At 38.3% G+C, this 288358-nt stretch overlaps 1 pseudogene across 1 annotated transcript; it reads right to left on the bottom strand.

Annotated features, from left to right (window-relative positions):
- Positions 1-79322: 79322 nt before the first annotated feature.
- On the bottom strand, positions 79323-264746 carry LOC310634807 (contactin-6-like; annotated as a pseudogene). The gene is made up of 17 exons: positions 264605-264746; positions 224344-224397; positions 208799-208945; positions 207439-207542; positions 167533-167660; positions 166850-166994; positions 149160-149214; positions 146179-146301; positions 135473-135651; positions 133546-133597; positions 132046-132155; positions 123221-123455; positions 122775-122890; positions 120865-121053; positions 116062-116174; positions 114125-114296; positions 79323-79522 (listed from the first exon to the last, which is right to left on the bottom strand). The product of its transcript is annotated as a contactin-6-like (transcript).
- Between the last annotated feature and the right edge of the window lie 23612 nt (positions 264747-288358).

Here is a 288358-nt window from a genome sequence, read left to right as displayed (position 1 = left end):
ATGTAGACAATCAGTTGCAAAAAAAGAAAAAGGGTACATTCATGACCAAGGCTTTTCAAGAGCAAAAATGGTCAAAAAACAACAAAATTAAGTTATAGCCAATAACTTTAATAATATATAGTATCAACAATCAATCTGCCTGAATAATCCCTGTGGTTAACAATTCACTTAGTGAAATAAACTTTTTCTGAAACTCTAGGCAAAATTCACACTTCTCTCATAAGCCCACAGTGATTTACAATACCAAAAAAATAACAAGTTCAACTTACATAACAGCATCCAGTCAATAAAACTATACAAGTATGAACAATAATGAAACAAATTATAATATACATGTAATTTATTGATATAAAATAGTCATAAATGAATGATATGCAATTAAGATAGGATAGTTTGCTTATAAAATAAGTGTTCATCACTCTTCTAAATCAGCTAGGGAAGATTCAGTCTGCATCTCAAGTATTCTGCAGTGTATGGGCCACAACTAAGAAGGGCCCAGTGTGAAGGAATGAAGGCACAATTCTAGAGAAGTGATGAACAAGCCATTAAGAAACAGCTTTGGGGAGAAAAAAACAAAACTCAATCCTAAGAAAAAGGAAAGTGTGAGAAAGAAACTCAACTCCATCTTAATTTTCTTCAATACATGATGGAGCAGGGAGGAACTTGGACAGGCTTTTAAGATTCTGTTAAAGGTAAAGGTAAAGGTTCCCCCACACATGTGTGCTAGTCGTTTCTGACTCTAGGGGCCGGTGCTCATCTCTGTTTCAAAGCCGAAGAGCCAGTGCTTGTCCGAGGACGTCTCCGTGGTCATGTGGCTGGCATGACTAGACACCAAAGGCGCATGGAACGCTGTTACCTTCCCACCGTAGTGGTCCCTATTTTTCTACTTGCATTTTTACGTGCTTTCGAACTGCTAGGTTGGCAGAAGCTGGGATGAGTAACAGGCGCTCACTCTGTTACGCGGCACTCGGGATTCAACCTATGAAACTGCTGACCTTCTGATCGACAGGCTCAGCAGCCTAACCCACTGAGCCACCACGTCGCTTTTTAAGATTCTGTTACTCTACTGCAATAAAGATTTCTTGTGCCTCATTATTTGTATCATGCTTGCTTTCTAGGCAGTTTCCATATCCAGCCCTTAATGAATAAATAGAGGTCCCAGGTGAGTTATTCCTTGGGGTAGGTGGGACTTAAGTCATAAAGGAATTTAAATATTAAAATAAGTACTTTGAATTGAACTTGAATAATAAGAGAAAGCCAGTTCAACTGTCAATATACTAAGCAAGGGAAACCTGATAGAAGCCTCACTGCCATATTCTGAAATTGGGGTAGTTTCTTGTTTTTTTCCATGGGCATCCCTGCATAAAATTTAACATAACCATCTATTCAGGAAATAATCAGAATGGAGCATATCCAGAAGAGGAGACTTCCCTTCCAATTGGATAGTATCTCTGCCAGTGACTAAGCATAACTGTACATTATATGCCATTTTTGAAATCATATTTGATTGTTTGTCATCTTTGCTATTCATGGGTAGGAATACCACCTCAAATATATCATCAGTGGAACTGAAATTTGTGATGAATAGATTCTCCTAAGATTTAATTATGTTTTTTTTAAAAAAAATAACAAGAGTTTAACATTTGAAGCTGACTTACTAAAGATGCTCTTTCAACTCTGTGCATCATTATGTATGCTTTGTGTGAATAAATGCAACTGTCTAGACTTAAGATTAGCCAGAAAGATTAGCTCTTTCCTGGTTTGTTGAAAAATATTTTTTTCAAGCACACTTTGGTAGGAGAAATGGTACAGTTGTTATCTGACATCATAAGTATACTTTATTACCTCTTCTATGGTAATTTCTTAGACTTCATATGTGTTGTGATTCAGGGTCAGCCTGTGGGTTCGGCAGTTGGGTCAGACGATTCAGAGGAGGAGGAGGGGGGTGTTGGAGACCTTGCTGAGGATAGTATTGAGGCTCCACAGAGCCCTCAGCCAGGCCCCTCCCATCTGGTCATGACACAGACCCAGCTGTGTGAGCCTGACAGCGTGGATGAAGATGACCCACAGCTGGCCCTGTTCAAGGACGCCCGACACAGGAGGCAGTCAATCAGGAGTAAACAGAGGAAGGCAATGGGGCACCTCGGAAGGAGGCAGAGAGAAGCCACGCCCTGAACTGTTTAAAAGGGGAATGTGTGGGAGGGCTGGTTTGCTGAAGGCAACCATTTGAATAGCTCCTGTTTCATGGTTCGTGTCTTGTTTTTGCTCTGTTTGCTTTTGTGTCCATAAATTTGGCAGGCTTAGTTCCAGCCTCTTGCCATTTTGTAAAAGGGGTTGTCCCTGCCTTTTCTGCAGGGCCGGTAGTAGGCTGGTACAGAACAATATGTCATTTTGACTTAAATGTATAACAACTGGCCTCAGAGCCAGTTTATGGAATAAAGTGGACGTCAGATGTATGGCATCCATAGCATTCCTCAGTGGTATGGGGATGACATCGCTCAGCTTTCTGATCTTCAAAGGGAAAAACAAAGAAGACAACGGACAGGTTTTCTTCTGTCTTCCCACCTGTCTCTTTCATTATTCCTTAACCTTAGTATTTTCTTGCTAGTTAAGAAGATTTCCATTTCAACTGGGTAAAGAAATGAGTATATAATGATTGAGAGGAAAACAGAGATGAAATTGGCAATGATACCCATGATAACCATTTTGGTAGTCCTTGCACCATCTGTTTCCTGACCTGAACTACCTTAAAATGCTGACAGGTGGAAAGATTAAATTTCTTGGTACTCATTCAACCTTATCCATTCTAGGTTGGTTTAACAACTTGCAAGAACCATCTCATCATAATTCTTTTGCAATACATCTTAGTTGGTCTTTAATATAGCATAGGACCAGACTATCTGTGGGCCACCTTTCCCTGAGGACATCTATCCATCCCATCAGGCCACATAGGGTGGGCATGCACCTAGTCCCTTCCCTAAATAATGTCCTCTGATGGGAGCTAGGAAGTGTGCCTTTTCCATGGTAGCCCCTGTCTATAGAACACTCTTCACCCTGAAGTTTAGAAAGCTTCTACCCTTCTAGACTTCTGTAAGGCTTTAAAGATCTGGCTTTTCACACAAGCTTGGTAGAAAATTAAACACTTATTAGAAGTGATTGGTGCCAGGTTTTTTTAATATAATGTTTTAATTAGTTGAGTTTTAGAGTTTTAAATGTTTTTATACATTTTTGTTTTGAATTTTTGATTGGGAGATGTCCACAAATGGTTGAAAGAGGGGCAGCTATATAAATGCTTCAACTCGCCAAATAAAATAAATATTTTTAAAAATCAATATTCAGTATTATTCCTATTATTCTTATTTGATATTCTCAATATTGAAATGCAGAATTCTGATGCATGAAAAAAAGCAAATGTCTACAAAACAAATTCCTTTTTTTGTGTGTGTGTTACTATCACAAAATAACTTTTTCTGGCACTGGAGATACGAGAAGCTCGTCCTGGATATTAAAGAGGCATAAGTTCTGAGAGAAAACTAGCTGATCTCAAATTTCATATTATTATCTCAGTAAAAGAAGTCCACTCATCTGTGGGCCAATTTACATCTTTCTGTTCTGAGGTGTTTGCAGAAGTGGGAGGTGAGTTTCTGGAAAAAAAAATGAAAGTGGCAAGTCACCTGCAGTCAGTTTCTTTGTACTGTAGAATTAATTTTAACACATGGATTTCAGTGTGGGTGAAATCTATATGTTACCATTTTGCACTTCATATCGTTCTTTTCCACATTGATCCCTTTTCATATTTTCAATGACTCCTGCATCTGTAAAATCGGGGGGGTGGGGGAACATAATTGGTGTCTTAGGCCAGTATATCAGAGTTCAGCAAGAGATATGATGAATTAGGAGTATCAGTTCTATCCAGACAAGAGAGAGATAGTGTCTAATAGAGATAAGAAAGGAAAAAGTCTTCAGCAAAGGATATTGCTTAATAGGTATCATGGCTAGATGGGAAAACACTTCAACTTCAAAAGGAAGATTTTGAGAAAAATTAATCCTGATAGTGTTGAGATCCTTAATGATTCTTTGGAGACAGAGGGAATGGATTGTTTTAAATTAAGCTTTTTTTTTCTTTCTGAAACCAAGGTCAGCAATTACAAGCCTGAATCTCTAAACCATGCAATGAAATTTATATATATATATATATATATATATATGGATCCTTGGTTTTTTGGGTTTTTCCCCGCGTAGAACTAGAGGTGTAGGCGCAACGTTTCGACGGAATCCCATCCGTCATCATCAGGCTTTAGCTTCCTTCTTCTGGGAGAAGCATGTGGCTGTTTGTTCCTCTTTTTTAAACTGCCAGAGGGGGTGTGTTCTGTGGAGGTGTGCTCTGATTGGGTAGGGGACCAAGTGTGTTCTGATTGGGTGGGAGTGTGTTTTGAATGGTGGGTGTGTTCTGATTGGGTGGGGGGGTGTTCTGAGTGGATGGGCTGGTCTCAGCTGTCAGCTCCAGACCTGAGCTGGTGAGTTGTGCTGCTTTTGTTCGGCTTCGTGTTTGTGGTGGTGACATGTTTTTATAGTGGGTGTCAGTTTGCTTATTGTGTGGTTTGGAGGGGTTTAAAGTGGCTGATGTTGCAGCTGTAGTTAGGTTTCTGTTTTGTGGTTGTGTGTCTTTATCGTTGTGGGTTCGGATTTGCTTTTTGAATGGTTGTGTGGTGGTGATGTCATGTGATGTTATCATGAGTTTGGGTCTGGTATCATTCTTGGTGGTTGGGCCTCGTCTGTCAATCAAGGCGGGTTTCCAAATGGCTGGTAGACGAGAGGTATCATCTCGTTTATTCATGCTGTGGGGGCGTTTTTCTATCTCAATGGCTTCTCTGATTATTCTGTTGTTAAAATGTTCAATTTTGGCGATAGTTTTGGTTTTTTTTAAAATCAATTTCATGTCCCGTGGCTTCAAAGTGTTGGACCAGGGATGAAGTTTGTTCTTCCTTTCTGAGTGAGTTTTTGTGCTCTTCGATGCGTGCACTTATTCTTCTGTTGGTCTGTCCGATGTATGTGGTGGGGCAGGTGGTGCATGGGATTTCGTATACTCCTTGGTTTTCTAACCCAATTATGTCCTTGGGGTTTCTTAGGATGGTGGATATTTTTCTGTCTGTGTAGAATGCTGTTTTGATGTTGTGTTTTTGGAGGACCTTGCTGATTCTGTCTGTGGTCCCTTTTAAGTATGGGAGGAGGGCTTTGCCATTTTCTTGTTCTCTGTCTTGGGTTTTTGTGGGTGTCTCTCTTCGGATTAAGTTGGTAATCGTGTTTCTTTGGAATCCATTGGCTGTTAGTACATTAGTGAGAGTGTGTAGTTCGGTTTTTAGGTGTTGTTCGTCAGCTAGGTATTTTGTTCTGGAGATGAGTGTCTTGGCTATGGAGTTGATCTGTGCTGGGTGGTGGTGTGAGAGTGCGTTCAGATAGCGGTTTGTGTGTGTTTTTTTATGGTAGATAGTGTGTCCTAGGGAGCCGTTGGATTTCTTGTAGACTAAGACATCAAGGAAGGGAAGTTGATTGTTAGCTTCTGTTTCCATGGTGAATTGTATTTTGGGGTGTAGGCTATTGAGGTGTATGAGGAAGTCATCCAGTTTTTCTTTGCCGTGTGGCCAGATTACGAAGGTGTCATCTACGTATCTGAGCCAGAGTTTGGGTTTGTGGTTGGATTTTTCTAGAGCGAGGGTTTCAAAGTGTTCCATGTAGAGGTTTGCGATGACAGGTGAGAGGGGTGATCCCATGGGTGCTCCTTCCATTTGTTTGTATCTTTGTCCATTGTAGATGAAGTATGTGTTAGATAGGCAGTGGTTGGTCAGATCTAGGATATGTTTTGGGGGGTTGTATTTATTTAGGATAGCTGTCAAGGCTTCTTTGATTGGCACTTGGGTGAAGAGGGATACTACATCGAAGCTCACAAGTAGGTCACAGGGCTGTAAGTTTAGTTTACTTATGATCTCTATGAATTGGAATGAGTTTTGTACGTGTGAGGTGATGGAATTTGCATAAGGCTGTAGTTGTTTGGCAAGAAATTTGGCTAGATTTTGTAGAGGTGAGCCTATGGAGCTGACTATGGGTCTGAGTGGAGTTCCTTCTTTGTGTATCTTGGGCAGACCATAGAGCTTGGGACATCTGGATGATTTTTCTCTGGAAATGATTGTTTTCTGGATCTCTTCACTGATGGGGGTGGCTTTTATTTTTGATTTTGTGGTTTTTTCCAGGTAGGTGGTGGGATCTGTCTTGAGGAGTTTGTATGTGGAGTCTCGGAGTAGGTTGGATAATTTGGTATGGTAGTCAGATGAGTTCATTACCACCGTGGCGTTGCCTTTGTCTGCTGGCAGAATGATTATGCTGGTGTCATTTTTTAGGTTAAGTAGTGCTGTCTGTTCCTCTTTAGGTAAGTTGCTTTTGGGTGGTTTGCTGGTGCAGAGGATGTTGGTAACTTCGAGTCTGATTTTGTTGGCGTCATCAGGGTTAATTTTGGTCAGGCTGGATTCGACTCCGCATATAATGGTTTCCGTGGGAATGTGTTTGGGAGCGACTGCAAAATTAAATCCTTTAGACAGGACGTTGGTTTCGGCTTTGGTGAGAATCCTATCTGAGATGTTGTGCACAGTTTGTTTCATGTGTTGCTGTGGGAGAGGAGGGGTTTGTTTCTGGCGTTCCTTTAGTCTTCGGAGTTTATTGGTGTGTGTGTCTGTTTTGTAGGCAGTCTCTGTTTCAGCTCTCCAGACGGCGATTTGTTTGAATTTGTCCCAAAGTGTGGGGTGGATCTTGTTGCTGAGTTTGAGGTGAAGTGTGAGGAGGTCTCTGTTGATTCGGTCCAGGAGGAATCTTTTTGTGTGGAGTTCGTTTCTGATCTGCAGCCATCAAACGCATCCTGATAAGAACAGAACTGGCCCTAATCAGAAATGAATCAACAGAGACCTCCTCACACTTCACCTCAAACTCAGCAACAAGATCCACCCCACACTTTGGGACAAATTAACCTAAAAAATGACACCAGCATAATCATTCTGCCAGCAGACAAAGGCAACGCCACGGTGGTAATGAACTCATCTGACTACCATACCAAATTATCCAACCTACTCCGAGACTCCACATACAAACTCCTCAAGACAGATCCCACCACCTACCTGGAAAAAACCACAAAATCAAAAATAAAAGCCACCCCCATCAGTGAAGAGATCCAGAAAACAATCATTTCCAGAGAAAAATCATCCAGATGTCCCAAGCTCTATGGTCTGCCCAAGATACACAAAGAAGGAACTCCACTCAGACCCATAGTCAGCTCCATAGGCTCACCTCTACAAAATCTAGCCAAATTTCTTGCCAAACAACTACAGCCTTATGCAAATTCCATCACCTCACACGTACAAAACTCATTCCAATTCATAGAGATCATAAGTAAACTAAACTTACAGCCCTGTGACCTACTTGTGAGCTTCGATGTAGTATCCCTCTTCACCCAAGTGCCAATCAAAGAAGCCTTGACAGCTATCCTAAATAAATACAACCCCCCAAAACATATCCTAGATCTGACCAACCACTGCCTATCTAACACATACTTCATCTACAATGGACAAAGATACAAACAAATGGAAGGAGCACCCATGGGATCACCCCTCTCACCTGTCATCGCAAACCTCTACATGGAACACTTTGAAACCCTCGCTCTAGAAAAATCCAACCACAAACCCAAACTCTGGCTCAGATACGTAGATGACACCTTCGTAATCTGGCCACACGGCAAAGAAAAACTGGATGACTTCCTCATACACCTCAATAGCCTACACCCCAAAATACAATTCACCATGGAAACAGAAGCTAACAATCAACTTCCCTTCCTTGATGTCTTAGTCTACAAGAAATCCAACGGCTCCCTAGGACACACTATCTACCATAAAAAAACACACACAAACCGCTATCTGAACGCACTCTCACACCACCACCCAGCACAGATCAACTCCGTAGCCAAGACACTCATCTCCAGAACAAAATACCTAGCTGACGAACAACACCTAAAAACCGAACTACACACTCTCACTAATGTACTAACAGCCAATGGATTCCAAAGAAACACGATTACCAACTTAATCCGAAGAGAGACACCCACAAAAACCCAAGACAGAGAACAAGAAAATGGCAAAGCCCTCCTCCCATACTTAAAAGGGACCACAGACAGAATCAGCAAGGTCCTCCAAAAACACAACATCAAAACAGCATTCTACACAGACAGAAAAATATCCACCATCCTAAGAAACCCCAAGGACATAATTGGGTTAGAAAACCAAGGAGTATACGAAATCCCATGCCCCACCTGCCCCACCACATACATCAGACAGACCAACAGAAGAATAAGTGTACGCATTGAAGAGCACAAAAACTCACTCAGAAAGGGAGAACAAACTTCATCCCTGGTCCAACACTTTGAAGCCACGGGACATGAAATTGATTTTAAAAAAACCAAAACTATCGCCAAAATTGAACATTTTAACAACAGAATAATCAGAGAAGCCATTGAGATAGAAAAACGCCCCCACAGCATGAATAAACGAGATGATACCTCTCGTCTACCAGCCATTTGGAAACCCGCCTTGATTGACAGACGAGGCCCAACCACCAAGAATGATACCAGACCCAAACTCATGATAACATCACATGACATCACCACCACACAACCATTCAAAAAGCAAATCCGAACCCACAACGATAAAGACACACAACCACAAAACAGAAACCTAACTACAGCTGCAACATCAGCCACTTTAAACCCCTCCAAACCACACAATAAGCAAACTGACACCCACTATAAAAACATGTCACCACCACAAACACGAAGCCGAACAAAAGCAGCACAACTCACCAGCTCAGGTCTGGAGCTGACAGCTGAGACCAGCCCATCCACTCAGAACACCCCCCCACCCAATCAGAACACACCCACCATTCAAAACACACTCCCACCCAATCAGAACACACCTCCACAGAAGAATTTTGGGAGGCTTATTTTATATAAAATAAAAAAAGAAGAAAAAACAGCCACTACCACACACTTCTCCCAGAAGAACGAAGCTGAAGCCACCAGCCTGAGGATGACGGATGAGATTTCGTCGAAATGTCGCCCTGATACCTCAAATTCTACGTGGGAAAAACCCCGAATGACCAAAGACCTACATACAAACACCCGTGAAAACCTCAGAAAATACACACACACACACACACAAACATATATATATATATATATATTCAAATTTCTTTTTGTTGACAAAGAGTTAAATGAAATTTGAATACACAATGTATCTCAGTAGCAACTTGAGATCTGCTTAATACTCCTAGGTTGGAGCTGCAAGGCAAAAGAAATAATAATAATAATAATAATAATAATAATAATAATAATAATAATAATAATAATAATAATAATAATAATAATAATAATAATAATTTAATTTCTATACCGCCCTTCTCCCGAAGGACTCAGGGCGGTGTACAGGGCAAATACAATAAAAATACAATGTACAAAAGTTAAAAAAGAATTAAATAATACAGCCCAATTCCAATAAAAATTAATACAATTAATATTAAAATACCCAAACCCATCAGACCAGGCCGGCTTGTTCAAATAAGTATGTTTTTAGGTCATAGAACTGCAGTATAGCAAGTTCAAAAACCCAAAGTGCATCAATCAAACCAGTCTGACCAGAAAAAACTTACACACACAAACACAAACACACACACACACTCACACACACACACACACACACACAGAGAGAGACGTTCAACTATTATTTAAAATCTCTGCCTTCTTATATTTCATTGACTCATTTTTTTCCTCAGAGCCCTAACAGATGGTATCCAGCAGTTAAATATTATAAATAGAGCATAAAATCCAAAGAAAAATTGCCATAGGAGGCCCACCTTTAAAAGTTTAAACTTGGGTATACTGGATTAAAATTCAGTTGTAGAGAAAGGAAACATGCAGAATAAGAAATTCCCAAATTTTGCCCAAATTAGTATTATAATCCATGTAAAACTACGGCAACTTAATCTTTCTAATCTTGACTTCACAGAACTAAGAATGAATTATATATAATGCACCCTTCATAACTCAATAATAGTCAACAAGGGCAGGTGCATATTCCAAGGTTTTCACATTGTTTTGTGGACTTCTATGAGAAACCCATCCCTGGTATACATCTACAAATAAAATGATATTACCCTAACAAACAAGCTTCTACTTGATAAATTTTTCTACAGAAAAAGAAATCAATGGCCTTAGAGTTATGATGTCAGGCATTAATGAGAAACCAAGTCAGACTGAGGTGTTTGATAACAATAGTTAAGACAGAGTGTGGAGAAATTCATAACATCAAACACAAGAAATCATTGTTTTCATGTTTATAGCACCGGTGTACATTGTGTGTTTGTTTCTGTGTCATGAATCTTAGTGATTCATTAACTGACAATCAGAAGAGATTATGGGTGTCCTTCTCTATCTTCTGGGTATGATTAATCTCTCCTCAGTGATGAAGTATATAATCTTGCTTGCAAATTGCTTCGTTATGCTTTGGAAGAGTTACTTCTCATCTGGGTTCATTTATGATAAGACCTGTGCTGAAGAGCTGATTATGGCTATTTTGTATTTATATCTGGTCTTCCCCACAGCCATATCCTTTTAATTTTTTTCCTAGATATTTTTGTTACACCTTTCTCCTACAAATTCGTCTTTTGACATTTCAAGTCCATTTTAACGTAATTGTCCTTGCTCGTGTTCAGATTTCATCTTCCTGTATAGGTCTGCAAGTCAGCTAGCTGTCTGTATGTAGAGAGTAGATATTAGAAGAAAAAGTATCAGGGTGGCACAAATTACATGGATTTCAATTAAAATTAAAATTAAAATTAGCTAATTAAACCCTATTTTCCCCGTCTCATTCATCAAAAAAGGGTAGTTTGGTTAACAGCACCCATGAAATTGCAGAGGGGTATATAACATTCATTTACTTACTTACTTACTTACTTACTTACTTAATTAATTAATTAATTAATTAATTAATTAATTAATTAATTAATACACTGCCCATCTCACTATCTAAGGTGACTCTAGGTGGCTTTCTATTCAGTTCTGTGAACACTGTAACGTTATAGAGATTTTTCCATTCTGGAACTACGTCTTTTTTTACACATTGATTGAAACAAAGATAATAGCACTAGAAATCTTAATATCAGGCAAAAAGAGATTTGATCTTGAGCCCACAATTTAGGAATTCACTTCTTGCTGTCTTCTCACAGAATCACATGGCTAAGGGGCTAGGTTTTATTACAAGCAGGTTAGCAGCTGCTTAGGGAAATTGATCAGCTCAGATTGACAGTGAAGAACCAGTGTGATTAAGTTTCACTGAAATTTAAGAGTCTAAGACATTTGCAGTGAAGTCCTATACTGTACCAATAATCTGCTGAACTCAGTATTACTTGGTTTCCAGTAGATATGTACATAGTTTGCATTATCTCAGGAAACTGTCACATTATTACTGTCTCCACTCTCTCAAACTCTTGTAAGTCATTTGGACGATCTGCAGTCATCTTCATTTCTACCAGACTTAGAATATTGACCACAAGGATGAAAAAAGAAATCCTTATATTTGCTGTCTTTTCTTAGCCTGCCCCAAATCCTGGAATAATCTATCTGATTGTTAAAATCTGAAGGAGACGGATCTGAGGCCCATTTCTCTTGCATACAGGAAAAGATCTCTTGCACTCTTCCTTCAGTGTTTTGTTTTAATCAGCTTTAAATGATCTGTAAAGATGCATCTTTTTTTCACAGGGCTTTTAAATCGTTGAAAGATGTTAACTGTTAAATTACATTAGTACCTCCTTTTCTGTTGTGTTTGATCTGCATTTATAACTGCTCATGTTATGATTTTTACATTGGCTTACATTTTTCTTTTAAAAATTGTAAGCCAATATAAATAATTACTAGAAGAGGAGCAGCAATAAAAGAAAGTATAAACATGAAAAAAGACATTAGGCATCCTTAGACATTCTTACCACAATTTCAAAGCAGAAGAAAAATAAAATATTTATCCACTTTTGTATATTTGCTTCATGCTGGGTGTATACATCACAAATGGTCCAGAAATAAATCTTGAATATAGCTGATATTTAGGATAAAGTTAGAATTAAGAAATTAGATGATGGGACTTACCAGATGGAGTATTTAAAGATTAAGCACTTATTTGAATGTGGTGAAAGAAATAAAATTTTGGATATAAATGAATTTTAGTTTAAGAGGGTTAGGCTCCTCAAGTAACATAGTACTTTTTGTTTTCTGATATGAGAAATATAGAAATGTTAGGATGATTTATATAAGGGAAATGGTTTAGATACTTAAGTGTAATGGATTTTGAGAAAATTTCAATTAATAAGAAGGTTTTGAATAATGCTAAAAGATTAGCTTTGTTTTTATTAGACAAAATACTTAAAGATTAAATATTGGTTTAAATATATTTAAAAATAATAGAAAAAAGTTTTGGATATAAATGTATTTTATGTTTTTATGTTTTTCAAGTAGTATATTATTTCCTTTTTTGTTTTTGTTTTAAGATATGAGAAATGTAAAATTGTTGGGATGACTTGTATGAGGAAAAATATTTAAATACTTAACTGTAATTAACTCTAAAAAATCTTAACAGGTAAAAATGTTTTTGAACTTAGTGGGGAAAACAAATTTAAATGAGAACTTTAAAAACAGGATCTATGACAAGGTAATTCACATGATTAATTAGAAAAAAAGCTTCATATTGATGTGGTTGTTACTTGTAGAAATACTAGAAAAATACTAGAAAAATAAATTGTTATCTACTAAAATACTAAGAAATGTACTAATTTAAAGTTGATAAAAGAGAATATTATTGGAAGAAGAGAAAATCTAGGAAAGGTACTATGTGGAGTACAGAATTATAGAAACTAATTGTTATTGATTGTTTGTAAATATAAACCCAGACAACACGCTGTTTACCAAATATTAATGGTGATTATGTAAAAAATAATATTTTTAAATAATATATTAATAATATATTAAAAAAGAGGAAAGATGTGAGTTTGCAACCAGCCAAGCTCACAGAACCCCAAGGACTCCTCAGTTCAACCCTATACTACATATATTATCTTCTAAAGCTTTGAGTTATCATTAATACACTGAGCAGGAGATGTAGTTGAAGTTCTGTTTCAATAGCTAGAAGCTGTGGGAGGTCTGGATGGGGAGGAAAAGGCTTAGATTCAATCCTATCAAGATACAAATAGCCACTGATTGACAAGTAAATTGTTTCCATTAGAATTTATCATTAGTTCTGGACAGTTCTGTGCAGAGAAGGACTGCAATCCTCTGGGATTCATGATTCCCGCTGGACTAATCTATGGAAGCCATGGAGCAGTTGAACTGCTGCCAAAAGATACATAGAATATATGTGTGTGTGTGTGTGTGTGTGTATATATATATATATATATATATATATATATATATATATATATATATATATATGTGTGTGTGTGTGTGTGTGTGTGTGTGTGTGTGTGTGTGTGTGTGTGTAATGCTTTTTAATTATTTAGATTACCTTGCTAGGCCCCAAACATGGGACAAATCTTTATTTCCTGTTTCAGCCTAACCGAAGGCCATCGACAGGCAGTAGTCACAACAGTGACAGCTCATATCTAAAAATTTACACACACACACACACACACACACACACACACACATATATGTAGATCTTTGGTCATTCGTGCTTTTTCCCACGTAGAATTGGAGGTATCAGGGCAATGTTTTGATGAAATCTCATCCGTCATCTTCAGGCTGGTGACTTCAGCTTCGTTCTTCTGGGAGAAGTGTGTGATAGTGGATGTTTTTTCTTCTTTTTTAAACTGCCAGAGGGGGTGTATTCTGTGAGTGGAGGCTTGACTGTGTTCTGATGGGGTGGAGGTGTGCTCTGATTGGGTGGGAGCTTAGCTGTGTTCTGATTGGGTGGGAGTATGTTTTGAATGGGGGCTGTGTTCTGATAGGGTGGGGATGTGTTTTGGGTGGATGGGATGGTCTCAGCTGCCAGCCTTAGACCTAAACTGGTGAGTTTATTTATTTATTTATTTATTTATTTTATTAAATTTATATACCGCCCTATTCCCGGTTTACAGGGAAAACTAAAAGCATAACATACAAAAATTAAAATCAGTTAAAACAATTAATTAATTCAAGTCCCCAAATTTTAAAATTAAAACCCAATAAAAATTAAAACCCCTCAGCCTGGGCCAGACAGCTCAAAGAGACAAGTTTTCAGGTCCCGGCAAAATGAGTGAAGGTCGGGGGCAGTCCTAGGTTCTGTGGGAAGTTGGTTCCATAGGGCCAACGCGCCCACAGAGAACGCTCTTCCCCTGGGAATAACCCACCAGCATTCCTTAACCGGCAGTATCCTGAGAAGACCCTCCCTGTGGGAGCACACAGGATGAAGGGAGCTTGATGCCGGCAGCAGGTGTTCCCTCAAATATCCTGGACCCAGGCCATTTAGGACTTTATAGGTCATCACCAGCACCTTGAATCTCACCCGGAGGGCAACCAGAAGACAACGCAGCTCTTGGAGCAGAGGTGTTACATGGGAGTATCGAGAAACCCCCATCACAACTTGCGTGGCCGCATTCTGCACCAGCTGAAGCCTCCGAGTGGTCCTCAAGAGCAGCCCCATGTAGAGAGCATTGCAGAAGTCTAAATGGGAGGTCACGAGTGCATGAGTGACTGTGCACTCATGCACTTGGTCCAGATAGGGTCGCACCTGGCACACCAGGTGAACCTGAGCAAAAGCCCTCCTGGTCACGGCTCCTATGTGGTCTTCAAAATTGAGCCGTGAATCCAGGAGGATGCCCAAGTTGCAAGCCCTATCAACGGGGTAACACCTCACCCCCCACCATTAAAGATGGAATAGTCTGGTTGACCCGAGATGCCGGTATGCACAGCCACTCAGTCTTGGCAGGATTGAGACGAAGCCTGTTTCTCCCCATCCAGACCTGGACCGCCTCCAGGCAACGGGACATCATGGTGAGGGCATCACTGGGTTGGTTCGGGGTGGAGAACAAAAGTTGGGTATCATCAGCATACTGATGATACCCCACCCTGAAACCACGAATGATCTCACCCAGCGGCTTCATATAGATGTTGAACTGGAGGGGAGAGAGAACCGACCCCTGAGGAACTCCACAAACAAGAGGCCTCGGGGTGGATCTCTTCTCTCCCATCAACACTGACTGCGAGCGGCTCAGGAAATAGGAGGAGAACCACCGTAGAATGGTGCCTCCCAACCCCCTGAGACGCCGCAGTAGGATACCATGGTCGATGGTTTCAAAAGCCGCTGAGAGATCTAATAGGACTAGGACAGAGGAACAACCCCTGTCCCGAGCCGGCCAGAGATCATTCACTAACGCGACCAATGCCGTCTCCGTGCTGTGCCCGGGCCTGAAACCTGATTGGTATGGGTCCAGATAATGAGCTTCCTCCAGGAACAGAGGAAGCTGATGCGCCACCACACTCTCAACAACCTTCGCCAAAAAGCGAAGGTTGGAGACAGGATGCTAGTTATTTAAAATCGCTGGGTCCAGGGCATGCTTCTTGAGGAGGGGTCTCACCACCGCCTCCTTCAAGGTGGCAGGGAAGATACCCTCCTTCAAGGAAGCAGTTATTACTGCCTGGAACCAGCCTTGTGTCTCCTCCCCGACCGCATAAACCAGCCAGGAGGGGCACGGGTCCAACATCATCCTGTCCACATCATCAGGGGAAACAGGATCGAACTCAGTCCAGATAACATGCTCAAGACCGTCCGATTCCTCCACGTCAGACTCTGCCCAGTCAGAGTCCAAACCGGCCCAGATCTGAGTGATTTTTTTCCATCAAATGATGACTAAACTCCTCAGCCTGTCCCTGTAAGGGATCCTCCCTCACCTCCTGGTTAAAAAGGGAGCGAGTCACCCTAAACAGGGCGGCCAGGCGATTATCTGCGGATGCAATGAGGGCAGCGAAGTAATTAGCCTTCGCCGAGTTGTGCTGCTTTTGTTTGGCTCTGTGTTTGTGGTCATGCCATGTTTTCATAGTGGGTGTCAGTTTTCTTATTGTGTGGTTTGGAGGGGTTTAAAGTGGCTAATGTTGCAGCTGCAGTTAGGTTTCTGTTTTGTGGTTGTGTGTCGTTATTGTTGTGGGTTCAGATTTGCTTTTTGAATGGTTGTGTGGTGGTGATGTCATGTGATGTTATCATGAGTTTGGGTCTGGTATCATTCTTGGTGTTTGGGACTTGTCTGTCAATCAAGGCAGGTTTCCAAATGGCTGGTAGGCGAGAGGTATCATCTCGTTTGTTCATGCTGTGGGGCGTTTTTCTATCTCGATGGCTTCTCTGATTATTCTGTTGTTAAAATGTTCAATTTTGGCGATAGTTCTGGTTTTTTTAAAATCAATTTCGTGTCCCGTGGCTTTAAAGTGTTGGAACAGGGATGAAGTTTGTTCTCCCTTTCTGAGTGAGTTTTTGTGCTCTTCAATGCGTACACTTATTCTTCTGTTGGTCTGTCTGATATATGTGGTGGTGCAGGTGGTGCATGGGATTTCGTATACTCCTTGGTTTTTTAACCCAATTATGTCTTTGGGGTTTCTTAGGATGGTGGATATTTTTCTGTCTGTGCAGAATGCTGTTTTGATGTTGTGTTTTTGGAGGATCTTGCTGATTCTGTCTGTGGTCCCTTTTAAGTATGGGAGGAGGGCTTTGCCATTTTCTTGTTCTCTGTCTTGGATTTTTGTGGGTGTCTCTCTTCGGATTAAGTTGGTAATCATGTTTCTTTGGAATCCTTTAGCTGTTAGTACATTAGTGAGAGTGTGTAGTTCGGTTTTTAGGTGCCATTTGGAAAACCGCCTTGATTGACAGACGAGTCCCAACCAACAAGAATGATACCAGACCCAAACTCATGATAACATCACATGACATCACCACCACACAACCATTCAAAAAGCAAATCCGTGCCCACAAGTATAACGACACACAACCACAAAACAGAAACCTAACTACAGCTGCAACATTAGCCACTTTAAACCCCTCCAAACCACACAATAAGCAAACTGACACCCACTATAAAAACATGGCACCAGCACAAACACGGAGCCGAACAAAAGCAGCACAACTCACCAGTTCAGGTCTAAGGCTGGCAGCTGAGACCAGCCCATCCACCCAAAACACATCCCCACCCTATCAGAACACAGCCCCCATTCAAAACACACTGCCACCCAATCAGAACACAGCTAAGCCCCCACCCAATCAGAGCACACCTTCACCCCATCAGAACACAGCCAAGCCTCCACCCACAGAACACACCCCCTCTGGCAGTTTAAAAAAGAAAAAAAAAACATCCACTATCACACACTTCTCCCAGAAGAACGAAGCTGAAGTCACCAGCCTGAGGACGACGGATGAGATTTCATCAAAACATTGCCCTGATACCTCCAATTCTACGTGGGAAAAAACCCAAGTGACCAAAGATCTACATAGAAACACCCGCGCGCACATACACACACACACATATATATTGTAGCATTGTTCCTTACTCATTTTCCTCTAAAACCTGCTGTTATTTTGGAGAGTTTTGTAATTGGGTGTTTCATTCTCATCTTCTTCATTGTGTATGAAAGGGAGGACATGTTGGTATTTGAAAAAGAGGGCTACGTTTTCATTCATTAACTTGCGTTGTTGACTTGCTTCAAAATTGTTTAATCAATAAAAAAGAGATTATGTTGAATGAATTCCATGGAAATCAATAAACACTTTATGTCATGGAAACTGTGAGTTTTTTTTGGAAGAAAAAGTGCAAACAGGAAGCTATTTTTTTTTAAAAAAGAGCAGATTTTAAATGATGATTTATTTTACAGTAAACTTTATTCTGAAGTTTTATAATTTTAATGAAATAGGACGAATATGGTAAAGTCTATTGTTTTTTGTTTGAAGAAAGCAAACACATAAGGAAATAATGAAAGGGAAAGGAAACCCACTGCTGCACATACATTTTTAAATTTGACTAGGATGCTTGAGCATATATGTTTGTAAATTTTCCCTGCTGTTCTGTATAAAAAGAAGTGGATTGCCATGGCAACCAATGATTAGGTCTTCATAACGTATTTGTATTCAACGGATACTAAACCTATTCTATTCTCTATTTTAATTATTCTATGAGCAAGTCTATTATTCTTATATATTTTTTGACAAGATTAGAAATGTCTGAATATAATGAGCCAATTACTTCCTTAATACATTATTGTTGCCTGTGGTATATAAAGATAGCTAAACGTCTTAAGTTGGTTAAAATTATAAGTCTTAGACCAATTATCTTAGCCATGCTTTTTATAGCTTCCAATAGCCTAGGCTACTTTAGAAATTTTACTCACATGTATTTATTAATTATTTTTGCAAATACATGTTCCCTAAAAAATCTTTTACTAAATATTTAGATATAATTGTTCTAGTAAGGCTTATATATATATATATATATTCTTCTGAGTTTTATCTTTTTATGAAGAGAAAAGTTCCAAACCACATTTGGAAGATAACAAATTTATCCTTTGGGGCTTATATATTTTCTTGAGACTTGTCAGCCTGTTAGTAGAATGGAGCAACATTTCCATTTTCTCAGTACAACAGAACGAATCATAAATATTTGTGGCCCTTGAAGGATAAATTAAAATATAAATAATAATTGTAAAGAGAGGATGCCCTTATCGCAATAAGCAGACTTAGATTATCCTTTAACATTGACTTTGCTTAAATATCAGCAACATGTTGTTCGCTTGTTCAAACATATTTGTTGGCTTCTCAATATAGCTGTTGGCTATTTTCTTAAACTGTATCACAAGCTGATACTGTGAAACTTCATTTTCTCCCAACCAAGCTAGCTAAAGGTGAATCTATTATTTTCCATATGGGGATGTAAAGGAATTGCCATCAATTTCAGTCTATTATAGCAGATGTTTTTATCTTTTGGGTAATTTCAAATGCCTTATATTTGTATGAGGCAGTACATTTTACAAGACAGACAACAGATAGATATTAATGACCAGCACTGGGTTAGATCTGATTTAGTGAAACTGCTGTGTCTGTCCAGAATGAAAATACCCTTTTCTACACTTACAACTGTGCAACTATATAGCATTTGCAAAATGCTTAGGCTTCAGCAATAGACCTGGTTTAAGAAAGGAGATCATGTTATTGCTCCCTTTAATTCTTTGTCTATGGTTGTTTTTGTTTGATTTCTTAAAAATAACATAATGCTTTTTTTATTAAAGAGTTTTACAAAAACAAGATTTTACAATATATCCCCAAATCCCCCTACCCCAAACCCGCCCACTTCCCCCCCCAACTTCCCAGAGCTAAATACAGGATTATAGTTATAATAATCATATAAAAAATAACATAATGCTTCAAAGCAAAATACCTACCTTTAACATGGACAATGTGTGATGTGTGTGATGATAAAGTATATTTGGGGGGACTTCTCATCAATTATAACTTGTAGTTTATTATTATTATTTATTTATAAGATTTATATGCTGCCCATCTCATTTAGAGGTAACTCTGGGTGGCTATGGATATGGTTTGGCTATGGCCACCTAGAATGAAGCGCCTTCCCACATACTAGTTGTAAGCATAGTATCAAGCTTCTACTTTTACCCCACAGCTTATGTCAGTCTTTGCTTGCATTGTGTTGGTGTTTCTTCATAATATGGTGTATATAGTAGCTAAGTTACAGGAGAATAAACTTACTTTGACAGGACCAGAAAGGCTTATATGGTTTAGGAATATTATGGCTCATTTGAGAACAGGAATGCAGCATTTATTTCAGGTTTCACCCAGCCAATATTTAGAGCGGGGGGGAAATATAATTTTAATATTCAAGATTTTCTACTAGTTTGAAACATATAGATTCAGATTTTCCTTATTATGTTTTGTACTTCTTTAGCATGTATCTGACCAGAAACAATGGATACATTAAATGATTTCAAATTCTGTAAATAAAACAGAATTATGAATACATAGTGATTATAATGTTATACTATGTTGCTAAATCTTTTCACATCCACAGTTTTGAACACTGAAGTGATCATATAACCTTCAAAAAAAGTCCTTAATAAATGAGTTGTGCTATATCAATATGCTCATTAACTGAGTGATTATTAAGGCATAATCTGAAACATTCCTGGCCCAAAACACAAATTTCCCAAACAAAAAGAACATTTCCCATTGAATTTCAACATTCCGCTCAGCTATTGAAATTTAGAGGGAGATTGCTCTCTTGTTTGTGCATAAAATCTGACTTAATAATTATATAACACATTTCACATTTAAATGTAACTATGCAATTTTTGCTGTACAAAACACAATGTCTTTATAACCAGTGCAATGACAAATAGATAAATTAGGGTTGTGCCAGCATGATGATAAGCGTACTTGAAACCCTTGATTCCAGCCCTTGTCACATTGCAGAAAGCACGTTGTATGTAATAGCCAATGGCCCAAATTAAGCAACATTTCCCCATTTTTTTTCAAAATTTACATCTCAATAAAAGAGACCATTCCTAGATAATGCTAAGGCCTTCTTCCATCCTTCTTCAGTACTTTTAAGATTACACATTAATGCACATTTATGTGCATCTTCCACAGAATGTACCACTTGTCTGCACTTCTTATATTAAATGGAACATGATGCTGTTATTTTACTCACTCTTTCTTTAAAAAAAACCAAAAAACTATTCCTGACCCATTTTTTTCCTGCATTCATTTATGTTTCTCCTCACTTCTATATAACAAAGTAGGCAGAAATGTGGTCTTCTATCCAGCCATCTTTGTTTCTTTCCCATAAAACCCATCCTTTCCCATATAATATATTTGGAAGCCTTAGAAATTTTCCATCCAACGTTCATAAACATTCTACTAAGATATACACATTTATAAATTTCATCTAATTTTCCACTATTCATGCATTTACTCTAGTTTACAATTAACCAAGTCATACAGTCAGCCCATAAGTAAAACACTTCCATATTCTAACATTTCTCAATTTAATCATCTATCCCTGCCTTCTTACCCTCTTTTCAGTATTTTCATAACATTTGTGATTTCCTTTTCCTCAATTTTACTTGGGCAGTGGTATTCCTAACAATTGTTTCCATTCCACTCTTCAACATATTTGCTGACAGTTGTGCAGCATAAAATTTTAATAAATATATAGCGATTACTGCCACGCTCATAATTATATAAAATACATTCAGGACTTCACATCAGCATTCTATCTTCCATTAATTCTCTCAGTCTTTCACCATAAACTATCAAATCACTCATGATTTATATTCATTAATTTGCCATGAGTACACAGTTATTTATATGATATATATGGCTGTCTATCTCAAACAATTGATTCTTGGTGGCTTGTTCTTGTTGTTAGCTGCTAAGTCGTGTCTGACCCATTGCGACCCTATGGACAATGTTCCTCCAGGCCTTCCTGTCCTCTACCATCTTCTGGAGTCCATTTAAGCTCACGCCTACTGCTTCAGTGACTCCATCCAGCCACCTCATTCTCTGTCGTCCCCTTCTTCTATTGCCCTCAACCTTTCCCAGTATTAGGCTCTTCTCCAGTGAGTCCTTCCTTCTCATTAGGTGGCCAAAGTATTTGAGTTTTAGCTTCAGGATCTGGCCTTCTAAAGAGCAGTCAGGGTGATGTCTCTGCTTTTTAGTGTGCTGTCTAGATTTGCCATGGCTTTCCTCCCCAGGAGTAAGCGTCTTTTAATTTCTTAGCTACAATCCCCATCTGCAGTGATCTTGGAGCCTAGGAAAATAAAATCTGTCACTACCTCCATTTCTTCCCCATCCATTTGCCAGGAATTGAGAGGGCCAGATGCCATGATCTTGGTTTTCTTAATGTTTAGTTTCAACCCAACTTTTGCACTCTCCTTCTTCACCTGCAACAAGAGGCTCTTTAGTTCTTCTTCACTTTCTGCCATTAGTGTGGTATCTGCATATCTTAGGTTGTTGATGTTTCTCCCGGCAATCTTAATTCCAACTTTTGATTCATCTAGTCCTGCCTTTCTCACGATGTGCTCTGCATGGAAGTTAAATAGGCAGGGCGACAGTATACAGCCTTGCTGTTGTGACTCAGGGCCAGCCTGTGGGTCCGACAGCCGGGTCCGATGTATCGGAGGACTCAGATGAGGGGGAGGAGGGAGACGAACCGGCTGATGATGGTTTGGAGGCTTTGCAGAGTCCTCAGCCGGGGACCTCTTCTCAGCTGCGTGAGCCCGAGAGTGCGGAGGATGATGACCCACAGCTGGCCCTGTTCAAGGACGCCCGATGCAGGAGGCAGTCGAGCAGGAACAAACAAAAAAAGGCTATGGGACTCCTCGGGAGGAGGCACAGGGAGACCACGCCCTGAGCTCTCTATAAAAGGAGTGTTTGGGGAGGGGCTGGTTGCTGAAAGCAACTTTTCCGCTTGAGAAGACAAGCTCTAGTGTTTTTGTTAACTGCGTAATTAAATCTTGGCAGAAGCCTTTTAGCCTTGGACGCTCTCCAGTCTCTTCTTTTGAATAGGGGTTTGATAGAAGAGGGCTGGTTCAGAACACTTGCTGGACTCCTCTCCCAATTTTGAACCAATCAGTGCTTCCGTGTCCAGTTCTCACTGTTGCTTCTTGACCTGCATATAGGTTTCTCAAGAGACAAATAACATGATCTGGTACTCCCATCTCTTTAAGACCTTGCCACAGTTTGTTGTGATCCACACAATCAAAGGCTTTAGCATAGTCAATGAAGCAGAAATAGATGTTTTTTCTGGAACTCCCTAGCTTTCTCCATGATCCAGAATATGCTGGCAATTTGGTCTCTAGTTCCTCTGCCTCTTCGAAACCCTGCCTGTACTTCTGGTAGTTCTTGATCCACATATTGCTGGAGTCTAGCTTGTAGGATTTTAAGCATAACTTTACTAGCATGAGAAATAAATGCAATGGTGTGATAGTTTCAACATTCTTTGGCACTGCCTTTCTTTGGAATTGGAATGTAAACTGAACTTTTCCAATCCTGTGGCCACTGTTGAGTTTTCCAAATTTGCTGACAAATTGAGTGTAGCACTTTTACTGCATCGTCTTTTAAGATTTTGAATAGCTCAGCTGGAATACTGTCACCTCCACTAGCTTTGTTGTTGCTCAGCTTTTCTAAGGCCACTTCACTTCACATTCTAGGATGTCTGGCTCGAGGTCAGTGACCACCTTGTTGTGATTATCAGGAACATTAAGCTCATTCTTGTATAGTTCTTCTGTGTAATTTTGCCACCTCTTCTTAATCTCTTCTGCCTCTATTAGGTCTGTGCCATTTTGCTCCTTTATCATGCCCATTTTTGCATTAAATGTTCCCTTCTTCTCTCCAATTTTCTTGAAAAGATCTCTGGTCCTCCCTATTCTATTATTTTCTTCTATTTCTTTGCACTGTTCATTTAAGAAGGCATTCTTATCTCTTCTAGCTATTCTCTGGAATTCTGCATTCGATTGGGCATATCTTTCTTTTTCTCCCTTGCCTTTCACTTCCCTCCTTTCCTCGGCTATTTGCAAATCTTCCTCAGACAGCCATTTTGCTTTCTTGCATTTCTTTTTCTTTGGGATGATTTTGGTTGCTACCTGTTGTACTATGTTGCAAACCTCTGTCCATAGTTCTTCAGGCACTCTGTCTATCAGATCTAATTCCTTAAATCTATTTGTCACCTCTACTATATATTCAACAGGGATATGATTTAATTCATACCTGAGTGGCCTAGTGCTTTTCTCTACTTTCTTCAGTTTAAGCCTAAACTTTGCAATGAGAAGCTCATGGTCTGAGCCACAGTCAGCTCCTGGTCTTGTTTTTACTGACTGTATAGAGCTCCTCCATCTTTGGCTACAGAGCATATAGTCAATCTGATTTCTATGTTGACTGTCTGGTGATGTCCATGTGTAGAGCTGTCTCTTGCATTGTTGGAAAAGAGTGTTTGCTACGACCATCATATTCTCTTGACAAAATTCGATCAGCCTGTGCCCTGCTTCATTTTGTACTCCAGGGCCAAACTTGCCTGTTATTCCAGTTATCTTTTGGCTTCCTACTTTAGCATTCCAATCCCCCATGATGATAAGGACATCATTTTTTGGTGTTAATTCTATAAGGTGCTGTAGGGATTCATAGAACCGGTCAATTTCATCCTCTTCAGCACTGGTGGTTGGGGCATAGACTTGGACTACTGTGATATTGAATGGTTTGCCTTGGATTCGAACTGAGATCATTCTGTCATTTTGAGGATTGTATCCCAGTATTGCTTTTCCTACTCTTTTATTGACTATGAAGGCTACTCCATTTCTTCTGAGGGATTCTTGCCCGCAGTAGTATACCTGATGGTCATCTGAATTAAATTCACCCATTCCTGTCCATTTTAGTTCGCTGATACCTAAGATGTCGATGTTCAGTCTTGTCATCTCTTGTTTGACCACGTCCAGCTTTCCTTGATTCATGGATCTTACATTCCAGGTTCCTATGGAAAAAAAATCTTTACAGCATCGGACTTTCCTTTCACCACCAGACACATCCACAGCTGAGCGTCCTTTCGGCTTTGGCCCAGTCGCTTCATTCTTTCTGGCGCTACTAGTACTAGCCCTCTGCTCTTCCCCAGTAGCATATTGGATGACTTCCGACCTGAGGGGCTCATCTTCCAGTGTCATATCATTTTGCCTTTTGGTACTGTCCATAGGGTTTTCATGGCAAAGATACTGGAGTGGGTTGCCATTTCCTTCTCCAGTGGATCACGTTTTGTCAGAACTCTCTGCTATGACCTTTCTGTCTTGGGTGGCCCTGTATGGCATAGCTCATAGCTTCATTGAATTATGCAAGCCCCTTCGCCCCAACAAGGCAGTAATCCATGAAGGGGTCTTGGTGGCTTACAAGGGTTAAAACTCAGAAAAACCTACAAATTTAAGCAAAGATATATGCCGAAGGATAAATAATAATCTCACACACAGAAAAAGCACATGGATACCAGCAGAGATGATCTATCTATCTTACCCAAAGTAAATGTCCAGGTCTTCAATGGCTTGCAAAAGGCTAATAGGATGGGGACCACCTGACTTTCTTGGGGAGTTGCTGTTTCACAGGGCAGATGCAATTCAGAGGTCCACGAAGCTGTCATTATTTGATAGAAGTGACCTAGAGTGTGCCATGAATCTGGTGGGATGAACAGAAACAATGGGACAAAGGTGGTTCCATAAGTAACCAGGTTCTGTGCCTTATGGAACTTTTTTGGTGATGACCAGAACCTTGAATTAAATCTAGGAGCCTATTGGGAGACAATGAAACTTGAGGAGTAATCATCCTCTATGGCATGGGTGTCAAACTCGCAACTTCACATGACGTGTCGTGATGTATTGTGACTTTTTTTCCATTGCCAGCAATGGGTGGGTGCCGTTTCACAATGACACATCCAGCCCAGCTTTATGGGCTTGATGAAAAAAAGACAAAAACTGCTTGCAGGGCTGCAATGTGGATCAGCTGCAGCTTCCAATGCTTTTCAAGGTCAGTCCCATGTAGAGTACATTACAGTAATTCAAATAGGTCACTAAGTCAGAGGCCATCATGAAACAGAGTTATGATTAATTCATGAATCTAAGCCAAAAAATTTTATAAGCAGGTAGTAACCAGTCCCAGTTGTTTTATTTCTGAATCTCTAAATAACCCAATCAGTTTTTTCTGTACTTTTATCTTCCCACCTATCCATTCTCCTAGTGGAATATTTTTTTCTCGATCACATTCATACAAAATGCTGCACATTTTTTTTTTACAAAAGCTCATCACTGATTCTTCCCTTACCACCATTCACAGGATCATGTCATACAACTATCACCAACAATGAATTTATCCTTTCATACATACCCACAAGAACCTAGATAACTCCATTTCACATCTTTTGAGTTGCTTTTTAGTCCTTTAATTAATAATTAACTCTATACATTTTTCTGCATGCATGCAATAACTCCATAGTATCAGACTGCCTACAAAATGCATTTTTTATTTAAAATCCATAATGTACTTCAATTGTTACTTCATGGGGAACACTAACAGGCTGGATTCTGCAACCCACAGAGACAGAGCACTTACTGTTTTTATGGCAGCTGCAATAAAGTTTCAAATTTGCCAAATTGTGAAACTGGCATGAAAGCAGATGAAGGGAGATCAGTTCTAAACAATGCACAGCAGCCGCTCAGAATTGATGTTTTGGAAAGGGCCAGATACTGTACAGAAATATTTGTTTGTGATGTGGCGTGGTGTGGTGTGGTGTGGAATGGAATGGAGGAATGCCAGCAAGTGTTTTTTTTCATTTTAGGGAGTGATTTGATTTGATTCTGTTGGAATTAAAACCAGCTTCAATTCCAAGCCGGAAAAAGACGCTGGAAATAAAATGGAGGCTGATTAAGAAAGAAGGTCTGCAACACCATGCAGTTCTGGGACAGCTGATAAAACGGAGTTGACAGTAGGTGGGTTTAAATACATTCTTTAGGGCTTTGTGTTTGAGATGCCTGTTCCTTGTAAAATGTACTTTGACCTGTGCTTGTTGTTGTTGTAGCTGCAAAGTCGTGTCCAACCCATCGCGATCCTATGGACAATGTTCCTCCAGGCCTTCCTGTCCTCTACCATCTTCTGGAGTCCCTTTAAGCATGCGCCTACTGCTTCAGTGACTCCATCCAGCCACCTCATTCTCTGTCATTCCTTTCTTCTATTGCCCTCAATCTTTCCCAGCATTAGGCTCTTCTCCAGTGAGTCCTTCCTTCTCATTAGGTGGCCAAAGTATTTGAGTTTCAACTTCACAATCTGGCCTTCTAAAGAGCAGTCAGGGTTGATCTCCTCTAGGACTGACCAGTTTGATCACCTTGCAGTCCAAGGGACTCGCAGGAGTCTTCTCCAGCACCATAGTTCAAAGGCCTCAATTCTTTGGCGTTCAGCCTTTTTTATGGTCCAACTTTCACTGCCATACATTGCAACTGGGAAGACCATAGCCTTGACTATATGCACTTTTGTTGACAGGGTGATGTCTCTGCTTTTAAGTGTGCTGTCTAGATTTGCCATGGCTTTCCTCCCAAGGAGCAAGCTTCTTTTAATTTCTTGGACCTGGCTTAAGTTTTGGTATTGTAATTATCATTGCCTGGCCCCTATTGTGGCTGGGAGGTCATGTCCTGTTCTTAGAGCTGAGTAGGGAATGTAGATTTTAAGAGTCTTTGCTTTTCAAAATCCCATCAGCCCCAGCATTCTGTGGGAGCTGTGGCTGAAGGCGTTTTGCTTATGAATAGGGTGACCCAGTCTTTTTGAATGGATTAAAAAATCTCCATTTCTAAAGATTAGTCTCTGCAGGTTTCTGCTTGAGGCAGAAATACTGGGGCTGTTTCTGTCTTTGTTAAGATTTTTTTCTCCATCTCTTCTTTATGGAAAATATTCTATCCTACCTCTTTTAATATTCCCCCAAATATTTTATTCTTTGGGGGGGGGTTTGCTAACGTCCTATAGTTCATAACTCAATGCCATAAAAGGCAGGCCTTTTTCTGAGCTTATAAAACACTGGCCTGGTTGAAGGAATCAAGGGTAAATGTTAATTTTTTAGTAAAGAGGTTATTTTCAGTTTGGTGGGTTCAAATTCATTGGCTACGCCTGAATTGTTATGTTGCTTATAACTCTCAAAGATGATGTAGGAGATGTCCAGGCTGAGCCCAAGGGAGGAGTCAAACACATCATCAGTCCCTTCATACCCACAAGAGATCAAAGTCCAGCCCACCTTGAATTCCTGTGACTCTTATCTACCACCAATTTGCTTGAGCTGTTAGTTGTTCAGATTCTTGTAGAGAGCTTAACCTTGCGTTAAATCTTTATACCCATTTGAACTGCCTGGATATCCTGATTTTCCTGGCACTTGACAGATGAACCAATGAAAATGCATTCACTGTTTTACATATCTGCTCCTGCAGACTCCATTCATTTCTGTGTTTTAGCTATTTGGTAGAGGAGCAGGGAATTTAGCTGTTTGTATTCAATAACTAGTCTCAATACACCTTTTTCATTTTGATTCCTTATCACAAAAGCCCTGGCATGGACTCAAAAGAGACATCTGAACAATGTTTGAGTAATATTTAGAAACATCAGTGCAATTGTAAAGGAGAAAGGGAGAAAAACAGTCTGTTTCATGTCGTAGTTTTGTGGAGCTTAAGCTGTGCGCCATTGTGAACTTCTCAGAGAGTGTTTTAAAGCACTATGGAGTAGTATATAAGTCTAAGTGCTATTGCTATTATAATGGTCATCTTTTCTTACAAGCCCAGATGAACCTTTTCCTGGATTTAACATTGGAGGTGGCATATGTATTGTATTATAAGTTAGAACAAATTTCCTAACACTAAAAACAGCTTGCTGGGGGAGAGGTAATTGACTGCCTTTATTGAATATGTTGAAGGGAAAGCTAGTCAGCTATCTCTTGGGGTTTAAATATAGATTCCTGCATACAAACATGGAATTAGAATTGGCTAGTTTCAGCTCTGTTTCAATCCTTCCTGTAGAAAAGGATTCTTCACTTCCATGATTGTCAGTTCATCATCCTATTGGCTGGATTCTCAGTCAATATCAGCTTGTACAACAACTCTGCTGGGTCAATAAATCCAAATAGGTGTATACACTGTCCTCTTCAAATCCAGATGGCAAGCAAAACACTTGGATAATCAGGCTGCTTAAAGCCACAACATTGGGAGTAGAGGAATAGAAGTGTCACGTATGGGAACTTATAGACATGCTAGGATAATAAGCCTTTTGCCCTTTACATGAGTTTTAAGCCTCCAGCTTGATTTTTATGCTTGAACATTGGTAATAGCACACTTACATATGAGGAGATTTATATGCAGAAAAAATATATTTTAGCTGATGATGCCCAAGAATGGGCAAAGTGATGGTGATCCCCACTTCCGGCCCATTTTCCCCACCCTGTGGAAGGGGTGGTCACTCCATTTTCATCCATATTTGACTTGGCAGATCTGCAGATGTTTTCCCCCTGCATTTAATATCTATAGGAAGCTACTGGATGGGATCACTTAATGGTTTAGGGTATTATATTATTTTTATGTTGATATACAATTGGAACAACATGCCTCCAAAAGTTGTGAGTGCTCTAGCACTGGAAGTTTTTAGGGAGAGACTGGCCAGAGATTTGTCTGAAATGGTATAGGGTTTCTCCCTGATCAGGGGTTTGGACTAGATGACCTCCAAGGTCCCTTCCAACTTTTTTTATTATTGTTATTGTTATTGTTGTCATTATTGTTTGTTTGTTGTTGTTGTTGTTGTTGTTATTTTACCATGCCAGGCCTTGGAGAAGAGGCTGCCAATACCCTCTTCCAGTGCCAGGAAGCTATCACAGTCTGGATGGGAAAGAATAGACTGAAGTTGAATTTAGGGACGTTGGAGTTGCTGTTGACACATTAGGTCCTCAGACACTGATGGAGTTACTCCTTGGAGGCCAAACATCATCCATCACATGGTTTGCAACTATGGAGTCTTTCTTTATTCACAGCTCTCATTCGATTAGCAGGTAAAAACACCCAACTCCAGTTAGTGTGCTAATTGTGGCCTTATCATCAAAGGCATAAACTACTCCAATGAGCTTTATTTGGGGCTACCCTTAAAGATTACTCAGAAATTGCAGTTGGTTCAAAATGCAAAAGAAAATTTATAGAAATGGAGAGCACTTCAGATTCAAAACTGAAAAGGTGCTTGGGACGATTGGTGGGCACATGCCCTGCATCCTTTAAAAAAAAACCTGTCTTTTGCTGATATACATAACCACATAATCACATAAAATATCTGCTGGTGTGAGCTAAGGAGATTTTATTCTTATTTCAAAGCCCTTTTCCAGGTTCTGATGCAAAACGGTATATATCCTTAGTCATTTACCATTTGGGAGACTTTCATCTCATCCTTTTTTGAGCAAGATAATAAAATATGAAAATATTGTTACTGTTAGAATCATGATGTGAAGTTGCTAAATGGAAAATAAAAAGAGAAAGAACAGAATTGCTTATTCCCACTAGAGATAAGATTGGAGTCAGTCAAAAGAACTACAACTGAAACAGCAAGTCACAACAACAAACAATGTATGCTTCCAAGCACATGATGACAGAATGTGATTTTTTTTTTTTTGAGACCTAGTTAAGGCGATACCCTGTTGAGACTGACTACAGATTTTCTGGCTTTCATTCTTTCTCATAATCCTAATACTTTTTAAAATAAAGTGTGCATTGGAAATACTGATAAAAAAGAAGCAGAAAATTAAATTTAACGACTTGCCTTCAATGACATAGAAACTAGGATTCTCATTCATTGTGTAAACAGCAAATTTTCTTTTCTAGGGATTTAACTTGATCATGAACAGGTAATAATTTAAAGCAAAGTTTTTCAGATGATGTCATCACATGCTTCCATATGAAACTTTCTTTTTGTAGACTTGTGTTGATTTTTTTTAAAAAAAGGTTAACATTCATGTCTTGAGATATTTGCTTGTACATGCAATATGCTTCTGCAATCTTTTTGATTTTCTTATGAATGTTGAAAACTGTAATACAGAGGATTCTAGAATTTTATAGAGTAATTTATTTTAAAACAAAGAGAAGTAATTCAACTTATGTTCAATGAACCTTTGAGTTCAGTTTGATTCTTTATGACTTCATGGCTAAGTGCATAGAATATATTTCCAACATGATGTAAAGGTAGGGGTGGGGAGAGAGAGAGAGAGAGTGTGTGAGAGAGAGAACACAAACATACCTGATATTTTCAGTGGCTCTCATTTATCTCCCAGACAAATTAATTTAACTTCTAAGATCATACAAAGTTGCATAAGTTAAGATAGCATAAAAACTTTCTACTACTAATTAGCAATGAAGGTGTGACACACAGGGCTATGATGCTGCTTGCTGTGGAAAGGTTGATGTATTTTTTTCTTAGGGGAAAATATGGGAAAGTCTATGGAGATTCTCAGTCATCCAGGTCAAGGTGTTTGAAAAAAAAATCTAATAATATTCTTGTTAATCTGATTCTGCATCTCCTTAAAATGTAGAAAGATTGTTTATTAAAGTAAAAGCCATGTGCCTGCTGTTAAGACATTTAACTGAGCCTTGAACTGAGGCCTCTTGCAGTATTGTTTTTGCATACCTGTGGCTACATATTTCTACATATTTATAAAATAAGGAACCAGAAAATATGGGAATTGAGGAACCTTAGTTTGTAATGGTATTTACTCCTTTGCAACGACACACGTTAGAATGGTAATGTGGAAAGTTGTGGTGAGAACGAGAAAAAGTATGGAAAGCTGGGGTCAGAACAAGAACAAGGAACTGACTCGGTTACTGTAACCTACTCAGTTATTGTTATGACCGCAGAGGTCATAAACTTGCCATAAGTTTGTGGTTTTAGAGTATAAAAAATTGGAACTGGAAAGGGGTCAGGGCCATTTGGCCAATAGCTGTCACTCTTGACTGCTTGTGCATTTGGTCTTCATTGAAATGGGTTATGGTATGTAAGTACTTAAATTTCGAGAAGCCCTGGGATCCTAAAGCAAGATGTTTGTGGTGTGTTGTCTCTTGTTTCTCTTTAACAAGTTTCCCCCCCGACAGTTTTTTCCAAATATGCTTTTCAAAAGGCAACCTGACTTTCTCTATTTTTTTCCTTGAAAATATTTTGCTTTTCTTCACTTTTGAACTGAACTGAAGAAGCTTCTTGAATGAGAAGCGAAAGGTCTTCAAGGAAAAAAACAACAAAGAAAGTCCAGGTGTCTTTTGAAAAGCACTTTGGGACATTGGGTTGTAAACTGTGATTAAAAAAGAAACAAGCCATGTTATATTAGCTGGAGTGTTCAACCAGGCTAATCCTCACTTCCTTGCCAGTGGCCTTTAGATGAAGATTGGAAGAGCGCCCTCACACTAGTTAGTAATACTAGTTAGTGGCTTGTGTCAGGCCTTAATAATATATGTTTTGAAAATATTCTGTATCTTCCTTCCCTTTCATTTTCAATGTAAGCCTATCCATTTCCGCACAGTCCAATTTTTTTTCCTAATTATGTCTTCTTCCACTGGTGTTTCTTTATTTTTCTAATATTGTCATAGTTCTTGTGATTATACCTAGAAAAATAGTTCTAGCTCAAGATCTACATGTTTTTTTTAACATTTTCTCTAACCACATGTGCATTTTTGACCTTTTTTTTCTTTATTGGGCATGCCCACCAGAGGTGATAGTACATGCCTGGCTTTTGCCTACATTTCCAACAATTACTAGACATGTTTTTAAACATTTTTTTCTAATCTTGCAGGTGGTAAATGCCATCTAGAAAACATTTTATATAAATTTTCTTTATAAATATTTGCCATTGTTATTTTATAGTTTCTTTCCCACAAGTTTTGCCTTTTTTCTAATTCTACATTATGTCCAAAGTTTTTTGCCCAAGTTATCATTGTTTCTTTGACTTGTTCATCTTCCATCTTCAAGTTTAACAAAAAATTAGAGTTTCTTAATCAGTTTTTCATCTGATAACAATAATATCTGGTCAAACACTGTTTGATTTTTATAAAAATCATGTGTTTTTTGCATCTTTTTGGTATCTCATTTGCATTTGTAAGTGTGGCCACCATGAAATCTCAATGCCCTGTTCTTCCAATTTGTTTTTAGTGCGTAATTTCCCTTCAGTTTTCAAAATGTCTCTTTATGTCACAAGTTTCTCATAGTTGATTAAATTTGGGTGTACAACTGTTTCCATTGTTGAGATCCATCTTGGTATTTTCATATCAATTTTCATTTTTATCTTTTCCCATGTCAAAAGCAAGATATTTCTTATATAATGATTTTGAAAGTATTTGTGAATTTTATTCTTCCCATACCATAGAAAAGTGTGCCATCCAAATTGTAAGTCGTGTCCTTCTAGGTATAATAATCTTTTGTGTCTAAGGGTTATCCATTCTTTTAATCATGTTAATGCAGCTGCTTATTGAACCCAGTCTGGTAGCCAAATCCTCCATTTTCTTTCACTTCTTGTAGCAATTCAATCTTATTTTCAAACATGGGATAATTTTTACAAATGGCTAGAAAAATGGAGTAGAGAGTAGGAATTGAAGTTGTATTGTTATTAATGTCCAATATGTGGACCCAGACATGTTGTTTAGTAAGCACTAAAGATTTGTAACTATAAAAACTTAATAAAATATCTATAAAAATAATAATACATGCTTCCTTGCACACATATGTGCCTAGAGGGATTCTGCCAAAAATGTCCTTGTTGCTGAACTAAGTTCATGAAATTATAATGAGGGACACATTGGTCCATTAATTATAATGTTGTATAGTGTAGCAGTTTAAGATTATGATGGGAAGTCTCATTCCATATTCAGCTATGGATGCTCACTGAGTGATTTTGAACCAATGGCTCCTATATCAACCTATCTTATTGAGGTATGATGTGGAAAACTGGAGGAAGAGAATCTCACTGCATCTTATCTTATTTATTTATTTATTTTATTTATTTAATTTAATTTCTATACCGCCCTTCTCCCGAAGGACTCAGGGCGGTGTACAGGGCAATAAAAATACAATAAAAATAAAATATACAAAAGTTAAAAATAAGATTAAATAGAGCTAGCCCATTACAATAAATAATTAAAAATACTAAATAAAATACCCCAAACCTATTAGACCAGGCCGGCTTGTTCAAATAGGCAAGTTTTCAGATCACGGCGGAAAGAGCGAAGGTCAGGAGCCATCTGGAGCTCAACCGGTAATTGATTCCAAAGGGCTGGCGCACTCAGAGAGAATGCTCTCCCCCTGGGGGCTGCCAGCCGGCACTCTCTGACTGGCGGCACCCTGAGGAGGCCCTCTCTGTGGGAGCGCACAGGACGAAGGGAACTTGATGCCGGCAGCAGGTGCTCCCGTAAGTAATCCGGACCCATGCCATTTAGGGCTTTATAGGTAATCACCAGCACCTTGAATCTCACCCGGAGGGCAACTGGAAGCCAATGCAGCTCACGGAGTAGAGGTGTTACAGGGGAGTATCGGGAGACCTCCATCACAACTTGCACGGCCACATTCTGCACCAGTTGAAGCCTCCGAGTGGTCCTCAAGGGCAGCCCCATGTACAGAGCATTGCAGTAGTCTATACGAGAGGTCACGAGCGCATGGATGACTGTACACACGGCATCCCGGTCCAGGTAGGGTCGCAACTGGTGCACCAGGCGAACCTGGGCAAAAGCCCCCCTGGTCACAGCTCCTATATGATATTCCAAATGTAGCTGTGAATCCAGGAGGACACCCAAGTTGCGAGCCCTATCTACGGGGGGTAATAACTCACCCCCCATGGCTAAAGATGGAATAATCTGAAATTCCCGAGATGCCGGCACGCACAACCACTCAGTCTTGTCGGGATTGAGCCGAAGCCTGTTCCTCCCCATCCAGACCCGAACTGCCTCCAGGCAACGGGACATCACATCGAGGGCATCACTGGGGTGGTTTGGGGTAGAGATGAAGAGCTGGGTATCATCAGCATACTGATGATACCCAACCCCAAAACCATGAATGATCTCACCCAGTGGCTTCATATAGATGTTGAACAGGAGAGACGAGAGGACCAACCCCTGAGGAACTCCACAATTGAGAGGCCTCAAGGCCGACCTCTGCCCTCCTGCCAGCACTGACTGCGAACGTCCCAAGAGGTAGGAGGAGAACCACTGGAGAACAGTGCCCCCCACTCCCAACCCCCTGAGATGCCGCAGTAAGATGCCATGGTTGATGGTATCGAAAGCCGCTGAGAGGTCTACTAGGACTAGGACAGAGGAACAACCCCTGTCCTGAGCCCGCCATAGATCATTCACCAGCGTGACCAATGCCGTCTCCGTGCTGTACCCGGGCTTAAAGCCCAATTGGTTTGGGTCCAGATAATCCACTTCCTCCAGGAACAGAGGAAGCTGATGCGCCACCATGTTCTCAACAACCTTCGCAAGAAAGCTAAGGTTGGAGACCGGATGATAATTATTCAAAATAGCCGGGTCCAGGGCAGGCTTCTTGAGGAGGGGCCCCAACACCACCTCCTACAAGGTGGCGGGAAAGCTACCCTCACTCAAAGAAGCAGTTATCACTGCCTGGAGCCAGCCTCGTGTCCCCTCCCGAGCCGCATAAACCAGCCAGGAGGGGCATGGGTCCAATAAACACGTGGTGAAGCTCAGCCTCCCCATAATCCTGTCCACATCTTCCAGAGTCACAGGATCAAACTCTTCCCAAATAACATCACCAAGACTGCTTGTGTCACCTCCATCAGACTCTGCCCAGTCGGAGTCCAGACCGGTCCGAATCCGAGCGATTTTGTCCACCAGATGTTGGCTAAACTCCTCGGCACGACTCTGCAAGGGCTCCTCCCTCACCTCCTGGTTGAGGAGGGAGCGGGTCACCCTGAACAGGGCGGCTGGGCGATTATCTGCGGATGTGATGAGGGTAGCAAAGTAGTTAGACCTTGCCGCCCTCATCGCCGTGAGATTATACCTCATAGAGGACCTCAGTCGCAATCGGTCGGATTCAGACCGGTTGGATCTCCAACAGCTCTCTAGGCCCCGTCTCCACTGCTTCATCTCCAGGAGCTCCATGGAAAATCATGGAGCCCACTGGGATCTGCGCCGGGTCAGGGGCCGCATGGGTACAATTCGGTCGAGTGCCTCCGTGGCTGCCTTTTCCCAGGCTTCCACCAAGGCATCGGCCGTGCTGTGAGCGAAGGCAGCAGGCGGGGACCCGAGCACCACCTGAAACTGCTCAGGGTCCATTAGGCATCTGGGGCAGAACCATCTTATTGGTTCCATAACCCCGCGACGGGGAGTGGCGAAGTGGAAGACCAGTCGCAGGAGATGATGATTGGTCCGTGACAGGGGCATAATAATTGGAGAACCCCCACCCAGATCATCTAACCATCGTCCAGATAGAAAAACCAAATCGAGCGTGTGACCCCCGAATGAGTCGGGCCCTGAATTACTTGCATCAGGTCCATGGCCATCATGGAAGCCATGAACTCCTGAGCCAACTCTGATTATCCCCCCAGGGACAGCAGATTGAAGTCCCCCCAAATCATAAGTTTGGGGAACTCAATCACCAACCCCGAGAGGATATCAAGAAGTTCAGGCAGGGCTGCTGCTACACGACTAGGCAAAAGGTACACCAGCAGCAAGCCCAACTGAGCCCTAGGGCCACATCTCAGGAGGAGTGACTCACACCCAGATATCTGGACAACGGTGGCCTCCCACTGACATAAGGTCTCCCTCACAACCACCGCCACACCCCCACCCCTACCCTGAGCCCGAGGCCAGTGAAGCACCCGAAAACCTGGTGGGCCAAGGTCAGTCAGAGGGACACCACCCTCTGGGCCCAACCAGATCTCCGTAATGCAAGCCAAGTCCGCACGCTTCTCCTCAACCAAATCGTGGATGAGAGGAGCCTTATTAACTATGGACCTGGCATTAAAATACACAAGCCTGAGCTCAGGTGGCTGTCACCCTCGTTCCTGGAACCACGGGTCGAAACCAGAGAGTTGGAGCACATCACCGCTTGAAGACAGCGGGACCGCGCTCCCAGATGTCGATAGGGCCCTCTGTTCAATCGCCTGCTGCCATTCCCAAACGTCGTGGGGATAGATAATCCTACACCCTGCTCCGGGGCCCCAGAGGCACCCAACCCAGGCCCCATCCCACCGTGATCTGTCCCGAGCCTGGACTGAATAGCGGTTGGTGGATACCCCCCAAATTCCAACCAAAACCGCAATCCTTCCCCCCTCCCTAACCTTTTAAAATATTTAGATAGAAAACAAACTAGGGGCTTCTTATTAAATTTATATCAATGGCTCCTATCCCTGCCCGACCATCTCTCAGGGTCCCAACAATTGGGCCCGTCATCAAGAGGAGAGGTAAAAACAGAGGCGGGTCACACCCGGGAAGGGGGGGCACCCCTGAGAGCGAATAAAGCCGTGCTAGTATAATATAAGCAAGCCATAATTGTCCGAGAGGTCCAGCAAAGGCTCTTGGGGGAAAATGTTTTATACATTTATTATTTTATTGGAAAGATGCATAATTGCAATATTTTTGTTTTAAAATTAATAAATACCTGTTATGTTATGTAAAGGTTATGCAGTAAAAGATAACATTATATACTTATACATTATAAATAAATAGGTGAGAATTAAGACCTTTGATTTCTAAATTTTTAAAAAATCAAAATATTGCCTTTTAATAATTCAAACATAGAAGTCCTTGTTGCACAATGCATAGTATTTTATAAGATAAAACTATCTACTCTCAAATAAGTATGCATAATATTGCAGTCTTGCAATTTAATAAATATTGTTCAAAACAGTTGGAATGTAGGCAGTATTTTGTAACTGAGTACAGCAAATTTCTTCAGTTCATCTCTTTTTGAACAGAACATTTTCCTTTTAAATAAAACTGTTTGGATGAATGCAAGTGTTAACAGGCTTCACTAATCATGCTATAAACAATTTCTAACTTTCCAAATTTTATATTTTCGGACTCAGTCCAAAATGGAGATTTTTCAAGACTGCATTGTTCCATCATGTTGTAGAGGCTTTTTCAAGAAATAAATCACCATTTAAGAAGATGTAGCAGTCACATATTATAGGGAAAGAAAAAAAGGAGTTCTTGGATGAAATCATATTATAATCCAACAAAGAACATTAGCTATTATGTGATTTAGAAATCCCCTTCTCAATCATCATCATCATTATCATCCTTCTTGTAAAATCACAGACAAGTTTGCTTCGAAGAAATTTATTTCAGTGGATATAACCTAAGCATGAATAAGCCTATATCCAATATAAATTCTGTTCTGTAGTTCAAATTTAATTATCTTTATTTGAAATTAAATCCCAAACAGCATTAGTCCATTGGTTTCTAATTGGTTTCCAGGCTTGGGAGAAAAATACATATGTTAATTTTAACCTTTGAAGCTATTTCCTAGATCTGTTTGTCTGAACTAGAGAGGAGAAGCATTGCCTGTGTCCCTCTCAAGTTATCAAATACTTCTGGAGGAGTTATACTTAGTCTCCCCTCTCTCGGATTCAGGAGGGGAGGCCATTTGAGTAACTAGAGCAGGGGTAGGCAACCTTGGCTCTTTTATTACTCATGGACTTCAACTCCCAGAATTCCTGAGCCAGCTAGTAATAAAAAATGCAAGGTTGCCTACCCCTGTACTAGGGGCATGATATGTGCACTAACACCACTAAATTTACTTATGATTGGTGTTATGTTTTTGAAGGGGAGAAGCTAATCTCCAATGGTCCTAGGAAAAGAACAGGAACGTGTGGATTTAGTTACCAGCATGTGATCACTCTGTAAAGAACAGTTAACTGTCCTCCTCCCCCCCCCCCCCCAGATAGTATGCTTGGGAAGTAAATCTGTACTTGATAAAATTGTTTCTTATAAGCCCAATTGTTGTCAGCAATAGCATGAGTTTGAGAAATCTATAGACTTCTGACATTATAAATCAACAGTTCAAAGCAGACTGTACTGGATAGGTGTTCCCAATGAGTCTTGTGTGCCTGAACCCTCACTTTTGATCCCCAGAATAGCTGGGGGCCTTGTTTGTAGACTACAGACATTAATATTCAGGATGGTGGAGAGGATGACAATACATACATGTAGCATCATCATACAAATGACATGACCTATCCACTTGCATAAGATGTCATAAAGTGTATAAGAACACAATTTAGGTGATGATATCACAGTGCCCATGCAATTATTTTGATGTCATAGCATGTTATGGATGCCACATACCACTGGCATCTCAGTGTTCATTAAAGGCTAGATTATGTTCTTTTGTTGCTAGTAAGTTATTGTCATTGTTCTCAAATTCATCCTGCTTACCACCTTGGCTATTCCATCATATTTCACCGCCCCCCTCCAATTTTAGGGTTTATGATATACTTCAGATTATTACAGTATTTAATTCTGAGTTTCCTTATAAATTTCCTTCCTCCTCCTACACAAGCAATTATTTTGTTAAAACTTTATTAGACAAGGTCAAAAATTCCTTTGACAAGAGAGTGTATGTGTAGTACCAATGCATTCATATTTCTGATTGAAAAGCAAAAGGGAAAGGATCCACAGTGAAAAACCAGTAAATATCATATCCCAACATCTTATTGCATGTACAATTTTGGTCATATTGTGTTTTTAATAATTCTACTTAATTATATTTATCACTGAGAGCAGTTGATTGCTCTTTTTGCCTTGATAGTCCCAAACAGAGCAAAAGCATTTTTATAACTGTGGTACAATTACACAATTAATTACATGATACAATTAGCAATTGTGTTGCTATGGAGATGGATTCAATGATTGTTGCTGTGATTGCTGCTGTGGGTTAGATAGCATCACCACCAGATGGATTCGTAGCTGGCTGACAGGCTGTACTCAGCGTGTGGTCCTCAATGGAACTGCATCTACATGGAAGGAAGTGTGTAGCGGGGTGCCCCAGGGTTCTGTTCTGGGCCCAGTGCTCTTCAACATCTTCATCAACGATTTGGATGAGGGGATAGATGGGGAACTCATCAAATTTGCAGACGACACCAAGCTGGCAGGAATAGCCAACACTCCAGAAGATAGGCTTAAGATAGAGGAGGATCTGGACAGAGTCGAACACTGGGCGCTATCTAACAAAATGAAATTCAATTGTGAAAAAAGTAAGGTTCTACATTTAGGCAGGAAAAATGCCTAAAGAAAAGAGAAGGGTGAGGGGTGACATGATAGCAGTGTTCCAATATCTCAGGGGCTACCACAAAGAAGAGGGAGTCAAGCTATTTTCCAAAGCACCTGAAAGCAGGACAAGAAGCAACGGATGGAAACTAATCAAGGAGAGAAGCAAACTAGAACTAAGGAGAAACTTCCTGACAGTTAGAACAATTAACCAGTGGAACAACCTGCCTCCAGAGGTGGTAAATGCTCCAACACTGGAGGTTTTTAAGAAGAGACTGGACAGCCATTTGCCTGAAATGGTATAAGGTTTCCTGCCTGAGCAGGGGGTTGGACTAGATGACCTCCAAGGTCCCTTCCAACTTTATTATTATTATTATTATTATTATTATTATTATTATTATTATTATTATTATTATTATTATTATTATTATTATTATTATATGTCTGCTGATAACTTACGTTTGTCAATATCTAGAAATTTTCTTGCATGGAAAAAAATTGTTTCTGCAAGTGTTAATTTGGCATAGTCAATGTCTAGATTGAATCACTATGATGCCTGCTAGCTTGTATCTTTAATCAACTTGCCATAGAAAAGCGGGGAAATGGAATTCCAGTAAGCTGTTCACAGACCATGACAGCTAGCACCATGCTTAATGGAGAAGTGAGCTGTCTCCAAATTTAAAAAGAAATATTCTGAATGGACAACGTGAACACCTGGAGGTGGGCATGAGAATCTTTTGTTTAACTAAGCAAGCTTTCGTGTGGGAAAAATCAGAGCTGGTTTTGCTTCTTCAGTTTCAAGATGTTGCACCTTATGGGACTCAATTGCCCTGAGGAATTCTTTTGTTGGGTCCATTATCAAATTGTTGACAGTAATGGTTAAAGACACTGTGCTAAATTCAGCATTGGGACAGTGTGAGTCCTACCTTAGGCAAAAATCCAGCTGGGGGTCCTTGGGCCAGTCTTTCTCTCTCAGCCTCTAGTAAGGAGGCAATGGCAATCCACTTGAGAGAAACCTTGCCAAGAAAACTGCAGGGACTTGTTCAGTAGTTGCCTGACCCTAAGGCAAAGAAAATAAACAAGCAATAGCCATTGTATTATTTATGTTCATATCCTATTATTCCCCCACTATATCTATCCATCCCAGTTAGTCTAAAATCACATTAAATGAACGAATTCCAGGGAAATGGAATGTTTATATACCCAAATCAACACTTTATTCCCATCCCTCTCATTTTAGTTGATATATAAGGTATATTCTGATTTCCAGAAGGCATTAACTGAATGAAGCTGATTCTGATTCTCTCTTCAACCCAACTTTTGGGCATACACGTCAAGTCACAAAGCTCATTGTACAATCAAGTCCTAGTCAGAAAGGCTGAATTCTGGATTGCACAATACTCTTCCTGTTTCTATACTTATATTCATACTTTACTATAACTATGTATGTTGTATTGTTATTTTTAAAAAAGAAATAGATTTGTCAATAATCATACTTAAAAGTACAATCATTCATTGTAGTTGCTCAGTTTATAAGACCAATGAACTGTGTCAGAGATATATGTGGTTTTTAGAATTAGGTCTCTGCAGTCTTAAATCATGTGAAAAAGCATCTCTCTCTCTCTCTCTCTCTCTCTCTCACACACACACACACACACACACACAGACACACACACACACACACACACACACACACATACATACAGAGGGGGGAGAGAGGAGAGAGAGAGAGAGAATTGTGCTTTCCAACAAGGAAACCTTGACATACTGAACTGAAACTCTAGATGTGATAGAAAATAGATGCCTTCAAATGTATATATCGGCTACTACAAAGATAGGTGAATGAATCTAGCAAAATGTCAAACTATAAGTTTTTGGAGGAAATGATTGGAGCGTTACAACTGATAATGCAAAAACCTGTTGGAAATGTTATCTATCCCACTCACATTGCTCAAGATAACAGAACAGTGTGAAAGAGGCACTATCTGATTAATCATTTGCTAAAAAGTCTGTCATGAAGACTTTTGGTTAACCCTTTGCATGCCAGAAGATATTCACTTTGTCTACCTTTTACATCAGTTTTTCACATGTCCCCCTTTCTGTATTTCTGATAAATAGTCTGCCCTGGACTGGGCTATAGAATGGAATGATAAGTAGAATATTTGGCAATGGAAACAAATATCTCTTACTGAAATGTATATCAGATCAAATGTAGACCCTGGATTTTGAATTTTAGTTTAGGTTTCTTTAAAAACAAAATCTGCTTTAAAAATAAAAGGAGCCTACTTCCCTGTTAATATATGTCATGGGACTTCTGGGAGAGGAATGGGAAGTTTGAGTCTGAGCATTGGAAGATGAACAAAAGCCATAATACTTTCAATAATAGTGAAGCCAGGATTTGCTAACCCTCACTTTCTAATAACCTTTAGAAATTACCCATTTAACTATCTTAAATCTATCAGAGAGCTTCAAAATAGTCAGTTTGCAGAGCCGCCTGTTTACCTACCACCCTCTCTCTGTTCTTCTGCTCACCTGGCAAGATGGCTTCATACTGTTTTCCCGACAAGCTGACACACATTCTTGTTGGGCTGGCTCTCCTGCATCCAACATGATGTAAAGGTAGGAGAGAGGGAGAGAGAGAGAGAGAGAGAGAGAGAGAGAGAGAGAGAGAGAGAGAGAGAGAGAGAGAGAGAGAGAGAGAGAGAGAGAGAGAGCTTGTCAGCTTGTTGGAGAACAATGTGAGGCCACTCTTTTTGACACACACACACACACAAACAGAGAGGGGGGAAAGCACAAGTACCTCTCTCTGTCTCTCTCTCTCTGCAAATGGCGGAGCACGACTGGGAGCTGCAGGAGAAGGCTCTGCTGCTCCAGAGCCGAGGTTGCTGACCCGTGGGTTAAGGGATAGGTTATGGGAAAAAATACTTGTAGGTCACATTTAGAGAGGATAAAGCATTACTAAGTTTGTACTTTGTGATGATGATAGGAAACCACTTATTTAAATATTTTATTTATTTTTTCCCTCTTTGTTCCTTTTTTTACTTTTTCTCTTGCACATTCTATTCTTTATTTTTCTGAGTTTAGCTTGTAGTGTCTTTTTATTTTTAAAAATTACAATAAAATATTTTTAAACAGTTAATATATGCTATGAAAATCTCTATATGCATATTCTTATTTTTTATTTATTTATTATGAAATTTATTTGCTATCCATCTCGTCAAACATCTGGATGGGTTACAGCATAACAGCATATTTTTACACATTATTATTTCATGAAAAGAAATATAAATTCCATTAAGGAACAGAAAAGACCATATTCATTTTATGTTATGTTCCTACTATATAAATATAAAATTATTGACATAGAAATTATGAATCTTCATTATAAGTGTGAAAGCAATATTTGGAAGCACTGGGCCTACTAGTCCCAAAATTCAGTTGGGCACCAAGAGAGGAAGGTGGCTTAATAGTCTTGTAATAGAATGCAAACTATTTTTTCTTTTAATTTCCTCAGTTTTGTCTTTTGTAATAAATGTCTTTTAGGATTAATATTCAGACAAACTTCATTTGATTGCCTGGTACTAGTTATTATGCTACAATTAACAGTTGTAAAGAGAATGCTTGATTTAGAATCTAGAAATAAGCTAAACTAATAGAATGTACACAGTACTGATCTCAACCTAAATGCCATAATGATACAAGCATTTGTTCCCACTAATGTTGTACATCTAGGAGTATGTTGGAAGGTGATAAACATTGCAAGGATATCATGTGCACTTTACAATAGTGTGCTATATCAGGTTTTCTTACCTACCAAGTAATTCTGGTGATATATACCGATAAAGGCTTTCAATGACTGAACGTAAAATTTAATCATAACATGATTGTGATTTGTGTTCTGGTGGCTAATACAATAACTAATAGGAAGCATATGGATGCCAGAAAAGGTATCAGAAATCCCACAAATGGTGATTTACGCTTCCTGCCTGCCACCTATAAACCAATTAGTTCTTCATGTTTCACAGCAGGCAGCTTCCTCCAAAAAGGAGGGAAAGTAAATGCCACCCTTTATTTGACAGCACATTTTCATCTCAAGTTAAAAAGATGAAAACTGTTGTTAACACTTCACAACAGGGAGATTATTTTGCTAGCTGCTTTCTTTTGGTGTTGGTTTTTGGACATATTTGAACACCAGATACATCGATATGTTTCTGAATAGTTATTTAAAGAGAAAATCAAATCGGCAGGTGGAACATCTAGTACTGATGGAGGAAGACAAAAAAGTGAAGCTGATTGATCACAGGTACCAGTTTCATAGTCATAAGCTGCAGTATTTCTCTGCCCCTTATTACATTGGTGAGAGGCAGTTTGGTGTATGGTTAAGGCACCAAGCTAGAAACCGGGAGGCCATGAGTTCTAATTTTGATTTAAACAACAATGCCAGCTGGATGATAGTGGGCCAATCCCTTTCTCTCAGCCCCAGGAAGGAGCCAATGGCAAACCATTATCAAGCACTAACAAACCAAGCAAGACATACAGCTTTACTTGTAAACAGTTTCTTTTATTGTTCTTCACCTAAAGACAAAATCTTGCCAGACTAAAACAAGCCACTTGCATCATTAAAAATATACTCTGATGACTTCTAGGGAGGGGTTAACCTGACCCTCTAATCCTCCCAAACAAACTATCCAAATTTCACTGTCTCTTAATCCTCTGGAATGTACTCCCTCCTTCCTGCAAATCTGGACTATATTCCATCACGTCACTTCCAAAATATTGCCAAGGAAAACAACTGGGACTTGTCAATGCAGGAGTTAACATGCTATATCATTATATTGGTGACTTGTCATCCAACAGCAATTATGTTTAGAGCAGGACATTCCCTAGTACAGAAGGATGTGTAGCAAGATCTCCTTTTAGGCCACTTTGATCACCTTGCATTGCATTTTACTAATGCAGCTCTTAATATTCACCAAAGTCTTGAGTCTTCATGGGCAGAGTCTGAATGATGGTGGGCAGCATCTTGTATGGAATTTCCTATGATGTATGAAGTCCAGCAAGGTGATTAAGGGACTAGCTTGAGCTTTACCAACTACAGGGTTGTATCTATTCCCCATCCGGGTAGTGATAGGAGCATCCCGATACTCCCATATTACACCCCTCCTGCGTGAGCTGCATTGGTTACCGGTTGTCCTCTGGGTGAGATTTAAGGTGCTGGTACTTACCTTTAAAGCCCTACATGGCTTAGGCCTGGGATATTTGCAGGACTGTCTGCTGCCGGGAACGATCTCCCATCGCCCAGTACGCTCACACAGAGAAGGCCTCCTCAGGGTGCCATCGGCTAGACAGTGTCGGCTGGTGACCCCCAGGGGGAGGGCCTTCTCTGTGGGAGTGCCAGCCCTATGGAACCAACTTCCCCTTGAGCTCCGATTGGCCCCGGATCTCTGGTCCTTTCGCCGTGGCCTTAAAACACTTCTTTTCCATCAGGCTGACCTGGACTGACGACAGGGATTTTAAAATGTTTTTTTTTAATTTTTAACTTCAATTGTAATTTATTCTATTGGGGCTGTTAATTTAATTCTTTTTAACTTTTGTATCATTGTATTTTATTGTTGTTAGCCGCCCTGAGTCCTTCGGGAGATAGGGTGGCATATAAGTCCCAATAATAAATAAATAAATCCAGTTTCTTCAAGTGATTGTGTAGATGATTGTATCCAAGAGACTAAAGCAGCCAGAGAGGGAATTATAATTGGCTTCAATTTGTTCTGTTTCTTTTTAGAAGTTGAAACTTTGTTCAGTAACCTCTCTGTGTACATCAGTGAGTGTGTGTATAGTGTGCTCATATAACTAAACAGAAAACAGTTTTCATCATAATTATCATAGAAAATGAGCATAGTACATAACTTTTTTTTCCAGATTTTGCAAAGGTAGTATTGATCTTTCAGAGGGATCTGTGCTAATGAGCCTAAAATGACAGTTTTATCAAAAGGAAGAAATGGATAGTTCTTCTTTCCTCACTGCCCACTTTTTGCAAACATGAAAAATGTTTCATTTAAAAAGTGAAAGGTACATTTGTGAGAAAAATTGTCTTAATGATGCCATCTTGAAACTAAATGCAGTTGTGCACTTCAGACACAACTTCAGGCTTAAGACGTGGGATTTGTGAGAAGAATTCAACACAATTATTCAAAGAAACAATTCAGGTTCATTCTAGTTCCTTTCCTTGTGGGGGGAATGGGCAGGAGTTGCTAGTTCCTAAGAGAGCTCCTTAGAGTGTTTACTCATTCCATAGGCCTATCTGGGAAAAATGGGATCTGTATGTTCAAGCAAGTCTAATCAAGAAAGGATGCCAAGGGGTAGACAAGGAAAAGAGAAACATCAAAAGCCAAATGTGTAGGCAACTAGTATGATAATGATCTTATTCTCAGACTGTAAATTAGATCAGGAGGAGGAGGAGGAGGAGGAGGAGGAGGAGGAGGAGGAGGAGGAGGAGCTTAATTCATTTTGTGCTAAATTGTGGGATTTAGAAGGGTTTAAAGGGCAGTATAGGAGCTTTTGCAGAACCCTAAGCTTACTGATCAGTGTTCACTTTTGGAATGCAGCCTTTCACATAATATGTGAAACCACACATAGCTTCTGAGCCAATTAATTATTAGCAACAATCACATATGAAGTTCTTTATTCTTGTTGTATACCTTTAAAGAGACGAATCACACCATTCATGCATCTATAGGACATGTATTAGCCTCAGTCAGAATTCAAGATGGTAATTGTGTGGGGGTGAGGGTTGGTGACAAAGAATAAAACACTGTGAAACAAGACTCTTATTAACAATACATGGATTTTCTTCAGTCTGTAAATGTGGATTTTTCTTCTGTGCATTCCAGAAATCTTGCTGTAAGAGATGAGCCATGTGAGGAAAGAGACGAACTGTATGTGTTTCATAGTTAGAGGAATGATGTTTCATATATATTGAACTCTGCCATTATCTCTCCACATTTATTTGTGCTTCATAGGGCCATTATTTTAAAGAAAACAGAAATGACTCGGAAGACCTAAAAATAAATTTAAAAGGTATAAACTAGCAGGTCCTGAAGCCTACAGCAGCAGCATGCAACATGTCATTCAGCTTGACAGTTGCATTTTAATGACCTCATTGCTCCAGGGTTTTAGAGGGAGAACTATTTTTCTGTTTTGCTTTCATGAAGTTCTAATTTTAAATGGAAGTAACATTTATCATGCAATGCGGTTTAAACTCAAATCAGCTGAGAATCCCTTTCCTGGGTTGGTTGTTTTTGGTTCTGCAGCACTGAAAGTATTATACTGACTTGTCATTTTGGACCATGAGAAAATTATTCGGAAAATGGAGAGACAATAAAGCTAGAGGGACATAGTACAATATCAGAGGTGAACCTTGCGGGTTTTATTAAAGCCTGATTCCCAATTGACTAAATAACTCAAATATCATGAAGAGATAACTTTTAAAGATAGGATTATAATTCTCTGGAACAAAAGAAGAACACAGCTAATTAGGAAATGTAATTTTCCCAGTGAAGAAGAACTTGATTTTATAGATCTTGTGTTGGATTGAAATGGTAGAATTATTAGCAACAATCACATATAAATATAAAAGATAATACTTGAAAATGCTTCACTGATTATTTTAGTGGATTATTTCCAATGTCCACTGTGAGGGACTATCTCATTTATAAAATTCTAACTCCCTCAATGAAGAAATGAATGTGAGAGTCACTATGTCTGTGAATACAGAAGTCTCAGCCTGATAATAATTCAAGTGACTGGCATGTAAACTAACAGTTACAGGCTGCTTACAATCAGTAGAGAGTTACATCCCTTCTAGTGCCCTGTGAGGTTGTGAGAAAGAGGAGATTCTACTCTAATGTACAGTAAATTAAATTTCCCCATGGTTATAATATAAAATGGAGACAATAATCCTCATTAGTTTGCCTTTACTATTATATACCTTATCAGTTAAGTGTATCAAGCGATGTGTACTGCGAACTGCTAAAGACCATCTGGACATGATGAATTTGAGAAAGTACATAAGGTTCACAAATTAATTCAGAATGAACAGACTTGAAAAATGTGTGTGTGTGTGTGTGTGTGTGTGTGTGTGTGTGTGTGATGACTTATGCGTCATGGTTCCGATAGATGAGACCAAAGAAATAAGAACTCCGAGGCTAGAAGTTTTCTCAAAGAACATGTTTATTGGCTACATAGCATTGGCACGGTCAAAAGTGAAATCAGGTCTGAAATTCCCTCCCAAGAGACACATTATTACAAAGTTAAACTTCCCACCCCAGTGCTATGCAATCGATTATGTTCCCCAATAGAACAGTTTGACGGGCTTTCTAACCAAAAGGCTCACACCACCCCATCTAACTGACAGAAATGACCTTGGTTCCCATGGGACAGTAAAATGTTTAGACTAGTAGAAATCCTCCACACTCCCTCCCATTCTTGTGGCAACCTAGATTGAGCCTTCTGTCTTTCCAAGATCAGTAAAATGAGTACTCAGATTGTTGGGGGCAACTCTGTAAACTGTAAAACTTTATAATAGATTATTGCTAAGTGCCCCATATTGAGCTACATTTGCATTTATTCTAAATGGTGCAAGTGGTACACAATGCAACAGTCACATTGTTTAGAAAGAATCTGGCCATGTACCCTACAGCCTTTTGTCCTGAATGTTATAGGATCTCCTGCATGTGGAGGGTGTTGGACTAGAAAACCTCAAAGATCCCTTCCAACCCTATTATTCTGTATTCTCTGTTATACCATTGTTGAAGCAACTGGGCTGGTTGCTACTTAATTATCAATCAAGTCAGATTCAAGGTTTTGGTTATGACATAAAATGGAGGCAATATAACTCATTAGTTTGCCTTTACTATTATATACCTTGTCAGTTACAGTGCATCAAGGGATGTGTACTGAGACTGCTAAAGACCAGCTGGACATGCTGTCCATTAGCTGACTATTTTCATCTTGTTCTGCCTTGCTTAACCAAAATATGTACTAATGAATCCCAAAAAAAAGTCAATGCAACCTTAGGCTGCATTAACAGTGGAATCGAATCAAGATCATGTGAAGTGTTAGTTCTGCTTTTTAATGCCTTGATAAGAGCACACTCGGAATATTGCATCCAGTTTCATTCGCCACAATATAAAAAAAAAGATGTTGAGACTTTGGAAAGAGTACAGAGAAGAGCAACTAAAATGATTAGGGGGCTGGAAGCTAAAACATATGAAGAACAGTTGCAGGAATTGGGTATGTCTAGTCTGATGAAAAGAAGGAGTAGGACTGACATGATAGCAGTGTTCCAATGTTTGTGGGCTGCCACAAAGAAAAGGACCTATTTTCCAAACCAGCTGTCAGATCTGCCTCCATTCAAAACCTAAGAAAGAAACCCCTGACTCCATGGATTTAGAGAAGAGGTACTTTTACTAAGAATGAACTGATAGAAATAAGAGTAAGGCAAGATCTGAATAAAAACTCTGCGAAAGTTACACATTGAATGTTGCCCTACAGCTCTCCCCCGAAGGTCCAGCCCAGGTAGGTTAATCAATGTCTAATATGACCTTATAAGAAACCCTCTTCAGCAGTGGTGTGTGCCTCCAGATGCCCAGGACAGTTGGCCTTGGTAAAAATCTATACATCTCCACGTCATTGATGGGGAGCAATCCTCCCTTCCATTTTTCATGGGAACACTTCACACCAGCTTGTTTCCCCACCCCAAATATCAAACAGGCCCCCCCCGCCAATTACTAGGGCAGCCGAGGGCAAGCAAGTGGCAAACTACAAGATGGAAATCCGACTGACAGCACCAGAAGGCAGGACAAGTAGCAGTGGGTGGAAACTAATCAAGGAGAGAAGCAACCTAGAACTAAGGAGAAATTTCTTGACAGTGAGAACAATTAACCAGTGGAACAAGTTGCCTTCAGAAACTGTGGGTGCTTCATCACTGGAGGTTTTAAAGAAGAGATTGGACAGCCAGAATGTCCAGAATGGTATAAGGTCTCCTGCTTGTCCATGGGGTTGAACCTCCAAGATCCCTTCCAATTCTGTTACTTTGTTATTCAGTTGATCCTATGATCCTATGACTAAGAAAGTTCCTTGATGTGATGCTACCAGTTATAAGTTGCCTATCTTATATATCACTTCTACCCACCAGCCTTAGTGGCTAATGAAAGGCTCAGGATATTGAACACAATAACATTAACTGCACTCTTGTTTGCATTTCACCCCAAAATGAGTAAGTAGCCCAGCACATTAAATATTATCACCACAAATAAAAGGCTGCTCTGTTATGGGTTCATTTCTGGGAGTTATTCTCTAATTGTTTGGGAATTGGGTGGCTCAAAAATGGCATAAACAAGTAGTCCTGCTCAGATTTTCAGCCTTCCATTGTTGAACATAAATGGGGAATTGGGTTATTGTTTAAAATAAAACAAACTTAATGGAATTAGAAGATGGAACTGACCTTCTGTATCAAAGGCCCACCTTCGATTTAATTCCATTTGTAGTTCCCATCAAATGGGAGATGACCATTTGATGTTAAAAACCTTTTCTTCCTAAATGAGTTAGTGAGGAAGCACAATCCTATTTTTATATGTGACAGATGTATGGTAAGAACAAGATAACAGTTTAATTTTGATAAAGGAATAAGACATATTGTTTTAATTTCAGCTTTAAAAATTGGCATTGCTGTTTATTCTTTTGTTGAATGTATTAAAGAATTTTAAAAACTGTTCCTTAAATAATTTATTACATTGCCTAACATGCATGATGAATCATTCTTTTGGCATGATTTAACTTTTTTCCAATGAGAGCTTATAAAAAGTACCTGAAAAATTCAGATGTACTCATTTACCTCGTCAGTTGTCAAAATATTCACTTATAAATATGAATGTGTTATTATGAAAGCTGCAAATGAAATGCAGCTTTGTTTTAGTAAACATTTTTAATATTCATTTGTTAAACCAAGTTTGTGACTTCTAAAAAATGAGTGAGAAATATAATAGAAACCATCTTACATTTACATGAGAGAGTGCTTATTGAAATGTAATACATTTTCCTACTTCAAACTTCAGTGCATCAATAATTTCCAGAAAATGTTTGAATTAATATATTTTCTATATATTAACCAGTTGAAACCCTCAGATTAACAAATGAAATATGGAAAAGAGGTAGAAGAGAAGGAATCTATTTATAATTTGAAATTTAAAATGTGATGCACTTTTAAATAGGATACTTAGTTCTGCATGAAAAACTTTTAGGTTATTAACATTGAACATTTTTTAAATTAGAATTAATACTGAAATAATATTATAATAATTCTCTTCATTTCTATCATGAATGGTCTGTTATCTAAACATTACAGTGTTAGTAATCCTTAGCTAATACTGTACTAATGCCTCTTCATCAAAAATATAATGTATTATATATAGTTTACAATAATATTCTTTTAAAAAGAATAAAGTAAGAAATTATTTTAATTAATAATAGAGTATCCCAATCTCTGCTTAGCTCAGTTGCTTGCTGTTGTCTGTTTCTTACTGCCTATAAGATGGAAGGCAGTTATTAGACCTTTGGCACACTGTATATTGATCCTTATAATTGTGTCTAATTATTTGGATTGTTGGCTTTTTGGATTTATTTACTGTCAGCCACTCAGTGTTGCAATAACCAAAAGGGTGGTATATAAATTGCAGGAAAGAAAGAGGAAAGGAGAGAGGAAGAGAGAGAGTTAAAAAATAGCTAGTATCAGTTTGATTTCAGGATTAATTTTTTTTTTAAAAAAACACAATACTTCATTCTCCAAAGTGATTTGAGAACCAAGTGAAAATTTTAGACTATATCACAGCTCTAATTTGATTCCAAGGGCTGCACTGCTTTTACCTTACATTCTGGCTCTACATTCTTAATTAAGACTTTGCAATCTATACTTGTAATTCACTATATACCAGGTAAAGGGCTTGATTATTGGATGATCAAAAAATATAACAAATAAAGCACTTACTTTTGTGCATTATGCAGATTTTTATTTATAGATCAAAATATCATACATTGGAGTTCTGAGACAGTAATACATGACAATAATTAAATATATAATTACAAATTGCTGTTGTTTCTAAAGGCCTCCTTTTGTTTGTTGATGGCTTCATTCATATGGAAGTTTTCATTTATTTGCATTAAGTGTCTCCTTAATACGTCCTCATTTTCTGTATGTCAGTGAAAGCTGATTGGAATATTGACTTTAAAGACAGGTCACAAAGTCAGAGAGAAGAAAGGCAACAACCTTTGCTGGAATGGAATGACTCTAAATGTCACAGAACAAAAGACTTGGATGCTGAAGTGACATGCAAAAATGTTTATATGGCAATGTTTACAGGACTTGCTGTAAGTCATGTCAGACTTAGAGGATAACATACTAGCTACACAAAGATCTGAATACATAACAAGGTCCTTTACTAATGCATTATTCTGTTAATTACAATGTGAAAGAACAAGGCTTAAAACTACAGTATCTCTTTTAGAAGACTAAGAAGAGATTGCCAGTGTAGAATCAAGCAGTCTGCAACTGCACATAGGCATCAACACATACCTATATTGTGAAAGGGTTGATGGATAAATGTAGGTTGAAGATGGTTGTGTATGGAGATTCTCAGTCATCCAAGTCATGGTTATCCCCAAAATGCTTTTTCATGAGGCAACTGGACTTTCTTTTCTTTCTTTCTTTTTTTTTTTTTGGAAGAAGCTTCTTCAGCTCTGACTGGATGGTGGGGAATGGAAGGATTTATACTCCTTGCAGATAGCTGTTCATTTGCATTCTTTTAGCAAGTTGTTAAAACTACCTGGAGGCTTATCTGTGTTTCCAGGGTTACCTGAGTAGTGCAAATAGGTGTGGAGCCTTCTTGGAACTGTTGAAAGGACTGTGTTGTAGATTGGAGATAGATGATGTCAGATCCCTCCCCCTCTGTTGAGAGAGGTCTGTTCAGTTTTGACATTTTGAAGGTGGTTGCAGACGGGCGAGCATCATACCTCCGAAATCTCAATTATACATTGTGTGGAGATATGTGTCAAGTATCCTGATTGGTTGATCTAACTTCCTGTTGGGAGGCTTTTTCTGTGCTTCGTTTTTAGAATTCACAGTCTTCCGGTTTCCAGCCTGATGCCTTAACCACTACACAAAACTGGCTCTTTGAAAGTGATACACCTTTGAAAGCACTGTCAAGGTTGAATCACTAAGATGCCTGCTAACTTCTATCACTACTCAACTTGCCATAGAAATAGGGAGGAGGGGTAGAAAGTGTAGGGAGGAAACAGAATTCCAAAAAGCCATCCATGCACTGTGAGAGTCTACAAGAATGCCAAGGTCACCAATGCAGGTGTTTGATGGAGAATTGGACCATTCTCATAACAAAACAAATTTATATGATTGGGCAATGTGAACACCCGGTGGGTGGGAGTTAAGGGAAGCTATTGTTAACTATGCAGATTTTTGCATGGGAAAACCAGAGCTGGTTTTGCTTCTTCAATTCCGAGATGTGTATTCAATAAAGTTTATCTTTTATGGCACTTCAAAACCTTGAAGATTCCTTGATTTTGAGTTCGTTAGACCGATGGTTGACAAACATTATATTTCAAACAACCCTACACTATTTATAATTTTTAAAGATTTTTTTCAAGATAAAAATTGAATATCATAAATATCATATATGGAAAAACATACTTAAAATGGTCATCATGATAACATAGGGAAAAGACTTATAATAGTGTTCTACTTTGACATTTATATTTCCCCAAGTCTTACTGACAAAAACTGGTAATGGAGTGGATCAGGATTGATCCAAAAAATCACCTAGAATGCATGTGTCCAATGTTATTTATGACTTAAACCTAATTAATTTCACTTGATCTTAACATAAGTTGATTCAGTAGATTCACTAAGACTTGATCTATGGGCAGAACACCATTTCTTGAGTTCAGACTAAAAGAACAAAATGAGACTGATTTTGCAGGGCAGTAGAATGAGGTGGCTGGATGGAGTCACTGAAGCAGTAGGTGTGAGCTTAAATGGACTCCAGAAGATGATAGAGGACAGGAAGGCCTGGAGGAATGTTCTCCATGGGGTCGTGATGGGTCGGACATGACTTTGCAACTAACAATAACAAGCTAGTCTCAGTATATAATTGCTCTATAGTTAGCAATTAAATCAGTTAATACTAAAGTATTGCCTGTAAGACTTAGGGTCCTTCTTGTCAGAACTATACAAAAACACCATACAACTCCAAGTTCATAGAATAGTTCATATCTAAATTCAAGATAGTTTCAAACACGCAAAAGCCAAAAAGCATGGAACTGATTATTGTTCTTTTTTAAAGCAAACCGTATGGAATAATGCCCTTCCTTTTTTTCTGCACTGTGATTACACAGCATAAGCCCTCATCAAAGTACCTTCAGTATACATGAATGTGCAAATGACTTGAATGTGCCAAAGGACTCAGAACACTTGTAACATTTTTACTTTTGTTTTTTTAAAAAAGTCTTATAAGCAGAACAGCTTTCATAAGAAACAAACACTGTTGATGCATCCTCTGAAGCCGGAAAATTGCTTTCTTAATTATTTCCATCTGATCAGGTTTACTCAACTCCACCTCCCCCCCCCAAAAAAAAAAAAGACAGAGGAAAATCAATAAGAAGTTTTAATCTTATGGAAAAGGGCCTTTCACAAAGTCTGGCATTAATGGAAGAGAATGGAAACCAACATTTTCAGCAGTGGAGAGCTCCTTTCTCCTTGAGGTTCAGCTTATTTTATGTCCTTGTTGGATTTCCATTTTCTAGGCATGACTGATGATGATAAGCATCTACATTATGTTCATTTACATTTGCTGTCTTTCTTCTCCGTTTACCCTTTTCCTTCCTTCTCTGTGCAATTTAATTTAAAAAAAATAAGATAAATCTTTTGTTTATTTAGGCCTGGTAAAGGGTCTGCTTATACAGCAATCTGAAAATGGAGTTCAGTACTGAAGTCTAAAAGAGGTCTTTCTGAGGTTCTGGGAGGGAGAGCAAAATCACACTTGGAAATCGTGAAATTGTTCATGATTAATGTGCATATAATTTGCAGAATTGAATCTGTCTAGAAGTACTAACCAATCAAACTGATGTTTGTTTTTGCATTAGTTTTCCATGCAGCTTCATATAATCACTTGTCTCCATAGAGGATTCATAAAGTTTTATTTTGTCATTTCCTAAGAGGTTCTAGTACTGATTTGTCTTCCTTAAATCCCTTTTCAATACATCTTTGGAATTAAGACAAATGTTACAACAAAAGGATTAAGCCAACAATTTATTTGAATCTTGCTTTTTGTTTTGGCCTTTTGCTGTTACCCTCAGCATTTGAAGATTCCCAAATTGCACTTGCTAAGGTTTTCATTTTCTTTTAAATCTTCCATTGTCTTTTAAATCTCTTCATCTCATCTATATTAAACATTTGATCTTCCAAGATGTAATAATCATGAAGTATATTCATGCTGGAGCTTAAGGTGTACAAAGAACTATGTTTTTGTTGTAGCCAGTGATGGATAATTTAAGTTTTGATTCCCAATTATATGGCTTTGAAACATCTATTTATCACTTGCACTGTACTTCCAAAGGATAAACTTTCTTTTTATCTCATTTATCTTCATAACAAACATACTGAATATATAGTTATTAATCTTGTTTATTTTGAAATGAACCCCCAAGGCTTTGAGGCAGTAGCATCCTAGTTAGATCACACAGTGGTTCAATGAGTTGAAGGAATTTTAAAATTCATCAGCTCCACAATCTTCTCATGCAATATAGGGAATCCAGATCTTCTGCTTCTCTAATAGATAGGTAGATAGCTTTCCATTCCCTGCTTAAAAATTCTAATGAAGGAAAGTCCTCTGTTTTCTGAGGCACGTTTTTTTTTTACTATTGAGGTAAAATTTCCTTTCTCACCATTTTTTACTTATTAATCTATGCCTTACTATTTGGAACAAAGCAATTTTTATTATCATTGCAATAATCTTGTCTACAAACTAAATAAGCTCATCTTTTGTTATATAACTTCTAATTAAGAATGTTGATTATAAATATAAATTCAAATTCAAATTAAAGGAAAAGAGAGAGGAGTAAAAAAGTGCAAGGAAGAAAAAAAAAGAAAGGTAAGGATATTTTAAAGAAACAGAAAAGTAACATATAAAGAAATGATTTCATCACAAGTCCAAACAAATTTATTAACTCTTCATTCTTTCTAAATTTACAAATATTTATATCTTTATCCCATATCCTAATTTTTACCTATAAACAAAACCATAAAACATCATCTTTTCAGTTCCACTATCAGCAAAATGTCCAAAAAGGGTAGATGGAAGTGACCACATATCCCAGTTTAAACTTGATGAAATAAACCAACTTTATACTTCTTTGTTTTACTTCTAATAGTATTTAATTCTATGAAATATTATAGGATTTGATTTTTCTTCATTTCTTCTGGATCTATTTTTTTTAAACAAACTTCCTCAAAAGTCTAACAAGCCTTTTTTTGTAAATGCAGTAGGAAAAAAAATATCTAGGTCACTATTTTGTTTGTCATTTGTATTTCACTTTAAAATTCTTTAAAAATCTACTTCAGTATTTTTATTGTCATAACCATCTTGCAGGTCTACATATCTTTCCTCAATCTAAAATCTTTAGTTCTGCCTAGTTTGCAGTTTTTGAAATCATGAAATGATTTATCTATATTGCATCTTGTAAAGTTGTTTGCACTTTTTAATTAATTCCAAACTCTTGTTGCAAAAAATTCAATGTTCTAATATTATCTGAAACCTTAGTCCATTTATAACTTTCTAAGATCAAAATAATACTTACCTTTTGCTGTTTATTTCAGATTCATTAAATTCTTAAACTTATGATTAAAATTCCTTCATATGAACTATGGAAGCTGCTGTTATATATATGACATTTTCTTTAATGTCTCACCATCAATATACTTGGTTGCTATTCTGTACAATCCACAATGGACTGCCGACTTTTCTTCAGGTCTAGTAAAATTTATAGAAACTTCTCTGTAGAAACCTTTGTCCTTTGGAATACCCTTCCCTTGATGCTCTCTGAGCTTGGTTGTTTTCTTGCAGATGTTTCACTACCCAAACAGGTACATCATCAGTGCTAGTAAGGAGTAGGGCCTGGTCTCAGTTTATATTCTAATGTCTTTCCCTGTCAGTTTTTGATGCAGGTGGTCTTGAAGGTTCTTTGGTTGGGCTGTTTACTGTTAACTGGTTTGGCAGTTCCTTGATAGGAGCATTGTTTACTTCCTGATTGTTGATCTGATGTTAATCTTCGAGTTAATCTGTGCTCCTGTCAGGACCCACCCCAAACCATGTCTTAGGAAGACAAAAACTCTTGGAGTCAATTCTAGTCCAAAAGGAATCTTTACTAGGACATGCTTGGTTGTGGGAATACAAGACAGGACTTAGTATTGTTTTACAAATCAAAATTTTATAAAGGGTACCCAGTTCAACCTCCCTTCCCTCAACCCCATTTGGTCATCCCCCATCCTTCTACTTCGTGTCAACCCTTTCATGGGGAAAAAAAGGAACTTCGAATCTTTATGGTTATTGCCTTCTTCCTCTCCCCCTCCCTTTTGATCCCCCTAGTTCAGAAGGTTTCCTTGGTCTTTGAAATAACCTAAGGCAGGCTGAATCCACATATGCTCCTCCTTCCTTGGGAGATGGCAGAATCCGTATGGGGGGGATAATGTTTTAAACATACATTTATCAATGTGATATAAATGGATTCTGACATCTCATCTGGGTGTTGATTGCTGATGGGGAAGTGTTTTGGTCTCCCCCTCCCTCTTTTTGGTTGTCTCTTTTGCACAATAGGCAGTTACTTTTTATGTCTATATGTCTGTTGATGACTAATTTATCAGAGTGACAGGCTTCTAAAAATTCTGTAGCATTTTTGGGCTTGTTTGGTCTAGGATGATCAGAATTTTCCAGTTGAAACCATGATTAAATCTGCCCATATGATATGAAATTAAAGAGTTTGCATCATGTCTGATGACTGCTAGTTGGTGTTCATGAATGCATTCTGCTAGTCTTCTGCCTGTTCGTCCTACATAATAGCTGATCCATTCATTACACTGTATGTTGTAGATGACTCCTGTTTTTTTCTTCTCAGACTGCTGGGTCTTTTGGTTTGCTTAGGATGTTTTGAAGGGCTTTAGTTAGCTTGTGTGCTATGCTGATTCTGTGTGATTGTAATAGTCTGTTGTTGATTTCTGGCATGTTTTTGGTGTATGGCAGTGTTATTCTTTTCATAGCTTGCATTGGTTGTGCATTGGTTGTGAGTGGAGAGGTACATTTTGATGAAGTTGTGTCATTATTCATTTTGTTGATTATGTGCACCAGCAGCAAAATGTCCATTTGAATCTAGGATGATATATGGACCAAATAAATGTTGATAAGGTGTTGCCTGTGTTCTGGTCATTTATTCCATCATAATGTAGGTACATGCCTCCAATATTCTTGAGGTAATACGTTCTAGTTAATTAAACATTTATCAACATTCCTGATTTTAAATTAAAAAAAATTCCCATGTGCTTTTCTTGACCTGAATATAAAAGAGAATGTTGATGGGCTAGTTTCTTCTCTGAACTAAAATATTGGACACATTTTCTGTAGGTACTTTGCTGTGTACTGAATATAACTTTAACAGAGTAGCATGGAGTGAAGGTTAGCTGAAGATTTGCAAATTATTTCCTCTTATTTCTAGCCTTGTAGCAAATATCTGAAGCCTGGTTGTACTAAATTAATCAGAAAAGCACAGTTTAAGCTATCACAGACATTCAGGGCCAGGATGTTTTCATGTTTTTTTTCCTAACAGATGTACAGTATAACATAATATTCATTCATATGCATAATCTGATATTTACATTTATCGATGTCTATTTCTATGCTCTATCTCTATCTCTATCTCTATCTCTATCTATCTCTATCTCTGTGTCTCTGTCTCTACCTCTATCTATCTATCTATCTATCTATCTATCTATCTATCTATCTATCTATCTATCTATCTATCTATCTTCTATCTATCATCTCTATTTTCCATTTTACAGATTCTAGTTGATTTCAATCCATAAAACGTAAGTTAAAAAATAATCCAGGAATCTCTATGTAACCCCTCAATTCTGCCTCATTCCTATATTAGAACTCAAGCCAGAGAGATATTTGTACAATTTTGAACAATCTGGACTTGAACTTTAGTTTGTCATGCTCTTGTGATGTTGTCTTCCTTGGCTGAACTTAATTGCTTCTGCTTGGCTGTGTCACAACTCAATTGGCAAAATGTCCATGTGATTAGGTATTGGAATTCTGCAGGGTTTCACATTGGGCAGCTTGACTCTCCCTGCCTGAATTTGGAACTCTTCAGTAAATTTCATGGGCCACCTGATTAGCAAGCTGATCTTAACTCTTTTACTAAGTTTCACAATTCCGTCACATCATAACCATTACTGCCATTGTATCAATAGCAGCAGCCGCCTGCATTGATTATCCTGCTTATATAAATAGCATATAGTGAATTCTTGCCTTACCCAGCCTCTGGACTGAAGGAACCATTGTTCTCCCTAATCCACCCCTCCCTCCTCAAGCACTGGTAAGTGCAGCTATCTTCATTACTTGACTACAAAAATCCCTGATTTCAATGCTGTCATGCCATCATCAGCCCATATTTCAAGGGGAATGTATATGGGAAAGGACTGTTGACAGCCAGGTAGTTTTCTTTGTTTGACACCAAATCAAATTATTAGCAAAATGAACATATAAATGCCTAGCCTTTTTTCTGGAGTGGAAGCAAAGGGCTGAAGAGATCAATTGGTTAACAATTCCTATGCTGTCCTACCATGCTTTCCCGAAAGTAAGACCTATCCCCCAAATAAGCCCTGGCTTGATTTTTGGGGGTGGGCTTAATATAAGTCCTACCCCCCAAATAAGCCCTAGTTTGGGGGCAAGGCACAAACTTAAAAATCAAGCTAGGGTGGGGGTAGGAATGTGGATCTGCCCTATGTGCCCTCCACCCACCTATCTTGCAGCCAGACCTCTCCTCACCAGCCCACTTCTTCTGAGGTGTCTTCTGCAGCCAGGCCTGCATTTCTCAGTCACAAGCCTTCCTGAAAGGCCTGTGGTTTATGGAATTCTGAACTGACAGAAGTGAAGATGTTCATCCAGCCAATTTCACATTGCTTTGGAGGGACTGAGAAAAGGCACATGTAATACTTACATAAATGAAAAACAAATATGAAGAAAAGAAAGAAAAAGTGACAAAAAATAAAATAAATAAATAAATTATTTGCAACCTCCTTTTCAAGAGGGAAATCCTTTATCCCTCCTCCCCGTTGGTATTACAAAAGTCCCTTCAGACCCTTATTTCAATCATCACATTAATAAATCATCCACTTTTTTCTCCATTTTCAGCTTTTCCATAAAAAGGTTCCAAACTTTTATAAGAGTACTTATTGTTTTGTCCCTGACTAAATGATTCAAATTTGCCATTTCTGTCAATTCTGACATCTTTACAATCCATTACTCTACTGTGGGAATATAAATATTCCTCAGAAACAATCAGAATATGCAATTATTCCAGACTGGAACAATTGGAAGAGAAACTCATGTAAACCACCAAATTTTTTGAAATGTCCCAGATTCTTGATCAAAGGTAAACTGGGTATGAATAGGAACTACCCTTTTAACAACAGACTGAAAAATTAGAGAATATATGGTGTAGTATTATTTAAAGGATATCGTCTTCATCACTATGTCCAACTTATGGTCTTCTAAGTGACATATGCTTTTCTAGGGTTAATTCATCCACTTTTCTCAAAGCACCTTTCAGAAGATAGCATACCCAATTACCTCCAGGAGCTTAGCATTATGGGAATATATGTTAATTTTTCAACATTTGAACACATTCTTTGATGAACATAGTTATTCTTTTCTATGAAACATTTAAAGTTTACTTTTGTGTAAGAAAATAACAGGCATTTATTATTGTTTACTTGAAATACTGATAGAGCATAACCTTGAGCAGCTAAAAATAATGCACAAATAACAAAACACAAGAAAATGAAAATAATTTCATATGACTAAAACATAATGTTCCTTTCTTAAATGTGTATATTCTGGGCTCAACTACTATCCAGGCCCAATGCCTTGGGAAAGTGAGATCTATGGGCATCCTATCAGGCCTCAGGCCAAGAACGACATAGAACAATCGAGCCAAAGTTCAATTCTTTATTTGCTTTATTTGCTCATATCATATAGATAGAATCTTGCCAGACTAAACTATATTATTTTAATGGATATAGTCCAGGAGATTCTAGGCAGTGGTTATCCTAAATCTCTTCCTCTTTGTCTGATCTAGATCTGGGCTAGGCTGTTTCTTGTCTCACCTTCCTCATTGTAATGTATTCCCTCCTTCCTGGGAAATAGCCACTTCACTGTAGTCCATCAACCTATCTTCTTACAGATTTGAATATTTTTCTTAGACAGTCTAACAGAAATCAATTTATTGTATCATGTTTGCAATGTTATTTAAAGTAGGAAAGCTTTTTTGATTTCATGGTCTGCATAAACTAAGAAGATAGAGGTAGGATAAGTATGGTAATCTGCTCTCCTTGAAGGCATGGTAAAATAATAAATGGAATGCATGACATCATAGCCAAGACATGTGTTGTATCAAACAGGCACTATTACTATTGAAAATTTCTTTTAATCTCTTCAAGTTCTATTAGTCTTCCTCAAAGTTATTGTGGCTGTTTGAATCAACAGGTTTTCCAAATATCTGGGTCAGATTTCCCTGGTGACATTCTGTGGTACTCTATAAAAGTGGAGGTTTGCCCTGAAATTACCTTATTATTTGCAATGTATTTTCTCATTTTCTTTAGAAATCAACTCCCTGAAAACATCACAAATTTCTCTTTCTTTTTGCTTGGGATGGTTTAGTATTCTCTCCTCTCTGTAGAGATAGCTTCTTAATATGAATTTGGTATTGCCCTCAGAAACCCTTGGTTTTGCAGAGCAATTCTATAAGAGAGGAAGAAAGACGTACTCAATATCAGCTCAAATTAGCAAAATACAAGGATAAAGGGATTGGATTTTTTTTCTTTTTTCCCCTGCATCTTTAATTATTACAATAATATGAAAATAAATTATGCTTGTTTTCAGGTTAGCATACTTGTTCTCTCAAGGAATAAGGACATTTTGAATTCTGTAGATTCCTACATTAAGATGGGAGAAATTATAGTTGTGATTGTTGAGAAAATTTCTGTGATCAAAATGAATGTTTTTCCTAGAATATTTTTTTTGCTTCAAGCAATACAATTTTTCTAACTGATGAACCATTTTAAAAGTGACAAAAAGCTATATCTATTTTTTTTGCAGGAAGGGAAAATTGTGGTTTAAGATGGAAGTTACAAGATGGTGTTACAAGATGGAAAAGAAAGGGGAGTTTTGGCTTTGGATGGAAATTTTATTTTGCAGCTCGTTCTTTGTTTGGATGAGGCAGTGTTGCTGAGAAATAGACAACTTTTGGAGTTATAAGAACATGACCTGAGATTTGGATGGGATGGATATTTATGGTACAATATAGGTAAGCTTAATGTAGATTTTAAAAATGACTATGATAGACTTTCCATTGTAAGAACATGGAATGCAGATAGTACCTGAAAACACTTAAACCCCAAAGGAAATAGAAAAAGGGGAAAAAATCAGAGATGCAAGAAAATGAAAAATTGAGAATGTAAACCAGAAACAGCTCTTTTGTTATGGAGTATGGAAATGGAGAAGAAAGTGGGAAGAAACCAGCTGTCAACCCCTGACTGAAAAAGGCAAACCAAGCAAAACATCAAAGCCATCACAAACTTCTAATGATTACTTTTATTGAGCAGAATCAAACCGGTAGGGTCAAAGAGAAGCTAGCTCTAATGAAATGGTAGGAAGCAGTTCATTAAAAGAATGAAACTTTCCCCACCCCTCTCTGACAGGACTGGTCACATTGCCCAATACATCTTCTAGTATTTATTATAAAAACAAACTTTAGTTTCGCCAAAATAATTCTTCAGCAGCTTCTGGTCTCACACTGATATAGGACACCTGTAGATTCAAAGCTGTCTTCCCTTCCTCCCCTCACCCTCTGTTGGCAAGTTAGAAGCATGCTGTGGTCCTAAACACAGTAGGGTTCATAGCTTGACACCAGCTAAGGGGAATCCAAGCCAATTTCTCTATGAATTCAAACTGAAAGGAAACAACCCCAATAGCATAGGAACAAAAGATCAACTCCTAATAGACAAAATGATCTTGGAAAACTGCAAGTAAAGGAAGACCAACATGAATGTGACATGGATTGACTACAAAAAGGCATTTGACTCTCTGCCACATGACTGGATAATCAAGTGTCTAGAAATAACAGGAGTCAGTAGAAACATCAGAAAATTTGTGCAAAGATCGATGGCACAATGGAAGACACTATTGAAGGTCAATGGTGAAAGACTGGGAGAGGCTAATATCAAGAAAGGAATATTTCAAGGAGATTCATTATCACCACTACTATTTGTTATTGCACTGTTTCCTCTGTCAACAATACTGAATAACTCAGGACATGGCTATCAAACATCAGAAACATCTGCCAGTCTATCCCACCTCCTTTACATGAATGATCTGAAGCTGTATGGAAAAACATCATCTGAAATAGAATCGCTGTGAACACTGTCTGAATATATATAGCCAAGATACTGCAATAGAGTTTGGCTTGGACAAATGTGCCACACTTACTCTCAAACAAGGAAAAATAGTGAAAACTGAAGGAATCAAGATGCCCTACAAAAATAACATTAAGTCTGGATGAGGAAGATTACTACAAATACTTGGGTATCCTTCAAGCTGACAATGAAGTCAAGAAAAAGATGTGAATACATCAAGAGAGTGAAGAAGATCTTAAAGTCCAAACTCAATGGAGGAAATACCATAAAGGCAATCAACACCTGGGAAATTCCAGTCATTAGATACACAGCTGGAATAGTGGACTGGGCTCAAGCAGAACTAAAAGCAATGAATAGGAAGACCAGAAAAACAATGACAATGAACCATGCCCTTCATCCATGCAGTGACATTGACAGACTCTATCTACCAAGGCAAATAGGTGGACATGGAATGCTGCAAGTACATCAGATGGTTGAAGAAGAAAAAATGTCTTTGGAAGAATATCTGAAGATGAAGAAGATGATGAAGATGCACTGAAATTAGTATGGCTTTGGAAGAATATCTGAAGATGAAGAAGATGATGAAGATGCACTGAAATTAGTATATCAAGAAGGCTTACTGACTACTGGAGAGACCAAACTGGCCTACAAGAAAGACCAAATGAAGAACAGAATAGAGGCATGGGAAGACAAAGCACTATATGACCAGTACATTAAAAAAATAGCTGGGAAAGCAGATAATAACAAGACTTAGCAATGGCTAAGATCAGGAAAGTTGAAGAAAGAGACCGAGGGACTAATTCTGCCTGCACAAGACCAAGCCTTAAGGACAAATGCATAAAAAGTCAAAATTGAGAAGACAGCAACAGACAGTAAGTGCCGCCTATGCAAAGAAGCTGAAGAAACAGTGGGTCACCTGGTAAGCTGCTGCAAGAAAATCACACAGATTTTCTTCTACAAGCAGCAGCATGACAAATTAGCAACAATGGTGCATTGGAAGATCTGCAAGAAATATCATTTGCCTGTAAGCAAGAACTGGTGGGATCATAAAATTGTTCTGTTCCAGCCTACGACCAGCCCTGTTTGAATGTCAGGAACAACCCCTTTTTATAATCAACAGGCTGGAAAAAACCCAACCAAATTTATTTACAAAGAGTTCAAACAACAGTTAAACAAAAAGTTCAAACAAGACTTAAACCAAAAGGTTAAACAAGAGTTAAACAAGAATAACAGACCAGGACTCTAGCAGAAGATCTTCAAATGGTTGCCTTCAGCAACCAGCACCTCCCACACATTCCCCTTTTATCAGCAGTCCCAAGGTGTGGCTTCTCATTGCCTTCTCCCGAGTTGCCTCATTGCTTTCCTCTGTTCTGTTCTGCTAGATTGCCTGCTGCTCCTAGCGTCCCTGAACAGAGCCAGCTGTGGATCGTCTTCTTCCAATCCCTCATGCTCACACAGCTGAGTATGAGGAGGAACAAGATGGGAGAGGCCAGGCTGAGAGTTCTGCAGTGCATCAGAAACTTCCTCTGACCCTCCTCCTCCTCCTCTTCAGAATCATACGACTCAGCTGCCAGAACCACAGGCTGACACTGAATCACAACAAAAATAGAGAAAATCATAGAAAATGATAAAGTTAAACTGCTCTGAGACTTCAGAATTCAAACAGACAAGCACCTGCAACATAATACCCTGGACTTAACAATTGTTGATAAAAAAGACAAAATGTGGACGTGGCAGTGCCTCAAGACAGCAGAATAGATGAGAAAGAACTGGAGAAGATAACAAAATACAAAGACCTAAAAATAGAAATAGAAATACTGTGGCAAAGGCAAGCAAGGGTAGTACTAATAGTAATAGGTGCCTTAGGTGCAACCCAAAAACAACAGGAGCACCACTTGAACACCATAGGCATTGACAAATTCGCCATTAGTCAATTGCAAAAGGCAGCCTTACTAGGAACTGCTTCCATCCTGTGACAATATCTATAATACTATCACACATCCACATCTGCCTATTCCAGGTCCTTGGTAAGGACTCGATAGGTAGATCCAGTCTGAACATCTGGCTGACTGTGCAATGACTAATAATAATAATAATAATAATAATAATAATAATAATAATAATAATACAAAAAGGCATTTGACTCTCTGCCACATGACTGGATAATCAAATGCCTAGAAATAACAGGAGTCAGTAGCTGACTGTGTGAATAATAATAATAATAATAATAATAATAATAATAATAATAATAATAATAATAATAATAATAATAATAATACCATGTTTGAACTCTTCCTGTCTTTGTCCAGCTTAAGGAAAAACACACATGCACAAATAAATTGTCTTTAAAAAGTTTCCCAGATAAGTTATTTTTTTCCCCAGCCTAGCAGGCAAAGGAGGCTGATGTCTCCCTGCTGAAAGCCTTAACTGATTGCATTGTTGCTTGAGCACAGCAGCTGTCCTTACACATTTAGACTCCTAGTGACAACAAAATTAAGGCAGCTTTCCCTCCTGTTAGGCAATGAAATTATTTTCTGAACTTCTGAGAGAATGAAGGACTCTTTAGAGTTTGGGGGAAGCATAGGTGTATAGAGATGACTGCAGAAAATTAACCCCGGAGCAGTGCAAGGGAAAGGTCAGCTCTCTTGTTAGTTTTTAATTTGTTTACAGATTTAGAAAAAGGCTGGAATGCTAAGAACATGTTAGTGTATTCCATGCAGTCCTTGATTATGTTGTAATTATCTGATATGAACACATATACAAATATATTCTGGGTCAAATGGGAATGATGTAGTTCTATTTCTGTGATCCAAAATTATTGCTTATTTATTTATTGAGTCAAATATTGCAGACTATACAGAATTACAGGACAGCAAAGCCACAAATTCAGGACTCCCCTCTGAAGCCCCTCTTTTCATGATGATTTCATATGCTCACTCCATAAAATCCACATTATTATTGATGGCAGTTATAATCTATCCCATAAAACCAACAAGCCCATAAATCCCAAATTTGATTTTTTTTCCATTTTATGCAAAAAGCCCATAAGGGCTTCTCCAGTCACCAATAAATGTAGATATTGTCTTATCTCTTGAAGACCTAGTTCTGTGCTTGAGCCCATGGTCCCATGTGTGTGAATGAGTTGATCTCCTGGCTATGTTGACAGCTTTTTTGTGATTCTTGAATAGCTGTATTATTTGGATATTGTATACATATTTACTTGCACTAATGTTATGAGCTTCCCAAAGTCACATACTTGAGATGGGCAGCCATATAAATCAAATAAATAAATAAATAAATAAATAAATAAATAAATAAATAAATAAATAAATAAATAAATAAATAAATAAATGCAGGCTGTTCTGTGGAATATCATCCCCCAGAATATAGATTCATCTTTATCTGGTTTTGCCTTTGAAACTGAGATCAAGGTAGTGGGGCTAAACCCATTACTTGGCTGCATTGATTTGGGATGAATGTCATAGGTTGCTGCTCAGCTACGGTTTTATGTTATTTATATTTTTGATTATTGTTTTTATTTAGTTTTTAATTGTTAGTGGTCCAGATATAGACTATATAAATTTAATCAATCAATTCATAAATAAACAAATAGTGTTGGGGCACCTGCAGAGCAGGATCTTAAGCATGTAAGTACATCAATAATTTGTTTCTTTTTCATGCACATATTCTATTTTTGGGGTTTTCCATGCATATTCTGTCTCTGCCTCTTTCTCTCTTTCTCTCTCTCTCCCTGTATATATATATATTAGATATAGACTAGATGCATGGAAACACAAACACACACACACACACACACAGATTTATACTTGTTTTCAGTATTTTAAAATGATATATTCAGTTACTCATAATTAACTATTATTACCCTGGAAAATTATAATTTTCATAAAATATATAAATCACTTCTCTATTAATTTGTTTGCAATGTATGACTGTGAAAGTTGAACCATAAGAAAGGCTGAGCACCAAAGAATTGAGGCCTTTGAACTATGGTGCTGGAAAAGACTCCTGCGAGTCCCTTGGACTACAAGGCGATCAAACCAGTCAGTCCTCCAAGGAGATCAACCCTGACTGCTCTTTAGAAGGCCAGATCCTGAAGTTGAAACTCAAATATTTTGGCCACCTAATGAGAAGGAAGGACTCACTGGAGAAGAGCCTAATGCTGGGAAAGGTTGAGGGCAAGAGAAGAAGGGGACAACATTATAATTCCCTTCTTTTATTTCTTCCATCTCTAAATCCATTTCCTTTGTTTCATCTTCTGATTCTTGGATTATTTGTTCATACTTTGTAGTCATTATCTGGGAACTTTCTCGTTGTACATTTAATTTGGAAATTTGCTTGTTTATATTGTCTAAATTATTTTAGTCTCATTATGATTTCTTTTTATGTTCTCTTTGCATTCAACAATTGTTTGGTGAATTAGTTGTAGCATAGAATATATTTCTTTCTGAAAGGTGTTTGTTTTTTCTTGAGGCATCATTCCTGGAGATCTTCTAATATCACCAGTCTCAGTAAGAGTAGATCAAAGTTTCCTCTAGTTTTCTGGTCTTTATATATATCTTTTATAATCTAATAAATTCCAAAGTATAGGTTCAGTCCTGAAAGCAATATTTTATAGTGATCCTTTGTTTCAAGTATCCAAAAATTGTCGATCAGGCAAGGTTGTAATCCACAATGTTTGAAGTATTCAAAATATTCAACCTCTCTGAAAACAGCTCAAAAAGTCTCTCCTAGCTGGGCATAGTCCAAGGTCAAGTTTTTCTTTCTCTCCCACTAGCTTTTGAAGTTAAAAGTCCAAGCTCAGTAGGTATTTATAATCCAAGAAGTTTAGGGTGATAAGTATGCCAAAATATTTTCCTTTAATGCCAGCTGTTCTCCCGAGCTAGGAATCACCAAGCAGCCAGGAAGCAAATAATAGTGCTCTACACCAATCCACCACTAGATGTCATTCAAAGTCCATTTCCACTCTTAAAACAAAGGATTGATTTCCTATATTTCACCTCAATGTTTTTTCCAAAGAGAAAATCTTAACAGTTATCTGTTTTCAAATTTATCAAAACTGTAGCTTTATGTTACCCCAACTTCACAATTGTATGTTTCTGTTTCCCATAAAATTAAAACACCACTTCTGTTTACATTTGGAGATTTTTAGCTTCTTGGGTCTTTCCCAGGAAAATCAGTTGTAAAATAGTAAAGAAAGGATCAATATTCCACCCAGTTCCAAACATGTTATTTTTGATATGTTAAATGGTGCTTTTTTCTTCTTTGGTTGTCAGTAGCTAATGGTCAGCCACAGGAATGTAGCCGGTCATTCCCCTACCAGTTTGGAAGGCTTTTCTTGGATTGAATGGAAAGACTGTCATCTCCCTGTGATCAACAAGGCACCCCTCCTCTTCATCACCTCTTCGGGGTGATTTTAGGTCCTTTTTAGGATCCCCAGCAGGGCGAAATCAGGCACAGAAGGCAGAGCCCTGCCTTCCTGCGTTCTGTTCCACTGCGATGCAAACCAGAAGTCACTTTTAGGCTGTCTTTAAAAAGGAAGGAAGGAAGGAAGGAAGGAAGGAAGGAAGGAAGGAAGGAAGGAAGGAAGGAAGGAAGGAAATAGATATGTCCCATTAATAAGGTCATCTGAAGTTAAAGGAGGTTTTTTTTTCTTTTTCACTAAAAAAAAAGTAAACTATAACATTAAATTTCCATCAAAATACCTCTTTCATACAAAGCAAGGAAATATGCTCTTCTTAATGCTAAGGAACAGTCTTAATGAAACAAATAGTGTTATATGCATAATATTTCCATGATTTTACTATAATATAGAATGCAGCAACACAATTCAGAAAAACTTTACTTGCAACTCTATAGAAATATATTCTCCAAGGTACTATAACTTTCCTTTATTGTGCAATATTTCCTGTCAAATTTCTCATTTGGTACTTGTATTGAAAGAAAAAGTTAAAGACCAAACTTCTAAGTAAATAAAGTGAGTTAAAAGAAAATGTCTCTAAGCAAATTAAAAATTGCTAGCATTATTTAAGTGATTTAATATTTCTGCAACTTTCATGAATGTTCATCTTTAGGAAATGACACATAGAAGATATATTTGTGCTTCTCCTGTCTAATTCTCTCAATGAGATGCTGTAAATTAACTGATGTTCTTCAAAATGTAATAGAGACATTTATTTTCTAAAATAATTTGTTTTATTCTTCTGTATATGAAAATGTGATTTAATAGCACTAATGCAGCAGATACAAAATTGTTTATAATATAATAGTCAGCTGTTATTAGTCACGCTAAAAGAGTATTATACTAAAAGATTGTTATTTTTCTTTTAAGATGTATGGCTGAAATCTATTTTCCTGGAAGAAAAACTTTCCAACATTTCAATAGCTGATTGGCAAAATTTGTATCATTTGTTTATCAAGACACTATATGAATTTTTAATGGAACCATCTATTGTTCTAGAACATTTCTCAGTTTCATCTTGTGATAAAAGAATAAATCATGTGATAATTTATTCATCTAGTGACAATCCTAATTTGCTAATCATCACCAGAATAAACTGGAATTTGTAATATCTGGGGTATGTTTAAAAGAAATATTGCAAATAATAGAACCTAAACTTTTCTTACTATTCTTTACCCCATGCCCCTTTCCTAATCACTTTAGTTCAGGCACATAAATGTTTTACTGGCTGTAAAAAATTCAAGAACTTTTGCTTAGAACGCAACATTAAAGTCTCCTTTCCCACCACAAGATATTTTTATATGACACTGTACTTTATTTATTTATTTTGTATCCCACTTTTATTAATTTTACAAATAATTTGAGTTGGTGAACATATCCAACACACTTTCCCCCTCCTATTTTTCCCACAACAAAACCCTTTAGCTGATTTGGCTAAGAGAGAGTGATTGGTCTAAAGACACTCAACTCGTTTTCATGGCAAAGGCAGGACTTGAACTCACAGTCACCCACTTTCTAACCAGGTGCCTACTAAACCAAACTGGCTGTCTAGCAACTAGACATTCCAAAAGCTTTATCTATCCATGTCATAAACATTTCAACTCATGGACTCTTGCTTTCTAGCCTGGTGCCATAACAACTAGACCAAACTGATAGTAGAATGCAAAGTATGTATATAATGCCAAATTATTTAGGATGGTTGTTGTTGTTGTTAGTTGCGAAGTCGTGTCCGACCCATCGCGACCCTATGGACAATGTTCCTCCAGGCCTTCCTGTCCTCTACCATCTTCTGGAGTCCATTTAAGCTCACGCCTACTGCTTCAGTGACTCCATCCAGCCACCTCATTCTCTGTCGTCCCCTTCTTCTATTGCCCTCAATCTTTCCCAGCATTAGGCTCTTCTCCAGTGAGTCCTTCCTTCTCATTAGGTGGCCAAAGTATTTGAGTTTTAGCTTCAGGATCTGGCCTTCTAAAGAGCAGTCAGGGTTGATCTCCTCTAGGACTGACCGGTTTGATCGCCTTGTAGTCCAAGGGACTCGCAGGAGTCTTCTCCAGCACCATAGTTCAAAGGCTTCAATTCTTTGGCGCTCAGCCTTTCTTATGGTCCAGCTTTCACTGCCATACATTGCAACTGGGAAGACCATAGCCTTGACTATACGCACTTTTGTTGACAGGGTGATGTCTCTGCTTTTTAGTGTGCTGTCTAGATTTGCCATGGCTTTCCTCCCAAGAAGCAAGCATCTTTCAATTTCTTGGCTACAGTCCCCATCTCCAGTGATCTTGGAGCCCAGGAAAATAAAATCTGTCACTACCTCCATTTCTTCCCCATCTATTTGCCAGGAATTGAGAGGGCCAGATGCCATAATCTTGGTTTTCTTAATGTTTAGTTTCAACCCAAGTTTTGCACTCTCCTTCTTCACCCGCAACAAGAGGCTCTTTAGTTCTTCTTCACTTTCTGCCATTAGAGTGGTATCATCTGCATATCTTAGGTTGTTGATGTTTCTTCCGGCAATCTTAATTCCAACTTTTGATTCATCTAGCCCTGCCTTTCTCATGATGTGCTCTGCATATAAGTTAAATAGGCAAGGTGACAGTATACAGCCTTGCCGGACTCCTTTCCCAATTTTGAACCAATCAGTGGTTCCGTGTCCAGTTCTCACTGTTGCTTCTTGGCCCGCATATAGATTTCTCAAGAGACAAATAAGATGGTCTGGTATGCCCATCTCTTTAAGGACTTGCCACAATTTGTTATGATCCACACAATCAAAGGCTTTAGCATAGTCAATGAAGCAGAAGTAGATGTTTTTCTGGAACTCTCTACCTTTCTCCATGATCCAGCGTATGTTAGCAATTTGATCTCTAGTTCCTCTGCCTCTTCGAAATCCTGCCTGTACTTCTGGTAGTTCTCGATCCACATACTGCTGGAGTCTAGCTTGTAGAATTTTAAGCATAACTTTACTAGCATGAGTAATGAGTGCAATGGTGCGATAGTTTGAACATTCTTTGGCACTGCCTTTCTTTGGAATTGGAATGTAAACTGATCTTTTCCAATCCTGTGGCCACTGTTGAGTTTTCCAAATTTGCTGGCAAATTGAGTGTAGCACTTTTACTGCATCTTCTTTTAAGATTTTGAATAGCTCAGCTTGAATACTGTCACGTCCACTAGCTTTGTTGTTGCTCAGCTTTTCTAAGGCCCACTTCACTTCACATTCTAGGATGTCTGGCTCAAGGTCAGTGACCACCTCATTGTGATTATCAGGGACGTTAAGCTCATTTTTGTATAGTTCTTCTGTGTAATTTTGCCACCTCTTCTTAATCTCTTCTGCCTCTGTTAGGTCCCTGCCATTTTGGTCCTTTATCATGCCCATTTTTGCATGAAACGTTCCTTTCATCTCTCCAATTTTCTTGAAAAGATCTCTGGTCCTCCCTATTCTATTGTTTTCTTCTATTTCTTTGCATTGTTCATTTAAGAAGGCATTCTTATCTCTTGTAGCTATTCTCTGGAATTCTGCATTCAATTGGGCGTATCTTTCTTTTTCTCCCTTGCCTTTCGCTTCCCTCCTTTCCTCAGCTATTTGCAAAGCTTCCTCAGACAGCCATTTTGCTTTCTTGCATTTCTTTTTCTTTGGGATGGTTTTGGTTGCTACCTGTTGTACAATGTTGCGAACCTCTGTCCATAGTTCTTCAGGCACTCTGTCTATCAGATCTAAATCCTTAAATCTATTTGTCACCTCTACTGTATATTCAACAGGGATATGATTTAAGTCATACCTTACTGGCCTAGCGCTTTTCCCTACTTTCTTTAATTTAAGCCTAAACTTTGCAACAATAAGCTCATGGTCTGAGCCACAGTCAGCTCCTGGTCTTGTTTTTACTGACTGTATAGAGCTTCTCCATCTTTGGCTGCAGAGCATGTAGTCAATCTGATTTCTGTGTTGACCGTCTGGTGATGTCCATGTGTAAAGCCATCTCTTGGGTTGTTGGAAAAGAGTGTTTGCTATGACCATCGTATTCTCTTGACAAAATTCTATCAGCCTGTGCCCTGCTTCATTTTGTACTCCAAGGCCAAACTTGCCTGTTATTCCAGTTATCTTTTGGCTTCCTACTTTAGCATTCCAATCCCCCATGATGATAAGGACATCATTTTTGGGTGTTAGTTCTATAAGGTGCTGTAGGGCTTCATAGAACCTGTCAATTTCATCCTCTTCAGCACCGGTGGTTGGGGCATAGACTTGGACTACTGTGATATTGAATGGTTTGCCTTGGATTCGAACTGAGATCATTCTGTCATTTTGAGGATTGTATCCCAGTATTGCTTTTCCTATTTTTTTATTGACTATGAAGGCTACTCCATTTCTTCTGAGGGATTCTTGCCCGCAGTAGTATACCTGATGGTTATCTGAATTAAATTCACCCATTCCTGTCCACTTTAGTTCGCTGATACCTAAGATGTCAATGTTTAGTCTTGTCATCTCTTGTTTGACCACATCCAGCTTTCCTTGATTCATGGATCTTACATTCCAGGTTCCTATGGAGAAAAAATCTTTACAGCATCGGACTTTCCTTTCACCACCAGACATATCCACAGCTGAGCATCCTTTCGGCTTTGGCCCAGTCGCTTCATTCTTTCTGGCGCTATTAGTACTAGCCCTCTGCTCTTCCCCAGTAGCATATTGGACGCCTTCCGACCTGAGGGGCTCATCTTCCAGCGTCATATTGTTTTGCCTTTTGGTACTGTCCATAGGGTTTTCATGGCAAAGATACTGGTGTGGGTTGCCATTTCCTTCTCCAGTGGATCACTTTTTGTCAGAACTCTCTGCTATGACCTTTCCGTCTTGGGTGGCCCTGCACGGCATAGCTCATAGCTTCATTGAATTACGCACGCCCCTTCGCCACGACAAGGCAGTAATCCATGAAGGGGATTTAGGATGGTAACAGTGGTAAAACAAGGGCTTTAAATTAATTAAAATAGCAAACCAACTCAGACAACATAGAGACTGATGGACCAAAGAAAGTATGATGATTTTATGAAAATCCCAACCTAGTGTATGGCTGCAGTATAAACATTCCATTCATTAGGAAAGAGTTAAAAGCACAGTAAAATAATGAATATTGCAACACATTTGTAAAAATAAGTGTTCAATCTTACCAAGATATGTGCAGTTTGATAATTGTGCCCTCCAAAAGATTTGTAGAAATAGTCAAGATCTAGAAAAGTAAAAGTGACTATATAGCTGGAGTACCACCATTGTGGATTATATGAGTAGTTGAAACTACTCATTGAATATATGAGTAGTTTCAGGGACATTTATGAATTGTAAGATGTAATAGCATGGACAGAATTTGGCAAAACAGACTGGCTCCATGCTAGCAAAGGAAAGTGACAAAGGTGCATATTATCAGAATGGAATAAAATAACTTGCCTCCAGATGCAAGGCAGCTCCCCATTTTCCTGGCCTCCCAGAAGAGGATCCAAAACTGCCATGCAACCCTGGGGGTGGTTGATGGGCTGTAGGTGCTCCTTATGTCTTTTAATTTGGCAATTGTTCTTTTTAACTTTGTTTTAATCTGGTTTTTAAATGTTTTTAACTGTAGCTTATACCATGTTTTCCTAAAAGTAAGACCTACCTGGAAAATAAGCCCTAGCTTGATTTTTTCGGGTGGGCCTAATATAAGCCCTACCCCCCAAAATAAGCCCTACTTTGGGGGCAAGGCTCACAACTAAAAACCAAGCTATGGCAGGGCTGGAGCTTACCATTGCAGTCAGGCCTCCCATGGATTGACACTTTCCTCACTGGCCCACTTCTACTGCGGCTGAAGGAGCAGTTTCATTCTGCAGCTGAGAATGGAGGTCGGGCCTGCATTTCACAGTCAGAGACCTTTCTGGAAGGCCTGTGCAGTCGAGAACTGAGCTATGGATTCAATTAAATCCAGGTCCGATCTCCATTCTCAGCTGCAGAATGAAGCTGCTCCTTTGGCCACAGAAGAAGTGGGCTGTATGGGTACAGCTGTCAGTGCTGCCAGCACTAGGTGAGTGGAAAGGCATCCCCCCTGTTAGATACTGGGTTCGTTGCTTGATTGACGAGACAAGATGAGTGAGTTCAGCAAGAAACATTCTTTATTTGGTTGCAGGATCTAAACTGCAAAACAGGGCTGCAAATGCAGCAATTTATACCCTGGCCTCTAGGTGGCAGCCAATAGGTTTAAAGCAACCTATTGCCATCCTAGAAGCAGCCAATGGCGGTGCTGGAGACGGGTTGTTTGAGGAGCTGGGAGCCGTTAGCCAGCTTCCCTGCTTCAGCAACCTTCCAGCAATTAACCCCACATGATATACCTAAGCAAGACAAAGCCCAATACATTACACCCCTCTCCCCTATAATGTACAACCATTATAACAACAAGGGGAATGATTACAGCAATTACAAGTTTTTCAGAGATACAAAAATAATATGCAATGTACACATTTTCCGTAGTTGCTAATACAGAGGCTCTCCTGGCTAGCAGCAATCAATGACACATACAACATTATAGCTCAGTCATTTTGGAACAAAATCTTGTAAATATGCAGGAGGCTTGTGAAACCTCGTGGAATGCCTAGGAGACCCAGGCACTCCCTGGCCTAGCAGCTTGCCCACCGGGCTGGGTAGACCAGGGTCCATAAGTTGGTTGACTCGGAATTGTCTGGCTGGCCATTTCTGGTCAGCCCACCCCAGACTCTAATCTTTCCGCAGAGTTAGCACAGTGGCTGTAGTGTTCTGGTTGGCTTTCTCCATCAGGGCCCCCATGTTGCACTCCTGGCCTTTGCCCCCCTATGGCCACCTCCCCGTTGCTCTGACTGCTTGGCACCTCAAAGCATATGGATTGATTGGCCTGGCTGCCAGTTTGCGGTCTGTGGACGGGACCTGGGACGAAGTGCTCGCTTTGTGGCCATTCTGGAAAACGCTTTCTAAACTGATCGATATGGTGACAAACAACTCGCCCACCCTCTAGGCCCACTTTGTATGAGAGGGGCCCAACAATTTGGTGATTTTCCCTGGCACCCACAAGTTCCCATGGCCATAGTTCTGGGCCCACACCCCGTTGCCCACTTGTAGCCCCCTTGGGGGTTGAGGGTGAGAGGCCTCAGCTGCCACCCGGTCTGGGTGCAACCTGTCCAGTTTCGTGATTAGTCACCTCCCCCAGCACAGCTCTGCTGGGCTTTTGTTCGTTGCTGTGCATGGTGTGGAATGTTGGCAGAGCAAAAAGTTGGCTAGTCTGTGGTGCCAGTCCCCAGTCACTATGCGTTTCAATGATTCTTTCATAGTGTGTAACATTCGTTCAGCTTGACCATTACTACATGGGTGAAATGGAGCCGATGTCGCATGCCTAATGAAGTTTGCCCTCAGACAAGCCTGAAATTCTGCTGTAGTAAATTGGACCCCGTTATCGGACACTACGACGTCCAGTAGCCCATGTATTGCAAAGTGTTTCCTAAGCACCTGGATGGTCCTAGTAGTAGTCATATTTGCGACTGGTATAACTTCCAGCCATTTAGAGTGGCTGTCGACTACTATGAGAAAGAGCTGTCCCTGAAAGGGCCCAGCAAAGTCTATATGAATGTTCGACCAGGCGGTCTGTGTCTCCTCCCACCTGTGGATGGGCATGTGCGGCATTTCAGGCCTAGACTGTTGGCATGTATAACACCCATGAACTTGAGCCTCAATGGCTTTATCTAATCCTCGTCACCATAAATAGCTTCGTGCCAAAGCTTTCATGTGAACAATACCCAGATGACCTTCATGAAGCGATTGCAATACTCTGTCCCTTAATGAGGTGGGAACAATGACCCTGTTCCCCCAAAGAATACAACCCTTATGAGCTGAGAGCTCATGTCTCCTTGTGAAGTAGCTCTGGAACTCAGGACCCAGGCTTTTCTCTAGCCACCCCATGTGTACCCAAGATAGTACTCTGCTTAGAGTCTTGTCTGCTGCCGTTTCTGCGGCTATGTCTCCTGTGTGAAGGGGAAACTCCGGCAAGTCCTGAATGGACAAAATGCGGGCTGCTGGGGCTGGATCTGCCTTGATGTGAGGCAGTGGAAGCCTTCTCAGGCCATCTGCATGGCCCATATCCTTGCCGGGTTTGTGAATTAGCTTAAAACTGTAAGCTGATAAAAAAATGGACCATCTTAACATTCTAGGGGATAAGATGTGGGGTGTCTGTCTGTTTGTAGTGAATAAGTGCAGTAGCGGTCTATGGTCTGTAAAGACTGTGAAGTCCCTGCCGTATAAGTAGTTGTGGAATTTTTTTATTCCAGCTACTATGGCCAATTCCTCCTTGTCAATTTGTGCTTAATTACACTCAGCAGAGGACAGTGTCCTCAGATAAAAAAGCAATTGGAATTTGAGTCCCATCACTCTCCAAGTGTCTTAGGACAGCCCCCACCCCGTATGGGAACACGTCACACGCAAGGCATACCGGCATTGATTCCTTAAAGTGAGTGATCTTAGAAGTGATGGACAGTAGAGCCTTTAATTCCTGAAAGCTGCTTTTGTGAACACTAGTCCACTTCCACACAGTATTTTTGCCACTGCGGCCTTGTTAGGAAGGAACGCATGGTAAAAATTTAGGAGGCCTAGGAATGCCTGAAACTCTCGTTTTGTTTTGGAGCTGGATGGCATCTGAATGGCTTTTACTTTTGACTCAGCAGAGTAGATGCCGTTGGCATCTATATGGAACCCCAAGAACTCAGTTGAAGGGACTCCAATACTACACTTATTCTTTTTAAGCTTGAGGCCTGCTTCATGCAGCCTTTGAAGGACAACTGTGAGCCTCCTTACCAGCATCTCAGTGGACTCACCAGCAATGAGCATGGCATCAAAATAGGGGCAAACCCCCAGAATGCCCTTGAATGTCCACTCCATAATGCCTTGAAAAATGCAGAGGGCTATGCTGACCCCGAATTGTAGGTGTTTTACTTTAAATGCCCCCCTGTGGGTTACAATTGTCTGTGCCATGGCTGTGGCCTTGTCAACAGGAAGCTGCTGGTAGGTCTGAGCCAAATCTAATTTTGCAAAAATTGTACCACCTTGCAAGGACCCCAGGATGTGGCTTACTACTGGTACCGGATATGTATGCTGTTTGAGTGCACAATTAATTGTGCATTTGTAATCGGCACAGATTCGGATCTCCCCATTGGCTTTTAGTAGTGTTACGATTGGGGTCTCCCATTCACCCCCATCTACTGGCTGAAGTACTCTCTGATCTACAAGTTTATCTGACTCAGTGTCTATCTTGTGTTTAAGAGCAAATGGCACCCTACAAGGTTTAATCATGACCGGCACTACAGTAGGATCTAGTTTAAATGTTATTAGCAGGCCAGTGTACGTCCACAGAGCTGAGTCAAACACATCTGCAAATTCCTCGCATACTGTCGCTAGACTCGTGACTTGCGTCCAGTTGATTCTGGTTACTTGGATGCCTAGTGCATCAAACCAGTCGAGCCCGATCAGCCTCGTTCACTGACCCCCTACTATAACAACATCCAGGTGCCTGGAAAACCCCTTAAATTTAATGGCTAGTGTGGCCTCACCCTTGACTGCGACTCTAGCATTCTGGAAGTCAGTTAGTATAATTCAGATGGCCTCAGCTTGGCCCATCTCTTCCTGCAATTGCAGGCGAAATTAAATGTCTCAAGTGAAATAATGGATATGGCTGAGCCTGTGTCCAGCTCCATCTTGCAGGGGACCCTTGCAGCTCCACCTGAAGTCTAAACTTTGGCTTAATAGGATGGTGAGGTCCCATGCAGCAAATGCTTCTGCAGCTAGAGCAAAAACCTACACTATACTGTCCTGGGGCCCCAGTACCTCTCCTCATCAGAATGTCCGACTGGTGATTCAATTGCTGGTCCCTTTGGCAACCTCTGCAGATGGATGTGATGTGGCCTGTCTTTCCACAGGCCCAACACATGGCTGTCCGGAACCTACAGTCCACGCATTGGTGATGGCCGCCACATCCTGGGCACCTAAGGAGGGATCTGCCTTGTAAGTTGCCCCTTATTGCTTGTCGCTTTGATGCTGTTGGTTGTTATGTCTTTGTAGCTTGTCGACTTCTGTGTTGTCTTCTGGGTCTTCCACATGTTCAGCATCCTCGTGGTGGACGGCTTCCTTGTGCTGTGCTGTTTTAGTGGGCTACATGGCTTTGTATGGCCCTGCCGGTGGCTTCATCCACCATGATCTCTTTCAGCGCATCTAGGAATGACAGTGTCTTTTTGGCAAAGAGTTTTTGCTGTAATTCTCGATTCCGGAGACCGCAGACAAGCTGGTTTTGTAGCCTCTCCTCGATGTTGGAGAACTGGCACAGGCGTGTGGCCTGCCTCAATGCTGTGATGAATTTAGACGCTGTTTTACCTGGTTGCTGAACCCTCTGTTCGAATGCATGGCACCAAGCGATTACTGACAGCTTGGGCTGGAAGTGGTCTCCGAGCCATTTCTTCAAGTCTGTGAATGTTACAGACTCCAATGGTGTTGGTGCGAAAAAGTTCTCCGTGACGTCGAATGTGGCTGGGCCACACACACACACAGGAGCATAGTAGCCTTCAGGCCATCCTTGGCAACATGATTTGTGCGTAGATAGTTCTTGACCCTGGATAGGTACAAACACCATCTTTCTGGGTGAGCTATATCAAATTCTTCCAGCTTTCCAACCTTTGCCATTTCTGCTGGTCTTTGTGGCTGGGGCTCATTGTCTTCTTGTCCTGCTACGTTGCCCAGGGACTGGTCTTCTAGGCACATGGTCACTAGCGTGGCTGTGCTAGGCTGACTGTAGGGGGGGAAATTGCTTTTCTCACCAGGCGTGTTTGGCCTCTCCCCTAGTGACTCTTCAGCTCAGTTGGAGGAGCAGGATCCCACCTTTGTCGCCAGTGTTAGATACTGGATTCGTTGCTTGATTGATGAGACGAGATGAGTGAGTTCAGCAAGGAACATTCTTTATTTGGTTGCAGGAACTGAACTGGGAAACAGGGCTGCGAATGCAGCAATTTATACCCTGACCTCTAGGCGACGGCCAATAGGTTTAAAGCAACCTATTGCTGCCCTAGAAGCAGCCAATGGTGGTGCTGGAGATGGGTAGTCTGAGGATCTGGGAGCCGTTAGCCAGCTTCCCTGCTTGAGCAACCTTCCAGCAATTAACCCCATGTGATATTCCTAAGCAAGACAAAGCCTAATACATTACACCCCCCTAAAAAGACCTCTTTTGGAGGCAATAAATAAATAAGAAGGAAAGAAAGAAAGAAAGAAAGAAAGAAAGAAAGAAAGAAAGAAAGAAAGAAAGAAAGAAAGAAAGAAAGAAAGAAAGAAAGAAAGAAAGAAAGAAAGAAAACACACACAAATATATATATATATATATATATATATATATATATATATATATATATATATATATATATATATATATATATATATATATATATATATATATATATATATATATATATATATATATATATATATGACAAATGCTTGTTAACTATTAGATTACCTTGCTAGGCCCCAAACATGGGACAAATCTTTATATATATATATATATGAAATGCATATCAGTCTCCCTTTAATTCTTTGTTAGCAATCTAAAAATTTACACAAATATGAGCTGTCACTGTTGTGACTACTGCCTGTCGATGGCCTTCGGTTAGGCTGAAACAGGAAATAAAGATTTGTCCCATGTTTGGGGCCTAGCAAGGTAATCTAAAATAGTTAACAAGCATTTAACACACACACACACACACACACACATATGTATGTATATATGTATCAAGAAGCGATGAAAAGTTGCAATACTTTTTACTACTTTAGACAATGCCATTCTCATTACAAAGTAGCTCTCTTTTGGCTCCCATGTTAACATCTACAGGAAACCTCTAAGTGGCTTTTCTGCATTAAAATAATTCCTCATTTTCATGTAAAACAAAAGGAATGTTTGTATGTCTGAAAATAAAGGTGTTCTGAGAAACTATGGTAGACTTACCAATAGGGGAATAGGATTTGAACTGATTGATGATATCTCAGGGATCAAACTGCCTTCATTCATTGTGTTGCTTGCTCTATTTGCCTTCCACCTGGAAAAGGAACAAACACAGTGCTGCATTATATCCCTGGAAAACTCCTTTGTACTACAGATCTCAGAGGCATCCGATCTACCATAAATAACGCAGGAACTCTTATTAAAGACCAGACTCATGTTGAAGATTTGATTTAAAACTGACAGGAAGGTTTGGTCTGGGATATTTAAATGTTATTAAATGCCAGACTGTGTACCAGTCTACTCCAGAGAGCCTATGAATCAGAAATGTTGGCAGTTTTATTTGGTTTAAAGAATGAACTGATACAAAATGACCAAATCATGGTTAATGCTTTTAATTTAAAAAGAAAACCATCACTGTTTGTGTTTGGGTGTGCAAGCAATAGTTTGTAATATATATATATATATATATATATATATATATATATATATATATATATATATATATATATATATATATATATACAAATTATTCAAATTGCTAATAAAGAATTTGGGAGGCTAAGATGATCATTTCGAACTATTTATTTTCTCATCAGTTAGTCATACCCTTTATCTGAGATTCGAACCCGGGCTGATTATATATATCAGGCAGTGTTTTAACCTCCTGAGCCACGGGTTCCTTCTCTCTTATATTAGCTGGAAGGCAAGGCAAATGTATGTTTAAGTATTTGTTAGCAAGGTCCATTCAAAAAACCTTGACAAATACTTAAACATACATTTGCCTTGCCTTCCAGCTAATATAAGAGAGAAGGAACCCGTGGCTCAGGAGGTTAAAACACTGCCTGATATATATAATCAGCCCGGGTTCGAATCTCAGATAAAGGGTATGACTAACTGATGAGAACATAAATAGTTCGAAATGATCATCTTAGCCTCCCAAATTCTTTATTAGCAATTTGAATAATTTGCACAAATAATGAGCTGTCATAAGTTGACTAGTTCCTGTGGATAAGCCCTGAGCCGGGCCAAAACAGGAATGAAAGAGTTAATTAGCAAGGTCCATTAAAAAAACCTTGACAAATACTTAAACACACACACACACACACACACACACACACACACACACACACACACACACACACATATATATATATATATATATATATATATATATATATATATATATATATATATATTAAAGGTAAAGGTTCCCCCGCACATGCATGCTAGTCGTTTCCGACTCTAGGGGCCGGTGCTCATCTCCGTTTCAAAGCCGAAGAGCCAGTGCTTGTCCGAGTACGTCTCCGTGGTCATGTGGCCGGCATGACTAGACGCCAAAGGCGCACGGAACGCTGTTACCTTCCCACTGTAGTGGTCCCTATTTTTCTACTTGCATTTTTACCTGCTTTCGAACTGCTAGGTTGGCAGAAGCTGGGACGAGTAACAGGCGCTCACTCTGCTACGCGGCACTCGGGATTTGACTCGCCAAACTGCCGACCTTCCGATTGACAAGCTCAGCGTCCTAACCCACTGAGCCACCGCGTCCCTTTATATATATATATATATATATATATATATATATATATATATATATATATATATATATATATATATGTGTGTGTGTGTGTGTGTGTGTGTGTGTGTGTGTGTGTGTGTGTGCATATATATGTATATATGTGTGTATATATATATATATATATTAAATGTTTGTTAAGCATTCAGAATGGCTGACTGATGAGAACAAATAAGTTTGAAATGATCATATCGGTCTCCCTTTATTCCTTGTTAGCAAGCAAAAAAAAATTATATATATATAATTATATATATATAATATATATATATATATCTGTGTGTGTGTGTGTGTGTGTGTGTGTGTGTGTGTGTGTGTGTGTGTGTTTATTGGACCCGTGCCCTTCCTGGCTGGTTTATGCAGCCCGGGAGGGGACACGAGGCTGGTTCCAGGCTGTTATATCTGCCTCTTTGAGTGAGGGTAGTTTTCCCGCTGCCTTGAAAGAGGCGGTGGTGAGACCTCTCCTCAAGAAGCCTGCCTTGGACCCGGCTGTTTTGAATAACTTTCGTCCAGTCTCCAACCTTCGCTTTCTTGAGAAGGTTGTTGAGAGTGTGGTGGCGCATCAGCTCCCTCTGGTCCTGGATGAAGCGGATTATCTAGACCCGTACCAATCGGGCTTCAGGCCCGGGTACAGCACGGAGACGGCATTGGTCGCGCTGGTGAATGATCTCTGGAGGGCTCGGGACAGGGGATACTCCTCTGTTCTAGTCCTATTAGACCTCTCAGCGGCTTTCGATACCATCGACCATGGTATCCTGCTGCGGCGTCTCAGGGGATTGGGAGTGGGAGGCACGGTTCTTCAGTGGTTCTCCTCCTATCTCCTGGGACGCTCGCAGTCGGTGTTGGCAGGGGGGCAGAGGTCGACCGCGAGGCCTCTCACTTGTGGAGTTCCTCAGGGGCCGGTCGTCTCACCCCTCCTGTTCAACATCTACATGAAACCGCTGGGTGAGATCATTCATGGTTTTGGAGTTGGGTATCATCAGTATGCTGATGATACCCAACTTTTCATTTTGACCCCAAACCACCCCAGTGATGCCCTCGACGTGATGTCCCGGTGCCTGGAGGCGGTCCGGGTCTGGATGGGGAGGAACAGGCTTCGACTCAACCCTGACAAGACTGAGTGGCTGTGCGTACCGGCATCTCGGGATATTCAGGATATCCCACCCCTCATTATGGGGGGTGAGTCATTATCTCCTGTAGATAGGGCTCGCAACTTGGGAGTCCTCCTAGATTCACAACTCTCCTTAGAAGACCATATCGTAGCTGTGACTAGGGGGGCCTTCACCCAGGTTCGCCTGGTGCGCCAGTTGCAGCCCTATCTAGACCGGGATGCCTTACGCACGGTCACTCATGCGCTCGTGACCTCTCGTCTTGATTACTGCAACGCTCTCTACATGGGGCTACCCTTGAAGACCACTCGGAGGCTCCAACTGGTACAGAATGCAGCCGCGAGAGTTGTACTGGGAGTCTCCCGATACTCCCATGTCACACCTTTGCTCCGCGAGCTGCATTGGTTACCAGTTGTCTTCCGGGTGAGGTTCAAGGTGTTGGTAATGACCTACAAAGCCCTTCATGGCATGGGTCCAGAATACCTTGGGGAGCACCTGCAGCCGGCATCAACTTCCCTCCGCCCAGTACGCTCCCACAGAGAGGGCCTCCTCAGGGTGCCACCGGTCAAAGAATGCCGACTGGTGGCCCCCAGGGGGAGAGCGTTCTCTGTGGGTGCACCGGATTTATGAAACCATCTTCCGGTTGAGCTCCGGATGGCGCCCGATCTCCGCTCCTTCCGGCACGATCTTAAAACCCATCTCTTTAAACAAGCTGGCCTGGCCTGATGGGACGGGGTGGGATTTTTATAAATGACTTCAATTTTAAATTTGTATTAATTTATGGGCATTGTTTAATCATGTTTTAATAATTTTAATTTTTGTATCTAATTTTTATGTATTGCCCTGTTCACCGCCCTGAGTCTCTTGAGAGAAGGGCGGTATACAAATTAAATTAATAAATAATAAAAATAAATATGTGTGTGTGTATATATATATATATATGTGTGTGTGTGTGTGTGTGTGTATGTATATGTGTGTGTATATATATATATATATATATATATATATATATATATATATATATATGTATGTATATATATATATATATATATATGTATATATGTGTGTGTTTGTATATTTATATATATGTGTATATATATGTGTGTGTGTATATATATATATATGTATATGTATATATATATGTGTGTGTGTGTATATGTTAAAATGTTTTCTAAACGGTTATTAAAGTAGAAAATACATTGTCCTTTTTAAAATCCTCAGGGTAACTATAAATGACGTCACTTCTATATTTATAGAAGAAATATTCTAGTAGCTGATTCTGGATAGAGAGAAGAGTAAGAGATAATGCTTGAAAATTATTGGGAGCCCATACATTTGAGTTGTATGCTATAGATAAATTAAATGAATTATTATGTTTGGACTTAGCTACATATGTCTTCAGCTATATACTCTCTAATAATTCAACTCTGTTTCTTTGATTTTCTTTCTCAGCCAGAGATAATGAATAATTGACTACGTGCATTTTCTATACTCAGCTTCTAAAATAAATATTTTTCCTTCATGTATTTCTCTTCCAGCTAAACAAGAATCTGCATTTCCTCCATGAACATTTAAAAATGTAAGGAGTTGGTAAGGTTAATTATTTCTGTTACTGTCCCATCAGGACTGTGTGACAATAATGGCATCATTGCAGTAGTGGAAAAAAATGGTTCAATCTTGCAACTTTAAGTTATCTCTAAGATAATTGGCCTATAAGTATACTAGATATAATTACTTCACTATGTTTTATCATGGGAAGAGTTATACTGAATATGTGAAATTCAGTTCTTAGCAACTACAGAGAGCTCAAAACTAGAAGCCCCACACACCCACTTCACAGTCTGCTTCTGTTGCTCCCCTCTGGGAGGAAGTTTCAAAGTATTTATAGTAGAACTATTAGATTCTGTAACAGCTTTGTTCCTTATGCCATCCATCTTGTAAACTCACAGGATTCTTTTTTTTTATCCACGTATATTCTTTTTTTTTATCCACGTATATGTATACATTCGAACTAGACTATGATGTTTCTTTGTGTCATATATATGTGTTATGTGGGTATATGCGTAATGATATTTTCTGAGAGCTGAATGCAATGAAATTTCATTTTAATGTATGCTGATTAGTATTCATTTAAAGTGACAATAAAGTTTCTGTTTCTATTCTATTCTATTCTATTCTATTCTATTCTATTCTATTCTATTCTATTCTATTCTATTCTATTCTATTCTATTCTATTCTATTCTTTGTTCTAATGAGTTTTTGCTGGGCTGGGAAAGATCTTTTCTATGTGTCTATGAACAGATACTGTCCATAAGAGGACAAACTAAAGAGTTAGGCTGACACTTCAAATATCCTTAGGGGTAAGCTTCCAAGGATTTCTGGTTAGAGAAATGATTTGTGGCTAAATGCATTTTTTGTTTTATTGACCCAAAGACAATGTATTCTGTCTCTGACAATGAGCTATTTATTTATGTCAGAATTAGATGCATGATTGAAATATATTTAGACGCATGATTAAAATATGTTTAAAGAACTACTATAACTTCAAATATTCTCATAAATGAACTGAAGCAAATGCTAAAAATATAGAAGGGAGGGAGGGAGGGAGGGAGGGAGGGAAGGAAGGAAGGAAGGAAGGAAGGAAGGAAGGAAGGAAGGAAGGAAGGAAGATTTGTAGATTTCACAGAATCATAGAGTGTAAAAGTTTGAAAACATCTTGAAAATTAGATCCTCCCTGTCTCATGGAGAATCCACGATAAAAACTAGCAGGTAGTCATCCAAACTCAGGCTAATCTGGCAACCTCAAGATACATGAACCATGTGGATTTGTGGAAAATATTTGTATTACTAGTATGTGACAGAATCATAAGGGCCCATCAAGGTAGTTCTCCTGCAAAATTTATACTTGGTATGGTTAAGGCAGAATTTCCCTCTTTTTCATTCTTCCTCCTCCCCTGGACTTAAAAATATCTTCTACCTTAGCCCTGTTTTCTCCCATAGCAGTCTTGCTGCCTATTCAGGGTTTCTAAGATCTGATAAGCCTTATACCACATCTAGACACTATTTAAATGTTTGTTTTTCAAAGCAAAGTCCACCATCTCCTGAAAATATTTGTCCTGCTATTGAATGTTTCTGACAATTAGGAAATTTCCTCTTTTTCAATGTGTATTTCACACATTATATGTATAAGAAACCTGTACACTGCTAATTCTACAGGATGCACCAAAATTAACCTTTTTGGATCATGTCTACCAATGGAGGATTATAATTGATCTGAAACAGTAACACATGAGGTTTGTACTTGCGGTACTGCATGAAAATTCTTGCATTGGAGGACAGAAGAATATGCTTAAATGACTCTCAAACTTTATAATTATCCTGGCCATAGCCATTTTAAACTTCTGTGAGTCCCAAATATGACATACATTTCTTATACATTTCTTTCCCCCACCCTCTTTATTCTCAGAATAGTCCTTTGGCTGCTGATTCAAATGGTGTATATGGAAATAGCATTCATTAAGGTAGACATTTGGCTGGAAGGGATCTTCTTGTTAACCATGGAAAGGCAACTCTTATTCCCCTGCACATGTTTTGACCTTGAGCTATTGGTATGAAATCCCAGTGCCCTCCTTTGGGCAGTTAAAAAAATACAGATAAAACTGACATACATCTGGAAGCTGAAACTTAGCAATATTCTTCTCAGGTTTTTTTCTTGCATGCTGAGCAAATTGAAAAGTTGTTCATTTAAATGAAACATCTATTAACTACAGTAGGGTTGTTTTCCTAGTTTTAGGGAATCAGAAATCCTTTAAACTGATCCCATGAAATAAAATGTATACTATAATTCTTAAATATTTGCTTCCATGTTATTCAACATTCTTCAGGCAAAAAGTTATTTCTTCAGAAAAATAATGGTTCGGAGCGTATCATTGATTATTTATAAAATGTGATGAACACCTGCCATTAGTTTTGTTCTTGGCAGTTCTTTGTCCATCACAAGATAGGGTGGGAAACAAAACACTAGAGGCTAAATGTAGTGATTCAGTTTTGCTTTTGTTCTTCCAAGAATACCATGTGAAAATTCTGGAGACTAAAATATAAAGCTGGGCTTCATATAGTGCAACGAATAGAGGGGGTTAACTCATACAATATTTAGGATGCCTTTTCTGAGTGTTTTCCTCTTTCAAACTGGAATACAAAGCAATAATATTTCTTCACTCAGTAGACTGGTCTGATTCAGGTCATTTTTGTCAATAAAGAAAGAAGTCAATCACTCTTGAAGGTACCAGAGTAAGTACCACTGAGTAAGCAGACTGGCAGTCATAAAGTAACTCAGGTACCTCATGCTCTAAAATGTTGACTCAACTTTAGAAAAGGTGAAGGATAAGTTTGGAGTATTAGATAATCCAGAGATCTTTGCCATCATGTTTACTGAGACAAGTGCAATCGTTATGAAATTTGAAATGCCAGGAGAATGTATCTTGAATGTAGCCTAGCAGACACATTAAACTTTTAAATCTGAAGTTGCAAGCAGGTGACTTTTATTCAAGTCGAGATGGTTATATTACTAAGCAGTGGGATTTGTTATGAGGCATTTTTTTTCTTTAAGGACAAGCCCTGATCTTCAGTCAAATGAGAGGAGTGCAAAGTACTTTAGTAATTTTCTATTCAGAGGATTAACACAAATTAGAACTACTTAGGCATGTGGGACTGGTTGTTTCATTGCTACAACTATGTAGACAATCCAGCAGAAAAGGATTTGTTTTGGAACAGGCCCCCTTGGAACACAGACATAAATAATGCATGAAGCTTACATCATTTCTCCCTGGTCTCCAAATGTAGAAAATGTAAAAAAATGACTCAGTTGTGAAATAACATGTGGGGATGAGTTATGAGAACATTGATATGTGAAATTAGAAGCCGAGTAATATTCCCTGGACAAAAATAAGCCTTGTATTACAAAGATCACCTCATAATTACTGAATCACTCTCTTGGTCTTCCCTTTCCATAGACCTACACATTTCAGATTGCAAAAATTCAGGCAACCATTTGCTGGCAGGAAATATACAGAAAATTCTTTGCTCACATTTACCTGTTGGGTTTGGCAACCCAAACATGGGAGCTCCACTGTCCCTAAATTTTTTCTTCCAAATCAATTTTATTTTTAGGGGGGGGAATCCACTCCTAAATGTCCCCCAGATGTGTTTAATGGCAATCTCCTTGAGTTCCAGTTAGTAATAACAATAATAGAGTTGGAAGTGACATTGGAGGTCTTCTAGTCCAACCCCCTGCTCAAGTAGGAGTCCCCCTACCATTCCAAGCAAGTGGATGTTCAGCCTTTTCTTAAAAACCTCCAGTGATGGGGCACTCACAACTTCTGGAGGCAACTCGTTCAACTGGTTAATTGTTCTCACTGTTGGGAAATACCACTATTGAGACTTCTGAGACTGTTGAGACTGTTGAGAATTCTGAGACTTGTAGTCATTAGATCACTGGAGGGAAAAAAGCTATTCTGAGAAAATCTATAGTATCTTTGTGAGCATGTGTTTCTTCAACACTTTTGCAATATAAATACAGACAAATGGAACTGACTTTTATCTTTTTATTTCACAAGGATAATGCAACATCATTATGTAGGGTTTTTCCCCCAGAACATGGTATAGCCTACTTGCATTATGTAAAAGAGGTACACTGCTAGTGAGAAATCAGATGAATCAGTGCTACACTTTAAAATGCAGAGAAATGGAGGAAGTCAGAAATAAGAGACAACTGGACTAGATCATAATGTTCTTCCAAATATTATTACCTGTTAAGGTCTATCCTCACAGATGTTTAGAAAGAATTTTAGCTTCATATAAACAAACATATGGAAAAGGGTTTCAAAAATTCCAATTTTAATCTGTCCATTTTCTATTTTGCAATTCTCAACCCCTATCCAGCCTTTAAAAATCTTTGGAAAGGTTGCCTTCCCATCTTGCTTGCTTCTCAATAGCACCCAGCATTTCATTAGCTCTTGCAAAAGTTCATTAGCATCAGCCTAACTAAAAATCCATAGCAAGATCATTCTGGATTGATTAGATTCATGTCAACTTTACTCCACTAATGAGAGCTCAGAACCAAAGGAAATCAGCTGTTTGAATACTGAGCTCCAGAGGGAATGTGATATGCAATGAACTGGCATTTCTTCATTCTGAAGTGACATTGACATGGATTTTAAGGTATGATAAAAAAAGTCACACCAGAAATGCCTCAAACATCTTTTGTAAGTCATATGAGATGTGTTTGGCATTTCCCAAAAGAGGTGAAACATCAAGAGCAAACAAAGATGTTCAATTCCAACGCTGATGGAGCAAAGTGGTGTTACTGACCAATGTGAGAAGCATAGTTTGACCAAGAAATTTTAACAATAAGAAAACATATTGCAGAGGGGGCTCTACACAGGCAAAATACCCAAACAATCCAATAAGGTCTCTGAATGTTTAATTATGCAGTATCTAAGGTGAATGAATTGATCCAATCTGGGTCAAACACTGGGACCAAAGGTTTTTTCTTCCAAGCTTTCGGACTTGTGCTGGAGCCCATCTTCAGGGAACTTCTACTTATTTACTTTTTTGTTTGTTTATTTGTTTGTAAAATGTATTAGTCACCCATCTTGCCACATGATAAGTTCCGAATAGCATACTTCTTTGTCACAGCACTTTTTCCATCAGGAGTGTCTGCAGGGTGGGGATATGTGATGCACATAAAAATGGATGTAACTTTGATTGCCACGGCCATCATCTTGATTTTTTTTACCCCTATCCTGCCAATGTCCCTGCCTTCTATAAGACATTAAAAACCTTACATTTCTCACCTTCCACTGAGGCAAAGTGGTGGGTGAGCTCTGTGGGTTAGCCATTTCTCTGTCTGTCTGCATAATGGAAGGGATTTATTTAGATCCTTGCCACACTATACACTGATTGTTCCTGCTGTTGTTTTTAATCACTTTACCTTTTGTTTTATTATTGTTAGTCACATTGGGCCACAGCAGCAAGATGGGCAGATGAAAACATAAATCACTTAAATAAAGGCATAATTCTTTTCATAGTCCAGTAATTTTATTTTAGTCTCTTCCCAAAATCATAATAATTTATTCCAATCTTGTGAGACAGTTGTACTTCAGATTTTTTTAGAAAAAGAATTCAGCGATCATTTAATCTTTGTGGCTTTAATGTACCTAGAAATCCATACAATGGTTTTAAGAAAAATAATCTATTTATGTGCATCCAAAGCAATCATATACAAATTCCTCAGCTTTCTTGCTCTCCACATGTGCTGTTGATAAGAAGATAAGTCAGTGTTTTAAAAGAATCATGTTTCAATAGCTGCAGGGGCTGAAGTGATAAAAATTGCTGTCAGTGATTCTTTCATACATAAGTAAACATCATTTTTTGGACAGTAACTGATATAAATGTCAGTTTATACTCTCTTTTGTAGGGTTGCTTTAACACTGCATCTGTTTCACTTTGTGAATTTATAAACTGTTGTGAGCTGCTGCAGATTAAGTGGTGTACAAGTATAAACTAATAAATACAGAGGTAAATAAATAAGAATATTGTCAGACCCTATGGCAGTTATCTAAATTGAAAGTGAGTTATCCCCCCCAAGCACAATTATCAGAAATTTTCTTTAACAAGATTTATTGAGATGGGTATGGTAGGGGTTCCAGTAACTGAACTAATTACAATTTGATTGTAATTATGATGATGTGTCATCAAAACAATGTCAGCTCTTAGAAACCACATTTCTGCAGGATGATCTATTCGCAGTATGGTCCTTCAAGTATTACAACACTGAATTATTATTACAACTGAGTCCATCCACCTTTCTGCTTGTTGTTCTGTTCTCAGCATTAGAACTTTCTCAGAGAGCTCTGTCTTTTCATGATGTGTTTAAGATATAATTTAAACCTGATCAACTGGACCCTGAGTGAGAACTCTGTGTTGGTTTATTTGATCAACAAATTACTTTGTTTTCTTGGATCCCCATGGTATTCTCAGGAGTCTTCTCCAGCATCAAAGTTCAAAAGTGTCAATACTTTTTCTATTCTACTTCTTCAAAGTTCAGCTTCTCATACCACAGGGAAAACTGTTGCCTGCTGGATTCTGATCTTTGTAGATATGAAAAAAGCATTGCATCTGAATATCTTTGCAAGGCCTTCATGTCTAGTCTAGCTAATGTTTGTCTGTGGCATATTTCTTCACAACTGGTTCTTTAATAACTTCATTACCAATTCCAAGGTTAGTTGTCATACCACTTATCATTATTTACTCTTCTCAATATTTAATTTTAGTCACATTTTTTTTCATTTTGCTCCTTGACTTTTATTAGTAGATCTGGCAGATCCTTTGCATTTTCTGCTATCAGTGCCATCAACACAGCATAGGTTGTTGAAATTCCTTCTTTCTGTTTTAAAACCTTGCCCAATTTCCAATCTAGCTTCCCTCAATATACAGTATATTTAGGAAATAATTGGAATAAAAAGAATATACATATTTTTCTCACCCCTTTACCAACCTGGAGCAAGTCAGTGTCACCATATTCATTTGAAACTGTGGTTTCCTGATCAGTGCTTAGGGTTTCAATGAGATGTTCTGAGACTTCCATTTTTCCATTCCATAGCTTGACAGAATCAATACCACTGAAGGTTTTTCTATAATTAACAAAGCACCTCATGAATTCTTTGGGATAGTCTGCCATTCTCAATTTTATGGCATGTGTCAGCAATAACTTCTCATGTTTCTGAGACTTTTCGAAAACCAGCTTAAACACTGGCATCTCTCTTTCCACATAGGACATTAAATTGTGTTGAATGATGTTAAGCATTATTTTGTTAGAGAGTGAAACTAAGTATGTGGTATTACATGCATACTAGGTGACTGATTGGGGTAGATTGCAAGGGCAACTCCGAAATATAATTTTATCATATTTTATCTATATCTTAAATTATTGTACACTATTACAATTTCATTTTCGATTGTATTTTATTCCCATTTCATTTTAAATCGTATTTTATTCTAATTCCATTTTAAATTGTATTTTAACAAATAACATTTTAACTTGCTTTTATCAAATTTTAGTAACAATTTGTTGCTGGAACTTTGCACTTTGATATGGCCCAAGGGCTAATCAATAAAGACTGTGTGCATACTAGGTTATGTCTTTTTTCTTAGTTTGGTATTGGTATGTAAAAAGGTAAAGGTAAAGGTTCCCCCGCACATGCGTGCTAGTTGTTTCTGACTCTAGGGGCCGGTGCTCATCTCCGTTTCAAAGCCGAAGAGCCAGCATTTGTCCGAGGACGTCTCCGTGGTCATGTGGCCGGCATGACTAGATGCCATAGGTGCACGGAATGCTGTTACCTTCCCACCATAGTGGTCCCTATTTTTCTACTTGCATTTTTACATGCTTTCGAACTGCTAGGTTGGCAGAAGCTGAGACAGTAACAGGCGCTCACTCTGCTACGCGGCACTCAGGATTCGACCTGCCAAATTGCTGACCTTCTGATCGACAAGCTCAGCGTCTTAACCCACTGAGCCACCACATCCCTTATGGTATGTAGGTTGACCTTATTTGCTTTGTTTATTTATAACATTTATTCAGTCTTCCAATATGTTGGTCACTGCATCATTGTCCAGTTTTGCTGGCATAGCTCCGTTTGCTTGCTATATTTCTGTAGATATTACATGAATTCCTGTAATCGTCTGACTTAGTAATGTTTGGAATGCTGATCTAGCTTCATCTTCTAATACTGAAACTTTTTATAAATACAGAATATCTTCTAAGGTATCTCAGATGTTGACAGCTTTACTGCACAGAAATTCAATATAGTCCTTCCATCTTTCTTTGAACTTTGAATTGGTTACTGTCAGTCCATTGGCATCATTTAGCATACTGTTAAAGATTGGAGCTCCCCTTTGAATTCAAGGAAAAAAATTTCTTGCTCCATGTCTGCTTATATTTTCATTGTGCTTATAGATCTTCTAATGGATGTCTGAAATTCTTTTTTCTTCTCTGTTCTAACATACAGCTTGCTTTTTTTGTTTCTTGATATTTAGAAGTCCCTTTTCACATTAATAATTAACAACTTTTTAAAGTTATTCCAGAATTCCTCTGGTTTCCTATCAATGAGGTGCAGGACTTCAAAGAATTCCTGTTCTCTCCTTGAAAATGGTAATCATATTCTGGAAAGTGGTTGGCTTTCTTCTGCTGCTTCAGCTTAACTTAGAATTTGTGCATGAGCAATTGATGAGGTGTTTAATATTCAGCTCCATGCCATGCCTTTGCTGTTATCATTGATCTCTTTCATCTTTTTCTACCAACAATATAATGTATTTGATTTTGCATATTCCATCTGAAGATGTCCATGTACAGTATATAAACATAGTTTTGGTTGTTTGAAGACTGTGTTAGCAATGAAGAAATTGTTTGATTGCTGGAAACTAAAAAGGTTATCCTACTTAATTTTAATTTTCTAATCCATGTAGTCCAATTACACTTTCTCTTTATGATTTCTAACTTTTGCTTTTCAATATCCAACAACATGCAACATATCTTATTGTTTTAGTTTTGTTGATTTCAGATTGAACTTGATCATAAAACTCATCAACTTGCTGTTACTCTGTATCAGTGATTGGTAAAGGTAAAGGTAAAGATTCCCCTGCACATGCGTGCTAGTCGTTTCCAACTCTAGGGGCTGGTGCTCATCTCTGTTTCAAAGCCGAAGAGCCAGTGCTTGTCTGAGGACATCTCTGTGGTCATGTGGCCGGCATGACTAGACACCAAAGATGCACGGAACGCTGTTACCTTCCCACTGTAGTGGTCCCGATTTTTCTAATTGCATTTTTACGTGCTTTCGAACTGCTAGGTTGGCAGAAGCTGGGATGAGTAACAGGCGCTCACTCTGTTATGCGGCACTCGGGATTTGACCGGCCAAACTGCCAACCTTCTGATCGACAAGCTCAGTGTCCTAACCCACTGAGCCACCATGTCCCTATGAAAGCCATACCAGAAGTTTAACTGAGACATCTTACCAGTGGAGCTACACAAAAAGTGTGTGTCCTGTAAAATATATGGTGAGACATAATTTATACAAACAAATACTGATCATTACCTGAGTCAACAAAGACCTTACTAGGTGTTAGAGTTCCTGTATAGCTGGTGACGAATGGGCTACAGGACTCAGAACAGTTACACAACAACTACTGAAGGAAAAAGAAAGGCAAAAACATCTGGATATTGGATATGGCAGTGCCTGGAGACAGCAAAATAGAAGAGAAATAACTGGTGAAAATTCAAAATACAAAGACCTGGAAATAGAAATAGAATGGCTGTGGCAAAATAAAACAAAGATAGTAGCAGTAGTAATAGGGGCCGGGTCCCTGGTTTTTTCTGAGCTTGTTTTCTTGCAAACATATCATTACCCAAAATAGTTACAGCATCAGTGCTACTGAGAAATGGGATTTGCTCTCAGATTATATTCTAGTGGCTTGCCCTGCCAGTGATAGCAGGGCTAGTCTTAGAGATTCTTTGGTTGGGCTATTTACTGTTAGCTTGTTTGGCAGTTCCTTGATTGGGGTATTGTTTACTTCTTGATTGTTGATCTGACATTTCTCTTTTATCAGTGATAGGTGCTTTGGGTGCAATCCCTAAACATCTGGATTACTACTTCAACACAATTAGTTATTTGCAATAAGCAGTTTTACTTGGAACAGCTTATATCACTGATACCTTTAATACCATTAACAACAAGGTCACCCTGTCCCAGGTCCTTGGGAAAGACTTGGTAGATACACTGCCAAATCCAGTGTAAACATCTCGCTGACTATCTGACCAACTATAATAAATAATTGATTATACTTGTATGACATCTGATTCTCTTTTAGTTCTGTTCCAAAAGTTTAATTAGTTTATAATATACTACAATGTATACTATATAATAGGGATGCGGTGGCTCAGTAGGTTAGGACGCTGAGGCTGTCGATCAGAAGGTCGACAGTTTGGCGGGTCGAATCCCGAGTGCCGCGTAGCAGAGTGAGCGCCTGTTACTCGTCCCAGCTTCTGCCAACCTAGCAGTTCGAAAGCACGTAAAAATGCAAGTAGAAAAATAGGGACCATTACGGTGGGAAGGTAACAGCGTTCCATGCGCCTTTGGCATCCAGTCATGCCAGCCACATGACCATGGAGACGTCCTCGGACAAGCGCTGGCTCTTCAGCTTTGAAACGAAGATGAGCACCGGCCCCTAGAGTCAGAAACGACTAGCACGCATGTGCGGTGGAACCTTTACCTTTACCTATACTATATAATAGAAAAGTAAATAGCAGAAAAAATAGGGAAGGGGAAAGGGAGCAGAGAAATGAGGTAAGGGAGAAAAAAAGAAAAAAAAGGCATTGGCTTCCAACTTCCTTTGGTGCAATAAAGTAAAATATGAACTCTAAACCTCAACTTTTTACTTTTACAAAATAATATAAACTAGCCCTTTCAAGTAACATCAAGTCTATCTAATTGGTAAAATCCCGAATCAAAATGTCATTTTTTTCCCACCTCAAGCACAAATTCTAGAAGAGGTTTCCACATAACAATAAAAGTATTTGTATTCTTTTCTTTAATCAGTACAGTCAGTTTAGCCATCTCGGCTAAGCTCCATCAATTTTTGTAACCATTCCTCCGTTATGGGAATTGATGTAGTCTTCCATTTCTGAGCAAAATCTCAAGGTCTCTGGGCTGCTCAGAAACACAAAGAAACTACAATGAAATATATAAATAAAGATAAAAAATGTTCAGTGAGATGAAGTAAGGGATTTCATTCTCCCTTTCCAAGCCTGGGTAAAGATTGGAGTTATACAATATTCTATGTAGATCAAAGATCACATCTTCCTGCATGCATTATTTAAATAATGAATTCATCCTTGCTATGTGAAATGAAGTCTTTTTAACAGTAGCATCTTGGCTGTGAATCCATTCTGGCATCATTTTTTTGGGGGGGGGGTTCTAAGCTTTATTCAGCTAGAGTTTTTGGGAAGGTCCTCGCTGATTTAATATCATTTTCATCTAAGTCACTTTTATTCTTTGTTTTAATTACTCTAAATTGTATTTCTAATATGGTACCTGTTTGGGGTTTTGCTTTGCTAGTACCTGGAGACTATGAAATGATATATTATAGTCATATAAATGTTATTAATACATAAATAACTTGAGTCTTATGTCTACTCACAAGCAACATTTCCACTCAGTTGAACTATAACATATTGAGTTGTACTGAATGTCTGGAACTTAGCATGTAAAATAGAACTATTTGTTTCTAAACTTCATTGAGAATCAAAGCAATTTGTCCAAGGTCTGATATTTAGATTTAGTGTTCTCCTTGGGACCCATCACATGAAAACCCTAGTGAGTGTTTTTGAGAGCACTGAAGATGTCTGAACTGCTATGCTGAAAGCCTTGCAGTCTATACCAGGGTAAAAGGGAGGGAGGGAGGGAGCGAGGGAGGGAGGGAGGGAGAGAGAGAGAGAGAGAAAGAAAGAAAGAAAGAAAGAAAGAAAGAAAGAAAGAGAGAGAGAGAGAGAGAGAGAGAAAGAAAGAAAGAAAGAAAGAAAGAAAGAAAGAAAGAAAGAAAGAAAGAAAGAAAGAAAGAAAGAAAATGAATGAATGAATGAATGAATGAATGAATGAATGAATGAATGAATGAATGAATTATGGCCTGTTTGCTTCCGGATACTGCTGACCCATTATCTGACCCTCTTTTGTGTTTAACCACAGTTTAATGGGAGAAAGTAACACCAGTCTTTTCACTATGTTTCCTTAAAACACCTACACCCACACACAAAATCTGTTGTGATGTGATTTTGCTTTGAGGGATCATCTTTTGTGAGAATGGACTGTCTCTCCAAACTTGAAGAGGCACACCCAAATCCTTTGTCAAATCTGCCATCTTCAGTATCTCTGCATGGCTGGCATCCTACTATAAAAGTGAAAGAGGGGAGGAGGAGGACCAAAGAAATGTAGAGTAGTAGAATGGGGCATGGGAATGTAAGACAAATGGCAGCAGGAGGAAACAGTTTTGATAGAAACCAGAGATGCCAAGACTAGAATGAACCAGCCATCAAAGACCGTTGGCCTAGGAATGGAGGAGAAACTGAATCTAGTGGAACAAAACATCCAAGTGGTTCCCAAAACATCTACATGGCCTGCCATTGGACATTGATAGATCTAGACTTGGTTTTGCTTCAACCACTAATCCTTAGTAAAAGTACCTATTACTTCAATCAAATGGAGCCGAAGGTCTTTCTTTCTTTCCTAGAGACCTGAGTGGGGCAGGTCTGACAGCCTTCCTGATTGCCAACAATCTATCAGTAAGCTTTTTTTTTTACTATGAAAGCTCTACATTTTGTACAGCAAATAACAATTGACTAGAAGTAAATAATCATTTTTGGCCAACTCGAGATAGTTTGAAATATGTTTCTTAACATTTTTAAAATTTACTGTAAATGAAATGCAAGTTCTGCCTAAAGAAGATATTTTCCTATTTGTGTGAATACTGCACACAATTCAGTTCCTTGACATCTAAATAAGTTGATCCAGGAATGTGTGACAAGGACAAGCACATACTGTATATTGTTTGTGGATCTGGAAATTTCAGTTATAAGGCAAGGAAGGTTTTATTTTGTTTAACATTCTAAATTTTTCTTCTGTAAAAAATAAAACCAAAGTACCGGTAATTATCCAAATACTACTTTTCCTAGATAGGGCTCACTGAGAAAACAATAGTATCTATTTATCTATTTATTACTCTGTGAAGAAACAGCCATATTTTAAATACATTTCAAGAACTTGTGTCAACAGTGTAAGAAGAGGATAATCCTCCAGTAATTTCAACTAGTCAAGATAAATTACTGAAGATGAATTGAATCCAGAATAAGAGTTCACAATCATGATTTGAAATATATGATAAGACTTGTTTGAATACAGTCTGCTGTAAAATATAAAAGAGAAGGACACTTAACAAACAATGGGAGAAGTATTTGAGTGAATGTATGTACAGACTTTAGAAGAAGCATATTGTTTCCTTAAGGCTTTCTAAAATGTATTTTATTATTAAGTGTTCATTATTTTAGTTTTTAATATTTTATATTTAATCTTAAGGATGTTTATTGTTTTTAATTGCATTTTGGTAAGCCATGCATGATGGTTAAAGGAATAGGTGGCATGTCATTCTTCTTAATAAATATTCTAAGTAAATCAATAGATGATAAGTATGTGACTGACTGTTGGCATAATTAAAGCCCTTAAAAATTGCATTTCTGCATCCTGACCCTATAGTATGTCACATTAATTCTGATTCTACAATAGTAAAGAAAAAGGAACACTGGGAGAAATTATATTAATCAAGGAGAAAAAGTATGATACCAGTAATAATTTATTTAATTTATGTCATATAGAATTATAAATGAAATATTTTGATTACTTACAATACATTATTTCTCATCTAAAATCTAATAGATTTCAGAATAAGTCTATAGATTTTTCAATTAACAATTGGCTTCCATATAATCTTTATATGACAGAATCCTGAAATTGTTTTAGCAGTCTATGATGTAAATGTAAGCAGCTTGCCCTGTCTGCATTACAAGACATTCAATTTCTCTGATTTTCAAACTTGATAGGAGTCATTTAGCACATTTTTCAAATGCTAATTACCACATAGTATTAACTAATAATCATGATTTTAGAAGATTATCAGAATTATACATTTCTCCTGTAGTTTCTTTGTATCCAAATCCAATGTGCAAAGCTGCTTTTATTAAAGCACATGTGAACATTGAGACAGTAATTTCAATTTACTTATTCTTGTTTTAACATACATTTGTTTCCTTTAGAATTAGAGAATGAACTTCAGATATAGATAACCAAGTAAATGGATGCTTCATATTGTTGGATGCAATTAGAAAAATGTGGCCATATCAAACACTGTACATGGAATGCCTATAGGCTGGTATGCCTTTACTCCTAACCTTACAAATGAAGTGGAGGCCATTTCTTCATATGGGCAACTTTTTTTAACATCAAAACATTATTGGATAACAATGTTTCTATTTAGCATTCAATTTCATAATCCTCACTCATATCCTTTTATTGTTATGAAAGTCACTGCCAGTAATTCACTTGAGTTTTGTTTTTCCCCAAGGGCACTTTTTCTACGTATGTCTTGAATTGGCTATCAAAACTCTTTCTCTGCTTTCTTTCTTCTGTTTCACATGTGAGTAACACCACAGGTTTACAAAATCCATGTGACTTCTCTTTTTGGTGGGGTGATATGCTGCACATTCTTGAAAGAGCTAAACAGAGTGAGTCAGAGAACAAACGCTTATAACATCTTCCTTTGTCTTCAATATATTATCACTGTTTGACCATGTCCTTTTTAGAGATGTGAGAAATCCTTTGTTCTAGGTCATTTTCCAAAATGAAAGTTCGTTTTTGAAAAAAACTGTTATTCAACAAAGCCATTTGAAAGCATCCCTATTACTTTTGTGTGATGGCAGGGAGAATTATTATTTTATTTTAAAAAAAAAACAACAACCAGGAACACCACTGCAGGAACTGGAAGAAAATTTTCTGTGAATTCTCAACTTCATTATCTACAAAAATCACTGGTAATGTTATTCTCTGCCTCTCTTCCAGTTTGGGGAGACTGATTCCTATGGAACAAAAGCAGATGGACACCAGAATAATTACCCAATGTACATTGATATAGTGGAAAATGTGCCTCTTTTATTGATTAAAAAAAGACAACAGAGTCAGAAATTGGATTTCCAGTTGTTTTCTGTACTGAAATTTCCAAAAGAGTCCATTTTGGATAGACTGCAATATATACAGGGATGCTTAATCAATGATTAAACATAAGAGTATCACAATTCACTGCAAGTCATGTTCTGTGCTAAAAAGGCTGAGAGTACTCTGTACATACGAGTTATAGATTAGGCCTGAGTAAATCCACATCAATGTGATTCAACGTGGAGACACAAGATTGGGAGAGAGTATGATTTGATTAAAATGTGGGATCGAAAATTAAAAGACAAACAATTTTGATTTGAGCTGATTCATGATTCAGGTTGGTAAAAGATTTGTCTGCAGATCTTTATAGGGAAACCTCAAAAGTCTTGCAGTTGTTTCAGTTTTTGGTAGAATGAAATGAAAATTGCAGCAATGGAAGACTTTTTAGAGGATAATTCAGTTTCAATTTGATATATTTAAAGGCTCTACTGTATTAAGTGTTGAAGTATTTCTTCCTGCAACTGGAAAGATCTACTGAGGTTGGGATGAGGCACAAAGTTCAAGATGGCATCTACAACCATATATGGTGAGCCTGACTCCCATTAACTCCTAATTGGGAATTTTATATCTGCCATTATGCAGAATTTTTTAAAATTTCCAATAGGGTTGGTCAGCCTTGAGCCTATATTATGAGTGTTGAGAGCTGAGTTGAACTTCAATATTGTTGGCAGGGTCAGAACAGGAGTCTAAAATTTCATTAGCATAGGAGAAAGCAGAGGTTCAGATTATTTTATGGTCACAGGTAAGAAGCCAAGAGCTGAGAAAATAATTGAAGTGGAAAGTTCTATCACCACGAAAGAGCTCTAATTGTCAGAGAGTTATATGAGGTGACATAGTTTGAGTAATCATATTATTGTAAGAGATCCCATTAGACTATTAACTTTTCCCCAGCATTTTCTGTATATGACATATGCTGTTTTATAGAAGAAGTTGGCACAGGGGTTAAAAACATCAGCCTGGAAACTGGGAAAGAGTAACTTAAAAACCTTATACATGAAAACAACTGGGTGATTTTGGGCCAGTTAGTGTCTCACAGTTCTTGGAAAGGGCAAACTATTGCCAAAATCTGCCAAGTAAACTCTGGCTGTGTCCAGTATTCAAGGCCGACTGAAGATACACAAATAAATCCCCCAAGCAAATGATATTTTAAACCTCTCTCAAGGCTACAAAATGGTTGGAAATCATCTGATCTGATTCACTGCTCTGAAGTTAGTTATTGCTTCAGTTTGTGGTTCTGCTTCATTGGAGTGGTTTAATTGAAAAACATTTTCATAGCAATCCTATTTGTGATACTGTTTACAATTCAACAATCTATTCAGAAATATTAAATAAAGACACTTCAGTAGCAAAATCAAGGATCAGGACATCCACAGAGGATGTCCAAAAGTCAAGATAGTGGCTATATCTGAACAATCAAAGCTCCATCTATTTTAAGAGGTAGACCTTTGATCACATGGTTGCAGTTGCCATCTTGATATTTTTAAGACCCAAATCTTAAAGACCCCAGGGCTTCAGTCATCCAAACTGCTAGGTGGACAGGAGCTGGAGCAAGTAACATGAACTCACTCTGTCACACAATGCTTGGGTCTGAAACCTGAGCTGTCAGATTTCTAGCTGATAAGCTCAGCATCTTTAACCACTGAGCCATTGTGCCTGCTTGATTATATTTAATTTTATATAATGCAACAACTGCAACCAGGACATTAAAAGATTTGCTCCTTGGGAGAAAAGCTGTGACAAACCTAGACAATATAATAAAAAGAGAGACATCACCTTGCTGACAAAGGTCTGTATAGTCAAAGCTATAGTTTTCCTAGTAGTAATGTATAACTGTTGAAGTTTTTTATTATTTATTTATTATGTATTTATTAAACTTATATACCACCCTTCTCCCGTAGGACTTAGGGCAGTTCACAAGATTTTTTTTTTAAAAAAAATACAAGTTGGACCATAAGGAAGGCTAAGTGCTGAAGAATTGACGTTTTCAAATTGTGTTGGAGAAGATTCTTTAGTGTCCCTTGTATACCAGTAAACCTAAAGGAAATCAATCCTGACTGTTTTTTAGAAGGACATATACTGAAGCTGAAGCTCAAATACTTTGGCCACCAAATGAGAAGAGAGTACTCAATGGAAAAGACTGTGAAGTTGGGAAAGATGGAAGGCAAAGGAAAAGAAGACAACAGAAGATGAGATGGTTAGATAGTGTCATCCATGCAATGAACATGATTTTGGACAAACTCTGGGAGATAATGGAGGACAAGGAACCTGGCATGGTATGGTCCAGGGGGCCTTCAAGAGTCAGACATGGCTTAGTGACTGAACAACAAATGCTTTCCACTTCTCTAACTGCATTATAAATTTACTCATTCCTCATATTTAGCATATGGCTTCTGGCTAATAGTTAACTTGTGAGCTGCAATGGTGTGGTCAAACATATGCTTTCCCTGCCTTCTGTCCTTACGGGATTGTTTTTGATCATGCCTATTAGATATTTGCAAATCTGACAGGTGCATTTGATGCTTGAGGTCATGTGCTTGAGATGATGTATCTCTATATGACAGAAAAGCATGGTTTTTTGGGGGGTAAATCTAGACTTAGATCAAAGAATGTGTGTATATATCTATTTATATCAGCGCTTATTCGAGGCTTGAATTACATATTCAGTAAGACAAGAGGTTCTATCAGATTTCCCTATTCTAAACAAAAGAGAGAAATAAATAGCTCATTTCTTCTCAGTCTGAGGAAAAACAGAATGAAATGCATCTAATATGAGGTGAGGTTTAGAAGAGTTAGTTGGTTCTAATTTAAATTTAGATTATTTGAAATTGTTGCAATTGATTGGATATTTATATTTATTTTATTTGTTTCCTTATGTACAGGTGAAACTCAAAAAATTAGAATATCGTGCAAAAGTTCACTTGTTTCAGTAATGCAACTTAAAAGGGGAAACTAATATATGAGATAGACTCATTACATGCAAAGCAAGATAGTTCAAGCCGTGATTTGTCATAATTGTGGTGATTATGGTGTACAGCTCATGAAAACGCCAAAACCACAATCTCAGTAAATTAGAATATTGTGAAAAGGTACAATATTCTAGGCTCAAAGTGTCCCACTCTAATCAGCTAATTAAGCCATAACACCTGCAAAGGGCTCCTTAGCCTTTAAATGGTCTCTCAGTCTGGTTCAGTAGGAATCACAATCATGGGGAAGATTGCTGACCTGACAGTTGTGCAGAAAACCATCATTGACACCCTCCATAAGGAGGGAAAGCCTCAAAAGGTAATTGCAAAAGAAGTTGGATGTTCCCCTAGTGCTGTATCAAAGCACATTAATAGAAAGTTATGTGGAAGGGAAAAGTGTGGAAGAAAAAGGTGCACAAGCAGCAGGGATGACCGCAGCCTGGAGAGGATTGTCAGGAAAAGGCCATTCTAAAGTGTTGGGGACTTTCACAAGGAGTGGACTGTGGCTGGAGTCAGTGCATCAAGAGCCACCACACAGAGACGGATCTTGGACATGGGCTTCAAATGTCGTATTCCTCTTGTCAAGCCGCTCCTGAACAACAAACAACGTCAGAAGCATCTTACCTGGGCTAAAGAAAAACAGACCTGGTCTGTTGCTCAGTGGTCCAAAGTTCTCTTTTCTGATGAGAGCAACTTTTGCATCTCATTTGGATACCAAGGACCCAGAGTCTGGAGGAAGAATGGAGAGGCACACACTGCAAGATGCTTGAAGTCCAGTGTGAAGTTTCCACAATCTGTGTTGATTTGGGGAGCCATGTCATCTGCTGGTGTTGGTTGACTGTGCTTCAGGATCAACACAGCCATCTACCAGGAGATTTTGGAGCACTTCATGCTTCCTTCCACAGATTACCTTTATGGGGATGCTGACTTCATTTTCCAACAGGACTTGGCACCTGCCCACACTGCCAAAAGCACTAAAACCTGGTTCAATGACCATGGGATTACTGTGCTTGATTGGCCAGCAAACTTGCCTGACCTGAACCCCATAGAGAATCTATGGGGCATTGCCAAGAGAAAGATGAGAGACATGAGACCGAACAATGCAGAAGAGCTGAAGGCCGCTATTGAAGCATCCTGGTCTTCCATAACACCTCAGCAGTGCCACAGGCTGATAGCTTCCATGCCACGCCACATTGAGGCAGTAATTGCTGCAAACGGGGCCCAAACCAAGTACTGAGTACATATGCATGCTTATACTTTTCAGAGGTCCAATATTGTTCTATGTACACTCTTTGTTTTATTGATTGCATGTAATATTCTAATTTACTAAGATTGTGGATTTGGGGTTTTCATGAGCTGTACGCCATAATCATCACAATTATGACAAATCACGGCTTGAACTATCTTGCTTTGCATGTAATGAGTCTATCTCATATATTAATTTTCCCTTTTAAGTTGCATTACTGAAATAAATGAACTTTTGCACGATATTCTAATTTTTTGAGTTTCACCTATATGCCTGTGTGGTAGATTATATATAATAGGTTGTAGCAGGAACAACTTCTACTAGAAGTATTGGGTTGAAAAATCTTTCTCCATATTTCTAGAATCATTTGGTGTGTGTATGTGTGTGTTTAGGAAGATTTGGGAAAAGTAAATGGTGGCTTGAAGATAAAATAATGCAGCAAAGGAAGCATCCATCATCTTTCTCTCCCCCCCTCATATTGTTGCTGTCGATGAAGTTGCAGCTTGGTAAAAAATACTTCCCCTTATTGCATTTTGTAATAAATGCACAAAGTTTTGAGGAGCTATTGCATATTTTCTGTGTTGGTTTAGTGGCAAAGCGTTGAGAAACAAGAAAAGACAGGTGGAAAATCCTTTGCTACGTTACCTTAATAGCAACCTCCATCAATAACCATTAGCCTGCTAGCTGGGGAATTCTGGGATTTGTAGGCCACACATCTTGAAGTATCTTAGGTTAAAAAATTCTGCTCTAGAAATTAATGGAAAGAAGCAGGGAAAATGTAATCCTAATGTATGAAATATTTCAAAAAAAGAGTTTTGAAAAATATATCATAGCTTACAGAGACATTTGAAACAGTCTGAACTACATGGATCAACCATCTGATTTGGTGTACATTTTCTGGATGCTTAACACTGGATATATCCTGAGATAGAAATACAGTGAATCAATCTCCTATTTATCAGTTGGCAAATGACATAGGTTTATTATCCGTCCTTCAGGTTTTTTTCTTCCTATTGTTTTCTCGCAAGTGCAGGGTCTATTTTTTTCTTTAGTGATAATTTAAAACAATGATAATTTCTTCAAAATGCTTGTTCGTTTTGTTGTATAATCTCTTAAGTAAGACATTCCAAAGGTGCTTTTTCCAAAAGGCAACTGGACTTTCTAGTTTTTTTTTCTCTTTGAAGACATTTTGCTTCTCACCCAACAAGCTTCTTTAGTTATAACTAACGGGTGGAGAATGGAAGGATTTGTATTCTTTGCAGTCATCTGCCATTAGCTCTCTTTGGGTCAGTCGTTAGCTGTCTGAGAGTTGTCGGGGCCACTTGGGGTTTATCTGTATCCTCAGAGTCACCCGATTCAAATATAAGTGGATGTGGAACCTTTTTGGTACTGCTGCAAGGACTGTGTTGTAAACATGAGACAGGTGATGTTGTTGTGCGCAGGAAGGACGCCGCGACGATGAGTATAGCATGGCAGATCTTTATTAGGTGGAAGTGACTGTACTGGGAATAGGGGTTACCTGCCCTCCTTTTATACCTGGCCAGGTGAGCAGCCAGCCAATGGGTTTGAACCTCTGTTTCCCGCCAAAACTGGGTTCCTGCCCAAACAGTTACAGTTCAATGCCCCCTGGTGGTGACTGCTATGTAAGTGTGTATGTGTTCACTTCACCTGGATACATAACACCTGTATTCCTCTCTCTCTGTTGAAAGAAGGCTGTTGTCAACTGTCTCACTCAATCATCTGACAAAGAAAGACTCCTAGTAATGTGTTTTGCCAAAAGACTAATTTATTGAAGCTTAAATGGTTACAGAAGCAGTATAAGGTGAATCAGAAGTTTTCCTGTGCAAACAACACAAAGGAAAGTTCCCTCCCCCCAACCTCCCAGTTATCTGCAAATATCCAATCAGGTATTTGTATATTGTTCAGTAACAGGTGTTTGATTCCCAGCTCTGCCTATCGTTAATGACCTTGGCTGGCTGGAGCTTCTCACATGGCTAAGTTGGACTTCAATCCCCCCCCTTTCTTCACATTCCAATCTCCCCCTCATGCTAATGCCAGCTCATGAAGCTTGAATAGGAGAGATACAGCCATGACAGCTTTTCAGTTTTAACATAGATGGCTTCTTTGACATCCTCTTTCAAACCAGTGGTCCTCTTTGTTCAGAATGTGAACTTTGCTGTCTTCAGAAGAGTGACCCTTGTCTTTCAGATGCAGATGGACTGCTGAATCCTCTCCTGAAGGATTTGTTCTCATGTGTTCTGCCATATGTTTGTGAAGTGATTGCTTTGTTTCCCCAATATACAGGTCTGCTCATGTGTCACCGTATTGCACTGCTTATACCATATTGCTCTGTTTGTGTCTGAATGTTTCATCCTTGGGGTGGAGAAACTTCTGTCTTAATGTATTCCTGGGTTTAACGTGTGCACTAAGTGTGCACTCTTAAATAAAAGTGAATTCACCTTAAGTGAAGTATGTATACTTCACTCTGAAAATCATTTCAATATCTGAATTTAATTTAATTTAATTTATTAATATTTCTATACCGCCCTTCTCCTGAAGGACTCAGGGCGGTGAACAGGGCAAGAATAAAAAGACAGAATTACAAAAGTGAAAAAATAATTAAATACATGCCCACTAAAAAACAATTAATACATAATAAAAAACACCAATAAAATACAATAAAAACCCCACCAATCCCCCAACAGGCCAGGCCGGCTTGTTCGAACAAGTATGTTTTTAGATCGCGGCGAAAGGAGCGAAGATCGGGCGCCATCCGGAGCTCTACCGGTAACTGATTCCACAGCTCCGGAGCGCCCACAGAGAAGGATCTCCCCCTTGGGGCCACCAATCGACATTCTCTGACCGGTGGCACCCTGAGGAGGCCCTCTCTGTGGGAACGCACAGGGCGGAGGGAAGTTGATGCCGGCAGCAGGTGTTCCCTAAGGTACTCCGGACCCCTGCCATGTAGGGCTTTGAACACCATTACTAGTACCTTGAATCTCACCCGGAAGACAACTGGTAATCAATGCAGCTCACGGAGCAGAGGTGTAACATGGGAGTATCGGGAGACTCCCAACACAACTCTCGTGGCTGCATTCTGTACCAGTTGGAGCCTCCGGGTGGTCCTCAAGGGAAGCCCCATGTAGAGAGTGTTGCAGTAGTCTAGATGAGAGGTCATGAGCACGTGAGTGACCGTGCATAAATCATCCCGGCTTAGATAGGGCCACAACTGGCGCACCAGGCGAACCTGGGCGAAAGCCCCCCTAGTCACAGCCACTATGTGGTCTTCCAAGGTGAGCCGTGAATCTAGGAGGACTCCCAAGTTGCGAGCCCTATCTACGGGGGGTAATAGTTCACCCCCCATAGAAAGATATGGAATATCCGAATAGACCCGGGATGAAGGTATGCAAAGCCACTCAGTCTTGTCGGGGTTGAGTTGAAGTCTGTTCCTCCCCATCCAGACCCGGACCGCGTCCAGGCAACGGGACATCATGTTGAGGGCATCACTAGGGTGGTTTGGGGTCGAAAGAAAAAGCTGGGTATCATCAGTGTACTGATGATACCCAACTCCAAAACCACGAATGATCTCACCCAGTGGTTTCATATAGATGTTGAACAGGAGAGGCGAGAGGACCGACCCCTGAGGAACTCCACAAATGAGAGACCTCGCGGTCGACCTCTGCCCTCCTGTCAACACCGACTGCGAACATCCCTGGAGATAGGAGGAGAACCACTGCAAGACCGTGCCTCCCACTCCCAATCCCCTGAGACGCCGCAGCAAGATACCATGGTCGATGGTATCGAAAGCCGCCGAGAGGTCTAATAGGACTAGAACAGAGGAATGTCCCCTGTCCCGAGCCCTCCAGAGATCATTCACCAGCGCGAGCGACCAATGCCATCTCCGTGCTGTACCCGGGCCTGAAACCCGATTGGTATGGGTCTAGATAATCCGCTTCATCCAGGACCAGAGGGAGCTGATGCACCACCACACTCTCAACAACCTTCGCAAGAAAGCAAAGGTTGGAGACCGGACGAAAGTTGTTCAATACAGCTGGGTCCAAGGCAGGCTTCTTGAGGAGAGGCCTCACCACCGCCTCTTTCAAGATGGCTGTTCTGTACCAGCCTGCTACCAGCCTTGCAGAAAAGGCAACCCCTTTACAGACGGCAAAAGGCTGGAATACGTCTGCCAAATTTATTACACAAACAAAACATGAAACAAGATACCGGAGCTTTGAAACACTTATCGGAGCGGTTGCTTTCAGCAAACCAGCCCTCCCCCAAACATTCCCTTTATAAAGAGTTCAGGGCGTGGCCTCTCTTTGCCTCCTTTCGAGAAGTCCCACAGCCTTCCTCTGCTTGCTCCTACTTGACTGCCTCCTGCATCGGGCGTCCTTGAACAGGGCCAGCTGTGGGTCATCTTCATCCACACTGTCAGGCTCACACAGCTGGGTCTCCACCAGGTAGGAGGGGCCTGGCTGGGGGCTCTGCGGAGCCTCAAAGCCATCATCAGCAAGTTCTTCAACACCCCCCTCCTCCCCCTCATCTGAGTCATCCGACCCAACTGCTGAACCCACAGGCTGACCCTGAATCACAACAACGGCAGGGAAGCTACCCTCACTCAAAGAAGCCAATATAACTGCCTGGAACCAGCTGCGTGTCCTCTCCCGGGCTGCATAGACCAGCCAGGAAGGGCACGGGTCCAATAAACATGTGGTGGAGCTCAGCCTCCCCATAATCCTGTCCACTTCCTCCGGAGTCACAGAATCAAACTCCTCCCAGGTAAGAGAAGATATATATATTGTGTCAGTCACTTTCACATTTTTTTTAATTCCCATTTATATCCCGCCCTTCTCCGAAGACTCAGGGTGGCTTACAATTTAAAGCACAAATCAATGTGCTTAGCAATAGCCTTCATTCTATGTATATGCCTGCTTATTAGGGCTTTCGCCCCCCCCAAACCGGCATTATTACAAAGTCAGCTTATTGCCCCCAACAATCTGGGTCCTCATTTTACCTACCTCGGAAGGATGGAAGGCTGAGTCAACCTTGAGCCTGGTGGGATGCGAACCTGCACTAATTGCAGGCAGCTGGTGTTAATTAAGGAGGCATTAGCCCACTGCTCCACCAAGGCACATTGTAGGCAATGCCTCAAAAGCAATTTAAAGACAAGCACAATTGCCTTCCCTTTCCACTGACCTCATAAAGCTGAGAACAAGTAATTTTTGTGGAATGTAGTGTGGATTTCCAGGAGGCAGGGTGCAAAGACATTGAGGTTTGTGTGAGAGAAAGAGGGTGAGGACAGCTGGCCCCTAACAGTTCCCAGAGTACAGGCTTCATCTAGATAGAAGGAAGATAGTTCCTCCCTAGGAGTTCTCAGATTATATCTTTAATGATACAAGTACATTGTTTTAGTTTGGCTTTAAAAAATCAATTGTCCGATTAACATATAGAAAAGCTTATAAAGCCCATTTAATTTTTAAATCATGAGTATATATAAAAATGATTGAACATCTTTTCATATGAGATTGCAACTCTATTATACATTAATTAAGCTGCTCAGTAAAAAAAAATATAAAATATATTTGTAAAATACATATTTTGTTTAGATCCTAAAAATTGAATGTTTCTATCCTTGTGTAATTTTTTTTTAATTTGCTTGATAACATACATTTAGTTGTCTGGTCTCAAAGTTTTCCATACAAAACATTTTCCATTGATATTATTGTTTATTCTTTAAATTGAATTATAGCATTGGAATAAAGTTCAAGTCCTTGTGTGGTTTGTTCCTGCTGATCCAAATATTGTTATAAAAAGGAGAAATGGTAAAAATAAATATTTTTATTAAATTTGAAAAATCAATAAATATGTAGATCAGACTGGTTTTGATAAACCACAAACAATTGGAACCTTTTTTGTATTGGTCAAAACTGGTGGTTCTTAATAGTTTGCATGTTTATGATACATATAACAAAACACTGCAGTGCAATCTCACTGCAGTACCTTTTTACAATTGCTGTTAAAATCATAGATATATTAAAAGACAGATATATTACAGGACAGATTTTAAACAGGTTGTTGTTCAGTTTTAGTATGATCTTACATATGTCCACTCAGAAAGACCTCATACTCTCCTAGGAAACTAGGCAGAAGATTACAGCCTAGTTATGTTTACGTTTTAAAGGGCAAATCATTATACTTTCTTCACAGCTTCTATTTTCAGAGACCAGATGAAACTGATATATGGAGGTGAAGGGAAATGCCCAATATTTCTGGCTCCTTATTGTTTTGTCCTAAAAGTCCAGCAGCTGTTTATCCGACAGAATTGAATATATAAATCAGGATTGTAATTTTATTTGCAATTATGTCAGCAACTGAAGGATAGATGTGCATCCCATTGGAGCTTAAACCTTGAAAGTCAGAAAGAAAGAAGAGACAATTGAAATTCATGAAGTAGAAGTGTTGTTCCTGGTTTCAAAGAGATCAATAAATATATTTTAAATGACATGGATTTTGAATCATTTATTTGCTATGGTTGTATAGAGAATAAAAACCTTTTTCTAGGCAAGAGAAGGATGGCACGGTGGCTCAATGATTAAGATAATGGGCTTGTCAGCTGGAAAATGGGTAGTGAAGATTCAAGACCCGAGAGCCACACAATGGGGTATTTCCAGTCATTGTCCCTGCCAACCTAGCAATTTGAAACCATGCAAATGCAAGTAGATAAATAGGTACCACTTATTTATGCTAGCCACATGACTGCAGAAATGTCTTTGGACAGTGCTGGCTCAATGGACTTGAAACAGAGATGAGCACCACCCCGTATAGCTGGCAACCACTAGCAGAGTAAAATCTGCAGGGACTCCTTTGCCTTTAGCTAGGCAAGAGAACAACCAACTGTGACTGTATTTCAAGGAGTTTTGTATTTTGGTGCCATTCTCTAACACTATGCCATTAAATTTCTTGCAGCATTAAAACTCTGCAGCTATATTTAGAGACCAAGCTCCAGTTTAATAAAGAATACTGAGTGTGAATTCCAATCTAAGTGTCAACTGAATAGTCCAATATTTCCCATATGAGTTTAGTTGGCAATGAAGTTTGAAAGGAAACCCATGCTGTCAAAATTTGAATAGGACTACTGGATTGCATTTCTTTGCTGACACCTAATCATCACATTTTGCAGCACAAATCTACTAGCTCTAGGTTCAGGATCATATTGAGTACATGTTAAAATTAAATTCAGAACAAACGTTTGCTTTATATATGTAGATATTTATAAAATGACATTACATCGTGACATCAGAGTAGACTGGGCTTCACATCTTCAAGCATCTAGGCAATTTTACCTTTATTTATAGTCAATTCTTTATTTATCTATAATCTTTGTATACTGCCCCAATCACTAGGCATCTGTATGGTGCACATGAAAAAAAATCATAAGAATTACAATATAATCAATTATAATGAATATGGTTCTTATCATGACAGAATCCTTGAATGGTGAAGGAAAGTTGTTCTGCTGTGTCAGGTTTTTCTCTACCTGAGAAAAGCATCCTTGGTGCTTTCTGAGCTTGGCTGCTTTCATGCAGATGTTTCATTACCCAGACTAGGTAATATCATCAGTGCTAACGCTTCATTCCTCATTTCAATTCTGAGCTACAAATATTCTCCTTAATTTTTTCTACCTCTGGAAACCCCTTGAATAAATCTTGCATATAACAAGGAAGCACATGAAATGTTTCAATTTAGATCTGCCATTCTTCTTATTATCCCATTTTCTTTTGACTGCTCTTCTAGTTCTCTTTAACAGACAGTAATTCTGATAATCCTTTAGCATCTTTTATTACTGATACCTCTGCATGGAATTTCCTACTTTTCAACATTTATTGTACACCTTTTCTTATGATGGCATAAAGTTCTTATCTTACTGTTCATGCTGTTGCTCCATATCTGCCCTATCCAATTGGATATCCATGAGATACCTGTTGTAGGTCCATATATGGATGATTTTGATACCAGAGGTCAATTTGCCTCTGGCCATGGTGGGTCCATATTATAGAACAAATGGCAGCTTGTCTTATTAAGAAGTAAAGGTGGTAGGTGTCTCAAAGCATGGATGATGTATTGGTTCTCCTAGTCACTTACTCTCACGCATTTGCCCTTTTTCCCCTCTCTAGTTTAATTATTGAAATCATATGTTGCCCATTTACAATGTTATTTTCAACTTTACAAATGCTTTTAATGGAGTTTAGTTCACAAATGTCATTGTAGTAAATGCACACATACACTCATGGGAGGCCTTGATTAGCAATGTCCTTTCTCCCCTTCCCCTTCCCTTTTATCTTTCATTTTCAGCTGATTGTGAGCCCACAGGCAGGGATATTATATAGTTTAACCTATCTATCACACTTGGTATATTTTAAGCTGTTCTAAAATAGTAAATAATGAAGACTATTGTGCTGAAGACTGATTTCAGTGCAGTACAAATTTCCACGCAGCTGCAGGTTTCATTTACATCAGCAAACTGCAGAGTATTACACCCCAAATTTTTATTTATCTTATTTTTATTTAATTCCATTTATATCCCGCCCTTCTCCGAAGACTCAGGGCGGCTTACAAACTTAGCAGTAGCCTTCATTCTATGTATATGCCTGCTTATTAGGGCTTTCACACACACCCCCAAGCGGCATTATTACAAAGTCAGCTTAATTGCCCCCAACAATCTGGGTCCTCATTTTACCTACCTCGGAAGGATGGAAGGCTGAGTCAACCTTGAGCCTGGTGGGATGCGAACCTGCACTAATTGCAGGCAGCTGGTGTTACTTAAGGAGGCATCAGCCCACTGCTCCACCAATGCACCCCAGGAAATCCAGATGCATAGATCAATTGCTTTTCCTTTTCTTAACCAAGACGTGGACCCTGTGTTCACTTACCTGCGTACTAAGATGCTGTCATATACAGTATGTCCCAAAAGTCCTTTTCGAGCATTCAAGGTATATACGTAGCAGGGGTGTTTAAATTGCCAGCCCGCGGGCTAGATGCATCATACCAAAATACCAAAATTGCACCCACCCCACTGCTGGCAATGGGAAAAAAGTCACGATACGTCGTGACATGTCAGGTGACATTGCGAGTTTGACACCCCTGGTCTATAGCAATCATTTGGGAGGGAGGGACAGCGGAAGGGAGGAGCAGGGGAGAAACACTCACTTGAGAAGTTTGGAATTTGAATTTATTCACTGCTGCTTCCATCCCCTCCGTCACTTACAGTTATCATTTCAATGAGGTAATCATCTTCCAAAGGTGCCAGCTGCTCAGTGAACGTAATGTTTGTTTTTAAGATGTAAGTGGTGCTTTGTCGATTTTGCCTATATAAAAAAACCTAAATATAAAAGGAGAGAAGGCAGAGCTGGTTATATAGGTTCCTTTTGTTTATATAAGGTTTTTCATTTATGTTCCGTTTATTTTTTTAAACTTCTAAAAATTATTGTTGTTGCAATTCATGAAACAAGCAGCAAATTTAACAGATCCCTCTAGGCTCATCCTGAGAAAAAGAAAACCCGCTCTGTTCCTCTTGCTTATAAGTATGAACTCAATGGCGCTGTAAGGAGAAGTTTGCAGTGCCTTCCTGATGTTCACACAAAGGCACATTTATTTGCATCAGCATCCTAAGCCATCACAAATATATAAAGATAATACTAGCCCAGTATTTGGATCATATCTGCATGCACATTTGTCACATTTTGAAAATGTGCTCTGGACATCACTAAAAACCAATTGTGTTGACAGGAATCATCACAACATGTTGGCAGTGTGTGTCCTTTTTGTCTTTGTAAGTGAAAACCTTTTCTCTCCCCAGTGACTGTTACGCCTCACCCTGTTTTCACTCTTTCAATTTTCTCTACATTAGACTGTTTTCCTACTCCTATGGATGTTTTCCTACTCCTATGGATGTGTATGAAGTAAATCAGTGTTCCAATTTTTGGTCCGTACAATATTTGTACATAAGTTGAAAAAAATACCAATAATGAAAGCCAGAATGAAGGTGATGAAGGTAACAATGTTTTTGATATGTTAATTATCTATTAAACAATGGAGATATTTTTAAGTTTTATTCAGATCCATAGGAGCCATATGTGATCTGGAAAGTTTCACAATTTAGTCACCTATTTTGCTCATTAACATTTTTTGTTTTTTGTTAATGTAAGCAACAGCATACAACAACCTTCTCCGATTGTGACATGCTTTGACAGTGTGAACGTCTAACTCCCAGATATTTTTTAAAACAATAGTCATGTTAATCAGAGAATTCTAGGAGTTAGACTACACAGGTCAAGGGTACTCAGATTTGACAAGGTTACCCTGTTATCTCCAATTGATGCAGTAAAGTGGGATAGCATATTTTAATATATTTGTGGGTGATTTTCTGTAAGGATATTAACAACCACAACAGAGAAAATGCTTCACCCCCTTTTTAAATTAGATTCCTCTAATTAATTATGGGGTGTGGGTAAACAAGGAGCACAACTTTGTGTCAATAGTTTATTCCTACAAACAGTTGCCTTAGTGTTTAACACCTGGAATTAGTTGCATACATTGCCATTATAAAGCATCATCAGCAAAATAGAAAGCCTGAAATCTGTTGTCTGCTGGCAATAAGTACAACCAGTGAATATTTCTTTTCTGGTCCCAAAGAGTTTGTGGTCACTTATCTCCTCTGGCATCAAGCTTTCATGAGCTTGGGTTTTTCCAGGACTATAATTCCTAGATTTCCCAGCCAGCATGGGTAGTTCCACAACAATTGAATGATGCATCAAGCTGAGAAAAGCTACTCTGCCTAGAGACTTCTGAAAAAATATTTGCATTTTGAAACAGCAGCATTTTGTCTCATTATTTCATAATCTCTGTTTTCTTTGTCCTCACTTTGACATAGATTTTTGCAAAGACAAAATGCATTTATTTGTACTATCTGGAATACAAGCTAGCCAAATGTTATTATGTAACTTCATAAATTTCATACTACATGCTGCTATGTAGTAAACAACCTTTTTTTAAAAAAAAATAAATAGATCAAAACAATTACAAGAGAGATACTTACTTAATTCAAAATACTACTGCTTTTGTAACGTTTATCATGACAAACTTACTTTGTAGCCTAGGACATGGGACTCATTTTCCATTGTTTGCACCCGGTCTCAGTTCAAGCATATTTTTGAAGTGGTCAGTTGCCAGACTATGTTTGCTGGGCACTGACTTGGAGCTATGAAAAAAAGAGCATCATATTCATGAAATACTCATTTTCAGACTGCAGCTGATGAACAGCTGACCCAATTGATGCAAAATCATCTGAGTTACAGTAAACCAAGTCACTCTTGGAACACTTTCATCTCAATTGTTTTTGCTGTGTAAGATTATTTCTATTGCTGTTCAGAACTGGGGACATATTATTGATATGGAAATTGCATAAAGTATGTGAACTGCTATCATTATTGACCATTAGTTCAGCAGTTAACTTCTTTCAGTCCCCACCTGTTGGGTTTCATTAAGAGATTCACATACTCTTCAACTTTCAATATCTATCAGGCAAGAAATTATTACTTGTGCTGACATCCTTTCATGGGGAAAAGATTTCATCCTCATTCCTGGCTTTCTCTTACATTTATTCTTGCTTGGACATGATGGAGAGAGTTGACAGCATCTACTGATTGTCCCAGAAGAATAGGCTACAAGGGCACAATAAAATTATTCAAGCATCTGGACCATTCTAACTCGGCACACTGTGGATTTAACTATGTCTCTTTTAGGATTGAGAATTTTTTAAAAAGCATCTTGATAAAGAACTAACAAGGAGAAAAATTACTACTGACTGTAATCATGGCAGATCTAAGGAGAATTGCTTCCTGCTAATCCATGCAGCTGGGAAACTAAGGAAGGGAACAATGACTGCAAGTTCTGCCTGCTTTTTCTGGTCAATATTTGGAAAATAAATGAAGGAAGAGGAACTTGGTTTTTTTAATTTATATTGGCATGGTGTGTAGGAAATTGTTCCTTCTAGGAAAATGCTTGGTACGGCAGAGTGCAGTAGGTAGCAGCAGGAAATCTCCTACAGCTGGATTTAAGCTGACTTGAAGATAGATGTGTATGGTCTAATATTAAGCTTGAACTAGCAAAGTCTTCTGAATCTACCTACTCCCAAACTCTGTCTGAATGCTAGTTTTTTATGCAGTTGTGTCTGCCTTTTCTTGGGATTCAGTCCAAGTTTAATTAATGCTAAACTTTTATTTAATCATTTGTACCAACAATTGAAATTAAAACAGCATGCCTTTTTGTAAATGTATAGATACTTATATCTTAAAGTATTTCCAGCATTTTCTACATAGTTCTAGGTTTAGGTTTTTTTTTTAAAAAAAAACCTTATAAAATTGGACAAGACAAAATCAGCTAAAATGGCCATTAAAATAATTCCTTTTTGTCCATGTGAAGACTGACCACAATTTTACAGCTGGAAAAAAGAAAAACAATGTGTATAACTGCACACATTATACAATTGTCCCAAATTATATAATTTATAGTTTGTATATGTTTTTCCCCCAAGGATAAGGCTGACTGACAAAATAAATATTTCAGATTCATTAATCTCATAGCAGATAACTTGGCATAGGATGGCTGCTTGCACATTATTTAAATAAAGAAAATGTAGAGTTTTATGCATAGTTACACAAAGTTCCATGCAAGACATACACACTCACTCCCATATATACCCTGAGGGTGTGTGTGTGTGTGCACATGCAGATCTATCTGTTATTTAAGAGATTGTACAAATACCTTCATTAAAATAAAATTATATAAAAATAAAATAGACCACAGACTGAGATCAAGTTGTTTTTGTCGATGCCAACAACGATAGCCTATGGGTAAGCCTCCTGCTTCCCACTTAATATTAACTGCAATTGGATCAAAGATAGGAGATCATCCAGAACTAGGACATACTGTTATCCAGTTCAAGCATAATCTCAGCCAGTACAACGTTCCTGTGAAATCCTTATCAATTATTCAAAACTGTCCTTGTGAGTTCATGTAAATGTCTATGGAGATTCTCAGTCATCCAGGTCATGGTTGTTCCAAAGGTACCGTTCAAAAGGCAACTGGATTTTCTTGTTTTTTTTCTTTGAAAACTCATGTAATTTGTCAGCTGCATTTAGCAGCAGATCAGGAGGAGTAATATGCTGTTATATAACCAGGCAACCAAGGGAATATTTATTGCAGATAAGATACTATATAAAATATTCCACATTTCTTCCAAATGCATGGGATTTAGGAGTAAGTGAAAACATTGTGGAATTTCTAAATACAAATTGATAAAGTCTTGGCTTATCACCCATCAAATTTAACTGTAGTTGAAAAGACAAAAAGTGTGGATGATTAATGTTACAACACCAGGAGAGTGTTAGAGGACAAAGAATTGGAGAGGATCATAAAGTAACAAGATCTGAAAATCAAAATTGAAAGATTATGGCATAAACCAGTTGTGGTGATCCCAGTGATTACAGGCACGCTGGATATCATAATCCCCCTCCCCCAAAATTGGACACTGCTTAGAAAATATGCACATTAATAAAATTTCCATCTGTTGATTACAAAAGTCTGTGCTGCTTGGATACACATATATAGTACCTCAATACATTATGACATCTAGGGAAGAGCTCAGTGTGTATGAAGGACAACACCAGCTAAAAAACTGGCAGCTGTGATTTCATATTTTTCTATATATTAAAATAATAAATTTGCTGCCCAACTCCCAGTGATTTGGGGCACTCTACAAATTGTTTAAAACATTTTGGAATAAAGAAATAACCCAAAACACAAAAATAACAAAGAACAAAAGAAACAAAGATGGCAGAGAAAACAAACCCAGTTGGGGAACATCAGTCATCCTCACCAAAGGCCTGCATAAAAGGCCAAGTCTTCAGGGCCACTTAAAACAACAGTAGCGTGAGGGTGTATTTCAATTGCAGGGAAAACCTCATTCAAGAGGGTAGACACTTTTGCAGAGGTAGACACTGGTGCATTTCTGAGGTCTCAAAAGATAACTTTGCTTAGTTGAAAGAATACCAATCCCTCAATATCTAAGTGGCCATGCAGTGGCCATGCAGATGCTATTAAAGACAGTCAGTCACTCAAGTAATCAGAACCTATGCCATGCATGGCTTTATAGGCAGCAAAAAAAACATCTTGAATCACACCCAGAAGAAAATTGATAACCAATGCAGTTTGTAAAGCAAAGGTGTTACATGAGCATAGCAAGGCATCTCCCTCACTGCCCATGCTGCTGAATTCTGGACCTGTTGAATCTTCTAGGTGGTTTTCAAGGTCAGCCCCATGTCTAGTATGTGGCAACAGTCAAACCATGAAGTGACCAGGGCATGAATGACTGTACGAATGGCCCTCTGATCCAGAAAAGAGTTAATAATAATAAGGTTGGAAGTGACCTTGGAGATCATCTAGTCCAATCCCCTGCTCAGGCAGGAAACCCTATACCATTTCAGACAAATGGTTGCCCAGTCTCTTCTTAAAAACTTTCAGTGCTGGAGCATTTACAACTTCTGGAGGCAAGTTGTTCCATTAGTTAATTACTCTAACTGTCAGGAAGTTCCTCCTTAGTTCTAGGTTGCTTCTCTCCTTGACTAGTTTCCATCCGTTGCTTCTTGTCCTGCCTTCAGGTGCTTTGGAGAATAGCTTGACTCCCTCTTCTTTGTGGCAGCCCCTGAGATATTGGAACACTGTTATCATGTCACCCCTCATCCTTCTCTTCATTAAACTAGACATACCCAGTATGTCTAGTTCAAGTGGCACACTAGATGAAACTGTACAAAGGCATTTCTGGCCACAGTTGCCAGTGGCTTACCAAGCAGAGCTGTGAGTTCAGAAAAAAACTCCACATTTTGTACAACTTTTGAATAAGGAAACTACCCTATCCAAGGGAAAACATGGATATTTTGAAGGCTCATGTTATGCCAGTGAAAACCATATGAATTCATTAATACTTTAAAAGAGTCTGGTAAATAATGGCCCAAAGCCAGCTGAAATGAATGCACACCTAATTCCTTCCTAGATGGTAAATTTCTTATACAGGGTTATAATAAAATAGCAACAGTCATTTTCTCCTAAAATGTTTATCAATAATAAAATAAGTGCATGCCCAAAGGCCATAGCAAACAAAAAGAGTACTCTGCTTCTTTTTCTTTATCATATTATTGTTAGATGCTGAAATTTCAAACGTTAGAAACACACTTTTAAACTCAAGGTTGCTAGAAATCCCAGCTGTAAATGTGATCAAGCCTTCAATATGGCAAAAAAAAAAGCTTTTTGAAAAAAAGCATTTGTTATCAATGTTATTTCTATTCCCAAATTATATACTGTATGGAACTAAGTGTCAATTTCAACGCTAAGATGTTTTGTTTCATGTAAATTAAAAAAAATATTCAACCAAAGCCTCTGCAGAATCTAATGGACTTGATCACAATGAAGAAATGAGCTTTATGACTCAGGCTCCACTCTGTCTGTCTGTCTGTCTGTGCAACATCATCATATAAATATAAAAATGGGTGGAACTTGCATTATGATGGCACACTATTAGTTTCATAATTTGCCCTTCCCCAGGGACACCCATTTACTGTCTTTGCTATACTGTCCTATTGGAAACTTATACTCAAGAATTAGATGCCCAAGACACAAAATAAAGGAAGGTTTCCTTTTAAAGTAATTGACTAACACAAAAATATATTTGATAATTTGAGTACTACAAGTATTATCTGAGAAAAGAAGCTATTTTTATTTTAATAATATCCATATCATAGCTTGTTTTTCAAATAACTTTTTGAATGTTACTAGATGGCAAAGATTCTGCATTTACTTGTGCTTTTTGGTCCTTAGTAACTAAAGATACTCACATGATTTTTTTTGTAGTTACATTCACGAGAACACTGGATGGACCAGTTCCAGCTGTGTTGTAAGTCCTCACTGTGGCAAAGCACATGGTATTGGCCTTAAGACTGGTAATGTTTTTTTGCTGTTATGTTGCCATTAACTCTATCTTTCCTAGTTGTTGAGTGTTTGGAATAATTCATCCAATATAAGACCTAAAGTTTAATAACAAAGAGAGACTTTTTCTCCCTCAGTTATGACAATTAAAGTTGAAAAATTAAGCTTCAGAAGGAACAAATAATTTTATAAATGTCATCAAGATATAAAAACATCTTACATCACATATTACATATAAATTACATGGAAGCACACTATTTCATTTCCCCCCTTTTTTAGATCTCCAAAGGTGGAATTGTTTTTATCTAGGCAGTTATAATTAAATAGCCATTCACTTCGACCTATTTTGAGTTCTAAAAAATGTTTGATGAGAATTAATTGGTAGTCTATGAACTACATTTGCTATTCTAACAACAAAGTCATTTCCCAAGTGTGGATTACTCCCACAAAGTAGGAGGTAGCAGCCAACTTGGCAGAACACCAACTTTTGAAGAACTAAAAATAAAGATTAGGGGAGGGGAAATCCTTACAGACACAAGAAGATCCCAAAATACAACTGAGGTTTCACCCTGCTTCTTGACCCTGAAATGGCAGCTTGCCGTGCCTGAGAAAAATAACAGAAAATGATTCTTTCTAGCTGTCATTGGCCCCAGGTATCTGTTAGGAATTGTTGTGCAGAGGTCTCCTTGTGCTACCAAGGAGTTGCACAGACAAGGAAGGGTACTGAGAGCAGTAAGAGTCACACAGTAACCACAAGAGTACACTGAGTTGTGAAAGAAAAAAGTACTTTACTTTTGAGGTTGTGTAAAAAACAAAAATGCACGGTCAAAAATAAACAGTCCAGGTCATACACAATAGTAACAGTCCAAGGAGTACTCCAAATACAAAGTCTTCTTACCGGTCCAGAGATCAAATACACAGTTCAGGTTTATCACAGTAGTAAACCAACAGTACAGCAAAACAGTAATAGTAGAGAGAGCAGTGAATTCAGAGAGAGAGTAGCTACATTCCTAGCTCCCTCTTATGGCCATGAGAACACCTACACACCCATTGGCCAATTAACATCCTAAAGTCACAACATCATGGTTTATATAATTTCAACCCAACTATGTAGGCTATCACCATATGCCTAACAGTATCTATAGAAATTATGCCTTTAGTGAGATGCAGCAGATTAAAAGCTGTAGTTACTGCTACCTTACCTGTCCTCTTTCTGATGTTAAGTACAGGGTCACCTTGTTAAACTAACAGTTATAATCTTAGCATTTTGCATATATAAGAGAGCACTATGTTATATTTCAAGAAATAGGACTGTATGTTTTCACACTTTGAATTCTACCTACATTTGCAGTCTTATTATTTTGCCTCCTTAATCAGTTGTACAGTGATTCATCCCTGAATCTGGTATGAGCTCGTTCACCTTATCTTTAATCAACATTCTATGTAAGATCTGTGTAAACTTCCAGCCTTTGTTTTTCGCTTTTTGGCATGCAAGAAACCAATACATTTCCCCTCCCTCCCTCCCTCCCTCCCTTCTTGCAAAAAAGTTATCTATCTATCTATATCTATATCATCTATATCTATATCGATGTTAGTTTTCTACCTGTAAGAAGATAATGAGATGGAAACTACTTAAGCTGAAGAAAAGATCAGTTGTCAAAAGTGAAACCAGATGGTGAAATAGCACACTAGAGCAAGAACAAAGACACATGTGAAATTAGTGAACAGGCAAGGTTATTTTAGAGAAAACAGCAGATGGGTACAGATGGGAAGCATGTATTTTGGCTGAGAATATTTAATAGGTTTTCAACAACAACACCTCATAGCCAAGAATCCTTCCAGTATGTCTGGCCCATGCAAGAGGGTTCCAAGAGACTTCCATCTCAGAAGATGAGAAGCTTGGTACTGAAATGCCAGTTGGTGCTATCTGAGGCTCTAGGAAACAGTAGAGGAACAGCAAAATTTGTTATTTAATTTTTAGTGGACTATTCCTAAAATATTGGGAACATAGTTGCATAGTTGTTAAACTGGAAGTTAAAAGAAACTTCATCATAGCTCTCCTGAAATAATAAGATTTATGACTTATCATCCATAAGATTTATGACTTAATTCAAAGACTTCCTGTAATATTAAGTATTAAACCACTGCAGTATCATGTGCATATTGCATCAGCTATATTACTGAGAGCATTTCAGATGGGTTTCCAAATTCTGTTTCATATGACAGAAATAGATAAAAATATGAGATATGTACTACTTTGCTTACCATCCTCTCCAGAATACACAAGAAATACTGGGCTCAGGGTGCCTATTCCTTCATGATTAAAGACACCCACTTTTACTTCAAAGGGAAATAATGATGGGATGCTTTTATTTCTGTAGATATAGTTTGATGCCTCAACTGAAGTCACCACTGCTTTAGTCCAGCTGAAGGAGCCAAGGGGCTGAAACATAATAAGGTATCCAAATCCTTCCCCATTTTGTAGTTCTTCAGGAATGGACTGTAAGAAGCATAATAATCACTTTTAAAAGGTTTACCTGCTCTCTTCATCCCATGAAATATTTTAGGTGTATTGACTTGGTTGACTGGGCCTTGAATAGAAAATGTTTATTCCACCAGTCAACATAGTATTGAAAGTAACAATTAAAAGAAAAATGTATTGAGACAATTTAGAGATAAAAGATCTAATCAGTACCATACTTTAGCAAAAGGGAGAGAGAAGGGCCAATGGAAAAAATTGCAATCCTCTATAAAGTGAACCAAAGCAATTAAGATCTGAAACAGTATTTCTTTATTAAAACACCCCATAAGAGTGATGGCAGGACTCCAAGCCAAACCGACTGAGACACCTGACAATAGATTGACAAGGATAATATAAGAAATAGAAAATTGTATGAATAGTCCCAAATAACTAATTACCTTATGTAGACTAGAAAAAAACAACCCTCAACTCTAAATTAGCAATAAGGTGGTCAACCAGACCCAGTCTAGGCATTTTGATCTTGTTATTAAGATATACATAAAAGGTAAAGGTAAAGGTTCCCCCGCACATGTGTGCTAGTCATTTCTGACTCTAGGGGCCGGTGCTCATCTCCATTTCAAAGCTGAAGAGCCAGCGCTTGTCCGAGGACGTCTCCGTGGTCATGTGGCCGGCATGACTAGATGCCAAAGGCGCACGGAATGCTGTTACCTTCCCACTGTAGTGGTCCCTATTTTTCTACTTGCATTTTTACATGCTTTCGAACTGCTAGGTTGGCAGAAGCTGGGACGAGTAACAGGCGCTCACTCTGTTACGCAGCACTCGGGATTCGACCCGCCAAACTGCCGACCTTCTCATCGACAAGCTCAGCGTCCTAACCCACTGAGCCACCACGTCCGTCCAAGATATACATACATACATACATACATACATACATACATATGTTATATTTTAGAATGAAATAATCCTTTTCCATACTACTTGCCAAAATGCAAGTGCATACCTTATTATCTGGTTTCTGCTTCATTACCCTGGGTCGCTTTATTCCATAATCAATGAACATCCTTATTCCCAATAACTTTCTTACTTCCATTCAGTCTTCTGTCAGCACAAAAGACTTGATTTAAAAATTAAAGTCAGTCTTAACTAAGAAAATCAACTTTTCAAGAATTTTAATTTTTAAGCTGAAAAGTATAATGATTATCTTAGATTAAGGTGGATTCTTCTCTCCTTTCTGTTCGACACACTTTGCCATCTTAAGTGTTTAGCTTTGAAATCTTACAACGGAAAATTAAAAATGCTGCATGAACACACTTTCATACCATGTAAAATGAAATCCTCGGTGGACTCATCTAAAATGTTTAGTTTATGAGAAGTGAAGGGTGATAGATTCCAAACTGATACTAGTCCAGGTCTCAATCTGCTTAGGTTTTGTTTTTGTTTTGTTTTTAGATCATTCAGGATCAGCTAGTTTTTACTGCCTTCTGTCACTATTAGCATCTAAGTAATTATGAATACTGCTGTTTACTCTTGTCTGAGTCTTAAGAGATAAAGAAGTTATACACTACCAATATTTAGTTTATTTATATCCATAATTTATTGGATTGTTTATTTTAGTTTTTCAACTTGAAATATTAGTTGGTAAATGATGGATGGCTAGAAGTATGTGTGTGTGTGTATGAGAGAGAGAGAAAATGGGCATCGTTTATATAATTTAAATTATTTCTGATGCTTCTTTAATCTCAGAATTCATCAGCTAGCTATTTCATCCATCATAGTAAAGCAGGATTATGGTGTTCTGTTGTGTTAGCTAATTCCTAGAAGAAAAAGCTTCACGTCAAATGCAAATTAATTTGGAGCATCTGGGGGACTCAAATGTTCTCTATGTTATCTTTTTTCTTCTTTCTGGTATAAAGTAGAGAGAGATTATGAAAGGATGATTGCATTGCATGACAGCAGGTATATTTTAAAAACTAATATTTACAATGTGCCCTTAATTTTGGGCCTATAGTCTATATGAATTTACATTAAAATATATAAAAGTGATTAAAAGGTAAGAATAAATATTTTTATATAGAACATTTCCCTTCACACCATTTATCTATTTTCTTTCTAATGAATCAAAATGCCCATTTTGTTCTGAGTTTTCCTTTCCTTTTTCTTGGCTTTACACACAGAAAGCAACTGTCACCTATCAAGTCAATAGGAATAAAGGACTAGCATACTTTCTGTGTTCCTTGTCACAGAGGAACATTTTTTTCTCAGAAAGATGGGTGTCATGTAGCTGTTTCTTAAAATAATACAGCTGAAATGTTATATTGGACTACTGCCACAGCTTTAAGTTATAAAATAAATAAAACAAAGTAAAATAAATTTGTCCTGAGTGCATATAATACACAGACTTATTTCATACATACATACCACTTGTCTATTCTTAGTTCTTCTTTTATTTATTCCATCAGAAAAGCCACAGCAACCCTCAGATATTTAGATTACAGTTAAAAACAAAGCAAAGCACAGAATTCCACTGGCTGTGGAATTCTGGGAATTGAAGTCCACACATCTTAATGTTGCCAAGGGTGAGAAAAATTACACCAGAGTAAGCAATGCCAATAAGCACATCTATTTTCTGTAGTGTTTGTGGAAAATTATTTGTCCTAGTTCTTTAGCTGTTTGCACTTCATTCATCTGACTGGTTTTTAAACTGGAATGTTCCTGATGCTGAATAGAAAGGATGCATGGTAATAAAACAAAAATCTGTCAATCCAGTTTCAGTGGAATTTAATCCTTTGGCAAGGTTGCCCTTACATGAAGACCTAGCTCTCCCGAGAAATCTGGATAACCAGCAGCAAGGTGGAGAGACTCAATTATAGTGACAGGATGTAGTTTTGGAAAACTTGAAGGACCAGACAGGGAATAGTACACTCCAGAGAAAATAGATCTATGTGGTTGCTAGTAATTGACCCCAGAATAATAATAATAATAATAATAATAATAATAATAATAATAATAATAATAATAATAATAATAATAATAATAATAATGGCTTTTTTTCTCATAGAATGCTCAGAACGGAGTTCCGGCACCTTTTTTGGATAGAACCTTGTGGGATAGGCAAGGCGGGTTGTATGACATGTGTGAGTACTGGCACCTTTTTCTTTTACAAAAAAGCACTAATAATAATAATAATAATAATAATAATAATAATAATAATAATAATAATAATAATAATAATAATAATAATAATAATTAGAAGAAGAAGAAGAAGAAGAAGAAGAAGAAGAAGAAGAAGAAGGAGGAGGAGGAGGAGGAGGAGGAGGAGGAGGAGGAGGAGGAGGAGGAGGAGGAGGAGGAGGAGGTGGAGGAGAAGTTGGAATGGAACTTGGAGTCCAACAACTTGGCTCAGGCAGGAAACCCTATACCATTTCAGGCAAATGGCTGTCCAGTCTGTTCTTCAAAACTTCCATTGTTGGAGCATTCACAGCTTCTGGAGGCAGGTTGTTCCACTGATTAATTGTTCTAACTGTCAGGAATTTCTCCTTAGTTCTAGGTTGCTTCTCTTGTTGATTAGTTTCTATCCATTGCTTCTTGTCCTGCCTTCAGGAGAATAGCTTGACTCCCTTAATAGCCTTATGAAATTTATTAAAAGAAATATACAACACAGGGTTTTAATTGTTGTGGCAATACAAATAGGAAATTTATAGACATTTTAAGGCAATGGGAAAATGTGTTTCTTGTATATGATTTTCTTTTGGACTTAAAAATGGTGGGGAGGAATGGAGTATACAGTATATACAATTTAAAGTATATATAAAGTATTTTATGTAAAAGTTATTCCTGAATCCATCAGTGTAAAATCCATAGCACTTTCATCTTACTAAAATTTATTCTCAGTGTATTGGTTCTTGTCTACCCAACATTATTTTTCACTTTTATTTCTATGTTTATATTGCTATCCATTCTGCAAAACATCAGATCCCTGCCATAGGAAGTATACTTAAGCCTGAAGAAAATCAAACAAAAGAATGAAGGTGAAAGTAAATGAGAAAATAATATGTGGATATTTTTTTTAAAAAAATTGCTCATAACTACATATTTAATTAGTCCCAATCTGTTGCTGAAATATAATTCGTAGAAGCTCCATCCAGGATGACCAAAGTTGAAAGATCAGTAATATGTTGCAATCAATCTGATGTTAACTCTAGGGTTAACATAAATAGACTTTCACCAGAATGATCTAACCCCAACCTGGCCTTTCAGTTCCTGTAATGAGGAGCTCAGAGGACATTTCAATAGAAATCAACTTTGAGCAGCAACTTCAGATCCAGCATACATATGTTTTAAAATGAATTTAAGATCAGTAAAATCTATAGATGTTGCTGTGAGGTAAACTATCAACAATCTCTGCAAACACTTTTCTTAAGGAGTGATTGATTTGTGTCAGCTCGAGCTATGTGAGAGCTGTTTTGATATAGAAACATAGTCTCAGAGAAGCCTGAAACAAATTTTCCCTAATATGTTTTAATATGTAATGGCTACAATAGAAGTGAAAAAGAAGCAAAGGGATGAACTTGGTCCCCCAGCTCTATTCTTACCATAGAGCAATAGAGTTGCTTATTTGACTTTGACAGGTAAAAATCACCAATGAGATATTAAAGCATGGAGATGTGGTGACATGTTCCCTCTGCAGTCCTCCTAAGCTTTTTTTTTTCTTTTTCTAAATTTTCAGGTATTCTACAGAACATTGTCTGATTAGCAGTGAGACATAACAAATCTAAATAATGGGAATGGTGCGTCAAGCTGTGAAGAATACCTATGATGTGGCATCCATTACTGCTTCTTAGCTTGTCTACCTATTCAGGAGGAGGGGAGGGAAGAATGGAATGTAGGCTTCAGACATCAGACTGCCAATCTGTGAGAACCAAGATCACTCAAGAGTTGTTTACTGAGAACTAAAATACTCTCTCATAATAATTGTCACATTGGACAATGTGACTTGCACTATTGGGGGGGGGAGACTCAATACTTTTAATGTACTGATTTTGGCACCAATTAAGCAGAACTGGTTTTCCTTTCATCTGTGCCAAAATGATGTGCTCAATAAAGTTTTGTGTTATAGATTGCATCATCTCAACTGCTTACTTCATTGGGTTCATCAGTTGGAATCTTGACATGGTGATCAAATGATCCCAGGATGCTGCAAAGGTTCTAACTACATGCCAGTTGCCAAGTTCCTGTATTTTGATCATGCAACATTGGGGATGCTGCAATGGTCACAAATGTGAGGACTGGTTGTAAGACCTTTTTTCATTGTTGTAATTTCAAACAGTTGCTAAATGAATGGTTGTAAGTTAAGTATTACTTATAACCACTTACTTGAACATGTGGCACTTATTTTTCTGTAGGTTATCACCATTGCTACAAAATTATCCACATCCTGAGCAACTATTTTATAGTTCTTGTATTACTATGCATTACTATCACTATACAATACATATAGTATGTAATATGTACAATGCACATTATTATACAGGCCTCAATATATCTTAACTTTCAATCTACAGGATATGCAACCTTTTCATTTTTGACAAATCTGTGATTTCTTTTACTGCAGGGTAATCTGTATTCATAAAAATAAATTTATATCTTATTTTTGGATGGAAATATGTCATCAAATTTTGCTGTTACCAATAACTGAGTGAATTACTTAGGAGATGCCCAACACAGGAAAAGTGAATGGGATGATTAACTAAAATGGAGAATTAAAATGAGACTTTTAAGCCAAGCACAGGTAACATTCCACTGTCCAATGAATTAGTTAATGCTCAATTAGGCTTGTGTTAAATAGATATTTACTGTATTTTCATGGGAAAGAAATGAATACCACTGCTCAACAAAAGCCTCAACTGGGTCATAGCTGAGAATAAGATGAAAATTTTCAGATAACTGCACAATTAATTCTTCCATTTTAATAAAATGAGTAATAGCTCATTTGCTTGCAGAAAAAGTATCAATTCATGATCAGGTTTCAGTTGGCAATGTAGAAGACAGACACACCATTTCCCCTTTTATTACCATCTGTTATACCTGTTTCTCTGAAGATGTCACCATTTAGTAAAGAGCTACAAAGAGCTTGCCTATTGTTTTTGGAACAGTTATAAAGCTAAATGGGTAGGGTTTATCAAAATCTCAGATCCTGCACAGTAAATGAAAGGTGCTATTTTATTTCATTATCTTCCAGGCAGGTAGCCCTTGGCTCATCACTGTAATGGAGCCTGCCCATTATGGTCACAAATTGTGAATATTGTTAAGCAAGGCAACCATGTCATGGCCTTGCTCACCTCTGCTCTCCCCAGTGCAGTAATATGTGATTATACAAGTTGTTAAACACAGCATAGGTGAGGTGTGGACCTGGGAGGCCTAGCACAGGCTCATGTCCACCTGACCTGGGTGTCCCACTCTGAGGCAATATGTGCTCTAGTTCCCACTCCTTGGGGTCTCCACAGGCTTTGGGCATGCTTCCCACTCCACTGGGTCCTATATCCTCCTCTTCCAACCCCCACTATTCACACACCTACTTTTGGAAGATCTGGGGAGCTTCATAGTTCACTCTGGTGAAAAGAGGAGAGGCTGCTCCACCTCTTGACCTCTCATTGCAGCCACTCCAAAAATGGTGTCTGTTTCTGAGACAGAACCACATAGCCTAAAGATGTTGAGGAGTGACCTGCCTTCCTTCCCTAACATGAGCAGCTGCTCAGCATCCCTACAAGTGAACAAGAGAAGTGGCATCCATAAGCTGCATGGCTTCACATCAGAAGCTGGCACCACAGTTATGCAAGCCACCCAGAATCACTGACAGTGAGTAGATGGCCATATAAATTTTCTTAAATAGGAATGAATACATTTTCAGAATGACAACAATTCATAAAAATAGCACCCTCTTACAGATAGTCTCATGTAGCCTAGGGAGGCCAAGGGGTAGAATGGGCTGCCCTCCTTCCACAGTGTGAGTTTTGGAGCTTCAATATTTTTCAAAAGATTGTTGACAGGAAATGGGAGGAGGGTATGGAGCCCAGTGGGATGAGAAACAAGCAACTAGCTATCAAATTCTTAAGTGATAATTGATCTACCGTAGTTCAGGAGTTGCAGCTGGTGACACATTCAAATCCAGATAGACACATTCCATTCTCAAGCAAGTTCAGTAAAACATGCCAAGTCAGCCCTCTTATTCATTATTAAGTCAAGGTATGCTTTACTAGAGGCCAACACTGCATCAAGCAGTAGCAGCAATCAAAGACTGGGTTACAAGCACTTTCCAGCAGCAGTTGTACATTTTCTCAAATTGGTCATATCACTGGAATATTTGATTGAATTGGTTAACACATTGGTCAGTCAAATTTTAAGTATTTCACATTTCTGAACAATATGGCATGTTGCTTAAATAGATCCATGGATGGTGTCATAGAGAATATATTTTTCTGGAATGAGGAAGTGAGGTGGGTTTGCTATCAATCTAGTAGCCAACTCCAGTGGCACATATACATGTTTGCATGCTTGTATTTATTTATTCGGACATAAAATTAGAAAAAGAAAATGTTGTTAATCTGGTAAAAATTAAAAGGACTAGAATGGATATATGCATTTCACTTTGTACTGTGATGGCAGGTGTTTGTTTTTAATCGACGTATCTACCTAGCAGCATTCACTGGGGCCATTAAACCAGTTAGTCTGACGAAAGCAGCCACAAGCAGCATTCAGATTCAAGCCTCAGCCCTTTGTTTGTGCATTGCTGTGTATCCTAAAAGCACAGAGCTTGGGGCATGATTGCATCATGCTGCCTTTGCTGTTTGAATGAAAGCAGCTGGAGCCTGCAAATATTTATGGATTTGCAAATGAAAAAATGTTTATATATATATGTTGCCTGTAAGTTAGTATTAGGTAACTATGCTAATACTATAAATTGTATATACAATAATATAAATGTGCTGATTAATATGCAATAAAATTTACTGTCTTTTCCTTTCCTTTCCTTTCCTTTCCTTTCCTTTCCTTTCCTTTCCTTTCCTTTCCTTTCCTTTCCTTTCCTTTCCTTTCCTTTCCTTTCCTTTCCTTTCCTTTCCTTCCTACATATCAAAAAACCATTCTGTACATCTGTACAAAAGTAAGTTTAAGGGAGTTCAATAAGACTTAAACTCAGGAAAATACATAATTATGTCCTGTAAAAATGTTTCATTGAAGAGAGATAATACCACAAGGCACTTTTTCCTCCTCACTCTCCTCCAATAGGTGGTAAGTGATCAAAGGAGAAGGAGAAAATTGTGACACCCTGGAAATCCTCTCCACTGTCCTGAGTTTTGTCTTCCATTATGGAAAGGTTCATATTGTAATTATTAGGCTTAAATTAATGTGAAATAGTTTAGATGCCAATATTTAGCTGAAAATGGGAAGAGAGTAATATAAATAATTAAATACAAATAAACCTCTAAGCCACTTATTGTGTTTCGAAGGTTACTGAAAGGTAAACCATTATGATTTAATATTATGATGGGTGAAACTGTATTTTAAGAGCTCTTAAATCTATCGGTAATATGTTAAGTAGCTTGCTAGATGCTTTAGTTCTTAGTAGCTCCGATGGTGTACTTGGTTCCACAATTCCAACACTATTAGCAGCTACAAATCGAAACTCATATTCAACCCAGGAATTTTGATCAACCACCATCACTTAAGAAAAATGAAAAATAAAAGGGTTAGAGGCAAACAATTTCTGAAAACAGCATAGAATGTAATCAGAAATGTGTACCTGTTGAAACTGCTTGCCTTCCAACTGTCTGAACTGTGTATGTGTGGACAGCATTGTTGTTTTCTGCTCTGGATTTCCAGTTCTGCACTACAGTTTTATTAGATACGTATTCAATAGTAACCTCTTTTAGTGGGCCAGGAATGCTTTATTGAAACAAAAGATCCATGTTATTTTAGCAGAATTGTTAAAAATTCGGTTGCAGTTTAATGTTTACTGGTGAACTTAGCACTAATGCACCTGATTAAAGCGGATTGTTTGAAATAAACATGGGAAATTCCCTAAGGGCTGAAACATCTTACATGAGTACCTACATAAAGTAGATTTGATTTAGAAAGATTCTTTTAAATCCACGTTTAGAACCTTCTTGATACTGAGGAAAAGCAATACTTGGCATATCTGAAAAAGAAGTCATGCTGACTAGGAGATGTAGTACAACAGTCTGCTTCGCTAGCAGTTCTCCATCATTCTCAAAATAATGCCATCTAAGATACAAAAAGGACTTTTCTCTCCACTTTTTTTAGGCAATCATACAAAATGATTCCCTTCTGTCTCTAGCCAAAAAGTCCCTCCAATGGTCTGGGGACTGAAAGCAACACACCAGTGTTTCATGACCTTGTCAACTTTAAGCTGTGTGGATTTCAATTCCCAGTTTTCCCCAGAGAACAATGGATTTTATAAATGAAATAAGCACTAAAATCCAAACTCCCATTTCTATTTCTTTCTGTTATTTCCAGCAGAACCAACTATTATCATATCTGCAAGAATACATGCTATCCTGTAGCTCCCTATCTTTTAATTGCTGTCTACAGGATATGTAAATTATTTTCAACCTACAGTAGGAACATGCCAAATTAAGTTTCCAAGATTTACTTTTGCCATGCAGCCACTATCAATTATACTTACCTATGTTCTTATCTTTTTCTTCACTGCTACCACTGGGAGTGGCTTTCTTTCCCAATCATATCTAAACAATTATATCTAAGCCAAATAAAAATTCAATTTCCCTTTCTATTGTAGTCTTCATTATATGATTCAAGATTATATTTTTGGCTCTAATTTTTATAGGTCAGCCTTTAGGGCAACACACATTCTCAATATAAGAGTCAATTGCCTATAGAACAATTTTTAGTTTCAAAGTAGGACATATATCTGAGCTATAGTTCATTAGTTATGCATATTTAATTTAACCAGCTCCTCCAAAATTTAGGGGTAGCATGCACTTCTATATAATTAGCTTAATTTTTATAGTTTATGGACTTACCCCTTACAATTATTTCTGGTGATGCTAATAAAGTGTCCATCAATGTTTGCACAGTGCATGATTTAGCTGAATATTTCTTATCATAAGATCCCCTACAGAATCCTCAGATAAAAAGAAAATTAATCAAACAGGATGTATTTCCCATAATGCATATTTTTGCAACTTGCTAAATATTAATAAAGACACAGTTTTTAAACTGAATTATACATTAGTGTCATTCAATTTTTTCATTCAGACACTTTTATTATAAATCCCACAAATAATGCCAACAATGAAAGCAAAAACTAAATGAATGTAAAGCAATAAAACTTCCATTGAGTAGATTTTGGAAACAGACTCCAAACTAAATCTTATGATCTAGAAGAAACATGCCCATGCAGTGTACTTTGGGGATGTGGGACAAGTTATAAGTACACATCTGGTTTAATAAGATTTTATCAAGCATTTTTAGAAGGAGGTCATCCATTCCTTCTAATTGTGGGACTGAGACAGCTCCTCTTTAGTTGTAGAAAAGAAAACGGTGTTGCTTAGATTGAATGTTTCATTGATTACTGCAGTCACTGAGAGCCTCTGTGTTGGAAATCTCTAAAATCTCTACATTTAGGCAAGAAAAACCAAATGCACAGGTATAGTATAGGTGGTACCTTGCTCAGTAGTAGTAACTGTGAGAGAGATCTCAGAATCTTAGTGGACAACCCCTTAAATATGAGCCAGCAGTGTGCTGCAGCTGTCAAAAAAACCAACACAGTGCTAGGCTGCATTAACAGAAGGATAGAATCAAGATCATATGAAGTGTTAATATCACTTTATAATGCCTTGGTAAGGCCACACTTGGAATACTGCATCCAGTTTTGGTCACCACAATGTAAAAAAGATGTTGAGACTCTAGAAAGAGTACAGAGAAGAGCAACAAAGATGATTAGGGGACTGGAGGCTAAAACATAAAAAGAACAGCTGCTGGAATTGGGTATGTCTATAATCAAGAGAAGGACGAGGGGGGACATGATAGCAGTGTTCCAATATCTTAGGGGTTGCCACAAAGAAGAGGGAGTCAAGCTATTCTCCAAAGCACCTGAAGGCAGGACAAGAAGCAATGGATGGAAACTAACCAAAGAGAGAAGCAACCTAGAACTAAGGAGAAACTTCCTGACAGTTAGAACAATTAATCAGTGGAACAACCTGCCTCCAGAAGCTGTGAATGCTCCAACATTGGAAGTTTTTAAGAAGAGACGGACAGCCATTTGTCTGAAATGTTCATAACAGATCTCTTTGAATCTTTGCAAGTTTTCACCTTCTTCTTTTATTCATTTATTAAATTCATTTGAAGTGATTCTTGGAGGCTTACGTAATGATAAAAAGATAACACAAAAATATTAAAATTAAGAAATAACAAAAAAGAATAAAAGCCAACATGATGGGCAATATAGGGGTGGAGATGTTCTCTCTTTCCCATTAGCCACCCCTTGCATAGAGTACACCTATTGGGGCCCTGGCCAGCAGAACCAGGTTCTAAGGCCCTTTTGTAAGGCCAAAAGGGTGAAGGCAGATTTCACCTTCAGCAGGAAAATCAAAGGGTTGGGTGCAATGGACCATGGTTACTACCGGCATGCCTTGCCTTTTCCATGGAAAAAAATACATGTTTTTCTAAGTGCTCAGTTTCTTAAAACAATCCAAAGCACAGAGAAAGCTTAGCATTGATAGAGATACTCTATTACTATAATTTAGGGCAGATAATAGATTCAAATAATTATGCAGTGCTAAATTTAATACTAGATGCTGACTGGATAGATGATATATATCTATTATACATCTCTTACACACATACATACACTATAGAAGCATACATAAAAATATCCCTGTATGTAATTTACTACAGAAAAAAGTTTAAAACTATTTTTCATGTGATTTCAAAATAAGATTTTTTAAAAATTTATAGAAAAAGTATATGAACGCAAACAATAATGACACGAAACTTACACCACCAGCTCTTTCAAAGTGGGTCATTCTTCTTTTAAAATCAATAAGATGTCCATTGAATGACCATGGAAAACAACCTCAATGGATGAATCTTTGGATACTTGACAAGGAAGAACTATACTTTTTCCAATGGTAACTTCAATATCAAAAGGTGGGTTAATGATGACAGTTTTTTTTTTCTGTGGGACAAAAAAAAGTCCTTCTTGATCATATAAGAATTTAACAAAAGCCCGATATTTCAAGAATAACTACAAAGATCTAAAAGTTCCTTATCCAAAGACACCAGTTCAAACAACCATAGAAGTCATTTCAACCACTTCAACCAAATCATTATCCTTAACCATTTCATTAGCAATCTTCTAGTTCAAGGGTAGGCAACCTCGGCATAGCTGACTCAGGAATTCTGGGAGTTGAAGTCCATGAGTCATAAAAGAGCCGTGGTTGCCTACCCCTGTTCTAGTTAGTTAAGAGAGAAGAGAATGAACCATAGATTTGATTCCTTCACCTCTTTCCTATTGTTCTAATGATTGATTAATAAATTAGAGATAACAACTCCCTTGTTATAAGCAGTTTAAGTGTGTATATTGATGAAAGCATTATGCAGTCATGGTAATTTATATGCATAAATTGTACTAGGAAGCCTGGTTACAGTGATAAATACTACACCAAATATGTAGATAGGTAGGAAAACAAAAAGGATATTGTGACATAACAATATAATGGCCATCAATCTAGACTCCAGTGTTTCTGACTTGCAAAGCTTTGAAAATGTTTGTTGAAAAATGTATTTATTCACAATTCAACCATACTTATTTAGGGAAGCTAGTTAAAAGAAATGTGATGATTCCCCCCACTTCAGATAGAGGGAAAAATCTGATTTTGAAAATGAATTGATACTTTGAATCAGGCATAAAATTCTCCTGAGATACTGTATCCACAAGATAGTGGATAAGTATCCTTTTGCCCACTCTGACTGGCCCTACATACAACAGGGGGAAAAAATGTCTATCTGTACTTGCTTGTGTGACCCAAAGTTCAGTTGAAGAGACTATTTAGGTTGAAATGAGTTCTATGAAAGCAAGTAACATGCACTTTTAAAAAAAAATTGTATCTAGCTTCTCTGTCTCTTTCATTCTCCGTGTATCAGAGTTTCATCTCATGAAGATTAAGGGTTAATCTTTCAGATCACAATCCTGCTTTATCTCTTTTTACCTCTTTAACTGCCCAGGGTGATAGACAGGTTAGGCTGCATGATCTGAATCTGAATTTCCAGCTTAAGCATAGCCTTTAAGATGCTGGGGAAAGGCCTACAATTAACATTTTATGTATCTTTCATTGTAAAGAAAAGGGATCTGGAAAACAGAATCCAGAAAATGCCACACAGTGTTATTTTATTTTGTTCTGCTATGCTATGTTAAGCAGTTCAACCATGCATCCCGTGAAATATGCATTCTTGCATTCTTAGAAGAATAAAAGGCATCTATCTCAAAGAAGACTAAGGTCTCTCTGGATATATCAGTCTAACCAGATCACATCAATTTCTATGAGCAATGCTGAAATGATCGCTTCATTTGACTCAAGCTGTTGTTTCTTATGAGTCTTTCTTTAAAACTTCCCTTTTCTCATTAGCGATCCACTTTGTTTGCTATCTATAGGAATGTATCATGGAGCAGAACCTGTTCCCCTTCCCCCAAAAAGACAAAATACTCAGTGCACCTGAAGTATAATAGAGATTTCTATCACTAAGGATAAACAGATCAATGAGCAGCAGTAAACATTAGATTTGTTTATTAGATCCTGACATTTCAGTTAAATACAGTAAAGAAGCAATGAGGTTTGTAATTGAGCAGCCCAAACTTCTCCAGAAGGGAACCCAAACAAATGTTCTTTGAAAATACAGTAATTGTGATATCATATTATTATTTTGATTTTTAATAAAAACTTCAATTGTCAAATTAAGATTTTCTTTAGATTTTTTTTTAAATATATAGTTGAAACACCATACATAGTTAGGATCCATCTCTACTTTGTGCATAATGCTATTTACATTTAATGTTGGTTAAGATATCTAACCAGTTCCCTTTAGTTCATATGTAGTATCTATTTTAAACATAAATCATTGTCATTTATCATTTTTTTATAAAATTAAAATGTCAAATCTCTCTTTGAAGTTCTCACAAATTATCCACATGACTTACAAGTATTTCAGTTTATCTATGCTATTTGGTATAAAAACAGATCTGCTAGCATTTGTGTACTGAGTGTGTGTGAGTGTACTATACTGTATGTATCTCTTAATTTATGAGATAGAAGCTACAACAAAGCTTCCCAGATTGCATTCTAGATAAGAGATCCTAGCTAGGATAGAATAATGTAAGTTTGCCTAGGGTAGAAATGAGCTTATTGTTGTATTATACTAGTAAAAATGTGCCAAAAAAACTGATCAGTATTGTGTCCTTGGTGTTATCAGGGAAATGCTAAATGTTTGCCAAAGGAAACATACCTGGCTACTTAGAAGAACATACTTCAGTCCATGTAATTATATGTCAGAAGAAATATAAGCATAATTTCAATGCAGTGGGAATAGTTACCTAAGAAGTATCTGGAAGAATACAGGAAAAAATAGGTTTAAGAGTGAATGGATGCTTAAGGAATATGAATTGAATTCAGGCATGAGTGAACAGTATGAGGATAGTATATTTCAGACGTTTGGCCATATAAATAGAAAAAGTATCAAACCACAAAACAAATAAATGGATTGAATTGGATAGGGAAAGTGAGGAAGTTACGGTTGTGTGGAGTTGATGAAAGTCCTTGAGTCTGAAAAAAAGGAGTGAATAGTTTTAAAAAATCAAATTGCTTTGTATGAAGGAATGTATGGCTATTATGCAAGCAAGAATGCTTCACAAGGATAGAAAAGTATAAGCAGTAGTGCATGTGTAAATTAGGTTTAGCTACATTTTCTTTTTCTTGTGCCATGCCTTCTATTGCTTTACTGCAAGGAGGAATAGCCCAATGGGAATGTATATATATGTGTGTGTGTATGTGTGTGTGTGTGTGTGTGTGTGTGTGTGTGTGTGTACTAACTCTTCATGTTATTTGTTGTGATCAAATGCATGAATTGGTTGTATCAATTCAACTTAATTCACTACAGAATTTCAAACATGCAGTAAAGAAAGCCTGGTGAGCAGAGGCTTCATTTCAACCACAGCTAGTTTGTACAGATTGAGAAAGGTAGGTGGGTTGGAATGGAAACAGGCAAACCAGCAACATCTCAAGAAAACTATACAATAAAGAAAGGTATACAGTGATAATTACATTGTTATCTTATAAAGTAAAATAGAATATTAATGTTTTCATTTTTAGGGAAAGGTATTGCTTTAATATGTTGAATAAAAAGTTAAATTTTTCTAAGAGGAAGAGTTGACTATAAGACAAGGCATCTGAATGAGATATATGTATCATCCTTTTATTTATTAGATTTGTATCACACTTCTCATTTAGTAATTCAAGGAGCATACATCCTACTGTCTCCCAACGGCAACCTGTGAGACAGATTGGGCTGAGATTTCATTTCCTTTTATTTAAACATGCAAGTGTCTGCATATAGTATGTATATGCATATATTCACACATAAACCTACACATGCTGAAAATAGTATAGCAATTAGAGATGTAAGTTAAAAAATCATTAAAATGGGGCAAGGCACTTCTATAAGAACAAAAGACAAGCGTTGCTCCGACAGGAACAACAACAAACGTGATCTGGATCATGTCTATTGTTTAAATGCAGATGATGTTATTTATGCTATTGTTAACTCGACTGTAGAACTCCTATTTTCAGTATATTTCTTCTTTAACTGTTATGCTGCTTCCATAACAACCAATGAAAGTAAATACACTTGACTACTGAATTTATAAAATATGCTGAAAAGAAAAAGGAAAGGAAGAAAAATAAAGAAGAAAGAAAGAAAGAAAGAAAGAAAGAAAGAAAGAAAGAAAGAAAGAAAGAAAGAAAGAAAGAAAGAAAGAAAGAAAGAAAGAAAGAAAGAAAGAAAGAACTAGCTCAGGTTATACCTCAATACACTAACCACTGTGTGCTAATCAGAATAAGCAAAAACTCCAATTTTAGTTGATTCTCATTCCACTGAGTGACTTTGGGACAGTCATTTCTTGTCCTGCTTTCAGGTCCTTTGGAGAATAGCTTGACTCCCTCTTCTTTGTGGCAGCCCCTGAGATATTGGAACACTGCTATCATGTCACCCCTCACTCTTCTCTTCGTTAAACTACACATACCCAATTCCAGCAACCGTTCCCTATATGTTTTAGCCTCCAGTCCCCAATAATCTTTGTTGCTCTTCTCTGTACCCTTTCTAGAGTCTTGACATCTTTTTTACGTCGTGGTGACCAAAACTGGATGCAGTATTCCAGGAGTAGCCTTACCAAAGCATTGTAAAGTGGTATTAGTACTTCACGTGATCTTGATTCTATCCCTCTGTTAATGCAGTATAGCACTGTGTTGGCTTTTTTGGCAGCTGCAGCACACTGCTGGCTCATATTGAAGTGATTGTCTACTAGGACTCTGAGATCCCTCTCACAGTTACTACTCTTGAGCAAGGTACCACCTATACTATACCTGTATATTTATATTCATCAGTTATAGCAAAGCCTGCACTGAACATGAAAAACTATGGGAAGATATGAAAGAAATTGATATTCCAGATCATTTGATTTAGTTAATCACTATACGATAATTGAGGAAACCACTGTCAGAACAGTTTATGGACACCCAGACTGATTGAAAATTGGAAAGAATTGTTGCAGGGCTGTACTCTCTCCCCACTTCTATTCAATTCAACAAAATTGGTGGCGGAAACATTAACAATCTAAAGAAGGAAGGAAGGAAGGAAGGAAGGAAGGAAGGAAGGAAGGAAGGGAGGAAGGAAGGAAGGAAGGAAAAGAAAGAAAGAAAGAAAGAAAGAAAGAAAGAAAGAAAGAAAGAAAGAAGAAAGAAAGAAAGAAAGAAAGAAAGAAAGAAAGAAAGAAAGAAAGAAAGAAAGAAAGAAAGAAAGAAAGAAAGTTGTAACAGCTGAAATTGTGTCATCGGGATAAAAGTTTATCATCATAAAATTGAATTAGTGCAGGAATGTTTTTTCCTTTGTTCCAAAATCAGCTGAAGAGATAGTGAGCCTGAAAATTAAATTTAGTACATCATTGGGCAATACTGTAATGATTAGCAAGAAGACCTAAAAACCAAGGACATCAGTGTTAATATAAATGCAGAATAGTAAATGCTATTGTTTTTCCTATAACTATGGTAATGAAAATTAGGTAACAAAAATGTGCATAGAAGAAAACCAAACTCCTTCAAGTTATGGGCTTGAAGAAAGTTACTGCTCATCCCTTAGAGGGGAAAAAATGAGAATTTTATACAGTGCATCAAGCCAGAAATATCACTGGGTGATTAGATTACCAAGCTAAGGCACATTTTGGTCATATCAAATGATAAAAATCCTTAGAAAAATCAGTTATATTTGGAATGGTTGGAAGTAATAGGAAATGAGGCCCACAAAGATTACAGTATGTAGATACCATTAAAAATGATTTAAATCAAGAAACATTAAACAAAGTTATAAAACCTTGGAAAGAATGGGGAGAGCAAGCCAATAAAGTCTCTGGAAGTGAGATGTAACTGACAGGCTATATCATGTTGATTGACTCAGATGTCCTGATCTCTCTGGATAATTTCTTCATCTGGTGGATAGAATTAATGGTAGAAATTTTTTTGCTGGAGTTCTTGACACTGTCTGGCCTCGGTTGCTTGCTTACATGTATTTCATTACTCAACTAACATCATAGTTGGATAATGAAATGTCTGGAAGGAAAGAACCAAACTCAGAGAGCACCAAGAACTCCACAGTTCAACTAAGTGCTACAGATATATATATATTTTCTATTTGTAGAAATTTTCCTGGACTGTATCAATCTCAAGTTAGAATGTTTATAACAACATTCATTCCAACAACTAAAATACCCTAAAGGGAAGCTTTCACAATTTTCTCCAGTAGTTTGAAATAAAAAAAAGATTCTTGTAACCATACTGGTGGAAATTCCATATTCCAAATACCACAACTACTAACTTTTTTTCCTATCCTTGCCTATATTTTTTTCTGATTTTTATAGAAATTTCTATGAAGAATTCTGGGTTTGGATACCTGATGATGGCTCCAGAAAATGTCTGAGGCTTCCTGACAATAACTTGGACATTGCCTTAATGTCTGAAATAGTTTTCTTTTTCCTGGGGTGACCTGTCCAGTTTCACTCTATGGCAGAGGTGGTATTCAGCCAGTTCACACCACTTTGGCAAAACCGGTAGCTAATTTTTTGTTGCCCAGGCCCAGAATGAACTTCCGGAAGTAGCATCCACACATATTTGAATCCCACCACTGCTCTGTGGTGTCAGTTTTGTTGTTGTTGTTGTTGTTGTTGTTGTTCTAGCTTTTATGGTTGCCGTATATTGGTAGAATTTAGTCAGGAAGCAAGTTATGCAGTCAGGTAAATGTCCTTTGATGGTGTCCTGTAGTTCCAAATTTCATCTGCCTTTTAAAATCAGATTTTATTACTCAGCTGACAGTATATGTCCTATGTATGCCACCTGTCTCAGTTTAAGATTCATTTTGTCTGGATTCAATTTGATGTCCAGCTCTGCAACCTAAAGGAAAGTCTGTACTTTCCAATAATGTTCGTTTTTCTGCTTCGGTAACATTTCTCCTTTTTTCCAATAATCAGGATATCATTTGCAAGTTCCTGGCTGCTTCCTCTGAAAAATACAAGGAGATACTGATTGAAAGAAGCAGTGATTTTTATCACAGAAAAAATGTAGAGAATGTTGTCAGTTGGATTGACTTTTTATTCTATTTCACATGCTAGGAGCCATTGCTAACATCATAACTGGTGAATATTCAACCTTGGAAAGATTGGACAGGATGTTATGACTCCAACTATTGGTTAATGGCATCATCTAAAAGCCCAGTTTAATATTATTATGAAAATTATGAAAATATGTAATCTTCTTGATGGGTTCCTTACTATGAACAGGCTGCTTAACCAGGAAATACTAGATTTTGCTGCTATGATTGTATTCCCTTTTTGCAAGCTTTTGAGTTCCTTTTAAGAAGACTCATGTAATGTTAATGGAACATATTTTCCTCCATGGAAAATACACAGGTGTAATAAGGTCAATTTGTAGTTGCAGTTCGCTTTCAGAACATCCTTAGTAGAGTCCCCATTTCTCTGGAAGGGAGTTTTCATGCCGTGGAATTTTGTATAATAGAGATAAAATTCTGATGTTGTATTCTGATTCATTGCTTGGATAACTGTGTTGCCAAAGAAGGCAGATTAGTTCCTCTCTTTCACAACTACAAGGCACGTCTGTAAGTTTTATTCTTTTTGGGATTTGTAAGTGTCAGATTACATTTCCCTGTTGTCTGCATAATACTCTTATTGTACATTTTCAGGAGGCAGCTGCTCGACCAAATAATTAGGCTAAGGTCTGTTTCATTATTGGGGAAATTTATTAAGTCCATTGACAATTATCCTTTCCTGTTAATCCTTGTCAGTTAGAATGATGCTGCCAAGAGCGGTGACAACTATATCAGCATAGATGTTAAGATTGAGGAGAGAACCTCAGCACCCTGGAGGCTCAGGTGATGTTCTCATCCATCTCTCCATGGAAAGGAGAAAGAAATTTTTTTGCAGATGAATGATTGCCTTCAGTTATGATGTCAGTGGGAGCTGTATAATTTCTGAGCCAAGTCATTTGGATAAAAGACAGCTAGTACAAGATGGATTTTATTTTACTAATGTTTTGGTAAAGTATGGCAAACTTGATTATTTATTTATTATTACAGGTATTAGAGAAGATCACAAAGTATCAAGATTTGAAAATTGAAATTGGAAAATTATGGCATAAACTGGCCATAATTGTCATTATTGGTACTACTTTGTGTCATACCGAAAAGTCGTGGATTTAGAAAATCTGCACATTGACACAATGTCACACTGCTTGGATCTGTATATATGCTGATACATTACAACCTCCTAGGTTCTTGGGAGGAACTTAGTGGGAATGAAAGCCAACTGGCAGCTGTTAACTCATATTGTTGTGTTTAAGTAAAAAAAAAATAAATATAATTTTTAATTTTTTAAAAAATAAAATAATTAACCTAATTGCTTAAGTCTTCTTTAATTCTGCACTACATTCTGACCCCTTATGAATGTATAAAATCATGCATGAAGGAGATGGGTGGTTCTTAAATATGACACACAAATAAAATACAATGTTCTATGTACCAAGCATCAAAAAGGAAAGAGACGTTCATCATTATTCCATTGCTTCTCACCGGTCTTCTGATAGAATCACCACAGGTGTGCTCTCCTTTCCTGTCAACATGGATATATAATCCATATCCATATCTCCATTCTCACTTAGCCCAACCTTTTGCCCATGTCCCAAACTAGTCCAAACCAGTCTACAACATTACAAACTAGTCCACCAACTACTAAAACAACACACACAGAGACACACACACACACACATACACACAACACGCTTTATTAGGGTCACAAACCAGAATATATGCAAATAAAAACAATTAATTATCAAATGTACTGTAGCATCTAATACCTAATAAAATGTCAGCGTACAATACCCTCAACAACAGACATTGTTGAAAGATATTGTACTGGTACAAACATGCATTGCTAGATAATAAAATTTTGTAAGTGAATATGTCAGCTTTGTGTTTTTAACTAGACAGAAGATAAGAGATAAAATATTCATCTGATCAGTCAGGCCTTTGTGTAGTAAGGAGATTAATAATGTTGCCCATTTTTAATGTAAATTTACATCTTAAGATAATATTTTCTATCAGTTTCAGGTCACATGGCCAAATTCTTTGAGGAGCTAGTATATTGTTATACATGACATCTAGGACTGCCCGTTGGAGGGCATCAAAGTAGAAAATCTCCATTGATAACTTGCAAAGAGAAGAGATTTTCAGTAGTCTTACGGGAGATCGGTTACTAAAACACATGTAGCTTGATGTGTGGGGGAGGAGGTTAGCATATTGTGAGTACACTTATGAGAACTCGAACACATACAAATCAACTTTGTAGAAGCATTTTAGCTGGTTCTTAGCATGTATCTCTTTACCAAGGACAAGTATCTAAGCCACCCCACTCAGCGTTACTCCATTTATAATCTCTCACAGTGGATTACAGATTTCCTTCCCTCTCATTCATGGAGGACCTTATGCTCTTTCTCCATTTATTCATCCAAGAAATTTCTATTACCAGGGCTTCTGCCAGACCAAGACTGTCCTGGTTTTGCAGTTACTGATGTTTTTTTTTGGGGGGGGGAGGGCAGGGCAGGAGGATTATTTCTAGTAGTCCCAGAAACCATTGAATTACCACAGTGCAAAAAGCTAAATGATCTGACATGTAATTTTCTTTTCATGGTCATGCCTTTTACTTCAACCCATTCAGAAGAGACTCGATTTTTGAGCTCATGATTTTCTACTATAAGCAGGCTCTATGGTTGATGATCATTGTAGAAATAAGAGCTTTCAGAAAACCAGCAATTTTGGTAAAGTCAGGAAGAAATGGAGCAGGAGGAAGCTGTGAAAGGACAATGCATGGCCACAAAAGGAATTATGGATATTTGTTCATTTCTGCATCTCCTAATCAAACACTCAGTGTCTCATGCATCTTAAGTCAGGGGTCCCCAACCTCTGAGTTGTGGCCCACTACCAGGCTGTGGCCTATTTAGAACCAGGCTGTACAAGTGGCGGACTGGGATGCAAGTATGGAGCTCCACTTGTAGTTAAGCTGTGTAATCATGCACGTGCACACCGATCCGCTGCTCCCATGAGTGGAGCTGTGGGTGCACATATCAGCCCACTGCTTGCACAGCCTGGTTCCCCTCTCCCCCCTCTAGCCAGGCTGCCAAGCTGCAAAGGTTGGGGACTGCTGCTTTACATGACTGAGAAGGTTCCTACACTGCTGAATAAAGGATTCCCAAGGATTACTCTAGGTCATTTGGTTCAACATGTTGCACAGAATATGTCAGTGGTTCCTTCACTAACTTTTGCCTAAAACATTATTTTTTGACCAAGACAATGAAATAATCTTTCTTTCTCCCTGGCCCACTAAAACAATATTTTTTAATAAAATTATCTTCAAATAAATTACTTTTTTGCCTTGATCAGGTAAAATATCCGTGGACAGGTAGAAAAATGATATATGTGCCTCAAAACCCTGAAGCTTCAGGAATAAACATTTGTACGGTTTTAATTTCTGAGACTAAACAAGGATTCAGAGGTCTCCTTATCTTTCATCCCTTTAGAGTTTAGTTAGCAAAACAGCCATTTCCTTGAAAATTTCATTGTTCAGCCTGAAACCTAGATACTAAGTTTGAACTCCTCTGTTTTACCCTCTAAGAATAGTATCAAACCACAGGTATTGCTTGTATTTTGGCCAAGATCCCTCTGGTTTGCCACAGGCGTTTCAGCAGTCTTGCCCCTAAGAAAAATTCAATTCACCTTCCCAGAATTCTATAGCCTCTAACATCTCAGCATGGCTGATCAAATATGCATGTGGATTTTAATATGCACATAATACAAGTAAAGACAAGAAAGTACTTTTTACAATCAGGTTTCCTGAATTTCTTGTGTCTCCAAACTGATTCATTGCTATGCAGCTGTATAAACCTGCATTAGATTTGGTAATATTATATATATCTTCAGACTGTTATTTTCTAAGGTAAAGAATCTGAAGGGGGAAGACATAAAAAATAAATAAAACTGTGCAAACCAGTTATTAGCCTATTATACTGAAGACTAACAGCAGTAACTGTGATATGTTATTTATAATATTTGGACATTAATCATAGTTGCTGTTGATTACAGCACACTGAGCACATTTCAGCCAAATTTTCACTTCAGTGTATCATTGATCATTACATTAGATACAGATTAGACACTGTCTTTATAACTAGTCTGCCTCTTTCTCTGGTCAATTTATTTCTGCAGAGGAAGAAATAAATCCACAATATGAGATCTAAGTGTGGTGTGTTTCTTCAGGGAGTAAAATATGTTTTCAGTCTCAGATAGTGAGCTGATTAAAGTAGGAACCATGAGAAGATGCAATTTTTTTTCAGCATTTTGAGTAAACAAATATTCTTCGGTGATATCATTACACCCAGTCCTAACAGTGAAATAATGAAAGGGATGTAAGCTGATTATTATAGAAAGGTTAATATGTCACACAGTTATAAATCACCAGGTTAAGGCCGCTTATTTTTGGTAGTAGCAGTGGAAGAAGACAAACATGGATTAAATGATTACATCAGGACAAGCAAAGGTGATAATTTTATAACTTTCACTTTTTTATGAATGTGATGTAATCACAAAATTAAAAAAAAATGTTGCTGAAAATGATAATAAAAATTTAAGTGAGTTTTGCAAAGAGGTCACTATGTAAAACACAAAATACCAGATATAATAATTAAAAAAGGAAAGATAGATAGATAGATAGATAGATAGATAGATAGATAGATAGATAGATGATAGATAGATAGATAGATAGATAGATAGATAGATAGATAGATAGATAGATAGATAGATAGGTATATAGATAGATAGATAGAGATTGATTTATGGACAAAATGCAAATTAAATTAGGAACCAAAAAAGATTGCAGATAGATGCCACCAAGTAATTTATATTGATATATACTGTACAACTACAGTGATCACTAGGGTCCTCACCAAAGGAATCAGAAAGCCTCAAGATTATATGTTACAGGTTTGGAAATGATACATATGACTTACAAAAGCAGTGTAAATTATAACTAAATGTAGGATCTGCTAACAACATGAGATGATCTTACATCCAGATTCAGTCACAGTTTTGTTCCATATGCTATTAACCTTGTGAACTCTAAAGCTTCCTCTTTCCATTATACATTCAAGATGGACAGTGATTAATATTTATCTGTTATTTATATGTAAGGGTATAGGTTTATACATATGTTGTATATAGCATGTTTAAATGTGTGTTATGTATGTGTGCACTTTGAGAGGAAGCAATTAAATTTCATTTTTAATGTGTGTCACAGTAAAAATGACAATAAAGGTCATCTATCTACTATGGGTGACCTGGAGCCTCTACTGTCTGATTTTCTTTTCTTTTTGTCTTCTTTTTTTAATGTTTTTATTGGTTTTTTCTTACAATTCAATAATACTTGTTCAACAAACATGTTGTCTGAGTTTATCATTCACTAATACAGATTTAATTCCTAATCCCTTATTCTTTTCTTCAGCCATTGATAAGATACATCTTAAATTTGATAGTATTCTGTTTCTTCTTTTTCTTTCAACCTCACAGTAAGTCTGTCCATTTCCATACAATCTAGTATTTTTTTTTAATTGTTTCTTCCTCTGGTAGTATTTCTTCATTTCTTCTTGCCACTGTTATCACATGTAAAATCAAGTATATACTTTGTTTATCTATCTTTTCTGGCATTATGCCTAATTTTAAAAGTTCATGTTTAAAATCTGTATGTTTTCCCAACATCGTTTCTAGTCAAATATGTATTTTGTTGAATATTTCTTTACTTTAACACAGATCCACCATACTTGATAATAAGTACCTGACCTGTGTTTATATTTCCAACATCTATCTGACATATTTTTTAATATTTTTGCTAATTTTGCTGGAGGCAAGTGCCATCTATGAAACATTTTCTATAGGTTTTCTTTGTAAGAGGTTGATATTGTCAATTTATAATTTCTTTCCCACAAGTTTTGCCATTTCTCTAAATCTATATTATATCCAAATTCTTTGTCCATGTAATCATTGTTTCTTTTACTTGTTCATTTTCCATTTAGAGGCTTCTGGTTTGGTGTCATGATGAGACAGGCAAAAGAAACTGGAGCTCCGGCTTCCTAGTCCTATTTTGCTCTGCCTGGAGACCCCAAGGGTCAGAAAGTTGCCCTGGAGAGGCATCAGGAAGGGAAGACTTGGGAGCTTGGACCGATGGCAGTCAGCCCAAATGAACCAAGGAACCTCTTCAAATGGATGGAAGAAAGGCTGCTTGTAAATGCACAGGCAGCCCAAGTCATAGACAATTGAGAAAAAAGTGAAAAGCCATGGTATGCCATGGCATGCCGCCAAACAGCTGACTGTCAACAACATGTTGAGAAATGGGTGAGATTGTTTCTTTTTATTTTTAAAACCTGGATATAGACAATACAGTAAATAAGGACATCTAGTGGTGAAAGGAGATACTACAACAATACTAAAAGAACCAGAGAAGCAAGCTCCTGACCTTGAAATAAAACCTGTTGTAAATAAAAGAATTTTATGTGACTTTATGCTAGAAAAGACTTTCTACAATCACACCTTCTGACCCTGGATATAACCATAAAAGAAACTACTTGGAAACAGAGGGCTTTATACATCTTTAAACAAACTGGAACATTTGAATTATCCTAAAGCAGTTGGCTTGTTTCATACTTGGATTATAACCTAAGGCACTTGGCTTTTTTTCCTTTTCCTTTTTCTCTTTGTGGATTTACAAAATGTGCTCAATTGAAAAATGAGTTCACCAAATCATACTAAAATTACAAAAAACCCTCTTCTGTGCCCTCTTCTGGAACATCTAGTGCAGCAAGCCAGGGATCTATTGAAAAAATGTTACAGCGAGAAAAAAAAACAGCTTTCAAAAAGAGATGCAAGCCACACTACAGCTAATTCAAGAATCAATACAGAAAAATCATGAAGAGACAAAAAACAACTTTGATAAGCTAAATGAGCAAATGCTTGACATAAAGACACAATTTGATACCCATCAACGAATAATTGCCAAAAATGAACAAAGAATTCAGAAAATGGAAGACAAATCAGAAGAAACTGATAAAAAATGGAGGCATTAATGGAAGGAAATGAAAGACTAGTAGAACAAGCAAATCAAAACTTAGAAGGAGCAGTTGTGGCCTTGGAAATGGAGAAATCTGTACACTACCTAAGATTCCAAAATATACCTGACGACAAGGAGGAAGATATAGCAGAAGTGATTATTAATCTACTGTCAGGGGCCCTAAAAACAGAAAGAGCAGAGATACAAATGGAAATAGATGAAATATTTCAAATGAATTCAAGCTATACGAGGAAACACAAATTACCCAGAGAAGTCCATGTAAAAGTTATAAATAAAAAAGTTATAAATAAAACAATAGATGAGTTGAGATACTGAGAAGAGATAGGGATGATCCATTACAGTATAAAAAACAAAGAACGGAAAAATTTACAAAGCATACAGCTCAAAGAATCAAAATGGATAGATTTTACAACATCATAGTTGTTGAATAATGAGGTAGACTACTAGAAGATGAAACAAAATTTTGCAAGCATGAAATATTTCATATCAGCTATGGATTCCCCCCCCCAAAAAAATACACATTTAACTCATTACTTAGATTATTCCTGGGTTTTTGGATGGAATTCAAATCTCCAAAGGCCAGCAGTCAAAATGTGATTTTTTTATTCTCTTTTTATTCAAATACAGATATTCAGGTCTGAGATTAGAAACAGATTCTTCAAAACATAAATATGTAACAAAGAGCAGTAGTCATGGCTTTATTTCAGGAGGAAACCTGTACCAGCATCTGTTGTGCTTGCTTGCTTGCTTGTTTCTAACTGTTCTGTACCAGCCTGCTACCAGCCCTGCAGAAAAGGCAGGGACAACCCCTTTACAAACGGCAAGAGGCTGGAATAAAGCCTGCCAAATTTATTAACATAAAACAGACACCAACCATGAAACAGGAGCCATGAAACAGGAACTATCCAAGCGGTTGCCTTCAGCAAACCAGCCCTCCCACACATTTCCCTTAAATACAGCTCAGGCCTCTCTCTGCCTCCTTCTGAGGTGCCCCATTGCCTTCCTCTGTTTACTCCTGATTGACTGCCTCCTGCGTCGGGCGTCCTTGAACAGGGCCAGCTGTGGGTCACCTTCATCCACGCTGTCAGGCTCACACAGCTGGGTCTCCACCAGGTGGGAGGGGCCTGGCTGAGGGCTCTGCGGAGCCTCAAAGCCATCATCAGCAAGCTCTTCAACACCCCCCTCCTCCTCCTCTGAGTCGTCCGACCCAACTGCCGAACCCACAGGCTGACCCTGAATCACAACACTAACTAGCCATGCATCCTTATGCTGTAATCTGAATCTTTCCTCTTGCTTATTTATGCAGAATACCAGAAATGCTGCTGTTACAGAGGTGCATATATTGGGTTTATGTTTTTAGTAAATTTGAATTTGTTTTCCCTCATGCTCCCCATCTAATGATACTCTCTATATCATATTTTCAAAATGCTATTTTCCTTCTACTCTTCTAATCTGTCCTTAGTTAGGATATTTAGGATTAGTGTACTGTTTTTATACAGAAGGGAGTAAAATCTACATTCCTCCAGATTGCAAGATTGAAGCTCCCATGCAGGGTAATATCACAAGAAACTACATCTTGTCCATTGGGGGTTGTAAAAAGGAGATGATTATTGCCAAATGTTTTCATCTTCATTAATAGTTGTCTAAGCTAATCTTTTTCCAGCTCTCAAAAGTGGAAGTTCTTGTGACCTGTTACCCACTGTTGGTACATTTAATATCTCATTTGAGCTTTTCACCCCAATATAATGAGCCAGAAAGAGATAATTGCCAAATAACTAAATAAATATTGTAATAGTCCTTCAATTAAGATCTCCTATAGATTTGTTCCTGCATATGCATCTCAAGATGAAAAGATAGAAAGAGTAGAGATGGAAGACCTCTTGCAACATAGATTCTTTTTTTTGGGGGGGGGGAAATAGACACACAATTTGTGCTGGAAAAACAACAGAATTGTGTTATTCCAAGTTTTAAAAAATGTTCCTTGTTCAAAAATTAATTTATGTAAGATCCAGCTGCTGAGCTGTGTTTTTAAATGCAATATTTAACAGTTGAAAATAAGTTCAAGTGATGAAAAGATAAAAAAAAACATCCAGATCATATTTTCCTGAAGTAAAAAAGGAGTGGCAAAAAAACCCCCATACAAACAAAATAAAGACAAACAAAAAAGCTGTATAATTGTGCACTGTATAGAACTGCAAAGCCATCTGCAAAGTGCAAAAGCAAACTATGCTTTCAGAGGAGCCAAAGATGCTGATTTGGAGTTAATTATCACTGACTTTGTTCAACCAACTGTCAAACACAAGAGAATTCTCACACCTGTGCTCAGTGTTTGAGGTGATCAGGTATCAAAGTAAAAAAAAGAAAAAAAAAGCAAATGTCTTGGGATTTGCTTAGCATGATGGCATTTTTTTTTCTTCTGCCTCTTAATTTCTTCCCACAGCTGATTCAGTGGGTTCTTTTATTGTCAGCCAGAATACAGTCAGAACATCTGTAGTGCCATCAACTGAGTTTTAAGATATCAATAGAGATGATTTTTTAATAAAAAAATGACAAATGGGGATTGATTCTACATTTGATCAGCTGGGCTCCCCCAAAGATTTCTATAGAAGATAGCTATTTTTTTCAGCATTGTGGTAATTTTAAATGGTCACTGAAGAAAGAAAACTTATTAAGCAAAGTCTGTAGTACTGTGGAGTTTTTTTTGCCCAATCCTAATTAAATTTCGTTTTAATTATGAAGTGATAGAACTTAAATTCATTTATCATTTTACAGAGTCATGGCCCTGCAAAATATGGAATGCCTTCTCTAAGCAACAAAGCAAAGCATAAAAAAGCACAGAAAATATAAACACAAAATTGCAAGAATATTTCTATCATATACCACTGCATTATATATATATGTGTGTGTGTATATATATTTTTATACCCCTTCATGGATTACTGCCTTGTCGTGGCGAAGGGGCTTGCATAATTCAATGAAGCTATGAGCTATGCCGTGCAGGGCCACCCATGACGGAAAGGTCATAGCAGAGGGATTCCACTGGAGAAGGAAATGGCAACCCACTCCAGTATCTTTGCCATGAAAACCCTATGGACAGTACCAAAAGGCAAAATGATATGATGCTGGAAGATGAGCCCCTCAGGTTGGAAGGCATCCAATATGCTACTGGGGAAGAGCAGAGGGCTAGTTTAGTTTAGTTTAGTTTTATTAAATTTTTATACCGCCCTTCTCCCAAGGGACTCAGGGCGGTGAACAGGGCATATGATAAAAATACAAAACTACAAAAGTTAAAATAGAATTAAATTAATGCCCACAATAAAACAATAAAATATAGCAATATTTAAAACCCAAATTAACTCCCCATCAGGCCAGGCCAGCTTGTTCAAATAGGTGGGTCTTTAACCCGCGCCGGAAGGAGCGGAGATCCGGTGCCATCCGGAGCTCCACCGGCAGCTGATTCCACAAAGCCGGGGCGCCCACAGAGAAGGCCCTCCCCCTGGGGGCCACCAGCCGGCATTCTCTGACCGGAGGCACCCTGAGGAGGCCCTCTCTGTGGGAACGCACTGGGCGGAGGGGAGTTGACGCCGGCAGCAGGTGATCCCCGAGGTATTCCGGACCCATGCCATGTAAGGACTTAAAAACCATCACTAAGACCTTGAACCTCACCCGGAAGACAACTGGTAACCAATGCAGCTCACGGAGCAAAGGTGTAACATGGGAGTACCGGGAAACTCCCAAGACAACTCTCGCGGCCGCATTCTGTACCAGTTGGAGCCTCCGAGTGGTCTTCAAGGGAAGCCCCATGTAGAGAGCATTACAGTAGTCTAGGCGAGAGGTCACGAGCGCATGAGTGACCGTACACAGGGCATCCCGGTCCAGATAGGGCCGCAACTGGCGCACCAGGTGGCTAGTACTAGTAGCGCCAGAAAGAATGAAGCGACTGGGCCAAAGCCGAAAGGACGCTCAGCTGTGGATGTGTCTGGTGGTGAAAAGAAAGTCCGATGCTGTAAAGATTTTTTCTCCATAAGACCTGGAATGTAAGATCCATGAATCAAGGCAAGCTGGACGTGGTCAAACAAGAGATGACAAGACTGAACATCAACATCTTAGGTATCAGCGGACTAAAATGGACAGGAATGGGTGAATTTAATTCAGATGACCATCAGGTATACTACTGTAGGCAAGAATCCCTCAGAAGAAATGGAGTAGCCTTCATAGTTAATAAAAGAATAGGAAAAGCAATACTGGGATACAATCCTCAAAATGACAGAATGATCTCAGTTCGAATCCAAGGCAAACCATTCAATATCACAGTAGTCCAGGTCTATGCCCCAACCACCGGTGCTGAAGAGGATGAAATTGACCAGTTCTATGAAGCCCTACAGCACCTTATAGAACTAACACCAAAAAATGATGTCCTTATCATCATGGGGGATTGGAATGCTAAAGTAGGAAGCCAAAAGATAACCAGAATAACAGGCAAGTTTGGCCTTGGAGTACTAAAATGAAGCAGGGCACAGGCTAATAGAATTTTGTCAAGAGAATATGATGGTCATAGCAAACACTCTTTTCCAACAACCCAAGAGACGGCTCTACACATGGACATCACCAGACGGTCAACACAGAAATCAGATTGACTATATGCTCTGCAGCCAAAGATGGAAAAGCTCTATACAGTCAGTAAAAACAAGACCAGGAACTGACTGTGGCTCAGACCATGATCTTCTCATTGCAAAGTTTAGACTTAAACTGAAGAAAGTAGGGAAAAGCACTAGGCCAGTAAGATATGAATTAAATCATATCCCTGTTGAATATACAATAGAGGTGACAAATAGATTTAAGGAATTAGATCTGATAGACAGAGTGCCTGAAGAACTATGGACAGAGTTTCACAACATTGTACAAGAGGTAGCAACCAAAACCATCCCAAAGAAAAAGAAATGCAAGAAAGCAAAATGGCTGTCTGAGGAAGCTTTGCAAATTGCTGAGGAAAGGAGAGAAGCGAAAGGCAAGGGAGAAAAAGAAAGATATGCCCAATTGAAATGCAGAATTCCAAAGAATAGCTAGAAGAGATAAGAATGCCTTCTTAAATGAACAGTACAAAGAAATAGAAGAAACAATAGAATAGGGAGGACCAGAGATCTTTTCAAGAAAATTGGAGAGATGAAGGGAACGTTTCATGAAAAAATGGGCATGATAAAGGACCAAAATGGCAGGGATCTAACAGAGGCAGAAGAGATTAAGAAGAGGTGGCAAAATTACACATAAGAACTATACAATAATGAGCTTAACGTCCCTGATAATCACAATGAGGTGGTCACTGACCTCGAGCCAGACAACCTAGAATGTGAAGTGAAGTGGGCCTTAGAAAAGCTGAGCAACAACAAAGCTAGTGGAGGTGACAGTATTCCAGCTGAGCTATTCAAAATCTTAAAAGACAATGCAGTAAAAGTGTTACACTCAATTTGCCAGCAAATTTGGAAAACTCAACAGTGGCCACAGGATTGGAAAAGATCAGTTTACATTCCAATTCCAAAGAGAGGCAGTGCCAAAGAATGTTCAAACTATCGCACCATTGCACTCATTTCTCATGCTAGTAAAGTTATGCTTAAAATCCTACAAGCTAGACTCCAGCAGTATGTTGGATTGAGAACTACCAGAAGTACAGGCAGGATTTCGAAGAGGCAGATGAACTAGAGATCAAATTGCCAACATACGCTGGATCATGGAGAAAGCTAGAGAGTTCCAGAAAAACATCTACTTCTGCTTCATTGACTTTGATTGTGTGGATCATAACAAACTGTGGCAAGTTCTTAAAGAGATGGGCATACCAGACCATCTTATTTGTCTCTTGAGAAACCTATATGTGGGCCAAGAAGCAACAGTGAGAACTGGACACGGAACCACTGATTGGTTCAAAATTGGGAAAGGAGTCCGGCAAGGCTGTATACTGTCGCCCTGCCTATTTAACTTATATGCAGAGCACATCACGAGAAAGGCAGGGCTTGATGAATCAAAAGTTGGAATTAAGATTGCTGGAAGAAATATCAACAACCTAAGATATGCAGATGATACCACTCTAATGGCAGAAAGTGAAGAGGAACTAAAGAGCCTCTTGTTGCGGGTGAAGAAGGAGAGTGCAAAACTTGGGTTGAAACTTAACATTAAGAAAAACAAGATCATGGCATCCGGCCCTCTCAATTCCTGGCAAATAGATGGGGAAGAAATGGAGGTAGTGACAGATTTTATTTTCCTGGGCTCCAAGATCACTGCAGATGGGGACTGTAGCCAAGAAATTAAAAGACACTTACTCCTGGGGAGGAAAGCCATGGCAAATCTAGACAGCACACTAAAAAGCAGAGACATCACTCTGTCAACAAAAGTGTGTATAGTCAAGGCTATGGTCTTCCCAGTTGCAATGTATGGCTGTGAAAGTTGGACGATAAAAAAGGCTGAGCACCAAAGAATAGAGGCCTTTGAACTGTGGTCCTGGAGAAGACTCCTGCGAGTCCCTTGGACTGCAAGGTGATCAAACCAGTCAGTCCTAGGTGATCAACCCTGACTGCTCTTTAGAAGGCCAGATCCTGAAGCTAAAACTCAAATACTTTGGCCACCTAATGAGAAGGAAGGACTACTGGAGAAGAGCCTAATGCTGGGAAAGATTGAGGGCAATAGAAGAAAGGGACGACAGAGAATGAGGTGGCTGGATGGAGTCACTGAAGCAGTAGGCGTGAGCTTAAATGGACTCCAGAAGATGGTAGAGGACAGGAAGGCCTGGAGGAACGTTGTCCATAGGGTTGCGATGGGTCGGACACGACTTCGCAGCTAACAACAACAACAAAATTTATATATATATATACTGTATACACAGACACACACACACACACACACACACACACATACACACACATATATACATACACATATATATATACATACATATATACATACACACAGACACACAGAAACACAGACACACACACACACACACACATATATATATATTTGTGTAAATTACTAACAAAGAATTAAGGGAGACTGAGATGCATTTCTGACTCATTAGTCTTCATCAATCAGACATACCCTTCTGAGATTCGAACCTGGGCTGATTGCACATTAGGCAGTGTTTTTACCTCTTGAGCCACAGGTTCTCTCTCGCTCTGTTGCCCCATGTTTGGGGCCTAGCAAGGTAATCTAATAGTTAACATATGACACATATCTCTCCCCTTGCAGAAAGCTAACAGAGCGAGAGAGAACCTGTGGCTCAAGAGGTAAAAACACTCCCTAATGTGCAATCAGCCCAGGTTCGAATCTCAGAAGGGTATGTCTGACTGATGAAGACTAATGAGTCAGAAATGCATCTCAGTCTCCCTTAATTCTTTGTTAGTAATTTACACAAATATATGAACTGTCCGGTGTGACTACAGCCTGTTCGATGGCCTTTGAGATAAGGCTGAAAACAGGAAATAAAGATTTGCCCCATGTTTGGGGCCTAGCAAGGTAATCTAATAGTTAACATATGACACACACACACACACACACACACAATATATATATATATATATATATATATATATATATATATATATATATATATATATATATATATATATATATATATATGTAATCTTTATTTATTTAATTTATTTATTTTATTAGATTTATATACCACCCTTTCCCAAAGGACTCAGGGCGGTTTACAGGGTATTTAAAACAAGAAATACAAAAGTTAAAAACAATTAAAAAATTACATCAATCCCTGAAAAAAAGTAAAACCCCCAATTAAAATTAAAATTAAAATTCTCAGCCTTTATGAATACACTGTGTATATATGTGTGTATACACACACACAGAGGGTGCATTCAGAAAGTATTCAGAACCCCTTCACTTTTCTCCATTTTGTTATGGTGCAGCCTGATTCTACAGTTGTTGAAATTCATTTTTTCTCATTAATCTACACACAGTACCCCATAATGATGAAGTAAAAACTGAATTTTATAAATTTCTGTAAATTTATTAAAAAGAAAAAAACCCTGAAGTATCACTGGCATAAGTATTCAGACCCTTTTCAACAACACTTGAAATTTAGCTCAAGTGCCTCCAATTTCTCTTTATCATAGCTGATATGTTACTACACCTTGATTTGAGGCCACCTGAGGTAAATTAAATTGATTGGACATGATTTGGAAAGACACACACACCATTCTATAGAAGGCCTCACAGTTGACAATGCATGCTGTAGCAGAGCAAAAGCCTTGAGGTCCAAGGAACTGCCTGCAGAGCTTAGACAGAGGCAGGATTATTGCAAGGCACAGATTTGGGGAAGGCTAGAATAAAATTTCTGTTGCACTGAAGGTTCCTAAGAGCACAGTGGCCTCCAAAATTCTCAAATGGAAGCAGTTTGGCACAACCAGAACTCTTCCAAAAGCTGGTCACCTGATCAATTGGGGCGGAAGAGCCTTAGTAAGAGAGGTGACCAAGAACCTGATGGTCATTCTGACTGATCTCCAATGATCCTGTGTGGAGATGAGACAAAGTTCCAGAAGGACAACCATCACTGCAGCCCTCCACCGATCTGTGCTTTATGGTAGAGTGGCTAGACAGAATCCTCCTCAGTGCAAAACACATGAAAGCCCACTTGGAGTTTGCAAAAAAACACCTGAAAGACTTTCAGATTGTGAGGAACAAGATTCTCTGCTTTGATGAAACCAAGATTGAACTGTTTGGCCTCAATTCTAAATATTGAGGAGGAAATGAGGCAGCACTCATCACCTGCCTGATATCATCCTAACAGTGAACCATGGTGATGCTGTGGGAGTGTTTTTCAGCTTCAAGGACCGGGAGGCTGGTAAGGGAGGAAAAGCTGAATGGAGCAAAGTACAGGGATATCCTCAATGAAAACCTGTTCTACAGTGCTCAGGACCTCAGACTGGGCCTAAATTTCACTTTCTAACATGACAACGATCCTAAGCACACAGCCAAGACAACATAGGAGTGTCTTAGGGACAACTCTGTGAATGTCCTAGAGTAGCCCACCAGAGCCCTGATCTGAATCCTATTGAACATCTCTGGAGGGACCTGAAAATAGCTGTCCACTCACAATCCACCTTGACTGACCTTCAGACGATTTTCAAGGAAGAATGGCAGAAAATCCTCCAGTCCAGGTATGCAAAGCTTGTTGCATCATACCCCAAAAGACTCAAGGCTGTAATTGCTGCCAACGATGCTTCAACAAAATACCGATTGAAGGGTCTGAATACTTATGTCAATGTGATATTTGATTTTTTTTTTCTTTAGAGGCATTTCTAAAATTCTGTTTTTACTTTGTCATTATGGGTACTGAGTTTTGATTAATGAGAAAAAATGAATTTCAACAGCTGTAGAATCAGTCTACAGCATAATAAAATTGACAAAAGTGAAGGGAGTCTGAATACTTTCTGAATGCACTAAGTATATAAATTTATTGGTCACCATTTTCTCATTTTACCCAGCTACAAAGCTTTCATTTTATCTCAGTCCATCTACTCATGCTTGTTCAAGACTTCTCACAAAAGAGCAATTAACAACCAAGTCTTTCAGAATTTTTAATTTCCTTTTATTATTTCCACAGTCAGTTGATGAACTTCCGTTTGATTTACTATTAGAAGTCAAGTTGAGAAATGAAGGGTGGGGAGCGGCTAAGCCTATGTATGTTATTCTAGAGCTGCATAACTAGCTAATAGTAGATTTATTTGATTTAATATCACTTACATTCTACTAAAATTATCTTTGAATTTAAACATATAATAATGTTATCCAATTGAGTAGTACAGCAATTATGGTCTGTTCTCTTCTGGCTCTCCAATGAACATATACAAATATGGCCTTTTGAGGCAAAATCCTTGATAAGATGATAGGTAGATAGCTTCAAGAACACCTTGGACATCAAGCTTGATCAATTTGAAAATATGAATACTAAATATCATGTACTAAATAATATGCACTTAAATGTTATCATAGGGAAATTACTTTCATATTCAATTCTTTTGTTCCATATACTTTATTTAGATTTGAGATGACTTGTATGTTTTGTTGTTCCAAACAAGAAGTGTAACTGATTTTAGATTATCTGGAAAAATTTCAGATAAACATAATGTTTTTATCATGGTAATTCTAGTATTAGTTGTCTATGCTTAGAGTAGATAATGGATTAAAGTAGTCTCTTATGAGCCTAAATTTAATGCAGTAAATAATGCTTTACACATAATTTAAATGAATGTTTATGACCTTTTGTCTATGGTAAATTACTCTTAAATTTTTACTTTTTGTTAATGCCTATATCTGTCCTATAGAACAGAGTCCCCCACCTTTTCTGGCTTTGCAGATTGGCAGGGGCAAGGAGGGCAAAGGGGACAGATCTGCACAAATGGCAGGCAAGCACATGTCTGTACAGCTCATTTGCTTGAGCGGTGGGCACACATGCCTGCCACTCATGCAAATGGAGCACATGTGCACATGCTTGCCAGCTGCTCATGCAAGGTGGGGATGTCTGTACACATTCACCCACTGCTTCAGGGAGGCCTACATCCTGGTAGTGGGCTGGGGGTCAGATGGGTTGGGGACCCTGCTGTAGTAGATATATAACAGGGGGGAAAAATAAATAGAAAATTCTCATCTGTAAGATAAGAGATAACATTTATTGTCATGTTTTACTTTGGGCACAACGACAAACATCAAAAATGAAATTTAGTTGCCCACTCTCAAAGTGAACACATACATGACACACACCTAAACATGCAATTTACAACATATACATACTACAACTACAACATATGTATAGACCTACACCCCTACATAAATATAATGTATGAATATTAAACACTGTCCATCTTGATTAAACACTGTCCATCTTGATTAAACACTGTCCATCTTGTATCAAGAATGTTGTTATTCGTAATGCAGCAACTTTATATGTAAGAAGTGCTGGGAGTATAAAAAGAGAAATTTGGTAAGAAATTGGACTACTCTTGGACTATTCTGTAAAATTCTAGCTATCTACTTCACACTGAAGATTCAGAAGAACATGAAGTTCAGTGGTGGAAAAAAGTAAAGTACTGCATTTAGACAGGAAAACCAAATGTATAGGTGCAAAATAGGTGGTACCTGGCTCAACTGTAGTACTGTGAGAGAGATCCAGATGTCATAGTCAATCACCACTTAAGTATGAGCCAGCAATGTGCTGCAGCAGCAAAAAAAGAGACAATGCAGTCCTGGGCTGCATCAACCTACTGTAGGAATAACTTCAGTATCAAAAAAGTGATTAATGCTGCTTTATAATGCATTATCGAGGCCACACTTGTGATACAGTATTGTATCACCACAGTACCAAAAAAATGCTGAGTCTCTAGAAAGTGTCCCAGTAACAAAGCTGATAAAGGATCTGGGGACTAAATCATATGATGAATGGTTGAGAAAGCTAGGGATGTCTAGCTTATCAAAGAGAAGGATTAGTGGGAACATAACATGATAACTGTCTTCCAGTACTTGAGGGGCTGTCATAAAGAAGATGAGATTGACTTATTCTCCAAAGCACCTGAGGACAGGAGAAGAAGTAATGGGTGAAACCCTGTTAATAAGGGTACTTCTCCTAGAAGTAAGGAGAAATTTTCTGCCAGTGAGAGCAATTAATAGCTTGCCTCCCAGGGTTTTGGGTGCCTCCCAGGATTGTGCTATGTTTGTCATCTTGAGCCACTGAAGGAAAGATGGGATACAAACCAAACCAATAAATAGTAATTCAGAACAATAGTTACAATCATTAATTCACATGAATTTGTACCTAAAGTTGCTGTTTTGCTACTGGGTAAACCACAATTTTAAACTGTGTTCACAATCTTGAGAAATGTAGAGCTACAGTGTAGTGCCTATTATAGTGTTAATTTTCAGCTGGCCAGAGAAGCAGTTAGAAAAAGATTCTGCTGAATAGTATAAAATTTTGCCTGTATCTCAGTACATGATGCAATATGTGATGACTTGAAGCATGAAGGGAAATCTATAGCTTTCTTTCTGTCATTTCAGTCTTTAATTAGAAATACAGCTGCAGAGATTCATTAAAGTTAGATGAAAAATCAATCCCATTGGTCCACTAGTAAGTTGTATTAGTTAATACCAGGATGTCATCAACAAAAAGATACAGGTTTGAATTAATTTTGTCTCATCCCTGAATCTTCTTAATGTAACACAAATGGCCAGGATCCTAAGCCTAAAGTCTATTTAAATCTATCATTCTAAAATCTGGAATTGGAAAAGACCTTTCTGCTGAGAATAGAATAAAGGAGTTCTAGCTATAGGGGCTGTTACAAATATATGTGCTAGTAGATTAAAAGTATCAAAAGAGAAAAGAGTGAAAAAAGGAATTTCAATATTAGAAAGAATATTTTCCTAATAAACTAAATTCAACACATTTTTTTAAAATATCAGTTCAAAATGTATGGATGGATTTTAAAATGGGTTCAATGTGTTTTAAAGTACTAATTAATGCAAGAAAAATAGCCTTATAGAAAATCCAGTTTTATATTCAGCCATAATTCTCCACCATTTTTTTCTATCGCAAAATGCAAAGCATAATATACAATAGAAGAAAGTGAGATAGAAAAGGTCAGCCATGCTTTAACAACAGCAAAAAGAATAATCCCTGGAAGAGGGGTCTTCAAACTTGGCCCTTTTATGACTTATGGTCTTCAACTCCCAGAATTCCTCAGTCAGGCATGCTGGCTGAGGAATTCTGGGAGTTGAAGTCCACAAGGTATAAAAGGGCCAAGTTTGAAGATCCCTGCCCTAGAAGATGGAAAAATAATGTAGTTCTACAAGTGGTGTATTGGAATTCGTAGGTATGTGATTTAGCATTTCTTGAGGAAACTATATTTTCTACTAATCAGAAAATGTCACTTTATCTCTCCCAAATTCTTGATGAACACTGAAAGTTTAGTTTCCTCTTTTAATGAGTTACAGTCAGACAAAGCTGGAATATAGTTGCAATTATAGATTCTTAGAGGTGTTTACTTGTATGATATTTTTCTTTTTCTTTTTGACTGTGGCAAATTGTTCATTTTTATTTTATGTATGACTGTTTAAAAATGAATTAATAAAAACAATTTTACTTTTTTTAAAAAAGTTCCCAAGCCAAAATTTTAAAAACTGGAAAAAGCCAACAACATAGAATGAAGACATTAAATTTTTATCATGTATTCAACAACCTTTAGTTCTATAAACAGCTTTTAGTTTATAAAGTCTAGTAAAATATACTAAGCCTTTCTGTTATTTTGATCACATTTGCAGTGTTGACTTTACAGTCATCAATATTTCATCCTCAGATTTTGTAGAGCAACAGTAAAAGTACAATGGCAAAAACGAACATTGGATAGCATCACCCACAGAGAACTCAAAAGTCAGCTCTGTTTTCTCATGAGTTTTACATCAATACATTTTACATTCAAGTTTCATTCTCTCCAAGACCAATTAATCATTTGTTTTTATGCACCAGCACTTGTTTATTCTCTCACCTTTTTCGTGATACTGAATCCCAGCTTGGTGGGGCCTGTCAATCAGGCATCTTCTTAGGTTAATAAATGAGATGATATTTCTTAAAGAACCCAAGCTGAATGTTTATTTTAAATTTAAAGTATCTGTTAAATAGTGGGTTCTTTGGCGCAGGAATGAAGACGCAAAGCTGAGTACAAGGTAACTCATAATTTATTTCGTGAAGAAACTGTACTGGGGAAAAGGCTGCAACTAGCCGCAATATATACTCTAGCCCCTAGGTGGCAGCCAATAGGTTTGAATCAACCATTGCCACTTGGAGATAGCCAATTGCAGCACAGGAGACTTGTAGTCTGGGTTGCTGGAGAGCCGTTAGCTGCACCAGCAACCCACGTGGTATACTTTAAGAGCCCAGTACATAACACCCCTCCCCTCTTAGACCAGACCATAATAACACCAATTAGTCTCAACAATTGTCAAGACTCATTATCTAAACACAATAAAATAAAAAGTGATAATAATAATAAAAGTAAAAAAATGTAGGTTACAATGTTATTAAACAACGTCTCAATGAATAGGCTTCAAAAATGGCACTTTTAGACAGTTACATCATAGCACTAATTTCTGTAGTGTAGTGGCAACAGGAATTATAACAATATATAGCTCTTTATTTTACAACGTAATCTGCAAGATATGAAGGAGGCTTGTGTGCCCTAGAGGAACATCTTGGAGTTCCCATCATTTTGTGGTCTACCAGCTTACCCAGTGGGCTGGGTAGACTTGTGTCCCTTTGTGCTCCTGAGTCAAGGGGATTCTATGCACTCTGGCTGGCCTCTCCAGGTTGGCCCACCCCAGAGTCAGACAGTTTGGCAGAGTAGGCACAGCAGTTGCTGAAGTTCAGCTGGCTTGCTCCTTCAGGGGACCCATGTTGCACTCCAGGGCTCCCCAGTTCTCCCTCCGGTTCTGCCTCAGTTAAGAAGGAAAAATCCTGATAATAAATGTGAGGACTTGTTTGGCCACAAGTTTGAGGATCTTGGGAGGGACTTATGATGCAGTCCTCACTTAGTGGCCATTCTGGAAACTGTTTCCTGAGCTGATCAATGTGTCATCTGACAACTTGATGGATACAACAGTATCCATCCCCTATTTCCACCAAGACAGGACCAAATACTTTGCAGCTCAAGCTATAGCAGTGATTGCCACTATCTTCTTGTCTCCTCAAAATGGCAAGCATAATACCAAGGCTTGGTGGAAAAACAACAAGAAACAAATACTTTGCTTCACGCAAATGGTTTAAACAGGAACAATATGTGTCAGTTAAACATGTATTCACTGTCTAGCCCTTCACTTAAAATTTAATCTTCCTTATTTGGGACTGCTGCACTCAAATTATTCATGGGCCCTCTCGTCATTCTTCTGTTTTACAGCTCTCACAGAAGTGAAACAATCAAATGTAATAATTATACCATTATGAAGCAAGTGTGGAATTAGCATCTGCTCCTGAGGAGTGTGAAGCAAATGGGTACTACTGGTAAATTAGTTAAAGGCATACTAAGGCTGCAATTAGAGGCACATTATATTTCTATTGATTTAAATTCTACTGGATTTAACTCAGATCCATAATCTTGAGTTAGTCATAAATATCTTAAGAATATCTGTCATCCTGATATCCTTGGTGAACTTGTTGCCTTTCAGTCCAGACTGAACCAACAAAGTGGCATGTAGAGAACAAAGTGAAATTTTCCCATGTACAGAACAGACAGAAATACAACAGATAACGCTCTTCTTTGTTTAGAAGAACAGGCAGTGCTAGAGAAACATAGACTGATGTAAAGAATCGGATCCATTTTATTAAGAGCCTAAAGAAACTGACCGTATTTGATCCATTATGATGCTATGAAGCCTCTTTTGGACTTTCCAAAATCTCCTTCTTGCTGTTGCCCATGGTTGCCAAATGAGTTCCAATTCAGGATTTTGGTTTCAAACAACAATGGCCCTATGTTTGAAATTCAGTGGAATCTAAAACACAATTTATGATCAGATATGTGCAGTAGATTCTTTGTTTAAAGACAACAGGGTTGTCTTAAAATCTCACATCTGGAACAGTCACCATATATTTAGACCCTGTTAAGATCTGACATGTAAAGGTTGAAATGTTGTTGTTGTTAGCTGCAAAGTCATGTCCGACCCATCTAGACCCCATGGACAATGTTCCTCCAGGCCTTCCTGTCCTCTACCATCTTCTGGAGTCCATTTAAGCTTCAGTGACTCCATCCAGCCACCTCATTCTCTGTCGTCCCCTTCTTCTATTGCCCTCAAACTTTCCCAGCCTTAGGCTCTTCTCCAGTGAGTCCTTCCTTCTTATTAGGTGGCCAAAGTATTTGAGCTTCACCTTCATGATCTGGCCTTCTAAAGAGCAGTCGGGGTTGATCTCCTCTAGGACAGACCGGTTTGATTGCCTTGCAGTCCAAGGGACTCGCAGGAGTCTTCTCCAGCACCATAGTTCAAAGGCCTCAATTCTTTGGTGCTCAGCCATTTTTATGGTCCAACTTTCACTGCCATACATTGCAACTGGGAAGACCATAGCCTTGACTATATGCACTTTTGTTGACAGGGTGATGTCTCTGCTTTCTAGTGTGCTGTCTAGATTTGCCATGGCTTTGCTCCCGAGGAGCAAGCATCTTTTAATTTCTTGGCTACAGTCCCCATCTGCAGTGATTTTGGAGCCCAGGAAAATAAAATCTGTCACTACCTCCATTTCTTCCCATCTATTTGCCAGGAATAGAGAGGGCCGGATGCCATGATCTTGGTTTTCTTAATGTTAAGTTTCAACCCAAGTTTTGCACTCTCCTTCTTCACCCGCAACAAGAGGCTCTTTAGTTCTTCTTCACTTTCTGCCATCAGAGTGTGCCCTGCTTCATTTTGTAATCCAAGGCCAAACTTGCCTGTTATTCTGGTTATCTTTTGGCTTCCTACTTTAGCATTCCAATCTCCCATGATGATAAGGACATCATTATTTGATGTTAGTTCTATAAGGTTCTGTAGGGCTTCATAGAACTGGTCAGTTTTCATCCTCTTCAGCACCTGTGGTTGGGGCATCGACTTGAACTACTGTGATATTGAATGGTTTGTCTTGGATTCGAACTGAGATCATTCTGTCATTTTGGGGATTGTATCCCAGTATTGCTTTTCCTACTCTTTTATTGACTAAGAAGTCTACTCCATTTCTTCTGAGGGATTCTTGCCCGCAGTAGTATACCTGATGGTCATCTGAATTAAATTCACCCATACCTGTCCATTTTAGTTCCCTGATTCCTGAGATGTCGATGTTCAGTCTTGTCATCTCTTGTTTCACCACGCCCAGCTTGCCTTGATTCATGGATCTTACATTCCAGGTTCCTATGGAGAAAAAATCTTTACAGCATCGGACTTTCCTTTCACCACCAGATACATCCACAGTTGAGCGTCCTTTCGGCTTTGGCCCAGTTGCTTCATTCTTTCTTGCGCTACTAGTACTAGCCCTCTGTTCTTCCCCAGTAGCATATTGGACACCTTCCAACCTGAGGGGCTCATCTTCCAGCGTCATATCGTTTTGCCTTTTGGTACTGTCCATGGGGTTTTCATGGCAAAGATACTGGAGTGGGTTGCCATTTCCTTCTCCAGTGGATCACGTTTTGTCAGAACTCTCTGCTGTGACCTGTCCATCTTGGGTGGCCCTGCATGGCATATTTCATAGCTTCACTGAATTACACAAGCCCCTTCACCATGACAAGGCAGTAATCCATGAAGGGGAAAGGTTGTAATACTATTCATATAAAAAGTAAAATATAGAGGCATACTTATATATAGGCATGCCGTTTACCTTGCTGTAGAGGTTCAGTGCCTTTTTTCCAACTAATAGCAGCCTTAGGAGAGGCACTGGGTTTGCATCCACTAGTTACTTCACCTCCCACATGGATAACTGATGGTTTTTTTCATGGGATATTTAGAAAAGTCAGGAGCTGAAGCTATAAATAAATAATAAAAAAATAATCAATCAATTAATCAAAACAGCTTTGGGCTGTGGAGCAAAACCTGAAGCTCCAAATCATGTATGGTCCCATCAAAAGTGTTGAGTATGGCTTTTAGAGGCTCTCCATGATTTAATAAAAGCAACTTATAAATGTATGAAAAATATCCATATTAATGGCACTAAATCAATATATTTAGATTAACATGTACACTTCTCCAGTTTACAGCATAAAGGATATGTTTTCTTCACAAAATATCCAGTCCTAGATCTCTAAAGCATATGTGCTCTAAAACATGCTTTGACATTTCTTAGAAATGAACAGGGCTTTAATTCTACATACATTAACTGGTAGCAAGGCCCACTAAATTCAGTTATTTTTATTTTTGAATAGAGTGCTACATAAAACCTTCTTTTTTTCCCCTATGACATGCATGCATTTTCTTCTTTAAGATTGTCTTTCTAATCAACTTTTAAGAAATTTTACTTGTTTTAATCTCTGTTGTCCTGTTTATCTTTTTCAGTCTTAAACTTACCCAAGACTCTTAGTTCAGCATTGGAATAAATGGAATCTTTTTTTTTCTGGAACACACTGACAGAGACCAGAATCTGACATGTTCAGCACACTTATAGTAAGAGTGCCATTTTCAATTTGAATTCTTTCCTACAAAAATAAAAAAGCCGTAAAAAAGAAAGTACATAACCATATAAGTTCAATGCCCACATTGTTTTTGACAGAACTTTTATTATATAACTTTTGTGGATTGCTGTTAGCTGCCCAGAGTTTGTCTGTAAGATGGGCAGCCATATAAATGAATGAATGAATAAATTAAACACATTTTAAAATTAACCTCTGTTTGAATGGGAAGGAAGCATAGAATAGAATAGAATAGAATAGAATAGAATAGAATAGAATAGAATAGAATAGAATAGAATAGAATAGAATAGAATAGAATAGAATAGAATAGAATAGAACCAGAAGGGATCCTGGAGGTCTTCTAGTCCAGCCCCCTGCTTGAGCAGGAGAACCTATACCATTTCAGACAAGTGACTGTCTAGTCTCTTCTTAAAAAGAAGAGCACGCACGATTTTTGGAGGCAAGCTGTTCAACTGGTTAATTGTCCTCACTGTTAGGAAGTTTCTCCTTAATTCCAGGTTGCTTCTCTCTTCGGTCAGTTTCCAAACATTGTTTCAATTTTCCAACTTCTTGTGTGCCTTTACACATTACAACTTTGCTCCATGAGCTGCATTGCTTGCTAATTTGCCTGGTATTGTTTTTGACCTTTAAAGCCCTTCAAGGTTATCTGAGGGACCACCTCCCCCAACTACAACTATCTGTCCATTAACTCTTGCAGAGAAGGCACAAGGTGGATCACATTTGCCAGGGAATTACATTTAACATTTCACAGAAAGTGGGCCCTCTATTGTGGTTCCCACATTATGGAATCTTCTCCCGAAAGTGAGATTAGCTCCATCTCTCTCAATATTCCACAAATTCCTAAGACCCGACTATGTAATCAGGCCTGGAGGGTCCTAGAGAACCAGGAAGATTTTGCGTTGGCTCCCTTGCTGTGGTTAATATGATTGTGTCCTATTTTGTGTGCTTCTTTTATTTTTATATTTAATTATGATTGTTTACATATTTACTATTTTTTGTGTCATATGCCAGCCAGAATCATTTTCTTGGGAAATGCCTGACTGTAAAAATTTGATAAAAAAATCATCTTCACCTATTCTTTTCCATTCAGTGAATGTCTAGATTTCATGTCCAAGTTCTCTTAATGATCATTATGAGGACCCAGATTGTTGGGGGCAATAAGCTGACTTTGTAATAATACCTTTGGGGGGGGTGAATTGTGCTTTAGATTGTAAGCCGCCCTGAGTCTTCGGAGAAGGGCGGGATATAAATGGAATTAAAAAAATAATAATTATATGGTCTCTAATTCTGGGTCTATACCTTACAAGTAAATGTATAATTATTTCAGAAAAAGTTGTCATATCCTTTATGAAGATAATAGTATCATCAAGGCCCTTTTAAAAATAATTTAGTTGGTGCTCTGGATATCCTTTATAGAATTATCCCCTTAGAACTGGCCCATTACAGTTTTGTTTAGCTTAGTATTTTGATGACAACACACCCTCAGGTTGCATGGCTACTATACAAAAACTAATTAACATTACTTCAGTAGTTTTAAATGTTAGAGAACAGGCTATTTACTAAATATCTTCTCCATGCTTTATTTTACCTCTAAGATTAAAATATCCTTAGAATAAATTCCCTTCTCTCACACATATAGATACATCAGAACATTTAATTCTGGTGTTTCATATCATGTGAAGTCTGAGGGGAAAGGTTGGTTCTCTGAGCTTGGTTTCTGAACATTTCATTACCAGACTAAGTAATATCTTCAGTGGACTTTAGAGCATGTCAGTGTCTGTTTATAAGGGCTTTAGGTTTTGTGTGTCAAGTGAGGGTATTGTGATGGGTCAGGTATGAGTCATTAGTGAGAGGCTTGTGATGGGTCTTATGATGGAGAGGTTACATTAGGTCAGGGTCATTGGGATGTTAACTGCTGGTGGGGGGAGAGGGGGGCTTGCGTGGGTTGGTTAAGGGTTGCTGCTATCTCTGGTTGGCTGTGTGGTTGATTTGGATTCTGAGTGTTTGTACACTGTTGTAGGTCAATGTATCTGTTGATGGAATTGCTTACAGAGTGCCAGGCTGTCAGGACCCACCCCAATACATGTCTTAGGAAAACAAAAACTCTTGGAGTCAGTTCTAGTCCAAACGGAATTTTTACTAGGACATGCTTGGTTGTGGAAATACAAGACAGGACTTGGTATTATTTTACAAATTGAAACTTTATAAAGAGTTCCCGGTTTAACCCCCCTTCCCTCAACCCCATTTGGTCAGCCCCCCATAATTTTACTTCATGTCATCCCTTTTGTGGAAAAAAGGGATATTCAAATCTTTATGGTTATTGCCTTCTTCCTTTACAGATTCAAATGGAGACACAGGCCAGATGCCTTCTTCCCTAACCCTCCCTTTTGTTCCCCCAGTTCAAAAGGTTTCCCTTGGTCTTTGAAATAACCTAAGGCAGGCTGAATCCACATGCACTCCTCCTTCCTTGGGAGATGGCAGAATCTGGGGGGGGGATAATGTTTTAAACATACATTTATGATATAAATGGATTCTGACACAGGCTTTGATGAACTCAGCATGGCGGGTGGTATTGTAGCCGATGATTTTAAGGGATACCATCAGATCTCTTCAAAGTGATGCTGGGAACAAGACTAAATGAATGTGAGATATTAGAAAATATAGAAGCAGACCATTTAAAGCAAGATTGCATTTTTTAAAAGTGCAGTATTATCAACAGTTAAATACTGTAGAAATAATTTTGAACGAAAATTAGCTTATTGTTTGTTTTTACTATATGTTAGAGATAAAAAAAATAACTGATGAACATCTTGAGGAGTAATGATTCTAGCCTTTCTTGAAGAAATTCTAGTGACCGTAGAAGCCTGCTGTGCTTATATTGATGAGGATGATCCATCTTTCACCTTGTTGCTATTCAAAATAGAAGGAAAGTGCTACTGATTTAGCTGCATGCTTGAAAAATATTCCATCTTCTTATTTATAGTAGCAGAGGTATTAAAGGAGCTTCTATTATTATAACTTGATATATATATATATACTGAATTTTGATGCTGTATTTTTTACAGACACTGGAAAGACAATCTAGGGGGAAATGCATGTACACTATCCAACATAATCTTTTGATCCAGATTGTGTATCAGATTTGCAAACTGGAACAAATTGATGCTATGTAAAGTGGATTTGTTGCATCCATAGGGGATAGACTTTTTTTCTGTCTTTATTAGATAATAACAAGAACAATGTTCTTGATGCAGAATATTATTTGGAAAGCAGTTTCTGCCTACAGTAGCCCCATGGTGAGATAGGCAGCAAATACATTTAATATAATAACGATAATAAGCATGCAATAGAGCAAACTGAAATTCAAGTGTTTATTCACTGGACAGTTTATCCCTTTTACCCACTTCACTCCCTGTCATGTGTCTTCCTCAAACCTGGAAATTCAAAACTGAGTGACTGTTATCTTTCCATCAGATCATTTTGCAATTGGTATGAGACAAAAACCAGGCCCAATGTGTGATGTCTGGTATGTATCCAATTCTCAGAAACTTGGGTTAGCTTACAGTTACTATGGGTGCCATGAATTGTCCTGTACCATCTGGGGCAAGTTGAAAATTCCTCAAAATTAAAAGACGCATCTGCCACCCTGGGTGATGGAATTTAGCAGCTCAGGCAAAAATGCCATTGAACAAAAGGGAGTCCAGTATAGCAGAAAAGAGCCTAACTGCTTCCTAGATCTCATCTTAAACCAGATGTTCTCATATCCAGGTGTATGAAGCTCACAGCCTTTGAAAACCATTGTTCTATAAATGAAAAGTGCCTCCCCACCCCGCTGCCTTGAGCTTGTAGCTTGTGTAAAAACTAAAACCCAGGTAGACATATCTCTAAGAAGTTAACCCTCTCTTCAGACCCACCCAGGCCTCAGTTTTACATGCCAGGTTAGTTGCCATATCCACAATTAAATAATGATCTTATTACATAACAATTTGACATCATAAGGGCATTCAGACAGCATATAAATTAATAAATCTCTTCCTTCCTATATAATGCCCATAATGAAACTGCCCGTCTTCTCTTTTAACTTTGGGCCTCCACCCTCACTATTCCAAGTTCAGGCCATAGAGCATATCTGGTTATCTCATTTTCTCCTTGTATTGTGTTGTGTTGTGTTGTGTTGTATCCTTCTCTTTTTCCCCACAACAGTCCTGTGTGGTATGCTGGGGCTGAGAGACAGTGACTGGCCCGAAAATCACCCAGCTTGCTTTCATGGCTAAGAAGGGACTAGAATTTGGGCTTTCTTGGTTTCTGAGCCAGCACCTTCACCGCTATGACCAAACTGACTCCCTCCCCCCTTTGGAGATTTTAAACATGTGTTGCAACTGCTGTTATAGAATTTTCAGTGATTTACACTGCTTGAAATGAAGTCCATAATCCTCAAAACTGTATTATATTCCCAGCTGCATGTTTATATTTTCTTAAAACTTCTGAATGAGACTAATTAGCTATAAATAGCACTGCTACAACACCATTTCCCAACTGTAGTTTTTAATATAACAATTTAAAATGAATTATTTTAGATGTTTATAAAATACATAGGGTGCTTGAGTCATGCAATTATTTTAAGTATGAAAATGGGCCTCTTGAATTTGGACTTTGTTAAAGTTCCTTATCAGAGATTCGTGAGTAAAGTTAAGCATTTGTGGTGTAAGGAGAACTGTTTTTTAGTGAATTGCTAAAGTACTAAAGCAAAGGGGAAATGAAAAACAAAAAACAAAAAGCAAGAATATTCTATATTGGAACTGGTCTTTTTAATATGTTGATTGATTATTTTAATTTAGGAATAAGCTGGCCAAGTCTGCAGATAATAGCAAACTATTCAGTATGATGAAAACCAAAACTGATTGTGAAGCTCTTAAGAAAGATTTCTTTAAATTAGCTTATGCTCAAGCAAATTGCAGAAATGATTTAATTTAAACAAATGGAAAGTGATGGAACTTGGAGGAAAACCTACCCAACTCTCTAATTTCAGATATACGCAATTACAGCATAGACTCTCTATAACTAACCAAAGAAATGGGTCATAGTGGATACTTCTATGAAGGTGTGCAGCAGATATAAAGAAGTTCTATTCAGTGGCGTAGCGTGGGGGGTGCAGGGGGGGCCGGCCGCACCGGGCGCAACATCTGGGGGGGCGCGCTCACACTCGGGAGGGATAGAAGACACGCCGAAGTGCCCTTCGTGCGGCTGGAGTCCCGCGGGGGGGGGATCTGGGGCTGAGGCGCACTCGGGGAAGCAGCAACTCACAACCAGCTACTCTTGGGGGACGGAGGCACAAAGCCGGCCAGACAGGGCTCGGAGCCATCCCAGACCACAGCTGCATTTCCACCTTTCCCAGGGCGGCCCCCGCAGACGGAGCGCAGTGCAGGGCACCAGCATGCCCCACTGCCAGAGAAGCGCCCGCCAGTGCGGCCCCGACTCCCTCACCCCGTGGCAGGTGACGGCGGCATAGCGGGGCTTGCGAAAAGCAGGGCGGTCGGCGGCGGCTGCTCCCGGCACTGGGCAAGGGCAAGTAGGGCAAGGTCGCTCCTGCTCAAAAGCCAGACTTCAGTGGCTGGCGAGGCGCTCGCGCGGGGCTCTCCTGGGGCTGGCGGGCCGAACGGGGACCGGCCTCCCCCTCTCCGCGCTAGAGCGGCCCCCGCGGTGGCAGCCCGGCGCACGTGGCTGAGGGGGCGGCGGTGGCGGGAGGGGGGTCAGAGGAGCGAGCCGAGCTCTCCCAGGGCAGCAGGTGCGGGCTGGTGCAGCTCCAGGCTCAGCCGCAGCTCTGGCCAAGGGCTGCCAAGCTCACGGGGCATCGTGCCGGCCCCCTCCCTCACTCCCCATGCCCGGATGCGCCCCCGGCGGAAGCCCCGGCCAGCCGCGGTGCATGCCTGAGTGAGACGGGCAGCTGCGCTGGCGGGTCCCGCTCTCTTCCAGGCATCAGAGGTAAGAAAGGGATGGCGGCACCCCCAGCCGCCCCCCCACCGGCTCCGAAGCGTAGGCTCCGCTGCGCCGCCCGCCTCCTGGCACGGCCTCGGGTCCCGGCGCTTCTGCCGCACGTGAGGGAGGGGATGCCGGACCTTCCCCCTTTTCCTGGGGGAGGCGTGGGTGGGGGGTGCGGCGGACGCCCAGGATGCGGGGCTCCCTGCGGCAGACTCGAGTGCTAAAATCCACGGGTTAGGGGGCGCAAATTACTTGCCCCGGGTGCTGACAACCCACGCTACACCACTGGTTCTATTCTAGTGATAATTAAGAAACAGATTATGAATCAAAGGACTAACACTATCATGCCCTTACACATTTTTTTTGGTGTATCAGTAACCAAAGTATTTACTAGATTTTTGATTGATATGCTTAAAAAAGGATATAATGTGTTTTAACTTATTCGTGGGCATTTTGTTTAATCGTTTTTAATTTTTGCATCTTGTTTTTGATATGTATTGCCCTGTTCACTGCCCTGAGTCCTTCGAGAGAAGGGTGGTATGCAAATTTAATAAATAATAATAATAATAATAATAGATCAGGAAATAGTGCAGAAAAGGACAACAAAAAGAGTAGTGATTCAAATGTGAGAAACAAATTAGAAAGTTTGGGACTATTTATCTGAAAAAAATGATTGAGAGGAAACACGGTGAAAACATAATGTGATGCAAGGCAAGAAGGAAGAAAATTTTTTCATATTTCTCTCAGAATACTAGGAAACTGATTGGAAGGAAATGTTGATCAGGCAAAAGAAATATTTTTCTCCCAAAAATGCATAATTAATTTATGGACTTTTTTTTTTACTCTAAGATATAATGATGACAACTAGCTTTTTGACAGATTATGTGCCATTGGCAGAGGCATGGAGACACTGACCTCCCACTCGGAAGATTGAGAGTTCAATCCTAGGCAATGACAGATGTTTCCCTATCAGGGCACAAAGAGAAAATATCTACTGTGAATTCTGCATAGGTGTCAGGAAGGGCATCCAGCCAGTAAATGCTCAGGTCCATTCGGTCACCCTGATACCACCCTGATGAAAGGGATTACAGGGTCTTAAAAAGAAAAAAAGTGCCATCAAGTTGTTTTTGGCTTTTCATAATCATAGAAATAATAATAATAATAATAATAATAATAATAATAATAATAATAATAATAATAATAACAACAACAACAACAATAACAATAACAATAACAATAACAATAACAATAACAATAACAATAACAATAACAATAACAATAATAATAATAATAATAATAATAATAATAATAATAATAATAATAATGGCTTTTCTCCATGCGGTTAGCTTGTATGAGTTAAAATTAAGGGAATGGCCTAACTTAGTTTCCATTCTTACTTCCATTTGTGGGCAACAATAGCAGGAGAGAGATGTATGTGTATATGCTGTCTATGTGTATTGATAAGCTAAAACAGGAGTTCCTGACTTCTGTGTTGCATGCCATCCCTACACTTGATTCTTCCAGATTGTTGTTACCGAACCTGGAAAATACAGGGGTATTATGGTATCAACAATAATTAACTTAATTGATTACTACTTTTTTTTCTTTGGGCCCTTCCTTTTTTTTGTGTGTGTGTGTGTGTAACCCCAACATACCAAGATCAGGTGCAGCCTTTAGCCCCCAAATTACCGCACAACCCCAGGCTGTACAGGGTTTGGTTAGGTTCAGTTTGCAGCAAATGATATTACTCACCCCCATTCTCATGTAACATCTTTTTTTTTAATTGGAAATCTGCTTAAGGAGAGAGAGAGAGAGAGAGAGAGAGAGAGAGAGAGAGAGAGAGAGAGAGAGAGAGAGAGACTAGAAGCCTTGCTGCCTTTAATGAGACCCATTGAAGGAATTGAGGAACCAGAGACCAACAGAGCCGAAGCTGCATTAAAGATAAGCTAACACTAATCCTTTCCCCAGGCAAGAAACAAGAAAGGTGAGACAGACTAGCTTGGAGAAGACCACACAAGCAAACTACCCTCCAACTGATAGCATTTCAGAATAGATACAATATTCCATCTGAGCAGCTTATTGCAAATCAAAACATTTGAAAGTTGAAAATTATAAAATGCAAATCAAAAGCACAACATTGACAAGAAAAAAGGCTGTGTAGGCTTGGGAGAAGGCTGGTCCTGTTTTGCATTTTTATACCTTTTAATCAATTATTATTATTATTATTATTATTATTATTATTATTATTATTATTATTATTATTATTATTATTATTATTATTACCTAGATCAATGGGCTTTATACAATAAAATATCCCAGAATGAACAAGGAGATAAATACTTCTGGAGTTCTTGGCAATATCAGAAGACATAAACAGTACACATTTTAATTAATTATGCCACAAGAGTGGAAAATATTAATGGTCATTACATGGAAAGATCGTGTGCTGCAGCAAATGAAAATAATCTGCTTGACCATACCTAAAAGATGGGAAACATTTGGAACAGCTTTTAAAAGAGGTGGGTTTTTTTGCCTATGGTTTACCATTGCTGCATATGATGTTGTGGAAAGGTATGCAGTATTAACATGTCAATATTTCAATTTGAGAAGCAAATATTTCATGATGACATTTGTTTCATTGATTGAAACATGCCTGTTGTGGAAAGAGAGGCTAGAAGAGTTCCATTTATGCCAGAATGTTATAACTTTTTAAAAACAAAACAAAACAAAAACCTATACACCAGATGTCAATATATTTCTGGTCATGATGTAAAATGTGATTCAGTCAATAAAAAGCTATATATGCTTTGTTATCTGCAACACTTAAGGATACATTATTCTAACTCATCTGAGTGCACTTTGCATCCAAGTGTGAGCTATTATTGGGCTGAAGAAGATGCACAGGGCTAAATAAAATGTAATTTGTATTTTTTTTCCCTTGAAGTTCAGTGGTTCTCTCTCCTTGTTCCTTCCAGCACGGATAAAAGCCATTATTTTTGGCAGAGATTTTCACCGGCCTATGCATTTTTAGTGCAGCCCGAGGTTTTAATTATGTACCATAATGTGTGTCTTTTTAATTTGTTAAGGTTTGGTTTTGCTTTATGATGAGTCACTAATTATTTTGGCCCCAACTATTATAATGATATAATAACCCCTTGAATACTAGAGTAGAAAGGAGGAATCAAGTTTTTTAAATTATTATTTTAAAAAGAAGCCTAAAATGTACCACCTTTTGCTTCAAAAAAAGCAAAAAAAAACATTGGCAGTTGAGTTCTGTGCATTATCTGTATAAATTTGATATAGTGGGAAAAATGGATAGAAATGTAAACATAAAAAAGTAATATTCAACAATACATGCTTCTATGGGGTAGAATCTATGTTGACAAGAAACAGTTCTCTTAGGATTTGGGCAGAGATATTTTCCAGCATTATTTTTCACTTTTAAGGCAAATTGTATTGCTTATCTAACAGTTAATTACAGCCACACGACATATTTTTTGTATGGAAAGAATTGGGCTGCTTCCTCAGATTTTCCCTCTCTGTTCCTTGATACTTACTACCATACTGTGGAGATGCAGTAAATGAAAAGTTTGAAGAATGTTGAAAATACACTAATTTTCTGTGTTTAACTTTGCCAGTTCAAGGACTGCAGGCAACTGTATTGAAAATGTACCCAGTAAATCCCTGTTTCTAATGGGGGAAAAAAACATTCCATCCTTCTTTCCTGGAAATAACAGGGACTGGAACAGAGACTTATTAATGCAAAATGTGTGCTCAGCCACTGAATTCTGAACAGCCAAGGCCTTCCCTGTCAATTGCTATTTTTCAGTTCTAATGTGACATTCATACTTAGTTAAGAAGTATGGCTCTAATTGGAACTTTTTCTTCAGACTATCATCATCTTGGGCTTAATGTGAAATATTTTGTGATCAGGTCAAAGATAAGACATAATTGGAATAGACATGTTGTAGATTGATAGAGATCATGGATGGCATTTGTGAGAGCATCCAAGGCTTTTAAATTGATATTGTGTTTTTAGCTATGGGCAAATGTCTCCTGTACATCTGATGTCAAAAGATAATCCCCTTCTTCAGAATTATTGTTTGAAGGTTATTGATGTTGTTGTCACTTGCACAAATCTTGTTTTTTTAAAGCAAAAAAGGATAACCCTTATAGAAAATGCTCATTTTAGAAGAGAAAGGGAGAATCAAAGAGATTTATTTGTTCCGTGGGGAAAAACAAACATTTACCTGTTTTCTAGTCTCTCTGATAAATTCTTTTCACCTTTTGTGATACTTTGGGAGCAAACAAAAACTGTCACAAAACCTTCAACATAGAGGCATATTTCATAAGGCTCATTGCCAACACATCACTTCAAGTTGATTGTAACTTGGCTAATGAAGCTGCCCCTTATTTTCTTTCTCCAGACCAAATATTTACAACTATTTCCTCTGCAATATTTTCAAATAAAAGCCCTCTTTATTTTTCCCCTTTTCCATGCTAAAGTCTTTATCTGTTTAAAAACCTTCCTTTAGTTAAAATGTAGTAACCACTTGGCTGTTCTGTGGTTTATTTGTTTTTTTTTTTGGTTGGTTTTTTTTTGCAATCTTATCAATTACACTGCAAAGTTTAGGAACTAACAGTCTCAAGGAGTCCACCCAATGAAAGATTATCAATTTTACAGAATAGGATACCAATAGAAGAGAATATATGTACTTCAGAGTTGATACAATAGTACAATACCCTAATCAATCAACTCAGACAAACAATTAAACAGTAAACAACAGCCTAATTGAGGAACCACAAGAACTACCATCAACACTGATAGGATAAGCCATTTGTATATAAACACAGAGAAAGCCTCACTCCTTTCTAACACCAATGATGTTACCTATTGAGTAATGAAATATCTGCAAGAAAACAACCAAAGACAGAGAGCACCAGGGACCCTACAGAATAGGATATCAGATAAATTAGGCCACCATGGATGTTTACAGACATTCAGTCTAAAAACCTAAGGATGAAAAGTCATGGATATATTTCTGATCTCCAAATTTGTTGACCATATTTATGTTTCACATTTAAGCTTTCTTAATATGATAAATTTGGTATTAACATTCAATGCTAAACCTAGGCAAATCATCTGCTGAAATTCTTCAGCCTGCATGTATAGTCCCACTACACTATGAATTTTTACACTAATGCCTGAACTTATTTTTATTCTAGTATGACAGACTGAATTTTTCCTTACAGTCTCTGTTACTTGTCACATCACAACTGATATGAAATACTTGTGAATTTATTGCCATTTGTGTGCTCATTGCTTTCTCCATCTATTAAGGGTGATTTCAGGAGATATCTCAGTTCTTTGTAGTAAACTGGAAAGGTATAGAAAGGCTACAAAGGGAGAAAAAAATTCTATCTGATCAATATTGGTAGATACAATATTCTGTAGATATGATTGGATGTAATCCAATGTCTACAGAAACAATTGAGACAACATGGTTGCCACATCCTCATCTCAAAATGGATAAATCACAGCTCTAATTCAATTCCCTCGCCTTCATGGATTACTGCCTTGTCATGGTGAAGGGGCTTGCGTAATTCAATGAAGATATGAGCTATGCCATGCAGAGCCACCCAAGATGGAAAGGTCATAGCAGAGAGTTCTGACAAAACGTGACCCACTGGAGAAGGAAATGGCAACCCACTCCAGTATCTTTGCCATGAAACCTGTATGAACAGTACCAAAAGGCAAAACGATATGACACTGGAAGATGAGCCCCTCAGGTCAGAAGGTGTCCAATATGCTACTGGGGAAGAGCAGAGGGCTAGTATTAGTAGCGCCAGAAAGAATGAAGCAACTGGGCCAAAGCCAAAAGGACGCTCAGCTGTGGATGTGTCTGGTGGTGAAAGGAAAGTCCGATGCTGTAAAGATTTTTTCTCCATAGGAACCTGGAATGTAAGATCCATGAATCAAGGAAAGCTGGACGTGGTTAAACAAGAGATGACAAGACTGAACATCGACATCTTAGGAATCAGGGAACTAAAATGGACAGGAACAGGTGAATTTAATTCAGATGACCATCAGGTATACTACTTCAGGCAAGAATCCCTCAGAAGAAATGGAGTAGCCTTCATAGTCAGTAAAATAGTAGGAAAAGCAATACTGGGATACAATCCCCAAAATGACAGAATGATCTCAGTTTGAATCCAAGACAAAAAATTCCATATCACAGTAGTCCAAGTCTATGCCCCAAACACCAGTGCTGAAGAGGATGAAATTGACCGGTTTTATGAAGCCCTACAGCACCTTATAGAACTAACACCAAAAATGATGTCCTTATCATCATGGGGGATTGGAATGCTAAAGTAGGAAGCCAAAAGATAACCGGAATAACAGGCATGTTTGGCCTTGGAGTACTAAAATGAAGCAGGGCACAGGCTGGTAGAATTTTGTCAAGAGAATACGATGCTCACAGCAAACACTCTTTTCCAACAATGCAAGAGACGGCTCTACACATGGACATCACCAGATGGTCAACACAGAAATCAGATTGACTATATGCTCTGCAGCCAAAGATGGAGAAGCTCTATACAGTCAGTAAAAACAAGACCAGGACCTGACTCTGGCTCAGACCAGGAGCTTCTCATTGCAAAGTTTAGGCTTAAACTGAATAAAGTAGAGGAAAGCACTAGGCCACTCAGGTATAAATTAAATCATATCCCTGTTGAATATACAGTAGAGGTGAGAAATAGATTTAAGGAATTATTTATTTATTTATTTATTTATTTATTTATTTATTTATTTATTTATTTATTTATTTCGATTTATATACCGCCCTTTCCCGAAGGACTCAGGGCGGTTTACAGGGCATTTAAAAAACAATCAATACAAACGTTAAAACAAAATTAAAAGAGATTAAATAGAACCCTGAGAAAATTAAAACCCAGTTAAAATTAAAATTAAAAATATTCTCAGCCTGGGCCAGGGACAGAAATTCACAACATTGTACAAGAGGCAGCAACCAAAACCATCCCAAAGAAAAAGAAATGCAAGAAAGCAAAATGGCTGTCTGAGGAAGCTTTGCAAACAGCTGAGGAAAGGAGGAAAGCGAAAGGCAAGGGAGAAAAAGAAAGATACGCCCAATTGAATGCAGAATTCCATAGAATAGCTAGAAGAGATAAGAATGCCTTCTTAAATGAACAGTGCAAAGAAATAGAAGAAAACAATAGAATAGGGAGGGCCAGAGATCTCTTCAAGAAAATTGGAGAGATGAAGGGAATATTTCATGCAAAAATTAGCATGATAAAGGATAAAAATGGCAGGGACCTAACAGAGGCAGAAAAGATTAATTACACAGAAGAACTATACAAGAATGAGCTTAACATACCTGATAACCACGATGAGGTGGTCACTGACCTCAAGCCAGACATCCTAGAATGTGAAGTGAAGTGGGCCTTAGGAAAGCTGAGCAACAACAAAGCTAGTGGAGGTGACAGTATTCCAACTGAGCTATTCAAAATCTTAAAAGACAATGCAGTAAAAGTGCTATACTCAATTTGCCAGCAAATTTGGAAAACTCAACTGTGACCACAGGATTGGAAAAGGTCAGTTTACATTCCAATTCCAAAGAAAGACAATGCCAAAGAAGGTTCAAACTATCAAACCATTGCACTCATTTCACATGCTAGTAAAGTTATGCTTAAAATCCTACAAGCTAGACTCCAGCAGTATGTAGATCGAGAACTACCAGAAGTACAGGAAGGGTTTCAAAGAGGCAGAGGAAGTAGAGATCAAATTTCCAACACACGCTGGATCATGGAGAAAGCTAGGGAGTTCCAGAAAAACATCTACTTCTGCTTCATTGACTCTGCTAAAGCCTTTGATTGTGTGGATCACAACAAACTGTGGCAAGTTCTTAAAGAGATGGGAGTACCAGACCAACTTATTTGTCCCTTGAGAAACCTGTATGTGGGTCAAGAAGCAACAGTGGGAACTGGACATGGAAATAATAATAATAATAATAATAATAATAATAATAATAATAATAATAATAATAATAATAATAATAATAATAACAACAACAACAACAACAACAACAACAACAACAACAACAACAAGAAGTTGGAAGGGACATTGGAGGTCATCTAGTCCAACCCCCTGCTAAGGCAGGAAACCCTATACCATTTCAGGCAAATGGCTGTCCAGTCTCCTCTTAAAAACTTCCAGTGTTGGAGCATTCACCACTTCTGGAGGCAGGTTGTTCCACTGGTTAGTTGTTCCAACTGTCAGGAAGTTTCTCCTTAGTTCTAGGTTGCTCCTCTCCTTGACTAGTTTCAATCCGTTGCTTCTTGTCCTGCTTTCAGGTGCTTTGGAGAATACCTTGGCTCCCTCTTCTTTGTGGCGGCCCCTGAGATATTGGGACAGTGCTATCATGTCACGCCTCACCCTTCTCTTCATTAAACTACACATACCCAATTCCAGCAACCGTTCCCTATATGTTTTAGCCTCCAGTCCCCCAATCATCTTTGTTGCTCTTCTCTGTACTCTTTCTAGAGTCTCGACATCTTTTTTACATCTTGGTGACCAAAACTGGATGCAGTATTCCAGGTGTGGCCTTACCAAGGCATTGTAAAGTGGTATTAGTACTTCACGTGATCTTGATTCTATTCCTCTGTTAATGCAGCCTAGGACTGTGTTGGCTTTTTTGGCAGCTGCAGCACACTGCTGGCTCATATTTAAGTGATTGTCCACTAGTACTCTGAGATCTCTCTCAGAGTTGCTACTATTGAGCAAGGTACCACCTATACTATAGCTGTGCATTTGATTTTTCCTGCCTAAATGTAGAACCTTACTTTTTTCACCATTGAATTTCATTTTGTTAGATAGCGCCCAGTGTTCAAGTCTGTCCAGATCCTCTTGTATCTTAAGCCTATCTTCTGGAGTATTGGCTATTCCTGCCAGCTTGGTGTCGTCTGCAAATTTGATGAGTTCCCCATCTATCCCCTCATCCAAATCGTTTATGAAGATGTTGAAGAGCACTGGGCCCATCACAGAGCCCTGGGGCACCCCACTACACACTTTCTTCCATGTAGATGCAGTTCTATTGAGGACCACACGCTGAGTACGGCCTGTCAGCCAGCTATGAATCCATCTGGTGGTGATGCTATCTAACCCACTTTTTTCTATCTTATCAAGTAGTAGGTTGTGATTTACTTTATCAAATGCCTTTCTGAAATCCAAGTAAATTAAATCTACAGCATTCCTCTGTCCCACTAGTTTTGTCACTTGGTCAAAGAATGCAATACGGTTTGTCTGGCACGATCTGTTTTTGACAAACCCATGTTAGCTTTTAGTGATAACTTTGTTGTCATCAAGGTGTTCACTGATTTGTTGTTTGATTATCTTTTCCAGAATCTTCCCAGGTATTGAGGTCAGGCTGATAGGTCTGTAGTTTCCTGGATCTGTTTTTTTCCCTTTTTTGAAGATGGGAACTACATCAGCTCTCTTCCAGTCCTCTGGTAGTTCCCAAGTGCTCCAGGATCTTTGAAAAATATAGTTCAGTGGTTCTGAGATCACATCTGCCAGTTCCTTGAGAACCTTGGGGTGTAATCCATCTGGTCCTTGTGATTTAAACTCATCTAGGCTGGACAGGTGCTCACTTACCATTTTCTTGCCTATCTTAACTTGCGTTTCTATTCTGTTTTTTATGGCACTGGTTTGGGTAGTTTGGACTGGTTTTTTCCCTTTGTGTAAAGACAGATGCAAAAAATGAGTTAAATAGTTCTGCTTTCTTCCTGTTGCTTGTCACCTTCTTGCCACTTTCCCCCACTAATGGACCAATCATTTCCTTAACTTTTTTTCTTGTTTCTTATATGTTGAAAGAAGCTTTTTTGTTATTTTTGACTTTGGTTGCAAGCCTTAGTTCATTTCGAGCCTTAGCTTCCCTCACTTCATCTTTGCAGGCACGGGCTATTTGCTGATATTCTGCCTTAGTTTTGTGCCCCTCTTTCCACTTCCTATACTTGTCCCTTTTATCTTTCAGTTTATCAGAGAGTTCTTTATGAAGCCATGCTGGTTTCCTTTGAAAGCTGTTATTTTTTCTTCTTTGTTGGTATTGTGCTAGACTGGGCCTTTATTATCTCACTTTTCAAAATTTCCCAAGCTTCTTGAGTTGTTTTCCCCTTTAGGATTCTCATCCATGGAATTCTTCCCAAGGTCTCTCTAAGTTTATTGAAATTAGCTCTTTTAAAGTCCAAGACTCTAGTTTGGCTGTATTCTATTGCTTATGCTTCCATAATGTTGAATTCCAATATTGCATGATCACTTCCCCCCAAGGTTCCTGTGGCTTCGACACTTTCTATCATTTCATCTCTGTTAGTGAGAATTAAATCCAATATGGCTAATCCCCTAGTTCCCTTCTCTACTTTTTGGGAGAGAAAGTTGTCTGCTAGGTTTGTCAGGAATCTGTTAGATCTTCCACTTGGTGCAGAATTTGTCTCCCAGTTGATATCAGGGTAATTAAAGTCCTCCATTACTATTGTGATGCGCTTCCTACATACCTTAGTTAACTGACTAGCAAAAAGTTTATCTATTTCCTCTGCTTGGGTGGGCGGCCTATAGTATACACCTATGGCAATGTCATTTTTTCCCCTTTTATATTGACTCAAATACATTCAAGTTTACAGTTTTCATCATTGTTGTGCTCTATTTCTGTAGAGATAAAGTTATTTCTTATATATAGAGCAACTCCACCTCCTCTTTTATTTAGTCTATTTCTTTTAAATAATTTAAATCCCTCTAGCTGTGTGTTCCATTTGTGGGTTTCGTCCCACCATGTTTCTGTAATGGCAACAATATTATATCCGCCCTCATTTACCTGAATTTCTAGTTCACCCTGCTTACTGTTCATACTCTGTGCATTGGTGTACAGACATTTGAGTCCTTTATGACTGACCCTGTGTTTACTTGCTACATAACTTATTGAAAAGTTTTAAAAATACAGTTTTCCTTTAAAAAACCCCCTTCCCCCTCCCTCCTCCCCTCCCTACCTCCCCCCCACCTCCCCCCAACCCCCCTCCCCCCCGGACTTCCCAGAGCTAAATACAAGGTATATATATATAAAAAAGCAATCATAAACAACCATATACTAACAACTATAAATTCTAAAATCCATCACTCTCTAACTTATATAGGATCAAACAAAACTTAGCATTATTAAATATATATAGAAGACAAAATAAAAAAAGAAAAAAGAAAACGAAAGAAGACTTATTCAAATGCTAGATAAAACTTCTTGACCCTATACTTATTCTGGATAAACTCAATCCATTTTCTCCATTCCATAATATAATGTTCTTGCGAGTAATCTTTCAAATAGGCCGAAATCTTCGCCATCTCTGCCAAGTCGGAAACCTTTAAAATCCACTCTTGTATAGTCGGCAGTTCCTCTTTCTTCCAATATTGACCTATCAAAAGTCTTGCTGCCGTAACTAAATTCAACATCAACTTAGAGTCCACAACTGTAGCGTCAACAATTATTCCCAACAAAAAAAATTGCGGACAAAACTTTATCCTCCGTTTAAAAATCTTCTGCATATTCCACCAGACTTTTATCCAAAAAGCCTTGACCTTTTTACATGTCCACCATATGTGAAAATATGTTGCCTCTTCATCACCACACCTCCAACATTTAGGCTGATAATTCGGATACATACTTGCAAGCTTTTTAGGATCTAGATGCCATCTATAAAACATTTTGTAAAAGTTCTCTCTTAGACTTTGAGCTTGAGTGAATTTTACATTCCTCACCCAGATCTTTTCCCACGTGTCCATTGTAATAACTTCCTGAATGTTTTGGGCCCATTTTATCATACAATCCTTAACAAGCTCTGTTTCTGAATCGATCTCTATCAATGCAAGATATATCCGTTTAATATGTGCTGGTCCTTGATTTCTAATTTGCTTTATCAAATTTTCATCAGTCGTTGCAAATCCATTTTTTTGGTCTTCTTTCCACCTGGCCTGTAACTGAATATATTGAAACCAAGTCTGAACAACCTTCTCTTCTCGCAAGAAACTATATGATTTCAAGCACCAAATATTCCTTTCCAAACTTAAAATTTCCTTGTAAGTAGTCTCATCATGTTTGAAACCAGCATGTATATTTTCTATTGTGTGTTTTGGGATTGCCCACAATGGTATCTTGCTGCTTAACTTATGTCTATACTTCTTCCAAACTCTCAGCAATGCCTGTCTTAAAATATGCATCCTAAACACAGTATCTACCTTCTTATCATACAACAAATATGCATGCCAGCCAAACAACAGATCATGGCCCTCAAGATTTAATAACCTCGATTGTGTCAAATTAATCCAATCACTTATTCCTACTAGTGCAGCAGCTTCATAATATAATTTAAAATTAGGCATTTTAAGGCCACCTCTCTCACGAGTATCCTGCATAATCTTAAATTTAACTCGTGGCTTTTTCCCTGCCCACACAAATTTATTGATACCACGCTGCCATTCCTCCAAGTTAGAGTCTTTCTTAAGAATCGGTATCATTTGAAATAAGAATAAAAATTTGGGCAGGACATTCATTTTCACTGCTGCAATCCGTCCCAACAAAGACAATTGCAATTTTTCCCAACTCTCCAGTTCTTTTTGAATTTTCCCCCATAACTTTTCATAATTATTTTTATATAGTTTTGTATTAGAGGGCGACAAAATCACCCCCAAATATTTAACCCTTTTAACAATCTCAAATCCAATTAATCCTTCTAGGAGAGCCTTCTGCGAAACTGTCATATTTCTAGCCAAAATTTTAGTTTTCTGTATATTTACTTTAAATCCAGAAACCTTCCCATATTGTGTTATTATCTCCATCAGGTCCACAACAGAGTTCTCTGGCTGGGTCACTGTGACAACCAGATCATCTGCAAATGCTCTCAATCTGTAATCCTGATCTCCAACTTGTATCCCCTTAATTTTTTCCGAATTCCGAATCTTAACCAATAATATCTCTAATGTTAATACAAATAACAAGGGCGATAGCGGACACCCTTGCCTTGTGCCCTTCTCAATATTACATACTGTTGTCAAACTACTGTTAACTATAATTCGGGCAGTTTGTTTTTGGTATAATGCCCTAATCGGTTGTAAAAATTTTTCCCCAAAATCCATTTTGTCTAAAACTTTCAACAAAAATTGCCAGTTCAATTGATCAAAAGCCTTTTCAGCATCTAAAAAGATTAGCGCAGCAGAGATCTGGTTGTGCCTTTCCAAAAACTCTAACACATCAACTATATGTCTCACATTAGTTTTCATTTGTCTTCCACTAATAAACCCCGTTTGGTCCCCATGAATCACCTGTTGCAGAACCCTCATCAGTCTATTAGCCAAAACCTTAGCAAATATCTTATAATCTGTATTTAAAAGCGATATCGGTCTGTAGTTTTTAACTAAAGTAGCATCCTGGTCTTCCTTCGGAATCAAAGAGATAAAAGCTGTTCTCCAAGACGGGGGCACCTTTCCCCCCCTCTGGATTGTCTGGAACAGTTCCTTTAACGGTTTTATCATCTCTAATTGTAAGTTTTTATAATAGGCCGCAGTCAAGCCATCAGTGCCTGGTGCTTTATCCACCTTCAGTTCCTTAATAGCTGTAAAAATTTCTTCTTCTGTAATCAGTTGGTTAATCCCCTCTTTTTGTACTTGCGTAAGAACCGGGATGCTAGCCTTCTCCAAATACGTATCAATATCTCTTGCATTAATGTCCTCTTTAGTATATAATTTCGAGTAAAAATCCACAAAGGCATCCTTAATAAGATTCTGTTGATACACAACCCTTCCTTTATACTCAATCTTATCTATATTAGATGCCCTTTGTTTTTTCCTCAGTCTATAAGCCAACCATCTGCCTGGCTTATTAGCATTGCAAAAAGTATTATGCCTAGCAAACCGCAGATTGGTCGCCACTTGATCAGCCATTAATTAATTGTCCAAAAAAGGACAATTTATCAAATTGTCCTCGTAACAGTCTAATAGCCTCCTTGATCTTCACCTCCTCTGGGTTCAAAATCAAAGCCTTTTCTTTTTCCTTTATTTCATTCTCCAGTTCTTTCCTTCTAGTTTCCACTGCACGTCTATGTCTATTATTCATATATATCAACACCCCTCTCATATAGGCCTTGCTAGCATCCCAAACCATATCCATAGAGGTACCCTTATTCATATTCATCTCAAAAAAATCCTTCATCCGCTGTTTGCATTCTTCCACATTTCTCTGATTTCTAAACAAATTCTCATTTACGCGCCATGAGCGTCTATCTCCTCTTTCCTTATCAATCTCCAACCACACTGGACTGTGATCAGAGATAATTCTTGCGCAGATTTTCACCTTTTTAGTTCTCAAAAGAAAATCATTAGTCAACAAAATAAAATCAATCCTCGAAAAAGATTGGTGTCTATCAGAATAAAATGTATAATCCTTCTCCTGCAAATGTCTCTCATGCCAAATATCTCGCAATTCCAGGTCATCCATCATTTCAAAAAAAGATTTAGGCAGTCTAGCGTGACTTGGAATGCGCTTAAAGGCTCCAGCCTTATCCAACTGTACATCCATAACTCCATTCCAGTCCCCCATAAAAATAAAGGATTTATAATCCAACTGGGTAAGCTTTGTATGAAGTAAACTAAAAAAGTCAGCTTGTTGTTGATTTGGAGCATATAATCCAACTAAAAGCGTCTTTTTACCTTCAAACAACAGCTCGATCATAACATATCTTCCATGCTTATCTGCTTCAATTAGGTCCGCTGTTAAGGCACTTTTAACATAAACAACCACTCCATTTTTCTTATTCTCTGCAGAAGCAACAAATTGCGTACCCAGCCTCGAGTTCAATAAATACTTTTGATCCAAAACTCTAATATGCGTTTCTTGCAGGCATATAACATCTATCTTAAATTGTTTTAAATATTGAAAAACTTTCTTCCTCTTCTGCGGTGAGTTTAGTCCATTAACATTCCAGGTTAAAAATTTAGTTGCCATGTATATCCCCGAAAAGCTCTTGGACCACAGCTTTGATAGGACTGGTTACTTTAGGCCGTGCTCCTCCCACAGCTTGGCTATGAATGCGTTGTGAAGAATCTGAAGACTTTTGCTGATCTTGTTCTTTTATTTTCTTTGCTCGTTTTAAAGCAGCACGCGTCACTCTTTGCTCTCTAGGATCATCCAAAGAGATTGTAGCTTGATCTCCTCCAGCACCATTTTCCTCTGTTTCCTCCTCTTGTTGTTCTTCTTCTCCAGATCCCTTTCCAGCTTCCAGGAGCGTTAATGGGGTTGCTTTTAAGACATTATTGTAGAAATCACGTGCTTGTTTCACAGTAATCAGCCTATACCTTTTACCTTCATACATCACCATCAGCCCCTCTGGAATCTCCCATCTGAACCTTATATCTCTTTGCTTGAGCTCTTGCACAAGAAATGTATAGTCCTTTCTTCCCCTTAAAATCCTTGGAGGAATTTCTTTTAAAACCAAGACTTCTTGTTCAGCAATCACAACCTTAGCATCATAGGCAGCTTGTATAACTTGATCTCTAATTTCTCTTTTTGCAAAATAAACCACCACATCTCTAGGCAACTTTCTCTGTCTGGCAATCCATGAATTCACCCGAAACACTTTATCCATAGCTGCTCTTATTTCAGATGCTGGCTGGTTCAATACCCCTTCGAGAGCCTCAGAGATCAGCTGCTTTAAATCTTCTTTAACATTCTCTTTTAAGCCTCTAATTCTGACAGCAAACTGCATCTGGTAATATTGGGCATGGCTTAACTCCCTTTCCAACTTGCCTCTTTCAATTTCATTCTCCCGTGCTTTTACTTCTAGTATAGCATTCCTTTGAGCCAAATCATCCACTTTTTCATCTAAATCTTCCACACATTCCGCCACTTTATGCACTGAAGTCAAAATGTCTACCTTCATCACGCTGTACTTCTGTTCCATCCTCTCTTCCATTCTTTCCTCAAATTTCTCCAATTTCTCCTCCATCTGTGCAAATTTATCAGCAATTGATTGATTAATTGATTCCAAAAGTACCTGGGCATGTTTATCCAAGGCATCTCGCAAATCCTTCGATGTCAGCACTTCAGGAGGGTGCAATGCCTGTAGTGATGATTGTTGCACCGGCGAGGATCCTCCACTCCGAAGAGTTTTAGAGGGAGGTTTAGCCGCCATCTTTTAATCCTCAATTATGACGCACTTTCAATTAAAGTTTAAAAAGTCCAACAAGTTAGAGAGTACAGTAAAATAGTCCTCTTCACCTTTTCCTCTTGTACCGCTCTGCCTGCTCCTTTAAATCATAGTCCTTTCTTCAGGCAGGGATGGTTTGCAGACGCCTGGCTCTGCTCCAGGAAGTTCGGAGCAGAGACGACGGCCAGCTGGGAGCAACCCAGGCTTCGGGGGAGTTCGATCCTTCAGCCACCCAAGCTCCAAGCTCAGGTGGCCTCGGAGAACTCTACCCCTACCTGGGGCCTCACCCCCTCCTCTTCTCCCGAGGAGGGGGCTTCAATTTCGCCCGAACAGCTGATCGGCGCTGTTTCGGGTGAAAAAACAAACAGCTGAGCCGCGGGCAGCCAGGGGAGGCTGTCTTCGGCGCCGCGCCGCCACCGGAAGCCCAACTTGCTACATAACTTGTGTGGTGCCTAAGTTCCCCTATCTTCTTAGATTGCTGGGGACAGTGATGTTCTGTATCAATTAACTCACTGTCCCCGTTGTTTAGTTTAAATATTCCTTCAGAAAAGCTGCGAAATTATTGCTAAGTAACTCAGTCCCTTTCTTGGATGGATGCAGACCATCTCTTTTGTACAATTTTTCATTGGACCAGCTACAGACATCGTGACTAATATAACCAAAGCCTTCTCCTTTACACCACTCCTTTAGCCACATATTAAATTCTGTTATACTGTATGCTGGCCTTTTCCATTTTGCTCCTTATACACTGGTAAGACCTCTGAAAACGTGATCCTACAGCCTATTCTGCTGAGTTCCTGCTCCAAGCTCTGGAAATCATTCTGCACAGAGAGTACATCATTTTGGGGCAGATCGTTAGTGCCAAGATGTACAATGGCATCCACATCACAGTCTTTGCTGGCATTGTTGACTATTTTGAAAATACGCTTCTTGTCCCTACTGGCAGTAGCACCTGGAAGACACCTGACCTCTTTTGAAACCTCTGTATCTTTTCCTAAATTAACATCCCTTATAATTGAGTCACCAACCAGAAGATGGCTTCTCTTTTTGGGTACCTTTCTTTTCTTGCACGACTGATGTGTAATACCTGATTTGCACTTTTCCCTGTCAGAAACAAGTTCATCTCGGACCATGGTCCCCTGCTTATTTGAGTTATCACAATTACCTTGACCTGTTTCCTTAATGTCCCTGTTAAGGTCAGCAAGGGCACTGTATCTGTTATGCAGGGACACAGCTAAAGCTTTGGGTTTATGATTCACAGCTGTCACTCTGCCAGATCCCACAGTTGTCCACACTGCCCTTCTCCTGCGGGATCTGATTGGTTCGAAATTGGGAAAGGAGTCCGGCAAGGCTGTATACTGTCACCCTGCCTGTTTAACTTATATGCAGAGCACATCTTGAGAAAGGCAGGACTAGATGAATCAAAAGTTGGAATTAAGGTTGCCAGGAGAAATATCAACAACCTAAGATATGCAGATGATACCACTCTAATGGCAGAAAGTGAAGAAGAACTAAAGAGCTTCTTGTTGCAGGTGAAGAAAGAGAGTGCAAATATTGGGGTGAAACTTAACATTAAGAAAACCAAGATCATGGCATCTGGCCCTCTCAATTCCTGGCAAATATATGGGGAAGAAATGGAGGTAGTGACATATTTTATTTTCTTGGGCTCCAAGATCACTGCAGATGGGGACCGTAGCCAAGAAATTAAAAGATGCTTGCTCCTGGGGAGGAAAGCAATGGCAAATCTAGACAGAACACTAAAAAGCAGAGACATCACTCTGTCAACAAAAGTTCACATAGTCAAGGCTATGGTTTTTCCAGCTGCAATGTATGGCTGTGAAAGTTGGACCATAAGAAAGGCTGAGCACTAAAGAATTGAGGCCTTTGAACTATGGTGCTGGAAAAGACTCCTGTGAGTCCCTTGGACTGCAAGGCGATCAAACCGGTCAGTCCTAGAGGAGATCAACCCTGACTGCTCTTTAGAAGGCCAGATTCTGAAGCTAAAACTCAAATACTTTGGCCACCTAATGAGAAGGAAGGACTCACTGGAGAAGAGCCTTATGTTGGGAAAGATTGAGGGTAATAGAAGAAGGGGACAACAGGGAATGAGGTGGCTGGATGGAGTCATTGAAGCAGTAGGCATGAGCCTAAATGGACTCCAGAAGATGGTAGAGGACAGGAAGGCCTGGAGGAACATTGTGCATGGGGTCGCAATGGGTCGTACACAACTTCGCAACTAACAACAACAATTCAATTCCCTATTTAACATGATTTGGAAAACAAATTTTGCACAGTACAAACAGTTTAAGATGGAATAGAGAAGAATACAGTGGACTAATTGTAAATGTCGTACATGTATGTGAATGCCATCTTGATGAGTGAAGACTGGACAATAGAGTTTTGTTTCACTAAAATTATTTGTGCATTTTCTAGCCAAGGACAAAAGAGCTGCTATTTCTTTCTGTGGCAAGAAGGGTAGCAGCCAAGCAGCAATTATGTTAACCATTTACAGTATAGATGAAAATATTTCTGCCCAATTATCAACAATATTACACAGTCACAATATTGAACAGGCATCATACTCATAGTATAAATAGAACATTTACTAAGTAGACATGTGAATAATTGGTTTTTTTTCTAAATTTTCTGTTGGTTTTTTCATTCATTATTGTAAACTCTGTAAATCTCACTGTCTTTAAAAATAACCACATAGACAGATATTTTCAGTACTATAAAAATAATGTTTCATAGAAGTTAACAATTGTCAACTTCATTTTCTTCTATGTAATTTATTTTACCAGCTATGAATTCTGTTTGATCTCATTGTTTATAAACTATCATAAAAAAGTTTGCAAAACTATTATAAATATTTTCAGACATGCTTCTAATTTATATAATCACTTTTTGCAATCATTTTCCATCAGAAAATGATTTTTTATCAAAATTTCCTTTTACAGACAATTTTGATCTATTAACTGAAACTGAAATATAAACATTTAGATATTATGGTTTTCATAATACAATGTGAATACAATGTCTTCTTCTAAATTTCTGAAAATGTTATTTTCAGCCCTAGGAGTTCCAGGTATGTAAAAGATAGACAAATTCCATTTTTTTCATGGTAACATGCAATTAACATAACTGGGTTTAATTTTATACATATTTAGAATTAGAGTTTGATTTTAATGACAGGGTTTTATGTCCATTACAAAGTGTTTCCTTTGCAGTGATCCATTAGAACTCAGCAATGAAAATACTTTAACAAGAAAAAACAGAGTCCTGTAAAATGAACACATTAAAAATTCATATGCAATAAGAGCTTTTAATACTATTCATTTTAATAGATGAGTCAGTGTTTGAGCTGATAATTTAAGCACTATGGAAAAATGTAAAGTTTGAATTAATGGTAGAATTCACTTTAGTTTAGTGACTTTTAGTGACTTTAGTTTCACAAATATAAATGAGCAATGGTCATTTACTCACTTCACTTTAACATAATTTTAAAAATAATATTTGTGTATGTACGCATATTTTATGTTACATCCATTTCAGTGGTTTGATTTCTTAGGAGCTACTAAAAGCTTATGAATATGAATAGTAATTATTTTCAAAAGCAGTCTATAATTTATATATATACTGTATGTGTCCCAGGTATATTCATTTGTAAAAGGGACATATTAAAACGCTGATCTCCGGGACAAAAAAACTTTATTATATATTAAGCTTTCATCAGCAACTGTTGACATTGTCAAAGCATAAGCTAACATTGGGAAGCCCTCATCTTTATAGTGTCAACAATTTGGCCTTGAGCATGTTACTGGTCTACCTGCTGTCTGCCTATGATTGGTTGTATCATTCCTAATGTGGTTGTGTTGGCCGACATCTGCCTCAATCTTAGCGCTTAGCCTCCCCCCATCTGCCCCACCCACCAAACATGACTGTCTTGTAACACCAGACTGTCTGACATTGCCGCCTGATCACTCCCCCTGCTGTCATGGCTTAGCGTGCTGTCAGCGTGTCATGCAGTAGTTTTAGTTGGTGACCTGTGCACTGTGTTTGTTGCATTGACCACGCTAATCTGCTGTCTCCTCCTCGACCTTGTAATTGGTTCAGTCCGTTCTTCCGTATCTTCAATCATCGTAGCTCCCAGCTGCACTGGTGTATCAGTTGGTGTATGACCAGGGTCTTTCACCTTCCTGTTTGCACAGGAGAGAGATGGTCAGCAGTTTGCCCGTTCCAGCCCCTGCATGGTTGCTTGTTTTGTCTTAGTGCCTGGTATGCCAGTAACAAGTCAACATGCTGGTTGATGGAATGCTGGTTAGACAGTCAGGCCTCCTTCAGCAGGTGGCCACCCTTTGTCGAATCCTGGGCAATTACCTCAGCACCTACAAAATTGAATGTATGGCTGTTCTCAATCATATGTGTCCACACTTGGGACCGTTGCTCATTTTGCCTGACTGCTAACTTATGTTCATGGACCCTTGTCTGTAGGCATTTTGTGGTTTCCCCAACTGTAAACCACAGATGACATCTCTCCTTTAGATAGGGATTCTTTGGGGCTCATTATCCTTGTCTGCAGTGTCTGGATGGGTTTGTGTGCTACTCTATTGTCATGGGCTGCAAGTTTCCATGCTGTCGCTTAAGATACTCCGTTGATGTACAGAAGTATCACCCAGGTGGCAGTTGCTGATCTGTCACCGACTGGTTGTGGTTCTCGGTGTCAGCAGTAGCGTCAGATGAAATCTATTGAATACCCATTTTGCATACACACCTGATAGAGGTGAGTCCGTTCTTTGGACTTTGCTGCTGTTGTACTGCAATGGGTGTCGATTCTGTTAAATAATGTCTGGATACAGCTGATTTTATGCATGGTGGGGTAGTTGCTATCGTTGTACAAAATGTGGTCAGTGTTAGTAGCTTTGCGATAGACACTGGTGGAAAGAGTGCCATTGGGCTCATGACTAATTAGTACACCTAAAACGGCCAAGGTGTTGTTCGTTTACATGAACTGGATATCTGGATAAATCAAGTTGAGTATCTCCATGAATCCAGTCTTGCGTTTGATGACGACAAAAGTGTCAGCGACGTACCTCACCCAAAATTTAGGTTTATAGTAAATCATCGCCTTATATTCTATTTTTTGTAGAACTGCCTCGGCATTTACCCCTGAGATTGGAGACCCCATGAGTGTGCCTTTTATTTGCTCGTATATATCACCATCAAATGTGAAGTATGACTTGAGGCAGAAATTGAATAACTGAATAAGGTCTTCTGAATTGGGCGAGTCAGGGTTCCGTGGTTCCTCAAATTGTAGCAGCTTTCTTATGACTGATACTGCAAGTCCTTGGGGGATAGAGGTAAATAATGATACTACATCAAAGGATACCATTACCTCATTATCCTCAACTGTTATTGTTTTTAGCCTCTTCAGAAAAACTTCCAAGGATTTGCTGATCAGGCGGCAATATCAAACAGTCGGGTGTTACAAGACAGGCATGTTCAGTGGGTGAGGCAGGCAGGGAGGAGGCAGAGCAGTAAGATTGAGGTGGATGTCAGCCAACACAACCAAATTAGGAATGATACAGCCAATCATAGGTGGGCAGTGGGTGGATGGACCGGTAACACGCTCAATGGCCAAATTGTTGACACTCAAAGGGCTATAAAGACGAGGACTTCCTAATGTTAGCTTACACTTTGACAATGTCAGCAGTTGCTGATGAAAGCTTAGTATATAATAAAGTCTTTTTTGTCCTGGAGATCAGCATTTTAATATGTCTCTTTTACAAATGAATATACCTGGGACTCTAATTTTTAAAATAGTTGCAGACGAATATGGGCAAGTAATGCTACGACAGGCTAGACATTGGGAAAACCTCACAAAGCATAGGGCGACCAACTATGAGAAGTTAGCCTTTCTCCACAGCTGTATCCGGAACAACCTACCACCAAAATCGCTGCATAAGAAATCATTGGTTGATACACTGGAAGGCCGTGCTGTGGTCTGACAATTCCAGAATCAAATGATGCACACCATGATTAATGACCATCATAGGTATATCAATGCCCAAACCATGAAAATTAAGGAATACCGTGAATGCCGCCATATGATATTGTCATATGACTATATCCAATTATATTCATAATCTAATAAGGAATTAAAAATAATATTGTGATTAATTTTTTGAATGTAATGTTGTAAAAATAAATTTGAATTCTTCACATCACTTTATTGGACCACCACGATATGTTCTGAAGGGAGACAGTCTAGAAACTGCAGATGGTACTAAATGAAGCAGCAAGACTACAACTGGACTATCCCACAAATAGAAAATAGAAATACATTTATATTAAAATCACTGTATTATTTGCCAATAGGCTTCCAGACCCAATTCAAAGTACTGGTCATCTATCTATATACTACTAAAATTCTCCTTGTGCTTATCTGTTTGTCTATTAGCCCAAACTGTATGCTATAATGTAATAATGTTTGGTTCAATGTACCTAAAATCTTCTAACTTAAAGAATGTGTAAAAAAAATCAGGCACCCATTACTCCAGCATATTAAATTTTCCAGAAAATTCAGACTAGTTTTATTCGCAAAGTTGTGCCTATTGCAATGTTTCTGTGATCAGGTAAACCTGCTCTTTAATAAACTGAAGTTTTCATTTTTAATTTTCAAAGCAAAGTAATAGAATACCATTCAGGAAAATTTAATGATCACTCTGGTTGCATACAACTGCATCACCTTTCTCTCAAAGAATAGAATAGAATAGAATAGAATAGAATAGAATAGAATAGAATAGAATAGAATAGAATAGAATAGAATAGAATAGAATAGAATAGAATAGAATAGAATAGAATAGAATAGAATAGAATAGAATTCTTTATTGGCCAAGTGTGATTGGACACACAAGGAATTTGTCTCGGGTACATAAGCTTGCAATGTATAGTACATACAAGCAATAAGTGATAAATCATGATAACAAAGTGAATCACAGAGAATAATAAAAAACAACAAAACTATCACAGAGCATTACACCGATACCCTAATGAGTCACAGGGTTGGGTATATTTCCTTTAAGGCTCTGCACAGGAATACATCAAGCAACCCTTCACCAGAATATTGGTCTGTCTAGTCAGATCATCTGGAAACAGACTACTGAAAGTTCCCTCCCCCTGGTGAGACAGCAAGCCTTCTCTGAAATAGCCCCAACCTTATAAATACTTATAAAAATGCCTTCCTAACAGAAGTATTTGTAGCCCCAGCTTGTTTCAATTCTAGCAAGACAATTTTATTTCAATTCATTCTTGATCTCAGTTAATTGCTATACATGAGATTGTGTGTGTGTGTGTGTGTGTGTACATTGTGTCAACAGTTTTATAAAAATGCGGACTTCTGGTGGCTGCGCGGCGCCGGAGACAGCCCTCCCGGGCTGCCCGCAGCTCAGCTGAGTGATTTTCGCCCGAAACAGCGCTGATCAGCTGTTCGGGCGAATTTGAAGCCCCCTCCTCAGGAGAAGAGGAGGGGGTGAGGCCCCAGGTAGGGGTCGAGTTCTCCAGGGCCGCCTGAGCTTGTAGCTTGGGCGGCTGAAGGATCGAACTCCCCCGTAGCCTGGGTCGCTCCCAGCTGGCCAGCGCCTCTGCTCCTGATTTCTTGGAGCAGAGCCAGGCGTCTGCGACCACCCCTGCCTGAAGGAAGGACTATGGAATAAAAAGAGCAGGCAGAGCGGTACAAGAGGAAAAGGTGAAGAGGATTATTTTATTTTACTCTCGAGCTTGATGGACTTTTTAAACTTAAAGTGAAAGTGCGTCACAATTGAAAGTAAAAGATGGCGGCTAAACCTCCCCCTAAAACTCTTCGGAGTGCTGGAACTTCTCCGGTGCAACAATCATCATTGCAGGCATTGCATCCTCCTGATGTATTGACATCGAAGGATTTACAAGATGCTCTTGAAAAACATACCCAGGTAATTTTGGAATCAATGGGTGATAAATTTGCACAGATGGAGGAGAAATTGGAGAAGTTGGAGGAGAGAATGGAGGAGAGGATGGAACAGAAGTTTAGTGTGATGAAGGTAGACATTTTGTCTTCAGTGTATAAAGTGGCTGAATGTGTGGAAGATTTGGATGAAAAAGTGGAAGATTTGACTCAAAAGAATACCATATTAGAAGCAAAAGTATTGGAGAATGAAGATTTAAGAGACAAAATGGATAGAGAATTGAGTCTTGCTCAATATTTCCAGATGCAGTTTGCCATTAGAATCAGAGGTATAAAGGAGAATATTAAGGAAGATCTAAAGCAGCTGGTTTCTGAGGCTCTCAAAGTGGTATTGAATCAGCCAGCATCCGAAATAAAAGGAGGCATGGATAAAGTGTTTCGTGTGAACTCATGGATTGCTAGACAGAGAAAGTTGCCTAGAGATGTGGTGGTTTATTTTGCAAAAAGGGAAATTAGAGATGAAGTTATACAAGCTGCCTATGATACTAAAGTTGTGATTGCTGATCAAGAAGTTCTGGTTCTAAAAGAAATTCCTCCAAAGATTTTAAGGAGAAGGAAGGATTTTACATTTCTTGTGCAAGAGCTCAAGCAACGAGATATAAGGTTCAGATGGGAGATCCCAGCTGGGTTGATGTGATGCATGAAGGTAAAAGGTACCGTCTGGTTACTGTGATGCAAGCGCGTGATTTTTACAATAATGTTTTAAAAGCCAACCCCATTAACACTTCTGGAAGCTGCAAAGGGATCTGGAGAAGGAGAACATCAAGAGGCTGAAGATGGACAGACAGAGGAGGATGGTGTTGGAGGAGATCAAGTTACAACTTCTTTGGATGATCCCAGAGAACAGAGGGTGACGCGTGCTGCTTTAAAATGATCAAAAAAGATAAAAGAACAAGATCAGCAGAAGTCTATGGAACTTTCACAACGTACTTACAGCCAAGCAGTGGGAGGTGGGAAAAGATTTGGGTGAGGAATGTAAAATTTACACAAGCTTGAAATCTAAGAGAGAATTTTTACAAAATGTTTTTATAGATGGCATTTAGATCTTTAAAAGCTAAGTATGTATCTGAATTATTAGCCTAATTGTTGGAGGTGCGGTGATGAAGACGTAATATATTTTCATATATGGTGGACTTGTAAAAAGGTTAAGGTTTTTTGGATAAAAGTCTGGTGGAACATACAGAAGATTTTTAAATGGAGGTTAAAGTTTTGTCCGCAACTTTTTTTTTTTGTTGGGAATAATTACAGATGCTACAGTTGTGGACACTAAGTTGATGTTGAATTTAATTACGGCAGCAAGACTTTTGATAGGTCAGTACTGGAAGAAAGAGGAACTGCTGACCATAGAAGAGTGGACTTTAAAGGTTTCCGACCTGGTTGAAATGGCGAAGATTTCGGCCTATTTGAAAGATTACTTGCAAGAACGCTATATTATGGAAGGGAGAAAATGGATTGAGTTTATCCAGAATAAGTATAGGGTTAAGAAGTTTCGTGTAGTATTTGAATAAGTCTTCTTCCTTTTTTTTCTTTTTCTATCTTAGTTTTTTATATATATATTTAATATTACTAAAAGGGACGCGGTGGCTCAGTGGGTTAGGACGCTGAGCTTGTCGATCAGAAGGTCGGCAGTTTGGCGGGTCGAATCCCGAGTGCCGCGTAACAGAGTGAGCGCCTGTTACTCGTCCCAGCTTCTGCCAACCTAGCAGTTCGAAAGCACGTAAAAATGCAAGTAGAAAAATAGGGACCACTACGGTGGGAAGGTAACAGCGTTCCGTGCGCCTTTGGCGTCTAGTCATGCCGGCCACATGACCACGGAGATGTCCTCGGACAAGCGCTGGCTCTTCGGCTTTGAAACGGAGATGAGCACCGGCCCCTAGAGTTGGAAACGATTAGCACGCATGTGCGGGGGAACCTTTACCTTTACCTTAATATTACTAAGGTTTGTTTTATCCTATAGAAGCTAGAGAGTGATAGATTTTAGAGCTTATGGTTGTTAGTATATGGTTGTTTATGATTGTTTTTTTATATATACCTTGTATTTAGCTCTGGGAAGTCGGGGGGGAGGGGGGGAGGGGGGAGAGGAAGGGGGGGAGGGAGAAGGGAGGGGGAGGGGGGATTTTTAAGGGAAAAATTGTATGTTAAAACTTTTCAATAAAAAAAAACAGTTTTATAAAAATGCCTTCCTAACAGAAGTATTTGTAGCCCCAGCTTGTTTCAATTCTAGCAAGACAATTTTATTTCAATTCATTCTTGATCTCAGTTAATTGCTGTACATGAGATTGTGTGTGTGTGTGTGTGTGTGTGTACATTGTGTCAACAGTTTGTGTATATGCGTATACACAGTTTGATTTGTGCTTACAATCTAAAGCACAAATCAATGTGTTTAGCAATAGCTTTCATTCTATGTATATGCCTGCTTATTAGGGCTTTTGCCCCCCCCAAAGCGGCATTATTACAAAGTCAGCTTTATTGCCCCCAACAATCTGGGTCCTCATTTTACCTACCTCGGAAGGATGGAAGGCTGAGTCAACCTTGAGCCTGGTGGGACTCGAACCTGCACTAATTGCAGGCAGCTGGTGTTACTTAAGGAGACATTAGTCCACTGCTCGACCAAGGCTCTTTTTAAGAAGCAGAATTGTGGCATTGTTCTACTTTATTTATTATTAGGTTTTTGCTTTTCTTTTGTTGAGGTTATGATGACCAGGGTGGAATATAGGTACTTTTGAATGAACAAACAAATGACCATTCTGTAGCTGTCAGTTCCTGTACAGCAGAGCCATGGAATTATGTGGCTCCAGTGTACAATGGGTGTGAGTGCATAAAGCAGAATCCCTCTGCCATTCTTTTTAAAGCAACTGCATCTTTTCCAGTGACAAAGTACCTTAAGGTTGCACAATTTTAGGAAAAGGTGCAGTTGCTTCAAGGTTACATGAAAAGAACTGGGATAGTTAGCCCCAAAGCTAAAGTTGTTTGAATCTAATTTAATTTTGCCCTTTTATGAAAAATTTTGAAAAGGTTTTTCAGCTGGCCCTCAGGTCTCATTGGGAATTTTGTTTGGGCATCTCCCATATTATGGGAAGCCAACTATTGGCATTGGAAGTGGTTTTCACATGATTTCCCAGTGAACACTGTGTTATGTTATTACTGATGATACGCAAAGCTTTGGACTGTGAAATATTTCGATCTAGAAACAAAACATCTATTCTGGATGGTCAAATTGTGAAACAATAGATGTGTATTTGAAGAGTTTTGTTCTGAGGTTGGAACAAAACACAGTATTTTATTCTAACCACGAAACAAATGGTATCATTTCATGGGTTTGGCATTTCCAAACATGATAATTGGGCTCTTTTCTGTGGTTTGTGATTGTGTTCCTTTTCTATAAATTTTACTCAGCATACTGTAGTTAGTACACTAGTAATTAGATGACTTTAGAAATGTATTCCTTCCCCCCCCTCCACATTTGGTCTGGTCAGTAATCATATTTAATGATTGCAGAATTGTCCTAAAGCAGAAATAATGTATCTACCCTGTCAACATAGATGAATTGTAATCAATGACCCAGTTGTCCTGTCAGGGTGGTATATAAATCTAATAAAATAAAATAAATAAATATACAAACAGATCTTTTTTCTGATAATGTTTGAGCAATACAGGCCAAGATAGTGATGCTGTCATTTATTCTGTTGAACCACTGAAATAGTACAACACATGTCATCTGCTGCCTCTGTTTTTCCATTGTTATTTGGAGTCTGGATAGAGTTGGATGTTGAATAGAGTTATGAATGTAATTGCAGTAGGCTCATTATCTCATGTGAGAAACTATACTACAAACTGCTACCTTTTCCCTTTAAAAAGGGATATATCCTGCAATTGCTCATTGCACAGCAACAGCACCCAAGTGGCAGATGAAATCTTAGTGCTGTGTTACAATAGACAACACTTTCTCAGATGTGCTGAGCTTTAAGCCAAGGTTCTCTGTATTTGCCATAAATAAGTGAGCTCCATGCAGAAATATGCATCTTTATGAAGATAAATCTTAGTTTGCCTGAAAACATCAACACACAGTGCTAGACTTGGTACTTGTACTTATATTCTGCAAAACAGACATCAGGCATTCGGATTCATAAGTCCCCAAATTAAGAGTGAAGAAGAAAAACATTTTCTTCAAAGTGTCAATTTGAGACAAACTTGGCATCAGTTTCTGTTTGACTGATGACTGAAACAACACAAGAAATCACCCATAAGAAAACAAACCTCTTTCTTGAAAGGAAGACATGCGCAGAGCATCTCTCAGTCAGTCTTACAATAATTACAGTATCATAATTAAGTAGGTCCCTCACCGCCACCCACTGGGTGCTCACATTGTTCAATAGTAATATTACTTCTTGTTATGGAAACAGTCCACTTCTCTGAGCAGCTGGCCTTGGCTCTCAGTTGGCTAGACATCATCCCTCCCAACTTTGCATTCCATTGTGAAGATATGAGCAAAAGAGAAAATCTAGGTGAAAAGGCAAATCAATCTTGACAGCTTGTCTTCACTAAACTGTGTTCAGGTAGAGGCTGGATGGGCAACTTTCATCTGGATTCCTACCTATACAGTAATGGATTGAACTTGATGGCTTGGGTGGTTCCTTTCCATTAGGTATTCCTATAGAATAGTCGAGATAATAGCAGCACTACATTAACACATTTAATTGTACACAATTAACATCAAAGCCATTTAACAGCACAGTGAAACTGAGATCCCATATCAAAATGGTACAAGAAGGAATTGATTACTATGGGGGCAAATAGGAAACAAAGAACAAGTTCTTGTCAATGGTTTGTCCAATAATGGAAAAAAGATTCTTAGGGATAAACAGAAGAATAATGCAGCATGCAATACAGTACACTGATAAATTTAAACAAGAACTGTGCTTTTTACTAAATACCAATATTTAGCATTTGTACAAGTTTTGATATTGCTAATATGTTTCCCAGCACCGGTTCAACCAAGTGGTGTGCCAACAGGACAGTGGTATTGAATAATAGTTGGACTTCAAGTTACAATGCATTGCCACTTTAGTACAAAGAATCTGATTTAGGGCCAATTTTGCAAACTTGAGGACATACCAGATGAGTAGTAGACTTTTAGCGCTTATCATGGGACATAGGATGCTATTCCATCTGACTGACCAGGGCTCTCTTTATGTTTTGTTGAATGTGATAGAAAGTGAGAATAGGGCAACAGATTGGCTGGGAAACAGAAGCCTAAGATGAGCATGAAATGTCATTCAAATGACAATTTTCTCCTGCAGAGATAGATAGATAGATAGATAGATAGATAGATAGATAGATAGATAGATAGATAGATAGATAGATAGATAGATAGATAGATCTATAGACCTGCACAGATAACAAATGAAAGCATATGATATCATCAAGAGAGTAAAAGAATTGAAATGGAAATGGACTGGTCACATAGCAAGAAGAACTGATGGCAGGTGGACCAAGGCAGTCATAGAATGGATCCCACTTGATAAAAAGCCTCCACAAGAGAGACTTAAGACAAGATGGATCAAGGACATCAGCAAATATTGTGGACTCGATTGGCAAAAGAAAGCTCGGGACAGTATAGGTTGGAAACATGCAGAAGAGACCTTCATTGGATAACTTTGCCAGGCTTTGACACCTAATATATCATCAACCACCTCCAAATAACAATCAAGGAACTACCGATTACCTCCAAAGATAAACAGCATTCAACACTGGCAGGGCAACCTGATATATAGCAACAGAGAGAAAACCTCAGACCCAGTAGCACTGATGATGTTACCTAACTGGGTCATGAAATGTCTGCCAGCAACAACCAAGTTCAGAGAGCACCTAAGACTACACAGTTCAACTCGTGTGTGTGTGTGTGTGTGTGTGTGTGTGTGTGTGTACACAAACACACACACACACACACATGTCCCTCTAAACGAGCATAAGTTAAGAGCACTTTGAATTTTTGTGGAACACTTTGTCCAAATTTTAGTTTTGGTTATAAGTTTGTAATGCTTAACCAAAATGGCCATTTTTAAAAAAATAATCATTGAAAAAACAAAAACTTGCACCAGCCGCATTCCATGATCCCAGATGTACTTGGATATAACTCTATAAAGCACTGGATCATTCCCACCTACATTTACAAAAAAAAAAAAGTTGGTGGGGTTTATTGACGTCTCACAATGCTGACCCCAGCCCGCTGATTTATTTTTCTCCAAAGGTAAAAAAAAAGAGATTGATGGGAATCAATGATAGTTAGTTTGATGGCAATGTGATTGCTTCTGAAGGCCATCTGTTGGGAAACTAGTGGGGTTCCTTGTGCAGCTGGTTGGCCATTGTGAGATCAGACTGCTGAACTGGATAAATAGGACACTGCTTATGTTTTTGCTCATGTTTTTAGAGGAAGATCCACAAAGCCACCTCATGACTCAAGTGAAAAGACATCTATAGCAGGAAAATGTCACAAAGACATAATGTAAGTCTGTTTAATCTGATCCTGAAACTACCCCTGTTACTGGGTTTCAGTAGGTCTGGATGTAACAGTGGCCCCAAATGAACAGTTGCCCCAACACGGGTAAACAAATAAGTTATGCCAATTGTATTTGACTTGAGAGACACTCATTTACTTATCTTACATTTTGAAATAATCAGCTTAGAGGAGAAGTCCCTTCTCTGGGACTAAGCTTTTAAACAAATGTATCTAATTTTTCCTATAAACAAAATGACCAGCCTCGGGCAGTTTTACAATGTGTGGTGCTAGCACAAACCTAACACCAAAGTTACAATGAATAATGGGTTTTAATTTTAATAAAAGGGAACCAAGCGAATTGTTGCAGAATTTTTTTAAAAAAACTGATATGAGGTCTAATTATATACAAAAGCTAGCAATCAATAATCAGCACACAAATAAATGAAAAACAAACCAGAAAACCAAAGACAAAAAAAGCATTGAAAAGTAAAGCATAAGGGATTTCTCCCGATAGCTGCTCCACCAAGTTTATTTTATGGGTCTGGGGGGGGGAGTTGCCCAAGTTTGGGGTAGAAGCCTTGGTTTATTGGCTGAGTCAGTAAACCTGTTTCTGTTATATCCTACCACTCTGAGAACATGCAACTATTAACTGAATAGGAAAAATATCCTACCTCTCATAGGGGCTTTACAGAACTATAGAAATCTAGTCACCAGCTAATCTGCAGCTCTTTATTTCATTAGAGAATCAATTTAGTTGGTGAACCTAGCTGGCACTGCTCACAGTTTTAAGAAGAGGAGGCATTTGGTAAGATATGTTAATTTCCTTCAGTAAGCTGTAAGGAAAGTGCCTCTTTTTTCATTAAATGCTGTTATTTTGGTGATCTAAGTCCCAATATAGGATCAGAGGTATTTTTCACTGCCAGATTTGGATTCCTATGTTTAAGGTATTGCTGCATTCAATCTAATCATATCATCAGTTTGCCCTGTTAAGTAATAATTGGAAAGTAAAAGGAAATAAAAAATGGTCTGTCTCCTTAGAAGGAAGTCAACAAAGACACAGAGTCCATTTTTCCTTTTAAATGGATAGATTAGGTGAAAACTGGGAAGTTATGTTCAAACCTGTATATACTGAATGTCAGCGCTGAGGATTTACTATAGAAAAGCCGAGCAAATTAGTTATGCTTCTAATGATATCAATGTAAACTTATTAAATACTTACTAATAAAGGAGAATATTTGCAGGGGTTGAAATGAGGAGTCCTTGGTGCTCTTTGAACTTGGTTGTTTTCTTGCAGACATTTCATTACTCAATTATTATTGGAGCTTATAAGGAGTGGGATTTGATTTTAGTCTAGTGGCTTGTCCTGGAGTGGTCTTAGAGGTTGGCTTGTTTGGCAATTCCTTGACTAGGGTATTGCTTACTTGACTGTTGGTCTGATTTAATCTTGGAGTTAATCTATGCTCATCTGGGTGATGATTGCTGGTACAGAGATTCCAAAAAGGAAATAAAAAGACCCAAACACCTCCCCACCAGCACCCAGATGAATATAGATTAACTCCAAGATCAACATCAGACTAACAAATCAAGTAAACAATACTCCAATCAAGGAATTGCCAAATAAGTCAATAGTAAACAGCCCAACCAAAGAACACCCAGGGCAAGCCACTAAGAGCAAATCCCACTCCTTACTAGTACTAATGATGTTATCTAGTTTGGATAATGAAATATCTGCAAGAAAACAATCAAGCTCAGAGAGCACCAGGGTTCCCTTAATAGTTACTACCACTATAAAAAAAAATTACAGAACTTGTAGCCCACATGCCATAGAAACAGAGATGTATCAACTTTGGTATCTGTTTGATTCCAACAGGATTTTGTTATTTGTATTTAATTATCTATACACTGTTTAAAAGAAGGTATATGATGAGGAATTTTAATATTTTTATGTGATGAATCATACTGTATGTGTTATATTTACCTGGAATAAATCATTTAAAAGAACTCTATATAAATATACAGATATTTTACACACACTTAAGTGTAAAGAATAATCAGCTTTACGTAAACTGAATTCTGAAAAATGTAAATGTTTGTGTAGCTGTGGTGGTGCAGTGGTTAAAATGCAGTAAAGCAGGCTAACTCTGCCAACTGCCAGGAGTTTGATCCTGACTGGTTCAAGGTTGACTCAGCTTTCCATCCTTCCGAGGTTAATAAAATGAGGTATCTAGATTGTTGGGGGCAATATGCTGACTCTGTAAACTGCTTAGAGAGGGCTGTAAAGCACTGTGAAGCAGTATCTAAGTGCTATTGCTATTGCTTTATTGAAATATCTCTTATAGTTAGGAAGTGTGTGCAAAGGTGTGTGTGCTTAAAGTCATTAGGCTTGGATATCAAAAAACCATATCAGTTTAGTCAGTCCTTAAATAAAAATACTTGTTTGGAATTTAATCTTAAATATACACCCTGAAAGCAACTAAAAGGATAAGCAAAGTGTAAACTAGATTGTTTCATGTTATCTGCACTATATTTTTTGAAATATTTACATGAACGTTAGTATATCTTTTTTCACAACAATATATCTTTTACAATAACCATTCATTGTGAACATTCCCTAATACATTTTTAAGCATTTGGGGATGTTGTGTAACACTTGTACTTCCTTGGGTGGAGGTCGTAGATGAATGTTTGTCGTTTTTAACAATAATACAGGCCTAATGAGTCACATAACATAATACATTGTTTATTTGGAGTGGGATGTGGGGGAGAGAGGAAGATGAATCTGTGATATGCATTTTAGTTTGCATAGCAGTTTGAGAAGAACAGATTTGGGAAGTTTGTATTAAAATGTGAAATGAATGAATGTGGCTTTTATCCCTAAGACTTTCTACACTCAACTTTGATAAGGTCCAATCATATGAAAATCTTAAATGAAACTTTTTTTGGTGATCATGTATCAGCAGTCAAATCCAACATACTATTTAGTCAAGTGTTTGAGAAATGTTTTCCCTTTATTACCCCACTCCTCCCAAATAGAGAAAAAATGAAAATCCTTATTTTCCAAGGGCAAAAGATTCCAGCTGAATGGATGTGCCTTTTGCTGCCTGCATAGTCTCTTGAAAACACACTTCAATTTTTGACTCATATTCCCCCATCACACCTGCTGATTACCAAAACAGCTTGCAGTTTAGTTGTGCTTCAAACCTACTAATACAAAATAGCAACACAAAAAACAACAACAACCTTTTGTTGTTTGTTCCCATGGAAACTAACAAGTATCTTCCAGTGAAACCAAGAGTGGGTGCACTATGGAGAACTTCATCATTAGTACAATGACTAATATGAATTCCACAAATCAACTCACAATAGTGAACTCCCCTTGACCTCTTGATCCAGATTATAAAATGAGGTCAAGCCTTGGCAATTACCAGAACACACAGTACATTTTGTTCCAATTCATAAAATAAATATAGAGCTAAATAAGTTGAGTCTTAAAGTCTTGCCAATCAATCAGAATAGGAAAAAACCCAGTAAAAATATTCTGCCAAGTGCTTTTCTCTCTTAATTTTGAAAGACATCAGAGTTAAATATACTGATTGGTGTTTACAGGAGGTGAAGTGAAACAACTCTCACAATAAGCCTGGAAAAGAAACAGATTTGGAGAGCAAATGGTTAGGAGAAAGCTGGTTTGTAATATGAATTCAAGCTGATATAGTCATAATTACAGAACAGGCTAGTCTATCAAGAAGGAAACAAATTTATTTATGATTATTAGAATGTTAAGCAACTGTCAGGACACAATAATGAAATGGATACCATAGGGACAAAGCCATTCCCAAAATTGGACACAACCAAGTCAAATATATTTAATGTCAATTTTAACTAATTAAATGATGCACAGTAATCCATCAAATGCAGATATAGACCTTTAAAATAATTAGATTCCTTCTCAGCACCCATTCTGATCATAATTCTATTAATAAATTTATTTCCTCCTCCTGGCTGTAAAATAAATTTATCACCTGTCCCCCATCTATTAGCAAATGAGTTTTCATGAACTACAATAGCTTACATTAAATTAAATTTACAAATTGACTCCCCAATCCAGTGTCTAACACTTTTACAATGAATTTTACACTTGGTTTCCAACCCAATCTAAGAGTGGTTTAAGACATTTCATGGAAAAACGAGTTATCATAGTAAATGGGGCTAATCAAGGCATGCAAATAGGAATTTCTTTACTGTTCTGGTCAAAGCATCAAAAAGAGACATATAGTGGGGGGGTGGAGCTAGCTTGGATGGACAACAGACGCTGAATTTCTGCCTCCTTCAGACCATTGCAGAGAATTGATTAAGAAATATAAAACACCCAATTAAGGACTATGAAAATTTAAGAGATTATGAAATGTGAGTTACTTTCCTTGCTTTCCTCCTGAAGTTTGGATTGTATTTGATTTGGTTTTGGACATTCTCCCAAAGAAGCTTTGAATTTGGATGTTTGACTAAGAGATTTAAGAGGCTTTTGAAGGCTAATGGGGAGAGGAGGGGCCCTATGATTGAAGACTGATAGGAGAAAGAATTTGGAGAGAGTTTAAAGGAGTACCTGGCTGAGGAATTCTGGGAGTTGAAGTCCATGAGTCATAAAAGGGCTGAGTTTGAAGATCCCTGCTCTAAGCTAAGACAGCTATATCCATAGTCCCAGTTCTTCTTTCTGATGTTAAAGATACATCTATTCTTCCTGATGAAAGAGATGACAACTCCCTCACTTATGTTGCTGTTGGCAGCAGTAACACAACAGTTCACTTGTCTTGACTTGAAAAAACAGAATACAAGGGTGAAAGAATTCTTGTGAAAGAAAATACAACTGCCTTACTTGACCTGCCATTTTTATTATCTTAAATAAGAACATCATACAAAATCTGGCTGCCAACAAAGAGAACCTCTTTGAGACTCTACAGTACACAGAAGACATTAAGTCTACGGCGAATGGCAGGTGCCAATGCAAATGGATCTGCTCACATTCTGCTGCTGCTTGCATGTAATCATTCCTTCTTCTTCCCTCCCCCACTGGTCCATAAAGCCAGAAAGGTTGTGGATCACTGTGCTAAATCACAGAGATTTTGATGCTTTGGAATTCAACTTGTAACCATTCAGCCACCATAGATCACAATCCTTGCTGTCAGCTCAAAAGCAATTGCTGCATAAATATCTTCTTCATTTTCACACTTCAGACTGCATATGATCTAGTGTACAATAACAGGCTCAGTCCTGTGCACCAATATTGGGATCAGACTGACAGCAGATGAAAAGAAAGATCTGTGTTTTGATCTTTACTGCTTTACTTCTTCAGTTCCTTGTTTAGACAAGATCCTGGGATCATCAAAATAATATGATAATATAAGACAAATTGACATGCTTTCCAAAGTTCATTGATAATTATGAATAACAGTTAGTTTAGAATTAGTTTTAAGGAGAAGCAAGCTTGTCTTGTCCTGACTCTATTAATTTATTTTAAATTTTGTCTTTGGAAAGCCAGGTGTGATTTATTTTAATGATACAAAGATAAAAATGTGACATCTGAAGATGGCAATCTTTCTCACTCTTGACTGGAATGAAGAAATCAGAACAAGTTGTAAGCAAAGCAAACCCTTAAAACTCAACCAGTATATTTGTTTAATTGATTTGTATCCTGCCTTTTCTCTAACAGCTCAAGAAATTGCACATAGCTCCATTCCTTCAATTTTCCCATAAATACAAGCTTGTTCTAGCCCAAATAACTCAACTAGCCCAAAGTCACCCGCTGACTTTCTGTGTTTAGGATGGAATAAACACATTTCTGGATAGCTCATTGCCTACACAGCCTTTATAATTTCCCACAGCCTTCCACTTCACAACCCATCTATACCTGACAGCTATTTAGTTAGATTGTTTTTAAACATGGGTTTGTACTCTTGGGAAAATCAGTAAACCATGTTCAAGCAACAGCTGACAATCATAGAAGGAGATTGAACTAAGAAAAGGCATAAATAATACCAGCCTTTTCTGTCCAAATTTCACTAATAGCCTCTCACTTAGTTGCTGTTTGGGCTTACAGATTTGATAGATATGAGAAAACCCTGGTTTCAAAGATCAACTCTCCCACTGCCCAAGACGAATGGCTCTGGTGGGTAGAACAAAGTCTGCAGTGCCAGGGTGGTATATTTGCACCAGCCTACAGTGGTCAATAAGTGCTGGCCTGACCCCAGCACTAAGGGTTCACCTTAGTGTAATATTGACCAAATATTGGTCAATATGAAGGTTGCACCCAGAGAAAGACTGTTGCAGCTTGTTGCCTGGTTAAAAAGAAAAGTTCATTTTAGAGTCAAAAGTACAGGTTAGGGATTAGTTGAAGGCATCATGAGAAGAACCAGTTTCATGTAATGTCACTGGACTGGAAGCTGAAAGGACCATGAGTTCTATTCCTGTCTTTTGCAAGGAAACTTCTTCATTTGATGGCGAGGGGTGAAGACTGACTGAAAGACACACCAAAACAAAACAAAACAAAACAAAACAAAACAAAACAAAACAAAACCCAGACTGCATAGTAAGGTGGAGGAGTGGGGAGATAGACAATTTGTGTTATGTAAGTGAGGAGAGATACCAAGTAAGTTTTCCAAGTTAATCAGCAAGAGCTTTGGCATGAGGAGTGGCAGTAAAAACAGTGTGCATGGTTAATACTTAATGCCAGCATGACTAAAACGGTGAGTCATAATTGGGCATGCATTTTTTTTGTACTGGCTAAAGCTTCTAATTTTCCCATTGAATTTGTTCCCTTATTTTAACTGATTATTTTGTTTTGTCCTGGAGTAGGACTTCACAGAAGAAACCAAAACACTATAATTTCTCACCTGATGCATTCCCATTCTGATGATGGAAAATGGCTGTCCCTTGGCAGCCCTTAAACAGCATGCCATGGATCAGAAGAGCTGATTAGATCTGGCTACTCTGTCTAAACATGGGTTGGTGGCTAGCTGCTTTCCTGTTTTTCAAGCCTGGAAGACAGTTAAGCCAATGTACAGTTTCTAAATTCAGAAAAGTCATACTTTTGGCAAGATTTAATGCATTTCCCAAAACTGCTCTTAAAGGGAAATTTCAGGATATTCAATTCAAACAAAAAAATTGCCTGTGTGGTGAAGAAATTATTGAAACATGAAGACATGTTTTATTCTATTGCCTTTATTATAAAGATGTCCTGCTCCAGGTAATAACTCTCCATCTCAGATTCCCAGATCACCCTTATTCATTCTATTTACAATTTTTATTCTCTAACTAATATGATTTTATTTCTCTAAATACAGCAAAGTTTTGCTTTACTATGTACTTTTATGTAATACATAGATCAGATTCATTTCATAATTAGTTTTATTAGCATTTTTATTTCCTTTCTCAAAAGTGTCTTCTTTTTTATTGGTCAATGACCCTTATGAAGGTTATTGATTGATTGATTGATTAATACTGAAAATAAATTCCAAAAGAGCTTCATAACTTTACTTTCAAAAGTTTCTATTTTTAAAATTAAAAATGTATTTCTAATCCATAGTGGATGTATTGTCTAAATGATCTCAATCTCTGTCAAAGTCCTTTTTCCTCCAGTCCTTTGGTAGCTCTATCCAAACATTCAGCAAAAATAAATTTTCGTATTTTGCCTCTTCTCCACTGCTTAGTCACTATATTGGTATAAAATGGGCTGTCCCCATGGCTGATCCTATCCTTCCTCTGTTACATTTGTTTCAAGTCACCACAGACACCCATTTTGCCTCTAAGTAATGGGGGGGGGGAGCCCAAAAGAGTTTAAGTGCCTTGAGGCTACCCTTGAATTATTTCAGAATATGTGGAAATCTTACTTTAAAACCAGTATAGTTAAGAATGACTTAAGCGTGTTTCACTTTGCTGGGACTGCAATGAATCCATAGGAACAGAGTAGAAAAGAAGACATTGGCAGAATATATGCCAATGGAGAAAGGACAAACATGGACAGTCCCAATAAACCTCACCACTCAGATGAAATCCTTGTGCCCAAGACAGTCCCATATATGTACAGTAGACATCTGCAGATAGAAAAGTATATGTGCCAACTTCAACATGAGCAAGAACTCTCTGTGTCATCATGGTTCTTTGTACCTGCAGAAATTAATGCACCTTTAATGCTATGTCTAAAGCCACTTTTTGTTAGGTTAACAGATTTCCTATGGATGCTGACATAGTCAGAGCAAGACCTTATTGGGGGGGGACATGTTTTGATTCCAGATGCATATATGTAGGTATTTTAAGTAGGATTCACTTATTTATTTATTTATTTATTTATTTATTTATTTATTTATTTATTTATTTATTTAATAAATTAATTGATTGATTTTATATACCGCCCTATTCCCGAAGGACTCAGGGCGGTTTATAGGGCGAGTTAAAACAATACAAATAAGTACACTTTAAAATAGAATTAAATTAAGACTAGCCCACAATTAAACAAATTAAAATTAAAATTAAAATTAAAATTAAAATTAAAATTAAAATTAAAATTAAAATTAAAATTAAAATTATTAAAATAATTAAAATTAAAATTATTAAAATAAAAATAAAAATTAAAATAATTAAAATTAAAATTAAAATTAAAATTAAAATTAAAATTAAAATTAAAATTAAAATTAAAATTAAAATTAAAATTAAAATTAAAATTAAAATAAAATTAAAAACCCCTCAGTCCAGGCCAGCAAGATCAAACAACCAAGTTTTAAGGTCCCGGTGAAACGAGCAAAGGTCTTAATATTTATTTTATATCACACCCATCTCACTGCTTGCGGGACTCACTGCAGCAGTCTCCAATCTTTCTGGCTCCACAGACTGGCATTGTTGGCAGTGGCAGTGTTACCAGTCCATGACCCAATATTGGTGATGCCTGACTCACTATACTTTGTTCCTAAACATTATCAGTGATGCCTTGAGTTCTGCCAGGCTGTTTACAGTTAACATATCACCATATTCCCCTTCATGGATTACTGCCTTGTTGTGGCAAAGGGGCTTGCGTAACTCAGTGAAGCTATGAGGTATGCTGTGCAGGGCCACCCAAGAAGGGCAGGTCATAGCAGAGAGTTCTGATAAAATGTGATCCAATGGAAAAGGAAATGGCAACCCACTCCAGTATCTTTGCCATGAAAAACCCATGGACACTACCAAAAGGCAAAAAGATATGATGCTGGAAGATGAGCCCCTCAGGTCAGAAGGTGTCCAATATGCTACTGGGGAAGAGCAGAGGGCTAGTATTAGTAGCACCAGAAAGAATGAAGCGACTGGGCCAAAGCTGAAAGGATGCTCAGCTGTGGATGCATCTGGTGTCGAAAGGAATGTCCGATGCTGTAAAGATTTTTTTCTCCATAGGAACCTGGAATGTAAGATCCATGAATCAAGGCAAGCTGGACGTGGTGAAACAACAGGTGATAAGACTGAACATCGACATCTTAGGAATCAGTGAACTAAAATGGACAGTAATGGGTGAATTTAATTCAGATGGACATCAGGTATACTACTGCGGGTAAGAATCCCTCAGAAGAAATAGAGTAGCCTTCATAGTCAATAAAAGAGTAGGAAAAGCAATACTGAGATACAATTCCCAAAATGACAGAATGATCTCAGTTCAAATCCAAGGCAAACCATTCAATATCACAGTAGTCCACTGGTGCTGAAGAGGATGAAATTGACCGGTTTTATGAAGCCCTACAGCACCTTAGAGAATTAACACCAAAAAATGATGTCCTTATCATCATGGGGGGTTGGAATGCTAAAGTAGGAAGCTAAAAGATAACTAGAATAATAGGCAAGTTGGGCCTTCGAGTACAAATAGAAGCAGGGCAAAGGCTGATAGAATTTTGTCAAGAGAATACGATGGTCATAGCAAAAACTGTTTTCCAACAACCCAAGAGACGGCTCTACACATGGACATCATCAGATGACCAACACAGAAATCAGATTGATGGAGAAGCTCTATACAGTCAGTAAAAAAAAAGACCATGAGTAGACTGTGGCTCTGATCATGAGCTTCTCATTGCGAAATTTAGGCTTAAATTGAAGAAAGTAGGGGAAAGCACTAGGCCACTCAGGTATGAACTAAATCAGATCCATGATGAACACAGTAGAGTTGACAAATAGATTTAAGGAATTAGATCTGATAGACAGAGTGCCTGAAAAAGTATGGATGAAGGTTTGCAACATTGTACAAGAGGTAGCAACTAAAACCATCCCAAACAAAAAGAAATGCAAAAAAGCAAAATGGCTGTCTGCGGAAGCTTTGCAAATAACTGAGGAAAGAAGGGAAGCAAGGGAGAAAGAGAAAGATACACCCAATTGAATGCAGAATTCCATAGAATAGCTAGAAGAGATAAGAATACCTTCTTAAATGAACAGTGCAAAAAATAGAAGAAAACAATAGAATAGGGAAGACCAGAGATCTCTTCAAGATAATTGGAGAGATAAAGGGAACATTTCATTCAAAGATGGGCATGATAAAGGACCAAAATGGCAGGGACCTAACAGAGGCAAAAGAGATTAAGAAGAGGGGGCAAAATTACACAGAAGAACTATACAAGAATGAGCTTAACATCCCTGATAATCATTATGGGGTGGTCACTGACCTCAAGCCAGACATCCTAGAATGTGAAGTGAAGTGGGCCTTAGAAAAGCGGAGCAACAACAAAGCTAGTGGAGGTGACAGTATTCCAGCTGAGCTATTCAAAATCTTAAAAGACAATGCAGTAAAAGTGCTACACTCAATTTGCCAGCAAATTTGGAAAACTCAACTGTGACCACAGGATTGGAAAAGGTCAGTTTACATTCCAATTCCAAAGAAAGGCAATGCCAAAGAATGTTCAAACTATCATACCATTGCACTCACTTCTCATGCTAGTAAATTTATGCTTAAAATCCTACAAGCTAGACTCCAGCAGTATGTGGATCGAGAACTACCAGAGGTACAGGCAGGATTTCAAAGAGGCAGAGGAACTAGAGATCAAATTGCCAACATATGCTGGATCATGGAGAAAGCTAGGGAATTCCAGAGAAACATCTACTTCTGTTTCATTGACTCTGCTTAAGCCTTTGATTGTGTGGATCACAACAAATTGTGGCAAGTTCTTAAAGAGATGGGAGTACCAGACCTTCTTATTTGTCTCTTGAGAAACCTATATGCAGATCAAGAAGCAACAGTGAAAACTGGACATGGAACCACTGATTAGTTCAAAATTGGGAAAGGAGTCTGGCAAGGCTTTATACTGTCACCCTGCCTGTTTAACTTATATGCAGAGCAAATCATGAGAAAGGCAGGGCTAGATGAATCAAAAGTTGGAAATACGATTGCCTGGAAAAATCTCAACAACCTAAGATATGCAGATGATACCACTCTAATGGCAGGAAGTGAAGAGGAACTAAAGAACCTCTTGTTGTGAGTGAAGAAGGAGAGTGCAAAAGTTGCATTGAAACTAAACATTAAGAAAACCAAGATCATGGTATCCCACCCTATCAATTCCTGGCAAATAGATGGGGAAGAAATGGAGGTAGTGACAGATGTTATTTTCCTGGGCTCCAAGATCACCGCAGATGGGGACTGCAGTCAAGAAATTGAAGGAGGCTTGTTCCTGGGGAGTAAAGCTATGGCAAATCTAGACAGCATAGTAAAAAGCAGAGACATTATCCTGCCAACAAAAGTGCATATAGTTAAGGCCATGGTTTTCCCAGTTGCAATGTATGGCTGTGAAAGTTGGACCATAAGAGAGGCTGAATGCCAAAGAATTGAGGCCTTTGAACTATGGTGCTGGAGAAGACTCCTGCGAGTACCTTGGAGTGCAAGGTGATCAAACCAGTCAGTCCTAGAGGAGATCAACCCTGACTGCTCTTTAGAAGGCCAGATCCTGAAATTGAAACTCAAATACTTTGGCCACCTAATGAGAAGGAAGGACTCACTGGAGAAGCGCCTAATGCTGGGAAAGATTGAGGGCAATAGAAGAAAGGGACGACAGAAAATGAGGTGGCTGGATGGAGTCACTGAAGCAGTAGGTGTGAGCTTAAATGGACTCCAGAAGATGGTAGACAGCAGGAAGGAACATTGTCAATGGGGTCGCAATGGGTTGAACATGACTTCACAACTAACAACAATAATCACCATATTGGTGTTGTACCAGAAGGACTTTAAACCAGAATTGATAGACATGAGCTACAAAAACAGCCATTGAATTGACATCTATTCCTTTCGGTGTTTCCTTTAGAATGGACCCCAGAAATGTTTTTTGGGGGGAGGGGAATTATGCACTTTGACATTCTGATATTTTGACAACCAACTAACCTTTATACTAGTTTTTTTTTTTGGGGGGGGGGTCTCTTCCCTTCTCACCCAACACAGCTATTTCCTGTAGGTGCTGGTACTTCATCTGCTTCCTGATTTCCCTGCTGCACTAAACTGTGTGCATTTCTATTTTGTGGCTTCTCACTTTATGTCACAATTTTGTTTTATGGCTGCTTGGAATTTGACAGCTGATAGTGGAGCTCTCTCTAACATGCTCCAGCAGTGGCAAGAGTGGCATGGAAATTAATATATATATTAATTATTTGAATATATATATATATATATATATATATATATATATATATATATATATATATATATATATATTCAAATAAAGCACAGTAAATCAGAAGTTTTGAAATTTAGCACTTTAGCATTTCTTAATTAAATGTATAATTCATGAGGTTAAAATTTTCTGCCAACAAATTCATTTCCAAATGTTGTTTCTTTTCTGTACCCTGAAATTTCTTCCCATCCTCAATGCCATTTTACAAATATTATTTATGTTTTCTGTTGCAAAACCCATGGGATGCTTATGACTCTGTAAACAGCAGTACTGAGGAACTTTATGCTGACTTCCTATATTATGTGACTATAATTGGAAACATCAAGTCACTTGGGATCTATCAAAGATGTTTTCCTTTTGAAAACATCTGTCAATGCTGCTAACATTGGATGTTCTTGCTTTGACAACAGATGGAATTGCAGCCATTTTTCTCTATTGCTTTTAGAGTTAGTTGATGCTGGGAGAGGGAATGTGGATGAGATCCCAGCTAGTCATAACAATAATAACCCAGCCGTGGGAACCCAAAGTGATTGGGCCCAGAGTTGATAGCGTTTTTTGACAGGCTGGACAGCTGGGGAGAAAGCTCGCACTTCAAGCTAATTGGGGGATGTGATTTATGACTGTTTATTGGAGGAGGGAATTGTGCTTTGATACTTTGTATCCAGGGGAAGGGAATTTACTTTTTGGTTTCAACTATGCAGTGCCAATACTTTGTTTCTCAAATGAAAGATTCTTTTAGGCAAACAATGCCTCGAAGTTCTTTTAAAAAGTTTCATCTGTCCAAACCATGACAAATCTCTCTCTCTCTCTCTCTCTCTCTCTCTCTCTCTCTCCCTCCCTCCCTCCCTCCCTCCCTCCCTCCCTCCCTCTCTCTCTCTCTCCCCTTGTGTAATACAGTTAATCCACATTTTGCAATAAGAGGTTTGTGAAATCATAACTGCAGTATTTTGGCAGAGAGATATGCCTGACATTCAAGAAACATGGCTTCTCTAAAGCTCAAACAAAGAACTGAGCAAACAACCAGGAGGAGCAAAGAAGAATTTGTCAAGGGAATTAGAAAAGGCAAACATGATAGGAGAAACAAAAAGGGGAAAGACTGACATTCATTGCTTCTGTTGATGATGCTATCCATTCAACCATGTCTGATTCTTGATGATTCTATGACTGCTAATGTTTGATAGTTTCCTGAGTGATGTTGATTTGTTTCCTTGATGATTGCCCACTATATAAGATTGCTCTTGCTAACCTAGTTGAGACACACAAGGGGCCCCTAAGAGACCCAGTTTTACCAGAGACAAACTCACTGGAGCAAACAGAGGATAAAAGGGCAGGGACTTTTTCTTCTCCACCTTCTTTCAGTCCAAGTTAGTGCTCACCCAGAGAACCAGTTTGTGGGTACCCGAGACTATAGCAAGTAAATGAGGAAGTTTAGTTAGGGGACATTGTAAACAAAGCTTCAGATAATTTGGACGGTGAAAGAAGCATCACTGTGACTTGCAAAGTGTATGCAGTTGAAAAGGACCTAAATTATGTGTCAGAACCCATTTATATTTCATTTCTAACTCCCTCTCTGTGCAAACCCAAATCTCACCCCTCTTATTGGATTCTGCCATTCCCAAGGAGGAAAGAAGACAGGGGTGTTTATTGCTCCACCCCTATCCCTTAGATGTAATGTTTGTTTATTCGGCCTGCCTGTTGGCCATCACAAAAAGACCGATGGAAGAAACCTCTGAACTATGAACAACAAAGGAAGCGGGTGGGAAGAGTTCTGGCTTGTATCTCCAGATGGAATGTGAAGGAGAGGAAGTAATTACTGGTGGTTCTCTTTTTCCTATGAGGGGTTTGACACCTGAGATTTGACTGATCCGGGACTGACCAAATGGACTGAGGGGAGGGGTTTTTACTCGGGGACACTTTAAAAATATCGATCTGTGAGACAGTTATCAGATCCTGTCTATTATATCCTCTGTCAACCATGTTTTAGTAAAAGTTCCTGCTTGGACAATCTTGTCTCCAAGAGTTTTTCTTTCCTAAGATGTGGATTGGAGGGGGTTCTGACACTATGCCTACTGCAAGTACAAACTCATTTCTTTCTTGGAGATAAAGTACATATATTATTTATAAATAACTCAAGGCAGCAAACATACCTCCTCTTATTTTCCCTCAAAAACAACAACAACTCCTCTGTACAATGAGTTGGGCTGAGAGAAAGTGATTGGCCCAAAGTCACCCAACTGGCTTTTATACCAATGGGGAGAGTAGAACTCACAGTCTCCTGCTTTGTAGCCTCATGTCTTAACTACTAGACAACTTGAGAGAGTTGCTACACTGAAATGAATCAGTGAATCTCTCCAGTATGGGAAGAGAAATGAAGAAAACACCAAAGAACAGGGGAGAAGAAACTCTAATACATGGAAAACTATGTATCAAAAGCAAAGCAAAATAAAAAAAACAAGAAGAATGGAAACACTCTATACCAGTAGATTTTAGGAACTGGTATCACATTTTTATCCCTTTGGAAGAAAGTCAGGTACTACCTTTCAACTAGGTTTTTCAAATTGTCCCAAAGGTGCTTTTTCACGAGGCAAGTGGACTTCTTTTTTTGAAAACATTTTGCTTCCCATCCAAGAAGCTTCTTCAGTTCTGACTGGATAGTGGGGAATGGAAGGATTTCAAAGAGAAAGACAAGAAAGTCCAGTTGCCACATGAAAAAGCACCTTTGGAACAACCATGACCTGGATGACTGAGAATCTCTATAGACATTTAGATTTTTCAAACTGAGCATAACCAAACCTAAATGATTCCTAAGAGACTAAGTACAAAACAAGGGGAGGGTTGGTTCACTTGAACGCAGCATTTTTTCTATCACTATAGTTTGCCTTTTGATTTGGAATTCTGGGTTTTCTTTTCTTTTTTTTAACTAACAGATACCATGGCCTGAAAAACAATTAGAAACCCTTCTGCATTACACTGCATATCTCAACGAAATCTAAGAGCCATTCAGAGAAAGAAGAAACATGCTGAAGTAGTATGTGAGTCATAATTAACCAAGACTGCTGGTTAATGTGTGCACACCCAGTATGACTTTGTGAGAAGTGTGTAACAGGTAGTCTTTGGCTTACAACAGTTCATTTAGTGACCATTCAATTTTACAACTTTGTATTGAAAAAAGTGACTTAAGCACTTGTATGATCATTGCAGCATCCCCATGGTCACGTGATTGAAATTCAAACACTTGGCAACTGATTCATGTTTAGGATGGATGCAAGGTCCCTGGGTCATGTGATCACCTTTTGCAACCTTCTGACAAGCAAAATCAGTGGGGAAGCCAGATTCGCATAACAACTGTGTCACTAACTTAACAACTGCAGTGATTCATTTAACAACTGTAACAAGAAAGGTCGTAAAACAGTGCAAAGCTCACTTAACAAATGTCTCACTTAGCAACAGAATTGGGATCAATTGTGGTCATAAGGCAAAGACTACCTGCATTTTCCAGAACCATTTATCTTGCAGCACTTTATGTGACATGTTAGGTTACAAAGAATACTCAACCCTATGGACAATTATTTTTTTCCTCTTGAGCTATGTGAAGATTGGTCAAATAAGATATCCACCAACAACATGGCCAAATGAGGCCTTCAAAGAATCTCTGTAGCCTATATAACATTAGACAGGATAGGGAAGTAAATGAGAGCAGAGGTAGCATTTTTTTAACAACTGCTTTCAGCTGAAACTTTATTGCAGAAGAAGAGAATTCAGGATCTCAGAGATCAAAACCTATTAAGCAAATGGCATTATTGTGAAGGATTTGGATTTTAGTTAACCTATGCCCGTGGTGGCGAACCTATGGCACGTGTGCCACAGGAGGCACACAGAGCCCTCTCTGTGGGCACATGTGCCATCGCCCCTGTCCTGGGCCTTCAGCTGGGTTTTATAAACCCTTTTTGTTTTAGGGCTCTGCCGCTGTGTGCAAAAAAAAAAAAAGGTTCAATCAATGAATCAATTAATTTCAACTTCTCATGGGGAAAAAAAAAGATCTTGCAAAGTTGGAATTGATTGATTGAACTTTTTAGTCCCATCCAGTCTGCTGTTACCACCTCAGTCATGCCCACCCAATGGGCTGCACCCACCCGGCACCCAATGATACATAAATGGGTTTTGGGTTGCAGTTTGGGCACTCGGTCTCTAAAAGGTTTGCCATCACTGACCTATGCTATCTTCACAAAGGACACTTAGGAAGAAAAGCAGCATATCTTTAAAAAAATGGGGAAAATTTGGCAGGTACCTTTTCAATCTCATCAAGGGGGTATTAAACTAGAACACAGAACACAGACTAATGGAGTTGGAAAGGACTCTGGAGGTCTTCTAGTCAAGCAGGAGTCCATTTGTCAAAAACAGATCATGCCAGACAAATCTTATTACATTCTTTGACCAAGTGACAAAATTAGTGGAACAGAGGAATGCTGTAGATATAATTTACTTGGATTTCAGTAAGGCATTTGATAAAGTAGATCATAACCTACTACTTGATAAGATAGAAAAATGTGGGCTAGATAGCATCACCACCAGATGGATTCGTAGCTGGCTGACAGGCCGTACTCAGCGTGTGGTCCTCAATGGAACTGCATCTACATGGAAGGAAGTGTGTAGTGGGGTGCCCCAGGGCTCTGTTCTGGGCCCAGTGCTCTTCAACATCTTCATCAATGACTTGGATGAGGGTATAGATGGGGAACTCATCAAATTTGCAGACGACACTAAGCTGGCAGGAATAGCCAATACTCCAGAAGATAGGCTTAAAATACAGGAGGATCTGGACAGACTTGAACACTGGGCGCTATCTAACAAAATAAAATGCAATGGTGAAAAAAGTAAGGTTCTACATTTAGGCAGGAAAAATCAAATGCACAGCTATAGCATAGGTGGTACCTTGCTCAATAGTACAGTAGTAACTGTGAGAGGGATCTCGGAGTCCTAGTAGACAATCACTTCAATATGAGCCAGCAGTGTGCTGCAGCTGCCAAAAAGTGAATGTGGTGAATGTTCCAACACTGGAAGTTTTTAAGAAGAGACTGGCCAGCCATTTGTCTGAAATGGTATAGGGTTTCCTACCTGAGCAGGGGGTTGGACTAGATGACCTCCATCTTCTTCTTCTTCTTCTTCTTCTTCTTCTTCTTCTTCTTCTTCTTCTTCTTCTTCTTCTTCTTCTTCTTCTTCTTCTTCTTCTTCTTTTTCTTTTTCTTTTTCTTTTTCTTTTTCTTTTTCTTCTTCTTCTTCTTCTTCTTCTTCTTCTTCATCATCATCATCATCATCATCATCATCATCATTATTATTATTATTATTATTATTATTATTATTATTATTATTATTATTATTATTATTATTATTATTATTAACAAATGGTTGTCCAGTCGCTTTTTGAAAACCTTCAGTGCTGGAGCACCCACAACCTCTGAAGGCAAGTTATTCCATTGGTTAATTGCTGTCACTGTTAGGAAATTTCTCCTTAGTTCTAGGTTGCTTCTCTCTTAATTAGTTTCCATCCATTGTTTCTTGTCTCGTCCTATTGGTGCTTTGGAGAATAATTTGACCCCCTCATCTAGGAGAAAAACTAGGAGAAAAGGAGGGAGCAAAACCTCAGAACTGAATCCAAGGAAACACAAAAAGAGAAGTTGGTACCATAGAGTTTTATAGGACATAACATAGATACAAGTAGCACATTCAGAACTCAGATTGTTGGGTGTTTTTTTTTAAACTAAGGCACAAAATTCAGGTAAGAATTTTTTTTTTAAATTGAAGTATTAGAGAAGGTGTTAAGTTATTCAATAGCTAATGCTTGTCTGTAGGGATATATCTGATTCTTCTTTTCTCTTTTTCTTTTCTTTGTATTTTATATTTTCTTTAGTTTGTATTAGTTTTTATCTTTATAAACTTTAATAACATTAATTTTAAAAATAAAGAGCATATAGCTGGTTTATAGTTTTTTTTTTAAACTGACAGAGTTTACTGGTTTCCACAAGTTTCCCTAGGTAGAAAACTCATTTTCCAAAAAACAGAAAACAAAAACAAACACTCCAGTAATCTTATTTATATATTAAGATGTGTGTTACTTATTAACTCATTTTTAAGTATCCATTTGGTTTACATCTGTATTTGTGATATTAAAGGCAGATTGAGATTTGGGGAGCTTTGGACTTTTCCTCTCCCTTCCTTCCTTCCTTCCTTCCTTCCTTCCTTCCTTCCTTCCTTCCTTCCTTCCTTCCTTCCTTCCTTCCTTCCTTCTTCTATTTGAACCAAGATTTGAAAATAGTTTATCTTTTTAGAACAAAATGCAGAGAGGTTTAGTCTTCCTCTTTTTGGAAGCCATATTTCAAGTAACCCATATTTACCAAATGTAATGAATAATTTACCATAGTATGAAAAAATTGTGAACTTCAATTCAGTATGAAAACAAAATGTCGTATTAATTAGAAAGCATCAATGATGCAGTTCAGTTAGAATTATGAAAAATTGCTTGCGATGGAGCAGTAAAAGAAGATGGAAACAGAGATCATTTTTTAATTTGTTATTTGATAATTGTACATTAGAAGTATAATCCATCATAGTATAAGTACAGTGATGATATGTACATAGATCACAATAGGCTGCCACAAAATTCTATTTTCTATTTCTTATTCAGTGTATCCAAGGCCATGATAAGCTGCTGAAAGTCTCTACCGCAGTCTTGATTATTGCATCTGTATGTAGCTTGCTCTAGATAGTTGTATTAAGTTATCATTACTTAGCATAGTGGATAGGATGGATCAGAAAACAGTATTTTCTTATATCTCATCATAAATCAAGAACTGGAGAGAATTATTTGTGATTCCAAATGCAAGTAAAACACGATTTATGCTTTCACAAATGTTTGACTAAAATACTTTATAAACAGGACAAAAAAATGCAGTGCATCTTGACAGTGTGGAAATGACCATACTTACTAAATTTGACTGGTTCAGAAAGATGAAAATGTTGTTCAGTTCTTGTTTTAAAAATAATACAAAAAACATTCAAATTTACAAATTTCATAGTAAACCACCCAGGTTGTGGGGGGGGGGAATGAAAAGGACAGACCCAGCCATTGCTATCATAAATCATAGGAGGCACGTTCAAGCACTAAATTAGACTTTTGTCCCAAACCTTATACACATAAAAATTCACTTTCTACACATCTATTCTTCATGCTGGCAAATGCCGAAGAATGTAATGCAAAATGCCTGATATTACCTCCACAGTGTGGTGGAGGTGCACAGAATAGAATGACTCTTTATCCTTCTCTGACTCATACAGCACTTCTTGCTTTAGTTTCAAAGTTTTCAAGATCTCAGGGAGAGAGAGAGAGAGAGAGAGAGAGAGAGAGAGAGAGAGAGAGAGAGAGAGAGAGAGAGAGAGAGAGAGAGAGAGGTGTCTTAGATGTATCCATGTAACCATTTTGGAATCACAAAGCCAATATTGTCATCCATGCTACAATGACTTCAGTCTACGTAAGTATGAGAATTGTGTGTGGGAATATTCAGGAGTGAAATTAATAAAATCACATGAGATTTTATAATTTTGGCAAATGTTGGCAGTTTTAATTTGGATAAAAAAATGTAAGTGTAGCATTCGACCATTACAAGAGGACATGATGGCATCTGGTACCTGAAATGTTTGCTATGTTTTATCCTATCTTCAATGTAGTTAATCAGATTAAAGTAAGAACAAAACCCTAACTTTTTAATGTAAACCAGACTTGTATCTTTTATATATTTAACAAAATGTTAGCTACATTTAATTGGTTGGCATTTGCTTCCAATAGTAGCCTAAAATATTCCAAGATTACACTGGAAGCAGAAATGTGCTTTCTGTTAGTAAGTGAAGTTAATTAATTAGTTATTGGATTTATAATATCCTAAACAGAAAATTAACTCCAGGTATCATTAAAAAAAGTTTAGAACACATTTTAAACAAATAAGAAGGAAAAGAGAATGACAAAGCAATAAAATGGTGCATCAGGAAAAACAAAAAAAAAAGTTAAAATATTAAAATCAAATGTCATTTCATGAAGTTTCCTGTCCCTAACCTGCTAGAAAAGCCAGGGTTTTAGAACTTTCCGTTTTTAAACAAAAACAAAAAAAAACAAAAAAAGAATTGAGGCTATTCTTAATCTATGACATAGAGTATATATGCATATTAGAACGTATTGTGAAATAGAAGATAGTATCTGCATATTTTCAATATTCTTAAATTACGATAAATAATGACTGTGTCTTCACTCACAGCTCAGCTGTTATCTTAATAAGAAACTTGTCTTTGTACATCACTGAAATGTTATGCTTAGATTGAAAAATTGGTTTAATTCCACATTGTTCTCAACTCCAGTCTCAAAGTAGTAATCCAGTTTTGAATATCAAGCAACAAAATGAAAAGAGGAGAGGAAAAAGATTTTCTGAAACTGAGCTTCAATTTCACCATTCTTTTAAAATAAAATATGTGGAGGAGACTGTGAATGACAAAATTGGGCATTACCTGGTCAGAGTTCAAATTAAATTACATTCTTTGTCTCAGAAATCCCATGGTGGTTGTAGAAGTGGGAACAGCATGGTAGTACTTTGCTATTTCCTTCTTCTGGGGTATATTTTCAATTTTTTTTAAAAAAAAAATCTGGCTTATGTTCTTAATGTTCCCTGGTCATCCACCACTGAAATGCTAACCAGGCTTGACACTGCTTTAAAAATCTGTTAAATGGTATTTCCCCCATGATGGCTTCACTTGAGATTTCATTGAAGTGTGAGAAAACTGGGAGGTATATGAAATGATAGCCCTGTGATTGTTCACACATACAGTAAAGCCATAAGTACAAGAACACTAAGCTCCACTAAATAATCCCACCCCCACTAAAAATATATATTATTTTCAACAAAATCTTAGAATAGAATAGAGCTGGAAGGGATCTGGGAGGTATTCTAGTCCAGCCCCCTGCCATCTATACCATCTCAGACAAGTGACTGTCTAGTCTCTTCTTAAAAATATCCAGTAATGGAGCGCCCACGATTTCTGGAGGCAAGCTGTTCCACTGGTTAATTGTCCTCACTGTCAGGAAGTTTCTCCTTAATTCCAGGTTGCTTCCAGTTTCCAACCATTGTTTCTCGTCTTTCCGTCTTCTTTTTCATCAGATTTAATGAAGATGGTACAAAAGATAAAACAATTTCTTTCCCAGCAATAGAGCAGTGCTAGACCTAAATGCAATCTGAGATATGCCTAATAGCAAGCTGAACCTAGTGTTTCTCTCTCTCCCTCCCTCCCTCCCCCCCTCTCTCTCTCTCATTCATCTGTCTGTCTGTCTGTCTGTCTGTCTGTCTGTCTGTCTGTCTATCTATCTATCTATCTATCTATCTATCTATCTATCTATCTATCTATCTATCTATCTATCTATCCACTCTTGTATCTTTTATCAAATATATTATTTCTTCCCATCTTAAATATAGTGCAAACTTTAAAGTACACAAAATTTAATGTGCCATTGCACCCTGCATCAGTTGAAGTTCCTGAGTACTCTTCAAGGACCGACCTATATAGAACACATTGCAGTGTATACCTAGAAGTGACTATGGGATGAGCAGAATTTCCTCAGCTAGAAACTGGCATTCAAGAAGTATCTGTGCAAAGGAGTGTTGGATCAACCAGTATTCCACCACAGTCACGAAAGTAACTCTAGGGAGCTAATCTAGTCGTATGCTTCAGAGTTCCACATTTCATCCTATCACAGCCCCTATTACTTCAACATCATCAGATTGTTCATCCCCACTAAGATGTGTGCAAGATGGGTTTAATGACAAGAATGCATATTAAGACATCTTGTGTTTGTATGAAAAGTTCAAAATTTGTGTTAAAATTGGTGCAACCCTTCATTTATCACCCCTCCTCAGGGTGCCGCTGATCAAAGAATGCCAATTGGTGACCCCCAGGGGGAGAGCGTTCTCTGTGGGCGTGCCAGACCTTTGGAACCGCTTACCAGTTGAGCTCCGGATGGCCCCCGACCTTCGCTCCTTCCGGCGTGATCTCAAAACATTCTTTTTCGAACAAGCTGGCCTGGTCTGACGGGATGGGGTTGGGTTTTTATAACTAGTTTTAACTTTAATATGTATTGATTTTATGGGCATAATGTTTAATGGCTTTTTAATTTTTGTATTCGATTTTTATTGTGTATTGCCCTGTTCACCACCCTGAGTCCTTCGGGAGAAGGGTGGTATACAAATCAAATTATTAAATTAAATTAATTTTTTCTTTATTCCCCCCCCCCTGCTTTACAATCTACTCTAACTTGGCTTCAGTGTTCTCTACAAACCCAGCCATTCTCTTGTATAAAATAGACCATTACATTAAGCCATAATAGGGCATTTTTGGGACACAGAACACTATGTGAAGAGAAACACTGGGATTTTTCTTTCCAATTTTAGGTGCAATTTTTTTCCTGTTGTTTAAGCCTACCCTAGTTTCAGGAAATTTTATTTATTTATAAGGCTGCCCCAACTCAAGCAAAATGACTCTGGGCAACGTACAGTGTAAAAAACAAACAATAAATCAAAAGAAGGAAACCCCCACAAAGCTATAAAGCAATAAAGAAATGCAAGATATAAATAGAAAAGCAACTGGTTAACTACAGTTGGAACAAGGTGCTGTCCCTAAAAAACCTCTTAGCTGATAAGCAAGTTTCTTCTTTCATATTAATATTGTCATTAGTTCCTTTTACAATCTCATGTATGTTTCAGTGTGTTCATTTGCACTAGAGCTAGGTGTTTTGGGTGCATGGGTTGATAACTTACTGGAAATAACATATTTCACTTTGTTATTTTTATCTTTAAATGCTTCCTATTATAGCTATCATTTAATATTTACTGAGTTTAACCCTGAGAATGCCTGGAAAGAGAAATGATCCAAGGTATCTTCTAGTGGCCTGATCATTAGTGATTCCTCTACGTGCCTCACTCTGTCTGGACAAAATTGAAGAGAATTAAGTGTTATACTGCCCTGTGTCAGTGGGGATGGAAAGATTCACCTTGCTGTGATTATGGTGCTGATATGCAAACTATACAAACATATAGACGTACACCCTTACATATAAGTAACATATAAATATTAATCACTGTCCATCTTCAATACATAATGGAAGGAGGAAGCTTTAGAGTTCATAAGGTTAATACTGTATAGAGCAAAACTGGACTGAATCTGGATATTCTGCTTCAGATATCATGAAGCCTCCTCCCAGAAAATAACAAAGAAAACAGGTCATGAAGAGGGTGTGTAGTGTCCTAGACAATCTTGCAGATCCTGCTCAAGCAATACTTATATGCTATGTCCTGGATAGAACAAAGGGAACTGCCAATGATCTTTTCAGCCATCCTCACCACTCTCTGCACTGCCTTCCTTTCTGAAGCAACGATGCTTCCAAACCAGACTGGATGCTACATGACAGGATGCTCAATCGTCCCTCTGTAGAAAGTGGTAAGGACATGGGAAGGAAGATGTGCTTTTCTCATGCAACGCAGAAAATGCAGGTGTTACTCCATAGCCCTGTAAAAGTTTTATATATAATTTGTGGATTATGTGTATATATTTACTTCTCTTCTGTCATGTTCTCATCATACAACAAATAATAATACATGCTTCTTATCAGTCAATTTCAGAACAAAACAGCACAGCAGTACATGATCATCTACAATGCCTGCATTGATTCATATATGAATTAGTACTGCTACCTAATACCACAACTAAACATGTCATGAGCTGATGAAGATTTTCCCTCTTGTCATTAAGAAGAGCAAAGCCGAGGTCAGGTATTCAACATGGACTGCATTTGCTAGTAGGCATTTTAGGCTCAACAGCTTTATTTCACAGACGACATAGGTTTCTTGCAGAAACCTATGAATAAGTTATTACCCAACTTGCCTTAATTCTCCTTTTCCTTTCCCTGCCAGCATTTGTCTTCTTTTGTGAGCATGGATGCCTTCACACTGAATTTTGCTATCGGCTGCAATTTCCTTCCAATTTCCTTTCCATTGCCCCCTCCACAAAACTCCTCATTCTTTTCTGGCAAATAACTATCACACACTGCAGTTAATCAGTCAACTCTGGAATGATACTATGTTGATAGAGCAGAGTCCTCAGATGTATTCTTGATCCTTCTGAGAATGGCATGGAGAAACTGGGCTCAGCTGCATCTGGGGGGGGGAAGTCATCATCACCTGCAGAAACCACTCACAACCACAGCAAGCCCAAAATAAGCTTGGGGCAAGCAAAACATATGTTCCCCTGTGTTAACCAAATTAGATTATCTCAAGTACTAATATAGACTGAACCATATGGGGACATTTCCAGAGAGTGCTGGGAAACAAGTTGCTAGAACAGGCAAGTTATTCAGCTGCCATTAATGCCAGCTTTTGAAATTTCACTTAGGACTTTTGTGATAAGTATTGCTTTTCTTAAAGCACTAGGATGGCATTTCATGCAGAGACAACTTGTATTTTCATGCCACGGTTGATAAAGGACATGTACAATGCCTATGACTCTCATTGGGTATGATATCCTTTTTGCAGGCTACTAAAAGGACCAGTAAAGAAACTAAATCTGAATTTACAGACTGGAGTTGGAAGCGGCCTTGGAGCTCTTCTAGTTTAACCCCTGCTCAAACATGAGACCCTATACCATTTCAGAGAAATTTCTGTCCAGTCTCTTCTTAAAAACACCTGGTGATGAAGTACCCACAATGTCTGAAGGCAAGCTATTCCACTAGTTAATTGTTCTTCTCACTGTTAGAAAGTTTCTCCTTAACTCTAGGTTACTCTCTCCTTGATTAGTTTCCATCCATTGTTTCTTGACTTGCCTTCTGCTATGGAAAATAAATTGACCCCCTCAAATACTGGAACACTGCTTTTGGCTGTCATATTTCTTGAGTAGCCCAGTTTTCTTGGACTTCACCGCATGAGATTGGAAAGATGCATACACTAGGAGAATACTGTATAACACTGTAATTCTGTAATATTGTATAAAACCAAGATTTCTGTTGTTAAAGTTCCTGTTTGAGATGCCTAAGAGAGCAGATATGAAGAGTTTGTATTTATTTATACAAAGATTCCAAGTTTTACTATGTAAATGTGACTACAGTACACAAACCATGTTTGCATTTCTGTTAAAATATGCGTGCCTGAAAATTATAGCAATATGTGTACACAATCTCAGCCGGTGTGTGTGTATAAACTAAAGTGCATATGTTCCACATTTTCTCTATGTATAAACACATACATATGTCATCTATCTATCCCTCATTCAGTCTTTTTCTGTCTGTCTGTCTGTCTGTCTGTCTGTCTGTCTGTCTATCTATCTATCTATCTATCTATCTATCTATCTATCTATCTATCTATCTATCTATCTATCTATCTATCTATCTATCTGTCCACTCTTGTATCTCCTTAAAAAAGCTGAGTCTTTTCCTGGAATAACACAACTGCATCAAGAAGAAAAGAAAAGATTTGGCAGACAGGTACTAGGTGAGCTGTTCTTCCAAGCAAAATTTTGCATTCAATTCCAAAGCCCTTATTAAAATGACTCCTGTTGCTTAATTTAGATATTCCAAACAACAAGTGTAATAACAGAAAATGGCAAAAGCAATGACGTTAGAAAATGATAAACAATCTGCTCTAATCGCCTGGCAATGCACTTCCCCCAAAGATGTGAAAACCCACCGTGATTGCTGAGGTGTTTAGTTTAGGTGATGAAAAATTGTACCGGGAGAGCTGTACTAATGCAAAGTACACAAACATTTGTCTCCTCTGTGTGCTCATGTGGTTCCATAAGCATTAATGGGAATAGCAAACTGACATATAATAGAGAATGTATTTTCCATCTTCTCATTCTCCCCACCCCCACAGCCTTGATATTTAATGCCCACAATTAGCATCAAATGGATGGCATTAGGAACTTATCTTTTAGTCTTCAATTAACTGGATTGCAGAGTGCTGAAATAATAAAACTGAACAATTCTAGGAAGATTTGTAATAAAGAGATGCTATTGCAAAGAAGCCTCTGCTTCCTGGGCCTTGTTAGTTGAGTCAGAAAGGGCAGCAAGTAAAGAGACAGTTAGGGTTGGTTTCTCTTCAGCTACATCATCATGCTACATCAATGTCCTACTCACCTGGCAGGGGATACTAAGGGAATGGGATAGGGGTAATCCTTGATCTCTCAGTCCGCCTCTGAGGTACATTGGGTACAGCTCGAGAGATCCTTTCCAGCTGTTGGTCAAGCTATCTGAGTATCATCTCCAAAGATGGAGCTTTTCACTAACTGGTGATTCCGGATGGTTTCATCTAGGATTCAACTCAGGTGTCTGATTTGTTTATCAGCCTTATTTTAGGATGTTTGGGGAGGGGTTAAGGCTTGAAATAGATGCCTTAAGTTTCTACATCCACATCTTCATCTAAGGCTGAAGACATATGTCTCAATTTTAAAAAAAAATCCGACCCCACCCCCTCTAAGTTTCAGGATGGTTCTTTTCCATCTGGTTTGTCAGTTTTACACTTTCAAGACAATGTTAAACCAAATCTTCATTATGGCCATAGAACAGTATATACATAACTATGTTTATTTCTTTGTTATTTGGATATGGAAATATCAACTTCATGGAAGAAGTGTTGCGTTATTAATAGCTGGGAACAATAACAGAGTTGAAAGGGAACTTAGAGGTCTTCTAGTCCAACCTCCTGCCCAGGCAGGATATCCTATATCATTTCAGACAAATGGTTGTCCAGTCTCTTCTTAAAAACTTCCAGTGTTGGAGCATTCACAATTTCTAGAGCCAGGCTGTTCCTCTGATTAATAGTTTTAACTGTCAGGAAATTTCTCCTTAGTTCTAGGTTGCTTCTCTCTTTGGTTAGTTTCCATTTCATTAGTTTCCAACCATTGCTTCTTGTCCTGCCTTCAGGTGCAGGTGCTTGACTCCCTCTTCTTTGTGGCAATCCCTGAGACATTGGAACACTGCTATTATCTCACCCTTCGCTCTTCTCTTCATTAAACTAGACATACCCAATTCCAGCAACCGTTCCTTATATGTTTTAGCCTCCAGTCTCCTAATCATCTTTGTTGTTCTTCTCTGTACTCTTTCTAGAGTCTCAACATTTTTTTTACATTGTGTTGACCAGAACTGGATGCTAGTGTGGCCTTACCATTATAAACTGGTATTAAGACTTCACGTGATCTTGATTCTATCCCTCTGTTAATACAGCCTAGCACTGTGTTGGCTTTTTTGGCAGCTGCAGCACACTGCTGGCTCATATTTAACTGATTTAAGTGAAAATCTCTCATCATACATAAGAGCTTACGTATTTCCATCATGACACTTTTGTTCTTCCAGTTCCATCTGCAGGAATATCAAGTGATCAATAGTCCTATAGGTAGAACTTTTATATATATATATAGCAAGGTAATCTAAATAGTTAACAAGCATTTGACATATATCTCCCCTTGCTTCTCAGCTAACAAAGCGAGAGAGAGCCTGTGGCCTAGAGGTGAAAACAACTGCCTAATGTGCAATCAGCCCAGGTCCGAATCTCAGAAGGGTATGGCTTACTGATGAAAACTAATAAGTTTGAAATGTATATCAGTCTCCCTTAATTCTTTGTTAGCAATTTAAAAATTTACAGAAATATGAGCTGTCACCGGTGTGACTACTGCCTGTCGATGGCCTTCAGGTTAGGCTGAAACAGGAAATAAAGATTTGTCCCATGTTTGGGGCCTAGCAAGGTAATCTAAATAGTTAACAAGCAGCAGCAGCAGCAGCAGCAGCAGTAGTAGTAGTAGTAGTAGTAGTAGTAGTAGTAGTAGTAATAATAATAATAATAATAATAATAATAATAATAATAATAATAATAATAATAATAATAATAATAATAAATTTAAAAAAAATGTTGAAATCCTCTGTTCAGGCAGGAAACCCTATACCATTTCAGACAAATAGCTGTCCAATCTCTTCTTAAAGACTTCCAGTGTTGGGAGTATTCACAGCTTCTGGAGGAAGGTTGTTCCACTGATTAATTGTTCTAATTGTTAGGTAATTTCACCTTAGTTGTAAATTGCTTCTCTCTTTGGTTAGTTTCCATCTGTTGCTTTTTGTCTTGCCTTCAGGTGTTTTGGATAATAGCTTGATTCCCTCTTCTTTTTGGCTATAAATCTATCTATGCTGTCTAACCCTTATTAAGTACTGAAGTCCAAATAGTTCAGTGGTTCTGAGATCACATCTGCCAGTTCCTCGAGAACCTTGGGGTGTAATCCATCTGGTCCTAGTGATTTGAAGTCATCTAGGCTGGACAGGTGCTCACTTTCCATTTTCTTGCCTATCTTAACTTGTGTTTCTAATCTGTTTTTACAACACTGTTTTTAATAGGTTGGGCTGTTTTTTCCCTTTGTGTAAAGATGGGTGCAAAAAATGAGTTGAATAGTTCTGCTTTCTCCCTGTTGCTTGTCACCTTCTTGCCACTTTCTCCCACTAATGGACCAATCATTTCCTTGACTTTTTTCTTGTTTTTACATGTTGAAAAAAGCTTTTTTTGTTATTTTTTGTCACAAGCCTTAGTTCATTTTGAGTCTTAGCTTTCTTCATTTCATTTTTGCAGGCTCGGGCTATTTGTTGATATTCTGCCTTAGTTAGATGGTTTGTCAGGAATCTGTTTGATCTTCCACTTGGTGCAGAGTTTGTCTCCCAGTTGATGTCAGGATAATTAAAGTTCCCCATTACTATTACTATTGTGATGTGCTTCCTACATACCTTAGTTAACTGACTAGCAAAAAGTTCATCTATTTCCTCTGTTTGGTTGGGTGGCCTATAGTATGCACCTATGGCAATGTCGTTTCCCCCCATACACTTTTATATTGACCCAAATGCATTCAAGACAGTTTTCATCATTGATTTGCTCTGATTCTGTAGAGATGTAGTTATTTCTTATATAGACAGCAACTTCACCTCCTCTTTTATTTGCTCTGTTTCTTTTAAATAATTTGAATCCCTCTAGCTGTGTGTTCCATTTGTTTTGTTCCATTTGTGGATGCAAACCATCTCTTTTGTACACTTTGAATTCTGCTATACGCTGGCCTTTTCTATTTTGTTCCTTATACACTGGTATATAGATTTCCTAAATCAGTTAAATAAAATATTCACATGTAACCTGGTCTTTGATACCTGACGGATATGCTGTTTATGTAATGTCTAACCAAGTCATAAGGAAGACTTCATGGCCCAATAATTGCTAATTATACACTGAATTCAAATGTGAGCTTGGTTGGGCTGATTGCTATTAAATTGACATTTCTTAACATCTGTTTGTTTGTGGCTGAATAGTGATTCTAGGCCAAATATGTCAAACTCACATCACATGATGTCGTGCGACATATTGGAGCTTTTTCTCCATTGCCGGCAAAGGGGTGGACGTGGTTTCCTGATGATGTGTCCGGCCTACAGGCCGGCAGTTTGACACCCCTTTTCTAGGCTGATCTGTCTTTTCACCCCTCCCTCTGCCAGTCCTTCTCCTCCAGTGCCATAATCAACGAGTCAACATCAGCTTAAATAAATTGGAATGGGCATTTAGACCTTTTAAGAATCTGACAGGCCCTGAATTTTTCTTTATATGTTTGTACTTTATAACAAATCAGCCTGGGTACATATGGAGAAGTACTGAAATATATAAATACTGGTAGAATTCTTCCAATTATATTTTAACTTTAATTGTGATGACTTCAGTAAAGAAGATTGATCCATATATGAATATCAAATTCAAATCATATGGCTCCACTAGATATATGGGAGTTTCAGTGATTGCCCCTCCAATTCATAAAGGCAGTAGGGCTTGGAAACATAACTATGGTCATCATCATCTTCATTTCATGGTTTATGTAGCAACGAGGGCTCTTTCCAGCTAAGAATCCCTGGACCACCAACAGCAGTGGCGCAAGTTCTTAAATGTATTAAAAAGTGAGTACTGCTATTCTATATTTCACTAGTTAATCTATCATCTACAGCAGTAAATATGTTATGAAATAAGTTTTGACACAAACCTGCATCAGAGTGCACCAAGTAGAAAATGAAAGGAAGAAAAGAAGAGATGATGTAGTAGATAATTTGGAGGTTACACTTCCTTAAAGATCCTTTCTATTGATTACAGCAATTAGAATTGGTTGGAACTAAAGTACAGAATATTTGGAGTAACAAGAAGCCTACTGAGTAGGGCATGCCATATAATTTTTCAGCACTGCTACTTCTATGTTTGTGTTATGCATTGTGCATTGAGCTAAAAGCAGGATAAAGATAAAAATAGCAATGGTGACAGTGTTGTTTCAGTCAAACAATTTCACTTTGAGAGGAATGATTGATAGATGCAATTAGTAACTTTAGGAATCATCTTAACATATTTAGAAGATTGTTAGATAGCTTGTCTTTCTAATATATATTACAGATAATTAGAGCAAGTTGAATATATCACCTTGCATAATAACAAACAGTTGTTCAGAATAAACGCAATTTCACACTTGTTCAAACTTTGGATTTTGTTCTATAAATATTTTGTCATTCTCAATTTTTAATTATTATTCTTGTAATTATAGTTCATTACTGAATAATGCAAAAATAGGAAAAATAATTCTCTGGCAGAGAATTTTATCTTCTGGAAGGACATAAGGAGGACATCAGAGGATTTCTTCAAATTTATTCTATTATGTGTATTTTACATAAATGGTGTATTTTGCTTTTGCTATATTATGCTGCAAATAATAACCCTAGATATACTGGTTTATACTACAATTTCTCACTTGAAGACTATGTAACAGAAAAACATAAAACCTAGCAATTTTCTAATCGTGCCTATTGTTGAAATTTGCATCAACAACTCATCATTGGTGTTCAAGGGGACAGCCATTTATAATCTGTACTACCTGGTGATGCTAATTATATACTGTACAAATGGTCCTTAATCAAGAGAGAAGCTTTTTGCTGATTGACATAGATACAAATGCACATGAACATACACACTAGCTTTCCAACAATCTTCAGCATGTTTTACATTACATTAAAAAGTTACAAAGATTTTGTTCATTCACCAATTTTATCTGAGTATGTCCTGCCCAGAGAGTCATGGTAGTGGCTAAAGTGCTGTATTGGACTGATAGCATGGAGGCCTAGGTTTAAATCTACTCTCAGCCATGGAAATTTATGGAATAACTTTGTGATAGTTACTTTCTTTTAGCTTAACCCACCACACAGGATTTTTCATGGGGAAAACTGGGAGAAAAGAACACCATGTCCACCGTTTGGCTCCTGGGTGAAAGGTGAGATGTAGATACAAGAAATAAATAAATAGCAATAGAAATGTAAACCCATTAAATCACACATTGTGATGCTGTTGTTATGATGAGCATCACCTTCTTCATCATGATCATTATCATCATCATGTCTTAAAGGACTTGGCTCTTTGTCAGAAAATAAATGAGATTGTGCAAGAGAAACTCTATTTCCATAAGACTGCCTGAATCTTTAACCTTATCTGCCTAGAGCAGCACCTGGAGAAGAAAAAAGATAAATAATCTGCCTAAAATTTGTAGGTAAGGAGAATGCAATTGAATTTGATTACTTATTTCTGGTTTTCAAGAGCAGCATTAGGAGGGCTATAAAGATGTTAAGTTTGGAGACCACTACAGAGACATGCAACTAGAAGGCCATGGTTTATGTTGAAGGTTGAAACTGATAGATTGAACCATTCTTTGAAATCAATTGAGAATAAGACAGGACCAACATCTTTCAAATATTTTATGCAATTTGCATTTACTAAACTTTTCAGGTACTCTTCAAAAATAGCCCACATAAAGTGCATTGTGTGTGTGTTTGTGTGTGTGTGTATGTATATATATATACACACACACACACGGTGGCTCAGTGGGTTAGGACACTGAGCTTGTCGATCAGAAGGTTGGCAGTTTGGCAGGTCGAATCCCAAGTGCCGCATAACAGTGAGCGCCTGTTACTCGTCCCAGCTTCTGCCAACCTAGCAGTTTGAAAGCACGTAAAAATGCAAGTAGAAAAATAGGGACCACTACGGTGGGAAGGTAACAGCGTTCTGTGCGCCTTTGGCGTTTAGTCATGCCGGCCACATGACCACAGAGACGTCCTCGGACAAGCGCTGGCTCTTCGGCTTTGAAACAGAGATGCCAGCCCCTAGAGTTGGAAACAACTAGCATGCATGTGCGGGGGAACCTTTACCTTTACATAGATAGATAGAGAGAGAGAGAGAGAGAGAGAGAGAGAGAGAGAGAGAGAGAGAGAAAGAGACAGAGATATAGGTATAGATATAGATATCACAATACATGTGGATAATACTTATTAGTTGTAAGAAGTGAGTTAAGAAGTCCAATTGATTTCAGTGAGACACAATACAGTTATTTTTCCTTTAGCCAAATCTCAACCATAATATCAGAAAGGCAATATGTTTCCAATATATTCTCAAGACACGAATGCAGAAGTGGAATCATATTGGTCTCTATCAATGTGCACTTGAAATGTCAAGTGAATAACAAGGGTTCTTAAAACAATTACATGCTAACTATGATATTCATTGCATCAGCAATCACTTTAATAATTATCTCTTTGAGATTCAGGCAGATTTCTCTCACTGCTTAAGTTGCTCCTTTTTTCTGTTCAAGATAGCTTGACTCTATGTTGCTATAAAAAAGATATTCAGTGTGGACACAGCCTATTATATCTTCCCATTGGAGAATTTCTCTGCTTCTGGGCCCTCCCATCTTTTTTTTCTAGAAGAGCATTTTTGTAGGCAGGAGTATGTGGGTTTGTAAGTGTACAAACATGTCTATTACAGCATAATAAGTCTTTTTTTCCTGTGCTTAACATTGTTGACTGTATCATCAAATATGTGTACTGTATAATCACTTTAAAAATGCTTTAATGAATATTGTATTGAATTCATTATCATTATAATAACTTAAGGATCAGTTACTGAATTCCTGCTTTGTATGTAGAAGATCCTAGGATTAAACATCATCTTAAAGCTTGAGAAGGATCTCGCTTCAAGGATCCAGAAAAATGCTTCTATGGAGTGAAGGTTGTAAATAATATATAATTATTTCATTACTATTTAATAACCTTCTAATGCAAATCACTAAGAAAAGTCCTTTTGAGGAACAATAAAAGTTTAAAATGGTTTTAAGTGGACCATTCTACATGTGTTGGTCTTATAACACCACCAAGGTGGTTGGAGTTTGGGGGAGGTGAAATCAAACAAACCTAGATAAGTCCTTCTTTAGGGAAAACTCTACTTATACGTACTAGGATGTCTTTATTTTAATCATTTAGTTTATCATAGGGTATAGACCTCTCCCAATTTGCCACTAATAAAAAGATAGCGTTACTCATTATTGATTTCTCCCCTCCTTCATTTTAGCTCTCAAATCGTTTGAGTATTACATCAAAAATAAAATGAAAAGCTCTAATGGCTATGGGGATATTAAATTCAAGAATTTATTGGAATCTGGGACAATAAAAGGAACCTTACCACACAGCAAATAAAGAGACTGGTTTTAACCTTCACAAATATTAAATTTTATCAATAAAAATCTAACTGCTTTGAGACTTATAGATGTTTTCTTCCTAACAATACCCAGAGAACACCTACTGCTTTTTTTTCCCAAAAAGAAAACTGTCTGGAGACTATGTTATGATTTTTATGGTAGGTTTTTTTTAATATATACCCTAAATGTGTAAGGTAAATGTTGTTAATAAAATCCTATCGATGGGAGTAAAATGTGCATAGTTATTTTTTTTAATGAATAGGTCTTACACTCCTCAGGGTGCCTCCAGTCAGAGAATGCCGGCTGGTGGCCCCCAGGGGGAGGGCCTTCTCTGTGGGCGCCCCGGCCTTATGGAATGAACTGCCGGTGGAGCTCCGGATGGCACCGGATCTCCGCTCCTTCCGGCGCGGGTTAAAGACCCACCTGTTTGAACAAGCTGGCCTGGCCTGATGGGGAGTTAATTTGGGTTTTTAAATATTTGTATATTTTACTGTTTTATCTTGGGCATTAATTTAATTCTATTTTAACTTTTGTAGTTTTGTACTTTTATTATCTGCCCTGTTCACCGCCCTGAGTCCCTAGGGAGAAGGGCGGTATAAAAATTTAATAAAACTAAAAACTAAACTAAACTGTTTAACTATACTGCTCAAAAAAATAAATAAAGGGAACACTTAAACAACACAATGTACTGTATTTAATAGTAGGATGTCTTATTTTGTGTTCCCTTTATTTTTTTGAGCAGTATATTTTAAATAACCAATCCCAGCATGGAATGTATATTAGGTGTTTTCCCACAATATGATAAAAAAACATATTGCTTTCCAAAGCAGAGAACAAGTTGACCCTTCTATAGTCTAAAGCAGACTATGGAAAGATAACCTCTTTTGTGAAGGGGAACAGGGTGAAAAGGCTAAGATATGCTAAAGCTCACAAAGACTGGACAGAGGATCAGTGGAAAAGTGTGTTATGCAGTCATTTTGACATAAAATATAAGACACATACAGGGTTAGCAGTGACAGTGCTTAGGGTTCCATTCCATTTAGGTTTACAGGAACCAGGCACCTGCTGTTGTTAAGTGTTAAGGTAAAGTCACAATATATACTGGCAGTGGTGGAATTCACCCGGTTCCTACCACTTCGGCAGACCCAGAATGGACTTCTGGAAGCGGCATCCACACAGAGAACCAGTTGTTCCCATATTTGAATCCCACCACTGTAGACTGGCCACTTTAGCTTATGGGAACTGTTTTTCTTTCTTTTTCCTGTTTTTGAATACTTCATACAAATCCCCTGTGCTTTCTGGTTATATTCTAGTAGGGAGACTGAGACATAATTATATATGATCATTGTACCATTGCTACAACACCAGATCTAATAGTGGTCTAAGACTTTTGCACAGTACTGTGTGTTCACACACACACACATACACACACACACACTTCTCATGTACATCATCACAGGTTCAGTCTAGACTACATATTGGAAGATCTCAGCACAGTGACACAGACAACAAAGAATAAAAAATATATATTCTTTACTCTATGTTCCTGAAATCCCTCACACCCATTGGTCTTCCTTAAATTAGAAGGACAACACCTAGTCATGCACCTGCCATGTAGCCCTTTTTTGGACTTCAACAGAGCAAGCTTTGGTAAGTCAGAGAGATGTTATTTAAAGTTCCAGGACATGCAATGCCTTGAAAAAGGAACTCATATGAGCATAAATTACTTAAGAAGCAATATTAAAAGCACATTTGCAAACAATTACAATCAGGAGAGGGGGAAAAAAGAGGGTAGGGAAGAGAAAAAGCCAATAAAGCTCTACAAAAAACCTAGAGGAGATGGGGATATAAAAAAGTGATACTTATAGGAAACGGAATTAGCAGATCGTATAGGTGAATCCTTACATAATCTTAAAGAAATTTGGAACTGGTGAGCTTCCCAATAGTAAGAGCAGAGAGAAAACAATCACCTCTCAGGGATGCTTTACTCTCGATTCCTCCATTGAATAGGGAGTTGGACAGTGGCCCAAAGGGCGCCTTTTATCATTTTATGATTCTGCTCACCAAAAATAGCAAAGTAATTGTAATTATCAGACAGCTCATGGAAAACAGCTCCTATGGATATCATTTTCCTTAAAACAATTGTTTTCTCTGATCTAGTCTATTTGAAGGTCATGAGGTGACTATGCCTATCCTTTTGATTTAAAATCTTAATATTCAATAGTTGTAATAGAGTTAAACTAGCTCTCATAATTTTCAGAAGAAGTCAGGAATAAAATATACAGAGGATGATGTTGATGATGGTTTCCACAAGACAATTGGCACCTGAAGAATGATGGAAAATTTTAGGATTAATGGAAGTTTCTGACTTATTAAGTCAGCAAGTTAAAAAGAATACTACCTCTCTTGTGATATCCCTAATTATATAAAACAAATTAAACAAAACTGAAAGAAAATTAAATGCAGTGAACATAATTAAAGCCATTAATACTTGGGCCATTCAAGTTATTTGATCTACTGCAAGTATAATTGATTGGCAACAAGTTAGAATTAGACATACTTCTTAGGAAAAAAAACACAAGAAAATTAATGGCCAGAAATCATGCTTTCCACTGAAGGAGTGGACAGGCTCTACTTTGCCGGAAGTAAAGATGGAGAGAAATTGTTAGAAGTAAAAAATATAATAATAATAATAAGTGAAAGAAGAAAAATACATGAAGAATGGTTGCGGGTACTGGGCATGGCTAGTCTAGTGAAGGGAAGGGCCAGAAGAGACATGATAGCAGTGTTGCAATATTTGAGGGGCTGTCACAGAGAAAATGGGGTCAACTTATTTTCCAAAGTACCCAAAGGCCATTCAAAGAACAATGGATGGAAACTGATCAAGGAGATATTCAACCTAGAAATATGGAGAAATCTTCTGACAGTGAGAAGAACAATCAAGCAATGGAACAATTTGCCTTCAAATGTTATGGGTGCTTCATCACTGGAAGCTTCCAAGAATAGATTGTACAGCCACCTGTCAGAAATGGTATAGGGTCTCCTGCTTAAGCAGGGGGTTGGAGTAGATCAGGCATGTCAAACTTGCGATGTCATGTGACGTTGCGCGACGTATCGTGACTTTTTCCCCATTGCCGACAATGGGGTAGGAACGATTTCGGCAATTTGACATGCCTGGACTGGATGACCTATAAGGTCCCTTCCAAATCTGTTATTCTATTCTATTTTGTTCTGTTCTGTTCTGTTCTGTTATCAGGTACAGGAAGGGACCAATCTAGTGAAAAGTAAGAAAAACTATTGTAAAGCATTATATCAAAAGATTATGAAAAAAGAAAGCCACTTAAATCTGAGTTGATGCTTGAAAATCTTAATCTCTTTATGCTCAATATATCTGTGATAGTGAAGGAAAATCAGATTTAACAATATACTTTTTCAGGAATTTCTTTAAAAAGGGACTGTTAGAACAGTCACGGCAGCACAGAAACAAGTATCATAAAAGCCAAAACTGAACATTTTTGAACTGATAAAATATTCTATTTAAATCAAAGATGAAATTGTAAATCATATCCTTATTGGCTGTGGCATAATTGCCAAAGCTGCCTAAGCATCACTTATAATAAAATTGCAAAAATTGTGCACTGCAGTTTATATAAAAAGTTTGGCTTTATTATTAGCAAAATCTACTGGGACCCTGCACCTGACAAGTGTTTGAAAATTAGAAGTTCAAGATCTTGTGGGATTTTTCAGATACCTGAAACACAATACCAGATATTACTAATATTAAAAAGAAAAAAAAGCATGGTTCATAGTTGTAGCAAGAAACAATTGATGAAAAATAAATGAACTAAGTAATGAAGTATCTGGATTTACAAAGTGAAGTTGAAAGACTTTAAAAGAAAAAGTCAACTATAATATCAATAATAATTGAAGCTCTTGGGGTCTTACCGCAGAGATTCATCAATTATCTGGGAGTTTTAAATTTACTGGAATTGGCGAAAAACTTCTTACTTGGAACTTGCTATTTATTACAATAATATATCCTAGGCTCATGGTTAAAGCACAAATCACTAGGAAATATTCAATCTAAAAACAGTGATATTTGTTGGATGAATAGATGATGATAATGATGATAGCATTTCTTCATTTTAACTTCTAAAATACAATTCAATTGTCTTGATAGTTTTACTCAGTAAAACATGAGCTTTTAAAAATTCAGTATCACTAAAAATATTAATTTGAACGAAGCAGATCTTCCAACTAGAGCATCTTTAAACTTCCGTCGCGGGTTGAAGACCCATTTATTTGAACTAGCGGGTCTGGCCTGATGGGGGTATATGGGCTTTTATAGGCTTGTTTTATCATTCTTGTTTTAACTTGGGCATTGATTTAATTGTTTTTAAATTTTTGTATTGTTATTTATATATGCCCTGTGAACCACCCTGAGTCCCTTAGGGAGAAGGGTGGTATAGAAATCTCAATAAATTAAATTAAATTAAATTAAACTGTATTAAAGCAAGACAAGATTAAAATATGTAGATAGCCTACTAGCATCCACATTAGATAGTAAAATGCCAATTGGGAAGATACCCATACATGCATTTCAGAATTACTAAGCAAATTACATTTATTTTCCCAATTTTTATTGCTAACTATAAGTAAAATTTACAGCAGTATGGCAGTTCGCATTTGAACGATGCCTTGGTTAGAAAGGGTTTCTCTATGACTAACATCAAATATAACTAAAAATAATCTCATTCATTAGGAAAGGTTCACAACAATTCATAGCTGAACAGAAACTTACTAGGGAAAAACTAGGTTTGTGGTTCTGAACACAGATTGGCTGACTTTAGGCTTAGAAGCTAAGTACTTAGTATTTGATTAGAAAATTATCAAAAAATAGCACCACTATTGGGGATGTTTGACAGCATCATAGAAAAACAAGAACAACAACACCAAATCACCTCTAAATTGTTTCCACAAACACAACAGAGACATCAGGAGTTAATTCTCTTTTTAAATGTCAGAGAATAATATGCAGCTACTCAAGAACTCTTGCAAAGTTTGTGAATCAATCAATCAATAAGTGTTTTATTGGAATATTTTTTCCTCCAAAGAGAAAGAAAAGTAGAAGTGTGTAATTTAAATGCAGTTGCAAGGAAATTCTGCACTGCAGCCTAGGTCAGGGCTTTTCAACCAGTGGTACGGGTACCACCTGTGGTACATTGACACCTGGCAGGTGGTACATGACCATCTTAGAAAAGTGGTAGCGGGGGAGGGGAATGAACTGAACTGATGGCAGCTCTGCACAAGCAAGAGATGGCTGGAGCTGCAGGGCTGTCAGGGCTCAGCGGAAGTGCCAGGATCAGCGCCAGGCTTCAGCTGGAGCTCGGCACTGATCCTGGTGCTTCTGAGCCCAGAAGAAGCACCGATCAGCTGGAATGTTGCAGCATCTCCAGGGTCTTGTGATTTACATTCAGATGCTTGGCAACTGATTCATATTTATGACAGGCACAGTGTCCCAGGGTCATGTGAAGTGATCAAACCCTGTTACAACCACCCAGCAGAGAAGGAGAAATAAAAACCAAACACCGGCCTACCCCACCTCCGCTGCCAATCCTCAACAAAAATGCTCACAACAATGAAAACCTCGGACAGGAGGAAGAGCGCCACCGGGCAGGCAGGCAGGTGTCTTGCTCGGCTGTGGCTTGGGGGGCACTTTTTCCAGTGTCATTGTAACTTCGAACAGTCACTAAGTGAACTGTTGTAAGTTGAGGACTACCTGTACTTCATCACTTTTTTCCTTTTTTTTGGTCATCAAGTTTTTTGACACCTTGCTAGGTGTCTGGTGGTACTCGGATGTTGCCATATCCTAAAAGTGGTACAATGGGTGAAAAGGTTGAAAAGCCTTGCTTGTTTCCCAAGTTGTTCCTGTCTATATCTTAAGCCAGTTTCAGAAATCCCAGTTTGGATTGCAGCATCCTGGGAACTGAACCAGGTTGGTCCATTGTATGGACCGTGGCCACAGCAAAAATTGATTAGTAGTCTTTTGCCCTTCCCAACTGTACAGGAGAGGCAGTTCTTGGTGGCTAGTTCCCTTGTGGACCTACTGATGCCTGCCTTTTCCTTTTTTATTGTACTCCGCTAAATTATTCCTTTTACCTTGCCTTGCCTTTCCCATTTGTATACCTGGATGCCTTCACCTCCTACTCATATTCTCTCATTTGACACTAAAGCAGGTGCTTTTTTCCCCTTAGGGAATCATAATTGCTTTGATTTTATTTATTTATTTATTTTATTTTATTACATTTATATACCGCCCTTTCCCGGAGAACTCAGGGCAGTTTACAGGGAATTAAAAACCAAAAATACAAAAGTTAAAAACCAAGTTTAAAAAAGATTAAATTTATCCCTGTACAAATAAAACCCCAATTAAAATAAATTAATCCTCAGCCTGGGCCAGAGAGCTCGAAGAGCCAGGTCTTCAGGCCCCGGCAGAATGAACGGAGGTCGGGGGCAGTCCTCAGCTCCACTGGCAGCTGGTTCCAGAGGGCAGGCGCCCCCACTGAGAAGGCCCTATCCCTGGGTGTTACCCGCCGGCAATCTCTTACCGGTGGGACCCTGAGAAGACCCTCCCTGTGGGAGTGCACTGGACGAAGGGAACTTGATGCCGGCAGCAGGTGTTCCCTCAGATACCCCGGACCCAAGCCATGTACGGCTTTATAGGTGATGACCAGCACCTTGAATTTCACCCGGAGGGCAACCGGAAGCCAATGCAACAGGAGTAAAAGTTGTTTTGACATGTCTATATTTCTCTGTAGGTCCAGGATAATTTTTAGCAAGGAAGAAATGATAGGTCAGCTTCATAGAAATAAGTAGCAACATAGTCTATATCAGGGGTCTTCAAACTTGGCCCTTTTATGACTTGTGGACTTCAACTCCCAGAATTCCTCAGCCAGTGTGCCTGGCTGAGGAATTCTGGGAGTTGAAGTCCACAAGTCATAAAAGGGCCAAGTTTGAAGACCCATGGTCTATATGTTCCAGCAACTACTACCTCCAGGGACACTGTGTGTCATTCACTAAAGCCAATCAAAGCTAGGGCTACCATTACATTGCAATGAAGTATTGGAGAATATCACTCTGAAGCGCCTAAAATGGCTCAGATTAAAATTAAGTTCAAACCAAGGCTTGAAAACACGAGTGTGGAATCCATTTTTAATGGGCTACAAGTGAGAGGAAAATAAAGCTGTCTGCTTCTGGACTTAGGAAACTATGGGTAGCCCAAATTAGTACCCCCAGAATGAAAAAAAATTGATTGTGGGCTAAAGCGGTGCTCTGTGCTAGATTTAGTCATTAAGTCATTAAATTTAGTCATTAAATTTAGTCATTAAATTTGTGCACCATCTCACAGGTTTCAGGTTATATCTAAAATTATGGGACAAAGATGTGGTTAACCTCTGTACATTTACTGAAAACCTACCCTTAGCTAATAGGGTAAGTTGTGATAGTCTATGGCTGAATTCTGAAATCAATGTCTTGCAGCTGAATGTTCACAACCTTGTTACTCTAATGTTAGGCTTCGTGATTCATGTCTTAAATGGGGAGAGAAAAGCATACAGTATTTTTTATAGCAATCACTTCCTGAAGAGAAGATTTCTTATCCACTGCTCTATCCCTGCAGCCTGAATTCTGCTTATTGGCCATCCTCAATCAAATCCTAGCAAAGAGTCAGAAGACATATGATGTGCCACACCATGTATGACGGGAGAGGCACAGGTTAAGAACTAGAATCTTGACATTTGGATACAACACTTATACCATTGAACAAAACTCAGAGCTTCTCTTATCCCATTAATGTCTACTTTTCTCTTTCCAGAGTTAAGAAGAAACTATGAAATACAACTATGACTTAAGCTCTGAAAACCCTTGACAATGTGAACCTGTGAGCAATTCAGCAATATTTCAATTATTTTCTTCTTGCTTTGAGGTCTAGACTATCGAGTTCACAAATGTCACTTTAACAAAAAATGCTCAGGCACTAGAATCTGCAACATTTCTCAACACATTCAGAAAAAAAGAGATATCACCTAGTCTGGCCCAAAAAGCCCTCCCCCCTTTTTGTCTTCTGACTTGAGAGTTTAGGACCTGTCAACACCAACAAGTAGGGAGAGAACTGAGTGTTCTCTCTGTTAGCTCATCCATATTTTACCACCTCATTTGCAGAATGGAAGTCAAGGTTTTGCAAAGCCAGCTGTACTCAGTGCAGTTTCTGTTATGCATATTGTATAGCAGACTACTCCCTCCAGCTCTTTCCGTCTTTGGGTATGATCCAAACTTCACTGAATATCTTTGCCAGCATTACACTGAAAATAGCTGGGGGGGGGAGGGAAGAGGGAGGATTATTCGGGAACTTCATCTGCTTTCCTGATGAGCAATTAGCAACAAGCCTGAATAATACAACTTCCTCTCAGTGAGAAATGTTTGTGCTTACTCTGCAAGCCAGCCCATTGAAAACTCACCCCGTGATGCCAAACAAAAGCTTCCTTTTTTAAAACAACTCCAACCCTGTTTACAAGAGAAGAGAAAGCTTTTTACAATGTGGACAATTTGCAAGTGTGAAAGGGTTGTCTGACTCTGGGGGATTGCTAACCTGTGAAGCCCATTAATCTTGCATGGGAATTAAAGCGCTTGTCAATATCTCTTGAAATTAACAAGCTAAAATCACAGTAGGTGACAGACAAGTGCCTTTCATATGGCAATAGAAGTGAACAGAGTTAAATAGGAACCATCATCCCTTTCTCTGATTAGTAATGGAGTCAGAGACAGAGTGATTTGCATATATTAGCAGGAGCTGCATTTCCCAGTTCTAGACAAATTGGTTATTTTGAATAATACCAGGTTTGCTGTTCTTACCCATCATGAACAGTTATAAGTAACTTTTTTTGTTTCATTCTTATATTCCCCCCTTCTATTTCTTATCATTATTCCTCTCTGTTTATTTTTACCTGGAAAAGTTTCATTGATCTCATTTAAGTAGTGTGATTTTAGATCACCCAATAACCACAGCTTGGGGACAAGTCTCTTAGACTCTTAAAAAATGTTTAACCTGCCTTTTTCTTCATTTAGATACCAAGAGAATAAGCATCAAGTCAGTGTCTAATAATTAAAACAATGAAATATCAAATGTAAAATAAATATTAACTCATCATGATAACAGGAGGATTTTAAAAAGATAGAAGGAAATGTAGTTAGTAGCAGAAAGTAAACATAAAGGATCCCAGAAATAAAATATATATTTGCAGTCTGACAGCAAACTGTTATAGAAAGAATCAATTAGACTTTCTGGGAGAGATTCTTCATATTCTTCAATTTCTCGCCAGTACAGAGCGTCTGATAGCCTCAAAGACTTCTCGGCTGATTTCCATGAGGGCAGTAAAGATGAACATGAATTCTTTCTTGTGATGAATAGACTATATCGGTTCTACCATTATTAGAGAATGCTTTGGATTCATCAATGAATGTTGCAATTCTGCATTGAAATTGTGTAATACAGGCAGGTCAAACTGCCGGCCCATGGGCCGGATGCATCAACATGGCTGCAAAGGAGTTTTAGCAATAAGTTCTCCCAAAATGCTATATCCCACAACGATAACAACACACAACCACAAAACAGAAACCTAACTACAGCTGCAACATTAGCCACTTTAAACCCCTCCAAACCACACAATAAGCAAACTGACACCCACTATAAAAACATGGCACCACCACAAACACGGAGCCGAACAAAAAGCAGCACAACTCACCAGTTCAGGTCTAAGGCTGGCAGCTGAGACCAGCCCATCCACTAAAAACACATCCCCACCCAATCAGAACACAGCCCCCATTCAAAACACACTCCCACCCAATCAGAACACAGCTAAGCCCCCACCCAATCAGAGCACACCTCCACCCCATCAGAACACAGCCATGCTTCCACCCACAGAACACACCCCCTCTGGCAGTTTAAAAAAGAAAAAAACAACCACTATCACACACTTCTCCCAGAAGAAGGAAGCTAAAGTGACCAGCCTGAGGATGACGGATGAGATTTTGTCGAAACATTGCCCTGATACCTCCAATTCTATGTGGGAAAAAACCTGAATGACCAAAGATCTACATACAAACAAACACCCATGAAAACCTCAGAAAACACACACATACACACACACACACACACACACACACACACACACACACACACACACACATATATATATATAATTTTGGCATAGCTGATATCTAAAATGTATAAATGTTTCACCAATATTATACCACCTAGGACAAGCTACATTTCCTATCTGTCATGAGGGATTTCTCTTTAAAACCAAAACCACCCAAACTTATAACTTTCACTTAATGAATATTCATAGGATCATTAATTTCTTACAATGGGAATGACAAAGCATCTGGTTCAAGTTCTGCCAACTAGACTATCTAAAGTGTTGAAGTGGCTTGTTTGCCAAATAAGCTCTCATATTCCTCTAGTCTAAATCATACCCAGAACTATGTAGCTTCAGGATACAGGTCTCCAATCAAATAGCCATGTTTTTTCTCTAAATAGATAAATACCTGTTTAGAATTGTGATCTTAACTCATTGAGCCTTGCTCATGGAAACAACTAATTGTTTGGAAAATCTGCTTATAGTTCAGGTACCTATGCACTGAGCTTAATATTATCTTGCCAGGACCAATGGTATTTCCTTATTCTAAAATAACCATATCAAGTTTGGCAGCTTTTTCCCATCTAGCACCAGTCCTCTGGAATCAATTTCCAGCAGATTTACGGCTGCAGTCTGATCTATCAAAAAATTTAAAGGCATTAGAATGTTTATTTTTTATGTGCTTTGGTAAAGCGGATATATTCATTTTATGCAATAATGTATTGCTATATAAATACAGTTTTAATGGTTATTTTAAGTATTATGGGCTCTTCAAGTTATAAAGCTCTATATTTTAGTTTTTATTTTAAATTAGGTTGCAGTGTATTAATTTTTGATGCCATACTGCACTTAGTTTTAAACTATTCAAGTACTACTATTACTACTTAAGCTGTGTTCTCTTCAACATGCTTATTAATGACACATTTTAGAAAATGGTTAGCATATTTGCAGATGACACAAAATGGGGAAAGATATAATATCCTAGAAGACAGAAATAAAATTCAAAAAGGGGAGAACTGAAAATATCAAATGTAAATGCAAAATTATAGACTAGGAAATTGAGCATATGCCATAGTTGATGGGACATGATTGCTTGATTATTGACTTATTATGTGTCACTAAGTTATTGTCAGCTTTGAGCAGCAACTTAGATTTTATCAATGATAATCCTTCCTAGCCTCATCTTTCAGGTGCTCCACAAAACTATCTTGGTTGTTCTGTGAGATGGCCTGTGTGAGGAAAAAGAGAGGGGAATGTAATCAGAGATTCTCCTCGATCTCTCAGAAGGTTTTGATGCCATCAACCAGCAAGGATGATCTGAAATTAGAAAACTAAATACCTCTCAGAAAAAAAAAATAGAGATGCTTAATCCTGAAAAGAGATGATCGGAAGAAATGTGGTAGCATTTGTACCTGAAAGAATGTCACAGGAAAAGAAGTAAAATGCACTCTCCATCATCTAGATGACATGGAATAGTGGACATAAGTTAGAGGAAGGACAGATACAAGTTGAATGTTACAAAAAAAATCCTAACAGTAAGACCAGTATAAATGTAGAACCAATTACCTCAAGAAACGGTGCTCACTCATACAACTAAAGACTCAATGTCCTTAATTTGGATATCTCTATGGAGTGTTCTGTACCAGCCTCCTACCGGCCCTGCAGATAAGGCAGGGACAACCCCTTTTACAAGAAGGCAAGAGGCTGGAACTAAGCCTGCCAAATTTATTAACATAAAAACATAAACAGAGCAAAGAGAGCAAACACGAACCATGAAACAGGAACTATTCAAACAGTTGCCTTCAGCAAACCAGCCCTCCCACGCATTCCCGTTTTATACAGTTCAGGGTGTGGCTTCTCTGTGCCTCCTTCCGAGGTGCCCCATTTCCTTCCTCTGTTTACTCCTGATTGACTGCCTCCTGTGTCGGGTGTCCTTGAACAGGGCCAGCTGTGGGTCATCTTCATCCACGCTGTCAGGCTCACACAGCTGGGTCTGCATCGTGACCAGGTGGGAGGGGCCTGGCTGAGGGCTCTCATCTGCAAGCTCTCCAACCCCCTCAGCAACCTCTCCAACACCCCACTCCTCCTCCTCTGAGTTGTCCAACCCAAATGCCGAACCCACAGGCTGACCCTGAATCACAACATGGAGAGGGCGATAAGACCTGATGTTTAAAATTGTTGTTTCCAACTTTATCATTCTATGATTTAATTAGGCTCTGATTAAGCAAAGATGATTAGGGGACTGGAAGCTAAAACATAAGGAACAGTTGCTGGAATTGGGTATGTATAGTTAAAAGAAGAGAAGGATGAGGGGTGACATGATAGCAGTGTTCCAATATCTCAGGGGTTTCCACAGAGAAGAGGGAATCAAGCTACAGTATTCTCCAAAGCACCTGAATGCAGGACAAGAAGCAACAGATGGAAACTAACCAAAGAGAGAAGCAACCTAGAACTAAGAAAAATTTCCTGACTGTTAGAACAATTAATCAGTGGGACAATTTGCTTCCAGAATTTGTGAATGCTCCAACACTGGAAGTTTTTAAGAAGAAATTGGACAACATTTGTCTGAAATGGTATAGGGCACGGGTGTCAAACTTGATGCATCACATGATGCAGCGTATCATAACTTTTGCATTGGCGGAGCTGGGATGGGCACAGCCTCTGTATGGTGCAACCAGCGCATGGGCTGGCAGTTTGACACCCCCATATAGGGTTTCCTGCTTGAGCAGGGAGTGGGACTAGAAGACCTCCAAGGTCCGTTCCAACTCTGTTATTCTGTTATATCACACTCATGGGAAATGGTGACTGTGGCTTATTTCTTATTTATTTGCATAATGACCACACAATCTCTGTCTTCTAATTGTATAGGGAAATGGTGTGGATTCCAATTGTGTTATGTAATGCATATGGAATATGTAAGATCTACTTTCCAATTCATTAAAGATGATAAGTTTACCTACTTCCCTCTTATACTTGCAATAAAATATATTGTTTACATAGGAAATGTTTACTTTGGCTCTGAGAATAATAATTCTGACAAAGATCTCTCTCTCTCTCTCTTTCTGTCTCTCTCTCCTATTTATCTATCATCCATCTATCATCCTTCTACCATCTATCTATCATCTATCCTAATTTTTACCTATTTATTTCCTAAGTTTTAAATAGACCAAGACAGCAAATATTTAAAACAAGTTGAAAGACTAATTTGGAACAAGGATTAAAAAGCACTCCATGGGCACTTAAAATTTTTGTTTTCATACTAGATAAAAAAATGCACTATTGGGAGCTGTCTACAACTTCAGCATCCCCCAATTAGTAAAAGATTTTGTTTCTTTTAAATTGAGCTTGATTTTTTGTGACTTTGTGGACATGTTCATTATTTTGCAACAATATGAAAGTCATTTGTTACTGCCTTCTTTTAGGGTGCTGAAACCTAAAACTCTGGTATTTCCTGGTAATTTCCCTTTTAAGATCTAACTATGTCTATTAGAACTTAGGTTCTTAAACAAATCAACTAAGAATAACCATGTTTTGAGAATTTTCCCCCAATTACTTGCCATTCGGAATGGACTCAATTACAACAGCAATGGAGGAACCACTGAAAAATCTGCAGAAACAGATTGGAAACAGATCTTCCAGGAGAAAGACATGGTGGCTCAGTGGGTTAGGACGCTGAGCTTGTCGATCAGAAGGTTGGCAGTTTGGCGGGTCGAATCCCGAGTGCCGCGTAGCAGAGTGAGTGCCTGTTACTTGTCCCAGCTTCTGCCAACCTAGCAGTTTGAAAGCACGTAAAAATGCAAGTAGAAAAATAGGGACCACTACGGTGGGAAGGTAACAGCATTCTGTGCGCCTTTGGCGTCTAGTCATGGCGGCCACATGACCATGGAGACGTCCTCGGACAAGCGCTGGCTCTTCGGCTTTGAAACAGAGATGAGCACTGGACTGGCCCCTAGAGTCAGAAACGACTAGCACGCATGTGCGGGGGAACCTTTACCTTTACCTTTAAGGTAACACCAGCTTGACACCAGCTTGATGGCACATCATAATGTTAAGTGCTATCTTGCCACCTATAGGTTAGTTAGTTGGTGATGGCGTTACAGGAGGCTAAATCTAGTGGAATTCTAGGGGTGATCGTTGCCTCTCTGTGAGAAGAGATGTTTCCACCTCCCTTAAAGGAACAGAGGTTTGTTCCCTCCTTCAGAAGTCATTTTGGGAAATTTTCATCTAGTTCCTAACCTTGACTTCAAAGTGTTCTAGAGAATGAAGGTTATCTAAACATAACCCATTGTAATCAGGATTCAGTGCAGATTATAGATGACAATGATTCTGTTTGCAGATAAACTCTGGTGATCTTGGGATGAGAAAAGTATATGAATTTTGGTTTTCCTTGATCTGTCAGCAACTGTTCTTACATTAATAATTCTGGGACAGCCTAAGGGAGACATCTCAAACTCGCGACGTCACGTGATGTCTTGCGACATATTAGTTTTTTCCCCATTGCCGGCAATGGGGTGGGCACAGTTTCCTCATGATGTGTCCAGCCTGCAGGCTGTCAGTTTGACACCCTTGGCCTAAGGGATTAGGAGTGAATGTTCTTCAGGGGTTTTTCTTCTTCCAAGGATGTTCTAGGCAGAGGTTGTTTTTCTTTCCCTCTTTTCTTTTTTTTTCCTTTTTGGTGGGTATGAGAAGGGAAGAGAAGTCCAGAAGTCTTTGCTTTGTGGACTGCTAGTTGCCTCCCCAATCCTGTTTAACACCTCTATTAAAATGCTGGTGAGGACATATATTGGCACTGTTATACTGTACCTGAACCATTCAATGCTGTTGAAATGCGCCCTTGGAGCCTGGAGGCTTTATGGATCTGGATGTGGAACAAATGGCTTTAGCTCAACTTATCTGTCTGAGTATCTATGAATTTTAGGGTCCCCTGGAACTAGTGATTTTCCATCATAACTTTGAATGGGATTACATTCCCCCCCACAACTGAATTGCTGCATAATTGCTGCATAATTTGAGAATCACTATGGCTTTTTGGCCAAAAAAGCAGCTGTGGCCAAAAAGGACATCACATGAATACATTTAATGTAACATTTGTGCCTTTTCCTGGATCAGGAAGCACTGGTCATGGTCACTCATGGCTTAGTCACCTCCCAATAGGACCACTGCAATGAATTCTACATGGACCTGTCCTTGTCCAGGATTCAGTGGTACATATAGTATTGGTTGCACCATGGATTGTGAATTGGCGGCAGCAAGGACGAGGGAGACGCGTCTTCATTCAACAGCCTTTATTTGACATAGCCCGGACAAAACAGAACGGTACAAACATGCCTTATATAGGCAGCTGTCAAACGGGACAGCAAATCAGGTGCGGGTGTTCTTCCCGCCGAGGGATCGTGTGCCAATAGTCAGCTGGCAGTTTTGACATTTCCCCAGTGATAGCGCAAGCGCGTTAGCTGGGGGAATCCCGTCAGCTGGCTTTGGCGGGCAGCCGGTATTTTGACAGCTAGCTGCTGTCAGAGTTCGCGGCTGGGGTGCATGCGCCAGTTTGACAGTTAGTGGCTGCCGCTGTTTTGACAGCCCGCGGTTTTGACAGCTCGTGGGCAGGGCGCATGCGCGGCGTTTGACAGCTGTCAAACGGCCGCGTGTAGACGGTCTTGACAGGCCGCGGAGCGTGACTGCGCATGCGCGATTCCTTTGACAGCTGTCAGTGCGGCCACGTGGAGCGGCCTGTGACAGCTGTCATTATTATGAATATGCTGCAGATTGCCCAGGTAGCACAATTATATGAAATGCATTGTCTTAGAGTGGGTTTTCACTACAAATCCACCTGCCATACATCACCTTTTAATGCCCTGTATGTAATGGGACTAGGTTACTCACAGGACTGCCTATCCCCAATGGTTTTGACCTATATTTGGCAGAGTGGAGCTTCTCTGGACCACTTCAATGTTGCAGTGTCACCTAGAAGAACTTTTTTATTATGGCATATGCCGTATGGAACTGCCTCCCCTACAGTTGGCCTCAACTTTACTTGTTTTTCAGAAGGCTGGGAAAAGTCAGCTGTTTTCTGGATAGTGTGGCCAAGATGTTTAAGTTACTGGCGCTTTGGCACAGGTGTATGTGATAAACAAAAATAATTAATATTAAATGATTAAAATTAATATTTTAGGGAGCATCAACTCAATCTTCTTCTTGGTTTTAATGTATTTGTTTATTCGGTACTTCTCATTTAGTAATTGCTTTATTTAGTGTTATCCTCACCTGTACAACCTTTGCAGGTCTATAATGCAAAGAAAAGCTGAAATGAGAGCATAAGGGCAGTTTGGTTACCTTTAGTGACTGCTTTGCTTAATAGCCAAGTAGCTGGTCACAACTGTGATTTCTAAATGAGGACTATCTGTATTTTGTTTGTCATCTAGAGTTTCACTGGATAAATGGAAAATCACATACAATTGAATAATCATGACCAAAGATGTTTTTGAAATGCTATTTTCTGATTCTTCCCCCACTCTCTCACACATGTTAATTTTCTTCATGTCCAATTGAATCTACTCTGATTAGGGAATTATTATATATATAATCTAATTGAGATTAAAATTGCAATGTACTTATACATACACAAACCCATTCAAACAATGCACACCCTCACTTCCTCCTGTTTTTTTTTAAAATGTAATAATGTAATACTGGGACATTTAAATTATAAACTAACAAAACTTAAGAAGCTGATACATAAAGAAGTTCAAAGACAAATATTCATTTTTAAATAACCCCCTGAAAGTCACAGTTCTGCATATGTAAAATCAGAAAACCTTTTCTACTACTTTGAAAGATTAGAAATCCAAACAGGATGATTTCCCTTTGTATATTACTGTTCACACTTGGTTCTGAAAGGTTTATAGTTGTCATTTATCAATTCTGTTTATCTTGTGACTGTACACTTATTAAGGAAGCTTAAACTCTGTCACAGATGATAACATTTAAACCTGAGCATGAAATCAATGCATCTATACATTTATGCAGCCTTTGAACATTATTGCACCACAGAGGTTCATTATTGTGATCCTGGCTTGTGTTATCTAGTAATTCAAAAACCTGTACTTGAAATTAGCTTCTAAATATAGAGTGTAAGTTTTCACAGCTGCTATTTATTTGTGAAATGACATCTGGGTTGTGGTATGAAAAGCAATGAATATGTGCTGATTTTTCAGTAGCCGTGTTTCTAGCCTCTTCAGAGCATATTTGAACTAAATGCTGCAAAAAGATGCAGAATAGAATGGAATGACCAGAACTAGTTGCTAATCACCAATCAGGTGATAGTTGATCCTCTTCCTCCTTGCTTAAATTATTAGGATGCTTTTCTAAATTTCTATTGCTTCTGCAATAATTTTGGGGGGAAAAAAAGTCTGCTGTATTGTGCCAGGATGCTGATGTTGAGCCTTGGTGGAGCAGTGGGCTAATGCCTCCTTAAGTAACACCAGCTGCCTGCAATTAGTGCAGGTTCGCATCCCACCAGGCTCAAGGTTGACTCAGCCTTCCATCCTTCCGAGGTAGGTAAAATGAGGACCCAGATTGTTGGGGGCAATTAAGCTGACTTTGTAATAATGCCGCTTGGGGTGTGTGTGAAAGCCCTAATAAGCAGGCATATACATAGAATGAAGGCTACTGCTAAGCTTGTAAGCTGCCCTGAGTCTTCGGAGAAGGGCGGGATATAAATGGAATTAAAATAAATAAATAAAAAAAAATATTTGTAGATCTATTTTGTGATTAGTGTTCAGCCAGCACTAGCTATCCAGTTTAATATTCCCTTCATGTCTCTTAATTCTGTACTTTCTGGGATGTGAATATTAAAATGGACAACATGATATTCCATAGAATGTAGAATTAAGGAAATAAAACGAAAAGCTTAAAAATTGTCAGATTCAAGGAACCAAGAACAACACAAGGAGCTACTCAACAGCAATTTCTTTATTGTTGCTCACCTATAAAATGAATCTTGCCAGACTAAAGCATTTATCTGCATAACTATTCCCGGTAGATATACTCTGTGAACTCCTAAGAGGGGTCTGCCTTTACCCTTGTCTTGCACACCAAAAATTGTCCCTTTGCTCTCTGTGAAAGACACGCTCCCTCCATTCCACAACAAAAACAGGGCAACCAGCTTTGTCTGATTGCCAATCGCAAAGGCCAAATATTAAATCTATATTAATATCATTAAAATATCAATTCTATATTGAAATACCAATAAACTGATTCAAAAATCCTTAGCCATTTTCTTTACAAAAATAATGAGGAAAATGTATCACATAGAAAGTGTCAAGATGGCATAGAACAGAAAGAAAAATATCACTGAAGCAGTAAAGATATCAAAAGATAGCAAAGCACAAAAGAGAAATCAAATCCCAGTATCTGAGTACAAAGATAAAGTAATATTCCGTTCTAATGTTATTGTTATTTCATGAGAGATGTTGTAGCATGACTCTTTCCACCAGTTGGATATTGATATACGAAAGCTAATGTTTGCTGTATTGTACACCATTACTCTTCAAAGCTGGTATACACTGGAGCTACATATTAGATTCTTCCCAAATTAATGTTATTTAAATAGTGTGGAGAGACCATTTTGCAGCATATCTGAGCACCACTGCAACATCATCTGACTCTATGAATGTCAGAGTAAGTCCAAGCATTTATCAACATGCAGTTGACTTTCTATGTATCTTGTACAGTGCAGTATTAAACATTTTCATTTAATGCTTGAAACTTCCCTTTCTCTCTGTGCCTGTGTTTTTGAAAGAGAAATCTATTCCTAATGCAGTTAATTGGGAAAGAAAACAAATAACCACATTTATTGATTAGATACTCACCCTGAATGCACTCCTGAATACAGATTTATCACCACTTGGCAACTTGGAGAACAACACATTATAGCCACCACAGAAATTGACATTCCTGCAACTAGTTTTCTGCAACCGAGCCAAGCTATTGAGCTGTGTGAATTATGGCAGTGAGCTTGCCTGCAAGCAATAATGCGGAGTGGCAGTGGAGAAATTAAATCTGTGATGGCCAAGTATAAAACATTAATACAGATTGTTAGTTAAGCTCGTTTAGGAGAAACTTTTCGTGAAGAAAGCAGAATTGAACATAACATGATTCTGGGAATTCTTTTCCATTACCTGCTACCTGAAGCCTTTAACCGCATATCTGGCACCTTTTAAGAACTATTCCCTCCAATATATTGTACCAAGTGAGAATATAGTTACTTCTCAGTTTTATGTAAGACAACCTTTTCAGATTATGTTGAAATTCCTATATAGGGGGGTGGGAAATGATGCAATCAAAAAGAATTGCAAGAATAGCAAAAGACACCAAAACAATGATAGTTCTATGACTATCTTAAACATTAAACTTACAGAGAAGTAGAATAAAAATGTAAGTTAGGGGGCTTTGCCTTAATTGACTGCAACCAAATATAGATGTCATGTTTGCTATTCAGACATTCCCATGTTCAATCCCTGCTTTCTCCATGTAGAAAAAGCAAAAATGGAAAAAAAGGATGATGATGATTTTCTACACAGCTTTCTGTATAGTCCTTTTTGAAGAAGTTTACAACATAGTTTTAAAACTTAAAATATAAAATAAGATAAATTTAAACTACACAAAATATGTATTTAAAAGTTTGGAAGGTGGAAAATGAAAATGAAATAAAACCCTTTATAAAGGGAAGGGACGCGGTGGCTCAGTGGATTAGGACACTGAGCTTGTCGATCAGAAGGTCAGCAGTTTGGTGGGTCGAATCCCGAGTGCTGCGTAACAGAGTGAGCGCCTGTTACTCGTCCCAGCTTCTGCCAACCTAGCAGTTCAGAAGCACGTAAAAATGCAAGTAGAAAAATAGGGACCACTACGGTGGGAAGGTAACAGCGTTCCGTGCGCCTTTGGCATCTAGTCATGCTGGCCACATGACCACGGAGACGTCCTCAGACAAGCGCTGGCTCTTCGGCTTTGAAACGGAGATGAGCACCGGCCCCTAAAGTTGGAAACAACTAGCACGCATGTGCAGGGGAACCTTTAACTTTACCTTATAAAGGGAAGACTGCCGTAATACTAAACTAAGCTCTTAGGGATTTCAGTATTGAAAACATTCCAGAGATCATGTGCCACCACTGAGAAGTCCTGTCCACAGGCAACTACAAAATTATGTTTGTCAGCCATGACACATGCAACAGGATCTTTTTTGAGGAGTATAATTATCTGAATTGTAATGAGGAATGTAATGCTCATTACATATCAAAGTTGACCCCAGGAACCCCTCCATACTATAAATGGAGTTTTACTCCATTTAATATAGAAAAGCTCCTAAACTCTCCTATTATCAATCTACCTCAGATACTCTCCATCTCAAATATTAGCTGAATGAGGCAAAGAATGTCAACAAAGTCAGTTGAATTGAGTCCCCTTTTGTATGCTTTTATTGTGGTGATGGGTCACCATTTTATATTCTATATTTCATATTTACATTTCCTGTATGATTTGACATTATGTTTGTATGGAGTGAGTTTGGTGTATGTTTCACACCACATTGTTGATTTGTGCAGCCTTATAAATTCAGCAATAAACAAATAAACAGAAGTGGGCAGTGAAGGTTTTTTTTTTTAGCTCTTCCTTCTGCCTACATATAAGTGCATTTTATGCTTTTATGCTTGAACTTCATACACATGCATCGAGGAAAATGTAAAACTACTTTGCAATCACTTTCCTGGAACAGAAGTGTGGGAGAGCACAGAAGCTGAGCCATTGTCCAATGGGAGGTTGTGATATCTTGTAATGACTTTTATTTTTAAGTGTTTAAATTCAAGAAGGACTTTTGGAGGAGTAGACAGTGATCTATCAGACAAGGGCTAGGCTAGCTGACCTATAACATTCCATCCAATTTGATTGTTCTCCAATAACTCTTATTCTACTTAGTTGTCAACATTCTGTTATCTTAGAGTCCAATTAAAATGCTCAAAAGCATAGCAGACATAAGCAAAGGATTGCCTTTACACAGGTACAAAAAAAATCTAAGCATCATCTCATCTTCTACATGCTTTCTTTTGACTGACCTTTTCAGGACAGAGACATTTATAATAGAAACAGAACATGATTGATAATTAATGTTTCATTGGTGACAGAAATAGTGACATTAGACTGATTTTAAAACTATGTTTTATTAATGAGAATTAAAATCATTTCTGTCTTAGTGTAGCAAGAAGCCCATATAGAGATGAGGATTAAAAAAATGGAATGGAGGGGAAAAAAACACAAATTAGCTCTAGTTGTTTTTGAATATGGCCCTGCTTAGGTATCTAGGCAAAATACAAGGAGATATGATCTGGAGTTAATTCTATTTGATCTGGGTTTCTGCCTCCGCCTCCTCTCAGAATGGCTATAGTAAATTCAGGAAAATAAAATGGATAATGCTTGAAACCTAATGATTTGCCTGAAACCTAGATTTTGTTTGGTAGTTTGCCTATCGGCCCAGGATAAGAAGGAATGTTAAGACTGTTGTGTGGAATGGAGCATGTTGGGATGTCCAGTTAGGCTGAAAAAGTAGCAAGGAGCACTTTAGGCTGTTGCCTTTGAGTAAGTGACTATTTTGTGAGTGGCCATATTAATCACGATGGCACCTTTACGACAATGCTCACAATGTGCTTTCAAAATTACAAGTAAAGGAAATAAATAAAGTTTATTCTTATAAATTGTATAAAATATAACAGCAAGGTGTGAGACTATCTGTTTCCTGCCCATGCAAATTGACTCACAAATGGTAAACAGTAAAAACAACGTATTATGACTTGCTTAAAGCTCTCCAGGAGACAGGAACTTACGCCTTGGACAAAAATCACTATCAGTAAGAGAGGTGTAATGTATTGGCATTGTATGTATAATTCATTTGCTTATGTTAACCGTTGCTTGGTGGTTGACCTACTTTCTGTATGTTGTAACGGTTACTGGGCTGATGTAGACTTGCTGTCTCCAGGCAGTTAAGTAGGTTTGGGGCAGGAAAATGCTCCTTCAAATCTATTGGTCGCTGCCTAAGTACACGGGTGTTACACGTGTCAACAATCCAGACCGGAGATGCTGCAGGCCCCTGTCCACTGATGGGAGGAAACACACACATCATGGTCAAGAATCCATGTTGATTTTGCCAGACCCTTTCAGGGACAACTATTTTTTAATAGTGGTCAATAGCCACTCTAAATGGTTGGAGGTGGTTCCATTTTCCACTATGACTACTGCTAGGACCATCCAGGTGCTGCAGAAACTATTTGTAACACATGGGCTTCCAGACATCTTACTCTCTGACAATGGGGCCCAGATCACCGCTTCAGAATTCCAGGCCTTCCTCAGGGCCAACCTCATAAGGCACGCCATATCGGCTTCCTTTCACCCATTGTCGAACGGTTAGGCAGAATGCATGGTCCGCACGACCAAGGAATCCCTGAAACAAATTGTCTCAGGGGATTGGCGCCACAGGCTGGCTGACTTTTTACTATGCCAGCACACAACACCCTGCACAGCCATGGGCAAAAGCCCAGCCGAGCTTTGTTGGGGGAGAAGGTTGATCACTAAACTGGACAGGCTGCACCCCAACAGAGTCACAGCAGACACTTCATGCCCAAAGGCACCAAGAGGTTTACAAGTGGGTGACTGGGTGTGGGCAAGGGGCTTTGTGGGTGGCAGCAAAGATTGTTAAGTTGTCAGGACCACTCTCCTATGAGATGGTCCTGAAAGATGGGCACATCATTTGCCAGCTCATTGATCAGCTGCGTCAGCGGTTAGCAGATCAGTCTCTGGGTCAGGACTCCCAAGAGGGTCAGACTCAGGGTCCGCAGGATAACGATCCAACAGAGCAGTTTGCATGCTCTGAGAGAACTCCTGTGCATAGTGATGGGGAAATGGCCATAGAAGAATCCCCTCCTGACACACAAGCTGTTTCCCAGGATCTGGACAGGCAAACTGAACTGAGAAGCAGCCCTGCAGACTTCACTGCACAATCAGACTTTGGGGTGGGCTGACCAGGAATGGCCAGCCAAAGGAACTCAAGTCACTTCGACTCAACTGAACCCCAGAGTCCTGGTCTACCCAGCCTGGCAGGCAAGCAGGTAGACCGGGAGTTCCCTGTAACCCCTAGACATTCTGAATGGTCATGAAGGCTGCCTAAGTATCTGCAAGATTATGTACAACAAATTAGAGTTTCTGCTATCCAGGGGGAAGGGGTGTAATGTATTGGCATTGTATGTACAATTCATTTGCTTATGTTAACTGCTTAATGGTTGACCTACTTTCTGTATGTTGTAACCATTACTGGGCTGAGCTAGACTTGCTGTCTCTGGGCAGTTAAGTAGATTTGGGGTGGGAAACTGCTCCTTCAAAGCTATTAGTCGCCACCTAGAGGCCAACCATATAAATAGTTGTACAGCAGCTATTAGCTTGCTTCTGTCCCTGTTCTGAGTTAAATAAAATTGTTGCTGTTTGGACACTTTGTCTTGCTTAATGCCTGCAAGAACCAAATATATAACAAGAGGAACATCAGCCCAAATTGAAAATTACAAGTAAACAAGATAAGATAATAGCAGATGGATGGAAATTGTCAGGATGACCCTTTAGAAGTGTAAATCAACTTCAAAGAATGACTTAAGAGAATAAAAGGGAGTTGGGAGGGTTCTTAGGCATGGCTTGTATTGTGAAAGGGTGTAAAATGTATAGCTTGAAAACTGCTTTTTGCACTCTTTGAACTCAATCCAATTTGGGAAGGGTCTAAGAGGCCGTGCTTTCAACCGCTTTCCTTTTTTTTATTTTCAATTTTTCTTCAATAAATCTTTGTTTTTGTTAACCAGACTTGTCTTTGAATTGTATCAAATCTGGGGCTTTTAAATCTCACACAAGTGAGTTGTTTCTATTATTTCACTGTTCTATAGCTGCTCAATTCTAGGATGCGGGTGAATTCCTATCTCATATGACCTGCTTGTTTTGAGTCCATTGATATGGTATATAATCAATGTGAGTATTGTTTTGAGGTTCTTGGAAAATCCTTGGTCAAGTCAACCATTTAAAGAGGCACATTATTTACTTAGCTTTCCCTAGCTCCCTTAACAATTTTTGTGTTACAGTTTTCAGAAAGTTAGCTGCTTTAGACTTTTCCACCAAGAGCAGTAAAGAGTCCCAACACACCTTAAAACTAATCAAAATATTATTGCACAAGCTTCTGCAGATAATAGTCCTCTTCATCAGTGCTCAGGATATAATCCAGAAAAAGAAACATTTTATATAAACAGCTAATGTTTGGTGGGAGGAAAGCTGGGAGCAGTGAGGAAAGGGTTAAATAAGATGAGAAAAACAGTGAGAATTGCTCCTAGTGACTTTTAATACAGCAGTAGTTAGGTGTGATTCAGACATTCTTGCTTTGAAGACCTGGTTAACATGTGTAGTATAATTAGGAACTTTGTTCTTTGTTTAATGCATGAAAATGGTGTTAAATCTTCTAATGAATTGTAACTGGGTACTAACAGACTTCACATTTTCTTTTCCCTATAGCTTCCATCTCAGTTCACTGCTTGTAGCATAAGTATAACACACCAAAAGGCAACTTCCAAAAAATCAGTGGAGGAGAGCAGATCAGTTTCTCTGAACACTTTGTCTCTAACCTCAAGGTCACTCTCCTTGAGAAAAGAAATTACAAAGTCCAAATTACTTCTGAAGCAATTGAGATAGAATGTGCTAATTTTAATATCCCTTCTTCTGAGCTCCCCTATCTGTGTTAGTACTGTTAGAATTAGCATATAGAGCTGGGTGTGGCAAAGCCATTTTATCTTTTTAAAGGTAAAGTATTTGTGCTAAAAGAAGGTGGGCAATATTGCCAGGGGTTCTGAACAAATCTTCACCATTTTGAAGTAAATTTTTCTCTGCTTCATTAAAGCAGGGAATACAACCAAGTTTTTATGTACCATGATCTCTGGTTAAAATATGTTCACGTTGTGTTTATCAGACTGTGCTTATCATTTAAATAATTAATGATAGGTGGTAATACAATGGGGGGGGGAAACATAAAAATAAGTGATCTTATTACCAATTTTAGTGCACAAAGCCTTGCACATATGCACACACATACTCCCAGGCATTGCTATATCTATGCTTAAAGGACAACTGCATATTTTAGCTGCAAACCACAATGCTGTGCCAATTACAAAGCAGAGGTGAGGAAGTGTTAATGTGGTTAAATGTCAGGAAGGTAATTACAGAAGGTGACATTTATGTGACTATGCTGGACATCATTATTCTTTTGTGATTACTGTATTTTCCAACCTGTTGCTTAGCTTGGAATAGATATTTTTACAAATAGCAATCTGGACATGGAAAAAAAAATCTATCCCCCCAAAAAAAGAAAAGTGTGGGAAGGGGTTGTCACAACAACTCTATTAACCAAAAAGTACCGGTAATTTGTGCTCATCTTTCTTGACCTTTACGTCATCTGTGGATAATTATTGCAAAGCCCTGAATATCTCTTTCACTGATGCTGTTTTCTAGATAAAAAGAACTTGGAACTGAGCTTGACAAAGTTAACATGAGCAAGTTCATCCAATTTGTGGCAAATTTTATTGCTATTTTGATTGCCAAGTAAATTGTTTTTGGTACACAAAATAATTGCATAAAAGGGATGTGAACATCAAATATGCTCTCCCCACCACCACCAAACTTACATGCAAACTGAAGCTTTGCTCTCCCCCCCAGAATCGTTCCAAATGAATTTGTGACCAAGCACTGGTATGTTCCAATATCCTGCTTCTTATGTGGATTATTTATTGCCAAGCTGCCTCCAACCAGCCTGTAGTGATAACTCATGGTAAGATCAATATCTGTGCCATTTTGCTTCCACCTTTGAGGGGAAAAAAATCAAATTATACTTATAATTTACAGAGGCTATTCGGGTTTCATTTTTATGTAGTTGCTGTAACATACCTGCACCAATGAAAAGCACAGTTAAAATATTAAAATATTGTATCATATTTTACAGCAGACTAACTTTTATACCCATCTTGTAAATTTCACTGTAAATTTTACAGTTTGAAAAACCTTCTTTTGAATGGAGTATTTTATGCAAACAGCCAAATGTCTTTAAAAAAAATAATTACAACTTATTCCTGTCATCCAAACTATACATTTAAATAGCAGAATCTGACTACATTCTTTTCTTCTATACTATAAAGGTACCTGAAAATACTCTATACTTTACAACCCATGCTATCAGTGAAATTAATTTGCTTGTAATATATTTCCTAGATCTAAATCAGAACGTATTATACTTCAAAAGGCAAGTGGAAAGCAAAACAGGGATGTTAATACCACTACTTTGAGAATGATAATGTAATAATGATAACATTGTTATTTTAAAACATGATCTGTCTCCCTTATCCTGTTAAAGAGAAAATGAATCGTATCTGTAATGTATCACAACTATTTACAAATGTCAAAATAAATTATGTTCCACAGACAATAATATTTTGTACAGGAATAATAATAATACTTCAGGTGGTTTAGCCATTTCTTCTCATGAAAAAAGATATGTTACCTAAAATCAAGTCTGCCCTGTGTCTGGGCAACAATATTCTGTACAACCACTGGATAGAAATAATTAAACTTGGCTGCATTTTTTTACTTCATCAGATTTGGTTACCATCCAGGTATGATATTCTTTTCTTAAAAACTCTGTAGATATATTACTGAAGACTCTGGTCCTGGCTTCCAGGTCCGGATTTCGGTGCAGCCAGACGTCCGAGGGAATTGCTCTTCGTGTTGCCTGGATTTCTTCATCGGGGGGCTCCTGTAAAGTGGTCGAAAGTCACCGTGGAGGGGCCATGAGTGGTGGAGTGGTCTCTCCAGTGGGTGGTAGATGGGCAGTGGCCCTCCCATCAGCTTGGAGCTACTCTCCAAACCGAAGAAGAAAGGATCGGCCACTCCCATGGCCCATCATTTAGCTGTTTCCTGCTGAAGCCAAAAGCACAACAAAGCACTTGAAAACTGGGTGAGAATTGCCTTCTTCTTTTCCTAATTGTCTACTTTCCCTGCCAAAAGTTTTCTGAATTTGCTTCCCCTTGTGAGGAGAGAGGCAAGGGATTTCTGTTTTTTTTCCCCCACCCTCCTTAATAGCGGCCTTTGTCTACATTGGGAGAGAAAAGAAAAAGCCTTGTACTAAATTATACTGATTAATTGGACTTACTGCCTTTCTACTTTTGGCCCAAAGTTCATATATTTACAGAAATGGACTATTCTACCTATTAGTCTAAAAAGGGGACAAATAAATTAATAAATAAAAAGACACCGTTTGAAAAGGATTTGAAGTACTCTGGTGATATCTAGTGAATACTATTGGCAAACAAGCTTGCTTATATTTTGGACTGACCTTGGCATTAAGATAAAAACCTGAAACAGCTGGAGATGAATTTGGCTTAGACTTGTGGAGGTGGACACTTACTGATTTTTGTTTGAAAAATAGCCTCCACCAAGGACTATTTACAATTATTACAAAATGGAGAAGGATCAGCCACAAATCTTGCTTGATTATAACCTCATACTTGAAACAATCTACAGAGTCACTGAGATGTCTATCTCCAGATTTAATAATTTACATGCCAACCTTAAGTCACAAATTGAAACCCAGACTGCAACTAAAGAATTTACACTTCAGAATATAACAAAATTGGAAGATATTACTATTGAGACAGAGGAATATAAGCAACAACTTAAAAACTAATGTTAAAAGCTAACAACTGAAAAATCTAATATCCAAAACCTAACTTTACTCAAAGAACCTACAATTTTTAAACTACAAGGAACCACTACTATGACAGACAATCTTAAAGACCAACAACAAACTAGGGAAAAACTTAATACTCAACTTCTGACCCTCTCTAAGGAACTTACAATTTCAGAAGTACACTATTTGCAAGATAGTGATGCCAATATAGAGGAAGCCGAAGACCAACAAAGACAACCTATGGAAACCTTGGACAGTCAATTACTAACTATAAAACTAGATAAGATTTTCTACTCAAAACAGATCAACCCAGATGGAAGAAGAATCCAGACTGAACTGCAGACAGAGATGTCAGATCAAATAAAGAAAGTGGAATTAACATGGTAGCAATATAATGACTATAAATGGTTCAACCTTTGTATATTGCTGATGGTTGGATGGCCTCCTCTGGTGCAAATAATATACATGCGAGCAAATGAAGACCTACTTGGCAATTTAAAGCCCTGGCTCTAGAAACCCGACTGGCAAAAAAAGAAACCTAGACTTAGATTTAAAATATGAATTCCTAGAGAATTATCATAGGTCATCTTGTTAGTAATTAGTGACTTATTAGGATCTGAAATAGAAAATATTCATGAGATAGAATTAAAATGTGTTTAAGTATTTACTAAGCTTATTTCAAATATTATAAATTTATATATTGATATAATGGAAATTTGACTTATGGATCCTATGTTTGATGTTAAAATTTTGGTTATATATAAGTAGAAGTAGATTGATAAATATAGACTCTCCGATTGGTAACTTGTGATGTATTAGGATATGAAATAAACAATGTTTATTAGGTAGAAGCTAGCTATTTAAATATTGGGTGTATGTTACATGATATAATTTTTCGTGTAATAAGCTTAGGGAACTTTGGGTTGTGAATACTATTTGGGATGTTAAAGGTTAAACTTGGATACTATAATTAACATCAAAATTAGATAAAATTTAATAATAGGCTATATATATACCTGCAGATGGGGACTGTAGCCAAGAAATTAAAAGACGCTTGCTCCTGGGGAGGAAAGCCATGGCAAATCTAGACAGTACACTAAAAAGCAGAGACATCACCCTGTCAACAAAAGTGCGTATAGTCAAGGCTATGGTCTTCCCAGTTGCAATGTATGGCAGTGAAAGCTGGACCATAAGAAAGGCTGAGCGCCAAAGAATTGAAGCCTTTGAACTATGGTGCTGGAGAAGACTCCTGCGAGTCCCTTGGACTGCAAGGCGATCAAACCGGTCAGTCCTAGAGGAGATCAATCCTGACTGCTCTTTAGAAGGCCAGATCCTGAAGCTAAAACTCAAATACTTTGGCCACCTAATGAGAAGGAAGGACTCACTGGAGAAGAGCCTAATGCTGGGAAAGATCGAGGGCAATAGAAGAAGGGGACGACAGAGAATGAGGTGGCTGGATGGAGTCACTGAAGCAGTAGGCGTGAGCTTAAATGGACTCCAGAAGATGGTAGAGGACAGGAAGGCCTGGAGGAATGTTGTCCATAGGGTCGCGATGGGTCGGACACGACTTCGCAGCTAACAACAAATACCTTATCAAAATTGGATTGACAAAATCTTCTTTAATTGACTATGCTATTCCTACAAATTTCTTAGTTCAAATAAGTTGTATTGAATGTTGAGGGAAATAGAGAAGGATGTTATGATAATGTAACCCAAATTATGTATTGAAAACTCTGTTACTCAACTGATGACTACCCAGGTATCATGATGCTTTCTAAATATATAGGTTGTAATTTGAAAAACTAATAAAACTTTTTTTTAAAGACTCTGGTCCCAAACTCAAAGTTAGATTTGCCTTGGCCTTCTGGTTGAATTCTTTTCATAGAATGGCAATCCAAAAACTTTGGGTAAACAACTCTTTTCTTGTGCGGAAGAGGTGTTTGAAAATGAACATTAGTATTTGCATTAGTCATAGAAAATTGTCATAAAGAGCTGACTGTATGATAGATATGCCAATGACAACAAGCAATCTAAATTACTACAAAAATCCAGCTAATCATGTTTTCTATACGAATAACATGTTAGATATTTGTTGCTGTGAAAAAATAAGTTATCTAAAAATAACTGTCTCTGTACCCACGTTCCATACAATCTAAATAGAAATAAATAATTAAAATTGTCTATATCTTCTGCTTCTTCTGATTTTTGTTCAGTTCCATTTCAGCAGAGTTTAAACATATTGAGACCCAATGACAATGTTGACTTTCCATGCAAAAATTCATACTTTGGATTATTATTTTTTCATTTTGAAAACAAGAGTTAAATTTTGAAGGAGTAAGGCAAGCCATTGGCAATTTGGGCTGTTTAGATCAGTTTATTTCCTTCAGGTAGTTCAGTTGTTGTAAGAGGAAATTGGTTTTCCTAAATCTGCCAAATGGCACTGTAGCCTAAGCAGAAGGGATGGTGCTTATGCTGTGAATTCTCTTTATTTTCTTGGAGTGTCCTTATTGTATCAAAATGTCCTAAATCCAAGAAAATATTAGTGAAAGCAAGTAATGTTGCTATTACTTGCAGTATTTGTTTTTGGGTGTGGGATAGAAGTTGTGAAAAATTTGCCTGCCATTACTATAAGGTAAGGTGCCATAAGGTAATTTTTTTTTGCCTCCGTTTGAATTCCTCCTTATATCTCAAGTCTACTACTGGAGAAATGGTTTTAGTAAGAGTTGTAATGAAGTATTTGGTACTCCTATTTTTGTGAGCAGCAGATGAAGAAGAGACCTCAATGAGAGGGCCATCTATTTTCTCCCTAGGAACATAAAACATTTTTAACATATATTATATGGGAGCTGGTTGAAAATTTATTTTGTGTCTTATAGTCTGACAAGATCTGCTCCAATGGAAATGGAAATGAAGCCAGAGTAAATTTAAATTAAATTACCTTGCCAATTTGTTAAACTACATATGAAGTTTAATTGGTATAACATAACTGACCTGACTCCCCTGTAAAATAAATAATTAAACAATCAATAATGCTTAATCTGAAGGGCTTATTTTTACAATGAAAGCATAGATATCTATGCGTGAAAAAGTAATTCATGTTCAGAGGCTGAAGGGGAATTTCAGAAAGGCTTACCTAAAAGCCTTTTGGATAAATACATTTTCCCCAAAAAATGAACGAAACTGAATGGATATTACATCAATTGAATTCCATAAGCAGTTACCTGTAGCTCAGAAATGTTTCTTGGGCCAGTCTTTCAAAGGTTTGTCTTTATGCAGTCATAAGATATCAGGGTCTTGCTAGCTGGCTGTTGCCGTTCATTTTAACTCTTCGATTCTTATACACTTTATCTAATTTCACATTTTTATCAGGTCTAGTGGACCTGTTGGGTATTCTGTAGCATTTCATAACTCAATTCTCTGGATTTCATTTTATTTTCCCCTCACCACCCATTTAAATCTATATACAATATACGTCCTCTGGATCCAAAAAATTTCTAATGCTGGAAACACTAGTGCTTAATTTGCCAGCTCACTTTAATTTCTGAATCAATCACTGAAATAACTGCTGTCATAATTACATGGTTCCCAATTAAACCCTATAATTGTTTCTCAACACAGATGCAAAGTTGTTGGCTTACTTGCAGCAAATGAATTTTTCACAGTGTCCCATAATCATTCTAATTACACAGTGTGATTATTATTATTAAGCTGTGCATATAGATAAGGAACTCAGCTCCTGGTTATGGCCTTCTCTTAATTAATATGTTTAAATCAATGAAGGAAAGCTATTAATGGATGCATATGATTGCCAGGTGAGTCTTTAATCAGATCATGCATACCCTGATGAATTACTTAAAATTCATCAAGAAACAAAAACTTTGAAATGATTTGGAAAAAAAATGTACATTCAGTTCAGATTAATTATTTTATAATGGATTTAAAATCCTTCTGGTATTTGTGCAAAACGTGCAAGTCAAAGAAAGTGTGAAAGTTCAATGTATGTCATGGAGAACGCCACTTATACTGACTCTATTCAATAAATCTTCTCCAATAAATAAGTTCCACGGAGACATGGAGGGTTCCAGTTGCATTTCAGCTAAAGTGACTACAACACTCCTTAGTGACTCTAAGATAGTGCAGGATGATCAAGAATTGAAGGGATGAGCATTGGTCCATGAGCCTATTTCATTCTACTAGGAATATTCTTATGCCATTTGTCATGTAGGTTGGATTTCCCATTTAGGGAGATGGTTTTAGAGAGTGGAAGAGCAATTTTGGCCCATTCAGATTGGATATGCTGCTTTTCATAGGTCAGCTTAAGCCTGCAGACCAGAGATTCCTCACTACTACTCTGTTTATTTTGATTATCATTCCAAATAGAGAATGTAGTCCAAATTGAGTAAGCATAATGCTAGGGCAAGAAGACAAAATCTATTTTTCTTGGCATGTCTTTCAATCACTGAATCCTACTGTGATCTGATTGGCTCATTGCCAAAACAAGATGACACCTTATTGGCTCTCTAAACACTCATGCTCATTGGCTACAATCAGATGAAGGAAAGCTACCTGATATCAACCTAAGCAAGTTGTGCTTTCTTTTTCTCGTTATTTGTCTAGAACTTTTTATAGAATACAGTACAGATAATTGAACAAATTATGTTGTATTACATTCTTGATTAAATTATATTTCCATTGATATATAATTTTATGGTACTCTTCCCCCCCAAAAAAAGTGGTGTTATTAGCCATCAACCTCAAAAATACACTTTTCCCAAAAGGTTTCCACAATTTTGGCCACTAATGTAGAATAGATAATTTTAATTAAATGTACTTTTAATCAAAGCTATTTTATAAGTATGGTTCCAGTCCTGTAGGCATGAATAGAATAGAGGTAGAAGGGACCTTGGAGGTCTTCTAGTCCAGCCCCCTGCTCAAGCAGGAGGACCTGTACTATCTCAGATAGGTGATTGTCCAGTCTCCTTTTAAAAACTTCCAGTGATGGACCACCCACAATTTCTGGGGGTAAGCTGTTCCACTGGTTGATTGTCCTCACTGTCAGGAAATTTTTCCTTAATGTTTTGTAGCTACTTAGTATCATGTTCTAGAACTAGTATGGCAAGAGAAGTTAATTCCCTTGTAATAACATTAGGTTCCTAAGATCTGAACTATTTCAGCTGAAATACTTCAAGTCACTCTGATCAGAAATGCACAACTTCTTAAACTCAGCAGCTGGCTGGTAGTGACAAATCAATCAGTTCTAAGTATAGTGTCAAAAAATTGTTTTTCTTAGTGATGTATGATGATGATGATGATAACTTTATTGTCACTTTGAATGTACACCAATCGGCATACATCAAAATGAAATTTTGTTGCATACAGCTCTCAAAGGGTTACCACCTCCGATATATACTTCTTGTTCGTGGCCCGCTCAAATTTCACATTGTCCATTATAGTCTCTAGGGAGTGAATGATGGCACACAGGACAGATGGAAATGGGGCTCCATGTGGATTAGCCCTCAGGTTAGCTTGTATGTATGAACTCCCTTCAACAAAATGCAGATTTTGTTTGACTCAACAAGGTATTTTGCTTAAATTCATAAAATATTTTGAGCAGTATTTTCCAAATCTAGAAACTCGGTCACAGAGTTCATCAAAACCAAAAGGAATCCAAGCATCTCAGCTAATGCCCTGACACATCATTACAATAGAATATTTGGTTGGAAGGGAAAGATGAGGATTGAAAACTGATTTGATCTGGAGGAGGGATTGAAATCCAGCATGGGCCTGCCCCTAAATTTAACCTGAAACTGATTTTTATATTTTCAAACCAGGGTAAATTAAGCATCATCACAGGATTTTTCCTCCATCTTTGTTTTATCATTTCAACTACTTTAAAAAATGATAAAAAAAACCTAATTAATAACAAAATCGGGGGAAAGATTTGGTGAATGGATACTGTAATATCTATGTTCTTGTATATTTTGGCTTACCTAAAATTGTAGGAGAGAATAGATCCTCTTGAAGTAAAGCCACCATTTTCCTGTCCTAAAAAATGCCTTTACACAGAGGACCTTTTTTACATGGTAGTAAACCAGCTAAAGCAACATAGAAAAGTAGTACTGTATAGTCAAACAGTATCCTTAACTGAATTTCAGTGAAGATCTGGATAATGTTGGGAACAATTTTATAAGCTTATTTATTCAATGGTATACTGTACATTATATTTTATGGTTTTATTTTAACTCAAGGTTAAAGAAAGACAAAAAAGACAAATGCAAAAAATGGAAAGAGGGTCACATAACTAAGGCCAATTATCAGCAGACAGCAAGAATTATCCAAAGATGAAGTAAGAAAAGCAAAGTCTCAGAACGAACAAAGACTTGAAAGAGAAATCAAGGATAATAATAATAAAAAAAAATATTCCAATATATTAACAACAAGAAAAAAGTCAAGGAAACTGTAGGCCCACTAAAGAGAAAAGATGGCAAAGAAATAACAGGCAACAGGGAGAAAGCAGAACTGCTTAACTTATACTTTGCATCAGTCTTCACACAAAAAGAAACCATAGCCCAACATACCCAAAAAAAACCACTGCAAAAGACAAACTAGCAACAAAAAATTAAATAAGCAAGAAAATGGTAAGAGAACACCTATCCGACCTTGATGAATATAAGCCACCAGGATCCAACAGATTACATCCCAGAGTTCTGAAGGAGCTGGCAGATGTTATCTCAGAACCATTGCACCATATTTTTCAAAAATCCTGGAGCGCTAGAGAAATACCTGAGGACTGGAAAAGGGCTGTTGTGGTTCCCATCTTCAAGAAAGGGGGGAAAAATGGACCCAGGAAACTACAGACCAATCAGTCTAACATTAATACCTGGGAGGATCCTGGAAAAGATAATCAAAAAACAGATCTGCAAACATATAGAAGCAAACAAAGTTATAACTAGTAGCCAGCACAGGTTTGTCAAAAACAGATCATGCCAAATCAATCTTATTTAATTCTTCAATAAAGTGACTAAACTAATACACCAGCAAAATACTGTGGACGTAGTATACTTGGACTTCAGTAAGGCATTTGATAAGGTAGACCACAATCTACTCCTTGGTAAGCTAGAAAAAGGGGGAATAGACAACATCACCACCAGATGGATCTGTAGCTGGCTGGCAAACCACAGTCAATGAGTAGTCTGCAATGGCACTACATCCACATGGAGAGAAGTAAGCAATGGAGTACCACAAGGTTATGTCTTAGGCCCAGTACACTTCAATATCTTCATGAATGATTTAGATGAGGAAATTGAAGGGGAACTCATCAAATTTGCAGATGACACCAAACTGGCAGGAGTAGCCCAGAAGAGTACCCCAGAAGACAAACTCGGGATCCAAAAAGATCTTGACAAACGTGAACAATGGCCCCTGTCCAACAAAATGAGTTTTAATGTGGAGAAAAGCAAAGTTTTACATTTAGGAAGGAAAAATAAAAGGTACAAGTACAGATTGGGTGAGATCTGGCTTAAAAACAGCAACTGTAAGAGGGATCTTGGAGTCCTAATGGAGGATCACTTAACCATGAGCCAGCAGTATGTAGCAGTAGCCAAAAAAGTAAATACAATCCTGGGTTGTATAAACATAGAATCAAGATCATGCAAAGTATTTGTACCGAGTAAGATCACACCTTGATTAATGCAGTCAATTTTGGTCACTATATCACAAAAAGATGTTGAGAGTTTGGAAAAAATTCAGAGAAGAGCAACTAAGATGATCAAAGGCCTGGAGACTAAAACATATGAAGAATGGCTGCAGGAGTTGGGTTTGGCTAGTCCAAAGAAAAGAAGAAATAGGGGCGACATGATAGCAGTATTCCAGTATTTGAGAGGCTGCCCTAAAGAAGATGTGGTCAAATTATTCTCCAAAGCACCAGAGGGCAGGACAAGAAACAATGGTTGGAAGCTGAACAGAGAAGCAACCTAGAATTAAGAAGAAATTTCTTGACAGTGAAGACAATTAACCTGTGGAACAGCTTGCCTCCAGAAATTGTGGGTGCTTCATCACTGGAGGTTTTTTAAGAAGAGGCTAGACAGTCACTTGTCTGAAATGATATAGGTTCTTCTGCTTAAGCAGGAGGCTGGACTAGAAGACTTCCAAGGTCCCTTTCAGCTCTATTCTATTCTATTTAATGTTTCATCATTTCCATGAAGTTGTTAAATATAAACACAAAATTGTATGTACCGCAACAATCAACACTACTATCTAAATAACATAAATATTAATTATTATATAGAACTTCATCTAGCTAAATGGATGGAAGCAATGGATGGAAACTGATCAAGGAGAGAAGCAACCTAGATCTAAGGAGACATTTCCTGACAGAACAATTAATTAGTGAAATGACTTGCCTCCAGAAGTTGTGGGTACTCCAACATTGGAGGTTTTTAAGAAGAGATTGGACAACTATTTTTCTGAAACAGTGTGGGGTTTCCTAACTAAGCAAAGGGTTGGACTAGAACAGGGGTGTCAAACTCAATTTCATTGAGGGCCGCATCAGCATTGCAGTTGCCCTCAGGGGGCCGGGTGTGTATGGTCTGGGTGGGTGTGGCCTACTGGGTGGGTGTGGCTAGAGTGCGTATGGCCTACTGGGTGGGCGTGGCCATCTCTACATCGTTCACATCAAGGGTGCCTATGGGGGCCTGGGCAGGAGTGAGACAGATCTGAGGGTCTCTGGCAGAAGGAGGGTCTCTGGGCCAGGGCCAAGGCAGTGGGGGCCGTTCCCTCACTGTTTCCAGGATGGCTTCGCGGGCCGCATGAAACCACTTCACGGGCCGGATCTGGCCCCCGGGCCTTGTGTTTGACATGTCTGGACTAGAAGACCTCCAAGGTCCTTTCTAACTCTATCATTCGATTCTATTCTAAAAGCAATTATTTCCATACAGTCTTAAGGATTTGGATGTGTGTATGGAAATCTGCATAAAGGAGTGATTTTTTTTCATTGCCTTAAATATTTTGTATGCTACATAAATAGAGAGGCAGCAATTTACATTTTCAAAATGCAGTAATAAGTTTTAAAAATAACACCAGTAGCTGGAATTGACACTTGACATTCTAATTTTGCATCAGTAAAATGTATAAAAAGACATGAAATAAGTGTTTTCTGAGTAAAATAAAGTCAGAAAATAATATATATATGCAATCTATTCTAGTAAATAACAAACAAGCAAAGCTTGTGTGACCTTAAAAATAAATAAATGAAATTACCTGCTTCTCTTTCGTTCTACATTCTCACCTGCCACTTATGCCATTCCCAAAGTTTTTCATGTCTTATTGTAAATAATCATATTTGAGATAACCCCCCTGGGTTATCATGCCATGCCATGCCATGCCATGCCATGCCATGCCATACCATACCATACCATACCATACCATACCATACCATACCATACCATACCGTACCATACCGTACCATACCGTACCATACTGTGTACTACACTACACTACACATATACACATTTAACTCCTTTATTTCAACTGCTTGCTCTTCATTTGAGAACTATGAAGTTTTGTCATTAGACCCAATAATACTCAAAATAATAATATAAACAGAAGATACCTTACCAATAGTGTAGCAAGGGAGAACCTTTTGCAGTACAATTCAAAAGCACTTCTGATTTTTCTGAATTCTCTGAATATATGACATCAGATAGCTCTTGAATAAAAACAAGACTGTGACAAATTTGTTCATCTATGATACGAAACATATTAAACAGATTTAAAACATATTTCACTTAAAGACAATTCTCAGAATGTATCTGGTTTTCCAGCCAAACCTTAGATATCTTTTATATACTGATAGTTTCTTGCAAAGTATTCTCTCTTAATAGTTCTACATGAAAAAACTAAACCATTTTGAGATACCTATTTTTTTCTCTCTATTCAAAAGCAGCTAATATTTAATAATAACAATAACAAAAATACCCCAAAGTGGAAAGTATCCTTTCTTTCCTTCCTTGAGGGCTTTTAACTTAACCAACCATGTATTGAGATATCCATCCAGTGTGAGTTTAAACACAATTTAAATATACAATGTTTATGTGCCCTTAATGTTCACCTATCACCTTGCTGCTTTATTGTCAAGGCTGTAAAAATATAAGGTACTCTGTGCCTTTCATTTATTTCAAAATCCTATGAGGTAAAATTGCTTTCAGTTTTTCCCCAGATAGTCTGTGGGCAATTTCCTCTTCCCATACAAGTGCAAACATTTCATGCCTGATTAATAATAACAGCTCATTCTTGAAGATTTGTGTGGGTTTTTTTACATAATAAAGGTGAAGAAATGCACTTGCTTTTAGCCTTGCTTCAGAACTGTAGGATGCTCCTTGCCTCTACATTGCTTATGTCTGACTAGTGTAGAATGATCCTTCAAGAAATTATTGTAAACCATAGTAAATGGATTACCATAGCAAAATGAACTGAATAGGACTAGATGGATACAACAGTGAAGATTGCTGTGACTAAAAAAATCTATTGCTAAACTGTCATCTTCCTTTCTTCTCTATGTCTTTAATTGAGACCATTTGCATTCTAACAACATCTACAGTCCATAGGACAACAGTGTAATCAGCTTTAAAAGCAAGTTAATTTATGAGTGTACATATTATTAAATAATAAGATCTTATATCTGGATTTTATTTATTTACTGTGGGAGCCTTGACGCTCTCTGAGTTTCATGGTTTTTCCCCAGACATTTTATTATCCAACTAGGTAACATCATCATTGCATTTATTTATTTAACACATTGATATAACTGCCCAACTCACAGGCAGGTGACTCTGAGTCACTTACACTTGATACAGTGTATTCAGATCCACATCAACCTGACCAATATATTGTCTCTGTTCCTTCCTTCACCGGTATTGGCTGTCCACCATTTCTTGCATGCAAAAAGAGACATTATCCTCCACTCCATCTCTCTCTCTCTCTCTCTCTCTCTCTCTCTCTCTCTCTCTCTCTCTCTCTCTCTCTCTCTCTCTCTCTCTCTCTCTCTCCCCTCCCTCTCCCCCCGTCTCTCTTTTTGCACCCACTGCAAAAAACATTCCATCTGTGTTCTGAAATTTCAAAAATATTGTTTTCCATCTTGAACTATCTTAAACTTTTCTAACCATTTAGATGACTGTGCTTTATTCCACAATCCAGTTGTGATTGGCTACTCCCCTCCAGTAATATACAGCCATTTAATTATGGCCTCCTTTTCTTAGCTGGTTGGCAGCTTCCTTTTTTGTTTGTTTCTTCCAGTTGATCTTGTAACGGTCATGAAGTGTATAATGTGTATAATATCTTCTGGCCATCATTTTGTCTCTGCCTCTTTGACAGCAGATCTTAAATCTACCATTACTTCTCCTACTGGTTCTTTTTTTATATTTGTGTCCTCACAAATTCTCTACATTTTTTGCCATGTTTTGCCTACTGGAAATGGCTTCCTTTTGTCCTTCTTCCATTCCCTTTCCATTGCTTTTTTAAAAAAAACCTTTAAGGTGCAACATAGATATGTTAAAACAAAGCTAAAAATCTTCAGTGAATGCTACTTTGCTTATATAAAACTGGGGCATCCTGCTGAAAATTGATTAGCAGCTAAATCTGAGAATTAAACTGTGAATCTATGAAATGGAAGGCCAGTGTACAGAAAAAAACTGCAGCCCAGGATCTGTGTGTGGTCCACAACTATCCTCTTTAAAGTGTCTGATAATGCTTATATCAATGAGATTCAAATTTCTGGATGCCTTTGGATATGTTTATGAGGTTTGCTGGTGATCAATAAAAAATGGATTCCTTAAAGTGGGATTGATTGTTCCTTTTTTAACAGGCAAAATCTTCAAAATCTTGAATTAAATGATGAAGTACCATGAAGCTCATTTTAAGCAAGCTACAGTATAGAATGTTTTCCAAAGGCATCTTCAATCTTTGTAGAGATTTTGACTATGCACCTGAATATCAGCAAGACAAAGGAGATCGTGCTAGACTTCAGGAGGAAAAGTGAGAAACCTGCCTCACTTTACATGGGGGGGCTGTGTGGAGAGAGTCTCCTCCTTTAAATTCCTGGGAGTCTACCTCTGTGAAGATCTTACCTGAAAAGCCAATACAACCCAGATGGCCAGAAAGCCCAACAGAGACTCCACTTCCTCAGGGTCTTGTGGAAGAACAGGGTAGAATGACTAATGACCTCCTTTTACTGGTGTACTATAGACAGTGTCCTCTCGTACTGTATTGTGGTTTGGTATGCTGGCCTGACCGTGGATAGGAAGATATTACAGAGGGTGGTGAGCACACCACAAAACATTGTGGGCTGTCCCCTGACACCACTGGATGACATCGCCAGGGCTCGCTGCCTTGAAAGAGTGAGGAAAATTCTCAGGGACGACTCACACCCTGGTTGGTACCTCTTTACTCTCCTACCATCAGGTAGGAGATACAGAAGTATAGCCAGCCATACCAACAGGCTGAAGAACAGCTTTTAACCATGGGCTGTCAGGCTCCTGAACGGGAAATAACTCTGTATGATTGACTTGCAAGGCCGGTGTGTTGTGCAATTAGGTGACATGGTGTAACAAGATGGTGGATTTGTTGTCACTGTGAGTTGTTGGGGGGCATGAAGGGAGGCTCAGTCAATCTCACTGTACACATGTACTTTAATAATAAAAGGTTCATTCATTTATTTATTCATTCATTCATTGAATAAGTGCTTTAGATCATATATATTTTTCTGGTTTTCTTCTTTTTTCCTACAACAAGCATAGAAATGGAATAGACAAATTGCAATTAGTTTGGCATTGATGTAACTTACATGGTTTGTTTGGTCAGAAGCATGAGAGAACAATCAGGAGCCAAAGGTGCCTGGAGCTCCTAACTCCCCTTTGCCAGCCTCATTGCTCTCCAAAATCCCATCACCACACACATCCTTAGTGGGCAGAAGTTGAGCACAATTGGTTTGGGAAAATGTGGGTGTACTGCCCAATCTAACGCCAGTTAATGAGATCATTCTGAGATGTTGCAACTAATATACAAAGCCAGCTTGAAAATTCAAATATCTCTTTGAAAGCTCAGTTAATCTTTATCCAGAACTACTCACTCAGCATGGTTCCAGGACTGTTTTTAATGCTCCCCCCCTCTTTTTATCAAAGGTGCCCAATGAGAGGGTCCAGAGGCTATACAGTATGCAGATCCTGACAGCCTTAAATCTAAAAGATTTTTTTGGGGGGAAAAGCTGCCAAATTGTGATTTCTATTTTGTTTTTTCCTATTTTTTTCCTGAGAGAAATTCCCTGAGTCCCAAAGCTCATAAGACTAAATCTCTGGTCCTGGTGACTGACCCAGATTGGATCCTACAACATTATCCTGGGACATATATATTTGCCTTCATTTCTATTCTCTATTATAGGTAAAGGTAAGGTAAAGGTTCCCCCGCACATGTGTGCTAGTCATTTCCGACTCTAGGGGCCAGTGCTCATCTCCTTTTCAAAGCCAAAGAGCCAGCGTTTGTCTGAGGACGTCTCCATGGTCATGTGGCCGGCATGACTAGACGCCAAAGGCGCATGGAACACTGTTACCTTCCCTTTGTAGTGGTCCCTATTTTTCTACTTACATTTTTACATGCTTTTGAACTGCTAGGTTGGCAGAAGGTGGGAAGAGTAACAGGCGCTCACTGTTACGCAGCTCTCGGGATTCGACCCGCCAAACTGCCGACCTTCTGATCGACAAGCTCAGCGTCCTAAGCCACTGAGCCACCACGTCCCTTATTGTCTATTATAGTAAAGTTTAAAAATGGATGAGAACTTTTAGAAATCCCTGGGGGTTAGATCGAAGGACTCATAAATATACACCTCTCTGCTAAGAAAACAGAAAGCACCCCACCAAAAGGGCTGAATGCTGAGTCATGGATGAAGAAAAAGGAATGGAAAATGAAAGAGACAAAAGTTAATGGTTCAAATTCTGAATATAAAATATGGACTTTGCACTGCAGCTTCCTCCTTTTTGTCTATTCTCTAGGTTAGTAGTTTTCTATGAAAGCTAGATCAGGAAGATATTTATAAAGTTTCAAACTGAGAAAATCACAGAAAACACATTTGCTTTCCCTCAGTTTTCTTTGCAAATTTCCCATCCAAGCATAATTTACACAGTGGAGCAGTTTACAATTGGTGCTAGTTACATGGTAAAAATTGAGAAGATGCTATTTAGACAGATATTGTTGACAACAATTGAGTAGCTTTGGACTGCTATTATATTACATTATAAGAGTCTGATATGTCATCCAATATGTGAAATTTGCTTACTTCTGCTATTGACTGATCCCCAACCAAAGAACACAAAGAAGAGGAAATGATTTGGTTGTATATCTGATTCAACTATCTATAAGAAAGGTGGGCTGTTCTGAAATTACAAGCTGTAACTACATTTCCTGCATGGTTCTTTTGTATTGTTGTGCAAAATGTATGGAAGATCAATTATTTTCTTTCATGCAGGTGATTTGTTTTATACCATGAACTTGGCCATGTCCTTCAGACATCAAAATATTGTGGAAGGAAATATCTAATAACAGAGACAAATATCTACTACAAAGTTAGAAGGATGTGTCTTTATGATATATAGTAATCTTGACATGCATGCTATTCAATGAAATTTCATTAGTTTTGTGTTCCTGGGAAAGACAAATAAATAATAATGGACCTTTTTCCCAATCTCCTGCACAAGCATTTTGTCACTGTGATTTGAGTTATAAGTGAATTCCAGATATAGTGGCAGATACTGTTTGCTGCCTTATATTGTCACAGCATTCATCTGCCATTATTACCAAGCTGAGTGAAGGTTCCATTTGATGATTTACAATGGAAGAGGAGATAATAGCTATATCACTTAATATCCTGTCAGTCAAATAAATCCAACACTTTTACTATTATTACTTTTACTTAGTAAAATACTGCACAGGTGAACTTTGAAAGCAGTGATAATTAAAAAAGTCTAATAAATTAAGGTTGCCATATCCTTCATAAAGAACGGATTTAGTTTTCCTAGAACTCAAACAGTTGTGAAAGGAAGGAACATAGAAAGAAAGAAAGGAAGAAAGAAAAAGAAAGAAAGAAAGAAAGAAAGAAAGAAAGAAAGAAAGAAAGAAAGAAAGAAAGAAAGCCATGTTGTGTCTATATTGTGGCTTTCTGATATGTATATATGTTTCTCATTAGTACAATGAGATGTTCTCGGATTCCCATTTTTTGAGTATGTTCCACAACTTGTTGTAATCAACATAATCAAAGGGGCCTTGGGAAGAGGGAAAGGGAAAGGGAAAGCGAAGAGGTAAGAAAAAAGACACTATACTATCTTTCTACAAACACTGTACCTTGCTACACATTGATGGTCTAAAAATAGTGTGCAGTTTGTAAAGAAAAAGGTAAATTACTCTGGGTTTGCTGGGTCAAATCTGAAAACACACCTACCTAGGGATATGAAAAGTGTGTAGAAATCCTGCAACTTGTTCCCCCCAAAATAGGATTTTATTCAACTGCAAATTTCTATCTCAAGTTGTCTTCATCTTATCTATTAATGGATGTAAATATTTTTGGAAACCATTGTTTTTATTATGTGAATATGCTACATACCGTAATATCTTTAGCTCTCCTTTATACTATGCTGGAAGCAGCTATTTTCAAGTAATTTTTAGGGATAACTAAACTTAATGGCTTTGTTTGGTTTGGTTTGTTTTCACTAACTGTAGGTTAAACAATCAATTTCTTGTACAGAAATACTTCCTGTTTAAGCAAGTAACCAGAAGCTTCTTATTTTCTTTTCACTGAGGTTAACATAGAAGAGAGTCAATTGGACAGCATCGGAGGTTCAATCTTTTGGGGGGGGGCTGTGAATCTATTGTTGCCCATTACATTACATATCGTATGGATGCTTTGTTCTGATGCTATCATATTATGGTTTTTTTTTACAGCGATTAGTAGCAGCCACTTATTTGGAGCAGGAAATATATGCAAGTTTTCTACATGTTGCAGATGAAGAAAAAGTGACAATAGGTTGTTGAAATCAGGGTAAATGAATGGGCTAATCACATGCTTAACTGCCATTGGTGATATGTATTGTCTTTTAAAACACTCAACAATCCTGCATTGTATACACAATTGTGAACTAAGTTCAAGTAGTATGATTTAGTTGTAATCCACTTTTTTTTGCTAGCAGAATTTCTCATGCTAAAGTGAATTCACTTCACTTCATTTCACTTTACTATCATTCAACTCCAGAATGTGTTGGGTTGGCAAGCACTAAAAATAGACAACAACAAAAAGAAAACCTTATATGTCTAGATAATTACAGCTCCTATAACATAACACAAACAACAGGGATTCCACAAATATGTTCCCATAGGCTTGAGAGAACAGCCAAGTTTTTTTAAGACTTGCTGAACATTATCAATTTGGAAGTCAAATGGATCTTGGAGGAATATGACTCTAGAGGACAGGTGCCACGCCAGAGAAGGCACACATTTTGGTTGGTATTTTTGATTGAAGTGATCTGAAGTGCACTAATTTTGCCTTGTTTACTGGATGGAAAGAAACCATGGAAACATGTGACTCTTCTAGTAATCTGGCCGCATGTCTCCATGGTTTCTTCCTGTTCACTAAGAATTCTTCTTTTTCTAAAAATAGCCTTTTCAATTATACATACTACTTCAAATGAAATATAAAATTGTTCTGAGTTAATTACAAATGTATCTAAAAAGACTGAATTATTATGACAAGATACCTGCCCCTGTGCCAGTCCAATAGATAACGCCAGATCTGATTTGGAATTATCAGTAATCTTAATGTTTGGGAAAGTTAAATATGACATTATTTGGAAGCAATTATTTTTATAACATGATGTATGACTGTTCAAGAGAAAACTTCAAAATGCTCAAGGATACATTAAGACAGCAAGTTGGTGATTGCTTGCAGATAATTGACAACTGGCTGTGAGAAACTTGAAAAATAAATCACTCCAAGCAATTAGGGCAATGTGAAACTAAGCAAGATTAAAGGCAAGAGTATATTTTCACCATCTATAATTGGAAAGAAGTGCAAGTGATATTAATTTAAAACAGAGCACAAGACCCTTAAGATTAATAGAGAAGTATGCTCTATGAATATTTATTTGTATAATAAGATGCTTCTTATGATTCTATTGATATAAGATATGGACTTTGGCTGAGAAATAGCTCAGTTGTCCAAGCATTGAGAATCTTTTTGGGTTCCTAAAGGAGAAATATGCTCATGAAGCAACTGCAGAGTTGTTAAAATATTTTTTCACCCAGTAACTGCATGGTCTCACAAAGCTTAACTATAAATGTTACCAGCTGAATTAAGTGAAAAAAGAAATGAATGGAGAGGACAGGGAATAAAGTTTAGAGCAGGGATGTCAAACTTGCCACGTCACATGATGTGTTGTGAAGTATCATGACTTTTTCCCCATTGCCGGAGCTGGGGTGGGCACCGTTTCAGCATGACGCATCTGGCCCGCAGGCTGGCAGTTTGACACCCTTGGTTTAGAGAATGCAGAGAAGAACATCCAAGCAGAAAGCAGTCATTCAGCCACCACTTTGAACATGGATTAAGAAAAAACAAAGAAGCCAAGGAATATGGAGAGTGTAGAGAGAAATGAGGTTGTTGTTTTTTTAAAGTACCTATTGAAACAACAAGCGACTTCTAAGACCTCAATCATAATCCATCCACACTGGTGAGCTGATGTCTTCTACTTCTGAGAGAGTTCTGGTTTTTATTCTGCATATTTGTGTATTCTTTTTTATTTGGTTTTGTTTATTTCCAGGGAATTATTATTTCCTCATCACTTTTCAATAGAAAGGTACTCTTTTTGTCTCTGTCTGCCTAACTCACACTTGCTCCTTGGATCTCTTTGGATCTTAAGAGAACAATGCAGGTAATTAGAGCTGTATGTACTTCTTCAAGCAGTACATAACTAATAGCACTTTGCAGTATCTCAAAGGAATATTACACTTCAACAAAACTTTCAGTTGGAGAAGGACCCTATTTCTAAGTGGGGAGCTTTGCATTGCTTTTCTCAAGAAATTGCTTCTATGCAGTCTTTTCATATGGGACAACATCAACCTCATTTTGAGAATTGAGCATTGAGACAGAATCCTCTTGCTTCTAATTAAAAATAACTCCTAAAACCAATGCATATAATTCTATTACTCAGAAACTTTGTAAAGAAGTCTAAGGCTTTTAGAAGCTCATCTTAAGCATTGCTTTCTAATTTAATGTGTAAATGAAATAATGTCTGGACGTAGGTGCCTTTGGTTTGGCTTTGGCTTGGTGAACCACTTTTCAACTCTCATTTTGAGAAAAAAATAATAATTTGACAGTTAAAACTGTAGGAGAAAACTGTGGAAGCAAGCATTCTTTTTACTGAGGTAATAGTAGCTGTGCACTTCATCCTCACACAGAGACCGACATATTAATTCTACACACTCTTCTAGATAGAAAGAGTTGGGAGAGGATGAAAACTTTTATTTATTTTTTATTAATTTTCCAATATTACAATAGTATCTTTAAAAAGCAACGTGGTGTCTGGGTATAGTTCCATTTCAAACAAATACATATTATTACAAATCTCCAAATTATTATAACCAATATTTCCTCTCTCTTATTTCCTTTAATACATATTATATCTTATCTAAATTAACATATTTCTCATTGCTATCCATCAGTCATTTAATAGTTTTCTTATATTTGTCAATACTTTGGTATATTTTATATTTTAACATTCCACCTTTAAGACATCAAACACCTTATATTTTTTTTCCAGTTTTAATTTTACATTGGTATTAAAATTAAACATTTAAAGTTTCTCATTTTCATGTTTCTAAATAACCTCCTTTCCCTTTACACAATTTTCTCTGATACCTAGTAATGTAAATACACTTCTTATTTATCTCATTTCCATTTTAACAAGTTAGTAGTACGATATAAGAATGGTAGTCATTAGGATACCAATTGCAAGGAGGAGAAAGAGGAGGAGAATATAATATTAGTATTTCTCATTTATGGTTTCCACATATTGAAACTTAACCAAAAATTTCTCCCGTTTCAACATTTAATACATCTTTTCATGTCACTACATCCAAATATATTAGTTACATTATATCATTCTTAACATATATACATCTTACTCCATTTCATTTAAAGAGCTCAATATTTCAATGTTAGTATTCATACATCTGTGTTTTTTTTATTAGTCAGTATTTTTGTCTACACATCAAAACAATCTCTCATAATCCAAGTACAATCCTGTCTATTTTGGTATTATCTATTTCAGGCCTCTTAAGTATGTCCATATTTGTTCAATCTTATTCTTGCTTTCTTCCTTTGCCATGTCATTTTTCGCTTCTTTGCCTCAGGCTCATCAAAGCATTCTTGTGTTGTTATATCATATTGAAGTAGCCCTCCAGTCTCCATTTTTGAAGGATTGAGGGGACTGTTAACAGCACCAAATGTTCTCATTATTTTCACTTCTTGATATAATTGTCCTGGACTGAATACATTTTGTTTCACCTGTTTCGCATTTTGGTCTTCAAAAGTCTGTGCTTGTTGAATAGTTAATTCTTCTGCCAATGTATTTGATTGTTCAATTTCTTCTGTTAAGTTCTATCCCAATAAAATAGTAGTCACAGTTTGAGTCTGTTTCTTCAAGATGGTTTCTAATTCTTTTCCAAAAGCTCTTATTTCATCACCAGCTGTAGAAAGGAACTGATAAATTTGGTAAGATATTTCCCACATAGCATTGATTTGTTTTTGAAACTCTTCCATGGTGTAATTTCACATCTGGTGTTCAAGGTTAATCTTATCTTGTTTTTCTTATTTTTTTTAAAGAAAGTCAGATTGCAATTTCAGGTTTAGCCACTGGGTGTCCCCCAAGTGCTTTGAAAGTTCTTTTCTTTTACTCCGTTTCTTTTTTCAACATTTTGTTTAAAAAACACCCCTGAGCTTGCTTGACGCTTATTTGAAGGGAGGGTTGAATTCCCCCCTCTCTCTCCACGGGGGGGGGGAAAGGTACTTAGTAGCTTATTTAGGTGAAAAGAAGAAGATTAGGGTATAAGAGAGGAATCTTACCCCCGTCTCTTCCATGCTGCTTTAATGTTGCCTGGTGGTAAGTTTGACTTTGGTTGTCTGCAGCCTAGTAACTGGCTATATTACTATGGCTGGTCTTTTGTCCGCTGGTTCGAAGAGAATGCAGGCACTAATGGGGGGAGGGGTTGTGGCTCCCCCGTATTTCTGCAAAAGCCCCTTCTTGCTGGTCTCCCCTCCAAGGTGACTCTTCAGCCCTTTTAGGACCCCCCAGCGATGTGAAACTGGACATGGAAGATGAGAGCTGTCCTCCAGACGTCCATGCCAGCTGGCTCGGCAAACCGGAAGCCAAGGATGAAAATTTTTAATCAGATATGGGGAAATAACAGGATTCATTTGATATGTGGTCTACCACAGGGAGGTTTGTGGCTCCAGGATACAAACTGATAGATTATTGAGGAAAAACATAGAGCAAAGAAAGTATATAAATACCTGATTTATAGAAAGGAAACATCCTTTTATATTACCCATGGAGAATTTAAAATAGTTGTTCCATTTGGGCTACTTTCTACTTTCTCACTCGAATATTATTATTATTATTATTATTATTATTATTATTATTATTATTATTATTATTATTATTATTATTATTATTATTTAATCCTCTTGCACTATTTTATGTTTACATGTTTGATGACAAACAGCCTTATGTTTATAAGTGACATTTTTCCTACTAAGCACCTGCATGTCATAAGCATTTGAATTAAAATTACCATATTAAAATCAAATCTGATGTTTTTTAATTTTTATTTGGTGTGCGTTGGAAGAGGGGTAGTCTTATACGGCGAGTATAGCCCAAACCCTATAATTTAACAGGAAGTGTAGGGGGTCGTCTTGTATGCCCAGTCGTCTTATATGCCGGAAAATACGGTATTGAAAATTTTGTAAGTGAACAAATGAACAAATAAATAATGCATTTATTTCTATTATTATTACATTGTATTAGATTAGATCAGTGACTTTCTGCTTCTAAGAAAATGGGAAGGAAGAGACAATCCTAAACTCAACCTTCCAGCAAAACTCAGCAAGTTGAGGAAATGTTGAGAACACCATTACAGAGAGAGAGAGGGAGAGAGAGAGAGAGAGAGAGAGAGAGAGAGAGAGAGAGGGAGAGAGAGAGAGAGGGAGGGAGGGAGAGGGAAAACCAAATTGGCACTATTCAATTGCCCAGCAGTCTTGGAAAAGGTACAGATGAGAGAGGGATTCCCTTGGAGACACAGTGCTTAAAGGGGAAATGTAGATTCTCCCCTCCCCCTTTGCAAGCAGGGTAGGAGTGCACTTGGCTTGCAAACTTGAAGAGCTGCAGAAGAAAGTAGAAACACACACACACACCAACGAGGCTTTGGGGAAGCTCCTGGTTGCAAGCTGGGCTGGTGCACACTTCTCTTGCAAACTTGGAGAGTTGTACAAAGGGCTTTCAGCTGGGATGCCAGGAGGGGGAAGACGAGGAAAATGAGGAAGAAGAGGAAGAGGAAAAAGTAGAAGAAGGAGGAGTAGCCAGTTGCAAGGGCAGCCGCCAGAGGAGCTTTGCAC

The sequence above is a fragment of the Vipera ursinii genome (genome assembly GCF_947247035.1).
Source record: "Vipera ursinii genome assembly, chromosome: 2".
Classification (NCBI taxonomy): Eukaryota; Metazoa; Chordata; class Lepidosauria; order Squamata; family Viperidae; genus Vipera; species Vipera ursinii.
The sequence above is the reverse complement of the archived record's forward strand: the minus strand, read 5'-3'. Positions and strand labels throughout refer to the sequence as shown.